At 48.4% G+C, this 208,968-nt stretch overlaps 2 protein-coding genes, 1 long non-coding RNA gene and 1 pseudogene across 12 annotated transcripts; 2 read left to right on the top strand and 2 right to left on the bottom strand.

Moving 5' to 3' along the window:
* Window positions 1-10,322: 10,322 nt before the first annotated feature.
* LOC138433162 (uncharacterized) lies at window positions 10,323-45,988 on the bottom strand. 5 transcript variants are annotated; one of them, XR_011254157.1, is made up of 8 exons: window positions 45,327-45,967; window positions 42,485-42,578; window positions 41,835-41,935; window positions 40,789-40,823; window positions 36,867-37,255; window positions 15,372-15,403; window positions 14,750-14,864; window positions 10,323-11,434 (listed from the first exon to the last, which is right to left on the bottom strand). It is a non-coding gene; the product is annotated as an uncharacterized lncRNA (long non-coding RNA). The 5 variants fall into 5 exon arrangements; XR_011254155.1 differs by lacking the exons at window positions 36,867-37,255; window positions 40,789-40,823; XR_011254154.1 differs by lacking the exons at window positions 10,323-11,434; window positions 14,750-14,864; window positions 36,867-37,255 and having other exon boundaries at window positions 14,888-15,403; window positions 45,327-45,971.
* LOC138433161 (retinoblastoma-binding protein 5 pseudogene) lies at window positions 17,723-20,158 on the top strand (annotated as a pseudogene).
* Window positions 45,989-46,011: 23 nt separating the features above from the next.
* Window positions 46,012-79,829, top strand: STOM (stomatin). The gene is made up of 7 exons (XM_069575223.1): window positions 46,012-46,256; window positions 62,709-62,812; window positions 64,538-64,610; window positions 65,821-65,903; window positions 68,976-69,179; window positions 70,337-70,471; window positions 77,806-79,829. Exons 1-7 carry the CDS (start codon window positions 46,196-46,198, stop codon window positions 77,998-78,000), a joined length of 855 nt encoding a protein of 284 aa, XP_069431324.1. The 5' UTR covers window positions 46,012-46,195; the 3' UTR covers window positions 78,001-79,829.
* Window positions 79,830-86,271: 6,442 nt separating this feature from the next.
* GSN (gelsolin) lies at window positions 86,272-149,142 on the bottom strand. 6 transcript variants are annotated; one of them, XM_069575219.1, is made up of 19 exons: window positions 148,997-149,142; window positions 135,042-135,129; window positions 116,475-116,545; window positions 114,969-115,173; window positions 114,137-114,291; window positions 107,629-107,790; window positions 105,587-105,736; window positions 103,515-103,604; window positions 100,834-100,966; window positions 100,268-100,356; window positions 99,863-100,078; window positions 97,760-97,893; window positions 95,309-95,399; window positions 94,195-94,365; window positions 93,387-93,561; window positions 91,848-91,972; window positions 91,542-91,619; window positions 87,267-87,327; window positions 86,272-86,684 (listed from the first exon to the last, which is right to left on the bottom strand). In XM_069575219.1, exons 3-19 carry the CDS (start codon window positions 116,496-116,498, stop codon window positions 86,515-86,517), a joined length of 2,229 nt encoding a protein of 742 aa, XP_069431320.1. In that variant the 5' UTR covers window positions 116,499-116,545; window positions 135,042-135,129; window positions 148,997-149,142; the 3' UTR covers window positions 86,272-86,514. The 6 variants fall into 6 exon arrangements, with proteins under 6 accessions (XP_069431320.1, XP_069431321.1, XP_069431323.1 ...); XM_069575220.1 differs by having other exon boundaries at window positions 116,475-116,536; window positions 148,997-149,082; XM_069575222.1 differs by lacking the exon at window positions 116,475-116,545 and having other exon boundaries at window positions 148,997-149,118.
* Window positions 149,143-208,968: the final 59,826 nt, after the last annotated feature.

The raw sequence follows: 208,968 nt of genomic DNA on the forward strand, positions 1-208,968 counted from the left end.
GACTCTGAGCCAGGAGACTGGGCACAGAACGGGCAAGCAGCATCATGCCTTGAGTGATAACCTCACGGGACGGTCAAAGCCAGGCGGCCATGCCCAGGTCCCCAGGGGTGCGCCATGACTAGAAGACAGACAACTTCATCCAGTCCTCACAGCGCGTGAAGCTAAGGGAATGACCCCGTTTAATAACGAAGAGCCTCAGCCTCACCAAGGTCAGCATCTTGCCTAAGGCTGCCAACTGCTCGCCCATGGTGGAACTGTGATTCTGGGGTTTATTTTACTCCCCTGAATCAGCTCTAACGCAGTTGTGAAAGTGATGGTTTACTCATCCCGGAAGTGGGAGCTAATGCAGCTTGACCGAGTTTTGGAAAGACTGGTTGGGAAAATCAGGAGAACTAAGCCCACTTTTCCATGTCCTGAGACTAATAATAGCACACAGCTATTATTTAAGTTGACATGTACCGGGTGGGTGGTGAACCCAGACAAAGCGTGTCTGTGCGGTCAGTGACCTCTCTGGCTAGGTGACCTTGAGCATTTGAAGAAGATTCGGGACTCTAGATTTCCTGTTCCTGCTTTGGGTTGTCTACTTGAAAAAATGTACAACGTGAGAGTTGCGAGTTAAGTTTTATTTGGGGCAAAATGAGGACTACAGCCTGGGAGACGGCACTTCAGTTCAGTTCAGTTCAGTTCAGTCGCTCAGTCGTGTCCGACTCCCTGCGACCCCATGAATCGCAGCACGCCAGGCCTCCCTGTCCATCACCAACTCCCGGAGTTCACTCAGACTCATGTCCATCGAGTCGGTGACACCATCCAGCCATCTCATCCTCTGTTGTCCCCTTCTCCTCCTGCTTCTAATCCCTCCCAGCATCAGAGTCTTTTTCAATGAGTCAACTCTTCACATAAGGTAGCCAAAGTACTGAAGTTTCAGCCTCAGCATCATTCCTTCCAAAGAACAGCCAGGACTGATCTCCTTTAGGATGGACTGGTTGGATCACCTTGCAGTCCAAGGGGCTCTTAAGAGTCTTCTCCAACACCACAGTGCAAAAGCACCAATTCTTCAGCGCTCAGCTTTCTTCACAGTCCAACTTTCACATCCATACATGACTACTGGAAAAACCATAGCCTTAACTAGACAGCACCTCAGATAGCTCCAAAAGAGGCAGTGGAAAAGGTCGATATATGTGTGAGTTTGGTGAAGGGGGAGTCCGTGCAATCAAGCGCACGGACTTTCTGTAGAAAGTTTCTGCTGATCTCCTGAAGCTTCTGCTAGTCATGAGAAACAGTTGTCATCATGGATTTCAGAGCTTTTCTAGATATGAGGAGATACAAGAAGTGGGCTCATGAAATTAGCTCCTGAGAATATCTAACTATCTGAAGAACTGTCCTGCCAGTTTTCCCCAAAGCACAGAGTGCCTTATTTCTACTCTCCACCCTGAACTCCTTTGGGGGTGTTGAAGATCAGCAGCTGCAGCAGCTCATGATTTAATTTTCATAGAGGTAGATGGCAACCACCCATGGCAAGTGCCAATCTGGAGTTGAGAACGGGTTGGGTTTTTTTAGTTTTTGAACGTTTTTATTTTGTATTGCAGAATAGCCAATTAACAATCCTGTGATAGTTTCAGGTGAATAGTGAAGGGATTCAGTTGTACATATACATGTATCCATTCTCCCCCAAACCCCGCTCCCATCCAGGCTGCTCCATAACATTGAGCAGATTTTGCTGTGCTATACCTTGTTGGTTATCCCTTTGAAATATAGCAGTGTGTTCATGTCTATCCCAAACTCCCTAACTACCCTACAAGCGGTTGGTTTTGGTGGAGGAAATTTCTGTAGGCATGAGGAGTGTTATGCAATGTCTCATAGCATCTTGCATCTTCTAGTTATTCTAGAAACATCTGTCAGATAACAAAATTGTTGTTTCGTCACCAAGTCCTGTCTCACACTTTGCAACTCCATGGACTGCAGCACGCCAGGCCTCCCTGTCCTTCACCATCTCTTGGAGTTTGCCCAAGTTCATGTCCATTGAATCTGTGATGCCCTCCAACCATCTCATCCTCTGTTGCCCTCTTCTCCTGCCTTCAATCTTTCCCAGCATCAGGGTTTTTTTTTCCAGTGAGTCATCTGGTCACATCAGGTGGCCAAAGTGTTGGAGCTTCAGCTTCAGCATCAGTCCTTCCAGTGAGTATTCAGGGTTGATTTCCTTTTAGGATTCACTGGTTTGATCTCCAAGGGGCTCTCAGGAGTCTTCTCCAGCACCACACTTTGAAAGTAACAAGTCTTTGGCGCTTTGCCTTCTTTATGGCACGACTCTCACAACCATCATGACTCCTGGAAAGACCATAGTCTAGACTGTACAGACTTGTCTGTGATATGATGTCTTTGCTTTTAACACACTGTCTAGGTTTGCCATACCTTTCCTTCCAAGAAGCAATCATCTAATTTCTTGGCTGCAATCACCATCCGCAGTGATTTTAGAGCCCAAGAAGAGGAAGTCTATCACTGCTTCCACATTTTCTCCTTCTATTTGCCTTGAACTGATGGGACCAGATACCCTGATATTCGTTTTTTTAATATTGAGTTTTAAGCCAGCTTTTTCCGTGTGTGTGTGTGTGTGTGTGTGTGTTTTCCCTATGAAGTTGAATTAATTGCAGGAATATGGTAAATTTAATTGGCCACTGGATGTCACTGTTTACCCACCAACAGAGGATCAGCTCCCCCCACCCCACCCCTCCGACCCCCCTTTTCTCCACTCCCGACCTGGTCAGGACAAAAGCCTGTGGAGGCAACTCCAGTTGCAAAGATTTCAAGCTTATTTCTCATAAATAACCTGCTTTCTCTTGGGAAAAGAGTGGGTCCTGAGTTATTCAATTCAGGACATTTTCTCCTCATAGCAATTTAGATTGAGAATTGGTGCATTTTTTTCTTTTATCTTCCTAAAGAAGTTTTCTTTTCCTAACACAAACAAGAGCTATCTTGCAATTCATCCTGGAAACAGCAACATTAGTTAATTCAAGACTGTGAACTTCCACATATAACTTTCATACAACACTGTTGGGCTTCCCTGGTGGCTCAGTGGTAAAGAATCTGCCTGCCATGCAGGAAAGGTGGGTTTGATTTCTGGGTCGGGAAGATCCTCTGGGGGAGGGCATGGCAACCCACTCCAGTATTCTTGCCCGAGGAATCCCATGGACAGAGGAGCCTGGTGGGCTACAGTCCATGGGGTCACAAAGAGTCGGACACAACCAAAGCAACTGAGCACACACATGGAATGACATCTGTATCATCTTTGTGGGGTTCACTGCTGCAGCAGAGAACCTGGAAAATGACAGTCTTAAGATGAGCAGGAGCCTCAGGTTTATGTAATCAAACCCCCTTTTAATGCTTTTTACCCTAACTTCAGCATTCCTTGGAGAGCCACAAGATCTTGTAAACAGGAGGCCTTTCTTAAAATTTCCCCAAAGTGTAAGACCAAGGATGTGAATGAGAAGGACCTGTGGAAAAAAGCCAGCGTGACAGTTCCTGGTCAGCGTGTCCCCTGCCCCCTTTCCTCCCCACACCTCATCTGCAAGACGTGTGCTCGTCCACACTGTCCACGTTGCCCACACAGTTTACACCATTCACACCACCTGCACTGTCTACACCATCCACACCATCCACACTGTCTACACCATCCACCCCATTCGCACCACCTGCACTGTCCACACCATCCACACTGTCTACACCATCCACAGTTTACACCATCCACACCATCCACGCCATCCACAGTCTACACCATCCACACCATTTATACCACCTGCACTGTCTACACCATCCACACTGTCTACACCATCCATATCATCCACATACCATAACCTTGGCTTTAAAGTCAGGAGGGAAAAAATCACTTCTGTTTCCTGAATCAGTGTATTCCCGACAGATTAACGGCAATAGTTGCACCGTTAATTGGACCCTTCCCCTGTGCAGGGCCTGTGTCAAGGCTATTCCCACAGTTTCATTTACCCCTCACTTTAGCCCTGCAAGCTGCTCCAAACAACCTCTAATTTCCAGGGAGAAGATGGGCACACAGAAAGGTTAAAGGGCCCACAGGAGCCCCTCAGCTGGTTACCTGTGCAGCCTGGGTGAGCTCCCATTGGCTCTGAGGCCTTTGGTTTTACCCACTCGACTGCTCACAGGTGTGAGGGTCAGGTTTATTACAGCGACCTGATAGAACTTGGTTAAACTTACGAAAAACAAAAGACAGAGCAATGACGTCCCACTTAGCATCTTGGCGGTTTAAGCAAAGCCTCCAGTGAGTGGCAGGCCAGGTGTATTTGTGTTAGGGGTGTTGAGAGTGGTCATCTGTGAGAATGATGGTTATATATGAAATGATGGAAACCTTACTCATACACTTTGAAGGTTTAGCTCATGTCGAGGAAGAGAGTTCATGGAAATCTGAGCTCCTTAGAGGTTTGGGGTGCTGCTGCCATTTGTAGCAGAAGCTGCATTGCTCTAGCTTTCTCTTTTGTGTATCGAATGCCTGGGGGCTTCCATTAATATAGATTTAGGAAACGCCAATGGTGTTTACACTGCTGAATATTCATCCTTGTTGTCATCGGAAATATGTCAGTCAGCATTGAGGTGGGGGAGCACCGGGCTTTCAGGGACTTGGGGACAGGCAGGTTCAGCAGCAACTTGAACGTTCTGCTCGAGTCTTAATTTTTTGGAGGGCATGAGACATTCACTTCACCTCCTATTTTCAGGAATTTTCAGATTGTCTCGACTCTGCTATCTTTTGAACGACCAAGAAGCAAGGGATTTTCATAAAGTTAGGAGATGGGGCACAGATAGGAAACATTAGAATTGCATCTGGGGGAGAGGACTCTGGACTTATTCCCAAGGACTTACTCAAATCTTTACACTGGAGTATTTGAGTAAGTTCAGAGTGGGACTCTGAAGAGTCTTCTCCAAACACCACAGTTCAAAAGCATCAATTCTTCAGTGCTCAGCTTTCTTCACAGTCCAACTTTCACATCCATACATGACCACTGAGAAACCATAGCCTTGACTAGACGGACCTTTGTTGGCAAAGTAACGTCTCTGCTTTTGAATATGCTTTTGAACAGGCTCAGGGAAGCAGTAACTGCCCCATGGCCCAGCATCTCCCACACTCCCTCCAGCAGGACCTGCAGGGAAAGCACACTCGCCCCCTGCAGGCGGCATGAACAGGATCAAACAGGAGCCCTGGTGGTGCCAGGCGAACACGCTGAACCGGAAGAGCACTCTCTGGCTCTGAGACCTATGCTGTCATGGGAACCAGAGCGAAGAAAGCGAGCAGGGGCCTAGGCGCTAAACTAAACAGGGCGCCTGCTGCTGAAAGGAGAGACTTAAACAGGGTCCAGAGTTTCGTCACTCAGTCCTCAAAACGTCCAGGGTACAGAGATTCACCCATCACACCAAGAGCCAGAAAAGTCACAACCTGAATGAGACAAGGCAATCGACTGATATCAGTATAAAGATAAACCAAAGATTTGAATTATCTGACAAGGATTGGACAGCAGCCATAATTAAGAATTGCTTCAGGAGGAGGGACAAATTGGAAGATTAGAACTGACATATACTCAATACTATATATTTAAAAAGTAAGTAATAACTGTGTACCCAGGGAATTCTACTCAATACTCTGTAATGACCCATATAGGAAAAGAAGCTAAAAAATAATAGATATATGTATAACCAATTTACTTTGCTGTACAGCAGAAACTAACAAAACATTGTAAATCTGTGTTCCAATAAAAATTAATTTAAAAATTAAAAATCCAATTCTTATTTCACTGAAAAAAAATGCTTCAATAAGCGATTCCAAATTATCTCTAAACAAATGACAAAATAGAAAACTTCAGCAAAAACATTTATATCTGTAGAAGGACACATACTATATATATATCACTTATGTATTACTTTACAAAACACAAAGTAACATTACACACGACTGATGGATATATACATAAGCAAAAATGTAAGGATGTGAATTGCAAGAATGATCACCAAGTTTGTGACTGTGGTTGCTTTTATGATAGGAAGGAGATGCAGTTTGAAAGGGAAATACAGCACATGCTTCCTCTAGACGAGAAACGTTTTATTTCTTAAGCTTTGTTGTTGATACATGTTCATTATAATAATCTTTACATGTTTATGTCTGAAGTATTTCATGATAAAAATGACTACGGAAAAACTCTACCAAGTGATGGCTGTCTCTTGTGGCTTGAAACTCTACACTTAGTACCTTAAACAAAGCATTAGTGCTTAACATGGTTAATTTTTGCTTTAACTTTTAAGGCTTTTAAAATATCAAAGAAGAAATAGAAAATTAGAATATTTTAAAAGAAATTGAGTCAGAGAGGGAAAGTCTCTTCATAAAAGTAACTCTAGGCCCTTTCCTCATAGCATTTACAAAAATTAACTCAAAATGGATCAAGAATCTAAATGTATGTTCCCAAGTCTTGCCTATTGTAAACAGGGCTGCTATGAACATCAAGGTGCATGTATCCTTTCAAATTAGTTTTCTATCAATATCTGCCCAGGAGTGGGGTTGCGAGATAATATGGTAACTCTATTTTAGGTTTTTTGAGGAACCGCCATACTGTTCTCCACAGTGGTGGCACTGGTTTACACTTCCATCAATAGTGCATAGGAAGGTTCCTTTTTTCCACATCCTCTCCAGCATTCATTACATGTAGATTTTTGTTTTTTTTAATGATGGCCTTTCTGACTGGTGTGAGGTGATACCTCATTGTAGTTTTGGTTTGCATTTCCTTAACAGTTAGCAACTAAAGACTCTCTTGATGAAAGTGAAAGAGGAGAGTGAAAAAGTTGGCTTAAAACTCAACATGCAGAAAACTAAGATCATGGCATCCGGTCCCATCACTTCATGGCAAATAGATGGGGGAACAATGGAAACAGTGACAGACTTTATTTTCTTGGGCTCCAACATCACTGCAGATGGTGACTGCAGCCATGAAATTAAAAGATGCTTGCTCCTTGGAAGAAAAGCTATGACCAACCTAGACAGCATATTAAAAAGCAGAGATGTTACTTTGCCAACAAAGGTCCGTCTAGTCAAAGCTATGGTTTTTCCAGTAGTCATGTATGGATGTGAGAGTTAGACCATAAAGAAAGCTGAGCACCTTAGAACTGATGCTTTTGAACTGTGGTGTTGGAGAAGACTCTTGAGAGTTCCTTGGACTGCAAGGAGATCCAACCAGTCCATCCTAAAGGGAATCAGTCCTGCATATTCATTGGAAGGACTGATGCTGAAGCTGAAACTCCAATACTTTGGCCACCTGATGAGAAGAACTGACTCATTTGAAAAGACCCTGATGCTGGGAAAGACTGCAGACAGGAGGAGAAGGGGACGACAGAGGATGAGATGGTTGAATGGCATCACCAAGTTGATGGACGTGAGTCTGAGCAAGCACTGGGAGCTGGTGAAGCCTGGTGTGCTGCAGTCCGTGGGGTCACAGAGTCAGACACGACTGCGAGACTGAACTGAGCTGAATATTGAGTATGCTTTTATGTGCTTATCGGTCATCTGTATGTCTTTGGAGAAATGTCTATTTAGGTCTTCTGCCTATTTATTGGTTGGGTTGTTTGTTTTTTGATATTAAGCTATGTGAACTGTTTGTATATTTTGGAAATTAATCCCTGGCCAGTAACATTATTTGCAAATATTTTCTCCCAGTCCTTATGTTATTTTTTTGTGGTTTATGGTTTCCTTTACTGTGTAAAAACTTTTAAGTTTAATTAGGCCCCATTTGTTTATTTTTGTTTTTATTTCTATTACTCTAGGAGATAAATCCAAAACTATATTGCTACACTTTATGTCAAAGAGTGTGCTGCCTATGTTTTCTCTTTGGAGTTTTATAGTATCTGGTCTTACATTTCGGTCTTCAATCCATTTTTATTTTTGTATATGGTGTTAAAGAAGTTCTAATTTCATTCTTTTACATACAACTGTCCAGTTTTCCCAGCATCACTTATTGAAGAGACTGTCTTTTTTCCATTGTATAGTCTTGCCTTCTTTGTCAGATATTAATTGACCATAAGTGTGTGGGTTTATTTCTGAGCTTTCTCACCTTTTCTATTGATCTGTATGTCTGTTTTTGTGCCAGTTCAGTTCAGTTCAGTTCAGTCGCTCAGTTGTGTCTGACTCTTTGCAACCCCCTGAATCACAGCACACGCAGCACACCAGGCCTCCCTGTCCATCACCAACTCCCGGAGTTCACTCAAACTCACGTCCATTGAGTCGGTGATGCCATCCAGCCATCTCCTCCTCTGTTGTCTCCTCCTCCTGCCCCCAATCCCTCCTAGCATCAGAGTCTTTTCCAATGAGTCAGCTCTTCCCATGAGGTGGCCAAAGTACTGGAGTTTCAGCTTTAGTATCATTCCTTCCAAAGAACACCCAGGGCTGATCTCCTTTAGGATGGACTGCTTGGATCTCCTTGCAGTCCAAGGGACTCTTAATTAAGAGTCTTCTACAACACCACAGTTCAAAAGCATTAATTCTTCGACACTCAACTTTCTTCACAGTCCAATTCTCACATCCATACATGACTATTGGAAGAACCATAGCTTTGACTTACAGACCTTTGTTGGCAAACTAACGTCTCTGCTTTTTAACATACTATCTAGGTTGGTCATAACTTTCCTTCCAAGGAGTAAGCGTCTTTTAATTTCATGGCTGCAATCACCATCTGCAGTGATTTTGGGGCCCCCAAAAATAAAGTCTGACACTGTTTCCACTGTTTCCCCATCTATTTGCCATGAAGTGATGGGACCAGATGCCATGATCTTCGTTTTCTGAATGTTCAGCTTTAAGCCAACTTTTTCACTCTCCTCTTTCACTTTCATCAAGAGGCTTTTTAGTTCCTCTTTACTTTCTGACATAAGGGTGGTGTCATCTGCATATCTGAGGTTATTGATATTTCTCCAGGCAATCTTGATTCCAGCTTGTGCTTCCTCCAGCCCAGCATTTCTCATGATGTCCTCTGCATAGAAGTTAAATAAGCAGGGTGACAATATACAGCCTTGATATACTCCTTTTCCTATTTGGAACCAGTCTGTTGTTCCATGTCCAGTTCTAACTTGCTTCCTGACCTGCATATAGGTTTCTCAAGAGGCCAGTCAGGTGGTCTAGTATTCCCATTTCTTTCAGAATTTTCCACAGTTTACTGTGAGCCACACAGATTGACTATATTCTTTGCAGCCAAAGATGGAGAAGCTCTAAACAGCCAGCAAAAACAGGACCAGGAGCTGACTGTGGCTCAGATCAAGAACTCCTTATTGCCAAATTCAGACAAGTTGAAGAAAGTAGGGAAAACCACTAGACCATTCAGGTATTACCTAAATCAAATCCCTTATGATTATACAGTGGAAGTGAGAAATAGATTTAAGGGACTAGATCTGATTGATAGAGTGCCTGGTGAACTATGGACTGAGGTTCGTGACATTGTACAGGAGACAGGGATCGAGACCATCCCCATGGGAAAGAAATGCAAAAAAGCAAAATGGCTGTCTGAGGAGGACTTACAAATAGCTGTGAAGAGAAGCAAAAAGCAAAGGAGAAAAGGAAAGATATAAGCATGTGAATACAGAGTTCCAAAGAATAGCAAGAAGAGATAAGAAAGCCTTCCTCAGCGATCAGTGCAAAGAAATAGAGGAAAACAACAGAATGGGAAAGACTAGAGATCTCTTCAAGAAAATCAGAGATACCAAGGGAACATTTCATGCAAAGATGGGCTCAATAAAGGACAGAAATGGTAATGGACCGAACAGAAGCAGAAGATATTAAGAAACGGTGGCAAGAATACACAGAAGAACTGTACAAAAAAGATCTTCACAACCCAGATAATCATGATGGTGTGATCACTCACCTAGAGCCAGACATCCTGGAATGTGAAGTCAAGTGGGCCTTAGGAAGCATCACTATGAACAAAGCTAGTGGAGGTGATGGAATTCCAGTTGAGCTGTTTCAAATCCTGAAAGATGATGCTGTGAAAGTGCTGCACTCAATATGCCAGCCAATTTGGAAAACTCAGCAGTGGCCACAGGACTGGAAAAGGTCAGTTTTCATTCCAATCCCAAAGAAAGGCAATGCCAAAGAATGCTCAAACTACTGCACAATTGCACTCATCTCACATGCTAGTAAAGTAATGCTCAAAATTCTCCAAGCTAGGCTTCAGCAATATGTGAACCATGAACTTCCAGATGTTCAAGCTGGTTTTAGAAAAGGCAGAGGAACCAGAGATCAAACTACCAACATCTGCTGGACCATGAAAAAAGCAAGAGAGTTCCAGAAAAACATCGATTTTTGCTTTATTGACTATGCCAAAGCCTTTGACTGTGTGGATCACAATTAACTGTGTGCCAGTATCATACAGTATTGATAACTGTCTTTTCAGTATAGCCTAAAGTCAGGGAGTGTGATTCCTGAGTTCTGTTCTTCTTTCTCAAGATTGTTTTAGCTATTTGGAGTCTTTTGTGTTTCTATATAGTTAATTTTTTTTCTTGTTCTGTGAAAAATGCCATTGGTAATTTGATAGGGATTGCACTGAATCTGTAGATTGCCTTGGGGCACAATGGTTATTTTAACAATATTCAGTCTTCCAATCCAAGTATCCAGTTTATCTTTCTGTTTGTGTCATCTTCAATTTCTTTCATCAGCATCTTACAGTTTTCAGAGTACAGATCTTTTGTCTCCTTAGATAGGTTTATTCATAGGTATTTTATTATTTTTGATGGAGAAGGGAATGGCAACCCATTCCAGTATTCTTTCCTGGAGAATTCCATGGACAGAGGAGCCTGGCAGGCTATAGTCCATGGGGTCACAAAGAGTTGGATATGACTGAGTGACTATCACTTTCATTTTTCACTTTATTATTTTTGATGTGATGGTAAGTGGAATTGTTTTCTTAATTTCTCTTTCTGATAGTATATATATATATATACACACACACACACACACAATACTTTTATATATTAAAATTTTGTACCTAGCAACTCTACCAAGTTCATTGATGAGCTACAGCAGTTTTCTGGTAGGGTTTGAGGGGGTTGGGGAGTTTTCTATGTATAATAGAGCATTAAGTCATCTACAAACAATGCAGTTTTACTTCTTCTTTTCAACTTAAATTCCTTTTATTTTTCTTCCCGGATTACCGTGTCCAGAACTTCCAAACCTGTGTTGAATAAAAGTGGTGAGAGTGGACATCCTCGTCTTCTTCCTGGTCTTAGAGGAAATGCCTTCAGCTTTCCGCCACTGAGTATGAGGACAGCCGTGAGATCCCATAAGTGGCTGTTGTTACGTTGAGATATGTTCGCTCTACACCCACTTTCTGAAGCCCGTTCATTGGTGTCCAGTCACCATGGGGTCTCGAAGAGGCTAACACGACTTAACAACTGACTAGAACAAAGGAGTGCATAAAAATTAACACTAGATGGCACAATGTTACAAAGAAAGTAACCTAGCCCTCTCCTGCCAGCTGGAATTGCTTCAAGAAAAGCCTAACTGTTGCCAAGTTTCCTCTGGCCTCCCTACTTCCTGGCCTGCTCCTGTTATGCTTTGCTGTAATAACACAAATTTCACCGAGTTATGCCCCACCTGCATAAATGTTACTCTGCCCTGCTGAGTATTTCAGAGCTTCCACGTGCCAGTCTGTGTTACCCAGCTCCTCCTCCCCACCCCTCACAACCTTCCCGCCTATCTTCGACTGGTCATTAATGCACTAAAGGCTTCACTTTCTGGAGCTGTGGGTGGTCTGTGGTGAGAATCTGTCCCCTCTGGGTCACGCTCTACTGGGCAGGAGGTGTCAAACATTTACCCCCCAACCTCTTCTCTCCCTAGAGCTCACATTGGACCCATGGATTCCAAGGGTTGGGGATGGATCTGAATGACAGCTGCCACGGAGCCTGAAGAATCACCACTTCTCTGTACCACTTAATGCTTTCATACTCGGCCAACTAACCCATCTTGACTGCTTATTCCCTAAGGGCTGGTTATCCCAGAAGGTGACTTGGCGCTCATGCCAAGAAGCTCCTGTCACTCATCAGCCTTCGCCAGTTCATAGTGGGCTGGGGTGATGAATTCATTCCAGCTTTCCAGGGACGTTCCCTGTTGTAATGCAGGAACTCTCAGGTTCTGGGCAATCCTTCAGTCTGGAGCAAAGCAGGGCAGTTGATAACCGTACATAAAGCCCAGATCTCGCTCCCTTCAAACTCAAGCCAGAACTGGGTCACCTGGGTCACACCTGAGTAAAACTTCTAGTGCACATCCAAATTTCTGTTTTCCACTCCCACCCACGTCACCAGCTGCCACGTCAGGGGAGTCTGCCTCCTCTGTGTCATCTATCTTCATTTTCTACTCTACGTTCTCACTGCAAAAGCTACTGGGAAACTACAGCAACCAAGATGAGAGGGGACCACTGAAGGTTCAGAGTCTTCAGGAATGAAGCTTTCGATCACACCACCTGGTATAGCTGCTGGCTCAGAGCAAAGGAAATATGGACTGAGTAGGGGAAGAAGGAAGTTACAAGTATCAGCTACAGGCTCATGACCACAGAGAGGAGGGGACTAATCCCTAAATATTATTTTCTTCTTTGCTTAATGTACGTCTATAAATCTGTGTGTTTGTATATTTGTGTATATACAAACTAATTTTTTCTTCCTTTGCATTGTAAGAATTAATGGCAGTGGTTAACTTTACAGTTTCATCTTTAGCTTACAGGATATTCAAGAGGGATTCTAAAGTTGAGAAGTAACTGACATCACCCAATGATCACTAAAATGACATTTGAGATCTTTTCTTTTTGTGGAAAAGGTGAGAGTGCCTATTTCTACAAAGGACAATTGTATTTTGTTAAAGAAAAGCTGAACTTTGTTATTGCTGTATCGGAAGTTGAAATAGATGTAGAAAGCTGTGTACAGATATTGAGTAGGCAAAGTGACAAGCTGTCCCGGTTACTACACCATCATCTCTCAGTCGAAACCCACACTTTAATACTCTGCTTTGTGATGCTAGCGTTGGGACTATGAGAACTGTATTTCTACTTTGCCAGTTGACTTTCTGTTTGATTCTGCAAGGCAGAGAAGGGAGGAAGGATGTAGTCTTCTCTGACAAGTGGTTAACAATTATAGCACTGCGCTTTGGGTCGGAGGATACTCCAAGAACCAGCCTCATCATGCCTGATCCAAGGCATCACCAGCTGCCAGCCTCAGGTGCTGCCTCAGGGTGCTCTCCTTCAAGCTGCTTTTGTCCCTACAGTCCCGGGAGTGACAGCTTCCTCACATTCCTAGCTGTGGGTTAGCTCAGTTCCCCTTTTTTGCCTTTTCAGTTCTCCAAAACTACTTCAGTTCAGTTCAGTCACGTCCAATTCTTTGCAACCCCATGGACCACAGCACGCCAGGCCTCCCTGTCCATCACCAACTTCCAGAGCTTGTTCAAACTCATGTCCCTCGAGTTGGTGATGCCATCCAAGCATCTCATCCTCTGCGGTCCCCTTCTCCTCCCGCCTTCAGTCTTTCCCAGCATCAGGGTCTTTTCCAGTGAGTCAGGTCTTCGCATCAGGTGGCCAGAGTTACTTAGCCAACTCCTTATATTAAATTCTGTTGAAATCCCAGGTGTGTTTTCTGTTGTGGTGAATATATCCTGACTGATACAGTTATCCAGCCAAGTAGATAACTCTAACCACCTGTAGGGCTAGCTTAAAAAAGCAAGGAAATACGGAATAAAAGGTAAAGAGGGAAGTGATAAATATCAGCTATGACCTTGTGACTCTTTATAGCAATCAGGATGATGCTACTAAAGCATATTTTTGTTCTGTACCTATAAACCAATGATTTCTACTCCCCCCGCCCCCTTCCCCATCTCCTACAGTTTTGTATGGAGTGTTGGTGGGACTTAATTTACAACTTAGTTCATAGGTCACCAGGCCACAAAAAGTCACATCTGGACCTGCTGGAGAGGGGTGAGGCTCATCAGTAGATCCTGAAGTCAAAAAGGAAATGGTGACTAATGGACTTTGAGTCCCTCTCCTGTTTTGGGGAAAGGGGAGAGTGCCACTGCATGATAGGCAGAAGTTTGAAGGCACTAAACATGGGCTGAAGGATAAAGGAACTTAACTGCTGAGTAAAATGAGGGCTGGGCCATATAGGTTCTGAAGCCATTCACCGTGCATCCACCACCCTGCTCTGGACTGCAGGGGGCTGACCTCTGTTAACTGCGACACCCAAACTCACGATCAGCTGATTTCTGAAAGACTGGAAGACAGGGAGGAAAGGTCAAGGCCAGGACATTCCTCTCCCTCTCTCTTCTAACTCAGGCACTTCTCCAGCAGTGTCTGCACCTCCTTAGTGGCCCCAGCCCACACCACGAAGGTCCTTAGAGGTCCTAGTCTCCAACAGGTGGCCCACAGCTCTGGGATTCAGTCACACAGGTTTTGATTTCTGTCTCTCTAGGCCACAAGCTGCAGCGCCTCTGCTTCGTTTTCTCAGTTAGGTCAGTTCTTCTACCATGTCATAAGCACTTCCCTGCATTACATTTCCTCTGTTGTAAATACTAGCGTTGAAAGAAAAGCGTTAGTTGCTCAGTCGTGTTTGACTCTTGCTAGAAGTGAGTGTTGTTATTCTGGTCATTCCTGTTTCTGTAGGGGGCAGCTAATCCCGTTCCAGGTCCACTGTAATACCAAGTCAGTATATTCATATCACAAACACACCTACTCACCTACAAAATGAAGTCTGTAGCAGGTTATTCACTCATTGCAGTGTTGCCAAAAAGGAGAAACAAACCCTGTTTCCTATAGGGAACTGGTTAGGCAAGCATTGCGGCATCCACAGAGCTGGAAAAAAAGAACCAAGAAACTCTGTACCAGTGCACATTACTCAGTGAGGAAAGCAGATGTATGGAGACAAGACCAGTGGTTGTCTGGGGTTTGGAGGGAGGGATGAACAAGTGGAGCCCACAGGATTTTAAGGCAGTGAAAATACTCCGAATGACTTTACAGTCATCAGTCAGTTCAGTTGCTCAGTCGTGTCCGGCTCTTTGCGATTCCATGGACTGCAGCTCACCAGGCTTCCCTGTCCATCAGCAAACCCCGAAGCTCGCTCAAACTCATGTCCATCCAGTCGGTGATGCCACCCAACCATCTCAACCTCGCGTTATGATGCATCTGTCCAAATCCACAGAATGTGAGCCCTGAGTGAGCCCCGGGGTAGACTGTGGGCTTTGGGGGATGATGACGTGTCAGTGTAGGCGTATATCCTTTGTAACAACTGTGCTGTTCTCGTGAGGGGTGTCGGTGATGGTGGAGACTGCACACAGGCGGGTTCAGGGAATATAGACGTACCGCAGAGATGTCGTGGGTTCACTTCCAGACCACTGCAATAAAGCAAATATCACAATGAAGCAAGTCACGTGAAATTTTTTTGTCTTCTCAGTGCATATAAAACTTATATTTACCCTATACTATATTAAGTGTCGAACAGCATTATGTCTTAAAAAAAAACAACAAACCAACGTACATACCTTGACTAAGAAATATATTATTGCTTAAAAAATGCTAATCATCATCTGAGCCTTCAGCAAATCATAATCTTTTTGTTGGGGGAGGGTCTTGCCTCAGCGTTGGTGGCTGTTGACTGATCAGGGTGGCAGTTACTGAAGGTTGGGGTGAAAATTTCTTAGAATAAGACACAAATATCGTATATTAACATATATAGCCCTGGTGCCTCAGAGGGTAAAGCGTCTGCCTGCAATGCGGGAGGCCCGGGTAGTATAACCTGTATATACACATATATACATGGAATCCAGGAAGATCTCCTAATGAACCTGTTTGTAAGGCAGCAAAGGAGACGCAGACTTGTGAACACGGTGGGGAAGGAGAGGATGGGACGAACCGAGAGAGCAGCACTGAGACACACACATCAGCACGTGCAGGAGAGGCAGCCGGTGGGAATCTGCTGTGTGACACGGGGAGCTCAAGCTGGATGCTCCGTGACAACCTAGAGGGGTGGGATGGGCGTGGGAGGTGGAAGGCAGATTCAAGAGGGAAGGGACGTACGTATACCTATGGCTGATGTATGGTAGAAACCAACACAATATTGTAATTATCCTCCAATTAAAAATAAATTTTAAAAAGACAACAATGAAGGTTGCCACATCAGTTGACTTTTCCTTTCACAAACAATTTCTCTGGAGCGTGCAGTGCTGTTTGATAGCATTTTACCCACAACAGAACTTCTTTCAAAATTGGAACCAACTCTCTCAAACCCTACTGCAACTTTATCAATTAAGTTTATGTAATATTCTAAATCCTTTGTTGTCTTTCAACAATTACTACAGCATCGTTACCAGAGTAGATTCCATTTCAAGAAGTCCGTTTCTTTGCTCATCCGTAAGAAGCGCCTCCTCATCCATCACTGTTCCATCATGAGATTGCAGCAGTTCAGCCGCGCCTTCAGGCTGCACTTCAAATTCTAGCTCTCTTACTGTTTCCACCACATCTGAAGTCGCTTCCTCAATTCAAGTCTTGAACCCTCAAAATCACCCATGAGAACTGGAGTCAACTCCTTCCAAACTCCTGCTTGTGTTGATATTTTGACCTATACCCATGAATCATGAATGTTTTTAATGGCCGCTAGAATGGCGAATCCTTTCAAGAAGGTTTTCAATGTGCTTTTCAGATCCATCAGAGGAATATCTATCTATGGCAGCTATGGCCTTATGAGATGTATTTCTTAAATAATAGGACTTGAAACTTGAAATTACTCTTGATCCATGGGCTGCAGAGTAGATGTTGTGTTAGCTGGCAGGAAAACAACATTAAGCTCACTGTGCATTTCCATTAGAGCTCTCGGGTGACCAAGGGCATTATCAGTGAACAGTAATGTTTTTAAAGAAGTCCTTTTTTTCTGAGCACTGGGTCTCAATCGTGGGCTTAAAATACTCAGTAAACCATGTTGTAAACAGATGTGCTGCCATCTGGGATCTGTTGCTTCATTTATAGGACACAGGCAGAATGAATTTAGCAGAATTCCTAGGGGCCCCGTGATTTCTGAAATGGAAAATGAGACCGGCTTCAACTTTAAGTCAACAGCTGTGTGAGCTCCTAATATGACAGTGAGTCTGTCCTTTGAAGCTTTTTTCCTCTCTAGTTATGAATGTCCCAGATGGCATCTTCTTCCAATAGAAGGCCATTTTCTTGACATTGAAAATCTGTTGTTTAGCCACCTTTGTTAATTATCTTAGCTAAGATTTTTGGGAAAACTTGCTGTAGGTTCTATATCAGAACATATATACTTCTTCACCTTGTACTTTTATGTTAAAGGGATGGCTTCTTTCCTTAAATCCCATGAACTAGCCTCTGCTAGCTTCAGACTTTTCTTCTGTAGCTTTCTTACTGTAGCATTCATCGAACTGAAAATGTAGAGCCTTGCTCTGGATTAGGCTTTGGCTTACTGGAATGTTATGGCGATTTAATCTATCTAATCTAGTGGCCTAATCTCAGACTAAACTAAACTAAACTAAATCCCAGGAGTCTCCGGAGCCTGCGCGGGCGCTCTGCGGCGCCCCCCACTCGGACGCGGGCTTCGCGGGCGGGCGTGGGCGTGGGTGTCGTCGCTGAGCCGAGGCCGGGCGGCCGGAGTCCTCAGGCATGAACCTCGAGTTGCTGGAGTCCTTTGGGCAGAATTATCCAGAGGTGGGGCACCCTGCTCGCAGTTGGCTGTAATGACGGTCGAATCGTCATCTGGGATTTCCTGACGAGAGGCATTGCTAAGATGATCAGCGCACACATTCACCCAGTCTGCTCTTTATGCTGGAGTCGAGATGGTCATAAGCTCGTGAGTGCTTCCACTGATAACATAGTGTCACAGTGGGACGTCCTTTCAGGCGACTGCGACCAGAGGTTTCAATTCCCTTCACCCATCTTAAAAGTCCGGTATCATCCGCGAGATCAGAACAAGGTTCTCGTGTGTCCCATGAAATCTGCTCCTGTCATGTTGACCCTTTCAGATTCCAAACATGTCGTTCTGCCTGTAGACGATGACTCCGATCTGAACGTGGTTGCATCTTTTGATAGGCGAGGAGAATATATCTATACAGGAAATGCAAAAGGCAAGATTTTGGTCCTAAAAACCGATTCTCAGGATCTTGTTGCTTCCTTCAGAGTAACAACTGGAACAAGCAATACCACAGCCATTAAGTCAATAGAGTTTGCCTGGAAGGGGAGTTGCTTTTTAATTAACACAGCAGATCCAATAATCAGAGTTTATGACGGTAGAGAAATCTTAACCTGTGGAAGAGATGGAGAGCCTGAACCCATGCAGAAATTGCAGGACTTGGTGAATAGGACCCCATGGAAGAAATGTTGTTTCTCTGGGGATGGGGAGTACATAGTGGCAGGGTCAGCCCGGCAGCATGCCCTGTACATCTGGGAGAAGAGCACTGGCAACCTGGTGAAGATCCTCCATGGGACCAGAGGCGAGCTCCTCCTGGATGTAGCTTGGCATCCTGTTTGACCCATCATAGCATCCATTTCTAGTGGAGTGGTATCTATCTGGGCACAAAATCAAGTAGAAAACTGGAGTGCATTTGCGCCAGACTTCAAAGAATTGGATGAAAATGTAGAATATGAAGAAAGGGAATCAGAGTTTGATATTGAAGATGAAGATAAGAGTGAGCCTGAACAGACAGGGGCTGACGCTGCAGAGGACGAGGAAGTGGACGTCACCAGCGTGGACCCTATCGCAGCCTTCTGCAGCAGTGATGAAGAACTGGAAGATTCAAAGGCTCTATTATATTTACCCATTGCCCCTGAGGTAGAAGACCCAGAAGAAAATCCTTACGGCTCCCCACCGGATGCAGTCCAAACCTCCTTGATGGACGAAGGGGCTAGTTCAGAGAAGAAGAGGCAGTCTTCAGCAGATGGGTCCCAGCCACCCAAGAAGAAACCCAAAACAACCAATATTGAACTGCAAGGAGTACCAAATGATGAAGTCCATCCACTACTGGGTGTGAAGGGGGATGGCAAATCCAAGAAGAAGCAAGCAGGCCGGCCTAAAGGATCAAAAGGTAAAGAGAAAGATTCTCCATTTAAACCGAAACTCTACAAAGGGGACAGAGATTTACCTCTGGAAGGATCAGCAAAGGGTAAAGTGCAGGCGGAGCTCAGCCAGCCCTTGACAGCAGGAGGAGCAATCTCAGAACTGTTATGAAGACCCTTGAAGTTCTTCATTCTTCCCTACTTTGCCATCATGTGGCCTCTGGACACTGTGGTCAGTCATCTGAGATTGGCTTTCATTTAAAACAAAGGCCTCTGTCTTCCACCCAGGAGGTGGAAGGAGTGAATTTTATGTTTGAATGAAGAAGTGAATTATGGAAGAAGAGTATATGTCCCTTCCCTTTCAAGCATAAGTCCAAATAGACTCTCAGGAATGAGGATTTGTGAAGACATCAAACAGGAGTTTTGACTCTTTGCATTTAAATGCTCGTTGTGTTGCTGGAGGAGACTGCTGGTCTGCTCGCCTGCCTCCCCTGTGCCCAGCACCGTTTCGGCTCCTCACTTCCTATCTCCTACTGGCCTTCACTCCTCAGTGCATGTCCTTGAGGGACTTATTTTTACCTGAAATTTTGCTGCCTGTATCCTAGAAAAAACTTTGGTTTGCACATTCTTCCCTCCATTTCTAAAGTTACCTACTCACCAGATGCCTCCTATGTTTCCATGATCTGTTACAAAGGATGGGCAGAAAAGAAAGTGCTTGAAAGAGTTCAGATTTTCTGAGAGAGAGATAAGAAAGGCCCCCTCTTTTGAACATTCTGTAACATTTTGCTCAAGAAGCTGGGCTGTAAGAGGGTCAGGATTTTTCTTGGTTTTCTTTTCATTGCATGTTTCTCTCCAGTATTGGTTCATTCAATCATGGTTTATGAAGATAGCTAGTTTCATTTGTCTCCAGCAAAGAATCATTAGTAGTTTATATTGCTTTACCTGTATTGGCTTCCAGAGACAAAAACAAACTGGGGTGTCTCTGAACAAGCTTATTTTATACTGGGGTGGGGGAATCTATGCAAGGACTAAAATAAAACCGTCCATAATCAAGGCAGCAACAGCACAATTCAAATAAAAAAATCAAGGAATCTTTTTTTCTTATCATTGCTTGTGGACATCTGCCCTTCCCATCAGTCATTGCATTTCCCCTCTTTATATCCATGCTCCTTTTCCTTCCTATGTGTTTCCAGTCATTTCCTTTCTGTGAAAGGTTGCTCAGCTTTTGAAATTTTTTAATTTTTGCTTTTGCTGTTCTTTGTATAAAAAGTAGCAGATTGAATGGCTGTGTCCCCCAGGTGTTTGAAATTCTCTGAAAATCCAGAGTGAAGAAAGCAGGTGTGCAGAAGGCGCTCTAGCCCCTCTGAGCAGAGCTTGAGCTGAGTGGAAGTGCTCAGTTTGGATCATCATTTTCACGGTATTTTCAAAGGAGAGTTAAACTCTGTGCTTATTGGGAAATCTCTGTCGGTTGGTGGTTGCTTCAATAGGTAGCCAAACAAGTTGATTGCTTTTTGGATTTTAGCATAGAAATCAAAGTAGAACACATCAGCAAGAGTCTCTTCCATTCCGTCTCTAGAACCAAAATGTTAGCAGTTGAAGAGCTCTCCCTGAACCAGTGGCCAGATGTCTATATTTTTAGATGCCACTGCCTTTTCCTCAGATGCTCCTTTTGTGAATTCCATTTCCTATTTCATGTCAGGCCAGTGGTTGAGATTGGTAGGTGGGTCGCTAGGCATGTTTTTGTTTTGCGGACATTATTTCCACTTCATTTCTGTCTCTACTGTACACTCTAGTAGTGTGCAAACTGTGTGATACAGGCGCCCTTTGCCTTGTTTCTGCAAAGTAGCTGGGTGTCCTCTGCCTGAGCGTTTGGATGTTCAGGCTCTGTCCGCCTCCTAAACTGGCTCCTGAGAAGACCAACGTCGGCCCTGCCAGAGTGTCTGGTAGCAGCTCCTAATAATTATTTATGCTTCTGGAATTGTTTTCAGCTCCTGAAACCTCGTGTCCATTTCAGTTTGATTCTCTAGATTTGCACAATATATGCATATTCTTTTTTCCCTTCTGTCACCCCCCCCACCCCCATCTTCTCAGTGTTTTTTAACGTCCTGTAGTTTTGTATGAGAGGAGACTTAGCCTCGGGTACTTCTTGCTGAAGCTTTAATGCTTTGTAAATAAAATTGGATGTTTATTAAAAAAAATAAAAAATAAACTAAATCCCACTAAAACTTTCTCCACATCAACAGCAAGGTTGGTTGCTTGCTTATCATCTGTGTGCTCACTGGAGTAGCACTTTTCATTTCCTTCAAGAACCCTTCCTTTGCATTCACAACTTGGCTGACTGGTGCAAGAGGCCTAACTTTTGGCCCATCTTGGCTTTCAACGTGCCTTCCTCGCTAAGCTTAATCATGTCTAGTTTTTTATTTAAAGTGAGAGATATGCAACTCTTCCTTTCACTTGAGCACTTAGAGACCACTGTGAAGTTATTAATTAGCCTAATTTCAAAACTGCTGTGTCTCAGGGAATAGGGAGGCCCAAGGAGAGGGAGAAAGACAGGGGAACAGCCAATTGGTGGAGTAGTCAGAATACACACATTTATCAATTATCTTACACGGGCATGGTTCATGGCTCCCCCAAACAACTATAATATTAACATCAAGGGTCACTGATCACAGATCACCATAGCAAATATAATAATAATGAAAAATGTTGAAATATTGCAATAATTACTGAAACTGACATGGGGACAAGAGGTGAACAAATGCTGTCGGAAGCAAATGGCACCAACAGGCTTGCTTGATGCAGGGCTGCCGTAGACCTTCTGTTGGTAAAAAGACACAGTCTCTGCAAGCACTGAAGAGCAAAGCACAACTAAACGAGGTATGCCTATGTACGGGAAGTCTCTGTATCTTCCTCCCAATTTCATTATAATCTCAAAGCTGCTCTTTAAAATCTTTTAAAAAGATGAAGAGGAAGAGGAGGAAAAATGCAAGACAAGGGAGGGAGAGAGAAAGAGAGCAAATACATAGAGAGCAGGTCTCCACTGACACAAAGGGCCAAGAAGCCAGAGTCAAGAAGCCGTCCCTTTAACATACCAACATTAGGTTGGCACAAAAATAATTGCAGTTTTGCACTGAATTTTGCCATTTGATACCGGAATATATTCTTAAATAAATGTGGTTATGCTATACATCATTTTAATGCTCACTTCTCACTTTATGGGTTGGTTTTTTTGTGTGTGTGCTAAAGACATTACTTGCTGTTTATTTTAGACTATAGATAGAAATGATATTAGAGAAAAAGCAAATTCCAGTCATTTTCTTATTCGAGTTCAAAATGGGCCATAAAGCAGCAGAGACAACTCACAATATCAACAACACATTGGGCCCAGGAACTACCAGTGAACATACAGTGCAGTGGTGGGTCAAGAAACTTTGCAAAGGAGATGAGAGCCTTGAAGATGAGGAGCATAGTGGCCAGCCATTGGACGTTAACAACGACCAACTGAAAGCCATCATCAAAGCGGATCCTCTTACATGAGAAGTTACATGAGAAGTTTCCCAAGAACTCAGTGTCAACCATTCCAGTCATTCGGCATTCATTTGAAGCAAACTGGAAAGGTGAAAAAGCTCGGTAAGCGGGTGCCTCGTGAGCTGACTGCAAGTCAAAAAACGGTCATTTTGAAGTAGCGTCTTCTCTTATTCTACACAACAATGAACCATTTCTCAACTGGAATGGGATGTGCGGTGAAAAGAGAACCAGCGATGACCAGCTCAGTGGCTGAACCAGGAAGAAGTTCCAAAGCACTTCCCGAAGCCAAACTTGCACCAAAAAAAGATCCTGGTTACTGTTTCAGGGTCTGCCAGTGTGACCCACTGCAGCTTTCTCAGCCCCCGGGAAACCGTCTACTCGGCAAATGGATGAGATGCACTGCCAACCGCAGTGGCTGCAGCTGGTGGCACTGGCCACCGGAAAGGGCCCGACTCTTCTCCACGACGATGCCCAACCACACGCCACACGACCAACGCTTCAAAAACTGGATGAACTGGGTCACGAAGTTCTGCCTCATCCGCCACATTCACCAGGCCTCTCGCCAACCGACTACCACTTCTTCAGGCATATCAGTGACTTTTCCCAGGGAAAATACTTCTGTAACTAGCAGGAGGCAGGATATGTTTTCCAAGAGTTTGTCAAATCCTGAAACACAGACTTTTTTTTTTTTAATCATGAAGTTAAAGTAAAGTCACTCAGTCGTGTCTGACTCTTTGCGACCCCATGGACTGTAGCCTACCACGTTCCTCCATCCATGTGATTTTCCAGGCAAGAGTACTGGAGTGGGTTGCCATTTCCTTCCCCAGGAGATCTTCCCAACCCAGGGAGTTTATATTTAATCACCATGACTATATTAACGCCTATAATGATCCATAATCTACCTTTTTTAAAAATCATTTTTAATTGAAAGATAATGCTTTACAGTATTGTGTTGGTTTCTGCCAAACATCAACATGAATCAGCCATAAGTATTTTTATGTCCCCTCCCTCTTAATCCTCCCTCCTCCCTCCCTCCCCATCCCACCCTTCTAGGTTGTTACAGAACCCTGGTTTGAACTCTCTGAATCATACAGCAAATTACGCTATAGGAATAAACAAGCTTATTTCTTGCTGGCAAAAATGTGTTGATTGCAATGGTTACTATATTGCTTAATAAAGATGTGTTTGAGCTTAGTTATAATGATTTAAAACTCATGATCCACACTTACTTCCTTCCCCTATAAATTCAAGCTTTGGTTGCCTTTGGCTAGCATCAGTCAGTTAAAGTTCTCTGCCTGGTCAGCTGACCCCAATTTTGATTCCTGAGGTATCTAAGCCTACTTTATTTTTTGTTAAACTGATTAACTAGGCATGTAAGAGGAAGTATCCAGACTCTGCTAGCTTTTAACAGTAACCATAATTTACCCTTGATGATCAGGGCCAAGCATACCAACCAACACTAGAACCCTTGCTTCTCTAGCTGGGAACTGAGTTTCTTGACTGATCGCAATGTTTAATGCAGATTACATGTAAATTTTGATGATTAAAAAATGTTTCCCCTAAGGCTTCCAGATAAAGATGCCAGACTGAATACAATAATGTTCAATTTCACTTCCTCTGAAACTTCACTAAAACTACTTTAAAGGGATTTTTTTAAAACTCATAATCCTATAAATCCAGAGAGAAAAGAAGAGGATACAATAGCAATAAAACATTAAGGCTAGAATGCAGAAAAGTGACTTAGAATATAGTAGGGAAAGCCAAGAATGAAACTGTCGTCTATCACAGAATCTTCCAAAGGCTCAGGAACTGAATGGACAGTTGGAGGTAGAGGTAAGAAAGGATATTAGATAAGGACTGCTAGAATGCTTTTTTTTAAAGTACATTCCCTATCCCTAGAGTGTGGTCTGGGCTTAGCAACTTTCTTCGAAAGACTAGGGTACAGAAGGACTTACCAGTGGCCCAGTGGTTAAGACTCCAGGCTCCCAACGCAGGGGGCCCAGGTTCAATCCCTGGTCAGGGAACTAGACCCTACATGCCAGTTATGAGTTTGCATGCTGCAAACAAAGACTTGGTGCAGCCAAATAAACAGATATTTTAAAACTACACAGTATGGAGAGACACAAGTAACTAGAGAAACAGACACACCACCCTAGCCAAGTGAGCACCCCAAGGGTAAGTCATAAGTCATGCTGTCCGTTCTTCTGATATGATACAGCAAAGAGGGCAGCTCATCTCTGTGGCATTCCTCCCCCAAATCCATACTCCCAATGTGATCATAAATCCAAGCACCAGGCAAACATAAATAGAGGAACAGCTCACAGAACCTGACCTGTACTCTTCAAAATCGGCTCCCCTGATAGCTCAGTTGGTAAAGAATCCGCCTGCAATGCAGGAGACCCTAGTTCAGCTCCTGGGTCAGGAAGATCCCCTGGAGAAAGGATAGGCTATCCACTCTAGTATTCTGGCAGCAGCTGCGCAGCGCAGGAACAGCTGAGAGGAAATACCCTATATCCAAGCTCAGGAGTGGCGGCCATGAGGAGATACCCTACATCCAAGTTCAGGAGCGGTGGCCGAGAGAAGATACCCCACGTCCAAGGTCAGGAGCGGTGGCTGAGAGGAGATATCCCACGTCCAAGGTCAAGAGTGGTGGCCATGAGGAGATACCCCACGTCCAAGGTCAGGAGCAGTGGCTGCGAGGAGATACCCCACGTCCAAGGTCAGGAGCAGTGGCTGCGAGGAGATACCCCACGTCCAAGGTCAGGAGCAGTGGCCATGAGGAGATACCCTACATCCAAGGTCAGGAGCAGTGGCTGCATTTTGCTGGAGCAGCTGTGAAGAGATACTTCACGTCCAAGGTAGAGAAACCCAAGTAAGATGGTAGGCACTGAGAGAGAGCATCAGAAAGCAGACAGATGGAAACCACAATCACAGAAAATGAGCCAATCTGATCACATGGAGTACAGCTTGTCTAACTCAACGAAAATAAGCCAGCCGTGTGGGGCCACCTAAGACGGATGGGTCATGGTGGAGAGGTGTGACAGAATGTCATCCACTGAAGGGAATGGCAAACCCGTTCAGTATTCTTGCCTTGAACCCCATGAACAGCATGAAAAGGCCAAGAGATAGGACACTGAAAGATGAACTCCCCAGGTCGGCAGGTGCCCAAGATGCTACTGGAGATCAGTGGAGAAATAACTCCAGAAAGAATGAAGGGATGGAGCGAAAGCAACAACACTCAGCTGTGGATGTGACTGGTGATAGAAGCAAGGTCCGATGCTGTAAAGAGCAATACTGCATAGGAACCTGGACTGTCAGGTCCATGAATCAAGGCAAATTGGAAGTGGTCAAACAGGAGATGGCAAAGGTGAACGTCGACATTCTAGGAATCAGCAAACTAAAATGGACTGGAATGGGTGAATTTAACTCAGATGACCATTATATCTACTACTATGGGCAAGAATCCCTCAGGAGAAACGGAGTAGCCATCACAGTCAACAAGAGTCCAAAATACTTGGATGCAATCTCAGAAACAACAGAATGATCTCTGTTTCCAAAGCAAACCATTCAGTATCACAGTAACCCAAGTCTATGCCCCGATCAGTAACGCTAAAGAAGCTGAAGTTCAACAGTTCTATGAAGACCTACAAGACCTTCTAGAACTAACACCCCAAACAAGATGTCCTTTTCATTATAGGGGACTGGAATGCAAAAGTAGGAGGTAAAGAAACACCTGGGGTAACAGGAAAATTTGGCCTTGAAGTACAGAATGAAGCAGGGCAAAGGCTAATAGAGTTTTGCCAAGAGAACCCACTGGTCATAGCAAACACCCTCTTCCAACAACACAAGAGAAGACTCTATACACACAGACATCACAGATGGTCAACACCAAAATCAGATTGATTATATTCTTTGCAGCCAAAGATGGAGAAGCTCTATACAGCCAGCAAAAACAGGACCAGGAGCTGACTGTGGCTCAGATCAAGAACTCCTTATTGCCAAATTCAGACTGAAATTGAAGAAAGTGGGGAAGCACTAGACCATTCAGGTATGACCTAAATCAAATCCCTTATGATTATACAGTGGAAGTGAGAAATAGATTTAAGGGGCTAGATCTGATAGACAGAGTGCCTGATGAACTATGGACGGAGGTTCGTGACACTGTACAGGAGACAGGGATCAAGACCATCCTCAAGAAAAAGAAATGCTAAAAAGCAAAATGGTTGTCTGGGGAGGCCTTACAAATAGCTGTGAAAAGAAGCCAAAAGCAAAGGAGAAAAGGAAAGACACAAGCATCTGAATGCAGAGTTCCAAAGAAAAGCAAGGAGAGATAAGAAAGCCTTCCTCAGGGATCAATGCAAAGAAATAGACGAAAACAACAGAATGGGAAAGACTAGAGATCTCTTCAAGAAAATCAGAGATACCAAGGGAACATTTCATGCAAAGATGGGCTCAATAAAGGACAGAAATGGTATGGACCGAACAGAAGCAGAAGATATTAAGAAGCGGTGACAGAATACACAGAAGAATTGTACAAACTTCATGACCCAGATAATCACAGTGGTGTGATCACTCATGTAGAGCCAGACCTCCTGGAATGCAAAGTCAAGTGGGCCTTAGGAAGCATCAGTACCAGCAATGCTAGTGGAGGTGATGGAATTCCAGCTGAGCTCTTTCAAATCCTGAAAGATGCTGCTGTGAAACTGTTGCAGTCAACATGCCAGCACATTTGGAAAACTCGGCAGCGGCCGCAGGACTGGAAAAGGGCAGTTTTCATTCCAATCCCAAAGAAAGGCAATGCCAAAGAATGCTCAGACTACCGCACACCTGCACTCATCTCACATCCTAGTAAAGTAATGCTCAGAATTATCTAAGCCAGGCTTCAACTGTACGTGAACTGTGAACTTCCAGATGTTCAAACTGGTTTTAGAAAAGGCAGAGGAACCAGAGATCAAATTACCAACATCTGATGGATCATGCAAAAAGCAAGAGAGTTCCAGAAAAACATCTATTTCTGCTTTATTGACTGTGCCAAAGCCTTTGACTGTGTGGATCACAGTAAACTGTGGAAAATTCTGAAAGAGATGGGAATACCAGACCACCTGACCTGCCTCTTGAAAAACCTGTATGCAGATCAGGAAGCAACAGTTAGAACTGGACATGGAACAACAGACTGGTTCCAAATAGGAAAAGGAGTATATCAAGGCTGTATATTGTCACCCTGCTTATTTAACTCATATGCAGAGTACATCATGAGAAACGCTGGGCTGGAAGAAGCACAAGCTGGAATCAAGATTTCTGGGAGAAATATCAATAACCTCAGATATGCAGATGACACCACCCTTATGGCAGAAAGTGAAGAACTATAGAGCCTCTTGGTGAAAGAGGAGAGAGAAAAAATTGGCTTAAAGCTGAACACTCAGAAAACTAAGATCATGGCATCCAGTCCCATCACTTCATGGTAAATAGATGGGGGAGCAGTGGAAACAGTGATTGACTTTATTTTGGGGGGCCCTAAAATCACTGCAGATGGTGATTGCAGCCATGAAATTAAAAGACGCTTGCTCCTTGGAAGGAAAGTTATGACCAACCTAGACAGCATGTTAAAAAGCAGAGACATTACTTTGCCAACAAAGGTCCATCTAGTCAAGGCTATGGTTTTTCCAATGGTCATGTATGGATGTGAGAGTTGGAATATAAAGAAAGCTGAGCACCAAAGAATTGATGCTTTTGAACTGTGGTGTTGGAGAAGACTCTTGAGGGTCCCTTGGACTTCAAGGAGATCCAAGCAGTCCATACTAAAGGAGATCAGTCCTGGGTGTTCATTGGAAGGACTGAGGTTGAAGCTGAAAATCCAATACTTTGGCCACCTGATGCGAAGAGCTGACTCATTTGAAAAGACCCTGATGCTGGGAAAGATTGAGGGCAGGAGGAGAAGGGGACGGCAGAGAATGAGATGGTTGGATAGCATCACTGACTCAGTGGACATGAGTGGGTAAACTCTGGAATTTGGTAATGGACAGGGAGGCCTGGCATGCTGCAGTCCATAGGGTCACAAATAGTTGGATATGACTGAGCAACTGAACTGAACTCGTCAAAACTGCCAAGGGCACTAAAGACAAGGAAAAGCCAAGAAAAAACTATCACAGCTTGGAGACTAAAGGATCATGATGACTGAATGCACTGTAACTTTCTGAAACAGAGAAAGGGCATCAGCAAAAATAAACTGGGGAAAGCCAAATAAAGTTTGTGGTTTTGTTAACAGTATTGTACTCATGTTGATGTCTTAGTTCTGGTAAATGCAGCTCGATTATGGAAGACGTTACCTTTCAGGGGAGCCTGGGGAAGAGCGCACAGGAAATCTGTACTGTCTTTGCAAGTTTGTTTTGTAATTTCAATGGCTTCCCCGATGGCTCAGTGGTAAAGAACCTGGTTGCCAACGCAGGAGACACAGGTTCGATCCCTGGTCCAGGATGTGCCGAGGAGTAACTCAGCACCACAGCTCCTGAGCCTGTGCTCCAGATCCTGGGAGCCGCAACTGCTGAGGCCCGTGCTCCCTGGAGTCCGTGCTCCACACAAGAAAAGCCACCACAGTGAGAACCCACCCACCCACCACAACTGGAGAGCAGCCCCCACCCCCCACAACCAGAGACAAGCCTGTGGAGCAACGGAGACCCAGCACAGCCAAAATAAATCCATACAGTTATTAAAGAAACAAAAGTATTTACAAATAGAAAGGTTCAAAATATAAAAAAAGAGGAGCGAGGGCCCTGGTTCCGCTCCCTCGTGGCATGAACGCTTTCTGCAAAGACTAAACTGCTAAGCGCAGCATGACTGAATAGCTGTGGAGCAGGTGCCCTACTGGGAACAAAGGGCGTGACCTAAGCAGTACACACTGAATGGTAAGACCCTACACCAGCCTTCGAACTGGTCACCTGGGCCCCACTTGTTAGAGAGCCCCCTACGTATGAGAGAGAATAAATTCATAAAAGAACACATGGATATCGGTATCAGTCAGGGCCCAGCACCCAGTGCTGGCACAGGACAATCTGTCACCTCAAACAGGTCCCCGGTGTGACACTAACTTAATTTGGGCTCCAGGGAGATGTTTTTCTGCATCTCTTGTTCTTGTCCTCCGTTCCCCTCTAAATAAAAGGCAACTGTCCCTGAGGCCTGTGTAGGCGTGTGGGCTGTGCTTCTGCTATCAGACAGACTTTGCTATGGAAGGAAGAGGAACAGCACAAGCACTTTGGTAAGAGAAAATGCAAATTAAACAGGTGGACAAATCCTCTCCGAGCATGGATGAAGTAGATACTTGTATATTAAAGTCTCAGAGTGTCGCATGTCCATTTTTTCACTAATTAGCATACTACTCAACGCCAGGATGTGCAGCAGCTGAGAAACGCTTTGTAATATTAAAGAATTCATATTACTAATTCCTTGTGTGTATTTATGTTCAGATGGAACAAGTGTGAAGTGAGCTATGCATTTTACCCTGACAAATGGATTCTTACTCTAGAGCTGCAATTTGTTTTACTTTTATAAAGTGTTTAATACGATTTTAACAAAGTGTTAAGCGTGAATTACTAGATAAATGATGATGGGAGATGGAGCATGAGATGACTTCTCGGTTTTCTCTCTGAGTCATGGTTTCATCAAGCGAGGTTTACACAACAGGTAACATTTATCCAATGCTTCTCAAACCAGAGGCAATTTCCTCCCTTGCCTCACCTGGGGTGGGGGTGGGCGTTTGGCAATATCTGGAGACATTTTTGATTGCTGTGTCTCAGGGATGGGGTGCTACTGGCCAGGGATGGAGCTGGAGGCAGGGATGCTGCTGAACATCTCACGATGCCCAGGGCAGCCCCCACAACAAAATAATCCATTCCAAAATGTTGACAGCGCCACAACAGAGATATCTATTTATCTATTTTGGATAAATCTAGGAGTTTGGGGTTCTCTAAGCCTTGATGTTTTCATATGCTGCTATTCCATTTGTTAAGACCCCACTATTCACTAATCTAGCTTAACCTGACATTCATATAAAATGCTTGCAAAGTATGTGAATTCATGTACTAACATAATTTACCAAATCACAGAATCAATCTCTGAATATGGCTTTCAGTTATCTCAGCCCTATGACTATAAGCTATGAGATTTTTTTTTACAACACTATCCCATAAAGGCTCTCAGTTGTACTCCATTAAAGCAATACTTCTGTTCTGCAATCTGAATGTGTCACCTGCTTGCTTTAAATTACCCCATGCCATTAAAGGCAGCCATCATGGTTCAATCATGCCTGTTCCCCTTTAAACTGACCTATGGCAACAGCTGTTTCCCCAGAACTTCCTGCTCAGTGAGTACATATTCCCATATAATCATACAAAATAACTTGATCAGCTACTTTTCCATTTCATATGAAATGCCACTTTACCATGATAGAATATGAAAGCAAGTCTGTGTTTTGCCTGACCTCTATGTAGTAAACATTTCCCTGACAACATGTTGCCTGCAGCCTGTGTCCGGAACCACTAGACAGTAAGCTCCATGGAGGCAGGGACCAAGCCTGTCCTATTTATCACCATATCCCCAGCACCTAGGCTGTGCTGGGCACACAGCAGGCACCTAGTTAATATTTGCTGAATGTCAATTCCTCTAAGAAACTTTATTATAGTACTTATTACATACTTTTCTTCATCTGTTTTCCCTCCTCCACTAAGTCTCTGGAGGCAGAGATCTAATAACAAAGATACCTAGTAACCTAGTAACCAAGATACAAGTAAGACCTTTCAAACAACTCCTACAATAAAGTCAACATCCCTACTACCATCGTCAAAAGAAACTCTGAAAGAACTGAGAGCTCAAGAAATAACAGGCTCTTCACACAGGGAAGTAAACCTGAAAAGGCCTAACAGCTTAGGCTTCTAAGTACCCACAGAACTGGGCTCCAAAAGATAACCAAACTGCTTTCACCTCTACCCCTAAATGTGCCCTCCTAAAACAGCCTGAGTTTTTTTTTTTACAATCTAATAATGAAAGAAATTCTTTCAAATTTAAGTTCATTTGCATAGGCATTCCTCTTTAAAGTATCAATTATATCCGAACACATTAAGAGGTTGGCTACTAATAATCCATATACTCATTCTCTCTTTCTCTCAGAGTCGCTCAGTCGTGTCTGACTGTTTGTGATCCCATGAACTGTAGCCCACCTGGTTCTTCTGTCCATGGAGTTCTCCTGGCAAAAATACTGGAGTGGGTAGCCATTCCCTTCCCCAAGGGATCTTCCCAACCCAGGGATCGAACATTGCAGGCAGATTCCTTACCATCTGAGCCACCAGGGAAGCCCGTGTATTCATTAGGGCAAATCAATACAATGGAGTTGCTTTTTTTTCTAACATCAGAGACTCTCCAAAAGATGAATGCAGATAATTCTGGATCAAAGAGTTTTGACAGAAGAAGACAAGCCCAGATGGACTGGAGCATCGTGGTAACGAGCACCAAGCACCACGAAGCGCAAGAGGGGCAGACAGGAGAAGCGAAAGGATGCCGAAGACAAAGCAACAACTTGCCTAAGATCACTGCGAGGCTTAGGAAACATCTTCTGTTCCTATTTCTGTACTTCACTTGCTCTCTGGTTAGTGCTGCGGTTCACCTGCTTCTAAATTAGGGACTCCATGACGGATCCTGAGAGGAGGCTCCTCCTGAACATGAAGTCTACTAGATGCCAGCCCGGTGCTGCTCACTTCCCTTGCAGTCACAATCTGGTGCATGCCCAATGCGCCCGTTAGTACTGCTGAGGGGCAATTAACTTGCTACCCCTTTGGAAGGCCTAGAAGGTCTCAAAAAAAAGGCTTTTGATGATTTCATCACCTGAATAAAATATCTGACATAGAGCTAAGAATGATTCAATGACTGCTAACTGAGTACAAAACTGAGTAATTTCACTGAAGGGGAAAAATAAATCACTGACACGACCAAACACTTTTACTAATCACTGCATTGCCACTCTATAAAAACATGGCAACTTTTACATTAAAAAAAGATAGTCTGAGCAGTGTGTGTAAAGAATAGCAATGAAACCAAAAGTACGTCAGAAAGTTATTTCCAAATGGTTAGAACTGGACAGGGAACAGCAGACTGGTTCCAAACTGGGAATGGAGTATGTCGAGGCTGTATATTGTCACCATGCTTATTTAACTATATGCAGAGTACATCACGTGAAATGCCAGGCTGGATGAAGCACAAGTTGGAATCAAGACTGCCGGGAGAAATATCAATAACCTCAGATATGCAGATGACACCACACTTACGGCAGAAAGTGAAGAAGAAGTAAAGAGCCTCTTGATGAAAGTGAAAAAGTTGGCTTAAAACTCAACATTCATAAAACTAAGCTCATAGCATCTGTTCCCATCACTTCATGGCAAATAGATTGCAAAACAATGGAAACAGTGACAGACTTTATTTTGCGGGGCAGTGGGGGGCTCCACTGCTGATGGTAACTGCAGCCATGAAATTAAAAAATGCTTGCTCCTTGGAAGAAAAGCTATGACCAACCTAAACATCATATTAAAAAGCAGAGACATTACTTTGCCAACAAAGGTCCGTCTAGTCAAGGCTATGGTTTTTCCAGTGGTCATGTATGGGATGTGAGAGTTGGACTATAAAGAAAGCTGAGCACCGAAGAATTGATGCTTTTGAAGTGTGGTGTTGGAGAAGACTCTTGAGACTCCCTTGGAATGCAAGGAGATCCAAGCAGTCCATCCTAAAGGAGATCAGTCCTGGGTGTTCACTGGAAGGACTGAGGTTGACGCTGAAACTCCAATACCTGGGCCACCTGATGCAAAGAACTGACTCATTTGAAAAGACCCTGATGCTGGGAAAGATTGAAGGCAAGAGTAAAAGGGGAGAACAGAGGATGCGAATGTTGGATGGCTTCACTGACTCAATGGACATGAGTTTGAGTAGGCTGCGGGAGTTGGTGATGGACAGGGAAGCCTGGTGTACTGGCATCCATGGGGTCGTGAAGTCAGACACAACTGAGTGACTGTATTCAACTGAACTGAAATACTTTTCATCTTCTCTATGATTAAATGTTTCTTCAATAAAAAGTTGGGGCAGGGAGAAGCCTCTAAACTTAGTTTAGTTCAGTTCAGTCACTTAGTCGTGTACAACTCTGCAACTCCATGAAGCGCAGCAGGTCGGGCTTCCAGTCCATCACCAAATCCCGGAGTTTACCCAAACTCATGTCCATTGAGTCGCTTATGCTATCAAACCATCTCACCTCTGTCGTCCCCTCTCCTCCTGCCCTCAATGAACACCCAGGACTGATCTCCTTTAGGATGGACTGGTTGGATCTCCTTGCAGTCCAGGGGACTCTCAAGAGTCTTCTCAATACCACAGTTCAAAAGCATCAATTCTTTGGCACTCAGCTTTCTTCACAGTCCAACTCTCACATCCATACATGACCACAGGAAAAACCACAGCCTTGACTAGACGGACCTTTGTTGACAAAATAATGTCTCTGCTTTTGAGTATGCTATCTAGGATGGTCATAACATTCCTTCCAAGGATAAGCATCTTTTAATTTCATGGCTGCAGTCACCATATTCAGTGAGTTTGGAGCACAAAAAAGATAAAGTCTGACACTGTTTGCGCTGTTCCTCCATCCATTTGCCATGAAGTGATGGGACCGGATGCCATGATCTTAGTTTTCTGAGTGTTCAGCTTTAAGCCAATTTTTTCTCTCTCCTCTTTCACTTTTATCAAGAGGCTCTTTAGTTCTTCTTCACCTTCTGCCATAAGGGGTGTCATCTGCATATCTGAGGTTATTGATATTTCTCCAGGCAATCCTGATTCCAGCTTGAGCTTCTTCCAGTCCAGCGTTTCTCATGATGTACTCTGCATATAAGTTAAATAAGCAGGGTGACAATATACAGCCTTGACGTCCTCCTTTTCCTATTTCGAACCAGTCTGTTATTCCATGTCCGGTTCTGACTGTTGCTTCCTGATCTGCATTCAGATTTCTCAAGAGGCCGGTCAGATTGTCTGATATTCCCATCTCTTTCCAAATTTTCCACAGTTTATTGTGATCCACACAGTCAAAGGCTTTGGCATAGTCAATAAAGCAAAAATCGATGTTTTTCTGGAACTCTCTTGCTTTTTTGATGATCCATCAGATGTTGCTAATTTATCTCTGGTTCCTCTGCCTTTTCTAAAACCAGCTTGAACATCTGGAAGTTTATGGTTCACGTATTGCGGAAGCCTGGCTTGGAGAATTTTGAGCATTACTTTACTAGCATGTGAGATGAGTGCAATTGTGTGGTAGTTTGAGCATTCTTTGGCATTGCCTTTCTTTGGGATTGGAATGAAAACAGACCTTTTCCAGTCCAGTGACCACTGCTGAGTTTTCCAAATTGGCTGGCATATTGAGTGCAGCACTTTCACAGCATCATCTTTCAGTATTTGAAAGAGCTCAACTGGAATTCCATCATCTCCACCAGCTTTGTTTGTAGTGATGCTTCCTAAGGCCCACTTGACTTTGCATTCCAGGAGGTCTGGCTCTACATGAGTGATCACACCACCATGATTATCTGGGTTGTGAAGATCTTTTTTGTACAGTTCTTCTGTGTATTCTTGCCACCGTTTCTTAATATCTTCTGCTTCTGTTCGGTCCATACCATTTCTGTCCTTTATTGAGTCCATCTTTGCATGAAATGTTCCCTTGGTATCTCCAATTTTCTTGAAGAGATCTCTAGTCTTTCCCATTCTGTTGTTTTCGTCTATTTCTTTGCACTGATCCCTGAGGAAGGCTTTCTTATCTCTCCTTGCTATTCTTTGGAATTCTGCATTCCAATGGGTATATCTTTCCTTTTCTCCTTTGCTTTCCACTTCTCTTCTTTTCACAGGTATTTGTAAGGCCTCCTCAGACAGCTATTTTGCTTTTTAGCATTTCTTTTGCTTGGGGATGGTCTTGATCCCTGTCTCCTGTACAATGTCAAGAACCTCTGTCCATAGTTCATCAGGCACTCTGTCTATCAGATCTAGTCCCTTAAATCTATTTCTCACTTCCACTGTATAATCATAAGGGATTTGATTTAGGTCATACCTGAATGGTCTAGTGGTTTTTCCCACTTTCTTCAATTTCAGTCTGAATTTGGCAATAAGGAGTTTATGATCTGAGCCACAGTCAGCTCCCGGTCTTGTTTTTGCTGACTATATAGAGCTTCTCCATCTTTGGCTGCAAAGAATATAATCAATCTGATTTCGGTGTTGACCATCTGGTGATGTCCATGTGTAGAGTCTTCTCTTGTGTTGTTGGAAGAGGATGTCTGCTATGACCAGTCCAGTCTCTTGGCAAAACTCTATTAGCCTTTGCCCTGCTTTATTCTGTACTCCAAGGCCAGATTTGCCCATTACTCCAGGTGTATCTTGACTTTCTACTTTTGCATTCCAGTCCCCTATAATGAAAAGGACGTCTTTTGGGGTGTTAGTTCTAGAAGGTCTTGTTGGTCTTCAACAAGAACCATTCAACTTCAGCTTTTTCAGCGTTACTGGTCGGGGCATAGACTTGGATTACCGTGATATTGAATGGTTTGCCTTGGAAACGAACAGAGATCATTCTGTCATTTTTGAGATTGCATACAAGTACTGCATTTTGGATTCTTGTTGACTATGATGGCTACTCCATTTCTTCTAAGGGATTTCTGCCTGCAGTAGTAGATATAATGGTCGTCTGAGTTAAATTCACCCATTCCAGCCCATCTTAGCTTGCTGCCTATAATGTAGACGTTCACTCTTGCCATCTCCTGTTTGATCACTTTCAGTTTGCTCTTTACAGCATCGGACCTTGCTTCTATCACCAGTCACATCTACAACTGGGTATTGTTTTGGCTTTGGCTCCATCCCTTGACTCTTTCTGGAGTTATTTCTCCACTGATCTCCAGTAGCATCTTGGGCACCTACCAACCTGGGGAGTTCATCTTTCAGTGTCCTATCTCTTTGCCTTTTCATACTGTTCATGGGGTTCTCAAGGCAAGAATACTGAAGCGGTTTGCCATTTCCTTCTCCAGTGGACCACATTCTGTCAGACCTTTCCACCATGATCCATCCGTCTTGGGTGGCCCCACATGGCATGGCTTATTTTCATTGAGTTAGACAAGGCTGTGGTCCTAGTGTGATTAGATTGGCTAGTTTTCTGTGAATGTGGTTTCAGTCTATCTGCCCTCTGATGCCCTCTTTCAGCGCCTACTGTCTTACTTGGGTTTCTCTTACCTTGGACTTGGGGTATCTCTTTACGGCTGCTCCAGTGAAGTGCAGCCGCTGCTCCTTATCTTGGACGTGGGATAGCTCCTCTTAGCTGTCACTGCTGACCTTGGACATGGGGTAGTTCCTCTTGGCCACTGCCCAGACCTTGGACATGGGGTAGGTCCTCTTGGCCACCACCCCTGACCTTCGACATAGGGTAACTCCTCTTGCCTGTCGCCCCTGGCCTTGGACGTTAGGTAGCTTCTCTCGGCCGCTGCCCCTGACCTTGGACGTGGGATAGCTCCTCTCGGCCGCCGCCCCTGACCCTGGATGTGGGGTAGCTCCTCTCGGCCGCTGCCCCTGACCCTGGACGTGGGGTAGCTCCTCTTGGCTGCTCCTGTGCTGCACAGCCACTCCTAAACTTAAAATGAGGTTTTTCTCATGAGGATTGGTGATCCCTTTTATACATGGAACCGTGAAGTCACCTAGGCATGCCACAAGTCAGATACACTGACTTGTGAGGTAAGCAAGGCTTCAGCTTGAGCCAAGAACTCTGCTACACCCAGGTTGTAATTTCTGCAGAGATACCTTCCTCTTTCTGACCCTTTCAGCTGTTTCTTCCCATCTGTCTTACGCGTAATCCTTGAAAACAAATATGAGTTTACAATTGCATAGTCACAACAGAGAGAAAACTAGAACCATCTGGGGAGCTTTTACAAAAGATACACATGTAGAGCTTGACCTGAAGAAATTTCCATTTCTTGGGTGGGGTCTGGGCACATGATCTTGAAAAAGTCTCCAGACAATTCTGATATAATCTCTCTGAAAGATAAGTGTTTCTCTGAAACCATATTTAGGCTTTTTTCCTGAAGAACTTATACAAATGATCCCTGACTTACAATGCTTCGACTTAGGACTTTGACTTTAGAATGGTGTGAAAGGGATATGCCTTTAGAAGAAACTGTACTTTGAATTGTGAATTTTGACCCTTTCCTAGGCTAGCAATGGCATTCTCTCTTGATGCTGGGCAGCCACAGTTCCTAGTAAGCCACACAATCACAACTGAACTGAACTAGGCTAGCAATGGCATTCTCTCTGATGCTGGGCAGCCACAGTTCCTAGTAAGCCGCACAATCACAGGGGGAAACAACAGATACACTCACCACCATTCTGTACCCACACAACTGTCCTGTTTTCACTGCCAATACAGAAGTCAATAAACTGCACGAGAGAGCCAACACTTTGTTATAAAACGGGCTTTGCGTGACATGACTTAGCCCAGCAGTAGGCTGATGTAAGTGTTCCGGGCACGCTTAAGGTAGGCTAGGCTATGCTATGACGTTCTGTGGGTTAGGTGCACCAAATGCATTTTTGACTTATAATATTTTCAACTTATGATTTCAACTTAGGTTCATTGGGACATTACTCCATCACAAGTCAAGGAAGACCTATATACATAAGAAAGGGTGGGGGCAGATTTAGAAATTGAAAATATAAATATCCACTTAGGAAACTAAAAAAAATTCAAATTATTGGTATCAGTAGTCACTTAATGCTGCTCACTGATGTTTACTTAATTCCCTCTTTCCTAAACTCGGAGAACCACACTTTTCCCTGCTTGTCTGAAGTTGGACCCGGCTAAGTTACTGGCCTCCGTCCAGAAACCTAGACAGCGGTGCACGTGTGCCTTTCGGCAGAAGCTTCAAGAGACAGTGCACAAGTCACTGCACCCCTTTCCCTTCCGTTGTGATGGTGGAAGTACACGTCAAGGTGGAGCTCCCATCAGCTGAGATCCCTGGCTGACCGTGATGAAAAAGCCTCTGTCATCCCAGGAGTAAGAAATAAAGACTTTTGTGAAAAATCATGGAAATACGAAAGCTGTTCATTGCTGCTGTTGTTCAGTGCCTCAGTCATGTCGGACTCTGAGACCCCACAGCCTGCAGCATGCCAGGCTCCCCTGTCCTTCCCTGTCCACCTCGCAGAGCTTGCTCAAAACTGAGTCAGTGACGCCACCCAACCATCTCGTCCTCTGTCATCCCCTTCTCCCCTTGCCTTCAGTCTTTCCCAGCATCAAGGTCTTTTCCAATCCTCATTAATGCAACAGAATCTACTCTGTCCTAGCTGATAAGACTGGCACATCTTCTTTCACAGAGTCTAAGCGATTTAAAGAGAGTCGGTTCTGTCTTCAACAGTGACTAAAAACTTACAGAGATGGTGCTGATTAGAGGGAAATGGGGGAGCTTTAGCGTCAGAGTGACCTAAGTTTAAATCTGTGGTGTTGCTTGCTTATTGTAATAATAAAAATTAGTATATAAAGTCTATATAATATACAATTACTTTTAGCAACCACTAACACATGCAAAGTTGCTTACTATGTGCCAGGCATTGTGCTGAGCACTTTACATGGGTTATCTCACTTACTCTTCCATTTTGAAGATGAGGAAAATGAAGCTTAAGGGTGTTAAATAACTTGCCCAAGGTCAGAGAGCTATGAGATGGTGGGACGAGGATTCTAACCCAGGCAGGGGGGCGACAGCGCCCATGGTCTTCACGACTCCTCTATGCTGTCTCCCAAAGCAACTCTGACCAAATTATTTTCCATCTCAGCTTCCTCAATTTAGGATGGGGTTGAAAACTACCAGGCAAGGTGTTTATGAGGATTAAAGGAGATACTATCATTCCTGGCATACAGTAAGCATTTAAGACATGGTAGAGTCAGACACGACTGAGCGACTTCACTTTCACTTTTCACTTTCATGCATTGGAGAAGGAAATGGCAACCCACTCCAGTGTTCTTGCCTGGAGAATCCCATGGACAGAGGAGCCTGGTGGGCTACAGTCCAAGGAGTTGCGGAGTCGGACACGACTGAGCGACTATCACTTTCACTTTCAGGACTTCAGTACGATGTTGGAAACGAGTTGCCTTGCTCCTGATCTTAGTGGGGAAAGCTCCTAGTGTCTCACTGCTAAGTATGACGTTCACTGTAACTTTTCTGTACATGTTCTTTATCAAGTTGAGGAAGCTTTCTCTATTCCTTTCTATTTACTCAGTTCTTATGAGTATTGGATTCTGTCAAATGTTTTTTCTGCATCTGTTGATAGGATCACGTGACTTTTCTTATCCTGCTGATGTGATAGATTATACTGACTGATTTTTAAATGCTGAACCATTTCATATGTAACTGCATCTAATTCTTTTTATATGTTGTTGGATGACATTTGCTTACATTTTGTTGAGAACTTTTGTGCCTCTCTTCATGAGCAACATTGGTCTATAGTTCTCCTTTATGTAATGTGTTTGTCTGATTTTGGTATCAGAGTAATGCTGGTCTCATAGAAGGAGTTAGGAAGTATTCCGTTTCTATTTTATAGAACAGATTGTAGAGAACTGGTATAATTTCTTTCTTAAATGTTTGGTAGAAATCAACAGGGACCACATCTGGGCCCAGTACTGTCTGTTTCAGAAGGTTATCACTTAGTTAATTTCTTTAATAGATGAAGGCCTATTCAGATTCTCTGTTACAGGATCTTGACAAGAGGGGTCATTCCATCCCTCTTGTCAAGATCATTCATAAGTTACAGCTTCATAATTATCTTCTAAGTTTGGTATATGCTTTCTAGTCCATTGTCATTTCTTATCACTTTCAATCCCTGCATATCTGATTACATACATTTCCCCCAATATCAAGCTCTGACATACCCACGTGCATTTACAGAGGCATCCTCTGTATTCCAAAGGCATCCTTTTCTAACTTGGATTTGTCTACTGCACTCAGCTTCCTGCAGAAGCTGCTCTTGGTGTCTCCAGGCAGTTTAGCTGCCCCATTCAACTTGCATAATAGAGAAACAAAAACCATTCTTTGAAACCGCCAAAACGTCCAAGCTTCTAAATAGTTATTTTAAATGTCCCATGTAATTCAAGGTATACAATAAGCTATATGATGCTGACCTGGTTGTAGATTGTGTCCTTTATAAATTCATTACCTAAAACAGACACATTTTGACACAACATATCAATGCAAACACTGAACAGTAAAGCAGCCTTTCAAGGTAAAGATTAAGCATCTGTATCAAGACTGAAGACACACGAGCACTCATTTGGATGCATGCTTAGATGTGTCATGCATCAAGGCTGTATTATGAAATGTTTGAGTCCTTCTGTTTCGCTTATTTATTCTGAACGATTAAGAGCTTAAACTCTGGAGTTATACAGACTTGAGGGCAACACTACTTAAAATTTGTGAGATCTCGGCCAAGGGAGTAAACCCAGTCTTGGTTTCCTCAGGGGATAAAAAAATAAATAGCAATTGGTGGTGATAGTAAATGATGATACTACTATTACTCGATTACTACAAATAGTGTCATTATAGACACCTCTCTTTCCTTCCACATACAATGGTGGAAAGAAATATTGTTTTCACCATGACTCCATAGTGCCCTGTGAATAATAACCTATTGAAAAGAGAACATTGTCTCCAACATAATTCTCCATTTTTCATTTTTATAATTTTGACAAAAGTAGTTGAATACAGCAGTCACTAGATGGAGCAACATTCCTAGCAGAGTAATCCCTCCTAACCAAGGACTTTCCATTTAGTATTTAATAAAAATAAATCATGTCTAGAAAAAAATCACTCATAAGTAGGTTACCTGGTACATTGTGTTACCCGGTACCTTTGAACATAAATGGTTTTGAATACCTCAGAGATATGGATATGAGAAAACAAGAGAAATATTTGGATACACCATAGTCATATGTGGTATTAGAAGCTGAACTGGGTTCCCCTAAAAGTCGTATGTTGAAATCCTAACCCCCAGCACCTTAGAATGTGACTGTATTTGGAGGTAGGGTCTTTAAAGAGGTAATTAAGTTAAAATGAGGTCATTAGGCTAGGCTCTAATCCAATATGACTGGTGTCCTTATAGGAAGAGGGGATTTGGACACAGAAGTATACAGAGAGAAGACAAGACGAAAGCGCAAGAAAAGAAACTGACCTACAAGTCAAGAAGAGAGACCTGGGACAGACGCTTCCCTCAGGCTCCTCAGAAGAAACCAACCCTGCTGAGCCTTGATCTTGGACTCCTCACTTCCAGAACTGCAAGAAAAATGCGATTCTGATGCTTCGGCCATCCAGCCCATTGCACTTCACTACGTAAACCCCAGCAAACTAATTCAGGCTTCCCCGATGACACTAGTGGTAAAGAATCTGCCTGCTAATGCAGGAGATGCAAGAGACTTGGGTTCAGTCCCTGGGCTGGGAAGATCCCCTGCAGGAGGAAATGGCAACCCACTCCAGTATTCTTGCCTGGAGAATTCCAGGGAGAGAGGAACCTGCCAGGGTGTAGTCAAGGGGGCTGCAAATAGTAGGATCCGACTGAGTACACACACAGAGCAAACCAATACATGTGGAAAGGAATACTAGAAAGTAAGCTCCATGCAGGCAAGAATTTTTGTCTTTTTCGTTCATTGTTATATTCCAAGCACCTAGAACAGTGCCTGGCACATAGTAGGTGTTTGATAAATACCTGCTTTGTGAACTAATAAAGCAGATTAATAAAATTCTTGCCATAGATGACTCTACTAAATACCAATTGTGTTTTCTATTTTCATAAGATCTGAAAACACGAACAGCCAGTGCTCTTACCAAGTACTATGGTGTAACTGGTCTGCTGCCACAGCCCATATACAAAAGTCCTCTGGTGAAACTCCCATTATGATGTAGTTCCTGGAGTAATTTCCTGAAGAACAGAAGAGTCAAGAAGACAAAAATACTACTATAATATAATAAATGTGAATTAGTCTACACAGAGAAACAGATCAACCTTGTCAGACCACTCCTGGGGAAAATTCCAGGAACAGATACAGCTTGCTGGTAATGCTGTTCTCACATAAGCATTTGGTTAGTTGATTTCACCACAGGCATTGTGAACAGCCTGGAATCATAATTTAAAGGAAAAATAAATAAGGACTTTTCTCTGCTGTTCTTCGGGTGCTTTTTAGGTGGACACAGAAAAAACACTAATTAAATTGCCTTCTTACATATTCAGTTACAAAGTCACGGTGCATGTCTGTTTTAAACACATATCCACGTCTTAATGTCATCACTATTACCATCAATCGATACTTAATTTGGTACCTTGAAGATGCTAGGAAAATAACAGCAAAATAAAACAAAAGAAATATGGGATGAATACTCTGATTTTAAATTCTATGTAAATATCCTTTAAATAGGGCTCCCCTGGTGGCTCAGATGGTAAAGAATCCCCCTGCAATTTGGGAGAGCGGGGTTTGATCCCTGGGTTGGGAAGATCCCCTGGAGGAGGGCACGGAGATCCCCTGGAGAGGAACACCCACTCCAGTGTTCTTGCCTGGAGAGTCCCCATAGACAGGTGCCTGGCGGGCTACAGCCCGTGAGTCTGCAGAGTCAGAAAAGACAGCAACTAAGCATAGCACAGCATGTCCTTTAAATAACAGCTAGAGGAAAAATTAACCAAAATGATAATAGTTCTGTTAGAGGCAATAATACTATAAATAATTCTCTCTTCAATTTGTAATTTTATATAAGTCTCAGTTTTTAAATCATAAAGTTCTCAAAAAAACATTTTAACTTCTAATCATTACTGAAGTTAAAGCCACTTAGTCGTGTCCAACTCTGCAACCCTATGGACGGTAGCCTGCCAGGCTCCTCTGTCCATGTGGATTCTCCAGGCAAGAATACTGGAATGGGTTGCAAAGCCCTTCTCCAGAGAATCGTCCCAACCCAGGGATAGAACCCAGGTCTCCCGAATTGCAGGTGGATTCTTTACCATCTGAACCACCAGGGAGCCCAAATCATTACTGAAATTCCCTCAAAGAGAGAGGGTGATACAACAGTATTTATTTACAAAGTATGTTTTAAATTTTATTAATTTTTGACTGCACTGGGTCTTTGTTGCTGCACGCAGGCTTTCTCTAGCTGCAGTAAGTGTGAGCTACTCTTCATTGAAGTGTTCGGGCTCTAGAACGTGACTTCAGTAGTTGTGGCCCACGGGTTCAGTTGCTTCATGCCATGTGGAATCTTTCCAGATTAGGGATCAGACCCTCATCCCCTGCATTGACAGGTGGATTGCTAACCACCGGACCACCAGAAAGTCCTAAAGGACGTTTAATCAGTAAATTTATATAGAATATGCATGAGAAAGCCAGAATACAATAGCTTCACGGGCAAACAAAATTCAGCATTTTAAACTCTTAAATCTGGAAATTCCCATCTACTTTGAGAGTAATTTAAAAATCAAGTCAAAGCTTGTTCTCAGTTTGGAGCCTGGAATTAGCTCCCACACTGATGCAATCTGAAGCCAGGGCCAACAAATGTTTACCAAAGTCCTTGTCCCAAAGGGAGAAGCCGCTTTTCTAAGCCTCCAGGAGGGAGGCTGTCGGGATCGCCTTGAGATTCGAATCAAGGCAGCAGGAGTAATAGTGCAAACACGAAATTCATTCTGAAGCATTTCCCTTTCCAGCAAACACGAAAGCTACTTTCCCACCACTTCCAATTTGTGATCAAGCCCTCCTTTATTAAAGGTTTTAATTAGCTGCTTGTGCCTTCACTCCTTATTCCTGGGAACCATGGCATAAACAGGAAGTTCATGCCTCTGGGGCTTATTTGTTGCGGAATGGAAAATATGAAGCTGTGGACTTTCTCAAGGATGACTGAGAGGGAAAGGAGCCTTAAATTGCCATACTCCCCTCCTTATCTTCTCCAGAAGGCTTATAAACCAAGCCACTTCACAAGCAGTACTCCACTCCCACGAATATAAACAGTTCTTTCCCGATGTGACTGGAGATAAACTTGAGAGTTCTGCCTTAGGCTTGTACCATACGCTAGTGCCTGCACCCCAAAGCAACCGTGACCTGCCACCCAACACCCTTACAACTGTGTGTGCCCCGCTGTCTACCCTGACAACCACGGGGCTCCAGAGCTAAAGCTAAAAAGTCTACCATATCAGCTACCCAAACACCACAGTGCTGGATATTCTAAGGCCAGGCCGATGGAACAGCCCTGCAGCTTGACTGTAACGGTAGTTAAACAAAACTAGGCATGAGGCAAAATGGCACAGAAGGATACATACTTCGCGAGCCACTGTCGATTTCCTAGCTTTGATACTACACCTAAGATTTAACTATGAGAGGGAACTAGCTAGAGTGGACACATAAGCTCTCGCTACTGTCTTTGCAACTTGCGGAGAATCTGTATTTATTTCCAGATGAAAAAAAAAATTTTTTAAGGGCATCTGCTCGTGCACCTAGCCATACTTTGAAATGCTTGCATCGGGACAAGTCATCGAGAATAAAACACAGCCTGGTTTTCCACCGTGAGGTTTCAGCCACCACCCAGCAGAAAGCTGGAGGTGGGGAATCCTCTCGCTAGTGCTTTTCTCTCCGCCTGGGATTCCCTCACCGACCTCCCACCGCGCCTGTCCTCCTTCCCACGGGTGGCTCCTTCTCACCTCTCGGTCAATGCCGCCTCCTTACCGAGGCTTTCCCTTGGCCCGGCATCTAGAGCGGCTACTCTCGGGGCTTTCCGAGCCCCCGGAGCCGTTCACTGCGGGCGCCCGCGGCCACGCGCAATGATTTGCTTTGTTTACTCGCCTGTAACAACTCCAGGAGGGCGGGCCCCGCGTCTCCCCGCGGCGTGCTGGGTCCCCAGCAATGAGTGCCCTGCCTGACTACGGCGGGGAAAGGACTTTATTTCAGTAAAGGGCACCTCATTCGAGTTCACTCCTTTGGGCTCGAGGCTGGCCGCACCGCCCTCTTCCCCTCTCACCACGGGAGCTCCCGGTCTAGGGCGGGCTCTGGTGCCCTCACTCTGGACGCGTGCCCCTCTGCTGCCTCCCTTCACCTGGCCCCTACCCGCCCAAGGAGGGCACCATCTTCTTCCAATTCGTTTGCCCAGAAGGAAGCCGTTTCAGAGCCTTTCTCCATAGCCCTCCCTCAGGCCACCCTCTCAGCCCCTTCCCCTATCTCCTCAGCCGCCGCTCCCACCCCGGTGGCCTCCGCCCTTCATTTCCGGCGACGCCCCTCCTTCCGGTGCTGCCCCCGGCCCGGACCCCGGCCTCAGGGGCGCCTCGCCCCTCAGGCCACGCCCCTCAGCCCTTGGCTAGCTGGGAGGGCGGGAGGAGAGGCCCCGTGGGAGGGGCGGGCGGCGGCTGGGGGCGTGTCCTCCTCCGTCCTGGGCGGTGATTGGCTGGGCCGCGGAGAAGGGGCGGGACTGCTGCCTGTGTCTCGGGGCTCCCGGGTCGTCTCCGGGCATTCTTCGCAGCTCCACCTCAGGCTTCGGCGACTTCGACGCGAGAGTAGCGACTCTGGTTCGGGCAGCATGTCTGACAAGCGGCCAGCAGTGGACACCCAAGCTCGGCGGCTTCCCGATTCCTTCAAGGGTGAGCCCCGTGCCCCTGGCGAGGCCCGTGGGGTCGCCCGCCGTCCCCTTCATCTCCTTTCGGGAAGAGCCCCAACCCAAAGCCCCAGGAATATCTCCGAGGTTCCATAGCCGAGTGACTGTTGCTCACAACCGACGTCTCTGCCCCTTGTACGCGGAGAATGATGAACCCTACTTCCCAGGCTGAGGGGAAAGTTTTAGGGATGTTAGGGTGCAGAATGCACGCCCAGTGCCCCGCACAGCCGGGACGCGGCATCGAGGGCGTGTCTCCGGTGCCCACAGCCAGAGCAGGGACTCGCGTTATCCAGCGGCTGCCAGATGCCAGGCCCTGTGCCAGCGCTTTCCGCTCGTTATCTCGTGGCGTGCACGAGTGACGGGCGGCAGCGGCTGGTGGAATCGGGGCCCAAACCTGCCCGCCACGCCCGGGGCGCGGGGGAAGTTGGCGTCTTCGCCCCACTCCGTTCCAGCCCCATCCGGGGACAGCTCCGCCACCCCGCTCTCGCCCACCCTCAGAGTAAGCCCGGGTCCTCCCGAGCTAGAAAGAACTCCTCCTGCTCCCCACCCTGGCCAGTTTGTCCTACTAAACCCCGGAACAGACCGGTGCGGTTTCGCCACAGGTTCCCTACACAGTTGCGGAAGAAGGCTCTTTTTGGCATCCTTCCTGTATCTCTTCCCAGCTTCACTTTCCGCCTCACTCTGGCCCCTCCACTTCCCTTCCTTTGTTCTAGGAACATCGGCATGCTGGCTTTTGGCCCTCCCTAGGAATTGTGAGTTCCCCACCCTACCAGGGCCTTCCCAGTCTTGAAGACAGAAATTGTGTGGCTCAATTTGTTCCCCTATGAAGGGACTAGCACCCTTGAGAGGGCTAGCTCCTCGAACCGTTACTGGCTAACTCCTTGGGGGAGATGGGGGTGGTTCATAAAGAGAGGCTGTAAACCTTTCAGGAGTACTGGTTCCCTCCCAGGGGTTCTTAGTGATCCAAAGGAATTCTTCCTAAGGACAGAATTTAAGACAGAATGACAGTGAAAAATTTAGGGCGCTGGATGGGCTTTTCCAGCACCCCACAAAGATCACTGTACTGCAGGGGTCCCCAGACTCTGGGATTTAATGCCTGATGATCTGAGGTGGAGCTGATGTAATGATACTGGAAAGAAAGTGTCCAGTGAAGGTAATGCACATGAGTCATCCCGTCCACCCCTACCCCCACCTCCATGTGTGGAATCATTGTCTTCCTGGAAACTGGTCCTTGGTGCTAAAAAGGTTGAGGACCGCTGCACTGGACTCATCAGTTCTGATTATTTGTGATGACAGCCTTGTCCACTGATCCAGCATGCCCCCATTTCCTTTTCCAGCAATCTTTGTCTTTAGTTCCATTCCAGGAACATCAAAAAGAATTATAGAAATCTTAAATTGTCACTTTTCTGTACCTTAAGTTTGGTGACACTCTGGTAGGAAATCCGTGGAAGTTCTTTGGGAATAAACATGATCTTTGGACTTAATGTGAGTTGTTTTTCATGCTCACAGAACAGCATTCACTCTTTAAGTTCTTTTTCTTGATTCTGTACTTCACTACTTTTTAGACAGAAGTCTTTTTAAGAATCTAATGAAAACTGTGCACCTTTTCCTCTGAAAGTTATACATATAAACAACATTTTGCCTGGGCTCTGTCACCTTTTTTTAAAAGATGTAAGACTTAGAGACGTGACACTGATAGGAAAGCCAGTACGAGAATTTATTAAAGAGAATTTACCGAATGCTTGCCACGTGCCAAACACAGCCCAAATGCTTTAGAAGCTTTATCCAGTGCAATCCTCTAACAGCTCCACAAGGAGAACGTCATTCTCTATCCCTTTACAGCCAAGAAACTGAAGCTCAGAGTGGAAAACATCACACACACCTGTGAACTAGGTTCCGCCTTGAACTGACTTTGCAAATCATTTCCCCCATCCTGGAGCTGTTTCCAGAAAGTGAAGGTGTTAGTCGCAGTTCGTGTGGTACTCTTTGCAACCCTTTGGGCTGTAGCCTGCTAGGCTTCTCTGTCCATGGAGCTCTCCAGGCAAGAATACTGGAGTAGTCATTCTCTAACTCCAGGAGATCTTCCCAACCCAGGGATTGAGCTTCCAGAACCAGAGGTTGAACCCAGGTTTCCTGCGTTGCAGGCAGATTCTTTACTGTCTGAGCCATCAGGGAAGTCCTCGGGCTCTCTGGAATGCAGACCCAAAAGGAGGAGCTTGTCAAGCATCAGCAGAAGCTGAGAGACCGCAAAGGAACCCAGCTTCAGTCAAGAACTCCTGGATAAGACAACTCCAGAGGGCTGCTTCCGAGAGAAGCAGTGGAATATAAAAGCCCAAGCTGTCCCGTTATGATTTTGCTGATAATTAGTCTTAGGAACGTAAATATGACCATACCCTCAGGCAAGACTAGTCTTTCTTTAAAGCCAGTGCGTCCACTCTGTAATGAAATAATGCAGGTGGGTTACAAAGACATGCGTGATTATAATTAAGAGTCATGTCAACGGGATAAATCCCTTTGGGAGAATGCCTGAAAATAAGCAGAATCAGGGGACTGCTTTGTTTATTTCAGTTGTTACAGTTGATCAGATGGGGAATACTTTGTAACTTATTTAATGATTAATCTGAGTTAAATCCATCAGTGGTCATAGATTAACTCAAGGATGACAAGTCTGCAGAAGTTGGCATTTATGTCACTTTTTATAATTAAATAGGTTATTGGACCCACCTCATGGTATAACTTGCACACTGTAAAAGACAAAGTCATTGATCACCTGGTCAACTTTGAAGAAAAAAAATTTTTTAATGTTGATAAATATGATAAAGATTGGATTCAAAGTCTGTTTTGTAAGAAGATGTCAGAAAACACTTTCCTGAAAAATATTGTAACCATAAAAATGACCCCCTCTTCTCTGTTTCTGCCTGACAATCTGTGCCAGCCTCCATCATAATGCTTATTATACACAGTACTATAAATATAAATTATAATCACCTTTGTTAGACCAGGAGAGCTTCTGAAAGCAGAGGATTGTGTCCTTGATCACGGTAGTAAGTTCAGAATCAAGTGCCTAGTAGGTTTGCAAAAATATTTGTTGAAAGAAAAAGGAAGGAGTGAGATAAAGTTTACATTAATGGAGACATTTTTCTGTTTACAGTTTGTTTTATTAAGTTTGTTACAACTCAAATGATTGATTTTAGGGTATGGACTTTTTCCTCATACATGTCCTCATTACAGATAGACTATCTGGGTTTATGTTATCGATAAAAGGATTGTAATTGTCAAAGTAATATATGGTACTTAATAAGGAATCTCCTTTGTTTATGAAAGTGTGGAAAGAGCGGTTAGAGGTCACAGTAGAAAGATCTCTGCTAACACACACCATTCTTCCATTCTTTTTGGACCTTTGTCTATACTCTGAGACTTGTAAAGACACCTGAGCCCCAGACGTTTGCCCTGACATTTCAGTAGATTAGCCTTGAAGTTACTGGCAATAACAGGTCTGTCCTAAAATATCAGACAATGTAAATTAGATACTAGCCTTGCCTAGTTGTAAATATGCATGGATGGTAAGATTGTATAGATAGTGAAATGAGGGTAGAATCTAAAATTCAAAGGTCTGAACTGAGACCTCAGCAGCATCACTTTCCACCTGGGTCACCTGGGGAAGCCTCTCGATCTCCAGAGTCAATTCCTTATCTAGATATCGAGCATCGTCTTACCGTACTGTCTAGCTTCCAAAGTTTTGAGTATCAAATGAGAACATTTTTGTGAATGTACTTTTGAAACTTTAAAATGTAAATTATTAAGATATTATTTATTGGGGACAACACAATAAAAACATTAACAGCTTGGAAATTAAAATTTATGGACAAAAAGTGTGAAAGTCCAAGAATGTTTAGGACTCTGACTTATCTCCCCAAATGTGGTCTGTTGCTCCTCCAGGGACAGAATCCCCAAGCAGGTTGTTAGTCTTGATGTTTCTCTGTGGTGTGCAGGTCCCAGAAGGTAGTTCACTTAATATAAAGTTTATTCCTATGTACTGTCAATAATTACCTTGCAGTTCTGATCATAATAATGGCTGCTGTTTACTGAACACTTCCTAAGTGTCAGACACTCTACATATTTTTGCATAGGAGATAATAACTATTCTCTTCCCTCGTTTAGTGAAGTGAAGTTGCTCAGTCGTGTCCGACTCTTTGCAACCCCATGGACTGTAGCCCACCAGGCTCCTCCATCCATGGAATTTTCCAGGCAAGAATACTGGAGTGGGTTGCCATTTCCTTCTCCAGGGGATCTTCCTGACTCAGGGATTGAACCCAGGTCTCCCGCATTGCAGGCAGACACTTTACTGTCTGAGTCACCAGACTCCTTTAAAACTTTTCACTTTCCTCAGTGTCAGGCACTCTGCATATATTCTCATAAGAGATAATAACCGTTCTCTTCCTTCATTTCACTTCCCTGGTGGCTCAGATGGTAAAGCATCTGCCTACAGTGCGGGTTCAACCCCTGGGTCGGGAAGATCCCCTGGAGAAGGCAATGGCAACCCACTCCAGTATTCTTGCCTGGAAAATCCCATGGACAGAGGAGCCTGGTAGACTACAGTCCATGGGGTCACAAAGAGTCAGACACGACTGAGCGACTTCACTTTCCCTCACTTTACTAATAAGAAAATTTAGCAGTAGAATGGAACTTTTAATAGCAAAACCCCAAGCTTTTAGCCACTGCTTAGCTACTCAACCTCAGCTGAAGAATTGGGAACCTTAAGAGCTAGTTCCCTTACGTTTCTGTTTTCCATTTTTTAATTAAAATGATGTTGCCCTCCAAAGACTTTTATGAGAAAAACTCAATTATAGGTTCTTTAAAGGGCTTCCCTTGTGGCTCAGCTGGTAAAGAGTCCGCCTGTAATGCGGGAGACCTGGGTTCAATCCCTGGGTTGAGAAGATCCCCTGAGGAAGGTAAAGGCCACCCACTCCAGTATTCTGGCCTAGAGAATTTCATGGGCTGTATAGTCCGTGGGATCACAAAGAGTCTGAGCGACTTTCACTTTTCACATTCACTTAAGATGTCTAGGGCTTCTTCGCTCGTGACTCAGACAGTAAAGAATCTGCCTGCAGTGCAGGAGACTCAGGATCGATCCCTGGGCCGGGAAGATCTCCTGGAAAAGAGAGTGGCTATCCACTCCAGTATTCTTGCCTGGAGAATCCCATGGACAGAGAAACCTGGCGGGCTGCAGTCCATGGAGTCACAGAGTTGAACACAACTGAGTAACTAACACTTAAGACATCCAAGTGAAAGCGCTGGGGGGGGTGGGGGGGGTGGGGGGGGGAAGAACTGAAGAAGTATAAGGGTTTTGTTTTAATATATGTCAGGGTCAGTCTAAATTTAATAAAGAACATCAGTCTTTCCAGACGTGGGTCATATTCAGTCCATACTTTCCCTGAATTCTCTAACCTCATGGGTGTAAAGGGCTGATTTTAAAGAGAAAAGGAAAGAAAACATTTGGAGAAAGCAGTGTGACCACCACTTTGGGACAGGATGATTCTGAATTGTGTGTGTGTGTGGTGGTGGTTATTTTTCTTTAAATAACACTGGTTTATAACGTCTAAGTTTCATGAGTAAAACAACATTGTATTTCTGCTTCTAACTACCTCTCCTATTACCTGCTCACTGCCAAAAATTGATGAACTGTATTTTGGGATCCTGTATATGGACATGTAACTTCCTTTTATCTTCTCTGATAGTCAGCCTTTTCTTCTCTTCCCCACAGAACAGCAGGATCTGGGAATTCCCTGGAGGTCTAGTCATTAGGACTCCTTGCTCTTAAGTGTTCAAGGGCCCAGGTTCAGTTCCTGGTCAGGGAACTAAGATCCCACAAGCTGCATGGCACAGCCCAAAAAAAACAAAACAAAACAAAAACCCGAAACAGTAGAATCACTCAACTCATTCAACAGCTATTTACTTAATAAATGCTTGAGCACTTGCTGTACACTAGGTATCCTGCGTGACAGCTCGCTTACTCTTCACGCTGACCCTCTGAGGAGGTGCTCTTTTTAGCCCTCTCTTTAGATGATTAGACGAAAGCACAGAGTTAGACACTTGCAGAGAACACACAGCTGATAAGTAGTAAAGCCAACTCTGAAGCTGTGGTGCTGCACTGTTTTAACAAGGCCCAAAATCCGGAAAAGACAGACACTGAGTAAGGTAGTTACAGATACGATAAATGGTATTTAGAGATGGGGAAGTGCTATAGACTAGCGGGGAGGGTCCTTCTAAAGACGCAGGTGTTCAAATTTGAAGTTACTGATGATACTCGCACCTATTCTTTCTCCTCTTTTATGGCCAGAAATATTCAAATGAAGGAAAGCTGCAGAAAATCCTCAAGATGCTTGGGAAATGAAATACTTACACTTACTTAATTTCTGTATGCTTTTTGAGCTAAGCACAGCATTCCCTTTCTTTTTTTTTTTTTTAATTGAAAATGTTCCTTAAAAGGACTAGTCTATCTCCTTACTTCTCACGGTAAACACATTTTAAGTTTTATAGTTCAGGTCACGTAATGCTTCATCACTACTAGCTGTTTGAGTCTAGGATGTGCAGGTTTATAACAGGGAGGGAAGTCAGTCTTTGGCCATGGTTTTTAACCTGATACCACCTGGCCTGTAGCCAGTCCAGCCCAGAGAATAATTTCTTCCCTAGAGGTTTAAGGATAAGGGCATTCAGAGAACCATCTACCATGCCTAATTAAAATAATCATTTGAAAGATGGATTATAGCATGCTCTTGTTTGCTTTCAAAGCTTCTGCCCAGTTAATTGCAAGTTGTGGTCATCAGTTGAGTAAATGCCATCATTTTTTAAGCATGTATCTGTCGATACCCTGCTGTGTGCTAGCCTCTGCCTCTCTCTCCCCTCTCTACCTGTTTTCGTCTTTCTCTCTATAGGATGCTACCCTCACTTCGGTTGTTTCTCTTCCTTTCTCCATTCTTCTTATTTACCTTTTCTTCTATTGTTTCCTTCCCTTCTGTGTCTCCTAAAATCCCAGTTGATTGAAAAACAGTTATATAAAATTTTGATTAATTGAAGACGTACTTACATTCACATATTTTATCTGCCCTTTGCTTGTTTCTACCTTGAGTTCTTATTTAGCAGATCTTTCAAAGACCCTGTTTCAAAACAATATAAGGGAAGAGAAACTGGGACTGTGGAAAATATAGCCTTATTTGAAAAGTTGGAAGAAAGAACCAGTGTCTATGATTTCCTCTTCCTCAAATAGATGAATATGATGTGGAACAGGAATGGGTCTTATGGCCCATGGACCAAATCTGGCTGACCACCTGCTTTTGTCAGCCCCCCAAGCTGAGGATAGTTTTTATACTTATACATTTTTTAAAATAGAGGAAGATCTGAAAGCGATATGAAGCTCAGATTCCAGTGTTCGTAAGTTACGCTTGCCTGGGACACAGCCGTCTTCTTCACGTATGTGTAGTCTGCGGCTTCTTTTGCGTAGTAGTCAGTGGTTGTAACAGACTTTATGGTCAATAAAGCCTTGTGTTTATTCTCTGGCCGTTTACAGGCAAAGTTTGCCACACCTTGACTTTGAATCTCCAGTGAGGCCGAAAAAGAACACCTGTATGCTGAATAAATGTGCTTTTAAGAAAAACTCAAAAAATCCCAAGACCTTTCATTTTGACCTACTGTTACCCCTTAAAACTTGCTGTTAGAACCAGATAACATGTGTTTGAGACTAAATTAGCCAGGCTATCTTTCATGACCCAAGCAACACTGTTCTTGGCAATTTCTGGTATGAAGTATTTCAGCTGCATTCTGGGAAGGAGGAAGGAAAACATCATGCGTTCTGCGTTCTCTATGTCTCTCTCTCTCTCTCCCTCTTTTAGTCGCTAAGTCATGTCTGACTCTTGCAACCCCATGGACTGGAGCCTGCCAGGCTCCTCTGTCCGTGGGATTCTCCAGGCAAGAATACTGGAGTGGGGTGCCATTGCCTTCTCCAGCTTTCAATGTTGGTATTTTAATATTCGCGGCCACACCGCTTCTTCCTGTGTGAGTAATATGTATGACTTTGTCAGATTTTCAGATACACCAGAAGGTACTTGCTTGAAGAGGAAATCCAGTATCTTTTGAACTTTAGAGCAGAGTCACAATAGTAAACAGAATTGATCATTTCACATAATTTCTAGTGGCGACAAATTTAATCAGCCTTAAGGAAATTGGCCGATATGGGATCATGGTCAACGTGCAGTGCTCTGATACTATGCAGGTTATGGTCTTGAAAAGACTGTTTTGCTGCTTGTCTGGAAGCCAACCCAACAACAATGACTCTGCAAGTCGGTTTTGTTCTTTTTTTTTTCCCTCATTTGTTTCATGGTTTTGTTTTGTTTTTTCCTTTTGTCTCGTCCCAAAAAAAGTCTTTTTCTTTAGTATTTTGGTACTCTGAGAGGAATATTTTATACCTACTTTACAGATTTTTATAAATATGAGAAATACTGTATATAAGAATTTAGCTTGTGGCTGACATGTAATAGGCAGTCAATAAGTGGTTATTATTAGTATTCATAAAAGATACCTCCAGAATGAGAGAAATTTAAGAATTGTGTAATTTCATCTTTTCAGCAAAATTAGTTTACACAATGAGGATGTATAGAAGCTTTACTTCAAGTATCTTCAAAACAACTGAGTTTCTAGTGGAGAAAACTGGACACAACCTAAATGTTCATCATATGAAACAATGGAATAGTGTAGTAATAAAGGATATTTAATTGCATCCTTTTAATAATAAATGATATTTATTTAATAATAAAGGATACTAATAAAGGATAATAAAGGATAAATAATAATGAAGGATATTTCATAATACCCTTTAATAAGAAAGGATACTAAAGGATATTAATAACAATATAGGATATTAATAATAATAAAAGATATTTCCTGATATGAAAAGATGTCCACAGTACAGAGGAGCAAAACAGATTTTAAACTATTACATATACAACTATATAATTTTGGGGAAAAAGGGCAAAAATTTACAGGACATATATATAGCAAGGCAGAAAATAATCACCATCTAGAGATAATGAAAGTATACATCACTTTTCCTTTATTCTGAACTATAAGTTTAATATAGTGACAATACCTTGCTTTTAAAATAAAGAAAGTAAGATTCTTTTTAAATGTGTGCAAGTTTCTTAGAAGAAAGCCCAATTGGAATGCTCAATAAAAAAATGTTAATGTATGGGCTTATATCTATTTTCAGAACCTTGCTTGGTCAAAAATTTATTCTAACACAGTTTTCAGGAAAGAGTTTGATAGTAAAAGAAAAAAAAAATACTCTAAACCAGGGCAAAGTAGTGTTTATAACCAGTTATCCTGGGGTCCCTGACGTTTACGATTGTTCCTACCCAGCAATATCAACAGGTATATCAACGAAGATATCTCAGAAATACCTGTTACTCGTTATTTGTCTTTGAACCTCATAAAGGTAGGAGGCAGGATCCAGACCTCAAGGTAATGAATGGGAATCTTGAAGGAAATGAATTTCCTACAATTTGCGGGGAGTAACTGAGGATTTCTTTTCCCCTTGACTAGTAGTAACTGTAGATGAGTAAGGGTTCAATTACAGCCTGGTGGAGTTTAAACCTCACCTTTCTAAGGAATGTGATTTTATGCATCTTTTAAAGCTATAACCAGGTGAGGAAGGGTTTCAGGGTGAAACCGTGCTGATTCACCAGTGTGTATGCTCAGATTATTTCTAGCTGAGCTTTCGAAAAGTGAAAGACCAAGCCCAGTTTTCTGAAAATCCACTTAATTTCTTCTTCCTCTTGATTGGCAGTCAAATCCCCTGTACTCATCTGGTATTAATAATTCATTCATAAATGAGCTTCTTGAGGGTCTTTGACTCTCCAGGCCTAGCCAGTCAGGCACAAAGTGAGGGGAAAATTGAGTAGTTTCAGAGGTTTTTATCAAGAAGGGAAAAGGTACCTGCTGCTAAGTGCTGCTAAGTCGCTTCAGTCATGTCCAACTCTGTGCGACCCCATAGATGGCAGCCCACCAGGCTCCCCCATCCCTGGGATTCTCCAGGCAAGAACACTGGAGTGGGTTGCCATTTCCTCCTCCAGTGCATGAAAGTGAAAGTGCGCTCAGTCGTGTCCAACTCTTCACGACCCCATGGACTGCAGGCTACCAGGCTCCTCCGTCCATGGGATTTTCCAGGCAAGAGTACTGGAGTGGGGTGCCATCGCCTTCTCCGATTTTTTCCCCATTATTTGTGGTGGAAATTGAACACTTGAATAAAATAGGAGTTCAGTTCAGTCACTCAGTCGTGTCCAACTCTTTGCAACCCCGTGAATCGCAGCACACCAGGCCTCCCTGTCCATCATCATCTCCCAGAGTTCACTTAGACTCACGGCCATCGAGTCTGTGACGCCATCCAGCCATCTCATCCTCTGTCGTCCCCTTCTCCTCTTGCCCCCAATCCCTCCCAGCATCAGAGTCTTTTCCAATGAGTCAACTTTTCGCATGAGGTGGCCAAAGTACTGGAATTTCAGCTTCAGCATCAGTCCTTCCAAAGAAATCCCAGGGCTGATCTCCTTCAGAATGGACTGGTTGGATCTCCTTGCAGTCCAAGGGACTCTCAAGAGTCTTCTCCAACACCATAGTTCAAAAGCATCAGTTCTTCGGCTCTCAGCCTTCTTCACAGTCCAACTCTCACATCCATACGTGACCACAGGAAAAACCATAGCCTTGACTAGACGGACTGCCAGGGTCCAGCACCGGTGGATCCAGGGTGATTTGAAGGTGGGGGGACGGCATGTCTTTGGAAAAATACATATTTAATTACAGATATATAGAGAGATTAGAGTAGGAAGATTAGTGGAGAAAAGAGGCTGAATCCAGATGGGAATTCAGCCAGAAAAACGGGAGCAAGAAAGAAGCGACATGGGGGGAATCAGTCTTTCCGGAAACTGATCCCATTTTCTTTATTTTTAGGTTTGCTTATATACCTTTTGTTACACATAGGGATGAATACAGAGTCACTCGGGGGTCAGCAGTGCTGACCTTTATCAAAATCAGGTGCTTCACATAAATGTAAAAAAAGGTCTTAGGAATATTACATCATCTTCTGGCCATGAGTGAGACCTGCTGACATTTTATGATCCTTTCTTCCTAATAACCAAAAAACTTATTTCTTCCAAGGGGGTTTTTTCTTAAAGCAGGCACCACCCTTCAAATAAAGTTACATTCCTATAGGGTGAGGGTATAGTGAGTTGCAATCAAGAAAGGAATTTATTTAACCCAAGGTTAACATGATTAATCTTAAAGGTTAATACTTATTTCTCCTATATGCTAGTTATATTCATTATAAGGGCAGGGAACATGGAGATTTAGCAGCAAACATCAGCCCAACAAATGAAAATCCTTTCACTAATGTTCCCCTTAAGATCTATTTAGTCTTAAGATAGTGATAAAGTTACATTTTTACATAGCAAGGACACAGTGATTTATAACAAAGCACAGTGATCTATTACAAAAGAGAAAATCCATTAACTCAAAAAGTCTAGTATTGCTAACCTTAAAAACTACTATATTTCCTTTTCCATAGTCCAAATACATTGATTAATATATTCCCAGGTGCCTAAGGATATGGAGGTCTGGCAGCAATCACTGACTCAACAAGAAGAAAAAGCCCTATGCTAATTAAGACTCTCAAAATACTCCGAAACTCTCTGTGCTGTTTATGGTTGAGAGGTAGTAAACAATCATGTGGCAGGAGTATGGATAATGCTGTCACACAAGCTAGTCTGTCAGCAGAGAGGTTTGACCTGAGACACCCTTGTCCCACCCAGAGCAGGGAATTAGTAGCGATTATTGACACAACAAATGAAAAACCCTTCACCAATATAATTCCTAACCAACCCACTATACTAATAATTTCTAACTCCCCAAAAGAATTTGCCTTTAGTAAGTCTAAAACATCTCGTGCCTCTCAGGTTGGGAGGCTGTAAACAATCACATGTGGCCGGACGAACCTATACAGGCGGGCTAGATAACCTTCAGAGGAGTCCGTAAGCTGAAACACTCTTGTCACGCCCAGGAATTTTTATTGCCTTGGAGCTGCACGTTTACTCCTTCTCCGAGAGAAACGGTTATGGGGGAGAGCCCCCCGTAAAGTCAGAGGTGTAGGTGAGAGCATAAAACAGACTCTGGTTTTGGGGTTAGATGCTCGGGAATGGGGTTTCCTGAGGCTTGATCATGGCTTTGCGTATGCCAAGCCTCCTTCCTCATGACCTTTGCCATGGGTGGAGTTCCTCGCGCTGGCCCCCGGCAACAGACCTTAGTCGGCAAAGTAATGTCTCTGCTTTTGAATATACTATCTAGGTTGGTCATCACTTTTCTTCCAAGGAGTAAGCGTCTTTTAATTTCATGGCTGCAATCACCATCTGCAGTGATTTTGGAGCCCCCAAAAATAAAGTCTGACACTGTTTCTACTGTTTCCCCATCTATTTCCCATGAAGTGATGGGACCGGATGCCATGATCTTCATTTTCTGAATGTTGAGCTTTAAGCCAACTTTTTCGCTCTCCTCTTTCAGTTTCATCAAGAGGCTTTTTAGCTCCTCTTCACTTTCTGCCATAAGGGTGGTGTCATCTGCATATCTGAGATTATTGATATTTCTCCCGGCAATAAAATAGGAGAGTGACAGAAAACTCATCTGTGCTTATTGAGCACTGCCTCAATCCTGGGAGGCCAGTCTGATTATTTCAAGACACACAGGTTCAGAGAGGTAAAGATCACACAAGTAAGAAGTCACAGAGTTGAAACTAGAAATTCATCTTACAAGGGATATAAATGCACAAAGAAATCATACGTCCAGCAGGTAAGCTAAGAAGTATTTTATATCCTCTCTCTGGGAGATAACTGTGCTAGACATTGAAAATATAAACATAAAAAAGAAACAGCCCTGCCTTCAGGGAGTTTATCGTCTAGGATGTTGAGGACACGGAGCTTTGCCTGGAGTAAGGGAGTCTTGGAGCCGTGTTTGAGAAAGTACCAGACGCTGTCAGATAAGTTTTTGTGGCCCATCTATTCCTTGTTTGGAATTCCTTTCACTTTGGAAACCTAGGCTTGAGCCTGGAAATGAGCCTTGAGACTGTCTTTTGCTATAAATAGGCACAACTGGAATTAAGAGGACTTTCTCTGTAAGGATATCAGATTTCATTCTCAGAACTCCTACCATGCTTTTCCAGTTTAGAGTTTGTCTTGAGGAAGTGCTCCAAACACAACAGCTTCTTTAATAAGGATTTTTAAAGTATTATTATTCAGAGGCAAAAGGTCAAAGAGTGAGTTGATTTATAACATGGGCTTCGGAGTGAGATGACCTATATTTGAAGCCCAAGTCCTCCATTGTGTGTGACCTCAGGAAAAATGTTTCTTCGGTGACTTCATTGGTATGGTACAGTGGAATTAAAAACACCTAGCTTCCCAGGGACTTTGTACGGAGTAAATGAGATCTGTGTCTAAAGTAATTCAGCGTAGCGCAGGAAGTATAACAAGCCGCCTAAAAAGGCTGCTGTGATTCGTACCTGTTATGACAGCGCCTGACCAGACTTCTCTCCACAAGTGGCATGTGGCCTTGCTTGAAATTTCTCACTGAATGCGTCCATGCCCCTCAAAGAGATAACTTAAAAGCCTCCAGGGTTAACTTAGATCGCTTGTAGAACATTTACCTCACACTATGACATGGGATCAGAAAACTGCAAAGTCATGTATAACCAAAGGACTCATGTAGAGACTTGCCTGGCCGTCTTATGACTCCACGCTTCTACTGCAGCAGGCACGGGCTTGATCCCTGGTTGGGAAGATCCCGCATGGCATGGTCCAGACCAGACCAGAGTACTCCTGTGTATTTCTCATCCTTCATCTCAGGTTGTGGAGCACTTGACTGGGTGCTCATGTGTGTCTATCTTTTCTCTGGGCTCCCAGCCATCATCTGCTGCCTTCTGGGCCTCCTGTTTATTCGGAACCTCTTCTCACTGCCATCTAAATCGCTCCTCTGATCTAAGGAATCACCCATGCCTGGCCTACCTCTTCCTCTCTGGCCCCCTCCCTCCCTCTCATCATTAAAACGGCTCCTGGAAAGACCAGCCTTCCATGCTTGAAAAGAACAGGGATCTATCCCTGAGCCTATTCAGGCCCTCTGTCCCCCACAAAAAGGAAAGCAGGAACCAGGAAGACCTCAGATACAGACAGTAGGGAGCAGCTCAGGAAGAGAAGGGGGATTTCCAGGATGGCAGTGAGAGGCAAGCAGAGGGAGAACGAGAATCGGAGCAGACATGGCTCCGAGGTGCTTCCTCAGCAGGTGAAATGGGTGGAATACCTGAGCCTGCGGAAAGGAGGTGTAGACAGCTGAAGAAAGTTGAATCGTTAAGTACACCGAAAACTAAGCAAGAGAAAAAGAGGACAGTGACTCCAGGAAAAAAAAAAAAATCAGTAAATTGTATGCGTGAAAAACAACTTAGGCCTCACTGCATGGCTTAGCTCTGAATCATATTTGCATATTTGTGAAATATAAAATTTGATATTTTTATGCAGTCCCAAGGATAGGTGTCTTTATGTGGTGGGGGAGGGGTAGGAAGTCAATAGATGAAGCTTTAAACTGTAAAAGCAATAACAAAACTAGTGTGTTCTTTAGAAACAGGTAAGTCATATACCACAACACACAGCTGCAAGAGCACTTGCCTTGGAAGAAATCGGAAGAGGTGAGCAGAGCGCTGCCCTCTCTCTTGCACTCACCTTGTGGAACTATTTGACTTTTTTAACTTTGTGCAAGGGTAATTGATAAAAATTCCTTGACCCCTTGTAGCTCAATTGGTGAAGAATCTGCCTGCAATGCAGGAGACCCGGGTTTGATTCCTGGGTTGGGAAGATCCCCTAGAGAAGTAAATGGCAAACCATTCCAGTATTCTTGCCTGGAGAATCCCATGGACAGAGGAGCCTGGCAGACTACAGTCCATGGGGTTGCAAGAGTTGGACATGACTTGGCAACTAAACCACAAATTGATAAAAATAAAACTGACACAGAAAAAGCACAAATGTGTAGCAGCAAAGCCCGAAAAGGAAGCTGAAAGAGTAATACCTAGAAGGGAGGGAAATAGGTTGCAAATGTTATTTATTTACTTTGAAAAATGCGCATGCACAAAAAGGGCTTGGAAGAATATTTATCATCTTGGAATTGAGCGATTTCTCTCTCCTTTTCTGTACTTTTCTAAACTATTTGGAGTGGGACGTGTATTAATATTAGGAGTGGGACATGTATTAATATTATCTTTGTGATCAGACAAAAAGCTATTTCAGGAAATTCCCTTGTGAACCAGTGGTTAGGACTCTGCACTTTCACTGCCAAGGGCATGGGTTCAATCCCTGATCAAGGAACTAAGATCCCACAAGCCATACTGCACAGCCAAAAAAAGAAAACCCAATTTCATGTTACAGAAAAGGTAAACTTAGGAATGTGGGAGGAAAACCATGTACAGAGATGTTCATTATAGCATTTTCATAATAGTGAGAAGGCAATGGCACCCCACTCCAGTACTCTTGCCTGGAAAATCCCATGGATGGAGGAGCTTGGTAGGCTGCAGTCCATGGGGTTGCTAAGAGTCGGACACGACTGAGCGACTTCACTTTCACTTTTCACTTTCATGCATTGGAGAAGGAAATGGCAACCCACTCCAGTGTTCTTGCCTGGAGAATCCCAGGGACGGCAGAGCCTGGTGGGCTGCCATCTATGGGGTCGCACAGAGTCCGACACGACTGAAGCGACTTAGCAGCAGCACCAGCAGCAAGAAATCAGAACCAATGTGGGTGATAAACTGTACGTATAGCTAGTGAGATGTTTTACAGGCATTTTAAATAGAGGACCTAAGTGAGCTTGAACAAGTATATCATATGATTTTCACCTTTAATTGTGTTGTACCCTCAGCTTAAATGCCTTTTATCCTCCTTCCCCTTGTCACTGGTGTTCCCTTAACCATCACGTCCTGCAAGAAGCCCCTCCAACAACTGCCGCCACTGCCTACCCACCCCACTCTGGTTTCACCTCCATCCCAGCCGTGTGGTGTGAGTTGCTCCTATTGTGTTTTCAAAATGTTCTGAACAGATACTGCATCTATACTTAGCGCTTAGTATTGTAAAGATTTTGCCACTTAACTTAACCTTCTTGGTAGTTGGTCTGGATCTTAAGAGGTTCATCACTTCGGCACACAGTAAAGGTTAGGGGGAGTAGCATGTGCACGGCACGGTTTTTACGTGGATTCGATGGGAAAGTCCATGTAAACGACCGACGTTCAGTGAATGGCAAGGATGAAGACGGTGGGGGGAGGGGGGGATCATGCTAAGAACAGTGATAAGAACTGTATGTTTTTTTATTTTCACAGATAGCCCCAGTGCAGGCCTTGGTGTTTGTGGATGGATTTTGGTGGCTATATCATTCTTGTTCACGGTTATAACTTTCCCAATGTCAATATGGATGTGCATAAAGGTAAAAAAGGTTTCCTTCACATCTGGAAGGGGGCCAACTCATAAGTACATAAGCCCATGAAAGGGGTGTGTGTGTGTAAGAGAAACCATACTGACCTGTAATTCTTTTCCCTTCATCTCTTGAAAAATTACTCTAGCCACCTATTACAATGGAATTCTAAGACTGCTTTTCAGAGACTTCCCTGGTGATCCAGTGGTGAAGATGCCACCTTTCAATGCACTGGGGTGTGGGTTTGACCTCTGGTCAGAGAACTAAGGTCCCACCATGCCTTGGGGTGTGGCAAAAAAATTAAAAAAAATTTTTTTAAACAGACTTCTTTTCAGCCCCTATCCAGTCAGTCCTTCCTGTGGGTTAAAGTAAGGATCACCACCTAAAGCTTTCTGGAATCAGGGATGCAGGACAATCCTGTGAGAAAAGTCCTGCAGTGTCAGGATTCTGAGGTGTGACTGCAGGCGCTGCTGTTTACTGTGTGACCTCTGCTGAGTTTCCTCACCTGTCAGATGGGAGGAAATGGCAACGTCTGTCTTACAGGGCTGTTGTGAGGATTAAATGAACTACGTACTTAGCAGAGCACCTGGCACGTGGTTATTGTCCCACCTATGCTGGTTATTTCTTCTCTAAAGTTATTCAGTTCAGTTAAGTTCAGCCACTCAGTCGTGTCCGACTCTGCGACCCCATGGACTGCAGCACGCCAGGCCTCCCTGTCCATCACCAACTCCTGAAGTTTACCCAAACCCATGTCCATCAAGTCGGTGATGCCATCCAACCATCTCATCCTCTGTCATCCCCTTCTCCTGCCTTCAATCTTTCCCAGCATCAGAGTCTTTTCAAATGAGTCAGCTCTTCATATCAGGTGGCCAAAGTATTGGAGTTTCAGCTTCAACATCAGTCCCTCCAGTGAACACTCAGGACTGAGTTCCTTCAGAATGGACTGGTTGGATCTCCTTGCAGTCCAAGGGACTCTCAAGAGTCTTCTCCAACACCATAGTTCAAATGCATCAATTCTTTGGTGCTCAGCTTTCTTTATAGTCCAATTCTCACATCCATACATGACCACTGGAAAAACCGTAGCCTTGACTAGACGGACCTTTGTTGGCAAAGTATGTCTCTGCTTTTGAATATGCTATCTAGGTTGGTCATAACTTTCCTTCCAAGAAGTAAGCGTCTTTTAATTTCATGGCTGCAGTCACCATCTGCAGTGATTTTGGAGCCCAAGAAAATAAAGTTTGCCTCTGTTTGCACCGTTTCCCCATCTATTTGCCATGAAGTTATTAATACTGTGATAAATGACAGTCACTTACATATTGCTAAAAAGATAAAATATGCTCTAAGAATTTTCAGATTAGTTACTATTATAGTTTAAGGAACCAGAAGACAAACTATGAGGATGTTAACTTTTCTCCCCCTGTATTGACGATTCATGAGTAATTGAATAATAATGTAAACAGCTGAGGAGTGAAGTTGTGAATTTGCTTTTGTATACTCTTTCTATACTATCCAGATTTTACACAGTGAGTATCTACTGCCTTTGTAATCCACAAAAAAAGTAATTCTTGGTTATTCTGGGAGGGGTCATTAAACATGAACGTGTTGCCTGTAGCTGTTATCTGGTGTTATAAACAGCTCACCTATTTAGAGGAGAAATATATATATGATATTTCAAAAGCTATGCCTGTAACTACGTGTACTTCTCATGTTAAATTATGATTTGTGTTTTTAATCTAGATCATAAAAGAATACGAAAGAGCCATCATCTTTAGACTGGGTCGCATCTTACAAGGAGGAGCCAAAGGACCTGGTGAGTGCTTGCACTGTTTGTCTGGAAAGCAAAATTCATCCTTTTACTGATGTGATTTTCTTCATGAAGGTCTCTGTTGACTTAGAAGACTTCTCACAGCAGAATTTGTGCAACAATAGCAGTACAGCCTACCAGAAATTACCCTTTCCTTCCCGCCTCTCCCCTCCCCTTCCTATTTGAGTTGATAAGATTATCTTTAGGCCAGAAATAGCTGCAGCTATCGAAATTTGAGCGTGAGAATCCCTACTGAAATAAATGCTTCCAGTCATTATTTTCGGCAAACTTCAGTTAAGCTCCCACTGAGTTCCAGGCTCTAAGAATTCAAGGCACACGGAAACAGAGTCCCTGCCCCAAGGGTCTTTCTGCCTAGTGGTGGGTTGCCAGCAGAGACAGTTGACAGTCACAGTCCTGCATGGTGAGTGTTGTGTCAAGAAGCCACAGGTGGCTGTGGAGGCCCAGAAAAGAGTGTCCACCCCAAGTGGCAGGGTGCTTTCTGGAGGTGACATCTTGGCAGGAAAAGGTGAGAACTGGGGGAGAGGTGTCCCCAGGATCAGAGCATGTGCAGAGCCATGCAGGAAAGCACTATAGCTCAGTGAACTGCGGGCAGCCCAGCCCAGCCGGGGTGCAGGACGGGAGCAGAGGGGCCCAGCCCAGCCGGGGTGCAGGACAGGAGCAGAGGGGCCCAGCCCAGCCGGGGTGCAGGACGGGTACAGAGGGCAGTGGTGAAGAGGTGAGCAGGGACAGGTTGTGCAGGGCGTGGTGCGGCTTGTTTGTAGGAAACAGACTGGAAGAAATAGCAAGATGACGTAAGAAGCAATTGCATCGATCTAAGTGAAAACAGGGATTTCCCTGGTGGTGCAGTGGTTAAGACTCCACGCTTCCACTGTAGCGGGGCACGGGTTCAGGCCGTGCGGGGAACTAAGATCCCACCTGCTGTGTGGGACGGCCACAAAAAAAATGGTAAGTGAAAGCAAACGGGTTGCCAGTACAAGCAGAGTAAGGAGATGCAGCCCCCAGGTCTCGTGGGGACAGCCGGCTGTGGGAAGAAAGCCACGGGAGTTGAGGCTGCCGCTCCTGGCTCCCAGCCCATCCCCTGAGATGCCCGGCTTTCTCGCGGTTAATCGGGTTGACCCTGTTAGAACCGAAGGGCACAGTGAGCTGATGAGTGAGGGGCCGGTGTGCCCTGATCGCGGGTGTGTCTCTGTTGCAGGCCTGTTTTTTATTCTGCCGTGCACTGACAGCTTCATCAAAGTGGACATGAGGACTATTTCATTTGACATCCCTCCTCAGGAGGTAAGGTTGTCTTCTGCTGTGGGTGGCTGAGCTGTCCTGAGCCTGGCGTGGAGAGGCAGCGGGGCCAGTGGCCACAGCACAGCTGAGAGCCCCTCTGCCCTTGGCGTTTTCTGGCCGTGTGGCCTCCAGCAAGTTCTCCTCTTTGTGCCCGCATTTCCTCATCTATAAAATAGAGGTTATAATAGCAGGACCTACCCTATAGAGTTCTTGTGAGGACTAAATGAGACGCTCTATGTAAAGTGCTTAGAGCAGAGGCTGATAAATAGCAAGTGCTATGAAGGTGCTTATTATCATTACAAAGCGGCTATAATGTTAATGTAAGTGTAATGTTACCACTGTCATCAGCATCCCCCCGACCACACTTCTCTCTGGGTTTCTGATAGAACATTCCTCTTACAGTTCTTGACAGTATTCTAAATAAACTGGTTAGAAGCCAAAGAATTAGAGACTGCCCATTTGGTATTTTAGATAAGAATATGATATTTTATATTAGTGATCATTTCAGGCTTTTTCAAAGTGCCTCACCGTTGAGGCTCACAGCAGAATCCCAGAAAGCAGACAGGAATTCCTCTGGACTCACGGGCGGGGCCAGGGCCTCAGAGTCCCTGCTCAAGGCTTAGCGTGGGACAGCCCCACGCTGCGTGCACCCTCCACTAGCGCTGACCCAGCCCTTGACACAGCGGCCGGCATCCTGGCCCTTGTGTCTGAGGAGGCGTCATGACCGTCACAGGTAGAGAGCCTGAAAGCAGATGCAGGGAAAGGACCAAAGAGGCTGCTGGCGTTTGCTGGCCAGAGGCCAGGTCCTCAGCAGAGCGGTGGAGCCTGGTCACAAAGTCCAGAGGCCAACTCAGGAGCTCCCCTGCTGGTCCTGAGCCACATAGTTAGCGAGGTGAGGCTTTGTAACCCACACATACGTGGTGACACCAGAAGTCATTTCACCCATAAAAGCGAGACTGAGAGCGTGTCTGTGCTCTCTGTGTGGAGGGCTGGCTCTCAGAAGGAGCCCTCTGAGGGTAGCGGGGAGTCCTGGCACTTTCCTCTGTAAACACGGCGGTCATCTGGCAGGGTCATGGCAAGCTTCTACCTTCCAGCTGCTCCCTGAACGCAGAGCACTTTGAAACTTGGCAAGCAGTCCTTTTTCTGATCCCCTGTGAGCTTGTTATGAAGGAAGATAAACACTCTGCCTACAATAATCAGTAGACAGAGAGGCTGCAACTTTACGAACCTCCAGCCGCGCAGAGTCTCCATGGCAACAATTCCTTTAGAAATGAGCTACACTTTCCATCACATCATGGGAAAAATTAATTTTCACCCAAGATGGTAATATATTATGTATCTATTTACAAACTCCCCGCTTCTCCTCCAAATTTGAAGTTTTAGGTTACTGAGAAAAAAGAATTAACTCTTTTGATGCCTGGCAGAACTAAACAGCTATTATCGTTTTTATGACTTTTTTCCGCGTACATGGCTCTTTACATTCTCAAAATGCCTTCACTTGCAAACATCTTATTTGACCTTCAAAGAAATTTGCTTAGAATTGGGCAATATTAGTAGCCCCGGCATACAGATGAGGAGTCGCTAAGTCAAACAGTCGAGAACCCTCGCTGGAGGTCCCTGAGGGAGGAACCAGCAGCGCTGGCGCCGGAGTTGAGGCCCCTGCCTCTCCCCACACTGTTCCTCCCTCACTCCCCCCGGGGCCGCGCTCCAGTCTAGTCCATCTCTGGTTTCACTGACTGCCTGCTGTGTGCCAAGCGCCCCGCCAGTGCCAGAGATGCAGAGACAGACTGCCTTCAGAAGCTCACAGTCGAACAGGGAGGCAGTGGTGTCGGTAAATCACGTCACTGCAGGGAGTGGGTGAAGGAATGAGTAGGCAAGTCTGCCGGGAGGGTCAGGCAAGTTTCACAGAGAAGAGGACACTTGAGCTGTGTCTTAGCTGCCCTGTCTGTCTGACGTTGTGGGGAGGAGTTGTGGGGGACATCCTAGCAGAGGAACGCCTGCAGGGAGGCCCGGGACATGGAGCCCGGTGCGTGTGGGAGCCCCACGTGGTCTAGTGGAGGACGTGTGCAGGAGTGGGGAGGAAGGAGGCCGGAGGGCAGGTGTCAAGCCAAGGACTCTGCCCTTGAACGTGACAGGAAGCACTGACACACGGGGTCTGTGTCCTGCAAGCGTCTTATGAAGCGCACTGTAAATATACTGTCACCCTGACCTCGCCCTATGAAAAGAGTTCAGTTCTTTCGTCCCAGTAACACTGTGCTTCTTCAGGCTCATCAGACACAGGCTCTCTGGCGCCTCTGCTCCGTCCCACACGTACTCGTCTGCCTTGAATACTCTTTCACTCTATCCTCAGAAAATTGTTACTTCCTTTTTCAAGACTTAGTTCATGTCTCACCTCTGCCAGCTACAGCTGTCCGTCTTGTTCCCTTAGAGCGTCCCTTGATTCCCTGACCTCCGTGAAGATAGGAACTGAGGGTTTTTCATGCCTTTATCCCTGAAACCCAGCACAGCGTCAGCTACTGACTGTGATTAAGTCTCAGTGTTTGTTGAATGATCAAATGAGTGAATGGAATTAGTGGTAAATGAAAGTACTTTATTAAAATTTTTAAGACATAGTGAACATTCTGATACTTCGTGGTCTGAGTCCCTTGGGGTCGCTGTAATAAATTTGCTGGCTTATAAACCAGGTATGTATTGTTCACAGTTCTGAAGAAGTGCTGAAGACTCCAGCAAATTTGGTGTCTGATGAAGGCCTGCCTCCTCATTCCTAGATCACTGTTTGCTCATTATATCCTCACATAGTAGAAGGGGGAGGGCTCTCTCTGGGGCCTCTTTTATAAGGATGCTAATCCCATTCATGAGGGCTCCACCCTCATGGCCCCCCAAAGGCCCCACCTCCAAACACCAACACACTGGGGATGGAGTTTCAACATGAATTTTAGGGAGACGCAAACATTCAGTCAACAGCGCTTACTAAAAAAAACCAGCTCTTGTTTTAAGACGTTGGGTGGAATCACAGTCCTTGCAGCTTCACTAAAGAGGAGGCTGACGGGTCTCCCATGCTTCCCTGCCTCGCAGATCCTCACCAAGGACTCGGTCACCATCAGCGTGGACGGCGTGGTCTATTACCGCGTGCAGAACGCCACTCTGGCTGTGGCAAACATCACCAACGCTGACTCCGCGACCCGTCTTTTGGCACAAACGACCCTGAGGAACGTCCTGGGCACCAAGAACCTCTCCCAGATCCTCTCTGACAGGGAGGAAATCGCTCACAACATGCAGGTGAGGGGGCGCCGCCGGTGCGGCTCAGCTGCAGGTTTGGGGGGAGCAGCTCAGGGCCCATGGGCATCTGAGAGCGTTTCATTGAGTCAGCCTGGAGACTCACTGGCCTTTTTTCCTTCACAGAAAACTCTCCCCAGGCTCGATGGAAGGGGATCTTTTTCATATGAGGAGGTTATAGGGCAGTAACACTCCAATGTGTGCATGTTTCTTAATTCCCTCCAGTATAATTTTTTCCCCAAAGTTAGTGTTAGCCTCTTTCTTCTAGCATAATAGCTCAGAGGCTGTTCTGCGAGACAGGGCAGGTACAGCTGGAGCCCTGTTCTGTGCGAGTCCTGACCTCGTTTGTAACTCTTAACACTTTCCAATCTTGCCTTCATAACAGATGATGAATCAGATCTGGCTTGGTCAGAAAAGATTGAGTGCTGCGCATCTGAGCTGTTGCTGTCTGTGCAGCTGTCTCTGGTCTCATGTGACACCCCAACAACCATGTGACCCAGGGCAGGGTGACGTCCCTCCAGCCCTGCAGAGGGAGGAGGCCGAGGCGCGGAGAAGCAGCACGGCTCCCACGGGCTCACAGGAGCTCAGCAGCCCTCTGGCCGCCTGTTTTAATAAGTGAAGCTTTATTAGAATGCAGCCACACCCACTGATCGGTGCATTATTCCCCACGGCCACTTTTAATCTGCAAAGGCAGAGTTAGTTGCACCAGACACTAGAAACAAGGGCTTCCCCGGCGTCGGCAGTGGGAAAGAACCCGCCTGCCAGTGCCGGAGCCGTGAGGCGCAGGTGCAGTGCTTGGGTTGGGAAGATCCCCTGGAGGAGGGCATGGCAGCCCACTCCAGGATTCTTGCTTGGAGAATCTTACGGACAGAGGAGCCTGGCGGACTGCAGTCCACTGGGTCGCAAAGATTTGGACACGACTGAAGGAATTTAGCTTTTTTAGAAAACGTTTGCCAACCCACATTAGCTTATTAGTAGCAGAATCAAGAACAACTTCCCAGTAATCCAGGCTCCCACTTCAGCCTGCATGCCTCCGTGGGTAACTCTCTCTGCAGCCTTCCACCAGCGCCTCGCCCACTCCAGATCCCAATGAACACAGCTGCCCTAGGCGCCTGTGCGAGGGCTGAGCATTTTCAGCCTGCCTTCTCCCTTCCTGACAGTGCACCCTGGACGATGCCACCGACGACTGGGGAATCAAGGTGGAGCGTGTGGAGATCAAGGACGTGAAGCTGCCGGTGCAGTTGCAGAGAGCCATGGCCGCGGAGGCGGAGGCGTCCCGGGAGGCCCGAGCCAAGGTGACTTTGTTTTCTCTGTGTGGTTTGTTTTTCCTGTTGAGGCTTCCTTTTAAAATATACAATGTAAAACATGCTGGTTGTAAAAAATCGAAATAGTCCCAAAGTAGTCAAGATGAAAGCTCTGCTCATCACTTCAAATCATATCCCCCTGCCACCAGAGGCCGCCACTCTTAACAGCTTAGTGTCTATGTTAATACCCCCAGATTTTCATTTGGGGTTTATTTGGCTGGGCTGTTAGTCTACTGGCCTGTCTACTTTACAGAAGTAGCGGTACAGTACATACTGTTCTTCACCTTGCTTTTTCACAAGCCACCTCTCCTGGGGATACTGGTGCATAGATGGCTGCGCCGTTCCGTTAGGACTGTGCCCCCCCGCGTCTTTCTCCCGGCCCGCTGCTGAGGACGCACTGACGGTCTGACTCCAGGTGGACGGGCTGTCCCATCAGTTGCGCACACTCTCCCCCCCTTATTTTCGTCTCTTTCTTCCTTTTCCCAAGTTGTCCCTCCTTCTTGCAGTTTCCGTCTTCCTTTTTCTGCTCTTTTTTTTCCACTTCTTTTTCCTTGATGTCTGCTTTTTTTCTCCTTTTTTTCTTTTTTTTTAAATCATCATCCCTGGCTGTGTCTTAACCCTGCATGGGTGTGTGACATCCATGGGAGGTGCTGAGGGAATATTTGTGAATCTGGAAAAGAAGACATGCTCAAATGAGTCCATAGGGATGTCTTACCAAACCCGAGGGCAGGAAGTAGAGTCAAGCCTCACCAGAATCAAAGCCAGAGACCGGGGGGCAGCCTCAGGGGAGGCAGGCATTCCACATCCCAGGCCTCGCCTCACTGCAGACAGCTGGAGGGGAGAAGGCCTGATTCTCAAGTGCGTGTGTCTCCCAGCTGAGCGCTGTGGGAAACAGACCAGCCCCCATTCCAAATTCACCCCAGAGTGATTCTCTCTGATCCAGCGTCAATCAAAGATCCTGAAAAGGTCTCACAACCCCTCACCTGTGAATGGATGGAGAAAGAGGGATAGTCTTCACAGGAGCAGTTGCTGTCGGCGTGACAGATCTCCCAAGATACCAGCAGCGAACCAGATTGTTGTTGTTAGAAACCAGTAGCAGCTGGTGATAACTGGCTAACCACAGAACCCTGCCCTTCTGTTAGGATGCCCTGTAACCCACAGATACTGCTGCTGCTGCTAAGTCGCTTCAGTCGTGTCCAACTCTGTGCAACCCCATAGATGGCAGCCCACCAGGCTCCGCCGTCCCTGGGATTCTGCAGGCAAGAACACTGGAGTGGGTTGCCATGTCCTTCTCCAATGCATGAAAGTGAAAAGTGAAAGTGAAGTTGCTCAGTTGTGTCTGACTCTTGACAACCCCGTGGACTGCAGCCCACCAGGCTCCTCCGTCCATGGGATTTTCCAGGCAAGAGTGCTGGAGTGAGTTGCCATCACCTTCTCTGAAGCCAGAGATGGGTCACTCTAATTTTTTAGCCAGCACCAGATAGATTCATTTGACACACTGCATCCAGAATGTTTTACTAACCAGAACTTTTAGATTTTCCTAATGTGTTAATTGGGCTTCTCAGGTGACTCAGTGGTAAAGAATCCACCTGCCAAGCAGGAGACTCATGTTTGATCCCTGGGTCGGGAAGATCTTCTAGAGAAGGAAATGGCGACCTGCTCCAGTGTTCTTGCCTGGAAAAGCCCGTGGACAGAGGAGCCTGGTGGGCTGCTGTCCGTGGGGTTGCGGAGTCGGACGTGACTGAGCAACTAAACAACAACAACAGTGTGTTAACTGGCGCTTCTGGTGCCAGATCCCCCCAGAGCCCTACAGAACCCACCAGAGCCCTACAGAGCACTACAGACCCCTCCAGAGCACTACAGAGCCCCCCAGAGCCCTACCAAGCACTACAGAGCCCCCCAGAACCCTCCAGAGCACTACAGAGCTCTCATGTATTTTCTCTCCAAACCATGGTATTTTATTTAGAAGATTAAATTGTATTTATGAGAATGATATTAACTATGCCTCACTATAATCTAGTTATTTTGAAAATTAGGGATCCCTTTTACCTAGAATCTGTCATTAACCAAAAGTCCCGTTTCCAAACCACGTTGAATAATAGAATTTATCATACATAGACGACATAGAATATTGGCGCCCTAAGGGTCCTTAGAGATTATCTTCTGAAAGTGGCAAATGCTGCCTGTCCCCCCGCCAGCTCCCATGCCCGTCACTGACCACAGCGCTGCTTCCCACTGAGCGTTGACTTGACTTGAGAATGCTGCTGAAGCACTCCCGGTGTGCGTGCGGGCGTGCCAAGTCGATCCAGTAATGTCTGACTCTTTGCCACCCTATGGGCTGTAGCCTGCCGTACTCCTCTATCCATGGGATTTTTCAGGCAAGAACACGGAGCCCGTTTCTTCCTGCAGGGCATCTTCCCGACCCAGGGATCAAACCCACATCTCTTGTCTCCTGCATCGGCAGGCGGGGTCTTGACTGCCAGCGCCGCCTGGGAAGCCCTGATGCGCTCTAGGTGACGACCTGCAGCTGCTGGAAATTGGCCTAAAAATGAAACTTATTTGCCATTCCCACTATTTAGACGAAAATATCAAACCCCAAACAAGTGATGCGATCTCAGAATCACATAGCTAATTAGTGACTGTGGAAATTAGTGTTCCCTGTGCTCCTCACGGCCTTCTTTCCAGGAAGGACTGAGCCCCCTCTGCAAACACTCTGACCAGTTAGGAAAGAGAGTCCTGACTTCCCTTTACAAGAAAAAATAAAGTCAGTTAGGATTCTGAATTACTGGGCTCTCAAGGGATCTGGCTGTCTTTAAGGGTGGGGTTAACACACAGAATCTCAAGGAGTCTTAATTCTTCCATAGAGTCCAGTTACCCTGCAACAACCACGAGGCCCAGTATTCAAGCTCTCAGGGAAATAGGGGTCCTGTTTCTTAAATAAGTTGCAAAGAAAAAGGTTGCAAGAGTCTATAGCCTAAGAGACTTCAGAGAAAAATTCCTCAAGTTAATTAGCCAGAGATGCAAACCCACTTCACAAGCAGATGCCACACTAAACGTTCACTCTAACGGCTTTAAACAAGAAAGAAAGCGATCCAGGTGTGGGTGGGGGGAGGTCTCGGCAGTGGGAACAGACGTTGGTGCGTCTGGCCGCGTGGATCTGAGAGGAGCGCATGCTGGTTTCCCAGAAGACGTGCTCTGGAGTGTTCACAGCAGCACTTTGTAGTCACCCCGACTGGAGATCATCCAAACACCGCTGCGGCTGGGTGGATGACGGTCGGCTGAGATGAAGGCGTCCTACTCCGCAAAGAGAATGCGCGCATTAAGTGCTCACGAGCGTCATTTGAGAGAAACGTTACAAATGAGGACAGGTTCTCCTGAACACGTTACGTTAGCAGGACCTCTTTTTAAGGTTTTCAGACCGTGACTGGAAACGTAATATCTTTTCTGCTTGCAGACTGTCCCTTTTTTCCTTTGTCAGGATTCTCAGACAAGCGCCTGGCATGGGCTTTGGGCTCGTATCTCTGGGCCTCGTTGTGTGATAACTGAGCGGGTAGAGTACAGGACGCAGGTCACCTGTCCAGCCCTTCCCTCGGAGCAGCCCCCTGGGCCACAGGAGGAGACAGCAGGACCCTTCCACAGGCCTGAACTCGCCAGCTTTTGACACAATGCTCTGGAAATAGGAAGGGTCGATCGACGGGGCCTCCGGCGCTTCTGGCAGAAACTGTGCGTGCCTGCGGGTAGCTTGTGCTGCTTTCTAAGACCCTGCCCACAGCGCCCGCTTGGCTTGTATTAGACACAGCGAGGGTGTTGTGTTCACATCTTTGGCAGCTCACTCAGACCAGCTTTTCTAGTAACAGAAGGTATGCCCAGCCGGGTGGGTCTGGCTTCCCAGCCAAGAGATGGTGTGTTGATTGGTAGTGGGAGCTGAGCTGTCTTTGCAGTTGTCCAGACAGGAAAAAAAAAAAGCACCTTATTGGACATCTGAGCTGACGGGAAAATCAGAGCCTGCTGTGCCCATGGCAGGGCCAGCTTGTGAGTTCTGTCCAGGCCTCGCCTGGGAGACAGTTCCCAGAGCCCCTCTCAGTGTGGCTGGCACTGGTCCCTTCCCAAACACCTAGGGGGACATAATGCTTTGCCTGATAAATTCAGGTTTTTATCCTCTAATCTGGTCCCTTCTTGCAGTAAGCCTCCTCTGTCTCACCTAATGCACAGCGCAGAACCCAGACACAGCCTGTCCCCCTCGCATCCCGCCCAGTCCACTCCACACTGTGGCGTCTCTCTCAACAGCCCATTTCCTCCTCCACTCACACCACTGGTGACTGGCACCAGGTCGCTCTGAAAGCTGTCCTCCGTCTCTTCTCATACGGATGCTCCAACATCTGTTGGAGTGTTTTCTCAAACTAGCTCTGAGGCTTCCCATCACCTTCAGGATAAAGACCAAACACCTGGGCCCCTGCTGCCCTTACTGCCCTCCCTTCTTCACCCCCCTCCCCCCTCCCCCCTCCTGTTCACCCCCCCTCCCCCTTCCCCCTTCCCCCCACCTCCCCTCTCCCTCCTTCACCCCCCCTCCCCATCCTGTTTACCCCCCCTCCCTAATTCACACTTCACTTCCCCCTCTGCCCTGTTCGCCCCCATCTCCCCCTCTTCCTCACAGTGCTCACCTGCTTATAGGCTCCTGGGACACTAGGTTTTTTTATACTGCAGTACCTTTTCATGTGTTCTGCCTGAAATATTCTTCCTCACCTTAGTCCAAACAGCAAGGCCTCCATCCTCTATTGTTCTGCTTTGTCGAGGGCACAGCCCCACCACTTCACCTTTGGCAAAAACTGCTTTGCTCTTCCTGCCAGCTCTGGGCCTTGTACCTGCCTCAGTCAGCGTTTGTCAGACTGGAATGAAATGATCTGCTTCCAAGTCCATCTCCCCTGCTTGGCCAGGAGCTGAAGGACGTGGAGGAGTCCCTCCTCTATCCCTAGCCCCTTTATAGGTCTTGACACCCGGAAGCCCCCCAAAGTTTACCGTGTAACTGAATGAAATTATACTGGTCATAAGACCATTGCTTTCAATTCTCATATTCAGAGAAGGACTAAACCCTCCGTAGTGCTCCCAGCTGCAGATTTACCTGCTCAGTAGTTTGTTAGGATCTAGTGTTTGCTGTCTCATTTTCCCTAAGAAATCCCCTGTGGATGTCATAATTGTTATATGTTGAATAAATATTCATACTTACACAGTTGCATAACATTGAAATAAAAATTTAGCATGAAAAGAAGAAAAAGAACAATTAATATTTTGAGGTTCCTGTGAGAACAACCTAACTACACTTTTAAGAGGGTTATGGTATCTTTACACCTCTCCTCCTAGGATTAGGACTTAGGAATAGCTGCCTTCATTTGGCTTCTGAATCTTTTAAGAATTAGGGCATAGGTGGATCCAAAAATTAGATCTTGTCACTTGCCCTTGCTATATAATTAGCCTCTGTTTATACACTTCAACACATGCTAGACCTCTGACTTCCTTAAAATGGTCCCATGAGGTCAGTGCTATCCCATCTCAAGAATAAGAAACCGAGGCTCAGAATGTTAAATAACCTTTCTGAGGACATTCAGCTAGGAAGGGTTAGGTTTGCAATTTGAGCTCGACTACCTAAACTCTCGGAGAAGGCAATGGCAACTCACACCAGTACTCCTGCCTGGAAAATCCCATGGGCGGAGGAGCCTGGTAGGCTGCAGTCCATGGGGTCACTAAGAGTCGGTTGCTAAGAGTGACTTCACTTTCACTTTTCAGTTTCATGCATTGGAGAAGGAAATGGCAACCCTCTCCAGTGTTCTTGCCTGGAGAATCCCAGGGACAGGGGAGCCTGGTGGGCTGCCGTCTATGGGGTTACACAGAGTTGGACACAACTGAAGCGACTTAGCAGCAGCAGCAGCAGCCACCTAAACTCTAAAACCCCTGCCCTCCCCACCTCTCCAAAAGCCTTCAAGCTTTGCTCACATAACCCCTCAAAGAATTCAGAAAATCTGTGTGTCCCATTTTAAATAGACATGTACATTTTTTCATTTTGAATGTGGATATCTGCCAAACATATAAGTCCTGGCATGTTTTAAATATTGACATTCTAAGGTAAAACTGTTAACATCATTCATTTTAAATGCTTTCTTTGAAATTTAGGTAACATAATGATTCCACTCTCTATTTATAGAATGATGAGAAAATAAGCTCTTTTAATAGGAATTTTCATTTTCCCTTTTTCTCCTTGAATTTATACTTTCATCTCACATTCCCTACAGAGTCTTTTCCTAATACATTTTGTTATGAGTTATTTTATCACCTTCTGAAGCGCCTCTAGTGCATAAGTTAGGATACTTCTCAGTTTTCTCTGACTGCAACCAAGGGCCCCAACGAGGTGAATGAAGAATGAATTCATGTCTTGTCGATGGCTGTTACTTACTGCTGGAATAAGGCAAGATTCAGCATCAGTTCAGTTCCCTTACTTTTCATTTTTACAGGTATGAGGAAAAAGAAACCTTATTTATATAAATAAGTAGATAGAAATGGAAGGGTTTTTTTTTTTAAGTACTTTTATACAATACTTAGTGCTCCCTCTGAATTTATGTGCTGAAAAATCCTATGACTTTTTTGATCTTTTGTGGAAAACATTTTAATTATCTATCAGCTTGCAGTACAATAAGGTCCTCTTCCCTTTCTTTGAAATCAAAGAATTGGAAATCTATCTGACTTGCAAAAGGCTTTGTATCCAGTCATTGGGGTCATTCACTTTCTCAACTCCTACACAGTATTCTGAATTTTCCCTTTGTTTGATGCCCTGGAAATGGGAGAAAGACAATAAATAGTGAAAGAGGATGTCTTTTTTTAAAAATTCTTATTGGAGTGTAGTTGCTTCATGTTAGTTTCTGCTGTACAGCAAAGTGGATCAGTGATACGTATACATATATCCCCTCTGCTTTCTTGGATTTCCTCCCCATCTGGGTCACCAGAGCCTTGAGTGGAGCCCCCTGTGCTGTAGTCAGTTTCCGTTAGTTATCCATTCCATCCATAACATTGTATATAAATCAGTCCGCAGTCCCCAGTCCATCCCCCCTCCTCTACAGGGGATGTCTTGACCTCCGACACACACTCAGGCAAAGCAGTTACAGGGAAAAGATCACATAGAAACTGAGGATCTGGAAACTGTTTTCCTTAGAACTATTCTGGCCGACTCCCTGGGAAACCCCGTGTATTGCCGGAGCCAGATGTGCCCTAGTTTGGAGGCTGCAGCTCGCCGACCAGCGTTTCCTCTGGGTTAATCTCTCCTTGCTGCCGCTCCGTAGGTCATTGCGGCGGAGGGAGAAATGAATGCGTCCAGGGCTCTGAAGGAAGCCTCCATGGTCATCACCGAGTCTCCTGCCGCCCTCCAGCTGCGCTACCTGCAGACGCTGACCACCATTGCTGCTGAGAAAAACTCCACCATCATCTTCCCTCTGCCCATAGATATGTTGCAGGCTATCATGGAGAAAAGACAGTGAGCCGCGGGGGCTGACCAGAGCTGAGATGGGGACCAAACCAGCCTCTCACCCAGAAGGAGGTAGTAGGGTGGGAACCTTGACTTTTCTCCCTCCCTCCCCTTTTCCATAGGTTGAGTGTGATATTCTTACACTGTGTAGTGATCCTGGCAACAGATGAAGGTTGTTAGCTTGTAAATACGACATGAGAGAGAGAGAGTGGTGATTAATGTAAGATAACCTTACTCTAAAATATTTAAAAGTTCATATGTTTAGATTGCTCTATGATAGGTGAAATCCGTCTTATTTCGAATTTCACTGAGTCATTCTGCACCCTCTATCAGCCTCCAGGCCAGAAGCAAGAAGATAGAGTATCTTCCCAACCTAACAGCCTGGCTAGACAAACGTTTTGCAGAGAATAGTCACCTTGGGCTACAACCAGCTTCTCTGGGCCACGCGTGCCTTACTTCCGGGGAATCTTAATTAAGGAAATTTTCCTAACATCCGTCTACTTTCTAAACTCAGAGCAGGTTGCAAACTATTCCTTACTTGAGAGGAGACGTGTTCTTGCCAGCACCTGTCAGCACTGGAGGCCAAGGTCAAGGGACATGATCACCCTGATTCTTGAGGGCCTTAAACCCACTGCTTTAGAGGTCCTTTTAGAACAATGGGCGTTGTTTTTTTTTTTTTTACTTCATTGAGCCCCTTTATGAGTAAATGATTCCTCTGTCTTTCAAACCAGCTAAATACTTAATCACAGAAGTGCTTTTTTTCTCACTTTTGCCTATTCTCATATATCAGATTCTAAATATTTGAATTTTTAAAATAAAATTTTCTGTAAGTCCTATAAATAGTTGTTTATATACCAATTTGAATAGCTTAAGGACTAATACTTGATAAAATATATCTTTAGAAAACTTATATTTCACTGTCTGCCTGTTACCAACTCTTGGATGCTGTGAGCTGTCTTGGTTACTGTTCACTAAGTACCAGAAGGAATTCACAGTCTGTCAGGCACACGGTATCCAAGGAGCTTGGAAAACACTGTCAGACTTGGCGTATCTGTGTAGATAGGGCTCTTTTTTATCTGCCTGGTCATTTTTCTGTCATATATTTGATGCTGAAGGAGGAACTGGTCAGTGCTTCTGAACTGCTATAATTTTAGGAAGCATCTCCCATTTCACAAATGCCTGTGAAGCCAAGCACCCTGGTATTCTTCCTGTTGGTTTCTGGGAAGCCGGCTGGTGACATTTGTACCACTTCCTCTTGGAAGCTGTGAGGTCACTTTTAAAACTCTAAGAATAGCAGCTTCCCTGCCCAGAGCCGCCCTTACATCTGTCCTTAGCTGGGTCACCCTGTCAGTCTTCACAAGCCCCCTCCCCAGCAGCCCATTTCCAGGTTTACTTTACGAAGCCTTGAGCCGCCGTGGATATGGGTCCTGGCTGAGCTCGTCAGACGCATCTGGAGCATCTGACTGGGAACTCAGGCTGCATTTCTATCTTCAGTTTTAAAATAGTGACTTTCTCTCTTTTGCGAGGTGGCTCACCCTTGACTACTAAGGACCAGGAGACAAACACATATCCTGGCTAAAAGTCTCTTCTCAGACTTAAAGGTTTAATGCTTTCTGTTCCTTGAGTCTGTTTCCAGACACCAGCCAGTCTTTGCTCTTCTGCCTCGTGGGTTGTGGGTTGCAGTTAAGTCGCCGGGAGGGAGGAGCTGGAGAAGGAGCTGGAGGACGACAGCGGGCAGTGTTAGCGCGAGGGCTTTCCCAGGCGGCCCCCTCTGCAACCCTGTGCATAATAAAGTGTGCGCTCATACTGATTCTCTGGGAGGAGAATCTGTTTCTGCCTGCATGTGGTGTGTGTGGATTCGCTTTTCAGAAGTGGCACATGCGTTTCTCCAGGCCTGGACTGGCCGCTCTGGCTGCTGGGCGCTCTCCTGGGCCAGAGGAAGAGGGGAGCCCATGGCCTTCCGCCGTCTGTCATGTCTTACTCCCTCTGGTGCCCGTGCAGCTTCCCTGAGGAGTTTAAGATTCACGAATCCTTGGCTGGTCTGATTTCCCGAACAGGACAGGGCCTCACTTCTTCCTGTCACCCAGCTAACCCACTGGCACAAACCCTACTTATAAAGAGGAATAAGTGATATAAAACCAGTGGGGGCATTGTGAACACCTGTACCAAGAGTTAGGAATGGGTGTTTTGGGAAGACATCACATAGAAGCTTTCACCTTTTCTATATTTTAATTTTTTACGATAATCGCAGATCTATCAGAAAAAGCAAATAGGATATTTCCATTTGGAAAGCTTTAAAATAAAGAGAAAAAACAACCCCTACCCTCCAAAAAGCTAGGGGTGTTACCTGCGACATTCAACCTTTAAAGAACTGTCCTGAGGGATTTCCCTGGTGTCCAGTGGTTCTGAATCCGCCTTCCAATGCAGGGGACGAGAGTTCAGTCCCAAGTACAGGGAGCCAAGATCCCACATGCCGAACAGCAACTAAGCCCACGTGCCGCAAGGCAGCACCTCCACCCCCGGCCACAGCTGGAGAAGGCCTACATGCTGCGGAGAAGGCCCAGCACCGCCGAGATGAGCAAAAGGCATGCATGGCCAGGGCTGACCCTGTGACCCCGTGGACGGGGGCCTGCCGGGCTCCTCTGTCCATGAACTTTTCCAGGCAAGAACACTGGAGTGGGTTTCCATTTCCTGTTGCAAGGGATCTCCCAGCCCAGGGATTGAAGCTACATTCCACGTGTCTCCTGCGTCACAGGCAGGTTCTTTACCACTGGTGCCCCCGAGAAGCCCAGAGAAAACGAAGAGGGGCCTTGGGTCCCCGGCCACCACCTGTGGCGCAGCAGGCGCCTGGCTCTGTGCTCCAGTACTTGGGCACACATTTATCTTTGAAACAGCTTGCTGTGATGCATTTTTATCCCCACGTTACTGATGAGGACCCTGGAGTTCAGAGTGGCTTACCCAGCGTCATGTGGTTAGCAAGCGGCAGACTTGAGAGTCCAGCGTGGACCCGTCTGCTGTCAGAGGCTCCTGAGGCGCCCGTTGCGTCATGTGACAGTGCCTGCCCCCACCACTCCCGGGCGCACACCACCACCAACAGTCATTTTATACGTAGACCACAACTTTTCAACACTGTCGAGATTCCAATCCAACTAGTGAAATCGTGCGTTCATAGCCAAGCAGGCCTTAAACTTTAGTTTGGGGCTGTCAGTTCAGTCCAGGTGAAGGAAGTAGATTGGGTGTTTGTAGCCAGGACATGTTGCAACACACTCACCCGCATGGGAGGAAACCAGGGTTCCACAGGTCTCTGAGGTTACACGGCCTTTTAAATCTGTGATCTTCACACTGGGCTTCTTCACCAGGTCACTCTGCTAGGAAACAGTGAACCACCTATTTCCAAACTTCTTTTTAGCAGCAACCTTTCCCCCTGTTTTTTCAAAGGAAACTCCAAAGTAAACAAAGGAATAAATTCTCAAGTTCACATTTATAACATTTACTTAATGTCAATCAATGAGGCTGCATTGAAAAAAGTTGGAGATATGAAAGGCAGTTACATCCTTAAATGAGGCTCAACCTTCAATCTCTCCATTTTGTTTCAAGTGTCTGTGATGTTTGTTACCACTTTAAAAACTAAATTTCAGTCAAATTGTGAAATTACTGAAGCACCTCATAGAATTCTATTGATCCCAGTTTTAAAATCACTGAATTTGACTTGAACCCAGGTCTGACTTCAAAGTCCAGCTTTCAACACCTACATTGTAGCATCTCTGGTTAGGTACTGTACAAAGACAATATTACCACTTTGCAGGGGGGGAAACTGAAGCTCACATAGATTTTCTGTCCTGTCCTTAGTGCCTTGCACACTGCCTGGCATAAATGTGTTATCTATTCAACTGAATTGTCCAAGATAGGATGCAAGTTCTAAGCCCAGGCCAACCTCTTTCCAGGAGACGCCCCATTGGCACTTGGGCATTTCATGGCATTTTGCAATGACTTCTCCATCGGTACATGATGGAATCCACCATCTCTCAAAAACCATTAGGAAGAGAAAAATACGTGGTTGAAGTGATAGTGTTCCTGACTTATTATTTTGCCTTTGAGAGAAAAAATATGGAGCTGAAGCAATTCAGTTGCCTCAGGCAACTCCCTTTCTCAGAGCATACAGGTCTCTCTCTCTGAAGCCACAGACACCAATAAACAGAAATTGGCCAATAAACCTCCTTGATGCCGGTAAAAGGAAATGAGAACTGCAGGGCAGGCTCGCCTATGCGGGACCTCCCACAGGTTGCCAGGACTGGGAGCTGTCTAGACAGGCCTCACCTCCTCTAAGGAAGCCCTACCAGCTCCAGGTGGTCAAGGCCCCTTTGTTCCAGGATTTCACATTTGTCTTGTTGATAGCTTTGCCCCTGAAATTGGCCTTCTGGAATAAAGGCAGGCATTACAAGATCAAGTCCAACCCCCTCACTGCGGACTTTGAGGCCCTCTGTGAGTTCCTGGCTTCCCCGTCTTCTGCCCTAGCCTCCCCTTAACCCCACCCCCCGCCCCGCAATTCCTGCTGTTTGTCCCTGAGCACAGCAGCCTCCCTTCAGCTCCGTCTCTGGGCTGCTGCACACCCTGCCTCAGACAGTAAAGAATCTGCCTGCCGGGGTCCTGTCCCAGTGGATCCAGGGAATTTGAAGCGTGAAGGGCATAGGCGAGGAAAGCTTATTTATTTAGAAATATAAGATTAGATTAAGAAATAGTGTAGTAGGAAAATTTAGTGGAGAAAAGAGGCTGAATACTTGGTTTACGTGGAAAGCCAGTAAAGTTCCAGACTAGGAACTTGCACCATCTACGTTGGGCCACCAGCGTCCTCTTGAATAGGGGGCGATGCCCCACCTTGGGCTCCCTCTCTCGTGGATCTTAGAAGCCGGGGCAAGTAAGTAGACATGGCGAGCCTCCACGCCCCAGATGGGACTTCAGCCAGAAAATAGAGTAAAGAGGAGACATGGGGGAAACCAGTCCAGTGACTGGCCCATCCCCTATTGTCCAGAAAGGCCTTTTATACCTTTGTTTGCACATAGACATCAATGGATAATATAAAATTAGGCAGCATCAGCAGCCCTGACTCTTATCAAAACCAGGCTTTTCTCGCTGCATACCTAGTTGTATACACAAGTCTTAGGTGATTTGCATCATCTTCCGGCCAGAGAGCCAATTAGCATTTTACAGCCTTTTTTTCTGATAACGGTTTTTCAACCAGAAGACTTATTTGTGTTGTTCTTCCCAAAGTCTGGTGCCGCTCTCAGAAGCACTAAATAAAGTTACATTCCTACATAGCAAAGATACAGCAATTTATAACAAGTAAAAGGAGTACAGTGATTTATAACGAAGAAAAGTAATTAACTCAAAAGTCTAGTGTTGCTAACATCAAAACTGCTATATTCCTATTTCTATATCCCAATTACATTGATTAATATCCTTCAGGTGCCTAAAAGATAAAGGATATGGAGGCCTGGCAGCAGTCATTGACTCAACAAACTCTTCACCAAACTAATTCTTAGCTCTAAAAGGCTCTGTATCTTTAAGATGTTTTAAGCTTCGTGCCGCTCATGGTTGGGGGCTGTAAACAATCCACAAGTTGTAAAGTCCTGGCAGATAAGTTAGAGAGCCATCAGAGGGGTTAAGCCGAGACATTCTTTTCATATGCAGGAGACTGTTAACTGGAGCTCTGAATTAACTCTTTCCAGAGAAAAGGTGGTAATGTCAGAAGAGTGTAGTATAGCAGACGGTAAACAGACAGGTTTTGGTTTCGGGGTAGATGCTCAGACAGAGGACCCCTCGAGACCTGACTCGCCTTGCCCATCAGGCCTCTCCGCATGACCTTGTCATGGGTGGGATCTCCCGTGCTGGCTCCCGGCATCTCCCCCTTTTTTATTTTTTAATAATTATGAGAAGCAGAATTACAGTAGCCACAGCAGTGTAGCTAAAAAGAGTAGACAGAATGTTTTTCCAGAAATGAAGTTAGAGAAGGTGTGGAAAAAAGTCGCTGGCTGCTCCTGCGGCAGTAAAATCTAATCAGGAGTGTTCCATGGTCTATCTGACCGTGAAGTTTTTCCAAATCCAAACCAATCTTGGAGCCTTTCTATGCCCTCGAAACGTGATTCCCAATTCCCTCCTGGCCACGGTCTATCTCATTTACCCTCAGGGGTGTCACACAAATCTGCAAGACAGTGTTAACTCTGCTTTCAAAACCTACAATTCAGTCCCAACACGCATCATCGCCTCCTCTAGGGCATCCACCCCCACTTCTCGCTTCCCTTCTACAACCTCCTGTGTTGCCAACACCAAAGAAACGTTTCCGGATAGTATCAACATATTGGGCAGTATGAGCTTGTTGAGTCAATGATATTGCTGCCACAGTAACAAAAGCGATAACAGTAGCAGTAATCATTGTTGTTACACAGCAAGACCGTAATTGCCATAAGATAGGGTGGACGTTTCAATACCACGAGAGAACAAGCATTACATTGAGGAGTTGAGCAAGATGAAAGCGTACATTGTTCACAAGTCACTACATTAGGTCCACGTGTACATTAAGTTTTCCGGAATCATTGGTGAAAAGAAAACCATAAGGAGAGAGCAAACGAGCTAAAATAGAGTAAACAGAGTCATCTTCTGGTCGGAGTTTGCGCAGCAGCAGCTGTCAGCCCTGCCGGGATCTCGATGTTTTTGCACGCTTTCCACCCCCCGGGCCTGCGCTGTGTAAACTGGGCTAGGCAGGAGTGCTGCTTGTTCCATCTGAGGCCCTCACTCTGGTCCTGATGTTCCTTTGTCCTATTTTCACGGGCTTTCCCCCTCCTTGTCTTTTAGCCACTCCCATTCTGGACTCCTGTTTCCTGTTCTAACTGCCTAACGGGACTTTGTGGCAACGTGAGCCTGAGCAGAGTCAGGGTCTGGGGAACCAAAAGGGGCACAAAGGCCCTCACCCATGCTGCAAACTGGGAGAGCATCCCAGGGGCACCTCGTGTCAGCCGAAACACTCAAGGCAAGCGGAGGGAACGAGCAAGAGTCAGGCAGATGCTCCAGGGCAGGGCAACCCCCGGGAATGTAAGTGACTCGAGGGTCCCACTACTGGCCTTGAACTCCTTGCCCCCAGTGCTCCAAGGCCATGCCTCCCAACGACTGACCGAAGTGGGGCGATTAGACACACTTCATCCGCTCCTGGGAGACCTCCAACGCCTTTGTTGGCTGATGGGCTCCAGAATCAAACAAATATTTGTACACCAACGTTCAGAGTAGCACTGTTTTTCAAAAAAAGAAAGAAAGAAAAGCTATTTATTTGGCTACATCAACTCTCAGCTGCGGCACACAGGATCTAGTTGCCCTGCGGCATCCCCGACCAGGGGCTGAACCTGTGTCCCCCGCGTTGAAGACGGACCACCAGGGAAGACCCCCAGAGGTGTCATTCACAGCAGCCAAAAGGTGGAAAGGACCTGAGTGTTCATCGATGGACGAAAGCATAAATGAAACAGTATATACACATATGATGGATTAGTACTCAGCCACAAAAAGGAATGCAGTTACTTTATGGGCTGTAAAATGTATGAATATTGAAAGCATCAAGCTAAGTGAAATAAGCCAGACAGAAGACAAGTGCATGATTCCACTTCTATGATGCACCTAGAACAGGCAAATTCATGGAGACAGAAAGTGCAATAAAGGTTCCCAGGGGCAGATGGGAAGTAGGAAGGGGGAAGGAGTTGTTTCATGGGCACAGGGTATAAATCTAAGTTGGGGATTACGAAAAAGGTTTGGGTGGAGACGGCGGGGACAGCTCCGCAACACTGTCGGTGTCTTTAACGCTGCTGAATTGTACATTCGCAAATGATTAAAATGAGAACAACAAAAATGGGACTACGCCATTATTTTTTTTTTTTTACTTTGGCTCAGGACTCCCCCAAAGCTATGCAAAAGCCTCCTGGACTGCACAGCAGTCTAAGATGCATCCACCCAACCCCTCTTCCTCCCTGCTTCACGTGGGGTCAGATGGCATCTGTCTGAAGGCTCTCCAGCCTTCCCTGGCTGCCTCTCAATCTCCTTCCATACAAGCACTCTCCCCCTAGTCCAGTCTCTGCACATTCCATCTCATCTTGGCATCTGCTTCTCGGAGGATCAGATATATGTGGGTTGAATGAAGCTCATTCACTGGGTCGCAGGCACAGGCACAACCCCCCACCCCCACCCCATGGACCCTTCCCAGAACAGTAAGAAGGACACTTCTCAGGACAAACTGAGCCACAGCAGGTTACACACTTCAAAAAGCTTTTTATTGAATTCAATTTCAAAAAGCACAGACACTTGAGACAATTCTGCAAGGACCCTGAATTTTTGCAGGGCTGTTTTTGGCTACAGTAAAAAAAAAAAAAAAAGGAAAAAGAAAATACCAACCGCGCGTGCACACCTCAGGTTGACCCTGCTCACTGCAAGGTCTCCTTGAAGGGCGGACAGTTCTGAGAGGCACTGGCCGGCAATGGGGTGGGACCTGCCTTCAGGCAGCCAGCTCAGCGAGGGCCCTGTCCAAGGGATCCACGGACCAATAGTTGTCATCCCAGCCGAGGAACCAGCCCATGAACGAGGGGGGCTCGAAGCCCTGCTTCACCACGGTGATGGGGGTCCGCCTGTCGCGATTAGCTGGGTCCGTCTCGATGTAGCGCTTAGCTGCAGACACAGGCAGGAGAATCCTCAGCGTCTCCAGCACCAAGGAGGTGGCTCCACGCCCAAGGTGGTTTTGGTCCCACTGCCCCTAACACCCAACCCCACCCTGGACACCACCAGTCCTTAAAGGCAACGACAACCATGTGACTCCTTCACTGCCCCGCCCAGAAACACAGGAAAGGCCAGGGGTCACAGTTTAACCTCCAGCTTCACAGAGCATGCCTCATTTTTCTCTAGCGTCCCCTACTGGAAGGTGTTAAAGAAACCAGCTTTTGGATTTCCAGCTCCCAAATCAGACTCTACTCAGCTACCAGAGACCTGCTTTCCTGCGTCTAAATCCAGATGCGGTTAGTCCCTGGGCATCCTGGGAACCTGAAGCAGCTTCTATCTGCCTCTTCCTCTTGGTGTGACCTACGGCTTCTGCAGGAACCGAGCTGTTCTCTCACCACCCAGGGAGGGCTCACCAGGGGCTGGCCGTGGGGGAGGAAGCCCCCACCCTGCTGTCAACGAACTCCCAAACCCACACAGGAAGCTGCTCCCACCCCACCACCCGAAAGAGACTTGCAGGCACGCATGGGTCCTCACCAGAGGTCAAGGCTTCTGTCTTCTCTTCTTCTTGAGAATCCTTACCAACCCAGACAAAGACCTGGAGGAGAGGCGGGAAAGGGAAGGTATGAGATAAAGCCGCATGAGGGGCACTGACCCAGCTCACTGTTGGAGGAAGAGGAGGAGGTTCCAGGTATGGGCCAGACACACGGCCCCATTCACAAAGCCCACGGACTGTGACTAGAGAACTGGGCAACAGACTCGGCGTACTGCTGACCTACACCCCGCTTTATGGGCCCACCCACCCCTGGGGGGGTGGTCTGCCATGTCTCTTTAGACAAGTGGAGTTACTAGCTGATTACATTCAATCCAGACTGCAGTTCCCCTTGAGAACGGGGAGGATTTGGCAACAACCATCACTCGCAGGTGGATGAAGCTGAGCAGTAGCTGCCCCTGTGATGGGAAGTTCCACCCGGCCTCAGACTCCCCCACAACTTCGCGCCCTCCACCCTAGCCTGCTTCAGTCACCAACGCTGACAACCCAGAGAAGACAGCCATGAGACGAGCTCCTTCTCTAGAAGCTCACGAACGATCCGTTTCAGGGCATCTACTTATTCAACCAATGAGCAGACTCACATGCTCACCGTCTATTCATCCAACCAGCGAGCACTGAGGGTCTGCGGGGGCCACCCTCACCCAGCGAGCACTGAGGGTCTGTGGGGGCCACTCTCTGGGTGTCTGAGCCAACAAGGGTCTAAGCCTTGGAGGAGAAATAACTCATCATCACTACCACCATCTTGAGTCTTCAGTTCAGTCCAGTCACTCAGTTGTGTCCAACTCTTTGCGACCCCATGAACTGCAGCACGCCAGGCCTCCCTGTCCATCACCAACTCCCGGAGTTCACTCAGACTCAGACGTCCATCTGAGTCGGTGATGCCATCCAGCCATCTCATCCTCTCTCATCCCCTTCTCCCCCTGCCCCCAATCCCTCCCAGCATCAGAGTCTTTTCCAATGAGTCAACTCTGCACATGAGGTGGCCAAAGTACTGGAGTTTCAGCTTTAGCATCAGTCCTTCCAAAGAAATCCCAGGACTGGTCTCCTTTAGAATACTGGTTGGATCTCCTTGCAGTCCAAGGGACTCTCGAAAGTATTCCAACACCACAGTTTAAAAGCATCAATTCTTCGGCACTCAGCTTTCTTCACAGTCCAACTCTCACATCCATACATGACCACTGGAAAAACCATAGCCTTGACTAGATGGACCTTAGTCGGCAAAGTAATGCCTCTGCTTTTGAATATGCTATCTAGATTGGTCATCACTTTCCTTCCAAGGAGTAAGCGTCTTTTAATTTCATGGCTGCAATCACCATCTGCAGTGATTTTGGGGCCCAAAAAAATAGTCTGACACTGTTTCCACTGTTTCCCCATCTATTTGCCATGAAGTGATGGGACTGGATGCCATGATCTTAGTTTCCTGAATGTTGAGCTTTAGGCCAACTTTTTCACTCTCCTCTTTCACGTTCATCAAGAGGCTTCACTTTCTGCCATAAGGGTGGTGTCATCTGCGTATCTGAGGTTATTGATATTTCTCCCGGCAATCCTGATTCCAGCTTGTGCTTCTTCCAGTCTAGCGTTTCTCATGATGTACTCTGCATATAAGTTAAATAAACAGGGTGACAATATACAGCCTTGACGTACTCCTTTTCCTATTTGGAACCAGTCTGTTGTTTCATGTCCCGTTCTAACTGTTGCTTCTTGACCTGCATATAGGTTTCTCAAGAGGCAGGTCAGGTGGTCTGGTATTCCCATCTCTCTCAGAATTTTCCACAGTTTATTGTGATCCACACAGTCAAAGGCTTTGGCATAGTCAGTAGAGCAGAAACATATTTTTCTGGAACTCTCTTGCTTTTTCCAGTGGATGTTGGCAATTTGATCTCTGGTTCCTCTGCCTTTTCTAAAACCAGCTTGAACATCTGGAAGTTCACGGTTCACGTATTGCTGAAGCCTGGCTTGGAGAATTTTGAGCATTACTTTACTAGCATGTGAGATGAGTGCAATTGTGCAGTAGTTTGAGCATTCTTTGGCATTGCCTTTCTTTGGGATTAGAATGAAAACTGACCTTTTCCAGTCCTGTGGCCACTGCTGAGTTTTCCAAATTTGCTGGCATCTTGAGTGCAGCACTCTCACAGCATCATCTTTCAGGATTTGAAACAGCTCAACTGGAATTCCATCACCTCCACTAGCTTTGTTCATAGTGATGCTTTCTAAGGCCCACTTGACTTCACATTACAGGATGTCTGGCTCTAGGTGAGTGATCACACCATCATTATTATCTGGGTTGTGAAGATCTTTTTTGTACAGTTCTTCCGTGTATTCTTGCCACCTCTTCTTAATATCTTCTGCTTCTGTTAGGTCCATACCATTTCTGTCCTTTATCGAGCCCATCTTTGCATGAAATGTTCCCTTGGTATCTCTAATTTTCTTGAAGAGATTGCTAGTCTTTCCCATTCTGTTGTTTTCCTCTATGTCTTTGCATTGATCGCTAAGGAAGTCTTTCTTATCTCTTCTTGCTATTCTTTGGAACTCTGCATTCAGATGCTTATATCTTTCCTTTTCTCCTTTGCTTTTCGCTTCTCTTCTTTTCACAGCTATTTGTAAGCCCTCCCCAGACAGCCATTTTGCATTTTTGCATTTCTTTTCCATGGGGATGGTCTTGATCCCTGTGTCTTGTACAATGTCACAAACCTCAGTCCCTAGTTCATCAGGCACTCTATCTATCAGATCTAGTCCCTTAAATCTATTTCTTACTTCCAGTGTATAATCATAAGGGCTTTGATTTAGGTCATACCTGAATGATCTAGTGGTTTTCCCTACTTTCTTCAATTTCAGTCTGAATTTGGCAATAAGGAGTTTATGATCTGAGCCACAGTCTGCTCCTGGTCTTGTTTTTGTTGACTGTATAGAGCTTCTCCATCTTTGGCTGCAAAGAATATAATCAATCTGACTTTGATATTGACCATCCGGTGATGTCCATGTGTAGAGTCTTCTCTTGTGTTGTTGGAAGAGGGTATTTGCTATGACCAGTGCGTTCTCTTGGCAAAACTCTATTAGCCTTTGCCCTGCTTCATTCCATATTCCAAGGCCAAATTTGCCTGTTACCCCAGGTGTTTCTTGACTTCCTACTTTTGCATTCCATTCCCCTATAATGAAAAGGACATCTTTTTTGGGTGCTACTTCTAAAAGGCCTTGTAGGTCTTCATAGAACCGTTCAACTTCAGCTTCTTAAGACGAGCTTTATTACACCAAAAAATCAGTTCAGCTGGTTTTTATGTGTCATCTGTTCTGATGTGTATCTGAATATTTTAATGAATGCCCATCATTCATAAACTGTGAAAGTGTTCAGCACTCGGTCGTGTCTCTCCACAACCCTACAGACTGTAGCCCGACAAGCTCCTCCATCCCTGGGGTTCTCCAGGCAAGAATACTGGCGTGGGTAGTCATTCCCTTTTCCAGGGGATTCCCCAACCCAGCGACTGAACCCGAGTCTCCTGCATTGCAGGGGGACTCTTTACCATCTGAGCCACCAGGGGGCCCATCCATAAGATGGTGTCAGACGACAGGATGCAGGCATGCTCGCCCTTACGCATGTGCAGCTGTGCGCCTGCTGCACGGCGCCTCCACCCCAGCTCTCACGGGGCCTGTCCTGTTCCTCACAGGACTCCCAGCAACCCAGCATTCTGCCTGGAAGACAGTGGTGCTTCACACGAGTCGACCGAGCGCATGAACACACAGATGAGCAAGCCGATTAAGGAGCCAATGGAGCAAAGCTGCCCGCAGCTCAACGGCTAAATTGCAAACCTTTTGGTATCGGTCTTCCAACCAGGGAGCCCAAGAAGAAGCCAGGCAGATGGCGGGCAGTCTCGCACCTGCATGGCTGCTGTGTCCAACCCTGACAACTCGGGGAGGAGACAGCTTGCTAGGAAGGGCTACTGACTGCCATCCCCCACGAGGACACAGGGCCCTTGGGGACAGGGGTATGTCTCCTTCTAGCTGAGAGATTACGCCTGCATGAGATGTGAACCAAAGTCTAACTTTCTCTACCAACAGGTTCAGAGTAAGAGTTCATGTTCCCCTAAGGCCTGAGAAGAACGCCGGTCATCTGATTTGCCTCTCTAAGGTGCTTTGCTATTGGCAAGGGGATTCTATCTGCCTCTCATCTGCTGGGATCATGCAAGGTAGGCACCATCACGCCCATTCTGCAGATGAGGACATGGAGCTCAGAGAGGGAAGTTACTTGTGGGACCGTCCGTTACCTGGTCCCAGGTGTCCAGAAGCATGACGTCATCGGTGGCCAAGTCTTCCTGCATGAGCTCACCAGGGACCTCTTCGATCTAGGAAGGGATGGAAGAGGGTAATGAGAGCCCACCTGCAAACCGCCTTCCCCCAGCTCTCTCTGCCCTCCATGGGGAGGGCTGAGCTGGCTCCAGCCTGTGGGGGTCTGCACTGGGTCATTGAAGGTCTCTCCCTGCCCCCGCTGCGGATACCTCAGCTTGCTCCCTGGAAAACACCTCCCAAGGGGCGAGCAGAGGCAGCGACCTCAGACCTCCCCTGGGACTCACCACAAAACGTCCGATCTTGTTGGAGCAGGCAAAGAGGCGAGGAGGGTGGGCGTCCATCTTCTTGTCCTTCAGCCGTGGGGACGTGCGGTAGGCGGCCTTCCCACCCAGGGCCTCCCAGAAGCTATCTGCGAGGGGAGGCCACGCCAGTTACCAGCCGACACCACCTCCCCCTCCAGCACTTCCTCGTAGACTCTGGGACAGACGCTGCCTTCGCACAGCCAAGTGCTCTCAACCGCCACCCGGCATCTTAAAACCCCAGCGTGACAAAGAAGGAAAGGGCCTGCGGGACTCGAGGGTGATGAAGCAGAGGCCCGGGAGGGTGGACTGGGCAGAAGACACAGGGCCGGGGCTGCTCCTGGTCTGAGACTGGCGACGCCCTCGAGGCGGCTGAGGCTCAGAGAGGCCGAGCCACTCGCCCAGCGCCAGACAGTGCACGCAGAGTAAGCCACCTCATCCAGCTCCCGTTCCCTGTATTTTCCCACTATAGCTGCTCTAGCCACGTGTGCTTTTTATATTCAAATGCATTTTCCCAGCAGTCACATTTAAATACATGTTAATTGAAGCATGTGACTGGCGGTGGTTTAGTCGTGTCTGACTCTTTTCCAGCCCCATGGACTAACCACCAGGCTCCTCTGTCCACAGGATTTCCCAGGCAAGAATACTGGAGTGGGTTGCCATTTCCTTCTCCAGGGGATCTTCCCGACCCAGGGATTGAACCTGAGTCTTCTGCACTGGCAGGGGGATTCTGTACCCCTGGGCCAGCAGGGAAGCCCATAGGCATGTGACTCGTGGCCACCGCGTGAGACCTAGCAGACACGGGACATGTCCACTCTTTCCAACGTTTTCAGTGGATTATGTGACTCTAGACTGAACTATCCTTCCCCATTTCTGCTCAGCATCAAGCAAGAGAGAGCGGGCTTAAAAGTAAGGAGGGAAAGATCTAGGGTTAGCATAATGGAAGTGTTCCTGACCCACACTCTGGAAATAAGGCAGGCTTGTGGCATTTCTGTCCACGAAGCTTCTCAAGGTTAGGCTGATGCTGCCACCTACAATCTTTCACAGCTTTCCCGCAAGTGAGCCCCCCTCCAGCTGCCTTCCCCGCCTGCCCCAGCCCACACTGAGCTCTCCTTTCTCTAACTCCCAGACGCCTCCCTCTCACCGACCGCATTCTCATTTTCATCTCGTGTGTATGTGTTAGGTGTGTCCGACTCTTTGTGACCCCATGGACTGTGGCCCGCCAGGCTCCTCTGTCCCTGGGATTCTCCAGGGAAGAATACTGGAGTGGGTTGCCATGCTCTCCTCCAGGGGATCTTCTCAACCCGGAGATCAAACCCAGATCTCCCGCATTGCAGGCAGATTCCTTACTGTCTGAGCCACCAGGGAAGCCCCGTTTTCATCTCACCCACTTTAATGGACACACATTAAGGGACAAGTACTGAGGCAGGAGGAGGTTAACGAAAGCCCCGAGCAGACAGGAGGCAGGGGAAGCCAGCAGCTCCGTCCCCAGCGAGCAGCAAGCCCCCCGCCCCTCACTCCTACCTGGCTCGCTGCCTTCTGCCACCTGCACGGGTTGGGCCCGAAGCACCCTGAGCAGCTCCAGCGCCCCAGTCTTCTCTGCCTCACTGGCTCCCGCACCCACCCACAGGTAGGCGGCCGAGGGGGTTTTCAGGACAAAGGCATCGTTGGAATTCAGTGCTCCAGCCTTGGGCATCACCTGGGAGGGTAGTGCTCAATTAGTCAATCAGGAAACAGGTAAAAAGGCTTCAGCCCCCTCCTCACGGTCCAGGAGACGCTGCAGCAAGAGCAGCTCTTAAGGGTGGATTTGGAGGAGGGAGCGTGTGCCCCATCAGAGCTGAGGACAAGGACTCAGGACGCTGAGAGGCCTCGCTGACTCCCGTGAGTCACAAATGCACTGTGCTCAGCCAAGGAGACTCTAGAAACCTGGGATGCATTAACAGAAGTTGAGCACCCAGAACAAAGGAGGTGATGATCCCATTGTCCTCTAGGCTGCACAGTAGGATTATGCTCAGCTTCTGCACCTTCCACTATGAAAGGGACAGCAGCCAAGTGGAATGGAATCAAGAACAACATCCAGATCGTGAAGAATGGACTATTTGTTAGGTAGTGACTTGCCTGTCGTGGAAGGTATGCAAGGGACACTGGGCATTCTTGAAACAAGGGGAACTCTAATACATACAATCCTGCTGCCAGGGCAGGGAGATACAAAAAGCTGCTTCTTAGCCCCTCAGCCACCCCCACCAGATCCTGTGCCCAGAGATCTGCCCATCAGGCCTGAGAGGTTTCTGAGAGGCCAATCCTGCCGGGGGTCCGGGGCCCGGGGCATTACCTCCACGGCCCGGGTGGCTCCAGAGCTGCTGGCCCGGACCTGGAAGAGGCGGGTGCTGGCAGGGGCCGTCTGCCCACCCTCGCGGGAGGTGCCGCCCCTGTAGATGATCATGGGTTTCCCGCCGAACAGGCTCATGAGGTGAGCGGGCTCCTTGCCTTGGACCACACGGCTCTGAGAGGGAGATGGGAGCACAGGTCAGGAAAGGGAGGCACGAGCATCGTGCTGTGCACACACACTGGGCTCAGATCAGGGCAGCTGGCGTGGCCCAGGCTCACCCCCAAACAAGCCGTCACGCTTGGGTCTGTGTGTGGAGCGGGGCGTGGCCCTACAGCGCGCAGGGGCTGGCCGGGGAGCAGGAGGTGCAGGAGGGCTGGAGACGGCCCTGCTGGCTGAGGTCCCCCGGGCACTGCTTTGGCGTTTCCCCTCCCACAAGGCCTGGCCTGGCTGAGGCTGGGTCCAGTCCAAGAACCCAGAGAGCCCATGTTTGCAAATATTCCCTTAAATGGAAGCCCAGGGATGGTTCGTGGACATTCTTCCCGGACTGTGACGTCAGCCTCGGCCAAGAAAGCTGGCAGAGTGGTGAGAAAAGAGCCTTCCACGTCTGGAGAGAGCCCTCCTGCAGAGCCAGTGCAGACTGCGGTCGAGGGCTTGGCGGTGGGAGGAGGGGACAAGGAGGTCTGAGCGGAGGACGGACCTCCTCTGTCCTCCCATCTGCTCCTGCCCTGTGTGCCCGCGTCACTTCAGATTCCAGCTGTGGCCCGTGCTGCCTGTATCCAGATCACCGCACACGGTGGCTCGTGGTCCCTTCCTAGCAAGAGCCACCACTGCTGGGTCAGAGCCTAGACCCCAGCTCCACCCTGCTGGTGAGAATTCAGGCCGTGTGTGATTATACACCCTCTGCCCGCATGTCTAATGAACCTCTTTCTCCCACGACTAGACTGTAATAAACCACATCACAGCGGTTCAGGGCAGGGCGGGGCTGGGAGCCGGGGGGAGGATCTATCTGTGTTCACGTTTGCAGACGCAGCGTCCGCATCCTGCATAAATGTCTGTCAAAAGGATGGACGCGTGGGATGAGGGACGGTCAGATGAGTGAGCAGCGGGCTGGGCTCACCTGCACCGGAGTCCCTCCCAACTCCTCGTCCAGCTGAGCCGTCAGGATGGCCGAGGCGGCGACCTCATCCTGGGTGGACTGGGCGCCCTGCCTGGAAGGGAAGTGAACCTCAGCACCTCGGTTTGCACAGAGGCCAGGGCCCCTCCGTCACCCTGGGCTTGAGAAACCCACAAATCTCCAGATTACAGGTAATGAAACTGACAAATAGAGAGGAAAAGAGATTTCTCTGAAAAGGAACCAGAGCCAGGAACCAGACCAACACACCACACACCCCAGCTCAGCATGTCGTCTTCTTACAGCGGTCTGACCACAACCAGGGGACGTCCTCGTCCCAAACCTGCCCCACAGGGAGATGCACGGACGGGGGCTTTCTGCCTCACCCCTTCCTCTGCCGTCTAAATTTCCCATGACTGACCTGTGTTATCTGCATAAGCAGTCTAACAGATCAACGTGCTGATCAAAGGAAATGTTCTAAAAGCCTTCTTGTGAATTTTGTTCCATGTGTGTATTATTAATATCTAGTCCAGAAACATTTCTTTCAAGCTGCTTGTAAAAGTCTGAGGTTGTCAAACTGAGAGGCAACCTACAGAATAAGACTAATGCTCTTCCACAGCATCCAAGCTGGGAAAGAAGAGCGATGCCTGAGGAACTGCCACAGATTGAAAGACGGAGAACACGATGGTTAAATGCCACTGAGGGGATGTGATGACTGAATACCATGTGAGACCCTGCGTTAGACCCCAGGCCAGAAAAAGGACATTAGTGGGAGAACTGGCGAAGTTCAAGAAGCATCTCTAGAGGAGGACATGGTCTTGCAACAATGTTAATTTCCCAGTTTTGAAAACTGAACTATGGTTAAGTAAGAGGTGACCCTAGAGGGAACTGTAACAGATAACTGTCTGCACTGTTTTTGCAACTTTTCAGCAAGTCATTTCAAAACGAAAAGTTTAAAAAACAAGAAACCCATCAGTCAACCTTTAAGATTGCACAGAAAGAGAAACGAACTGAAAAATATTATACTGAGATATCATTTTATCAACTCTAAAGTTGACAAACAGCGGAAGTGTGATAACACAGTCCACCAGTGAGACCGGGAGGAAACAGATACTCTCATCTGTCACTGGTGAAAATGCAAACGGCACAAAGTTCATCTAGAGAAACTGGGTGCTATCTGTCAAAAGGACGAGCGCATTCACTGTCAGAGCCAGCAATCCAACTTCTGGGAACTCACTCTAAAGATATTTCTCTACGCATCCAAAATGATGTTTGTTTAAGCCAACTAATCATAGCAGTGCTTGTAATAGTAGGAGTCTGGAATCAAAGCAAATATGCATCCGCAGGGAATTTGTTAAATAAACTACAGGACAGCCACACAGTGGAATATTACATGGCTGTAAAAAAAAAAAAAAGAGTAAGGGAGCTCTTTATGGACTGACATAGTCTGAGCTCCAGGAAGTATTAACTGAAAAAAAAAAAGCAAAGTGCAGGACAGTATACACAGTATGCCATCTTTTGCATAAGGAAGGGAGGGGAACTAGGGATACAGGGTCAGCTTTGCTTTTATCTGCATAAAAATGGCTGGAAGGGTATATAAGAGGCTAATGAAGGCAAGCACCCACAGAGGAGTGAGGGTTTTAGAGCAAGGTGGGAAAAGTCGTAAACATATCATCTCTCGTTAAAGAATTAAAAATAATTCTTAGTTAGAAAACATCAGAGGATAAATAGAACTTAGAGTGGAATTGAGGGAGAGATTGTCTGTTCGTTTCTCCCTAGTCCCCATGTCTCTCCTACAATGGACGTGTGATGCTTTTATGAGATGAGTTTACAATTTGTTTTGAGAGTAAGACCAGCGGTCTTGCCCCGGAAACAAAAGCCTTTCCCCGTGGAGCACGGCTGTGCTGGTGCAGGTTCACACACCTGCAAGCTCTCCTCAGCCCTGTCCTCTGCCCCGGCGTGGGGCCCCGCTCCGCCCCCTCTGCCCCCCAGGGTGGCCGTGATCCCGGCCTGGGCCCACCCCCCCTTCTCTCTGCCCCGGCTCCGCCCCCTCTGCCCCCGCCCCCTCTGCCCCGCCCCCTCTGCCCCGCCCCCTCTGCCCCGCCCCCTCTGCCCCGCCCCCTCTGCCCCCGCCCCCTCTGCCCCCGCCCCCTCTGCCCCCGCCCCCTCTGCCCCCGCCCCCTCTGCCCCCGCCCCCTCTGCCTCCGCCCCCTCTGCCTCCGCCCCCTCTGCCTCCGCCCCCTCTGCCTCCGCCCCCTCTGCCCCGGCTCCGCCCACTCCGCCCCCTCTGCCCCGTGGTGGCCGTGCTCCTGGCATGGGGCCCCGCTCCGCCCCCTCTGCCCCGGCTCCGCCCCCTCTGCCTCCACTCCACCCACTCCGCCCACTCTGCCCCCGTGGTGGCCGTGCTCCTGGCATGGGGCCCCGCTCCGCCCCAAGCACAGGACCCCAGACCCTCACCAGGTGTAGATGATCTGTCCCTGGCGGCCGCCGTGGCGGTAGTTGTACAGGATGATGTAGCTGTCACCGCCGTAGAACTGTCCGTACGTGGCGGGGTCCACGGGCACTTTGTTGGAACCTTCAATTCTCCAGATCTACCAGAGCAAAGCTGGGCTCAGACATCGGGCGGCATTCCCGGCCCCCAACTCTGACCAGCTGAGAAACCAGGGGGTGCTGGGTAGCGGTTACACCACAGGATTGCCCTCGGACTCAGCCTGAAGTTAAATAACTTGCTGGAATCACAGAGCCACTAAGATTCAAACCCAGGTCTTCTGTTCCAGATCCAGACAGCGCACCCCTGCTCCCCCGTACTTTCTCCCCCTCGAGAGCAGCTCAGGGACTGGCAGCTGCATGGTGGGGTTTAGAAAATGCTTTCGCTGCGTGTTACACAGCACAGGCTCGGGGTACAAATCAATGTACGACCTGGAGCCAAATCAGGCTCTACCCCCTCGCAGACTGTGCACCCTTGGACAACTTGCTTAATGTCTATGGGCCTCAGTTTCCTGAGCTGAAAAGTGGGAATAATAAGGGACATTGTAAGGATCAAATGAGCTAATTCTTGAGCAGTGTTTGGCACAGGATGATGGCCCTGCAGGTGGTAGCTACTCTTAGTAATAATTACGATGGTGATGATGATTACTAATGTTGCCATTAGCTGTATCAGCAAGCTGTCTGGATTTTAGATATCACCTGCAGAGGCAGGGTCGTCACTGAGTGACCTCAGAATGACTCCTGCTGGCAGATCTCTTTGCAGAGCTCGGATGACACGGTTTTCCAAGCGGTCATGAAGCCCTGCAGCGCCACCTGGTGGTGCCGCGAGTCCAGGCAAATAGGATCTTTTAACCTTGAAAATTCTTGAAGGTGATGGAGTGGGATTAAGCCTCATTTTCCCAGGGGCTTCCCTGGTGGCTCAGACAGTAAAAACATCTCCCTGCGATGCAGGAGACCTGCGTTCGACCTCTGTGTCAGGAAGATCCCCTGGAGAAGGGAATGGCAACCCACTCCAGTATTCTTGCTCATGGACAGAGGAGCCAGGCCGGGCTACAGTCCAGGGACTAACATTTAACTTAAGCTTCATTTCACGGATGAGGAAAGTGAGATTCAAAAAGGCTGAGTAACTTGCCCAAGACCACTCCGCTGAGCTCCCAGGGCTCTCTCCACGCTGCCCTATCCTGGATCGCGTTCATCTCACGCTCCTCTGCCACTGAACTAACGGACCAATGGCAAAACCAGTAATTAAAAAAATGAGCTTTTTTGCCATTTCTATTATGTAGGATGGAATCAATGTCTGAAGTTAATCCTACCTCCTAAACATCTCTGAACCCCACTCCCCACCTCTCCAGCTTCACTGTGAGCTCCTTGGGCTCGAGGCCATTTCTTCTCCCTAAACGGCTGCACGACCTCCGCGTGAGGCCTCCGCTCTCATTCTTCCATCTCTAACTCACTTTCACAGCGAGTTCTGGAAGCACAGAACTGCGCCTGTCACATTTCTGCCTTTAAAAAAAAATTTAAAAAAAAAAAAAACCTCACTAGCACCTAACAGTTGATACAGAATCAAGGCCACATCTTTGGACAAGGAATTTAAGGCCCTTCCCTGAGAACATCATCAACAGCAGGCTCCCAGGACAGCTTCCTGCCCAAATACCCACTCTTACTCTGGCAGCAAACTCCTACTCATACTCTGAGGCCCCACCCAAGGGCCCCCATCTCTATGGAGACGCCCCAACCACCCACCTTCACTGCCCTTCCTGCGTTCCCAGAGTCCCTGTGCACCCCCCGTCTTCCACTGACCACACAGGCCTCAGCAACCAGCTGTGGCCACCTCCCCTCCCAGACACTCTTCATGGGCAGGGCGGGGTCTCAGACTCTTGGCAGGGAGCCTGTAAGACAGCAGGGACTTAGGGCATGTTGGTTGTAAAACTCAAGCAAGACAGAAGAATCCCACCCATCAAAACTGGGGTCAAAGCCTCTTAGAGAAACATCCTCAGAGAAGAGGTGGGCCAGAGGTGCCAGGGCGGGAGCCGGAAGGCGCCTCGACATGCCCACCCCAGCCCCCCCGGGTACCTGCTTCTGCCCTCTGCCATCATCATCCATGCCGTGCTGGGCCGCCATGGCAGTGGAGGTGTGCAGGGTGGCCGCGTCGAAGGGCACGCGCTCCACGTTGGCAATGTGGCTGGAGAGATAGCTCAGGCCCAGGCCTTCCGTCTGGTCTGGGTCCCGCCAGTTCTTGAAGAACTGTTTGAACAGCGGGGTCTCCCCGCCCTCGGGAAGAACAGAGACCTGGCAGGGATGGAGGAAGAGAAGGTCGCGGCTGGGCGGGAGTCCCTCGGAGGGCAGAGGCCACCCGGCCAGCATCCCCCAGGGAGCCTCAGACACCCTGCCCAAGCTGAGCGCAGGACACGCCCCCAAGCCAGCCTTCCCCACCCGGCCGGGCCCACTCTCACTGTCCCACCTGGCTCCCTGGCTCACCTGGGTCTGCCTGGGGTAGTCCATCTTGGAGATGAAGTCGGAGGCTGTTTTGAGGGCGGCCTTCCTCTCCTCAGTGTTGGCCTGCCTGCCTGTCGGCCAAAGGCGAGCAAGGGGCCTGGGGTCAGGGCCGCACCCCAGCGCTCAGCGGCCCAGGGAAAGCAGAAGGCAAGCCTCCCTTCCTTTTGTTCCTAGACCGTGGACGGCCAAGGCCAGAGGCCCCAGAGCTGACCACGCCATGAGCTCCCGGGGGTCCAGCGAGGGGTCCTGGCTAACGGCCGCGAGCACACCAACCCACTTACTGAGCTCAGAACTACGCACAACTTGCTGCATTTAATCCACACAGCAGCCTTGTGATGAAGATCCTTATCTTGTCCTCATTTGCATATAAGGAAGTCAGGGTCTTAGAGACGTTAAGTGACGTGACCAAGGCCACTCAGCCAGTAGGGAAGCTGCGACTCAGAGCCCCAGCCTCCCTCCTCTGCCCCAGGCTCAGGAGTCAAATTCCTGCAAGGCTGTAGGGGCGCCCGTGTAAGGCCCTGTTGGAGCCCTTCCCTTCGCCCCAGTACCTTTCCAGACAAAGATCTTCCCGTCTTTGCCATGGTCCAGGATGAAGCAGTCCTCTGACCTCAAGGCCCCCTGGGCGAAGGGGTTCTCATCAGCCACGAGGGAGACCGACATAGTGCCTGCACCATTGGAGACCTGAGGGGAGAGAGGGGCCCCGGGCCCGTGAGCAACCGTCCCCGCCTCGTCCTGCCCACAGGCGCCCCCAAGCCCGCACTTGCAGAGGCCAGCAACCCTGCCACCTCAAACGACGCTGCGGACAAACACAGCCCTGAGGCTCATGTGGGATTTCTTTGTCCTTTTCCACCTTCTCACAACCACATCTGCGACCTACACATGGGTGTGGCGTGGAAATGGCGCGCAGAGAGGGAAGGGGAATCAAGTGCGGGAATACAGCTGGCAGAGGAAGACCACCGCCCAGCTGGTGAGAGGGCTTTCAAGCTCGCTGGCTTAAAAAGGGAACTACATGAAAGTAACGCGGTCTACGTGCAGTGCGGTATACCGGGCTGGAACCTGGAAGCAAAAGCGGGGGGAATCTGAATGAAGTTTGTAGGTTTGTCAACAGCATTGAATTGATGTTTCTTAGTTTTGACAAATGTATCTGCTTATGTTAAGATGTTCAGGGGAAGCTGGGTGAAGGGTATATGGGAACCTTCTGAATCATCTTTGCAATTTTTCTGTAAATCTAAAAACTATTCTAAAATAAAAAGTTCATTGAACTTTTCTGAGGGTACCCTGCTTGTCCAAATTCAAAAGATCTGACAGTACCCAGGGCTGACAAGGCTCTGGGTAAACAGGTGAGGGTGATTGAGGCGCCTTCCAGAATGCAGTTTAGCAGCATGCGCCAGGAAGTCAAATAGTAAGTGTTCTGCATTTATTGAAAGCTTACTTTGTGCCAGGCACTGTTCTAAAAAATCTATGTAATTTAGTAACTTCTACAGGTACAGAACTCCTTTAATCCTTACAGCAACGCTATAGGTGATCTTATTACCATCCCTGTTTCATTCACAAGGAGACCGAGGCACAGGGAGGTGACTCACCTGCACAGCTAGAAGGCGCCAGATCCGGGATTCGACCAGACGGTCTAAGTCCAGAACCTGTGCTTCTGTCAGCTACCTCTCATGGCAGCACCTTCCTCCCTGGGGTGGTACAGACGGTCTAAGTCCAGACCTGGTATTTCTGTGTTTCTGCTTTTCTCTGGTCCTGCCACGCAGCTGAATGCAGACTTCGGCTCCCCGTCTCGGGACTGAACCAGGGCCCCAGCACTGAAAGCCCACAGTCCGACTGCTCGCAGCCAGGGAACTCCCAAGGGGCAGTGCCTTCTTTTATTTGCCATTTATTTTATCTATGGCAATTGGTATATGCCAAAAACTTTTCATCTTGAGGAGTCAAACATACTTAACTATTTTGTTAACAGTTTCTTTTTTTCTTAATATATATATATTACTGAAGTTTAGTTGACTAGTTAATGTACAATGTTTCAGATACACAACAAGGTGATTCAGCTACACACACACATATAATTTTTGAGATTATTCTCCACTATAGGTCACTACCAGTTATTGACTATAGTTCTCTGTGCAGGAACCAGTATTTTCAATCACTGACTCATCAGTCAGCCTGTGACCCAAACGATCCACATCTGGAAACCTCCCCTAATGCCATACTTAGCGCATGGGCACAAAGAGAGACTGCTGGTGATCAGAAAAGGTGGGAACATTCTCATGCCCATCAATGAGGGATCTGCAGAGATTTCCACACGCATAAAATACAGTACCATACAGCCGTTTTAAAGGGTCCAGTGGAAGAAAGAAGGCCACGGGAGAGTGTGAATAGCTCGCATCTGTTAACATCAAATAGAGACAGAGAAACACCCAAGGAGACCCAGAAAGCTGTATCCGGAGTTTCCTTTACCAAAAAGGTAACCACGTAACCATGGCAACCCATGAAGCGGGGAGCAGAGGAGGCTGACCTTCTTAAATCGAGCATTGTTACTTTTGTAATTACAACCCATTTTTAAATAGTACTGGTTACCTTAAACTAGTAAGATTTGACTTTTATTTTCTTATGTTTCTGAGTATTGCTCAACCCTAATATTTACAACGAATATGTGTTACTACTTCAATATCAGAATAAATGTCAGTACTGTGGTCTTCCTGTGGTGGTGATACGAATCTGCACCTCGTTCTGCTGTTATTTTACCACAAATGAGCTTAGGGCACAACATGGGCAACAACAGGCTCAGAGGCCAGACATCCTTGGCTCAAAATGAGCCTTAATTCAGTTTCTGAAAATCATGAGAAGAAATTATAAATAAAGCCTCTACCCATAAGACGCACACAGACACACACTTCTGTAGTACTTTCCTGGATTTCCCTAAAACCTTTTTCTCCTTGGACCCCCCAGAGATCCTGCAACATTGACTCTGGCCCTCCGCCCGCCCCACTTCATGGGCCCCGTTGGTGACGGTGACACCGATGTGTCTGCGGTCGCCCACACGCTTGTTCCTGGGGCAGAAACGCAGAGGCAGCAGACAGGCATCCCCTGGAGCCATAGAAGCCGAGTCCCCTTGTAGCACCCCCACCCATGCCTGGCTCCAAGCCCCCGGCCAGCAGAGCTGGGGAAACCCAGGTCTCCTGCAGCCCCATCCTGAGCCCAAGACCCAGGGACCTCAGCCCAGGCTCACCTTGTACAGCTTGGCCAGCTTGCGGTTGGCCGCATCCTCTTTGGCTGTGTCCTCAGTCCCTGCGGGCAGAGCTGGCTTGGGGCCCAGCACCTGCGGAGATGGAGAGATGGAAGAAAGCGTGGCAGTGAGCTCCCGGCAGCCTGCCACTCCCCCAGGGAGGAGACTGAGCTCCAGAGAGAGCTTTCTCCCCAGGCAGGCAGGGACCACGTGGGCCTCTACCATCCACGGCAACCTTCCACTTAGGGCAGGACCCCCTCTGGAGATGTCCTGGATCCCTGACTGTGCCTCCGGGGTGCAGAGCCCAGCCAGGGCTGCCTGTGGAGTCTGTCCCTCCCCGACGCCTGTCTCCAGGAGCTCCACGAGGACCCCGTGCTCCACTGCCCCAGGACAGTCCTTCAGATGTTCACGATTTCCACCAGGCCTTCTGAGAAGGATGAGTACAGCTACCAACACCTCCCACCACATGCCTTCAACAGACCTCATTTCACCTTTGCTGCCATGCTAAGAGGCACAGGGGCCTCCCTGGTGGCTCAGCTGGTGAAGAATCCCGCAACGCGGGAGACCTGGGTTTGATCCCTGGGTTGGGAAGATCCCCTGGAGAAGGGAAAGGCTACTACCCACTCCAGTATTCTGGCAATTCCATGGACTGTAAAGTCCATGGGGTTACAAAGACTCAGACACGGCTGAGCAACTTTCACTTTCAAGAGGCACAGATTACCTCTCATTTCACAGGCGAGGAAGCCAAGTCCACAGAGAAGCAGGGCCTTGCCTACAGCACTCAGCTCAGCCCAGTTCAGTCGCTCAGTCGTGTCTGACTCTGCGACCCCCTGAATCGCAGCATGCCAGGCCTCCCTGTACATCACCAACTCCCGGAGTCCACCCAAACCCATGTCCATCGAGTCGGTGATGCTATCCAGCCATCTCATCCTCTGTCGTCCCCTTCTCCTCCTGCCCCCAATCCCTCCCAGCATCAGGGTCTTTTCCAATGAGTCAGCTTTCCGCATCAGGTGGCCAAAGTACTGGAGTTTCAGCTTCAGCATCAGTCTTTCCAATGAACACCCAGGACTGATCTCCTTTAGGATGGACTGCTTAGATCTCCTTGCAGTCCAAGGGACTCTCAAGAGTCTTCTCCAATACCACAGTTCAAAAACATCAATTCTTCGGCGCTCAGCTTTCTACATAGTCCAACTCTCACATCCATACATGACCACTGGAAAAACCATAGCCTTGACTAGATGGACCTCTGTTGGCAAAGCATGTCTCTGCTTTTTAATATGCTGTCTAGGCTGGTCATAACTTTCCTTCCAAGGAGCAAGCGTCTTTTAATTTCACGGCTGCAGTCACCGTCTGCATTGATTTTGGAGCCCAGAAAAATAAAGTCTACATCACTATAAGGTGGCTAAGCAGAAATTTGAACCCATATCCCTGCGACATTAGAATCTATTTTCACGCCTCCATTCTGCGCTATCTCCAGCCTCAATGGCCCCAGCTATTGCCCCTCTCAAGCCATGCTTGGCGTCCAGGCTCTTTCCCCATAACAATCACCGTCTGCTCTTCCTAAAAACCAGCGCTCAACGTCCCCAGACAAGCAGGAGAGACAGGCGGCACGAAGCAGAGCCTGTGGTCTCCTCCTTTTCCCAGGGACCTTTGCCTCTATTGATATGTCCTCAAAGCACACTGGCTGGCGATGCCCACCATGCAGTTGACGAAATGGGTTATAAACTAATTGGAATGTTCAGAAGAGGAAAGAGGGGATTGGGTCTCCACTGTCTCTTTCTGGCCTGGCTCTAGCACCAGGCTTGTCCTCAGAAGACGCCAAGACCCTCCTGCTCAGCTTCTTTAGAGGATCCCACCCTCTTGGCAGAAGGGTGTGGCTCACAGCCCGGATGCACTGGATCCTGGGATGCCAGCCCCACCTCTCAGGGGAGTCTGGGGAAGGTCAGGGGGAGACTCCTCGGCTTGGGAGAAAAACAAAATCACCCCACAACTGCCTACTGGATGGAGAGAAAGAATGAGCCCCCTGTTCCCTTGCTCAGCCCCACCCTGAGCTCCCGGGATGCGGCCGCAGGTACCTCGAGCATGGCCTCAGGCTCAGCGCCCTCCTCGGAAACGTGCACGCGGGCCCGGCCGCTCCGCTCGTTGTCCCGGATGCCCTTGGACACCTGTGTGGCCTTCAGCCTCTCAAAGCGGTTGCTGTTGGAGCCACACCATTGGTAAATGTCCTGTAAGACAAAGGCCCCGCGTGAGGCAGCGCCCCCGCCCACCTTCACGGACGCCCGGCCGAGCGACATGACAAGCTCGCCTGTTCTCTGCTTGCCCAGATGAGCGCTGGGGGAGCACGCACACCCCCGTCCAAGCACAGCAGGTGTCACTTGTGTGTGCCCGGGCGCGCGGGTGTCTGCTGTGGATCTGCATTTTTCACAGGTGCACCTACCTACAGAATGTGCGTAAAAATGTTTGCCTGAGGGCGGGAGTGAAATGGGAAAACCATTTGACTGTGCCTTTTTAAAGCTCCATATGCAAATATCCTACAACCCAGCCACCCCTCTCTTGGGAACACACCCAGCAGTAAAGCAATGTCCACGAAAAGACATGTGCAAGATCGCAGTGTCTGATTCAGACTGCTTGCTGGCAAGACGGCTCAGCATCATCCCTGAGAATTACTGAACGGATGGTATTTCCCTTTCTTTCTTTTTCTACCATGGATTTTCATTCATGCAGAATAATCATGAATTAATGTTAGCATTTATAAAATTGTGTACCTAACTGTTTTAAAAACAGGCTTGTGCAAGAAGGCTGAGTTGCATCCCTTGGAAGAGCCCCAAACTCTCCCAAGTGTCCGTCAACAGTAGAGCAGACACTGGCAAAGTTTATAAAACAAGAAGGAACAAGCTACAGCTGAAGACAGCGGCAATATGGATGGCCCTTGCAAAGGGAATGATGGGCAGAAAGAGTCAGACGCCAACAGGAAAGGTTCCAGGAGCATGAGGTTCAGGAACAGGGGGAACTGTTGGTGGAGGATCTCTGGGGTGAGGGTTACCTACGGGGAGGAAGGGACTTGAGGAGGCCACACAGGGCCTCCCGGGGCTGGAGGAGTTCTTCCTCGAGCTGGTGTTAACTACACGGGCACGTCCGCTCCGGCAGACCCATCGAGCAGCACCCGCAGAATTCACACGCTCCTCCGTGTGTCTGTCGCACTTCCATCACAAGCTCACACTCAGTGTGTGTGTCTGTCTGCTGGCAAGTTGCTAGGTCACGTCCAACTCTTTTGCAACCCCCGTGCACTGCAGCCCACCAGGCTCCTCTGCCCACGGGATTTCCCAGGCAAGCGTACTGCAGTGGGCTGCCTTTTGCCTCTCCAACAGACATCGCGCCTCATGCATACATGAGGCTGGGGACAGGACGTCTGGCCACGCCCTCCTGCAGGGATGCCTGTGTGTGAACTTGGCAAGAATGTGTACAAAGCCACACGTCTGCACGGTGGGTCCGGTAAGTGCCTCCCACACTTACCCACACGAGCGAGCCACAGACTAGTGAGCACGTGCAACCACACAACACACGCGGGTCCTCGAGCAACACCCCCAAGTCTCCACGTGCAGACATTCATCATGGTGACACGCCTACCCCTGCTAGGCAGGAGCTTATGGTTCTTCTAATTGAGGTACAGTTGACTTACAATACTATATAAGCCTCAGGGGTGCAACACAGTGACTTACAGTTTTTAAAGACTATATGCCATTTGCAGTTATTATAACATATTGGCTGTGTTTCAAGAGCCTATCGTTTTTGAACATGCCCGCCATATACCTGCCAGCGAGTCACTATGAATAAAAGATACACAAAGCATGCACATCAACACGTCAGGGGGACCGTACGTCCACCAAGCCGTTCACAGGCCTGTGTGCATGCGGGTGACGGGTCTGAGTCTATGCACCACGCGCATCTCCACCTGAGTCTCTGTGGGTGCCTCTGACTCACACACACAGCACAGGGCCCAGTGCCCCTGCGACCCGCCCCACTGTGTCTTCATACTGCTCACATGGATGAGCCCACCTCCCCAGGTCAAGCCTGGGGCACTCCAGCGGCCCCTGAGAAAGGGCAGGGCAGGACTCACGTTGCCCAGGTCCAGGATGAAGCAGTCGCCATTGTTGAAGCTCTCCCAGGACACAGGCACCTCCGTGGCACGGACCACACGCCGCCCTTTGACCTGGAAGAGTCTCTGCACCACCACTTCGTTGGGGACCACGTGCTTGAATCCTGATGCCACGCCTCCTTTCTGTTGGGTAAGGAGACAGCGTTAGTCCAGGGGGGAAGGTCTGGGAACGGACAGGAACGATCTGAAGGGCGTTGTGGCCCATGCACCAGTGGATTTCCAGCAGACACCCCACCTCTGCACCTTGCTGCCAGCCTTCTGAATCTCGTGCTCTAACAAAGACCCGGGGGGGCCACTTTCCTGGATCAAAATGCTATAAATATTCCCTTCTCAAAACCTGCATTCCCCAGGGAATGTTCTAAGGAACACTAATCCCCCAAGATATTCTGCAAGGAAAGGATTCCAAGATCAGGGAAGCACAAGGCATGCCCTTCACTTGCCCCCTGACTGCTACATAACACACATCCACATCATAAAGGCACTGGGAAGTCCAAGGGTAAATACGCTCGCTTGGCATGTTTTAGAGAGCACTACCCTGCCTTGAGTCAAGAAACTGCTTTTCTCTTCCACATCCTGCGTGCAGCTCAAGTGTTCTGCAAAACCCGCTTTAAGAAGCGCTGGTTCAAAGCTTTCCCATCCTTCAAGGCTCTCTAGGAAGAGTCAAGACTGCCCCCTCCCCCTCCCATGATGCTTCAGCAAGTTCCACAGCTGAGCCTTCAGAGGCAGCCGTGGGTAACCGACAGAACACTGACCTCAGGCCCAAGTCCCTGCCCAGCCACTAGAGTGCTGGGGGACTTGGGTAAGTCTCTTGCCCTCTCTGAGCCTCAGGCCTCCTCCTTCTGCAACTGCGATCTAAGCCCCTGCTGTGCCGCCCTCCGCAGTCACCATCGAGTCCCGGGGAAGTTCAGGAGGGCTTCCCAGAAGCAGTCAAAACTGCCCGTGGGGGCTTTCCTGGTGGCTCAGGGGTGGAGAATCCGCCCGCCAATGCGGGAGGCCTGGGCTTGACTCCTGGTCTGGGAAGACCCCACATGCCTCGGAGCAGCTAAGCCAGTGGGCCACAACTATCGAGCCTGTGCTCTGGAGCCCGGGAACCGTAGCTGCTGAACCCACACGCGGCAAACGCTGAAGCCTCGGTGCTATAGAGCCCTTGCCCTGCAACAGGAGAGGCTCCCGGAATGAGACGCCCACGCACCACAACTAGAGAAAAACCCGCCCAGCCAGGCGAAAAAAAACCTACCCTCAGGACAGGAGAAAGTCAAGTGGGCTGGGTGTCCTTATGAGCAGCCCCCAGCCCTGGATGCTCACAGGCCCCAAGCCCCAGGGAGGTCAAGTCAGAAGAGAAGGCGCTCACAAGCTTCCCATCTTACCCGTGAGTATACCGAAGAAGGGGTCGCAAAGAGTCAGACGTGACTGAGCGACGGAACTCAACTGCACAGATGCTGAAGACCAGCGAAGGGAAGCGACGTGCTCAGGGGCACTCAGTGGGCAGCGGCAGAGCCACGGAGTGTAACCCTGCCTCCCGTTTCCGAAGCCGCACACGTCCCGGGCCACTAGGGCCGGAACTGCGGCCACCCCCTGCCCCCCACCCAGGTCCCTTGCTGACGCCTCACCCTGCAGAGCAAAGCCAGGTCTGACTTGCTGCACTGAGTCCACGAGGGCAAGGGACAAACGGAGTGTGACTGGGTTCCTGTTACATCCACACACAGCAAGCAACACAGAACTGGCTGTGACATGACAATGCCCTTGCGCTGGGCCTTCTGCAGGACTCATCTGTGAGGGAGGCGTCATTATCACCATCAGATACACAGACGCGGAGAACGGGTGCCGGAAGCAGCGAGACTTGCCTGAGATCTCAGAGCTAATAAGTGGCGGAGCTAGGTTTCAAACCCGGGTGCAGACGAATCTGTAAGGCCCACATTTTCGCCCAACAGCAGGTTGTCTTAGAGCCCAGGTCACTAGGGTCATCCAGGATGGGAGGCAGGAACAAACCACTGTTCTGAGCAGGGTCATCAAGTAGAAACGTGTTTTCGCTGTTGTGAGTGGGAGCGCCCTCTGGTGCCCGTTCTCGGTACCAGCGTGAAGCCTTGCCACAGCACCTGCTTGGTAGGGCTCAGCAGGACCGCCTTGGTCTTCTCAGAGCCCTGTTTCCCACCCGGCTTCAGAGGCCTTCCAGCTGGGAAGCATGTAAGGAAGGGCAGCTGGGGAAGACGATCCAGTGCCCCATGCTCATCTGGGAGTGGCCGCGGAGGCTGCCCCCTACCAAGTCCATGCCAGGCTCCTCTGTCACGGACGCGCAATGTGGTCCCCACAAACTCCTGAGGTCGCAAATCTCATCACCCCACTTTTCAGGCAAGAAAACTGAGGTGCAAAGAGGTCCAGCCCCATGCCCAGGGTCCCAGCTAACTGGTGGAAGTTTCACCCCCAAGTCTGCCCTTCCTGGGACCAGCCTTGCCCAGGTCCACCAGCCCAGGACCTCCTGAGTGTCTATGGGCAGTGCTCACCCCGGGACCCCATATGTGAGGGTAAAGAGACAGCGGATCTGAAAAGCCTTCCCAAAGGTGCTGAACGGACACACCGACCATTTCCATGGATTCCTTAGAGAGGAGGAAATGGGAAAATGAGGGAAGAGGAAGACCCTTAACATTTTTTAATACATCCCTAAAATGGTTTACTTGTTCAAGCGTGCCTTCTATTTTTTGTCAAAAAAATAGAAACTTTTCTTTTAAAAAAGGAAAAAGGCTGTTCAATGTCATAAATCTCAGCTCCAGTAAATTCTCTGTATATGAATTTATAAATTAAAAGCTACAGATTTCTAATGAGTGTGGACAGGCATTTCCTGATTAATTAACTCCTCTAATCTTACTGATCTAGGAACTTAGACTTGGGAAGATCAGTTAATACAAAAACAAAAGCCAGCTCTCAGGAGACATTAGTGACTCTCCAAGCATAAGGGGCAAGGTTTTTTTTTTTGTAAAGTTTTACTATTTTTTATCATTTTTACTTTAATATTTAAGATTGATTGCTGCTTTCTGTGGTCTAATCATTAGTGGACAGAGATTGGCATCAAATTATTTGAAAAAATTTAATGGAAAATTTTTTAAAAAGCTATTTTCCAAATTAAAGTGAAGATAAACACACACACACACACACACACACACACACACACATATATATATATATATATGTATCTTTGTTGTTTTAGTTGCTAATTTTGTATCTGACTCTTGTGACCCCAGGGGCTGTAGCCCGCCAGGCTCCTCCGTCCGTGGATTTTCTCGGCAGGAACACTGGAGTGGGTTGCCGCTTCCTTCTCAAGGAGAGCTTTCTGACCCAGGGATGGAACCCATGCCTCCTGCATCGGCACGTGGTTTCTTCACCACCGAGCCACCGGGGAGCCCTGTATAATCACATGCCATGCTGGGCTTAGTCGCTCAGTCGTGTCCGACTCTGTGCGACCCTGTGGCCTGCAGCCCGCCAGGCTCCTCTGTCCATGGAGTCCTCCAGGCAAGAGATTGGCACTCCTCCACTGGAGTGGGTTGCCATGCCTCCCTTCAGGGGATCTTACTGACCCAGGGATCGAACCCGGGTCTCTTACGTCTTCTGAACTGGCAGGCGGGTTCTTCCCCACTAGTGCCACCTGGGAGGCCAGGATAAAGTCTATATCTATATCTGAATATACACATCTTATGTTCATATATAAAGAAAAATTACAGACCATTTGGTGTATATCTCTAAGAGTAGAATCATGGGCAACTTTTACTTACTAAAAGCCTTATTTCTATGTTTGACATTTTACAATAAGTGTGTATTATACTTGTAGTCTGCAGAAAGGTAAAAGCTGTAAAGATCTACCTTTTAAAAATATGTTAAGCTCTTTATAAAACGAAGAAAAACCTATTGACTGGCACTGATCCCCTCCACCCTCTAATTTCTGGGTTCCTTATCTAAAAACAGGAGGGAGGACAGCAAGGACCCAAGGGATTCTGTGGGTTTCCCACCGCGTTCCTCGGGGCCAGGGGCTTCCAGGACTCAGCCCAGCCCAGACTCTGCTAGAACAAAGGGTTTCAGATAACCCAGCTCCTTGGGGTCTCTGGGGTTCTATCCGAAAGTCAAGAGGAGGAGAAAGAAGAAAAAGAGGAGGAGGGATCAAAACCAGTGCATTTGAAGGATCTGAGGGTCACAGAACAAGATAAGATGGGCCCTAGGAAAGCCCTTTCTAGGGGCTCTCATCCCTTCCCTGCCCCTGCTCACACCCCGAGCACAGAACCAGCTGCGAGGAGCAGGCTTTCACAGAAACAAGTCTTGCATAACAAGCTCTGCTCCTTGGAGATCCATAATTGATGAGGGCGCCAGGCCGAGAGCCTTGGGCTGGGCCGGCCAAGGGCGGGGGCGACCAGAGCACTTGCAGAAGGGGGAAGACAGGAGCGGCCGTGGACCTCACGTTCCCACCAAAAGCAGGGCCTTTGAGGACAGAAGCCAAAGGCAGGAGGGGTTGGGAGCCCCTCCCCTAGAGCATCCTCAGAGTATGTACGGTCCAAGAACATCTCGGGAAAATCACCAGAGCAGGGAGGAGGCTTGCTAAACATGCAAATGCCTGGGCTCCATCTGGGCTAAGATACGAGGCCAGAGAGTCTCCAAATGTTTCTGTGAACTAGGCCCTTCGTATCTGGGCTTAAATCCCAGCTCAATCGCTTACCAGCTCCGTCAGCCGCTTAGTGTGTTCACAAGTTAAGTTGCTGCTGTCCACACAGCAACACCAGGAAGCAGGCACTGCTGCTCAAGGGGCCTGATAAGTACTTGCTGGAATGAAGGACAAACGGGAGCGTGTGCCAGCACCATGCAGAGGCACGCGGCAGGGAGAAGGGCGGCCTTAGGGCCAATCTCTCTAACTCCTGGTTAAGCGCTCCTTCTACTTTCTGCCCTAGGAGCTGCAAAAAGTCCTGGTCTTTCTCCCCATCCAGGGTCTGGGTTCCTAACTCCTCTCCTGCTGGTACCAGGGCCCCAGAGGAGACTCCAGAAAACGTAGAGCTGGGACAGCTCTGTAGAAGGAGTTCCAGGGAGGGATGAACTGGCTGACAGGGGTGCTGGGAGGCTCCAGGGAATCCAGCCCAGCTTCACCCAGCCCAGGGCTGAGGCCCACTTCCCAGGACACACCCTGCCCTCTGCCATCTCTAGAGCTTTCCCATCATCTAATCCCTGGCGTGTCAGCTGGACAGACAGCATCGTGCGAAGTCACTGCTCTCGTGTCTGATTCTTTGCGACCCGGTGGACTGCAGCCCACCAAGCTCCTCTGTCCATGGGATTCTCCAGGCAAGAATACCGGAGTGGGCTGCCTCGCCTTCCTCCAGGGCATCTTCCCCACCCAGGGATGGAACCCATGTCTCTTACATCTCCTGCAGGGGCAGGTGGGTTCCTTACCACTAGCGCCACCTGGGAAGCCCTGGTGTGTCCGCTGGGCAGAAAGTACCACCACCCTGCTAACACAGAGACACTGGAGGCCCAGAGATGGACAATGGCTTCTCGAAGGTCGTGCAGCATATTAGCAGCGTAGATGAAGCTTAATACCTACCCTGGGCTCACGAGAGGCAGATTGGTGTACTGGAAAAAAGCTGGGAGTCAGGAAACATGGGCTCCGGTCTTGGCTCGGAGGCTGACTTGCTGTGTGACCTGGACCACTCCTTAACCTCTCTGTGCCTCAGTTTCTCCTCCCTCCCTTAAAATAAGAGGTCTGCCTTCTGACGTTAAGGCCATCAAAGCTTGTGATCCCTTCCCTATGCTGACCAAAGAGAACCCCCTTCCAAGAGGCCAGGCCCCGTGCACGGCATCTTCCAGCTTGCCCTCACCACACCCTCTCCCCACGTCTGAAGGGCAGGTGCAAGCGGCTCTCATGTAACCGAAGAGGACAGGGAGGCTCAGGGAGGCCGAGTGTCTTGCCAGCAGTCACAGAGCATATTGGCAACAGCCTCTTGGGGCTCCCAGCGTGGCTCTGCTCAGCCCCACCTGACTAGGGGCTGGAGCTCAGAGTCTTCAGAGTTCAACAAACAGAAAGAGAATGGGATCAAAGGTCGCCTTTCAAATATCGAAAATAGGCCGCTCTGTTGGCAGGGCCTCAGGACTAAAGGATGTAGGCTCAAGCCCTGGGGATGCTGGGTTTGCATAGGGCAAATGCTACGCACAGGGCATAGGGCCTGTGTGGCCCACCTTTTACTGCTAGGGCGAGGCAAACCACCTCGTGGAGTGATGGAAATTTTCTTCTCTCAATTTAATAAGAGACCAGAGGCTCAGAGAGGGTGTGTGATTTGTCCAAGGTCACACAGCTAGCAAGGGCCCGAAACTCAAAGCCAGGGCTAGCCAACCCCAAGGGCTGAGCTCCGGCCTGTCTGCCTACACACCTGCACAAGCCTGAAAGGTGGACGGGCAGGAGTGAGCCCGGCCACTGGTGCCTCTGTCCCCGCTGCCCGGCACCCACCTTGTACTTGAGGCCGGACTTGAAGTAGCCGAGGAAGGTGGCCGACTCGAAGCCCTGGACCTCGCGGTGCTGCACCGCCCGGCCGTTCAGGTGGTCGTCCAGCTGCACGGTGAAGATGGCGGCTGCCCCGCTCTCGTCCTGGCTGCACTCATTGCCTGTGGGACATCAGAGCGGCATGAGCCTGGCTCCCGGCCAGCGGCCGCCCACAGAGGCGGCATCCAGAGCCCCCGGCAGTGCCCCAGCCTGGCTGGAGAAGCTGAGAAAGGCTCTGTCTCTTGTTAGCCTCGGTGAATCCATCTGTATAATGGGGGAGGCAGGAGTTGGCTCCAAGGTCTCTAAGAGTCCTCCCAGCACTCACTCCCCTGAGGTCAGGCCAGGGCGCATCAGAGAAATCAGGCACAGGGAGGGGCCAGGACTCACGGGGTCATACATAAGAGCCACCGCAGGACTTCAGGCTCCCAACTCGGAAGGGTAAACTAGAATCTGGCTGGAAAGGGCGGGTCCCGGATTTCTAAGTCGCCGCCCACTCTGAGTCCATAGACGGTGGCCTGTTTAACCCTCACAACAGTCCTAGGAGGGAGTCCGGAGCAATCATCACATCCAATTCACAGAGACACTGCATGTCTTGCCAAAGGGCACAGCTGGGGTCTGAACTCGGGGAGGCTGCCTCTGGAGTCCTGGGAACGTGTAACCAAGGGCCTGGCACTTACTTGATGCTCAGTAATCGCTGAATTCCCTTCGGGGCTTCCTGGGGACCAGGTCTCAAAGGTCTGTGCTTTACAGCAGAGGGGCTGGGGCGGGGCCGGGGCGGGGCCGGGCGGGGCCATCTCACCCAGCCAGTAGTGGAGGTCATACTGCAGGTTCCCATTCCTCAGCTGCACCGTCTTCAGGATGACATAGGCATCGCCTGTGAAGAAGTCTCCGTAAAGGTTGGGGGGCACGGGAACCAGGTCGAACTTCTCCACACGCCAGATCTGCAGGCCAGGCTCCTTCCCTGCCTTGAGGAACTCGGGGTGTTCCACCACCATGCTGCTCGGCTGCAAGAGAAAGGGCAGAGCCTGAGCAGGGGCAGGGACTGTGGCGGGGACAGACCCTGGGGCACGAGGGAGGCTGGTTTCCAGCACCAAGAGCACCTCACTTGAGCCTGACTCTCCCCACCGCGTCCTAGGACCCTGCCCTCGACGAGATGAGCACACAGGGCAGAGTTTAGGCTCCAAGCCCTGCCCTGGCCAGCATCTCTCGCTCCTTCTTGTCTCCCTGGTGATGGGGGAACAGAAGGCTCTCCCTCCCTTCTCCCTTCCTGTCTTAGTGCCAACTGGATGCAGCAGCTGAGGCACAGAGGGGTGAAGCCAGGGACCCCCAGCCAGGAAATGACAGAACAGGAACTGGCCCAGACTCCAAGAGCTTTGGGGCCACGGGGAGACCCCTCAGATGGCGATGGTAAATCTGGGGGTGGCCAGAGGCTCAGCTTAAACCCTTCCAGCATCCTCAGTGGCCCTGAGAAGTATAAGGGTCCTCACAGAGTTCATTATCCAGCTCCACCCTGCAGATCGGGAGACTGAGTCCCCAAGAAGGGAGGGGCCTGCCTGCTTTGGCTCTTTTTCCCCACGCCCCATCCCATCTCCAAGAAGGGCCTAGATGGCCGAGCCCAAGCGGCCTCCTGAGCTGTCGGCCTCCTCCCTCCTGCCCCTAAAACCCCACCCCACCCCCCAAATTCCATTTCTTGGAAAAGGGGAAAGGACGCAGCCGGGGTCTGCGGGAGCCTGTTGGAGACGAGGTGGTGGAGAATGGGGGACAGGCGGTCAGACCATGCATGGGGCTGGAAACGGAGGAGCGGAGAGGGATGGTTAGCTGGGAGTCAGGCGAGGGCAATCAGCAGGCGCGGGCCACCTCGGGCCGGATCTGGTGGAAGAAGTCAAAAAACCAGACGGGAGAACTCAGGCAGCGGAGTGGAGAACATGAAAGAACAGCTGGAGCCAGGAGAAACCAGACAAGGCAGAGGCGGCGTCAGAGACGGGAGGAGACATGACAGTGATGAAGGGAAACAGGCGAGGGTGAGACGGTACAGGAAAGAGGGGGGAATCCAAGGAAGAGGGGAATCCTGTGAGAAATCAGACGAGAAGGAAGACTCTGCAATGAAAGGAGAAATCCCAGAGGGAAGGCGAGAAATGAGGCAGAAGGAAGGAGAAATCGGGCGGCAGAGATGGGTAAGAAGTCAGAAGGCAGCGCAGAGGGAAGAAATCCGGCCAAGGTGAGGTTAGCCTGTTGGGAGGGAAACAGCCAGGCGGAGGCGCCCACCCGCTCCACCGGAGCCCCGGAAGCAGCAAGAGATACTTACAAAGCAACAAAACAGGTTTTCCATTCTAGACCTGAATTACTCCCCTTTTCCTAGCGCTGTATCTGCAAGAACTTACAATAAAGAGTTACTCCGGGGGCCCCCCGGGCACTCACCCGCGCCTCGGTCACTCGCCCCTGCGGGGCCCGTGCCTGGGCCGCCCCCCGCCCCGGGGTGGCCGGCCGGGCCGGCTGCGACAGCGCGCCCAGCGCCAGGACCAGCGCGCCCAGCAGCGCGCAGCGATGCGCAGCCATGGCAGCGACGGCGGCGGAAGACCCGGGAGGCAGGTGGGGGCAGCCGGGCCGCCAGGCTCGCCCCGACCTTAAGTAGCCGCCCGGCCCACTCCGCCCCAGCCGGAGACCGCCCCGTTTGGGAGGGCGGAGGGCCGGACTGGGCCCCCGCGGGCGGGGAGGGGCGGGAATCTGGCCTGGATTTTTTAAGAGACATCGGGGTTCCCACCGGGACCGACCCAACGGGTGCGGCCGCCCCTTCACTCCAGCTCCGGGGTGGAGACCAGGCACAAGGCCTGGCATACAGCAGGTGCTAATTCAGTGCACACTAAATGGACACACGCATGAACGGCAGGGATCCTCCTCGCTTGGTTTCCTGTTTGATCCACACAGGACCCCTCCCCTCTCCACCCCAACATCTCCAGCAAAAAATCACAGGAGCTAACTAAGAGGTATTGAAGGTTTTCAGTATCACATGAACATCCTTTATGAACTGAGTACTATTCACAGCCCCATTCTAAAGAGGTGGGAACTGAGCTGAGACCGTCAAGCAACGTGCACACAACTAGGAAATGAAAGTCAAGCCGGCCCCCAAGTGGTCCGGGTGGATGGCCGCTTAGGCAGCATGTGGCTGTCACCAGCTAAGGACACGGGTCAGGGGGCTGACCTTCAGTGGACCCTTGAGCAAGCCGAACAGAGAGGGGCGAGCTATCTCTCCACTTCTGGGACTGCAGGCTCTATTTTACTTAAAACCACCCTTCTTTCCTTCCGCATTAAAAAGTTACTTTTTATTTAAAACAAATGTTTTGGGGCTGCTCTTGGTTGCAGCTCGATGCACCAGGGCTTTCTGCGGTTGCAGCAAGCAGGGGGGCACGGGCTTCTCTCTGCAGCGCCTTCTCTTCCCGCAGCAGTTGTGGCCCACGGGCTTCGCTGCCCCAAGGCACATGGTGTCTTCCCTGACCACGTCCCCTGCCTCGGCAGGTGGATTCTTAACCACTGGACCACCAGGGAAGTCTAAAAGGTCTTTGCTAAAAGTTTGTTTTTAATCAAACCTTAAATTCAGTCACTTCATTTATAGCTTCACCTCTCAACCCCACTTGCTTGTACCTCCAGGCAACCAACCCACCTCTAGCTTCCTCCTTGAGCTGACGGTTTCGAGGTCTGCCTTCATGCCGTAGGTAACCAGCCTTTGTTGTTTGGGGTTTGGGGGTGGGGTGGGGGTTGTTTGTTTTGATTTTGCTCTTGCGTTTTCAGTTTTAGATCTCCTCTATGGTTCTCTTTAGGGAAGACAAGGATTCGAGCCTCCTCCCCTTCGCCCAGGCTCCCTTCCCATCCCTTACTCTCCTTCTGGAGACTTACAGTCATTGGGTTATAAGTGCTTTTCAGACTCATCCAGGCCTGCTTCCCACCCTCAACAACCCCTCTTTCCACCCTCCCACTACTCTGCTGGACTTAATTTTTCTGTTTCCTAGTTCCCTTTGCATTCCACATCTCCTTTCTCAGTAACAGGGAAATGCAACGACGGGGAAGAGAACAAAGGAGCTGGAGACCTGGGCTTGACGCCCAGCTCCACGGTAAGCTACTTTCTTCCTCTCTGCCTCAGTCTCCTCATCTAGTAAATGGGTATAAAGTAGTTGCTGAGAATCCAATCCATCTATGTGTGTGAAAATGGCCTGGTCTGCCAGTGAGTAAATGGGAGTTCCTGTCCTCCTTCCCTGCAAGCTCCAATCATCCGTCCCAGCTCCTCCTGGAGCCCAGCTTCTGTCTAATCAGGCTGAAGTTTGCCCTCCATCACACACAACTTCCTCCCGTTTAAGGGGGACTGTGGGTCAGATAAAGGGCTAAAGGGACACACACAGAGGAGATAAATCGGACTGCAGGGATTATAAGAAGGCTTCACGAACAAAGGGACTTGTGACCTGGGCCTTGAAGGACAGGGAGGAGGGAGATGGAGAAGAGAGGCATTCCAGGGGAGGGAACAGCAAGGGCAAAGGGCAAGCAAACGCAGGCCACTGCAGTGACTGATAGGGATCCTGTCTGAAACACCGGGCCAGGAAGAGACGAGGCTCGAGAGGGCAGCAGAGGTCACAAGGGCCCGTGTACCACGCTCAAGAGTCTGAATACTTTTTAAGACGTATGGGTATAGGTGAAGAGTTTCTCAGAGAGCCTGTTTTTTGTTTTGCTTATTTACTTATTTTTGGCTGCGCTGGGTCTCCATTACTGCGAGCGGGCTTTCTCTGGTTGCAGCAAACAGGAGCTACTCTTCATTGCAACGTGCGGGCTTCTCCTTGCAGCGGCTTCTCTTCCTGCAGAGCATGGGCGCTACAGCACGGGCTCAAGGGTCGTGGCGCACCGGCTCAGCTGCCCTGCGGCATGTGGCATCTTCCCAGACCAGGGATCCAACCTGTCTCCCCTGCACTGGCAGGTGGCTTTCTAAACCACTGGCCCACCAGGGAAATCCCTGAAGAGTCTGAATTCTATCTTAGTGTCTGTGGGGACCCACAAGAGGCCCCTGGCTTCTCAAGGCTGTATGTCTGGTCCTGGGCCTGCAGAGCCTCCAGTGGACGCCTCTGGCCTAAATTCAGAGAGCTCTTCCCTCTCCCTAGGCATCTGGAGGATGATAAAACCCCACTGTTCCCACATGCGCCTGACGGAAGCATAACCCAGTTTCCCCTCTCCGCAGAGCAACTGACATCTACACAGATTCAAAACACGCAATGTGACAACAGGGCCGTTTCCTGCAGGGTGACTTACAGAGGAGCACGGAAATACACGTGCAAGGGTGTCCACTGGAGCGTCGCCGGAGGAAACCTGGAGAGGACCCAAAGGTCCTGCTTAAGTCACGGAGCCGCCAGGCAATGGGCCGCTCCACGAGCCAGCGCAGGCCGAGCCCGGCACACAGTAGGCAGCCAACCAGCATACAGTAGGCAGCCAACCAGCACGGTGTGACCTCACTGTGCAAGACAGCAGCGTGTGTAGCGGCTCTACGCTAGCGCCTCGCTTCTGCTTTACACAGGTGTCTGATTTTGCATACACTTTCTCCTTAAGAAAATCAAGAGAGTAAACACCAAACTGTCAAGTCAGTTTGTTTGAAAGAGATGAAGAATTCGGGGTTAGGCACCCACATCACCGCAGCTGGCACGAGCGAACACTTTAGGGTGATGAAAACATTCCAGCGCTGGATTACAGTGATGATTACCCAACCGAAAAAGGTACTAAAAGGCATAACACTGTCCGCTTACAATGGGTGAATTGTTAATGGTTTCTATATTACACCTCAGTACACTTGTGTGAAAAATTTTTCAATGTGCTATAGGGTTTGAAACTATTTACAAGTGTTTCTCTGATGTAGTTTACTTTTTTTTTTTTAATTAAAGACTGATCTAGGAATAATACCTTAAAAATAGATATAGTAATATCTGCTCATTAGACAATTTGGAAAATTCAAGCCAGCAGGAAGAGGAAATTTCCTTATCATCCCCAGTCACCCCCACCCCCACCCCAAGTGAACCTAAGCCGAATCCAGCCCAGCCGAGCAGTCCCTTCTGCTTGGTCCCAGGGGTCACGGCCCACCAGCCCAGGGTCACTGACCCCAGGTTAATTATCACAAAGGCCCCTGCAGCTGTGCCTGTCACATAGCTCTGGAGCCTGGGTCCCTGGCACTGGAGACCCGCAGAACAGGCCCTGGGCCCTGCCCTCAGGGCATCCACGGCCTGGAAACTCTCACTGCAGGGCAGTGATGTGCAGAGACTGTGATGGGGCCACAGGCCCCTGGGCTCCCTGCCCAGAAGAGGATGTACAGGTTCAGAAGAGCGGGGAGAGCTCAAGTGCAAAAGAAAAACCTTGAAGTAGGAAGGAGGAGCTCCCCACCCCGTGCCAGGCTTCCCTCTGCTGCTGACTTCCCGGGTGACTTTGGGCAAATCACCGTCCTCATCTGCTCTTCCGGTCTCCATACGGAAAAGAACGGCCAGGCCCTGCAGCTCTGACTCCGAGAACTCTCGTTCTCAGCCTCAGGATTCCCCAGATCCTGGCTCTGCGACCACATCAGGAACCTACAGGTCTCTGAGCCTCGAAGTTCCCACCTGTAAAATGGGAACACTTGTCCAGGGCACCTCTACAGGTCCTTCTGAAGCAGACAGTGCAGAGCCCCTGACCTACATAAGGGGGGCAGAGCATCACTAATTGCTGCATGCCACCGCACCTCTGGGTCTGCATATCTCTGGGAGGAGACAGCGAGGAAAGGAGGTGGGCTCTGACCCTGAGTCTCTTCACAGCAACCAGGAGACGGAGATTCAGGGAGTTCCAGGCACTTGCTCAGGGTCCTTCAGCTGGAAAGAGGCACTCCTGGGATTCAAGCCCAAGTCTGGCTGGCTCCAGCACCCAGACTCTATCTGGGGCTCAGGCAGGGCCCCGAGCACCATCCCGCCTGGGCAGCAAGGGAACAGCAGCTCCTATTGCAGGTGAAGGGGTGCAGCTGCTGACCCCAGGCGAGCCCAAGCCAAGCCTGGCAGCCCGGACTCTCTGGGGTGGCGTCCCTGCCACGCCTCCCCGGTTGAAGAGGGCAGCCCAGGAAAGCCCTCCAGCCCTGCACCTGGGAGAGCACCCAGGACAGAGGCATGACTAGGAAGGTCCCCAGGCTGCAGCCTCTGGGCGGAGGGCGAACCGCGGCGCCTACACTCTGTGCCACTCCCAGGGTGTACAGGGCACGCAGGCCAGGCAAGCCCCCTGTGCTGGGAGCAGCCTGCTTGGCCACCAGTCGCTCCGAGAGCACGCACACCCTAGCCCCTACCCTCCTCTGAACCGCAGGAGACCCCTCACCCTCTGATCTCAGGCGTTTCTGGCTCCTGCCTAGCGCTCCACACAGTAGGCAGTTTTCAGCATCCAACCATATCCCTCCCCTGCAGTTCAACGCAGGACCGCCACCGCCCACCACCAGCTGTGGCCCTGCTCCCGTGGAGACCTCAGGCTAGCCTCCGTGTCTCTGTGGGCCTCCCAAGGCAGCTACCCGCGCTGGGAGGAGGCAGCCTCACCCTCCGCCCCTGGCCGCAGTGTACAAAAGCCCTTGGCCACTTCTGGAAGACACCACCCTGCTCTCGTCTCTTCGCACCAAACACTGTTGTTCTTGATTCCCAGGCAGCTGGCCACTCACGAGCAGCCCTCTTTCTCGGAGCTTGTTTGCTTTCTGGCTCACGGCTGGGTTCTGGGTCCTCCTGGGAACACCCGTCCTGCTGGCCGGGGTTTTGTTAAATAGGACAACGGTCAGTAAACAGAGAAGCCGGTTATGAAACCTGGTAAAACTGGACAGGGCCTCAGCATGGGGAGCCCTGGGGACCTGAAAGAACACGTGTTTTAGAATCTGGGAGACTCAGCGCCTGTGGTCAGGGCCTCAGTTTCTGTATCTGTAAAACGGGGAGCTCACAGGGCAGTGAGGAGGGCCAAGGCCTGACACACAACACGGATGGAGCTCCGAGTCAGTGCCCCGTGTGTGAGCTGGCTTCTCTGCACAGAGGCCTCTCAGCGTGTACACACCATGCGTGAGCAGTTAGTGGTGCTGGAGAAAGGTTACAGATTTCACAGTGAGATTCTTGAGCTCAGGCCCAGGCTGTGTGACCCAGAGCAAGTTGCTCTCCCTCTCTGAGTGCCGGGCACTCACTTGTAGAAAGGGATAGTGCTGCCCAGCTGCAGGGTGGTTGGGAGCTCTGGGGCAAGAAGCACAGAGTAGGGCTTATTTGTAGCAACGCTCAATAGTCCATCCTCTCTTTGCAGACCATGACCCCAAGAGCAAGAGTATAACTTCTCAGAGTCACCTAGCGAGCACCAGGCAGGACAGAGGTCTCCGTCCCCAGGCCAGAGCCGAGGCCTGAGCCCACAACACGACAAGGCCCCCGGGAAGGGCCAGCTGGACCTCTGCCCTGGCTCCGTCCATCCCAGGCTTGGACAGCTGTTGGGAAGACGGCCAGGGAGGCTTGGCTGAAGCCACCTCCAAGAGGCTGCCTCTCCCAGGGCTTGAAGCCACTGGCTTTTTCCCAGCTTGTGGAGGCTACCCCACCTAGTGCCCAGAGCCAGGACAGGACGTTCAGAAAGGGCTAGCCCTGCCGCTTCCTGACCCCGTGCCCCGGGAGCAGCCAGATCCGGCCATGGGTGTGAGCCAGTGCCTGCCTGCCAGGTCCCCTTTGAAGTCGGTCTCCCCTCTTCGGGGGAGGCAGCGGCCCTGGGAGGCTGCAAACAGCTGCGAACCACTGTCCCCTAGCTGCCCCAGGACCCCAGCCCACCGACAGGGAAGTCCAGGCACAATCGCACGTCGTCGGCAGGACAAGGAGGCCCCACTCCAGGCACCGTGAAGCAGGACCAGGACAGGATGGGGGACACAGCCTCACCTGCCAACCTCCGGGGCAGCAGGGCCTATGGGGCCCCAACCAGAGCCAGAAGCAGCAACAGCCACAGGGGGCAGCGCCCTGCTGCAGAGGGGCAGGGCTTCCCAGCAGGAAGAAAAACAGTCTGTGTGACTGTGGAAAGAGCTCCCACCAGGAAAATCTGGGTCTAAATCCCTGGCCTACCACTTCCAGCTGTGTGGCTTCGGCTCTCTGAGCCCCAATTTCCTCATCTGTAAAATGGGATTAGACTAGCTTCTTGCCAGGGTCGCTGAGAGAGCATTATAAAGTAAAAGACGTTTGGGGCTTAGCACAGTGCGCACGTATTAAGGAAACTGTGGTGGTTGTTTGCTGGGGGCTTGGGAAGCCTCTGTTAACATCTCTCTGACCCTCAAGTTCCTTATGTATAAAATCAGGGTTAAAATGTCTTTTTAAAAGGTGAGCGGAGGGATTTCCCTGGTGGTCTAGTGGGTAAGACGCAGCTCCCAGTGCGGGGGCCCAGGTTCAGTCTCTGGTTGGGGAACTAGATCCCACAGGCTGCAACTAAGACCTGGCACGGCCAAATAAATAAACAAAATGAATTTTATTGAGGGTCGAACGGGACCATACATGTGGAAGTTTCCAGAATCATGCCTGACATAAGACAGAGGTTCAAAAATGCCAGTATCCTCCCCCTTCTTCCAGAGAGATACGGAGCGGCCCAGTGGTGACCAGCCAAGGAGATACAGCGATGAGCAAACCAGCCCATCCCTAAAGACCCTTCGAGCCCTGGAACTTTAATCAGATTCTGAAAGGAACTGCAAGAGGCAAATATGCTTGCGCCTCTGGTCAAGCAAGGTTCCCTACCCCACCGCCGCGCCGCCTCCCCCAATCTGTCTGGGGATCAAGTTCATCCCATAATCACCACGATGGGAACCACGGTGTCAGGACCTCAGAGAACAGTGACAGGTCCCTCCTGCTGCAAGCTCCAAATGGAGCCTTTCTCTGTCTCAGAGCCCCTCACAGCCAGCAACAGCGGGAGCCCACCCTCCAGGCACCAGTTTGCACCCTGCAGGCAGAACTTCTGAGAATCATAAAGGGGACAGAGGAGACAGTACAGAACCCAGAACAGCGAGGGGAGCCTCGGCCAGCTCAGGGTACCAAGAACGACCAGCAGGGTGAGGGCTGTGCAAACTTCCATCCAGGGGAAAACAAGATAATGTCCAGGCTGAGCATGGGCGGAGCCAGAATCCCTACCTCAGGGGGCACTTGGGCAAATGGCCCTTCTGAGCGTTTCAATTTCCTCCTCTATAAAATGGGATGATGAGTCCTACCCTGGGGGTCGTCTGGGAAAACTGAAGGAGCTCCTGGTACGCAGCAGGTGCTCAATAACCACAACCACCCCCAGTATGTGTCTAGGCCCTGCAAATCCACCCACCGGCCTCCCGAACCCATCGCTGCATCCTTGCCCCCAATGCGATGGAGGGCCGGAGGGTCCCGGGCGAGGCCTGGAGACCTGGAGGCGCAGCTGGTGCCAGGGGCAGGGACTCATCTCAGGAGAGGGTCTCCAGCCAGCACTCCAAGAGCCCACTTTGCCTCCCACCGCATCCACAAATCTCTTCAGGATGCCCTCCCCCTCCTCTGGTCTGCCCCCGCCCCAAGGGACAAGGGCTCAACCGCAGCCCTGTCTCTTAGTACTTAGGTGGCCCTGGGCAAAGTGACTCAACTTTTCTGAGCCTGGGTCCTTGGCTACAGAATAGCCAGATTATGCCCCAGGCCTACCAGAACTTGATATCGGTAAAATCAGTTACGGAAAAACTCCAAGTGCTATAGCAGGGTTAGAAATCCTTTGCAATTTATCTCAAAAGCTGAACTACAATAGAACTACCAGAGATTCAAAGATATATTTTATCTTTGCTAATCCCTTTCATTTTAATAAGGCTTTTAAAAAACATCCTTTCCCCTCTCAAATATAAACAGAGGTATAAGACTGGAATGCTTGTGTTCCTTTCCCAGCTCAGAGAGTAAGCATCACCAGCTGGAAGAATTAATGAAATCCAGTCAGAGCACAGGGCCTGGCACGTGACAGATTTCCGGAATGGGCGTGGCCTCCCCGTGAATGGGCGTGGCCTTGGCCAGAATGGGCGTGGCCTCAGCCAGAATGGGTGTGGCCTCCTCTCCCCAGCGCTGCTTCCGGCCTCACCTCCATCCGGGTATATGCCCAATCACCCAGCTCATCTTATAGGTACCCCCTCCTGAGAGCTTCCAGAACCCTCTGGGACACTCCAGAATCATCCCCCGAGGAGATAGGAAAGGGCTGAGGCCAGAGCAGGGATGCTTAACCCCGCGCGCTCCCCCTTCACACTCATTTCCCCGTCGGCCTCCCAGACGCTGTCCTGGTTTAGGGTCCCCATCTCCCCTGTGGAACCACTGCGCCAGCTTCCTCGGTGCATCAACTCTCCATTATCCACAGAGATCACGTCATTCCCGACTCAAAACCTTTCCGCAGCCCCCAGCGCAAACTGAATGAAGTCAGGACTCCTAAGCTTGGCTCCTAAGGCCCTCTGGGATCCGGTGTCCACACGCTCTTACAGCCTCATCCCCTAGTCCCCCAACGCTACCCCCGACACCCTCTGCGACACCTCCTGCCTCTCTTCGTCCTGCCGCCAGGGGAGCAGGGGTCTAGCCTGGGCTCTGCTTCTGACTGTGAGACCTCGCCGGCTCTTTGGCTCTCTGAGCCTCAGTCTACTCATCGGGCTCTTGGGGAGCTTGAGACGAGGGAGTGAGCGACAGATGCCGGGAGGGCTCCAGAAATGCAAGCCTGTGAGCTGCAGCCTCCTCCCTGCACTTTGACATGACAGCAGCTGGCAGGGCTGGATCGGCTCCTCCACCTCCGTAGGGGCGGGGCTCCCTCTCCCCTAAGCCCTGAAGCAGAGGCTTACAGCCAGCAGCTGCAGCCAGGGAGGGGGACAGGAGCGGGGGAGGCTTAGAGGAAAATTACTCTGCGCTGGCCCAGCCACCAGGGCCTCCCAGCTGCCTCTGGCAGCAGGGACCTGGGGGGCTGGCAGGCTCTGCCAGCGCCAAGGACTTGGCCCCAAGCCTTGACTGCGGTCTGAGCTGGTGGGATGGGGGGCGGGGAGGGTACTTGCCCTGGGCCCCGCTCCTCTGGGACACTCCCACTCTTTGGCAGAAGAGGAGGGAAAAATAAAAACAACAGACAGGCCTTTGTGAGAGGAGAAAACCGGCTCCAGCCACTGCATGCTGGGGCCCCGGGCGCTGACCTGAGAAAGGGACCCTCTGTGTCTTACTGCCAAGCATCAAACCCCACACCCACCCTGGGGACCTTGTCCTGGCATCACATACCTGGCCTGCGCCCCTCACACGTGTCCTGCCTGTGCATCCGGGGGGCACGGTCCTCCTGCCTGTCCCACGTCACTCACACCTTGGATCATGCCCCCCGCATCATGCCACGTCTGCCGTATGAGGGTCTCTGCACAGTTGGTCCCCGACTTGCAAAGGTCCAACTTCACGATTTCCTGACTTTAGGATGGTGCAAAAGCAATACACGTTCAGTAGAAACTGTACTTGGAGTGTTGATCTTTCCTGGGCCAGCGATCTTTCCCAGTCGGCCACAGGATCCCAAGGGCAACAACCGGCAGGCTTACAACCATTCTGCACCCAGACAACCATTCTATTGTTCATGGACAGTACAGCATGAAATAAATTGCCTGGGACAGCATTTAAAAAGAGTCTTCGTGTTAGATTTTGCCCAACTGTAGACTAGTGTAAGTGTTCTGAACACTTGTAAGGTAGGCCAGGCTAAGCTATGATGTATGAAGGTAAGATAGGAAAAGTGTATGATTGGAAAGTGTATGAATGCATTGATAAACTTGAGACTTTTTCAGCTTATTGGGATGTAACCCCATAGTGAGTCAAGAAAGACCTGTACCGTCTATCTACGCTATTTTCAACATCACAACCACCATCCCGAGCCCCGGCCCCAGGAGAGCTGTGCGCCGTAACCCTGTCCTGGCTCCACGAAATGTGTCCCTTGCTGCGTGACCCCCACGTGTGAAGGTCCAGGAGGACAGGTTCCCAGCCCTGCCGCCCGTTAGCTCCACGACCACGACAAGCCACGCCCCTTCTCAGTGCCTCAGTTTCCCTGGCTATGAAACGGAAATGATATTAACACTCACCCACTAAGTGCTGTGGGGACGGAAGGAGACACAGCAATTGTGGGGCTGAGGCCCGAGTCTGAGACACAGCGAGCCTGCCTACCGGGTGTCTGCTGATTTGTGACGAGCCTACCGGGTGTCTGCTGTATTGTGACAGCTGTGCCGGGTGTCTGTACCACATCGTGTGTGCTACCTGCCAGGCTCCCACGACCCCAGCACCTACCACACATCAGACACTCTATCACATTAGTGAAATTCAAACGACAGCTACAAGGAGGCTATACCTCCCCCTCTAACAGGGGGAAAAATCAAAGGCTCAGAGAGGGGCGACAACTGCAGGAGGTCACACAGCCAGAAAAGGGTGAAGCTGGGAGTGGCACGCAGGTCCGTGCATCCCAAGAGACGGAAAGGAGAGCACTGAGGGATTAGGGGGTGGGTGTGCAGCATGCCAGCCAGCAGGCACGGGCTCCTTTTAGGGGAGATGAGGGGTAATGAAAATGTGCTTGAACTGGGTGTCTCGTGATGACTTTGGCATAAGTCTGAAAGTTTACTAAAAATCACTGAAGTAATTCAAACTGGTGGGTTACATGTAGGTAAGTTATCTGTCTACTTACTCCAGCAACTGATGTCAATTGCACTTCAGAAAGCCGGTTTGTTTGCTTAAAGCCCATGTGCTTTCCAGGCACCATCCTGCCAAGACATTCAGCAAGAAAAGCGCTCTCTCCCTCAGTGGAGACGGCCAAGCAGTGCTGAGCAGCCCCTCTGAGGCCCACAGGCAAGCAGCCTTGGGCTCCCTGGTTCCCAGACACCTCCGCAGAGCAGGTGCGCCGCCGAATCACCCGGGGAGCTCCTGAGAACTCGGATTCCCAGGCCCCACGCCCAGCCTCGGAGTCTACGGCTCCGGGTGGGGCCCGGGAACCTGGGATTCTGAGGCTCGGCCCACACTGGGAACCACTCAACGCCCAGCACCTCTCACTCTGGGGGAAACTGAGGCCAGGCAGTGCCGGGGAGCTGCCAGCTCTGGCCCATCGAGCTGTGGGGTGGGGGGGGGGGGAGGGCTGGGCAGGAATGGAGGCCCCTTCCTGGTTCCTTCTCTTCTTCCCTCCTCCACCCACTCCATTCCTCCCCGGCCCCCAGCCTCCTGGTGACTCAGGCCTCTGAGTCATCCAGTGGCACCACGGAGGAAACTTCTTAGGCAAAACAATCCCCAAACAAAGCCTCCCAGATCTGGGGAACAGAATAGGCCCAGGAGGCTAAGCAAGGGAGGGGAGGAGAACATGGGGTGGAGCTGGGCACCTGGACTCCAAGCCCACTGAGCCCTAGAGAGGGCGCTTCCCTGCCCCCCCACCCCGAGTAAGCAGCACTCACTGCGGCACACAGGAGGCTCAAAATGGGCCAGACAGCATGGCCAGTCCTTCTCAGCTCTGTCTTGTTGACAGTGCATCCCAAAGCTAGCACATGCCCATTTTACAGATGGGGAAACAGAGGCTCAGAAAGGGTCAGCCCGAGGTGACACACTTAGGAAGAGCAGAGCAGAGTCCGGAACCCAGGACCGTCTGATTCGAAAGCCTGGCTCTCACTCCTACACACCTTTTAAAAATACCTCCTGTGTAGCACAGCACGTAGACAGTGTCTCATCTACACGAGAAAGGTGAACGGCCCAGGAGGGGGCCGAGCACACAGGGCTTTCTCCTCTTCTCCCTGTATCAGGCTCTGCCTCAGGACCTCCCGGCCCCGCGGGGTGCACACGTGAGCTTGGGGGTTCCTCAGCAGCAGGAACACAAGGCAGGAAGCGCCCAAGGCCTGAAGAACCAGCCGGGAGGAGCACGGGAGCAGCAGGGCCGTGATGGGTGAACAGAGTGGGCGGTTGTCTCTGGGGAGCAGGGAGCCCGCAGGCAGGGGGAGGGAAGAGCAGAGGCCGAGGCTCAGAGGTGTGGCCCCACAGCAGGATGCAAACGCTGGCCAGGCGGGGCTGCGGTGCAGTCTGTGAGCAAACACTGGAGCGGCCTGCCTGCCAGGGGTCCTGGCCTGCTTGGAGGCCGGGGAGGACCTATTCAGCCCAGAGAGAACAGGCTTGGAGCCGGTTTCATCTCTCCACGGGGCCTGGCCAGCGGCTGAATGGGGAGTCAGCACGGGGACCGCTGGAGTCCTTCTTTCAAGCAGGCTTTGGGGACAACCCTAGACCCCCGGCTACTCACCCACGGGTCAGAGTCGCCCCCGAGGGCCTCTTCCTTCACCATGGCTGGGCTGGGCAGAGGACAGGCAAGCCTCTCCTGACCACACCGACCTAATCGCATCGGCCTATAAATAGGGCCCTGTGGCTTGGTCTGAAATAGCTGTGCCAGGCCCAAAACCACAGGCACCGCTAGGGCACGCACAGTTCCGGAAATGGTCCTTCTCACTGACATGATTAAAACCCCAAACTTCCTCGGGAGACCCCTGCGCATGTTCTAACTCACTCCCTTAAGCATGAGGCGGTGGGCTGAGGGGAAGAGCTGCCCACCCACAGCAGATGACGGCAGTGGGCTTGTGACTGCTCTTCTGCTTTCTGCTCTCTGGGGACCCTGAGGGCCACTACCCCTCTCTGGGCCTCAGTTTCCCCAAATGTAAACTGGGAGGTTGAACATGGTATCATTGGGGCCCTTCCAGCCGGGATGCTCCCCCGAATTGCCTCGGGGTGACCCCTACCTTCAAATGCTCATGCCACTGTTACCCCTTTCCCAGTTGACTTGGGGATTTTTTTAAAGTTAATAGTGACTGGCATTTAAAAATTAGAATTGCAATAAATAGTTGAGTCAGGTCTAGGCCCTGCCCCTGAAAGGCTGGGTGACCTTGGAAGGGTCACTGTCCCTCTCTGGGCCCCAGATTCCTCAGTCATAAGATGAAGGTGCTGGTAGGTTGATGCCCAAAGTTCATGACTATTTTTAATTAATTAATTTTTTTGTGTGTTTGTTTAGTATTTAAGAGAACCAGGACAGGCCAGCCTTGAGCTGAGTGCTGGACCAGCCAAGACCTGGTCCAGCCCTCCGAACCGTGCCCTGGCCCCCAGAGCCGCGCCCTGGTCCAGCCCCCAGTGGGGAAACGTAAAGGCATTTCCAAACCACGTGGTGTCCCACTAGAGGCCTCTGTCAGGGCTTCTGGGGACACCTTGTTTCCAGTTCAAATTACAGATTTATGGTCACAGAGGGATGGATGATGACCTGGACTTGGCCATTACCTACCAACAGGGAAGGAAAGATAACCAAGCCATCACTAGGTACCAGGCATATACTTAGGACTTTATGTCCCCGTTATTAATCGTCAACAACCCGACTGTCATTCCCATTTCACAGATGAGGAAACTGAGGCTGAGAGGAGTTAAAGGACATGTCAAGGGGCACAGAGCAAGTCAGAGCGAGAGTAATGCTCGGACCTGTTGGCCTCTGGAGTTCAGGCTGTAACCAAACCCCAGTGAAACAACCGAGGAGGGCTGGTCAACGGGGGGGACGAACCGGCAGGGACAGGAGAGAGACCAGGGGAACGAACCCACGGGGGGACAGGAGAGAGACCAGGGGAGCGAACCCACGGGGGCAGGAGAGAGACCAGGGGAGCGAACCCACGGGGGGCAGGAGAGAGACCAGGGGAGTGAACCCACGGAGGGCAGGAGAGAGACCAGGGGAGCGAACCCACGGGGGCAGGAGAGAGACCAGGGGAGTGAACCCACGGGGGCAGGAGAGAGACCAGGGGAGTGAACCCACGGAGGGCAGGAGAGAGACCAGGGGAGTGAACCCACGGAGGGCAGGAGAGAGACCAGGGGAGTGAACCCACGGGGGCAGGAGAGAGACCAGGGGAGTGAACTGACGGGGGCAGGAGAGAGACCAGGGGAGTGAACTGACGGGGGCAGGAGAGAGACCAGGGGAGCGAACCCACGGGGCAGGAGAGAGACCAGGGGAGTGAACCCACGGGGGGCAGGAGAGAGACCGGGGTAACGAACCAGCAGGGGCAGGAGAGAGACCGGGGGAGCGAACCCACGGGGGGCAGGAGAGAGACCAGGGGAGTGAACTGACGGGGCAGGAGAGAGACCAGGGGAGTGAACCCACGGGGGGCAGGAGAAAGACCAGGGGAGTGAACCAACGGGGCAGGAGAGAGACCAGGGGAGTGAACCCACGGGGGCAGGAGAGAGACCGGGGTAACGAACCAGCAGGGGCAGGAGAGAGACCGGGGGAGCGAACCCACGGGGGGCAGGAGAGAGACCAGGGGAACGAACCCACGGGGCAGGAGAGAGACCAGGGGAGTGAACCCACGGGGGGCAGGAGAGAGACCGGGGTAACGAACCAGCAGGGGCAGGAGAGAGACCGGGGGAGCGAACCCACGGGGGGCAGGAGAGAGACCAGGGGAGTGAACTGACGGGGCAGGAGAGAGACCAGGGGAGTGAACCCACGGGGGGCAGGAGAGAGACCAGGGGAGTGAACCAACGGGGCAGGAGAGAGACCAGGGGAGTGAACCCACGGGGGCAGGAGAGAGACCAGGGGAGTGAACTGACGGGGGCAGGAGAGAGACCAGGGGAGTGAACCCACGGGGGGCAGGAGAGAGACCAGGGGAGTGAACCCACGGGGGCAGGAGAGAGACCAGGGGAGTGAACTGACGGGGGCAGGAGAGAGACCAGGGGAGTGAACTGACGGGGGCAGGAGAGAGACCAGGGGAGCGAACCAGCAGGGGCAGGAGAGAGACCGGGGGAGCGAACCCACGGTGGGCAGGAGAGAGACCAGGGGAGTGAACCCAAGGGGGCAGGAGAGAGACCAGGGGAGTGAACTGACGGGGGGCAGGAGAGAGACCAGGGGAGTGAACTGACGGGGGCAGGAGAGAGACCAGGGGAGCGAACCCACGGGGGGCAGGAGAGAGACCAGGGGAGCGAACCCACGGGGGGCAGGAGAGAGACCAGGGGAGTGAACTGACGGGGGCAGGAGAGAGATGGGCCCAGAGCCATTTACTGCGCGTGTAGGTGGGTGGCAGGGAAGAGGCCATGCTCAGTGACACTCATTCTCTCCAACCCCCTCTGCATCCCACCAACGGATTGTTCTCACGTCTCACTGCTCAAGCAGCTCCTCAACTCAAGACCTGCCGTGGCTCCTGGCATCCAGAGGGTCAGGACCCTGCACTCAAAGCCTCTTTAGCCACTCTGCCCACTAGCTCCCAAACACAGAGGCACCCCCCAGGGGGCTGAGCTTTTGCAGGCGCACCTCCCTTGCCTGGACTTGCCTCCCTTGCCAACCCCTCAGCAGAGCGCTAGACTCGGGGGAAGCCCTCTGAGGCTCCCGGGGCCCCAGGCAACAGCCAGCACAAGTCTGGATCTCCCAGGGCCCCCAGGTGTGATTCACCTCCACTCTCCAGGGCAGAAGCTCGACAATGAAAACCCGCAAGGAGCCCAGAGAATGCTGGAAAGGACACATCTCCAGGACTGCCCGACACCAAGCCTCGTCCTGAGGCACAGCGTCAGGACGCCACAGTGTGGAAGAGCCAAAAATTACAGCCTCGGGGCTCATCAGGGTGGGACTTGGCGACTGTCTCTTTCAAGGGTTCCAATCCTGAAATTGGGGCAAAACTCTCCCCTACTTCAAAACCTCCAGTGCCTCCCCAGGGGTCTAGATAAAACTCCAAACCCTAACCAAGGCCCCCAGGAGGCGCCGCCTGGTCTCCAGGCCCCTCTCCCTGCGCCGTGCTCTTTCTCCCAGCTCCTTCCTCTCCCTCACACTGTCCCCCGCTCACACTGTCCCTTCCATCTTCGGTCTGAGCGTTCTCGGGGAGGCCTCCTTCATCTGTCCAGACAAGAGCCCGTCACACCCGCGCAGTCCCCTCTGCTCTCCTAACGCTGGCCCCTCCTTCGCAGCTGAAGAAGGGAGGAGTTTGTTATCCGTGTAACGGCTTCTGTAGAGCTTCCCTGGTGGCTCAGCATAAAGAATCCGCTGGCCTATGCAGGAGACCTGGGTTCAATCCCTGGTGTGGGAAGATCCCCTGGAGAAGGGAATGGATATCCACTCCAGTATTCTGGCCTGAAGAATTCCATGGACAGAGGAGCCTGGCAGGCTACAGGCCTTGGTAGCAAAGAGTTGGACACAACTTAGCAACTAAACAACAATAATAATAACTTATATAAGACCCAAGACGGTAAGACCCACGAGGGCTAGGAAAACCTCATTCTTTGCTGATTCTCCGACCCCCAGTCCAGGGCCTAAATAAATATCTGTCCCGTGAAGGCACACGCTCATGCACACGTGAATGGGTGAATGAACCTCTGTTTCACCAGAGAGGAAGCAGTCAGACTCCTGTGAGCATTTGAGGGAAAAAAAAAAAAAACAGGGCCCCAGTTAAGGAGGCTGGAGAAGTAGGAGATTAAAGTGAACGGTGCAGCCTGCCAGAAGCGAAAACGAGAGCGAGCTTCGAGGAGGAGGAGGCACCCGGGGCTCCAGCGAGCTGGGGCATGGAGAGCTGAGGAAACACCAGGAGGCGTGGACACGGAAGGGTGACTGGGGAGTGGGCAAAAGGCGGGGCCCAGCACAGGGACGGCGGGACGGTGAAGATGCAGAGGGCCCTCAGCTGACGCGCTCAGCGGCTGCGCCCTTCTGCGGAAGTGGGAAAGCAGAAGATGGCTCCTGTGTCACTTGCCAAAGCATGCAGAGAGTACAACCCTTTATGGGGACACAGCGCTCAGGCCATGGGGCTCTGGGAGCTGTCAAGGCTCTGAGTCTCAGACTCGAGAGCATCAGAGCCAAGGCGGGCCCCGCCGGTCCATCTGGGCAGCTGGGGGAGGCCCCTTCGTCTCGTGCCCTTGGGAGGCGGCTGGTCCCCCTCTATGGGAGTCCCAGCATCGGAAGGCTCTTGCATCTGAGCTTGGGGAAAGAGGAACAGCACCAACTGTGGTCAGCTTGTCATGTCACCGCCTGGAAGCCAGCCGGGCTGCGGGATGAGTAAGCCCTGGAGGTACTCGGCCCCTTCTCCTTTCGGCGGTCAAGGGTGATGTCATGACCCAGGGGAGTGTTTCCCAGGCTTTCCACACAGTTACTATCCGAAACTCGCGTCTCTCTGTTTCAGCACTGGAAGCTGGGTTATCCCCCTAGTGATGATCCTTCCCCTTTCTCCAGCTCACAAAGCCCTTTGGCATCTGTGAGCTTATGCAGTCTGCGCCACAGCCTTGTAGGTGGGTGGAGGAGACCAATGCACCCATTTCACAGGCAGAGAAACTGAGGCCTGAGCGGGGACCTGAGCCAGGTCTCCTGCTCTGGCCAGAGGACTCTGCACTCCGTGCCCTGCCTCTCCACCTCCTGCGGCGGCGAATCTGATAGTCAGGTGGGCCCCGCCCTGCCAGCCGTCCCAGGTGAGTGTGACTCATGCGCCTTCCCTGTGACTCACCCTTCTCACTCCTCCTCCGGTCAGCAAGCCCGGAGCCTTGGCAGCCGCACCCCAGCCTTTCTCACCCTTCCAAAGAATCCTGCACCTCCTCCTCACGGGAGTCCACCCTCCCACCGAGGCGCTACAAGCACTTTCCTACCGTCACCCAGCGCAGGAGCAGCACAGCCGAGGGGGGGCCCCAGGAGTCCTGGCACCCAGACGGCTTCGTGCCTCTTCCCCAAGGGATCACCCTTGCCTGGCCTCCCTCTCTAGGTGAGGAGCAGGTGAGGCAAGGGCAGAGTGCTCTCTGAGCTTTACGAGAAGAGCCCCAGGGACTGACTTTGCATCCACGTGTGGCGCCCGGAGGCTGCTTCCCCAGGCCCATCCAGAGCCCCCGGCAGCCAGGCTGGGTTTAGGAGGGCCCAGCGGTGGCTGCACTGCTCTACCTACCTCGTGGGGCTGTGAGTGAAGAGGGCGGCTCCCTCGGAAGGGCTCGGCACCACTGTGGAAGCGCGGCTCGGGGGGTTCCCAGTACCACCTGTAAAGAGAGGGTCAAGACTCCCAGGCTCAGGGGCTCAAGGTCATCTGGTCAGAGCCCATTTCATGCTCCAGCTCCTCCCCAGCCCCCTCACCCCCCATCCAGGGCACATGCCCCTGCCTGCGCACCTCCAGCACTTCCTGCCAAGGCTGCAAACCTTCTATTCGAGAGTCCAGCTGGTTAAAAGAACCCTCACTGGGACGTGCTGGAATTCTCTGCCCGTGCCCCGTTACGCACCGGCCCTAACTCTGCCCTCTGGGCTCACCCGGAGCAGGTCTGGCACCCCGTTTCCCAGGGGCTCCTCGGAGACTTGAAGACGGAAACCCCGGGCCCTCGGCTTCAGCTCTTCCTGAGATCAAGGTGTCTGGTTCCCTCCCCTGGCTTCCCTGATCTACTTCAAATGAACCCTGTCCCTACTGACAGCGCAAGACCCAGAACTGAACACTTGGATGAGCTCTCTTCAGGGCAGGGCAAGCAGAACTCTCACCTCCATCATTCTAGATACCATGCCTCTATTAATACAGCCGAAAATCCCATGAGCATTTAAGGTAACCCCACTGTATGACTGAATTCAGCTTATGGTCAGGTTCAGAGCTGTGGCTTAAGATCGTGAGGTTAGACAAAAGGGCCCTTCATTTAACTAACATGTAACAATCAAGTTACGTCACCTTTCTGAGCCTCAGTTCACTTCTCCGTAAGATAGGAATTATAAGGTAGGTATTAGAACCTACCTAACCTACCCCATGAGGTCATCGAGAGAGTGAGTGAATGAGTAAAGTCGCTCAATCGGGTCCGAACTCTTATGAAGATCAAATGAGATAAAATACGACAAGGATTTTGAATAATGTCTGTCTGTCACCTTACTCTATCGCTTAACTCTTAAGTCTGTTTCTGAAAAGTGTATCTTTCTCATGCTGTACTTACGCAAGCTGCTTACATGCTATATTCCCACCTCTATGCCTCGCGTTGCTCCACTCTTGCAAGACTGTATTGCCATTATACGCTGATGACTCTTTCTCGCCCATGAGACCATGGGCTCCATTAGGTTGCTTTGCCTCTGAAGCCTCAGGCCTGGCAAGTGACCCGGCCAACAGGAGGACCCGTGGGTGTAAGCTGGGTGACCAAACGCAGGGCCAGCCCGCGCGCACCCAGAGCAGTCTGTGCAGCCCCAGTCTTTCAGCACTCACACTTTCAGAGACACCCTGGGTCTTCACCCTTCGTCACTCCCAGACTCCCAGTCAGCCACATTCAGGGAGCCGCCAGCAAACTGGCTCCTGCCTGAACTGGAAAAGGGCTCTGCCCAAACCAGCTTCTCTGAGCCAGGCGGAGAGACTCCAAGATCCCAAAGGCAGCGGGGCCCTGCGGGCTCCCTGGATTAAGACGCAAGTGAACCCTATTCTTAGCTGACAGTAGACAGCCCAGACATTCCTGGGGATTTCTACATCGTGAGTGGCACCAGCGCACAGCAAGAGGTCTAGAAAGAGGCTGGGTGCTCCTCTGGGCCCTAGGACCTGGAGTCAAGGGCCACCTTCATGGGCTCCCTTCAAAGAGTTCTGTAGAAACTTCCCCGCTCCGTAGGGTGGATGAACACAGAGCTGGGCTCCCGCAATGATTAGGGAGTTCCCACTTTCCGCCAACTCCGTGAGGATGAACCTTTCATGTCCAGCCCCCTTCTCTTCGACACACCTCCACATCTCACCTCACCCTCTCTGGCGGTGCTGTAATTGTTCCCAAGGGCAACCTGTTTTACGCTCAAGGTTCCTCATCTCAGCATCAGCACCACCATCCCCCGTCAAGACGGACGCCCGGCATCCTCTTCAGCCTCCCCTGCCCCGTCACCTGCGCCTCCCAACACCAAGCGCACCACCGCTCCCTACTCCGACTCTGCCAACATGTTGGTCCAGGCCCCTCAGCCTCTCACTGGAGAGACTGCTGTGCCTCCTACCCGTCCTCCCACCTCGTCCCTCCTCCCCTCCAGACCACGTTGCTCCTCTGTGCAGACTCAGCGGTGACTCCCTGATGGCCCCCAGGTAAAACCCAACGTCCTCAGCGGCCCTTTAACCCTCCGCGCCTTTTATGACCTGCCCTCATCAGTCTTGAGCCTCAGCCCTCCCCAGTTCCGTCCTCCACCCACACCCCTCCAAGCTCCAGCCAGGCGCAGCTGCGCTGGCCCTTAAATCTCCCTGTAATCTTTGCACAGACTGTCTGTTCCCGAGCTCTCTTCCATCCCCGTTCTTTTCTCCTTCCGCTCATGATCAAGCCCAGGTTTCCTGCAAGCACTCATCTCTAACCTCGCCTTCCCCGTGAGGCTGAGCTCCTCTGAGCCTCGGCCCACCTCCCTGCCACACTATTACACTGTTTCCAAGTCTGCCTCCCCCGTCAGACTAAGACCGGCTCCCCATTATCCCAGAGTCTAGCCTAGGGCCACCCCAAGATTCAACGAAGGCAGAAACTAGTAAACCACACGCGTGTTCACGTGTGTGCACGCGTGCGTAAACACTCATGCACAAAGACGTTCACAGAGACGGCGAAGGGCGCAGGTGCTGCCACCTGTGGACAAAAAGAGCATTACACGCTTTCCTGCGCTCCGGACACAGGGAGCCCTCGAATTTCAGATTCACAGAACTGTTGCTGTTGTTTAATCGCTAAGTCGTGTCCAACTCTGCGACCCCAAGGACGCCAGGCTCCTTTGTCCCTGGGATTTCCCAGGCAAGAATAGTTAACCCTAGCTAACTCCAAGTCGGTCTGTTTTCCATTTTGGACCTTAAGGCCGCCACAACTTAGAAACAAGGTCTGTAAACCACTGGCTTTAGTCCGCTGCCCACATGGTGCACGGAGCCCTCGAGGGGCTTCTAGTAATCAGCATCCTTGCCTGGGGCTCCTGTGAAGCCCATTCGCTGGGTTAGATCTTAGAGCTGCCCGCCCACCGAAGGGTGGGTAGAGAGCTTGCCACTAGTGAAGGGGTATAAGCATCAGGAACCCCATCTGTTTGGATGGCTAAAGAGGAGCTTTCTGCCCTGCGGGGGTGAAGGGGTGACTGAGGAAAGCGGGAACAGAGGTGTTTTTCTTCCAAAAGACTGTTTCCAGATCGCTGAGAGGACCCTCAGACTTGGCGTGTGTGTGTGTGTGTGTGTGTGTGTGTGTGTGTGTTAATTCTCTGCAACCCTATGGACTGCAGCCCACCAGGCTCCTCTGTCCCTGAGATTTTCCAGGCAAGAACACTGGAGTGGGTTGCCATTTCCTCCTCCAGTCAGATTTGGTGAGGGCGTGTGATCTGCCAGGCAACACCAGAAGGGTTCAAATGACACGAGTTGTCATTTTCTGAGCACCTACCAAGTGCTGGTTCCTTACATACATCGTGTCTCATCCTCACAGCTCAGTGGGCAGCTTTCATAGTCCCTGTCTTTTGAAGGAAGAACACAAGTTCAGAGAGGTGAAGTACTGTGCTCAGGGTCACACGGCTAAGGTGCCTGAGCAGCTGCCACCAAGTCAGGCCGCCTCCCCGATAGCTTGGCTCACTAGATTTCAAGCTGGGCCTCTTGCTTACTAGACAAAAATATGAAGCTCCAGTTACTCTAGACCAGCGGTTAGCAAACTTTTACTGGGAAGTGCTAGGACTTCTCGGGGGGGGGGGGTCCAGCGGTTAGGACCCTGGTTGTACTCTCACTGCAGGGGCACAGGTTCGATCCCTAGTCAGGGAACTAAGGTCCCACATCCATGTGACATGGCCAACATTTTTAGAGAGAGAGAGAGAGAAGAGCCAGATAGGAAACAGTTTACGCTTTGCAGACACACACCCTGTTGCGTATTCTTCCTTGTTCAGTTTCGGATTTTCTTTTTTACAATATTTTAAAAATGTAAAAACTATTTTTAGCTTGGAGGCATACAAGAACAGGCTGGGGCTTCCCCAGGGCTGTAGTTTGCAGCCTACAGCTATAAGAGAATAATACTTAAAACCTTAAGTATAAAAACTTCTGGTGGAAATGTTTTATGCCAAACGCTAGGCCCTTCAGCTGTATTTCTCCCCCTTCAGATGGCATCCTACTGACTCACTCTCTCCTAAAGAAGAGCCCTGCCTTGATCTGAAATTAGGCAGCAAAATAATTCAAGGGCTCTTGAGATTCCAGAAACAAAACTGCGGGCCAAATACAGTTCAGCTTAGTGCTATGAGAGGACAGAAGCAAATACAACGGGTAGAAAGAACCTCAAGGATAAGATATCAAGAGTTCTGGGCTCTAGTCTGGGCCTTGAACAAAGGATTTAGAATCTTACTAGGCGTCCCTCGTGGCCCAGCTGGTAAAGAACCCACCTGTGAACGCAGGAGACACAGGAGTCATGGGTTCGATCTCTGGGTCGGGAAGATTCCCAAGAGAAGGTAATGGCAACCCGATCCAGTATTCTTGCCTGGAAAATTCCATTGACAGAGTCGTCTGGCGGGCTACAGTCCACGGGACTGCAGAGTCGGGTATAACTGAGCGCATGCGCACACGCAAGCCAGGTGTGGTCCCTGGACCCGCAGCGTCTGCATTAGCCGGGAGGGCATTAGAAGTGCAGACGCGGACTCCCTGGTGGTTCACTGGTTAGAACTCTGTGCTCCCAATGTAGGGGGCACGGGTTCCATCCCTGGTTAGGGAAGATGCCACATGCTGACCAAAAAAAAATGCACTGTCACGCCCCACTCCAGACATGCCGAGCCAGACTCTGCATTTTCACAAAATTCCCAGGTGATTTGGGAGCATGGTAAGTTTGAGATGCTCTAAAAGGTCTCTTACGTCCAATCGCAACAGTGTTGACAAAACCCTTCCCCTGAGGAGAGAAAGGGTCCAAAGGCATCTTTTTTGGTGTTGTGAAAAAATAAGTCTCTGCCCTCATGCCTGCACTTTGTGACCCCATGGACTGTAGCCCACCAGCCTCCTCTATCCAAGGTATATTCTCCCAGCAAAAATACTAGAGTGGGTTGCCATTTCCTCCTCCAAGGGATCTTCCCTACCCAGGGATCGAACCTGGGTCTCTTACGTCTCCTACATTGGCAGGCAGATTCTTTAACACTAGCACCACCAGTGACCTCAAAAAACACCCCGCTTCAGGAAGCACACTCAAGAGACCAAGACCTGCCACCGAGTCTCGAAATCAAGCCTTCAACTGGTGGAAAAGTAACCAGGTGGACAAGAGAAGGTGGCAGTCTTCAATTCACAGTAGGGCAAACTGGCTAAAAAGGAAAATGACTTTCCCAGGACCACACTGCCAGGACAGGCTCCTTAATCTTCCCAGGCCTTGGGCTTTATGCTCACTGAAATCATTTTGGTTCAGATGAGTACTTTGAAATCTCACAAGTGGTGGGGCAGCAATCAGAGAACCTACTCTGAGCTTTAGGAAATGCACTCGCTCTCTCTGGGTCTGAGTATTCCTGGCCACGAAGTGAGGAGGTGGGACCAGGCAGCTTCTGAGGTCTAACTGTAAGGGTCGGAATCTGGAAAGGGTTTCTAGGTGAGGAGGCAGTCAGGAGACGGGCCTTCTGCAGAGGGTGACCTCAGTCACATCGAAGTCTGGAAACACAAAGGCAAGTACTTACATCCTAAGCACGGAGGCAGCACAGTGACCGGGCCGAAGCTCAGGTCTTGTGGCAAGTGCAAAGCAGAAGCTGGAGTGCGAACCAGCTTCTCCCTGCCTCTGCTGCCCGGGATCTTACTCATTAGCGCTTGCTGATGCCGAACGGTGTGAATCTACAGGTGAGCCTCTCGCTGCACTTCAGTTTACTGTGCTTCAGAGACTACATTTTTCACAATCGGAAGGTCTGTGGCTATCTTTGAGCAAACGCTCTTGTGACATCATGTTTCCAATAGCATTTGCTTACTCTATGTTTCTGCATCACAGTTTGGGAATGCTTGCCGTAGTTTGTTTAAACTTGTCCATGATTATTGCATTTGTTATGGTGATTGGTCATCGGTCATCTGTGCTGTTACCTCTATGACTAGCTGAAGGCTCGGACGATGGGTAGCTTTTAGCAATGAAGTGTTTTTGCATTAACCTATGTACCTTGGTTTTGAGACGGAAGGCTGTTGCAGGCCACAGCACAGTGTCCACATGGCTTTCTTGTGTGCTGGAGAACCAGAAATTTTGTATGACTTGCTTTATCGTGATATTCACTTTACTGTGGTGATCCGGAATGGAAACCTCAATATCTCTGAGTTATGCCTGTATTTGCTAAGTGAAGAAATGTTTCAAAAGAATGGTCCCTGAGCCTTCTAACAGCACAGTTAGGCTTTTGATAACCAGCCTCAGATGTTCCCCAAAGAAAAGCTGGTGGAAATACCAACTGCTACAACCTTTCAAGGGTGGAAATTTGGCAAAATGTAGCAAAAGCTGTAAATTTGTCATTTTTGAATCAACAACTCCATTTCTTGGGCTCTGTTTTAGAAAACAATGAGAGAGGAATAATTTATGCACTAAAATGTTCGTTGCAACACTGTTTATCCGCAGCCTGAATGCCTAATAACACAAGATGTGAAGTGAATCACTCACATCATAGATACAATAATAGAGAATAACAAAAAAATCAGGTCAGCATTTATCATTTTAATAATAAAAATGTGAAAATTTTTTTTACAAATAAAATTCATTATTTTCTTTAATCCCCCAGACTATTAGAATGAAAGATTTTAGATAAACATGCATTTATCCACTTAGATATACTTTTAAAACTCTTTAAAAAATTAAATTTAGAGTACTAAATAACATGAAAAATATTTATGCTATAACATTTGGGAAAAAATGCAGAAAGTCAGAATAGAAAATTATAAATGTGGTGTGACCACAGTTCTATCAGGGGTAAAAGAAAATGTGCTGAAAATATTAGGAAGGAAATGCACCCAAATGTTAATACTGATTTTCTTGTGTTGGCAGAATTATGGACAGTTCTTATTTTTTTATCCTATTTTTATTTTCTACATTTTCTATCATAGTTACTATGTTTTTATAAAAAGGAAAAAAAGTCACTGGAGAAGGGGGGAAAAAAAAAAGACACATCCTACGGGTATCCCACCCACGCCACTCTGCCACTCCTCCAAAATTAACCGGCATTTACTGAGGACCCACCAAGGGCCCAGCCCCGCCACAGCCACTACAGAAGGAAAGTTCAGGGCCAAGCCGCGCCCTGAAGGCTCAGCTCACATAGACCATATATACATATTCTTTGTTTGACAAATAAGCTGGGATCACACGATATCCTTGCTGAAGTTGGAAAGAAGGCTGTTTGCTTAACCAGTTCAGCAGAATAAATAAATCCACTCCCACCGGTGTGGCACCTTCATCCCAGCTCCCTGAGAAGCTCCATGGCTCAGACTGCCTCTGGAGTCCCCCTTGGGAAGAGCACGTTTTAGGGACACGTTACAGCCTAGGAAGAAAACTGTTAATCCCGAGTCCAAGCATCGAATGAAGAGGTGCAGAGACAGAACTGCCCTGAGACAGAACCGCAAGGCACCAGGAAGCAGCAGGATGGGGGGCCTGGGGACCCCGGGCATGAGCGCTCACATCTCCAGACCTCAGTTTCCTCATCTGTAAAATGGGGCCCATAACAACCTCAGGGCTACTGTGAGGCTCAAAAAAGAGAAAGGAAGGCATTTCATTTCTCTGGGCTGAGCCTCAGTTTCCTTATCTGTAAAATGGAGTAAATATCTCCTCCCTAGTAGAGCTGTTAAAAAGATTAAACAAGGTGGTAAAGATGAAAAGAGAACACAGACAGTAAGAATGCCACCGACAGGGGTCCTCACCCTTACTGCTTGTAGAGCAGGGAATGGGATACATGCAGGAATCCTAGGCCTCAGCTGCCTTATCTGCAAAATGGGCAACCAACTGAATCCACAAAGACCCAATTTATGAACAGTAGCCGAACCTCCAGCTGATGCTGGTGCAAGTCACTCAAACAAGGGTGACTGCTGTGGACTCACTTCATGCTTAGAGACACGTGGGCCCCATGTCCCTGCAGTGAGCACAAAGCCCCCTGGCTCAGAGGCCGCCGGAACTAGGAGGCCATGACATTATTCTGTCCACCCGCCTAACACCAGGGGGACACGGGCCCAGCGGAAGGCATGGACTAGCTCAAGTCACCCAGTATTTTGCCAAGTGGCGAAACCAGGACTCAAGCCCAGGCCTTCTGCTGCCCAGCCTTGCCCATCACACCCACCGCTGCTCTCTGCCCTGCCCTTAAATTGCTGATGCGGTCCTGGGCAGGGCAGGGGAGAGCAGTCAGCGACAGCAGGGGGTTGGGGGTGGGGAGGAAAAGCCAGAGAGCAGCAGGAACCCAGCCTGCCTGTGGTCTCCAAACTCACAGACCACATCAGGCTGAAATATGACACACGCTCACTCGGTTGAAAGGGAGGAGATATTTTTACTTAACATCCCCCAGCTGCCTGAACACTGGTCTCTTTCTTTCCCTCCCCTACAAAATACATAGCTCCTGGGACCAGGTTTTCCTTGCTTCTGCCAGCATTTTCTCAGGAAATAACCATGGGGAGGGGCGGGGCGGGGAGAGAGATGTTGCCCATTCTTCCTGGCTTCCTCAGAAAGCTTTCCTGAGCAGGGGATCCAACAGTGAAAGGAGGCTGGGCCCCCAGCTAACTCTCTGCGTGAACCTGGGCAAGTCTTTGTCCTCTCAGAGCCTGGATTTCCTGAAATGGAGGAGAGATGAGTCCTGTAGATAGTACAGAAAAGTGTGAGTTTAGAGAGTCCCTTGGACTGCAGGGCGATCCAACCAGTCCATCCTGAAGGAGAACAGTCCTGGGTATTCATTGGAAGGACTGATGCTGAAGCTGAAACTCCAATACTTTGGCCACCTCATGGGAAGAGCTGACTCATTGGAAAAGACCCTGATGCTGGGAAAGATTGAGGGCAGGAGGAGAAGGGGACAACAGAGGATGAGATGGTTGGATGGCATCACTGACTCGATGGACATGGGTTTGGGTGGACTCCAGGAGTTGGTGATGGACAGGGAGGCCTGGCGTGCTGCAGTTCATGGAGTCGCAAAGAGTCGGACACAACTGAGCGACTAAACTGAACTAACAGTCCCGAGAGGCCCCTCCAGGCCTTAACTCCCCACGCCATGCATACGGATTAGCACCCCTCCTCACAGCCCCAGCAAAACTCCAGCAGTTCTCATAATGTCAGCACTAGACGGCTTCACCAGTAGAACATTTAAGGCAGTGATTAAGAGCTACAGCCCTCAGTCAGACCTCTGGAATCCTAGCACTGACACCTGACTGCCTCATAAGCCAAAGTACATTCCTTAGCCCCTCTGAGCCTCAGTTACCTCCTCTATAGAAGCAGATAACAGGACCTAACTCAGAGACATGATTGTGAAGAACCAACAAAGTAATTAATGCCCCAGCACTTGGTTTACTAAAAGGTAGCTTTTTATCATGGAGACCAACATCTCCCCATTTCACAGATGAGGACACTGAGGCCCTGTGAGCCAGGACTTGCCCAAAGTCACTCAAAAGAACTCAGATTACAGCTCCGCTCCTAAGTCAGTGCATCTAACTTCTCTCAGTTCTGCCATCTCTAATAACTAATATACACACTCAGAGACTGCAGATATGGGCTGTAAAGTTCCCTTGAAGAAAACCAGAGACCAGTGCCCAGCAAGGGATGACAGACTACGCAGAAATCATCTCTGTGACCTGACAACGTCTCACCAGAGACCCAAAAGGCCGACATGAAGTCGGGAGAAGTGACCCCTTGGCACTGGGTGGCTAAGAAGTGTGAAGGCATCCAGTCTTCAGCTCTTACCTGTGACCGTTCTGCAGAACTGCACACACAGCTGTCAACAGGGGCCACCTCTGGGGCAAGAAGGGGGTTAGAGGGATGCGGCTTACTCTATTGTTGAATCTTGGCTTGAATCTTATTTTTTTTTTAGAGTTTATTTTCAATTGGAGGATAACTGCTTTACAATATTGTGTTGTTTTTTTGCCATACATCAGCATGTATCACCCATAGGTACACGCATGCCCCTCCCTCCTGAGCTTCCCTTCCACCTCCCACCCCACCCCACTCCTCCAGGTTGTCACAGAGCCCCAGATCTGACCTCCCTTGTCATATAGCAAGGCTTGACTCTTTAACAATATTTCTTTGCTTTAAAAGTAAAACTCAATACTGGAAATCTCAGAATAACCTGGTAACCTTGTCCAATAGCTACAAGCCCACTGCTTGCTTTTAGATAAAATTTGCTGCCAGTTCTGACGGGTTCTTCAGCTGGGATTCCAGAACCTGCCACTCTGGTCCATCCCATGGCCACTGGTCTGGTTCAGACCTGCACTCTCTTTCACTTGACCATCCAGATTCTAAGGAATCCCCGTACCTTCAGTGTGAAGTAAAGTGAAGTCTCTCAGTCATGTCCGACTCTGCGACACCATGGACTATAGCCTACCAGGCTCTGAGGAGCCTCTCAGTCCATGGAATTTTCCAGGCAAGAGTACTGGAGTGGGTTGCCATTTTCTTCTCCAGGGGATCTCCCCAACCCAGGGATCAAACCCGGGCCTCTTGCACTGCGGGCGGACGCTTTACCGTCTGTCACCAGGGCAGCCCCTTCCAAAGCATCTGCTACAATCAGCCGCCGGATTACTAAGACTTTTGATCACTGCCCTCAGGCTAAAATCCGAGCCCTTAGTTTACGATCTTAGTTTATGATTTCTTGATTCTGGACTTCCCTGGTGGCTCAGACGGTAAAGCGTCTGTCTACAATGCGGGAGACCTGGGTTCCATCCCTGGGTCGGGGAGATCCGCTGGAGAAGGAAATGGCACCCCACTCCAGTACTCTTGCCTGGAAAATCCCATGGACAGAGGAGCCTGGTAGCCTACAGCCCATGGGGTCGCAAAGAGTCGGACACGACTGAGTGCCTTCACTTTCCTTTCCTTCCCTTTCCGTCTTGATTTACAGTCTCAACTCCCGGCCAATCTACCTTTCCCTCATCCGCATCCTCACCCTGTGGAGTGCTCAGAAAGCCTCAGTGCCTTTGCACGAGCTGTGCCTGCTTCTCACATGTCTTACTGCCCATCGCCTTATCTCCTGGGAAACTTTTACTCATTTCTGAGGTTTGGGTGGCCCGAACAGACTTAGCCACCCCTTTATAGGCTGAAGTTAATTCTTAGTATTGCAGCTTTGTTTCAACCACTATAGATGAGAAGCATCTTGAGGACAAATATCTTTGCCTTCCTCAAGGCTCCTGGGCCCTCACAGGGCCAGACACTGAGCACGGGCCCTGGAGAGCGCTGAATCAAGGGAGAAGTGAGGACGGAAACCCCTCCTGGGAGACGCCTGCTTTTCCAAATTCATGTCAGTCCCCAACAAAAAAGACTATGGAAAATTCTGGAGTAAAGTTCCTTTCCCTGATTCACACGGCAACCTTTTTTGCTGCGAAACTCACCCGGGTGCCAATTCAAGCTCCCCCGGCTGTTTATGACCTCCCTGCCATTTATAGATAGTGAGGCCCCAAAAAGGAACATGGAGTTTCAGGGAAACTGGAACTGGAAGCTGACAGCTCCCCCTCCCAACCTTCCTCCTCCTTTCCAGGCCTCTCCCCTAATCAACATCCCCCAGAAATGCCAACCAGCACTCCAGAGTGTGAGTGTGTCTTGGAGGGTGTGTGTGTGTCTGTGTGTGTGTGGGGTGTGTGTGTGTGTGTGTGGTGTGTGTGTGTGTCTGTGTGTGGGTGTGGGTGCGTGTGTGGGTGGGTGTGTGTGGGGTGTATGTGGGTGTGTGAGGATGTGTGTGTGGGTGTGTGGGTGTGTGTGTGGGGGTGTGTGTGTGGGGTGTGTGTGGGTGTGTGGGTGTGTGTGGATGGGTGTGGGGTGTGTGTATTTGTGGGTGTGTGTGTGTGGGTGTGTGGGTGTGGGGTGTGGGGTGTGTGTGGGGGGGTGTGTGAGGATGTGTGTGTGGGGGTGTGGGTGTGTGTGTGGGGGTGTGGGTGTGTGTGGGTGTGGGGTGTGGGGTGTGTGTGTGTGGGTGTGTGTGTCTGTGTGCATGTGTGTGTGGGGGTGTGTGTGTGGGGGGATGTGGGGTGTGTGTGGGGGGGTGTAGGGGTGTGTGAGGATGTGTGTGTGGGGGTGTGGGTGTGTGTGTGTGGGTGTGTGTGAGGATGTGTGTGTGTGGCGTGTGTGTGTGTGTGTGGGTGTGTGGGTGTGGGGTGTGTGTGGGTGTGGGGGTGTGTGTGTCTGTGTGCGTGTGTGTGGGGTGTGTGTGTGTGTGTGTGGGGTGTGTGTGTGGGGGGTATAGGGGTGTGTGTGTGTGTGTGAGGATGTGTGTGTGGTGTGTGTGTATGGGTGTGTGTGTGGGTGTGTGTGTCTGTCTGTGTGCGTGTGTGGGGGGGCTGTGGGGTGTGTGTGTGTGTGGGTGTGTGTGGGGGTGTGTGTGTGGGGTGTGTGGGGTGTGGGGGGGTATAGGGGTGTGTGTGTGTGGGTGTGGGTAGGTGTGTGTGTGTGGGTGTGTGTGTGTCTGTCTGTGTGCGTGTGTGTGGGGGGCTGTGGGGTGTGTGTGTGTGGGTGTGTGGGGGGGTGTGCGTGTGGGGTGTGTGGGGTGTGTGTGTGGGGGGGTATAGGGGTGTGTGTGTGTGGGTGTGGGTAGGTGTGTGTGTGGGTGTGTGAGGATGTGTGTGTGTGGGTGTGGGTGTGTGGGTGTGTGTGAGTGTGTGCAGTGCTCAGTTTCTTAGTGAATGGAACTCGAGGCTCAGGCTCAAGAAGAGTCTAAAGCCCCAGGAGCTGGAAGTCAGCCAAGTGCGAGCGGCACTGGGGCCCAGGCCCGCCCCTTCCTCACTGTGTATCAGCCGCTCACCAACTCTCAGGGCCCAGCAGCTTCTCCACTGTGGCACCAGGCTGGTGAGAGTCCATCAAGCTGTCACTGTGAAGCGCAGTGCAGCAAGAGTTCATAGGGCTCTGGTCGGAAACACGGTCCTGGGAGAGCAGGACCCGCAGGGTTAGCCTCAGAAAAGTCCCCAGAGGCCCTGGCTTCCAGACACAGCCGAAAAGCAGTCACCCCCAGGGCACCCTGAGTGTCCCCGGCTCTCCTGAGTTCCGAGTGTCATAAAGCTGTCCTCCCTGTTTTGAGTTAGATGTGAGGGCGGAATAAAGGGTGGTGTCTGGGTGTCTGAGGCGAAGCTCCCTGCCGCCCCGCCAGCCTCCTCGGCCCGGGGCCTTGCTTTCGGCCACTGCCGAGAGCAGCCGGGCTGCGCCGGGCCAGGGGACACGCAGTTATCAGATTCTGAGGCCTCTGGACCCAAGCAGAGATGGGGGCCCCGGGAGAAAGTCTGGTTCCAATCCCTGTGGTCACCTCGGAGAAGTTTCCGTGTGAGTCAGGGAAGGGCCCGCGCTCTGCAGGGCGGAGGGACGGACAGCGCCGACAGGTAGCAGAGGCCAGCCCATTCCAGACCAGTAAGAGGAAGAACTTTCTAACAGTCCTGGGCCCAGAAAGAGGAAGGAGGTGGGGGGGGGGGCTCCTCATCTGCAGGGGAGCGCAGGCAAAGGCATTACTCCTGGAGATGCGCGAGGCAGACTCCCCGGCGGAGCCGCCGCCCAGACCGCTGCAAGCCGGGGACCACCCGCCCGGCCCACGCACCCCACCAGCGCGAAGTGGGTCAAAGTCAGCTCGAGTGCACCACGGGGCCTGTGGGTGGAGGCCTGAACCCCCTCACTCCCCACCCGAGCCCCCGAACTCTCCCCGGCCCCCGGAAGACCCGCAAGGTGGGGGGCCCTTATTCCGCGATGCCCCGGCTGCTGGGCCGAGCTCCAGGCGCGGGCGAGCTCGGCCCGCGCGAGGAGGGAGAAAGGACCAGAAGCCCGGGATCCCCGGGCGCCCGGGGTCGTGGTCGCTGCCCTCGCCTACCTGCGGCTGCGGCGCTGGCGACGGCGGCTGCTGGGTCCAGCTGTGCTCAGCTGGCTCCGGGCGGCGCGGCTGGGGCGCCTCGGGGCGGGGCGGGGCGGGCAGGCGCGGGCGGGGGCCGCCCTGGGGGCGGGGCCGCCGGGCCGGGCGGGGAGGAGCGCCGGCCCCGCCCACAGGCGGCCGGGAGGACGGCGACTCCGGCTCCGGACCCGCCTCGGTGTGCCCTTTGCCTAAGGAAAGGATAGGAGGAAACTGAGGCCCGGAGCGGCGCGGGGGGCTCGACAGGAGCCCGGGGAGAGGGGAGGAGACTCGGGGGGCGCCTGGAGCTGGGCTGGGGCCAAAGAGCTCAGTTGGGATGGGCAGCCTGCGGGGTCAGATTCAGCTCCGGGGGCGATCGGGCTCCAGGAGGCAAAGCCCTCAGAGGATGACCTGGGCAGTCCACAAAAGCAGAAACGGAGGGTGGGCAGCAGCGAGAGACCCTGAAGGGAACAAAGGAGCAGAATGAGTCCCGGTTGCCTTCAAGAACGGGAAATACACGAAATCCCAAAGCGCAGCCCTGTCCTTAAAATGTTAAGCTGGGGCTTTGGAGTCAGACCACCTGGGCTTGACCCCCTGACCTACTAGTCCCGAAACGTTCGGCAAGTGACCTAAGGTATCAAAGTGTCAATTTCCTTATCTGTAAAATGGGCATCATAATTTCCTCTTCATGCGTCTGTTGGGAAGACTTAATGAAAGAAAGTCTCTTAACACCATATCAAGTACTGTGAATTCTCTGTAAATGGAAGGTTTTATTAGTGCGATGTGAAGTGAAGTCGCTCAGTCGTGTCCGACTCTTTGGGACCCCATGGACACCAGGCTCCTTCGTCCATGGGATTTTCTAGGCAAGAGTACTGGAGTGGGTTGCCATTTCCTTCTCCAGGGAATCTTCCTGACCCAGGGATCAAACCCAGGTCTCCCGCATTGTCAGACAGATGCTTTACCATCTGAGCCACCAGGGAAGGTGGTATTACTGTGATGGAAGATTTTATTTTAGGTGACAGAGCAAATCCACATTGTCAAAAAGATGAATGCAAGGTCACTTCTAAACAAACGTAGTATTTTATTTATCATAATAGCATCTCTTGCATTTGAGAGAGAGCCATTTAGGAAGGATAAGGGATTCCCAGGTGGTGCAGTGGTAAAGAATCCACCTGCCAATGCAGGAGACATAAGAGACACAGATTTGATCCCTGGGTGGGGAAGATCCCCTGGAGAAGGGAATGGCACCCCACTCCAGCATTCTTGCAGGGAAAATCAGATGCACAGAGGAGCCAGGCAGGCCCCAGTCCATGGAGTCACAAGAGTCAGACACGACTGAGCGACTGAGCAGGCACGCATTCACAGTGGAGCAGGGCGTAGAACTGGAGAAGGCAATGGCACCCCACTCCAGTACACTTGCCTGGAAAATCCCATGGATGGAGGAGCCTGGCAGGCTGCAGTCCATGGGGTCGCTGAGAGTCGGACTTGACTGAAGCAACTTAGCAGCAGCAGCAGGGCGTAGAACAGCCTCTAACAGTCTTGGTGCATGTGAGAGTTCCCCGTCTCCTGCAGCTGCTCTGTGACTCCAAGCTGGGAGACCCACATTACAAGAGATGAGACCAGAGGACTGAGGTGTCCATTCTCAGCCTAGGTGCTGGGAGCAGCCCCATGTTCAGCAGAGTAAATCTCCCTCCAGCACAAGAGAAAATATACGAAGTCAATAACTGCTGGGTGCTGGGAATCAGACAGAAAATCTGGTGTTATTTAAGTAGCAGAGAGGCTAAGAGCTCAGCACTCAGTTTAGTTCAGTCGCTCAGTCGTGTCCTACTCTTTGTGACCCCATGAATCGCAGCACGCCAGGCCTCCCTGTCCATCACCAACTCCCAGAGTTCACTCAGACTCGCGTCCATCGAGACTGTGATGCCATCCAGCCATCTCATCCTCGGTCATCCCCTTCTTCTCCTGCCCTCAATCTCTCCCAGCATCAAAGTTTTTTCCAATGAGTCAACTCTTTGCACGAGGTGGCCAAAGTACTGGAGTTTCAGCTTTAGCATCAGTCTTTCCAAAGAACACCCAGGACTGATCTCCTTTAGAATGGACTGGTTGGATCCAGGGACGCACAAGAGTCTTCCCAACACTACAGCATCAATTCTTCGGCACTCAGCCTTCTTCACAGTCCAACTCTCACATGCATACATGGCCACAGGAAAAACCATAGCCTTGACTAGATGGACCTTAGTCGGCAAAGTAATATCTCTGCTTTTGAATATGCTGTCTAGGTTGGTCATAACTTTTCTTCCAAGGAGTAAGCGTCTTTTAATTTCATGGCTGCAGTCACCATCTGCAGTGATTTTGGAGCCCCCCAAAATAAAGCCTGACACTGTTTCCAGTGTTTCCCCATCTATTTCCCATGAAGTGATGGGACGGAATGCTGTGACCTTCGTTTTCTGAATGTTGAGCTTTAAGCCAACTTTTTCACTCTCCTCTTTCACTTTCATCAAGAGGCTTTTTAGTTCCTCTTCACTTTCTGCCATAAGGGTGGTGTCATCTACATATCTGAGGTGATTGATATTTCTCCAGGCAATCTTGATTCCAGCTTGTGTTTCTTCCAGTCCAGCATTTCTCATGATGTACTCTGCATATCAGTTAAATAAGCAGGGTGACAATATACAGCTTTGACGTACTCCTTTTCCTATTTGGAACCAGTCTGTTGTTCCATGTCCAGTTCTAACTATTGCTTCCTGGCCTGCATACAGATTTCTCAAGAGGCAGGTTAGGTGGTCTCGTATTCCCATCTCTTTCAGAATTTTCCACAGTTTATTGTGATCCACACAGTCAAAGGCTTTGGCATAGTCAATAAAGCAGAAATAGATGTTTTTCTGGAACTCTCGTGCTTTTTCCATGATCCAGCGGATATTGGCAATTTGATCTCTCGTGGTTTTTCCTAGTTTTTCTATTAAGTATCAGCCAGGGAAGCCACAGGACCTGGAGATTCCCAGCCAGGTTCTTCTCCTGCCGCAACTGTTTTCTACATCTCTAGTGATGACAGGGATCTGATTTAGGTCATACCTGAATGGTCTAGTGGTTTTCCCTACTTTCTTCAATATAAGTCTGAATTTGGTAATAAGGAGTTCTTGATCTGAGCCACAGTCAGCTCCTGGTCTTGTTTTGCTGACTGTATAGAGCTTCTCCATCTTTGGCTGCATAGAATATAATCAGTCTGATTTCAGTGTTGACCATCTGGTGACGTCCATGTGTAGAGTCTTCTCTTGTGTTGTTGGAAGAGAGTGTTTGCTATGACCAGTGCATTTTCTTGGCAAAACTCTATTAGCTTTTGCCCTGCTTCATTCTGTACTCCAAGGCCAAATTTGCTTGTTATTCCAGGTGTTTCTTGACTTCCTACTTTTGCATTCCAGTCCCCTATAATGAAAAGGACATTTTTGGGGGGTGTTAGTTCTAAAAGGCCTTGTAGGTCTTCATAGAACCATTCAGCTTCAGCTTCTTCAGTGTTACTGGTTGGGGCATAGGTGTGGATTACTGTGATATTGAATGGTTTGCCTTGGAAACGAACAGAGATCATTCTGTCGTTTTTGAGATTGCATCCAAGTACTGCATTTCGGACTCTTTTATTGACCATGATGGCTACTCCATTTCTTCTGAGGGATTCCTGCCCACAGTAGTAGATATAATGGTCATCTGAGTTAGATTCACCCATTCCTCTCCATCTTATTTCACTGATTCCTAGAATGTCAACGTTCACTCTTGCCATCTCCTGTTTGACCACTTCCAATTTGCCTTGATTCATCGACCTAACATTCCAGGTTCCTATGCAATATTGCTCTTCACAGCATCTGACCTTGCTTCTATCACCAGTCACATCCACAACTGGGTATTGTTTTTGCTTTGGCTCCATCCCTTCATTCTTTCTGGAGTTATTTCTCCACTGATCTCCAGTAGCATGTTGGGCACCTACTGACCTGGGGAGCTCCTCTCTCAGTATCCTATCACTTTGCCTTTTCATACCATTCATGAGGTTCTCAAGGCAAGAATACTGAACTGGTTTACCATTCCCTTCTCCAGTGGACCACATTCTGTCAGGTATGACCGAAATCTAATCCCTTATGATTATACAGTGGAAGTGAAAAATAGATTTAAGGGACTAGATCTGATAGATAGAATGCCTGATGAACTATGGATAGAGGTTCATGACATTGTACAGGAGGCAAGGATCAAGACCATTCCCTTGGAAAAGAAACGCAAAAAAAGCAAAATGGCTGTCTGAGGAGGCCTTACAAATAGCTGTGAAGAGAAGAGAAGTGAAAAGGAAAGATATAAGCATCTGAATGCAGAGTTCCAAAGAATAGCAAGAAGAGATAAGAAAGCCTTCCTCAGCGATCAATGCAAAGAAATAGAGGAAAACAACAGAATGGAAAAGACTAGCAATCTCTTCAAGAAAATCAGAGATACCAAGGGAACATTTCATGCAAAGATGGGCTCGATAAAGGACAGAAATAGTATGGGCCTAACAGAAGCAGAAGATATTAAGAAGAGGTGGCAAGAATACACAACACAACTGTACAAAAAAGATCTTCACGACCAAGATAATCACGATGGTGTGATCACTCATCTAGAGCCAGACATCCTGGAATGTGAAGTCAAGTGGGCCTTACAAAGCATCACTACGAACAAAGCTAGTGGAGGTGATGGAATTCCAGTTGAGCTATTTCAAGTCTTAAAAGATGATGCTGTGAAAGTGCTGCACTCAATATACCAGCAAATTTGGAAAACTCAGCAGGGGCCACAGGACTGGAAAAGGTCAGTTTTCATTCTAATCCCAAAGAAAGGCAATGCCAAAGAATGCTCAAACTACCGCACAATTGCACTCATCTCACACACTAGTAAAGTAATGCTCAAAATTCTCCAAGCCAGGCTTCAGCAATACGTGAACCTTGAACATCCTAATGTTCAAGCTGGTTTTAGAAAAGGCAGAGGAACCAGAGATCAAATTACCAACATCCGCTGGATCATGGAAAAAGCAAGAGAGTTCCAGAAAAATATCTGTTTCTGCTTTATTGACTATGCCAAAGCCTTTGACTGTGTGGATCACAATAAACTGTGGAAAATTCTGAGAGAGATGGGAATACCAGACCACCTGACCTGCCTCATGAGAAACCTGTATGCAGGTCAAGAAGCAACAGTTAGAACTGGACATGGAACAACAGACTGATTCCAAATAGAAAGAGGAGGAAGTCAAGGCTGTATATTGTCACCCTGCTTATTTAACTTATACGCAGAGTACATCATGAGCAATGCTGGGCTGGAAGAAGCACAAGCTGGAATCAAGATTGCCTGGAGAAATATCAATAACCTCAGATATGCAGATGACACCACCCTTATGGCAGAAAGTGAAGAGGAACTAAGGAGCCTCTTGATGAACGTGAAAGAGGAGAGTGAAAAAGTTGACTTAAAGCTCAACATTCAGAAAACGAAGATCATGGCATCCGGTCCCATCACTTCATAGGAAATAGATGGGGAAACAGTGTCAGATTTTATTTTGGGGGGCTCCAAAATCACTGCATATGGTAATTGCAGCCATGAAATTAAAAGACACTTACTCCTTGGAAGAAAAGTTATGACCAACCTAGATAGCATATTCAAAAGCAGAGACATACTTTGCCAACAAAGGTCCATCTAGTCAAGGCTATGGTTTTTCCAGGGGTCATGTATGGATGTGAGAGTTGGACTGTGAAGAAGGCTGAGTGCCGAAGAATTGATGCTTTTGAACTGTAGCATTGGAGAAGACTGTTGTGAGTCCCTTGGACTGCAAGGAGATCCAACCAGTCCATTCTGAAGGAGATCAGTCCTGGGTGTTCATTGGTAGGACTGATGCTGAAGCTGAAACTCCAGTACTTTGGCCACCTCATGCAAAGAGTTGACTCATTGGAAACTACCATGATGCTGGGAGGGATTGGGGGCAGGAGGAGAAGAGGATGACAGAGGATGAGATGGCTGGATGGCATCACTGACTCAATGGACGTGAGTCTGAGTGAACTCCGGGAGTTGATGATGCACAGGAGGCCTGGTGTGCTGCAATTCATGGGGTCGCAAAGAGCCGGACACGACTGAGTGACTGAACTGAACTGAACTGAGTGATGATAGGAACCATTTCTTGAGCGCTTGGGCCATGCTCTCGGCTTCCCGAATGCTCCCAACCTTCATCCTCACCTCCTCGCCTGCTTGATCTGCCCCCTTCCCCACATACCCCCGCACACTCCCCGTCCCCCGCACACTCCCCTGCACACTCCCCGCACACTCCCCGCACCTTCTCCCACCCGAGGCAGGCATCAGGGGTGCCATTTTCAGAGGAGGAGCCCCGGGCACCAGGAGGGTTAAGCAGCTCTCCTGCGTTCACACAGGTGACACCGAGCACAGCTGGGTGCATGGCCCCCACTCTGCTCAGCGTCCTGGGTCTCACTCTGCTGCTCTGGCAGGCTTGGGAAACTGTCCAGTTCCACCTCCTGGGAGAACTGAGCAAGGCGCCTCCACTCACCACAGGATTCTGCTCTCTCTCTCCACCCCTGCCTGCTTTTTCTGGAGGCAGCCTGTGGGACAGGTGGGGGAGAAAGGCATAAACACAGACTATTCGGTTCTCAGCTCTCTGATTACGGCCCCTGGCACACACATGACCTGGAATTATCTAACGTGTCATTTCCAACCCCAGCAACTTCTCTTGGGCAGAGAGGGAAACCTCTGAATCTGTGTGTCCAGAAAACTGGAAGATACGACTTTGGGAGGAAGGCCACATCCGGGAACATCTAGTCCCACCCCTCATTGTAGAAGCGGAGAAATCAAGCCAAGAATGCAGAGAGGCTTGCCCGCAGAACCCTCGGATGGCTCCTCTTGGTACTGGAGAAGCCCGTTCATCTAGGCTCTCACTGGGGATAATTTAAAATAATGATTATGACGGCAGTAGAGACAGCCAACGTGACATCAGAGGGCCGAGCGAATCCCCCGCACTTTGCTCTGCATACATCAGTGGGGTGACGTGCATGTCACAGCTAATCGGGGTGTACCTCGGCCTGACCCCTCCGTCAGGGTCAGGTCTGCCTGGCATGGATGTATAGACACCCTCTCTTGTTGTCTTTTTCTCATTTCTTTCTAGACTCCTTTTGCACTCCTTTCGGTACACTACCCCATCGGTCTAGGGGTCAGTAGGACTGTGTGCCCCATGTCTCACCTTCAGAGCGAATGTCTTCTTGCTCTCGCTGACATGATTCTCCTCTCACGGAAGCACTTTGACGTCTTTTGTCAGAAGACCACTTCTTTCCTGGGAGTGAGGCTGGGGGAGACAGAAGCCACCCCCAGGCCGTGCAGTAGACAACGAGAGGTGCCCGTTCTCTCTTCTGAGAATGCCTTTCCCCACCCACAGGGGTGGCCCTCACTTGGCACCCATGACTTCATTTGGAGTCCGAGCCCACTCCAAACACGGTGGCAGCGTTAGGGGTGGACGCCGCCGCCGAGCCAGACTATCCGAGTGCGGAACTACAGTTTGGACCAGAGCAGTCATGGTTAATTAACTGGGCCTGTGAGAGCCAGTCACGTGTGAAGGCCAACTTATTAAGACAAGACTTTTTAAAATATGCTTTTACTTATTCTTAGTGTGCTGGGCCTTCCGCTGCCACCTGGGCTTTGCTCTGGTTACAACGCGAGGGCTTCTCATGTGGAGGCTTCTCTGGCTGCGGAGCACCGTCTCTAGGGTGCTCCCGCTCCAGGAGCCGCCACTGTGCAGGCGTCTCTGGCTGCGGAGCACTGTCTCTAGGGTGCTCCCGCTCCAGGAGCTGCGGCTCCTCGGCTCTGAGAGCTCAGGCTCAGTGGCTGTGGCACATGGATTTAGTTGCTCTGCAGCATGAGGGATCTTCCTGGACCAGGGGTTGAACCTGTGTTTCCTTCACTGGCAGGCAGACTCTTCACCACTGAGCCACCAGGGAAGCCCAAGACAACTGTCTTTTGAGCAGTGAAAGCCTTGCATCAGGTTCCTGGAAGCAAAGCCCAGGTGGAGATTTTGTGCAAAGGAAGAACTGAAGAAGTGCTCTCAGGAGATCCTGGAACGTCCCAAAGTCCCCAGGGCAGGGGTGCAGCCGGACCTCGGTTTCAGACTGGCAGCCTGGCCTGAGTACGAAGGAAACCCAGCCAGGACCGTCACTTCATCATTTGGATCTCCCCATCTGCTTCGCTGCTCTGCATCACATCAGAAAGGAATCTCTGCCTTCCACAAAATGACTTTTACCAGCAGTGAGCTGGACTCACTGTCTGTGGCCCACATGCCAACTTGGGTCAGATGCCTACCCTTTATCCAGCTGACTCTAGCCAGAGTGGTGGGGTCAAACTGCCCCAAACCGGCCGCTCCCACTGTAACCCGTGGATGAAAAGAAAAGGGGAGGGGAAGCCAGACAGAGTGAACAGCTTCCCTCGGGGGAAGGCCGTGAAGAGTAAGAATGGAGGCAGAAATGGGACGGCATCCTTCGCTAAGGGAAGATGTGCAGGCTGGGAGAAACCAAGGCTGGAGAAAGGGAGGAGTCTGTTTTGCTTCAGCCTGGGTGCTTCTGGTGGCGTGCTGGAGCCAGCCTGCACTGGCTTACAAGAGCTGCTTGTTAAGTTTCCAGGAACTTTTACAGCTAGCTGTTAAACACACTCTTCAATAAAAATTAATGTTTATATGCTTATTATTAAAAAAATCATGAAGGTGATAATGTCTCAGAAGCTGTCACAGCCTAATTAGTTTACTCTACTGTGACCTATAGTCTCCCTTGATAGCTCAGTGGTAAAGAATCTGCCTGCCCTGCAGGAAACCAGGGTTCCATCCCCTGCTGGTTCGATCCCTGGGTTGGGAAGATCCCCTGGAGAAGGAACTGCCAACCCACTCCAGTGTTCTTGCCCGGGAAATCCCTTGGAGAGGAGCATGGCGGGCTACAGTCCACGGCATCGCGGAAGAGTCAGATACAACTTAGCGACTAAGCAACTAAGCTCTTAAGGCTTTTGTTTTTAGCTATTTATGGTAAAAATACTATTATAAATACTGTGCTGTTCCTCATCGCTTCCCAGTTTCACCTTCAGTGATGGCATACTGGCAACCTGAAACAAACGTTGGTGGGGATATTTACACCAGGGAAATCAGCAAAGGCTGCCGAGATCAGAGCTTCCCCTCTTCCTGACTGGCCCCATCCCCCAGTCCTATCCAAGAGCCTGTTTAGCATTTGGCAGCGGCCTGGGTTTCCCCCATTCAAGTCTCTGCATTGAGACTGCCTGTCTATGAGCCTCTCCTGCTCACTGGCTGGGCGCTCAGTGGAGGGAAGAAGTGTGCTCGCTTGGTTTGTCAATATATACTCAGTGTCAAACAGTGCCTGGCACAGAGCTGGTGCTTAGCAAGTTTTTGCTAAATTAACTGATCGATAAATGAGGGAAACGAGAGTGGGTTGGGATGCGTCAGGACTGTAGCTCTCAGGAGAGGCTGCAGCTTGAATCTCAAGAGCTGGCAGCCCTAACGTCTTCTGAATGCCTTGAGGAGGAAGCTGTGCGTCTTACTATTTTAACGAGGAGTTAGACGTATGGCTGCCGTAAGGTCACTGTCAGCTCAGTCCTAACCCATAGTTTGTACATTCCCACATCACTGGAATTCCTAAAAGGCCTGATTCTATCATTGTGCCCCATATATGCCAGTAAGATGTTGAACACCATGAGCTTCAGAGAGGATTCTACTTCTGATTCCCCCGCCATCCGGCCTCCCAGGTTGGATTTTCAAGGAAATTTCAAAAGCACCCAGATGCCCTTCTTTCTGCCATGCATGTCACTGCCATCTGCAGCTACAGATAGCTGGTCCTAAGATAGTAAGTAGCACTTTCAACAACAAAAACTAGAACTGTAATTATAAGCACCACTTTTGCTTGTTGGTCACTTTACTATTTCAAGTAAGTCTTGCAGCTACTTCCAAGTTACGTATCATCTTCGATATTACAAATAAATAAACAGGCTCATGAATAATCCCAAGGAGATCAAACCAGCCCATCCTAAAGGAAGTCAACCCTGAATATTCATTGGAAGGACTGATGCTGAGGCTGAAGCTCCAGTACTTTGGCCGCATGATACAATACGAAGAGCTGGCACATTAGAAAAGACCCTGATGCCGGGAAAGATTGAAGGCAGAAGTCTCGAGAAGGGGAAGACAGAGGACGAGATCGTTGGATGGCATTACCGACTCGATGGACATGAGTTTGAGCAAGCTCTGGGAGTTGGTGATGGACAGGGGAGCCTGGCGTGCTGCAGTCCACAGGGCTGCAAAGAGTCGGACACGACTGAGTGGCTGAACAACAACAGGCTCAGAAAAGGGAAGGAACCCGATTCAGGTGCTGAGTGGCTGTCTGGGGTTTGAACCTAGGTCTGTCTCCAAACTCCAGGCTCTTTCTACAGCCAAAGTGAAAGTCAAGGGGAAGATGAAACCTTTTCTATGCCTCCTATTCTTGATCATGATTTTTTTTTCTCTTCATCTTGATAATATTAGGGACTGAGGTTAGGCCCTTGCCTGTACATTTTATATAATGCTTTGTATTTCTTTATGTGGAAAGTACCTGGAGTTGTTTAAGAAATGTAAGCCTATTTTAAGAAAAATTGTAAACTGCTGTGCTATACAAATAAAAAGTAATTCATAAAACCCCTTCCACACACACACATACACACACACACACCAAAAAAAAAAAAAACCACCCTTTGATACAGTGCTATTTTTATATTCTTTTATTCTGTACCCACACAGGAAGTTCATGTTTTGGGGTTTTTTCCTTATTTATTGTCTACTTACTGTTTTTCTGTGTACAAGCCCTGTCTGTGCCTTGGGTGATGGGCATAGAGATGAATCAGTCATAGACTCAGCCGTTGCAGGGCCTGTGGCCAAGGAAACAGACAATTACAGTAGGGTGTTACAGGAACTAAGAAAGAGGAAGCTCAGGGTGGGAATGGGAGGGGAGGGTGGGGACAGGATCCAAGAAGACTTCAAAGAAGGAGATGAGCTGGACCTTGGAATATCCCGCTTTCTGCCTCAGTTTCTTTATTTGATAACCATCCACCTCACAGGGTGGTGGGAAAATGAAGTGAAATTATCCATGTTAACTGCTAGCAGCAAGGCCTGGGGCATAGCAGGGGCTCTGTAAACAGAAGCTGGTATCATTATGGGAAGCCGACAGATAATGCTTTTATCTTTCCTTTTCTCCTTTGCTTTTCGCCTCTCTTCTTTTCACAGCTATTTGTAAGGCCTCCCCAGACAGCCATTTTGCTTGTTTGCATTTCTTTTCCATGGGGAAGGTCTTGATCCCTGTCTCCTGTACAATGTCACGAACCTCAATCCATAGTTCATCAGGCACTCTATCAGATCTAGGCCCTTAAATCTATTTCTCACTTCCACTGTATAATCATAAGGGATTTGATTTAGGTCATACCTGAATGGTCTAGTGGTTTTCCCTACTTTCTTCAATTTAAGTCTGAATTTGGTAATAAGGAGTACTTGATCTGAGCCACAGTCAGCTCCTGGTCTTGTTTTTGTTGACTGTATAGAGCTTCTCCATCTTTGGATGCATAGAATATAATCAGTCTGATTTCGGTGTTGATCATCTGGTGATGTCCATGTGTAGAGTCTTCTCTTGTGTTGTTGGAAGAGGGTGTTTGCTATGACCAGTGCATTTTCTTGGCAAAACTCTATTAGTCTTTGCCCTGCTTCATTCCGCATTCCAAGGCCAAATTTGCCTGTTACTCCAGGTGTTTCTTGACTTCCTACTTTTGCATTCCAGTCCCCTATAATGAAAAGGACATCTTTTTTGGGTGTTAGTTCTAAAAGGTCTTGTGGGTCTTCATAAAACCGTTCAACTTCAGCTTCTTCAGCATTACTGGTTGGGGCATGGACTTGGATAACTGTGATATTGAATAGTTTGCCTTGGAGACGAACAGAGATCATTTTGTCGTTTTTGAGATTGCATCCAAGTACTGCATTTCTGACTCTTGTTGACCATGATGGCTACTCCATTTCTTCTAAGGGATTCCTGCCTGCAGTAGTAGATATAATGGTCGTCTGAGTTAAATTCACCCATTCCAGTCCATTTTAGTTGGCTGATTCCTAGGATGTCGACATTCACTCTTGCCATCTCCTGTTTAACCGCTTCCAATTTGCCTTGATTCATGGACCTAACAATCCAGGTTCCTATGCAATATTGCTCTTTACAGCATCGGACCTTGCTTCTATCACCAGTCACATCCACAACTGGGTATTATTGTTGCTTTGGCTCCATCCCTTCATTCTTTCTGGAGTTATTTCTCCACTGATCTTCAGTAGCATATTGGGCACCTACTGACCTGGGGAGCTCCTCTCTCAGTATCCTATCATTTTGCCTTTTCATACTGTTCATGAGGTTCTCAAGGCAAGAATACTGAAGTGGCTTGTCATTCCCTTCTCCAGTGGACCACGTTCTGTCCACGTTCTGCTGGATCATGGAAAAAGCAAGAGGGTTCCAGAAAAACATCTATTTCTGCTTTATTGACTATGTCAAAGCCTTTGACTGCATGGATCACAATAAACTGTGGAAAATTCTGAAAGAGATGGGAATACCAGACCACCTAACCTGCCTCTTGAGAAATCTGTATGCAGGCCAGGAAGCAACAGTTAGAACTGGACATGGAACAACAGACTGGTTCCAAATAGGAAAAGGAGTGTGTCAAGGCTGTATATTGTCACCCTGCTTATTTAACTTACATGCAGAGTACATCATGAGAAATGCTGGACTGGAAGAAACACAAGCTGGAATCAAGATTGCCTGGAGAAATATCAATAACCTCAGATATGCAGATGACACCACCCTTATGGCAGAAAGTGAAGAGGAGCTAAAAAGCCTCTTGATGGAAGTGAAAGAGGAGAGTGAAAAAGTTGGCTTAAAGCTCAACATTCAGAAAATGAAGATCATGGCATCCAGTCCCATCACTTCATGGGAAATAGATGAGGAAACAGTGGAAACAGTGTCAGACTTTATTTTTGGGGGGGCTCCAAAATCACTGCAGATGGTGACTGCAGCCATGAAATTAAAAGACGCTTACTCCTTGGAAGAAAAGTTATGACCAACCTAGATAGAATATTCAAAAGCAGAGACGTTACTTTGCTGACTAAGGTCCATCTAGTCAAGGCTATGGTTATTCCAGTAGTCATGTATGGATGTGAGAGTTGGACTGTGAAGAAGGCTGAGTGCTGAAGAATTGATACTTTTGAATTGTGGTGCTGGAGAAGACTCTTGAGAGTCCCTTGGACTGCAAGGAGATCCAACCAGTCCATTCTGAAGGCAATCAACCCTGGGATTTCTTTGGAAGGAATGATGCTGAAGCTGAAGCTCCAGTACTTTGACCACCTCATATGAAGAGTTGACTCATTGGAAAAGACTCTGATGCTGGGAGGGATTGGGGGCAGGAGGAGAAGGTGACGACCCAGGATGAGATGGCTGGATGGCATCACCGACTTGATGGACGTGAGTCTGAGTGAACTCCGGGAGATGGTGATGAACAGGGAGGCCTGGCGTGCTGCGATTCATGGGGTCGCAAAGAGTCGAACATGACTGAGCGACTGAACTGAACTGAACAGGTAATGACGTGGAGGAGCTAAGATGGGTGAGCTGTGCCAACGTGTCTGGAATGCAAGGTACCGGACTGAATTATGAAAGATGATGCCAGATGGCAAGAGGACAAACCGTCGCAGGGTCCTGTTCTGGGCGTTATCTCCCTCAAATCTGACAGCAGTTCCTCTGGCTGGAACTATTTCACTCCCAGTTCACAGATGGAGAAACTGAGGCTCAGAGAAGTGAAGTTCCTCATTTACATTGCACCGCTGGGAAATGGCAGGACCAGGACAAGAATCCAGATTTCATTCCCAAGCCACTGCTTCCCAGGGGCGTCTGAGAGCAGGCGAGGCTGAAGGACGGGGCAGCGGGAAGCTGGCTCTCCTGCCATGGAGCCCCACCGCGGTAGCTGGATGAAGGAGTTTCTGCAGAGGGGCGCAGGGGCCTGCTTGCCTCGCCGCCCTTGATGGCCAGGGATTTAGCAGAAGAGCTGGCTTTTGTTCTCGATGAATCAGCCCTGCTGTTTCTGAAAACCCAGCCCCACTCCTCTGGGCTCAGTGGACCAGAAGGCATTCAGCTGTCCCTGCAGGTCACCAGTGGGGTGGGGCGGGCAGCGCTGGGTGCCCTGGACGCCCGTTTACAGAGAGTTATAACATCACTGCCTGGAACAATGGGCTTTTCAGAGGCTGGGCTGCATCTTGGGTTGCAAGTCGTGGTAGAAACACAATCAGGCCATCAATGCGTTACCTTCTTTGGGCTTAGAGGAAGTAAAAAACAAACAACAGAAAGTCATGCATAACAGGTGATTCGGCTGCAGTCATCCCCAACCTTTTTGGCACCAAGGATGGATTTCGTGGAAGACAATTTTCCCACAGACCAGGGTGCGGGAGGATGACTTGGGGATGATTCAAGCACATTAGATTTATTGTGCAGTTTATTTCTATTATTATTCTGTCAATGTCACCTCAGATTAGATCTAATTAGGCGCTAAATCCTGGAGACTGGGCACCTCTAGGTTAAGGTTTTCATCAAAGGTTGAGCTCGGTCCTCCACTTTGCAGCTCCTCCCACTTCTCCTTTCCCTTCCTCCTGTTCTTTTGTGCCTCTCTCTCTTTCCCTCTTACTTCTTCTCCTCTTTCTTCTTTCTCACTGCTGTTTCAGCAGTGGTGGTGCTTTGCTGAAGTCCTAATAGCCTTGCCCAGGGAAGTAGAACACCTGAGTTCACTCCCTGCCCCACCCCTAGCTTGCAGGATGATCCGGGGCAAGTCAGCACTCCTTTGAGCCTCCATTGTCTCAGTGGCAAATGGGACAATAGAACTAACCACCTCTGAGAAAGCTAATGTTCTTGTTGCTGTTTAGTGCTGAAGTTGTATCCAACTCTTTGCGAGCACATGGACTGTAGCCCGCCAGGCTCCTCTGTCCATGGGACTTCCCAGGCAAGAATACTGAGTGGGTTGCCATTTCCTTCTCCAGGGGATCTTCCCGACCCAGGGATTGAACTGGAGGGGGATCACCCGAATCCATGAGTGATCACATCCTCATCTCCTGCTTGCCAGGTGGATTCTTTACCACTGATTGCACCCGACTCATAAACCGCGGAGCTTTCCCAGCCCTGCCTTCTACTGCACTGGCCCCTGGGAGAGCCAGAGGGCCTCTGTCTTGTAAGATCTAGTCAACCTTCAAAATGTTAGAAACTTCAGGTCAAATTACTCTAGGTTATTTTATTTTACAGCTGTGATTTGTAAGACTGTCTTCAAAAACTCAAATGTACAAATGTGATCACTTCTTTTTTTCTCAAATCAAAACCACCAACTTGAGAAAGGCAATACCTGGTTAACAAGAAACACGATACTTCGCTGATGGAACTTTCCAGAGTGTTCCCCTGAGCTCCAAAGCTAAAGCAACCCCAGCAGGGAGAGGTCTCCTAACCCCCACAGCAAGCAGGCGATCTGGAGTTTGCTTTCTCCCTGGTGCGGTCATGCTGTGTTGACCTTGACGTTGGATGGACGGCTCTGCAGGCCCAGTTCCCCAGCAGGTGCCGGGGGTCCCCAGGAGCCATCCAGCTCTCGCTGTTCACCACACACCCCATGCCCAGTTCCTCATACAGCCATTCTCCAAGGCTCTAGCCTGCCAGGAGTCCATTTCAAAATCTGTGTGCATGTCTGCCCTTTGGGGCTCCAAACCTCTTTTTATTTTTCATCTCCAGGTGTCTTACCTGTCCCCCTTCAGAGTGGGCAAACTTTAAGCAGTCAAAGGTGAGTTACCCAGAGAGGTCCTTTAAGCTCATCTTTCCCTAGAGATGAAAAAGGAAAACACAAATCTTCAGTGGGCCACCTGTAACACTCTTTTAAAGTACACAACTTAATCATGGCATGAAATACAATCGGTACCGTCTGGTTTTATGAGACCCATGGAAAGCTGGGCGAACTTTAAGTGCTCAGGGCCATAGGCTGCTCAGCTCCATGTGTTATCATCATTAAATTCCAAGCGTTTTTAGCCAGGCCTCGGTGGCCACACATGATCTGACCTTGCTTTATCACTGCGGCTCCATCTCGTCCCCTCCCACCCGAACCCTTCCAACCTGAGCTCTGGACTCCATTGCCGCTGCATCATCTGTTGATCTTCCAGCAGACCCAGGGTTTCCATCATCTTGACATCTTCAAACTTTTCTACCCCAGTTCTCTCTCTCTCTCTTAGGATTGCCCATCTTGACATTCTCCCCCTGTTTAACTCTTCCCTATCTTTTCAGATTTAACTTGGGAGGAACTCTCTAGCAAAGCCCTCCCCAACTCCTCCAGCATACATTATACTAGCTTCCCCTCCCTGCTCCCACAGTCCCCTCCAGTGCCTCCATCATAATACTTCCTGGACCGTTCTGCGAAAACAGAGTCCCCTGTCCTTATTATTTTTCATCCCCAAACCTTGCTTAATTCCCTTATAAATGACAGTTATTTGTAATGGATTAGTTACCTTTTTTTTTGCTGAAGCTGAAGCTCCAATACTTTGGCCACCTGACGCAAACAGCTGACTCATTGGAAAATACCTTGAGGCTGGGAAAGATCGAAGGCAAAAGGAGAAGGGGACGACAGAGGATGAGATGGTTAGATAGCTTCACTGACTCAGTGGACATGAATTTGAGCAAACTCCAGGAGAGAGGGGAGGACAGAGGAGCCTGGTGTGTTGCAGTCCATGGGGCTGCAAAGGGTTAGACGTGATTTGGCAAGTGAACAACAACAACAACAATTGTTCACTGTCTTTCTCACTAGACTATGAGCTCCTTGAGGGCAAGGCCGAATCTCTAATTCTCTACTGTCTGTGACAGTGGCCAGCCCAGCATCCTGGGTTGTGTAGACCATCTGCACACACATTAAACTGCATTGAAATGACACCGATCAAACTGTGCTATAATTATCTCTTTATGTTTCTAGGTCTACCAGCAAATCCCGCATGGGCAGGCACCAAGTGCTGCTCACTATTATGCTTCCAGCGCCTAACACAGCACTAGGCATACAATAGAAGACCAGGAAATGCGAGATAAATAAAGAGACGGATGAATCAAATGAGTAAGAAGCAGAACTGACGCGAAGGCAGGGTGAACAAACGATCAAATACAGACATTCCAAACAGCCTTTCTGAAACAAACAATTGATAGCTGTTACTTTCACTATTTGAAATAAATATAAGCCTCCTCTCTTGATTCTGTTTGCTTATACTACTGGAAAAAAATTATAATGGAGCTGGTCAAGGCTAACCTTTAAAAAACAATCACCACAGAAATCCAATGACTGGAGCGATGAATCGGTAAGACATTGCTATCAATTTACATTAATTAGTAAGGGTAAGCTACTCTCTCAAAATGTCTGCTTCCTTAACCTTCTAGGTTTGTATCGAATATCACCTGTAGGCTTTTCCCAAGTTTCGTATTTTAAAAAAGTTTGAGTCATTGTAGCAACCCTGAAATGTGTGTGTGTATATGTGTAAAGGGGAAACACTATTTCTTCTTTGCTACTCAAAGAACTTGACTTTCTCACCAGATGTGGAGGTGTTTTCCCCACACTGACAACTCTGTGACACCAGCTGGGTGTTCTACAGTTCAGTTCAATTCAATTCTGACATTATGGACTTGGAATTAGGGTCAGAGCCCACAGGTTAAAGACAGGCCCACAGGACTGCCCACTTCAGATGCCAAACACAAGCCTTAGCCTCCAGTACAGGGGAAACAGTGTCAGACTTTATTTTTGTGGGGCTCCAAAATCACTGTAGATGGTGACTGCAGCCATGAAATTAAAAGATGCTAAGAAATAAATAAATAAAATAAAAGATGCTTACTCCTTGGAAGAAAAGTTATGACCAACCTAGATAGCATATTTAAAACTGGGGACATTACTTTGCCGACAAAGGTCCATCTAGTCAAGGCTATGGTTTTTCCAGTAGTCGTGTATGGATGTGAGAGCTGGACTGTGAAGAAAGCTGAGCACCGAAGAATTGATGCTTTTGAACTGTGGTGTTGGAGAAGACTCTTGAGAGTCCCTTGGACTGCAAGGAGATCCAACCACTCCATTCTGAAGGAGATCAACCCTGGGATTTCTTTGGAAGGAATGATGCTAAAGCTGAAACTCCAGTACTTTGGCCACCTCATGCAAGGAGTTGACTCATTGGAAAAGACTCTGATGCTGGGAGGGATTGGGGGCAGGAGGAGAAGGGGATGACAGAGAATGAGATGGCTGGATGGTGTCACTGACTTGATGGGCGTGAGTCTGAGTGAACTCCGGGAGTTGGTGATGGACAGGGAGGCCTGGCGTGCTGCAATTCATGGGGTCACAAAGAGTCAGACACGACTGAGTGACTGCACTGCACTGAGCTGAGCCTCCAGTGCCTCTGGCTGCCCAGCTGTGAGTCGGGGGCTCCCATGACCCTCTCCTCTGAGTTGATCATTTGACTGCAGTTTAGACCCTTGCATGCTCAGTCGTGTCCGACTCTTTGTGGCCCCACGGACTGTAGCCCACCAGGCTCCTCTGTCAATGAGACTTCCTGGGCAAGAATACTGGAGTGAGCTGCCATGCCCTTCTCTAGGGGATCTTCCTGACCCGGGGATTGAACCCGAGTCTCCTGCACTGCAGGCAGATTCTTTACCACCAAACCACCATGGAAGCCCGATTTACTTACTAGGTGACCAGTTTACAAACAGGAATACATGGGAAGGACTGAAGGCCAATGGAGAAGGGAGTGGCAGAGGATGAGATGGCCAGATGGCATCACCAACTCGATGGACACGATGTTGTGCAAACTCCAGGAGACGGCGGAGGACCAGAGTCTGGAGTGCCGCAGGTGATGGAGCCTCAAAGAGCCAGACACAACTTGGAGACTGAACAACATGCCAGGAACAGCCAGATGGAAGAGATGCCCTGGGCACGACGTGGAGGAAGACGGGCCAGGCTTCCATGCCCTCTCTGCGGCCACCCCTCTCGACAGCCCCATGTTTTCAGCAACCTGGAAGCTCTCAGAACCTCGAAGTTCAGGAATTTTTATGGGGGCTTCGTTATATAGGCATGATCAAGTACTAACTCAATTCCCAGCCCTTCTCCCCTTCTAGGAGGATGAAAGTTCCAAACTTCTAATCACAGCTTGGTTTTTTCTGGTGACCAGCTCCCATGCTGAAGCATCCATGAGTTTACCAAGGGTCTCCTCATTAGAACAATAGGCACGCCACCCAAATTCTCCTCCTTAAAACAACAGACACTCCTATCACCCAGGGCATTCCTAAAGATTTAGGAGCTCTCTGTCGGGAACCAGAATCAAAGACCAAACGTTAGTACGAAAGATGCACCTAGGGACTTCCCTGTGGTCCAGCGGCTACAGCTCCATCCTCCCAATGCAAGGGGCCTGGGTTCAATTTCTGGTCAGGAGAATAGATCCCACACGTTACAACTACACACACACACACACACACACACACACTCACACACACACACACACACACACACACACACACATATATGGGCTTCCCTGGCAGCTCAGCTGGTAAAGAATCCGGCTGCAATACAGGAGACCCGGGTTCGATTCCTGAATTGGGAAGATCCCCTGGAGGAGGAAATGGCAACCCACTCCAGTATTCTGGCCTGGAGAGTCCCCATGGACAGAGGAGCCTGGCAGGCTACAGTCCATGGGGTTGCAAAGAGTCAGACATGGGTGAGCTACTAAGCAAGGTGTATATTTGTGTGTGTGTGTGTGTATATATATATATATATGCTCCTAGCAACCTTATCACCTAGGAAGGTTTTAGGAGCCCTCTTTGTTCCATAATACTTACATATTTAAATGTTCAATGTTATGCCCAGAGTCCGAGTCCCCAAAACTGAGAGAATAAGATGTCCACAGCAATGCAAAAGCATGAAGGGGTTTATTACTAGCTAGGGCTCAAGTCTCATCCAGCCCAGTGGAGTCTCGACGAGAGCCCGGAGCTCTGAATCACATCTACTTTTATACAGACGGTTCTTTGTTCCTGTAACAGCATAGCTGATTGGTTAAACCGTACACGCGCACGGGACTTTTAACCTCGCATCCCTATCCGGATTGGCTCAGGTCTGGCGTGGGCGGGGGCTACGGGGATTTTTTTCTGATTGGTCGAGCTACACTGCCTGCGGGAGTTCCCAGTGCCTCAGCTTTCCTAGAGACTAAGCCTCAGGCCTAGCCTGCCCCTTAGAGCCTGTCCTGGCTTCAGTTTGGTCCTAACATTCAACAGTATTGAAAATACTTAAATGCCTTCAATATAGTCTTTAGTTTTAAGAACAGTAGCCAAATTTCCCCAACTTCCCTAAAGTCAGAGCATAGCGCCTGATACAGGACTGCCGAAAACCAGAAAGTTAAACCCAGGGCTGCCCTAGACTATTCCAGATGGGTAAGCAGCAAACCCACAGGTATTTCTATTTTTACACAGTTGTGAGCATCCTGTCTAAACAATTATGCGCACAGTTCCCCCCCACCACATACACACACCCTGTTATTTAGCAAACATTTTCCCTGGTTGCAATATATTCTTCATATTTCCTCTGAAAAAGCCACAACTTTTTGAATCTCTGTTTCATCTTTGCCTACTCCTTCTCCAGAGCTCTGGAGGGCTGAGCAAGCTAATGGGGAGGAGGCTGTTCTAGTGGGTAAGAGTGCAGGCTTTGGGGTCACACTACTCTGTGGAATCCTGGTTCTGCCACTTCCTTGTTAAGTTGCCTTCAGCAAGCTACTGTCATCTTTGATTCTCAGTTTTCTCATCTGTAAATTGGAAATAATTGTGCCTAATGCAGAGAGTTAGTATAAGAATTAAAAAGGGTTAAAGAAATGCATGTGGAATAATGCTTCCCTGATAGCTCAGCTGATAAACAATCTGCCTGCAATGCAGGAGACCTGGGTTCAATCCCTGGGTTGGGAAGAGCCCCTGGAGAAGGGCATGACAACCCACTCCAGTATTCTGGCCTGAAGAATCCCCATGGATAGAGGAGCCTGGTGGGCTACAGTCCATGGGGTCACAAAGGGTCAGCCGTGATTGAGCAGCTAAGCACAGCAATGTATAATCCAGTGCCTGACACCTTCTTTAAGGAACAATAGCTGCCATTAACGCAAAATCGAAAAGCTTGAATGGCTCAGCCCAAGCTAATCCTTTTTCTTAGTCTTATTTCATCTATTATGCTAGTTTTTCCGAGACACGGTACTAAACTTAAAGCTGGTATGCATGTGTCTATTTCTCAGATACAACTTTACCATGTGATTGTGAATCAGGAAAAAACAAATATCTTAGCAAGGATAGAAAACTATAACTGCTACTACTATTGATGTTATTATTATCATTATACTTTTCTTCTCCATAAAATTCACATATCATCATTACTTAACCCTCTCCAAATGATTTCTTGCTCCTTATTCTTATAGGTAAGTCTGAGGTACATCCTTTAGCGTACAACATTTTTATCCCCTCAAAATTATCTTTTCAGATCAAACTACCAGGAAGAGCCAGCCAGCAGGGCCACACAGGATTTTCCTCTGTCTGTCTGGGCAACCCCTGATTCTTCAAGGGCTTCACTTTCAGAAAGCCTTCTCTGACCTCCAAAGAGCAAATCTTCCCTGGACCATTTACCTAGAACACACCATCTCCCTCAGGGGCACCTAGGTCTTCTTCCAATCCAATTTCCACATAGCCCCAGCAGCATTTTTTCTAGAAATACATTTAAACACTCTGGGAAAGCACATCTCTTAATGGATAGTCAGAGTGTAAACGGGTACAAGATGGGCAGTCAGAATACTTATCCTCTGATCCAGCCATTCCACCTGCAGGAATTTTTTTTTTCCTAAAGATGTACTCAAAAATGTGCAAACGGACACATCTACAAGATAATCAGGGCTGCATTGCTTACAGTACTACTAGCAAAAATTGGAAATCACCAAAATGTCCACCAACAGGGGATGATTTAAATAGATTATGTAATGTACAAGCACTAGAATACCATAGGTCAGTGATACTCTACGTGGCAAAATAGGAGCGTTCCCAAACTATATTTGCCAGTGAAAAAAAGGCAAGGTGCAGGACCTGGTGGTCCAGTGGGTAGGAAATTGCCTTCCGATGCAAAGGATGCAAGTTTGATCTCTGGGGAAGTAAGATCCCACGCGCCTCGGGGCTACTAAGCCCGCACACTACAACTGCTGAGGCCACATGCTGCAACCAAGACTCAAAACAGCTACCAAATAAATAACCACATCTTTTAAAAAGCAAGTGCAAAGCACCAGATGTGATGCTAGCATATGTGAGAAGACTGACAAAAGAGAGAAAGAATCGATCTGTTTCTTTGTATACTTGCACAAAGTACTTTGGAAGGATACGTAAAAAACTAGTAACATTGCTCGCCTCTGGGGAGTGTCTGGGGGGTAGTTAGACAGGGGCAAAAAAAAAAAGATTTTTCTGTGGAGATCCTTTGTTGCCTTTGAATTTTAAATCAGAAGGTATCATCTACTCAGAATAGTAATAATAGCAAACACATGTTGCACAGACAACATATGCCCGTTCCTAAAGAGATGGCAGAAGAATTCATATTCTGGAGAAAATTGCTCTCGGATTGGGGAGAAAACTTGCTAATGGCCTTTTCATTGTGCAAAGCTAAAGCCCAGCTAAAATCATTAGAAAACAAAGGGTGACCTCTCTGGGTGAGAAGTAGTCCTGATTTTAGGTAATTCTTTCCCTCTTCTGGGGTGGATCCAAGAGCCAGGAGTTTAGGGCACTGAGAATTATGGAGAGAGGATGAACTATTTAAGAATAAGAAATAGGAATAAACCCCCAGGGCTGAAATGACTCCCCATAATGGTTAGAACAAGTAATGAGTTAGGGGAAGCCAGAGCTTGCCACTATGAACGTGGCAGGATGTGAGCAGTCAAACCTTTACAATGTCAAAATAGCCTGCAGATGTATCCCCTTTTCCACCTACTTACCAGCGTTATTTGCCCTTATTGTGTGCTTTGAACGGTGAGTCCTCTCTATCCTTAAGAAAGGGGAGATCTTTTTCTTTTTTGGTTTGTTTGTATTAATTGATGATGATGCCGGTTTAACAGATGGTCACCTCTTCTGTTGATGACCTAAAGATTTTGCTGGTGGTCCAGCGGATGGGAATTCTCCTGCCAGTGCAGGGAACACGGGTCCCATCCCTGGTCTAGGAAGATCCCAGACGCCGCGGAGCAACTAAGCCCGTGCTCCCTAGAGCCTGTGCCCCCCCCAACAAGGGAAGCCACTGCGATAAGGAGCCGTGCACTGCAGCTGGGACAGGACTGAAGCGACTTAGCAGCAGCAGCAGCACGGCGACGGGGGAGGGGCGCCCACTCATCACAGCTCGAGAAAGCCCACACTCCCCAAAGAAGGCCCAGTGCAGCCAAAAGTAGGTGAATAAATGGTAAAGGTTTTAAAAGAAGGAGAGCAGAGGGGCTAGCATGGGGTTGCCGCGTGCGTGCCTGTGTGCCTGCTAAGCTGCTGCAGTCGTGCTGACTCTGTGCGACCCTGTGGACTGCAGCCCACCAGGCTCCTCTGTCCCTGGGATTCTGCAGGCAAGAATCCTGGAGTGCGTTGCCATGCCCTCCTCCAGGGGGGTCTTCCCAACCCAGGGATCGAACCCTTATCTGGCAGTCAGGTTCTTTACCTCTAGCGACACCTGGGAAGAGCCACAGTGGAGGTCCAGAGCAGAAAGAAAGGTTTTCTCAAAAGTAGAAGGAGGTCAGAAGATATGAGGAGGAGAGTAAAGTGACCGGGAGGCGTTGACGCAAGGACACCTCTGGCCTGGGAGCTGATCCGGGGAAGGTGATCAAAAAGGAACAGGACCCAAAGCACAGCTGAGCCAGGTGAAAGGAATTAGCAAAGAAGGCTTCAAGGGAGACAGTTTGAGCAACAAGGAGCAAGAGCTGAGTCACTGCCACAGGTCGCTCAGGCATGACCTGAGAACCTCCTGTCGCCTGCCCCGACGTCACCCATACATATTTTTTTTCTCTGGGCAGCTGGAGAACAGATCACTCCGTTAGCATCAGTAACTTGCTGGATGCCTGCCCAGCTGGACAGAGGGCCGTCCATACCATACAGCAACATGAACCTGCCCCATTACTGCAGGGGACATCAGGGGCCAGAAAAAACCTGTAAGCCCAAAGAAAGGGAGTGGGGCCCTGGACCCAGTAGAATGGTGACAGGAAAACTGGGCATCTGTATTAGGTGCAGGAAGGGGAATGAGCAAAGTGGGATTTGAACTGAACAAGCTCAAAGCCTCCTGAGATGGGACAGCCGTTAATGACACCGCTGTTACACACAGACAAGGACACTCTGGACAACAGGGTCCGGCAAATCTGACAATGTTACTTTCAAGGGACGCAGATGACACCACCCTTATGGCAGAAGGTACAGAGGAACTAAAGAGCCTCTTGATGAAGGTGAAAGAGGAGAGTGAAAAAAATGACTTAAAACTGAACATTCAAAAAGCTAAGATCATGGCATCCAGTCCCATCACTTCTTGGCAAATTGATGGGGAAACAATGGAAACAGTGACAGACTTTATTTTCTTGGGCTCCAAAATCACTGCAGATAGTGACTGCAGCCATGAAATTGAAAGACACTTGCTCCTTGGAAGAAAAGCTAAGATAAACCTAGACAGAGTATTTAAAAAAAAAAAAATCAGAGACATCACTTTGCCAACAAAGGTCTGTCTAGTCAAAGCTACAGTTTTTCCAGTAGTCATGTATGGATATGAGATTTGAACTATAAAGCTGAGTGCCGAAGAATTGAAGCTTTTGATCTGTGGTGTTGGAGAAGACTCCTGAGAGTCCCTTGGACTGCAAGGAGGTCAAACCAGTCAATCATAAAGGAAATCAGTCCTGAATATTCATTGGAAGGACTGAAGCTGAAACTGAAGCGCCAATACTTTGGCCACCTGATGTGAAGAACTGATTCATTGGAAAAGAACTGACTCATTGGAAAAGTGGAGAAGGCAATGGCAACCCACTCCAGTACTCTTGCTTGGGAAATCCCATGGATGGAGGAGCCTGGTGAGCTACAGTTCATGGGGTTGCGAAGAGTCGGACATGACTGAGCGACTTCACTTTCACTTTTCACTTTCATGCATTGGAGAAGGAAATGGCAACCCACTCCAGTGTTCTTGCCTGGAGAATCCCAGGGACGGGAGCCTGGTAGGCTGCTGTCTATGGGGTCGCACAGAGTTGGACACAACTGATGTGACTTAGCAGCAGCAGCATTGGAGAAGACCCTGATGCTGGGAAAGACTGAAGGCAGGAGGAGAAGGGGACGACAGAGGATGAGATGGTTGGATGGCATCACTGACGTGAGTCTGAGCAAGCTCCAGGAGTTGGTGATGGACAGCAGAGCCTGGCACACTGCAGTCCATGGGATCACAAAGAGTCGGACACAAATGAACAATGAACTGACTGATACCTCATCTTGCATGGACCACCACTGCCAAATCCTATCTATTCTATCTCCTAAATCTCTTGTGAAGTATCTCGCCCCAACTCTGCATGGCAACCCACTCCAGTATTCTTGCCTGAAGAATCTCATGGACAGAGGAGCTTGGTGGGCTATGGTCCATACAGTCACAAAATGTTAGACACGTTTGAAGCAATTTAGCAGCACTCCACCTCCAGTGCCTTAGATCTGATCATCTTTGGCCTAGAGTGTTGCAACAGCCTCTCAGCTGGTCCCAGTGTCTCCTATCTAACCTCATTCTAGTCATCCACCACAAGCTGGTCTCCAAAGGATCTTTCTGACAAACACATAATCCTAACAGTTCCCTGCTTAAAACTTTTCGATGGCCCCCATGACCTCCCCAGCTTTGTCGCACAACCTTCAAGGCCCCTTTTGATCCATAACAGCTTCATCGACTTTGCTTCTTTCCCAACAACCAGAACTTCCCCCACATCCTCCCTGCCAGCAGTCTACTGTTGGGAGCCGCGTCAGGCATTACTGACAAAACGGAGGCACGGCCCCAACCCCCTCTCTTTATCCCACAGGCACGGACCCGAGATGAAGGACTTAGGCTTTGGGATTCTGACTTGTTTTTTTCTTTCCTTGGCTGAGTTGACTGAAAAGGAATATTAAGGTGCTTATTATTCTTGAAAGGAGCATGAGAAGGTGCAAAGCCTTCTGCAGCTGTGTTCAGAAAACAATTTATAAAGTTAGTCACTGACATTTGTTCAAGGACTTTTACGAAAGAGTGTTCCAGGATGAGCACATAGGCCGCAGCTTGAGGCCATGGGAGAGATTGCTCTCTGAAGCCTATTTGTGAGGAAAATGTTTATGGCAAAGGAGTTTACTGAATTTAGGGCTTAGAAATAATTAAAATAGTTAGAAGTTGAAGATTTAAGGAATGTTGTAATGTTAGCATGTTTTACTATAGCTTATAGAGGTTAGGAATTTTAGAGATACTATAGCTGGAAGCCTTTTTAAGGGATAGTGAGCTCAGGATGTCAGGGGCAAACAGGATTTAAAAAGATAAGAAATAAACTGAGGGATGTAGTGTGAGTTACAATGTAATCACAAGTTAGCTATAGGACACATAAGAGGAAGCAGATAACAGATGGTAAAGCCGATTCCGAGAGAATTGCTGAAGCAGGAACTCTGTTTGAAGGACAAGTGATTTATGGAGATAATAAATCTGGGTGAGGGGGAACTGAAAATGCCAAACCTCTGACCTAGTGCTTTTGTAAAAGTATAAAAGAAAATCTTATTTTTTTTAAGCTGTGTTAAAAAAAAGTTCATTTCCATTTTTTATTTGATGTTTCCAAATATAAAAAAGTCAAGATTCTTAAACTTGAAATAAATAAGCAGTTCAAGAAACCTGAGAGGCTGCCTCATTTTCTCGCCGACACCGTGCATCTCTTCAGGTTGAATCCCTGGCTGCGGGAGCTGGGCCCCGGCAGTCTACACGCTCATGTCTTCTCAAGCTTTGCTCTGTCTGTTCCCTCTGCTTCTTGTAACCTCCCCGTTCCCATGATCTCTGTCTGCAGATGCTGCTTTCCCTTCAAGGTCTAGTTAAGTGTGCTCCCTCCTGGTATGGCACATCCACATTGTGTTCACTCTTAGCTATGGCTACACCTGACTTCAGCCTTGCACACTCGTGATCACAAGGTGGCTACCGCAGCTCCAAGTACCACATCCTCACCCAGTATCCACAGCTTTCCCCCCGTTGTTGTTGCTTAAGAAAAATACTGTTTTTTTTTTTATTTTGAAAAACCTTTAAATCATTTAAAAATAAGATAGAATAGTGGTCCCAATATACTCATCACCCAGGTTTCACAGCTCTCACTGCACAATCATCCTGTACCTTCTACATTTTCACACACCTTTCCCCTTCCCTCAGATTATTTTGAAGCAAATCTTAAACATTTACTTCTTCTGTAAATCTTTGATAATATATTGTTGAAAGGTATGAATCCTTTTTTTAAAAAATTCCCACAATATCATGGAGAAGGAAATGGCACCCCACTCCAATACTCTTGCCTGGAAAATCCCATGGACAGAGGAGCCTGGTAGGCTACAGTCCATGGGGTCACGAAGATTCGGGCATGACTGAGCGACTTCACTTTCACTTTTCACTTTCATGCATTGGAGAAGGAAATGGCAACTCACTCCAGTATTTTTGCCTGGAGAATCGCAGGAACAGAGGAGCCTGATGGACTGCTCTCTATGGGGTCACACAGAGTCGGACACGACTGAAGCGACTTGGCGGCAGCAGCAGCCACAATATCATGATCACAAATGAAATATTGTCAACCATTTCCTAGTGTCATCAAACCTGCAAAACTGTTCAACTTCCCCTACTAGTCTAAAAAAATGTGTTTTCCTTTTCACTGTTTACTTGACTTTGAGTCCTTTTTAGTGGTTATAGCTAGAAAATATATATTGTTTTCTAAAGATAAAAGGTATAACATGTTCATACTAATAATTTCAATTGAAATGGAGAATTACAGTTTTCAGTTAACCTCAACAATCCTAATCTGTATCTCTATGCCAAATAAATCCGTTCTCAAGGATGCCGACGTGAATATACATTTTTTATCCCATAATACCCAGTCCTTTTGGACACATCCCTCTAGGGATACAGAATCTAATGATGATGATTTAAAGTCACTCAAAGTCTTCTCCGTACGGTTATATCATCCATTGATTCCACATTTAAGAACATTTGTATTTTATTTTACTTTCAATTTCTAAGGAAGGATTGCTTTCTAAATTTTTTGGTAATTATATAAAAAGTTTTGGTAACTAAACAAAAAAATCTTATATAAAATACTTGCCTGGCTCGAAAGTTAAATCTACAAAACAAAGTATATTTTTTGAAGTGTAGATTCTACCCCATTCCTTTTTTCTATAATCCCTCCCTCTGCTATAGTAGTATTTATTAAATTTTTATTTGTAAGTAAATGACAGCATACTCTACACATTTTTCTTTTCCATTAATTTAATTTCATTTATTTTGCTTTAAAAATATATCTTGGGACTTCCCTGGTGGTCCGGTGGTTAAAAATTCACCTGTCAGTGCAAGGGACATGGGTTCAGTCTCTGATGCAGGAACTAAGATTCCACACGCCGAGGGGCAACTAAGCCTGCAGGCCACAACTAGAGAATGCCCGAGGGCCACGATGAAGACACAGCATAGTTAGGAAAAAAACACCTGTATTCTGGAGTTCATACCGTAGTGATAGAGAATTTTCTTATTCTTTGCTAGGCTTCATTTCAGGGGTGTACCATAATTTATTCAGCTAGTCTGCTATTGATAGGCATTTGGGTCGTTTCCAGTCTCTTGCCCTTACAAAGACTGGGTAGCCTTGGACGTGCATCTTCTCATCTTTTTGCCACCGTACCTGCCATAGATCTGCGGAAGTACGATTGCTACATCACTGTACACCTATCGGAATGGCTGAAATTAAGAGGAGACGAAAGCAATAATACCAGACGATGATGAGAATGCAGGGCACCTGGAGCCCTCACGCACTGCTGGTGGGAAAGCAAAATGGTGCAGCACTTTGGAAACCAGTCTGGCAGCCCCTTACAAAGCTTAACACACGATCACAAGATAACCCTGCAATCTCTTTCCTGTATTTACTCAAGACGAATGAAAAGTTGTACTCACATTAAAATTGTGTCTATCTGAACAGTTAGAGAGGCTTTATTCATAACTGACCCAAATTGGAAACAGCTCACGTGTCCTTCAGCTGATGGATAAGTTGTGGCACATTGCTATAATTGAACGCTGCCCAGCAATTAAAAGGAGCAAGCTGCTGACACAGCACAACATGGGTGAACTTCTAAAGCATTCTTCTAAGAAAAAGAAGTCAGACTTAACCTGCTACATACCCCATGGTTCCATTTATATGACCTTCTCCAAAGGGCAAAACCACAGAGACAGAGAGCATGTCAGCGGTTGCCAAGGGGGAGGTGAGGGGACAGTTTGATGCCTAAAGGGCTGCATGTTGGAATTTGGGAGGGGGCACTGGAATTGGTGCACATCTTGACTATGGTAGGAATAATGCAATTACCTGTGCTCCTTGAAACTCATAGAACTGTATACTCCAAAGAGTGAATTTTACTACATGTAACTTATATCTCAATAAACCTGAGTTCCCTCCAAAAAAAGACAAGTGCACAGGTAGTTCTCCCAGTTAGCGCCAAATCCCCTCCATGGCAGGGTGACTAGCAGCTCCCACGGATACCCAGGTCCTAATTCCCGGAACCTGTGCATATTGCCTTTTCATGGGAAAAGGGATTTTGTAGACGAGATTCAATTAGGAGTCTTTTTTATTTCTTTGTATTTATTTATTTGGCTATACCATGTTTAGCTGGGGCATGTGGAATCTAGTTCCCTGACCTTGAATTGAACCTGGACCCCTTGTGTTGGGAGCATGGAGTCTTAGCCACTGGACCACCTGGGAAGTTCCCTAAATTAGGAATCCTGAGATAGGGAGGGTATCCTGGACTATCCAGGTAAACCCTAACCACATCACAAGTGTCCCTTTTATAAGGGACATAAAAGGGGAGGCAGAAGCTGACTCTACTGTGGAGGACACAGCCATGTGAACACTGAGCAGAGTTCTAAAGATGCTGCATTGCTGGCCTCGAAGACGGAGGGAGGAGCCCGCGCACAGGGCGAATGAGGCTCTAGAAGAAGACCAAGGAGAAACAGGTTCTCTCCTGGAGCCTCCAGAGCAAGCGCAGCCCTGCCAGTCACCTTGGTTACAGCTAAATGAGGCTTCGGACCTCCGGAACTTTAAAAGAGTCATTTGTGTTGTTTTAAGTCACCTAGTTGGTGGTCATTTGTTACCATAGCAATTGGAAACTAATTGGAGCAATTGCCCTCCATATGAGTCGGGCAGTTTTTGCAGTCCCATCAACGTGTAGGGCATGTCCTTTTTTTAAGAATGAGGAAAAATTTCCCAGAAGCCCCGGAGAGGACAGCTTCATATCTCATTGGCCAGAATTGAGTCACATGGTCTTCTCTAAACCAATCACTGGCAAGAATAAGCAGACTTCCTCCCTTGGCTTAGCCCTGAGGCTGTATACATTGTCTCGCCACTCTCGCAGCTGCCTGATCCTGACCACATCAGCGTTCTGCCCTCAAGGAAGGAGAAGAGCATAGCTTTGGGTTAACTACCAGTGGTGCCTATCTCAAAAATTATTTGCAGAAAAAGAAAAACCCTCAGCTCAATATATATTTTATAAAAATTAAAAGCCCTTAGGCTAAACTTTCTGAGGGGCCATCGGTTGCAGCCTCCCAGGCCAGGGCTTTCCCATGTCCATCTGGCTGTGCCCTTTTCTCTCTTTTTCCACAGGAGGTAGGGCCTAGCTGAGGTCTATTTGTGAGTCACCAAGGTTAAACAAGGCCCCATGAACACACTGGCCCGCCTTCCAGAAAAATGTCCCACTTGCAATACAGACTCAAGGCCTATTAAGGGAATGTTTTCTGTTCTCTATCTGTTTTGGGTTTTCTCTGACACATTATCCTAGAATGTCAGGTCCCTTAAAGGTGGTGAGAATAATAATAATATATGATAGCAATAGTGTTTATTATTATTGTGGCAATTGCAACAGCTATCATCTATTGAGCACTTATTATATTCCAAGCACTCTGTATTTATTATCACATTTAGTCCTCAAGTCTTCCTGATGAAGTAGATATTGTTACCATCTCCATCTAATAGATTTTGCAACACAGGAAAAGAGAAAATGAGTTAGCCAAGATATATGATGACACCAGGGTTCAAATTGAGATCTGTGAAGATTCCAGAGTTTTTGCTCCCAAACCTCATGAAGTCCAAAGCCTTCTTTCTAAGGGTGGGAGACAATAACTCGGGGTGAGGGGGTGGAGGAGACAGGGGCACTAGGAGGTGTAAGCACCCTGCTCAGGCCACATGTCCAGTGAGTGGGCAAGGGAATGGCTGCCCCTTTAGTGTAGCCAGTAGCTCACAGAGCTTTTCTCTCTCTTCTAGAAGAATCAAATATTACAAATCAGGGCCTCCATGGTGGCTCGGTGGTAAAGAATCCACCTGCCAATGCAAGAGACATGGGTTCAATCCCTGGTCCGGGAAGATCCCACACGCCACAGAGCAACTCAACCCTGGTGCCACAACTATTGAGCCTGAGATCTAGAGCCCATGAGATGCAGCTACTAAGCCCACGGGCCACAACTGCTGAAGCCTGCGTGCCAAGAGCCCACGCTCCTGAGAGCGTTAACTTAGGTTCCCAAGGCCCTTCAAGGAGGAGGCGAGCTCCAGGCCCCTTCAAGGAGGAGGCGAGCTTCGGGCCCCTTCAAGGAGGAGGCGAGCTCCGGGCCCCTTCAAGGAGGAGGCGAGCTCCGGGCCCCTTCAAGGAGGAGGCGAGCTCCAGGCCCCTTCAAGGAGGAGGTGAACTTTCTTTTGCTTTAGGCACATAGGCCTCATAGGCCACAGTATCTCTTGCTCAAGGACATGCTTTTTTTTTTTTTTTTTTTTAAGCTCAGAACGTATGTTATTGGAGAAGGTCTGGGTGAAACTTCCACAGCCTTGAGCTTTGGGTTAACTGATTCCTTCTGGCTAGCCTCATGCTGATGTCTCCCCAGGATGTATGTTACAGGACAGGCTCTGGGCAATATTTTCATAGCCTTGAGGTGTTTTTTTCTATTTTCAGCAGCTAGCAGACAAGTATATAATACTCTGCTTACACTAGGGAGGCATATAATCTTTCTACCCCCTTCTGAGGTCTGTGTCAGAAGCTTTTTCTGCCACCATCACTTTAATAGAGTTTCTACTGCACAAAGCTCTGGGTGAAGGAGCCTGCCTTTAGTCCCGGAGTTAAATCTTCTCCTTCAAAAATCCAGTGGAACACCGTAAGCTTTTGTCTATTATTTTGGGGGCTCGTCTGAGACCCCAAAACAAGGTGTAAGCTATCATTCTGCAGTAATGGAAACCATCGCAGTAAGGCCCCGTGAACTGCAGCGAAGAGTCGCCCCGCCTGCGGAACACAAGCCAGCGCATGCAGCAAGACCCAGCGCTGCCACGGATAAACAAATCCTTCAGAAAAGCTTAGAAAGTTGTTTACAAATTGACTTTTAATTGGTTTAATAAGATCAAATGTGTTTGTCTTTTTGGCAAAATGAAAATAGTGAAATAGAGACTTTCTCATTGTGATTTTGTCACATTTATCTGGCTTCATTGGGGGATTTAAAAAATTGTAGTTACAACATGAAGCCTGCCTTACAGCTTATAAAGCACTTTCAAATAATTTCTGTCACATGATCCTTGCAACAGTTCTTGAAGCAGGAAGATATGCTTATCCCACTTCACAGATGGAGAGACTAAGTCTCCTAAAGAGTGCATTGTTTGCCCAAGGTCTCACAAACCAGTAAGTGACAGGCAGAATCAAGCCCTGGACCCTGTCCCTTGCAAGGAAACTTGCTGGCTGTGAAGGCTTGCTGTCCAAGGACTAGGACTTTTCCTGTGAATTTTAGACTCAGATTTTCAGGTTTAAATGTCATGTCCGGCGCCGTTCATCTTTTATGCCTCCAAAACAAATCTGAGGGGTTTTGTTTTATTTTTCGCTGTGCTGGTGATAGAGACAGAGTAAAGGGACAAAGTAAGTGATTAAATAATTAATCCCACTAAAGGATTGTAAGTAGGAAAATATGGGAAACCCCTGTAAGTTAATGGTTACTCAAGAAAGCAGGTTTGCATAACCACAAAACCAAGCAGGCCTGCTCAGCAACAAGGTCATGCAACGTCAGACATGCCCCAAAGCAATAAAACAGTGATGCCATGAGACCCACAACCTGCCGGGTGAGCTCCGTAAGTTAATGACCCCTAGGACATACTCTGTACACACACACACACACACACACACACACACAATTTGTGGACCTAGCTTGGCCATCTAGAGACAAGAAAACTCTCCTGCTCAATCAACCTAGAGGAGGAAATGATGGTGGAGCCTGACGTCTTCTTGAGAAAGAGAAGGAAGTTCTTTTCCCTTCCTCTCTTTTCGTTTGACTTTAAAACAGTAGCCTAATAAGGTCTCAGGGTGCAGCGTGTCTCGCCCGCCCACCTGTAAACCGCACAAGCGTACTATTTCACTAATTTACTTCTTATGTATTACTCTATCACTGAATTCTTTCCTACGCTGAGACATAAAGGACTGTGGTACCGGAGCTCTTCAGCGCGCTCCTGAAATGACCCGGAGGCCCCCTAAAATGACACCAAATGGTTTCACTGGGTCTTTGTTGCTTCACTGGGGCTTTCTCTAGTGTGGTGAGCGGGGTCTACTTTCTTGGTTCTGTGCGTGTCTTACTGTGGTGGCATCTCTTGTGGAGCATAGGCTGTAGGCAAGCGGGTTTCAGGAGTTGTGCACAGGCTTAACTGTTCCGAGGCATGCGGGATTTTCCAGGACCGGGGATTGAACTTGTGTTCCTTGCATTCGCAGTCAGAGTCTTAACCACTGGACCCCCAGGGACGTCTCTGATGTTTTTTCTTAGTAAAGAAAAAGCATTTTCTTAAGCTTTGCAGTTTCGCTGAGTTGACTCCTTTATAGATCGCCTTGGTCGATCATTTGGACGCTGCCTCCGGCTCTGTTATGCTTTCCCTTTAGTTGATTTATAATCCATTAATTTTTTTCCAGTTAGTGATAACCTTCCTGTTGCTTCCAAGAGCTCTTCAGTGGATTCTCTTCCGTTTCCAAGGCAGAATTATACTGTCTGCAAATATTTTTTAAAAATAAAACCTGCTCTCCTGATCCACCATGAGCGCTTCTTTTACCACATGACAAGCCATTTTTCCACAACTCTGCATTTTCCAGATGACTAAATGTCTTCTTTAAGTGCCAAAATATTTAGAAATATAACTGTCTGAGCTGAAAATAGTCCTCAGATGAATTACAATGTGTAGCAAACAGTTTGTGGTTTTGCCTGCAAAACACATTCCTCTCCCGTCTTTCCTAGCAGCCCCTTTCCTGTTTCTTTTGAGTATCTGCCTCTCTCCTCAATCCCCATGAGGTCCCAGCAAGACTGTCTGTCCCATTCACAACCCCGTAGCTCCACCACAGGCTGACCCAACTGACTCTTCCAAGAATTCGTGTCTTGAGAGAAGGGATACTTGGCTGGTAGGATGCTGGAGTTGAGCCCTGCAGAAGGCAGACCCCGGGATGTCCATGAGGTTTTGCCTGGGGCTGCTCTGACCGCTGATTCTGCCCAGACTTGATCTACTAAAGCCTCGTTAAGTGCTCCTTTGATGCCAGAAGCTACTCAATATCCTTCCGATGCATTCTCTTTGTTTGTTTAGGTTTGCTTTTGTTGCGAAAGATACAGAATATTATCAGTTCCCAAGAGTTGGTTGCAGATGGTCTGTCTTTTTCTTGGAATTCCTTTGCTTTGGTCTCTCGGGTCTGGGTCGCTGCATGCAGGCCTTCTCTCTGCGCTGCAGTGTCCAGCTGCGGCGCTCAGGCGTCTCATTGCAGTGGCTTCTCTTGTTGAAGGGCACAGGCTCTAGGCGTGCAGACTTGGTAGTTGCAGTGCTCAGGCTCAGCGGTTGAGGTACTTGGGCTCTAGCGCACAGGCTAAGTACTGCGGTTCATGGGCTCAGTTGCTCCGAGGCATGCGACATCTTCCCCAAGCAGGGACTGAACCCGTCTCCTGTATTGGCAGGCGGATTCCCAACCACTGGACCGCTAGGGAAGTCCCAGTCTATCTTGTCACGGATTAATTGTGCCTTCCCACCGAAAAAGATATGTTGGAGTCTTAACCCCTAATACTTCTGAATGTTTACCTTATTTGGAAATAAGATCTTCACAGAGATAATTAAGTTAAAATGAGGTCATTAGGGTGAGCGCTAGTCCAATATGATCAGTGTCCTTAAAAAGAAGAAATTTGGTCACAGAGACACCCAACCAAAGGGAAGACAACGTGCAGACACGGAGAGAGAAGGCCACGTTAAGGTGGAGAATTGGAACCACACGTCTACAAGCTGAGAATGCAGGAAATGTCTGGGAGCAACCAGAAGCTAGAAAAGAGACAGGAAGAACAGCCCCTTCCCTGGAGAGTTCAGAGGCAGCATGCCCTGCTGACGACACCTTAATTCCAGAGTCTTGCTTCCAGAATGTGAGACCATAAATTGCTATTGTGTTAAGCCACCTAGTTTGTGGTGCTTTGTCACGCAGCCCTAGGAAGCTAATACAGACCCTCAGGAAATGTGCGCTGGTGGAATGATGCGTGGGAGAAATTGATAGCTGTTCACCAAAACCCTACTCCCCCCGCCCCTGCCTTTTTATTTTTGCCTACAAGTGGACTTGTAGCCAGTGATGAAAGTAAATTCGTATTTTATGGAAAGACCAGAAAAATTCAAACACAAAACTTTCCTCTGCTTGTTCGGGCCTCCTCCCTCCCCTTCAGAGTGTAATCATGCACATGCTTTAACCAGATCGTCTTAGGAGGTACGACTCTTTCTCCATTCTGCGAGGGGCCACGAGGACTCGCTGCTCACTCACTTTGTCAGGTCTGGATTGTGTCAGCTGTGAATACGTCATTTGATGTTTAACCTTCTGTTTCAAAACCTCCAGTAACTGTGCTCTGACCTCCAGTGGGCAGCACAGTCCTCAGCATTTTCTGAAAGACTGTTTCCAGGTTATAATCCTTTCAAGTTGGCTCAAATAAAATTTTCCGTTTCTTTCTTAGATCGACGCTTAATTTTTTCATCGACTCATGAATGGCACAGTCAGCAGGATATCAGTGATTCCCAGAGGACACCTGGGGTCTGCCCTGAACCAGCGCTTGGAACCAACACAGACCCCGTTGCGTCCCACCAGCTTCTCAGTGCTCCTCGGGTGTTCCAGGGATTTCTCCTAATATCTAGATTTCATTGCTTTCAAGTGATGGTCCTAAATGTTTATTCAAGCTGTGTTTACTTGAGACTCTGAGTCTTAAAGGGCACCAGTGCATCTCCTAGAGACGTGTGGGGATACGGGCAGAAGGCCCAAGGAAACATGAGTGGCTGGGTCTTTGCTAAATTTGGTTTAAATGGAAAAATAAAACAAGCTGCTATATGGTCTGAACAAAACTTCAGCTAGTGAAATGTGAGACTGATTCAACTCCAAAAAAACAAGGGACACTTGCTCCTTCTGGCCACAGGGTGTCCTCAGGCAAATGAGGGCCTAGAGGAAGTGTCTGAGGATTGATCCCTGTGACGATCCTGCGGTTCTACAGGGGACCCCGGTGCAGCTGTTAGGTAAACAGTGTCCCTCCGGGGGTGCAGGAGATAAGAACTGATCGAGTGCTCTGAGCACCCACGGCACTTTTAGACTTTCCCAGGGAGAAACCGAGACACGTAAGAGTTAAACATACCCGAGGGTAATGTCCGGAGAGCTAGACCCAGAAGCAGTGCACAATCGACCCGCCACCCTGTCTTCAGAAAGTTGTTCACAGGTTCAGTCCCTGGCTGGGAAACTAAGATGGTCCCTGAAGCATCTCAGAGAAAGAAATCTTAAACTAATTAGGTTTCTTTGTTACGTTAAATTATAGGGGAAGCATTGTCAAATGAGTGGTAATAAACCTTCTTCAGTTCAGCTCAGTCTCTCAGTCGTGCCTGACTCTTTGCGACCCCGTCGGCTGCAGCACGCCAGGCCTCCCTGTCCATCACCAGCTCCCAGAGTTTGTCCAAACTCATGTCTATTGAGAGAGTGATGCCATCCAGCCATCTCATCCTCTGTCGACTCCTTCTCTTCCCGCCTTCAATCTTTCCCAGCAACAGGATCTTTTCAAAGAAGTCAGCTCTTCACATCAGTTGGCCAAAGGATTGGAGTTTCAGCTTCAGCATTAATCCTTCCAATAAATAGTCAGGACTGATTTCCTTTAGAATGGACTGGTTGGATCTCCTTGCAGTCCAAGGGGCTCTCAAGAGTCTGCTCCTTAGGTTATAGTGTATATAAGTCATCTTCTTAGGTTATATTGTATGGGTTAATGTTTCTAATATGAATGTTTTAGAAATTATATGAAATTTCTAAAAGTTGATCACCCTGATAAAATGTTATTATAGTTATTATCTTAAAATGTTGTAAGTTATAGCAGCAATAACCACATTTCTTTGTCAGTTCTGTTGTGGTCATGCCTGTAACCATGATTTTGAAGTCTTGTTGTCTGTAAACTGTTCAGCTCAGTTCAGTTCAGTCACTCAGTCATGTCCAACTCTTTGCAACCCCATGGACTGCAACACTCCAGGCCTCCCTGTCCATCACCAATGGAGTCCACCCAAACCCATGTCCATCAAGTCGGTGATGCCACCCAACCATCTCATCCTCTGTCGTCCCCTTCTCCTCCTGCCCTCAGTCTTTCCCAGCGTCAGGGTCTTTTCCATTGAGTCAGCTCTTCCCATGAGGTGGCCAAAGTATTGGAGTTTCAGCTTCAGCGTCAGTCCTTCCAATGAACACCCAGGACTGATCTCCTTTAGAATGGACTGGTTGGATCTCCTTGTAGTCCAAGGGACTCTCAAGACTCTTCTCCAATACCACACTTCAAAAGCATCAATTCGTCGGCGCTCAGCTTTCTTTATAGTCCAACTCTTACATCCATACATGACCACTGGAAAAACCATAGCCTTGACTAGATGGACCTTTGTTGGCAAAGTAATGTCTCTGCTTTTTAATATGCTATCTAGGTTGGTCATAACTTTTCTTCCAAGGAGTAAGCATCTTTTAATTTCATGGCTACAATTACCATCTGCAGTGATTTTGGAGCCCCCAAAAATAAAGTCAGCCACTGTTTCCACTGTTTCCCCATCTATTTCCCATGAAGTGACGGGACTGGATGCCATGATCTTCGTTTTCTGAATGTTGAGCTTTAAGCCAACATTTTCACTCTCCTCTTTCATTTTCATCAAGAGGCTCTTTAGTTCTTCTTCACTTTCTGCCATAAGGGTGGTGTCATCTGCATATCTGAGGTTATTGATATCTCTCCCGGCAACCTTGATTCCAGCTTGTGCCTCTACCAGCCCAGCATTTCTCATGATGTACTCTGCATATAAGTTAAATAAGCAGGGTGACAACATACAGCCTTGATGTATTCCTTTTCCTATTTGGAACCAGTCTGTTGTTCCATGTCCAGTTCTAACTGTTGCTTCCTGACCTGCATACAGGTAAACTGTAAACTGTTATTATTTGGGAATTCCATGACAGCCTAGTGATTCAGCCTCTGGTTTCACTGCTGAGAACAAGGGCTTAATCCCCTGTTGGGGAACCAAGAGCCCGCAAGCTGCCCAGCAGGGCCAAAACAAACAAACAGAAACAGGTATTGTTTGATGCTTCTGCAAAAAACACTGCATCTTCAAGAAGATACGCAAAGAAGACTTTGTAAAGTGCAGGTTTCTGGAAGCTTTCAGACCACACGCTGAACTGGGGGAGAAATTACAGAATGCGAATGCAAATCTGACGGCTTCACAAGACTGTTTACAAACTTAAAATCAAGAATTGGTAACATAGGACTGAGTGGTAAGCTAGTGAATAGGATTATAGTTTTTATGGGATTTTTCTGAAATATTACTGGATTTTTTTTTTTTTTTGACTGTGCTGAGTGGCTTCTGGGATCTTGGTTCCCTGTAAAGGGATTGAACTGGGGGCCACAGCAGTGAAAGCACCGAGTTCTAACCACTGGACTACCAAGGAATTGCCATTATTAGCGTTTAATCTGTGTTTTCCAAGTACTTCTTGGCTGCCTTGAAAACAGTTTAGTCAAATGTGTCAAACTTATCTTTATGACTTGTTTTATAAATCACAGAACTAATTTACTCATATTTTCCTTAAAATCTACATTTTTAACATTAATTCACTTACATTTAGGTGCTTGGTACATTGGTGATGAGGTAGGAATTCAATTTTTTATTTTTTTCAAATGGCATAGCTAACTATCTAAGCATCTCCATTGATTGTCTAATACAAAGAAGAGCTTACTTTTTTTTCTGTGCCACCTGGCATGCCAGGTCTTACTTCCCCTACCAAGGATGGAAACCGTGCCTCTTGCAGTGGAAGCTGCGAATTCTAATCACTAGACCGCCAGGGAATTCCAAGAAGAGCTTACTTCTGATAGGTGAGAATACCCACTTGTATTCAGACTAAAAGCAACATGAGTGGCAGGGAGGCTCAGGTGAGACTCTATTCCAAAAAGTCAGACCCTGAGGAGAGTCCCAGGCCTGCCCTTAAGTCACAGGATGGCCTTGGATAGATCCCTTCCCCTCCAGGCACCTCGCTCTAAGTTCACAGCTCTACTAAGAGGTGGGGGTGGGGGACGGCGGTAGGGAAGTGGGGCAAGATAATCGCTGGCTCTAATAATTATCCTTCTAAAAATGTACTGAAGAATTCTTGCCATAAAAAGAAATGTAAATTTTAATAACACCAAGAAAAAAATTTTTTCACTTATCAGACTGGCAAATATTAAAAGGACTGATAATGCTTATTGTTGGCAAGGTGTAGGGCAATTTGCTCACATCGATCAAATGTAAAAAGCACGTATTCTTGGACCTAGCCATTCCACTTCAAGAAATTCTGAGATGCAAAGAATGATATACTATCTTTGATATAATGATGCAATTATATTCACTGTGACCTTCATGCTAGGAAAAAGTGGAGACAACCTGGATGGCCCCCAGTCAAAAGCTGGACTAACAGTGCTGCTGTGTAGCAGCGTCTCACTTCCTACGTGCCTGACATTGGTCAAGGCATTTAACCTTTTTGTATCCGCATTTCTCATGGGTCAACAGATTGATAGCATGGTCTAGCTCACAGGCTAGTTGTCAGGATTAAATAAGATGAACTCTTATGAAAGTGCCTTCAACAGTTCCTGGCACACACTAAGCACTCTCATAAAATGAACTATCATGCATGCATGCTAAGTTGCTTCTGTCGTGTCTGACTCTTTGCAACCCTGTGGACTGTAGCCCACCAGGCTCCTCTGTCCATGGGACTCTCCAGGCAGGAATACTGGAGTGGGTTGCCATTTCCTTCTCCAGGGTTAGCTCTTATAACTACAATATATGTTCAGATGAAAAACTGAAGGTTTATTGACTGTCCTTTCAATGGAAAGTTGGGTTTTATCGTTGGGGGCACCCTAGCACCATAGAGGCCTGAATCTTTCACCGTCTTGGACTAAGTTATTTGATAACTCTGTATATTATAGAAAAATATTTCTAGTCTTGCTCACAGAAATGCAAATTGACTTTGTCTTATAATTTAAAAATTAATAGATAATTTCAAATATCATGTTATTGTACTGAAGATAATAGCCAACTTTGTATCTATTAACAAATTTATTTCTGCATTACTGATTGACTATACCTATATTTTATATATATATACATATACTAATTAATATATTAATATATAAAGAGAGGGGAATACCAGACTACCTTACCTATCTCCCAAGAAATCTGTATGAAGGTCAAGAAGCAACAGTTAGAACAGAACGTGGAACAACAGATTGGTTCCAAATTGGGAAAGGAGTACCTCAAGGCTGTATATTGTCACCCTGCTTATTTAACTTATCTACAGAGTACATCTTTGTATCTTTGAGCAGGCTCCGGGAGATGGTGAAGGACAGGGAAGCCTGGCGTGCTGCAGTCCATGGGGTCGCAAAGAGTCGGACACAACCGATGGACTGAGCGCAATGCAACCAGGCCTTTCGCAGACCGCCGGGCATTTAAGTGCATTGGAGGGAAACCTGGCTGCTCTTTTTGTTTGCTTGAAGGAAGACAGTGTCTAGGGGACTTTTGTTATGCAAAGAGAGTTGGAAATCCCCCTTGAAATGGAGAAGTTGGGACCCTAAGCCAGCAGAAAGGGAAGGCTGTGCTCCAGGTGGGTCTGGAATATTAAGATGTTAACTGGTTAACCGGTTCTGCTTGGGGCTGGAGCTGGGCTGGGTTGAGGGGCCTCTTCTCGGGCCTCCTGCCAGCCACGGAGGAGAGAGGTGGTCCCTTGGGACTGGAGAGGCCAGGCCACTCTTTAGTTCCTCCTTATTAACACGCACTCTTCCCCAGACTTGAGGCCTCAAACCTCACAGTTTTTGCCGTTTCAGTGAACTCGCCACACTACGGTTAACCCAACATTTTCTGTAAATCTACTCACTTACAATAATTTAAATATATAAAGAGCATTTATATAGCTACCTGCATGGGAAATCGATATTCTTTTCCTAAAAATAAATACAAGGAAAGCAAAGTAGTGTCATAAAATTCCAGCTCGATTCTGTTGCTTGCGCTCTGGGTGATCGGCACGTGTTAGAGAACTTTTAAAAGCTATTAGCAGCAACCTGAGGCTTTCCTGATTTAATCAGAAGGAAATGAAAGGTAACTGAAAATAGAATAACTATCTCACTATGCAGTTCAGTTACTTAGTGCCTTTGTGAAACAGCTTAAGTGTGCTCTGGCTCTACCAGTGATCCCAGCCAAACTCTGGACAGTGCTTTGAGACCTGCTCCCTGACCCATTAGCTGAATAACCTTGGGAAAGTTTCTCAACCTCTCTGAAACTCAGAGTCCTCGTTTGCAAAAGGGATATATTGACAGGATGCATTACGTCCGGTAATAATGGCGATAAAGGCGAGGATGATAGAGATGCTATTAGGGAAAAAAAATGAAAGTGAAAGTGTTGCTTGCTCAATCATGTCCGATTCATTGCACCGCCACAGACTGTAGCCCACAGGCTGCTCCGTCCATGGAATTCTCCAGTCAAGAATACTGGAGTGGGTAGCCATTCCCTTCTCCAGGAGATCTTCCTGACCCAGGGATTGAACATGGCTCTCCTGCAGTGCTGGCAAATTCTTTACCATCTGAGCTACTGGGAAAGTCTGATGCTATTAGAAACGCTTTGGTAAAATTCGTTAAGCTGAACCTTCAGATATTAGATTTGCTTTGGGGATCTGAATGAACAGCTTGGGTCTTTGCTTTAGTGAAGAGGGGGAGAGCGATCAGACGAAGGCTGCATGGTCAACAGAATTAACTTCCACGACGTGGATTTGTGGAAAATGGAAGCATTCCTCAGGCTCTCAGAATTATCAAGGAAGTGAAACTGAATAAAGATATTGCTCAGACAGGACTGGTTGAGCATTCAAGTTTGAGTCGCTCAGCTCTGTCTGACTCTTTGTGACCCCACCAGGCTCCTCTGTCCATGGGATTCTCCTGGCAAGAACGCTGGAGTGGGGGTAGCCATTCCCTTCCGGACCCAGGGACTAAACCCACGTCTCCTGCATTGCAGGCAGATTCTTTATCATCCGAGTCACCAGGAAAGCCCATTAAAGTGAACGGTAACCTCTGAATGACATAAACAGTCTACCCCGTCCCGTGGTGCTGCTATGAAGCAACAAGAGAGAATGAGTAAACTTCAGTCATTGCTACAAAGAGATGCCTCCACACACCCTTCAGAAATTATGCTCCCAAGAGCTAAAGGGCAACTATTTCTCCCTCTCTCTCTCTTTTTCCCCTGGCAGCTTATTTCCTAGACAGTGCCTAATGAATTTTGTGGAATATACTTTGTTTCATGGACAGATTGGCAACAAATTTCAGAAAAGATTTAAAATGAAATTAAGCCATCTGAACCCATCATTCTGGTCCTGCAAACACTGAGGTGTCTTGATGGTTATATGTGGTATTACGGACCTCAGGAGATGAGTATTATGATTACTGCTTTGCAGTAATGAGAAAATGATGCTATAATAGCAGATGACTGCCAGAAAACACAGAACAGACCCATTCTCCATGCCTTCATTCTTTCCAGTATTTCAACAAAGGTTCTGTATATGCTTAACCACCGTAGCTAAACTCTGGGTCTGGGCAGGAGGTGGGGTGGCTATATACATGAAGAAAATAGCAAGATGACGATTTGCAAAAAATATAGAAAATGTGATCTTATTTAGATGAAGGAAAACAAACACCGGCAAAGCTATTCTTCACGTACGCGCACCCGTATTTATAAAAGCTGACAAACGGCTCTGGTGGCAGTGTCCGCAGTTGAGTGAAGTGGAAGGGAAAGGGGGACTTTATTTTACCTGTAACTGTGTGAGATAATAATACTCACACATTTCTGTATTCTTTAGATTTTAAAATTTTAAGTAGATGCCTGTTAACCGGCTGAATTCCGCTGCTGCTGCTGCTGCTGCGTCACTTCAGTTCTGTTCTGCTCTTTGCAACCCCAAGGACGGTAGCCCGCCGGGCTCCTCTGCCCATGGGACTCCTCTCCAGGCAGGAATCCTGGAGCGGGCTGCCAGGCCCTCCCCAGGGGACCTTCCCCACCCGGGGATCGAACCTGGGTCTCTGTTTCCTGCACGGGCGGGCGGTCTCTTTAACAGAGCACCACCTGTGTCCCCTCACAAATTCCTGTGCTGAAGTCCTGTCCCCCAGTACCTCAGAAATCGGCTACATTTGGAAACAGAGTCTTTAAAGAGGTAATTAAGCTAAAATAAAGTCACTGGCGTGGGCCATAGCCCAACATAGGGCTTCCCATGTGGCTCAGAGGCAAAGAACCTGCCTGCCAATGGAGAAGATGCGAGAGACGTGGGTTTGGTGCCTGGGTCAGGGAGATCCCCTGGAGGAGGGCATGGCAACCCACGCCAGTGTTCTCGCCGGGAGAGTCCCACGGACAGAGGCACCCGGCGGGCTGCAGTCCCTGGGGTCACAGAGTCGGAACTGACTGAAGACACACACACACGCTAATCTGACCGGTGTCCTTACAGGAAGAGGAAGCTTAGGGTACAGACACACAGAGAGGACCACGGATGACGTCCACCTACAAGCGAAGGAGAGAGGCCTCCGAAGGAATCAACTCTTGATTTCAGATTCGCAGTCTCTACGGTTGTGAGGAAAATGAATTTCTGCTCTGTGAGCTGCCCAGTCTGTGATCTTCGTTATGGAAGATGTTAAAGAAAAAAACTCAATGGTATTTGTTAAAGACAGCAAGGCAGACGCCATGCAGGGCCATACTGACAGGCACAGGGATTACACTGGGGTCTCCCGATGCGGGAGAGAGACTGGGCTAAACTCAAACACGGCACGGGCAAGTGGGAATTTATAGTCAGGGAGCAGGGTGGGGTCAGTGGATGGAAAATTACTGGGAGGAAATATCAAGGGTAAGAGGAATTCTGGTTAGAGCAGCCAAACAGGATTTTTGCTGAAGGCGGGCTGGGATAATAAGACATCACTTGAGAGATGGCAGAGGATAAGCAACCTGATCAGATATCGAGGGTTGGGGATTTGGGTTAAACTGGCTTAGCAGGGTTCTGGCTGAAAGCAGATTTTAGAGGGAAGTGCAGAGATGGGCCTAGGAGCAGGTGCAGAGGGCTGACTAGGGTTTGGTCAAGCAAGGAGTCTTTGTCACAGGCCGGGTAAATGGACACAACGACCAAGGCGTGCTCCTGACTTCTGGGAGCTCCTGCCCTAGTGGGAGAGGAAGTTAATAGCACAACCTCACTATGATCCCAGGCGAGGTGGGAGAAGCGCTCCAAAATGCAGAAGCAAGATACTGTGGATCTAAGGGCGGGAGACAGTGTCGCGCCTGGCGGGTTTCAGAGAGGAAGTGGCCGTTGAGCTGGGCCTTGCGTGATGAGAAGCGGAGAAAACGGGGCGGGGGCGGGGGAGGGCAGCGGCGGGGAGGGTGGTGGTGGTGCGTGGGTTGGTGGGGATGGGGAAGGGGGCAGATGGGATCGTTCTCGGAAGAAACACAGAAGCCGGCCGCGAAGGTCTGTTCTGGGTCAGATTAAGACGAGACAGCTACAGCTGAGTGCAGACCGCGCCAGGGGCCGTAGAAGAGAGGTGACCGAAGCCACTGACGACAGCTGCAGCCCATCACAGAGGCAGCAACAGCGTCATCTTGCTTAGTAGAAAGACCACCCTGGAGTCCACGAGGCCGGGGTCGAAAAGGCATGGCCTGTGCGCCTTCTGGCTTCCCAGGTGGCACTCGTGGTAAAGAACCCACCTGCCAATGCAGGAGACATAAGAGACACGGGTTCGATCCCTGGGTCGGGAAGATCCTCTGGAAGAGGGCATGGCAACCCACTCTAGTATTCTTGCCTGGAGAATCCATGGACAGAGGAGCCTGGTGGGCTACAGTCTGTGCTAAAGTCTGTGCTCAGGTGTAGCTGCCTGGTCTTAAGAGAGTCGCAAAGAGTCAGACACGACTGAAGCAACTTGGCACGCACACGGGCGCAGGCCTCTCATGTCTATGGGGACGTGTTCTTTGACTTGTGTAGCTATTTTTAAAAAATTAACTGTTCTAATAGTTCAGAAATTATAAATAATTTAGATTCATAATGTAATTAATAATTTATTGATATGCTTTGAATCTAGATAATAGTTATATAATTTATAATATATTAATTTCACAGAAACTAATAAAAGAAAATTATGCTGATATACTCTATGTATAAATACTGATAAACTGAAAGAGCTCACAAAATTTCAGTTTTTGAAAACTCTTTCAACAAGTGTTGTTGGTTGATTGCATCCCCCCAACAAGATTTGTTGAAGTGCAAACTTGTGGTGCCTGACTTCAACTTACTTGGAAACAGGGTCTTTGCAGATGCAGTTAAGATGTAAATTAAGATGGAGTCTTATTGGAATAGGACAGGCCCTGAATCAAATGTGACTGATGTTCTGATAAGAAGAGAAGCGATGCAGATACCCAGTAGGGAGAATGCCATGTGGCTGGTGGTGGGGGCGGAGAGGGGAGCGACGCAGGTGTCAGCCAAGGAGCAGCAAGCATTGACCCCCGGAAGCCAGAAGGGTCAAGGAAGGATCTGACCCCACCTCAGAGGGTACAGGGCCCCGCCACACCTTGATTTCAGACTCTAACTCCCAACACTGTGGGAGAACACGTGTCTGTCGTTTTAAGTGCCAGCTCGTGGCTACAGCAGCTACAGGACACGGATTCAACCCGGAACCTCTCTGCCCCCTGGCAATTGTCTGGAGCTGAGAAAGGGTGTCCCCTGGAGGGGAGCCTCCAGCCAGCCGGCATCCGTCATTCCCCTCAAGGTGGAGACTGCAGCAATAGCCCAGGGGAGACGAGAGGTCTCAACTAACGCAGTAACAAGGGTGTGTGTGCGTGTGAAAAGCTGTGCTCTTAGAAACAGTTATTCTTGACTTCACGCATGGGAGTGAAGTGAGAATAATGACGATTACTGAACTGGCTGCCCGAGTCTCAGCTGCGGGATGTGGGATCTTCAGCTGTGCTGCGTGAACCCTTAGTTGCAGCATGTGGGATCTAGTTCCCTGACCAGGGGTTGAACCCAGGCCCCTTGCATTGGAATCGCGGAGTCTTAGCCATTGGGCCACCAGGGAAGTCCCTATTATTACAGACTGCATTTTATACCACTATCCCGAGCCGGGTCCTATGTTGAGGGCTTGTTTATAAGGTGCCATTGAGTCCTCCCCCCAGTGCTATGTAAAATTCTCACTCTGTCGGTGAGAACACTGAGGCTCAGAAAGGTTCCATGACTGAGACCTGGATTATAAATAAGAGAGAACATCAGCTAGGTGCCAGGTACCTGGCTGAGCACTTTATGTCCGAGCTCACTGAATCCTCACAACACCCCATGAAGCAGGTGTTGCTATTATCCCTGGTTCTCTCTCCCCTTCCCCACTGAGGTGAGGAAAGAGGGCGGCACAACAGGCGCAGGGGGTCAGCAGCCTGGTCAAGCTACTCAACAGCGAAGCTACACAGTTGATACACAGGTTTGTGTTTCTGTCTGGATCCAAAGTCCTTGCCAGCTTACCTTCTCATTCATCGATCCGTTCATTCATTGATGAACGCTCTTACATATTTTTAGTATTATTATTTTTATTTTTGCTATGCTGCACAGCATGTGGGATCTTAGTTCCCCAATCAGGGATCGAACCAGTGTCCCTGCAGTGGAAGTGTGGAGTCTTAGCCACTGGGCCTCCAGGGAAGGCCCTGTCTTATATTTTTGGAGGCAGCTGTGCTCTGGTGTAGCTTGGACCTCAGTGTCCCCATCTGTGAAACGCGGGGGCTCTGCTGGCCAATCTTGAAGGGCCCTTCTTGCATGTAATTCAGTGCTTCCCTGGCCTTGGGAAGGATTGAGCAGTTATTAATAATACAATAATACAAGTTAGCTCCCAATGCTAACTCATTTTCCAGTGTCTCAGCAAATGACCAAGCCAGGATTTTAATCCAAGTCCACCCGACTCCAAAAGCTTCCTCACTTCCTCCTGGGCCCGGGAAAGAGAACGAAACAGAAGAGATTGAAGGAGTACTGTCAAGCCAGGCTTGCGGGAGCGACTCGGGAGGGGAGGCGCCGGAGCCGGGAGCTCCGACCAGGAGGCTGGACCGGCGCGGGCCTGTGACGCCCTCTTGTGGACCAGGTGCGAAATGCTCTGCTTTGCCAGCTCCTTCGGGGAGGCAGGAAGCGGTTTTCCCAGTGGTTTTTGCAAACCAGTGGCCCAGGTTCTTGTTCTAAAATGGAGGCTTATTGAAGGCATGAGCCGCTTAGAGCTACCCTGTGTTCATTTATTGATGAAACAAGTCCACAACTTGTACAGACTTGTATCGGATATAAGGCAGTGAACCCAACATAAACAGCACCTCTCCTCCTTTGCACTCAGAGTGAAAGGTCAGACATTAAACCTGTAAAACCCAGAATAAATATACAGACAGGAATGAATTCTTCCTTCATACTCCCTTTTCTCCTTAGCTCTCTTTCCAATATCTGGAGGGCGAAAGGATCTTTGGCAAGACCCAAGAAGAGAGAGACTTTTAAGAATAGTGTAGACTTCTAAGAATAACAAAGTGTCTGTCTGTTCTCAAAAGTTTCATTTGTTTCACAGATACCCTGGGAATTGGAAAACTAAATCCTCCTCTGGACTGAGGCACCAGGAGGGAGGGAATCCCTTCAGTGCAGGGAAGCCAGGAGCTGTGCCCAGAATCAGCCTTGAAGGCTGCAGGGGCCTCTTTCAGGAGGGAACTGATGCCCAGGAGGGGGAAAGAGGGGTGAAATGTGGGGTGGGGTTGAGGGTTTGGGGAAGAGGGATTTTATATGCATGTCCAACATTCACAACAATTCAATAAAGCCAGGGCCACCAGACCTATTTTATAGATGGGGAAACTGAGGCCCAGAGAGATTAAGGTACCCACCCACATCTCAGAGCTAATAGGCTGCACTGTTGGAATCTAAGTCTTGGAAAAGCTGTAGATTAGGAATCCCAAGTCTGGCTTCCAGTCCCAGCTCTGAACACACCTGTCGAGTTGGGCAAGTCAGTTAACAACTTGGATCTCTACTTTTCTCTTGTGCATACCAGGGGCTCGCTTAGGAAGACATCCACTGGTCTTTCCTTTGAAGGGCCCGAACAGAAAAATAGGAACGAAGTTCTGAGGAGCGCCAGCGGTCAGAAGGAGACAGGGGCCCAAGTCTGAAACTCAGGTGCCCCTGAGCGAATCCCTGATGGGCGAATGCCGTTATCTGTGATATGTGGCCACTTGGCAGCCTCTCCTGAGTGGGTCTCACAGGTGTCTCAGTAAGGGAACCTCAGAGTAGTCAGAAACTCCCTTCCTCAGTTGATTTTTAAGAGGCACGATTATCTGTCCTGTTAGACTCATAGCAGCAATAAAACCCCTTCATGGACGGGTAGGGCAGTACGGTTTACAAGGCACACTCATACCTGTGATCGCCTTTGAATTCTCACCCCTTTTCAGGGAGGTGCACAGGACAAGTATGGCTGTCTCCACTTCACAGAGAATGAAACTGAGGCTCAGAGAAGGCCCAGGGCCAGCCCATAAGCAGCGTTTCGTGGCTGTCTACCTCTTGGGCATTTGACTGTGTCTGGATAGGGAGGAGACCCGCTGTGGTAGATTGGATTTCTCCTCGCCTACATAACCTCCCTGGAGAAGAATTATGCACCCCGAATCTGTCATCGGGAGGCCACAAGGCTTGCTCTGGCCAATGAAACAAGAGAAGAAGTGACGTGCGTCACTTTGGAACAGAAGCCTGAAGATCCAGCGTGTTGTTCTCCGTGTCTCTTTCCTTCTGCTATGAAACCTGGCAGTGTTCCAGAGAAAGAGAGAGAATGTCCTCAGTCTGGGTCCTGGAGTAAAGACAGCATAGAATAGGGCCCATCGTGGACATAGAGGTGAGCAGGAAATAAATCTTTGTGGCTGTACACCACTGAGATTTGGGGGTCATTTGTTACACAGCAAAACCTAATTTGCCCTAATACATCTATAAAGACAATAACCTCTCCTGGGAATAGTGATGTCAGACCCTGGATGAGTACTGGCTGATCTATGGTTGTGTGTGTGTGTGTGTGAGAGAGAGAGAGAGAGAGACACACACACACAGTGGGTATAGGAAGGACAGACCTAGCCAAGTTTGCCCTGGACTCTTTTCCACTCAGTTTTTCAAACTAGCTATACCTACAGGAGCCTGTTTCCTATTCTTCTCCTCTCCCCTCTCTCTCTAATAATTTTTATTCTCCTGCAGAAAATTTCGGATCTCTATTGCATTCCATAATAGCAGATAAAGGTTTTCCCTCCCCCCTAATGTATATGGAGGAACTGCTTCAGGAGTTACTGATTGACTCTCAGAAACAATGATTGCAGCCACTGTTTCCGGAGGGCTTGGTGACGATCAGGCGCTCTTTAAGAACTTTTCATGCTCTATCTCGTTTTCTCTTCACAACTACCTGAGGAATTAGATCCTGCCGCTGCTGCTGAGTCGCTTCAGTCATGTCCGACTCTGTGCGACCCCATAGACAGCAGCCCACCAGGCTCCCCCATCCCTGGGATTCTCCAGGCAGGAACACTGGAGTGGGTTGCCATTTCCTTCTCCAATGCATGACAGTGAAAAGTGAAAGTGAAGCCGCTCAGTCATGTCCAACTCCTAGCGAACCCATGGACTGCAGCCCACCAGGCTCCTCCATCCATGGGATTTTCCAGGCAAGAGTGCTGGAGTGGGGTGCCATTTCCTTCTCCAATGCATGACAGTGAAAAGCGAAAGTGAAGCCGCTCAGTTGTGTCCGACTCCTAGCGACCCCATGGACTGCAGCCCACCAGGCTCCTCCACCCATGGGATTTTCCAGGCAAGAGCACTGGAGTGTGTTTCCATAGGATGCAATGCCTCATGTTAGAGGCAAGGAAATGAAGACTGAGAGACTTTAAGGAAGTTATCCGAACCCACACAGCTACTAAGAAGTAAGGCTGGGACTCAAGTCCAATTACAGTGTGGGCTAGTTTCCGACTTGCCATTTGGGTATTTCATTTGCAGACTCTATTATTTTTGTCTTATCTGCTGTTTCTAGCTTCCCTGATGGCTCAGTTGGTAAAGAATCCGCCTGCAATGCAGGAGACCCCAGTTCTATTCCTAGGTCAGGAAGATCCTCTAGAGAAGCGAATGGCAACCCACTCCAGTATTCTTGGGCTTCCGTTGTGGCTCAGCTGGGAAAGAATCCGCCTGCAATGCGGGAGACCTGGGTTGGGAAGATGCCCTGGAGAAGGGGAAGCCCACCCACTCCAGTACTCTGGCCTGGAGAATTCCATGGAGTGTATGTTGGGAAGATGCCCTGGAGAAGGGGAAGCCCACCCACTCCAGTATTCTGGCCTGGAGAATTCCATGGAGTGTATGTTGGGAAGATCCCCTGGAGAAGGGGAAGCCCACCCACTCCAGTACTCTGGCCTGGAGAATTCCCTGGACTGTACAGTCCCGGGGGTCACAGAGAGTCAGACAGGCTGTTTCTACGCCACCGTCTTTGCTCACCGTGGCTGGAAGAGCAGAATCCTTTTCTCCAGCCCTGGTTTCAGTGAGGAAGGGTTTCGTTTTTGTTTTTCTGAGCATGTTGCTGACTACTCTCCTTACTTTATCCATTCCTGAGTAGATGAGGGATCGATCTGTTTGGTAAACTTGGGATCACTTGGTGATGCTCAGTTAGGCATCATCCTTCTTACTGGGAGGGGACTGCTCTAGAGTCCCCCCACCCCAACAGCAAGCAGCTGGCCCTGGTCTTTACAGCCCGGCTTTCATTCCAATTCCAAAGAAGGGCAATGCAAAATAATGCTCAAACTACTGCACAATTGCACTCATCTCACATGCTAGTAAAGTAATGCTCAAAATTCTCCAAGCCAGGCTTCAGCAATACGTGAACCGTGAACTCCCTGATGTTCAAGTTGGTTTTAGAAAAGGCAGAGGAACCAGAGATCAAACTGCCAACATCTGCTGGATCATCAAAAAAGCAACAGAGTTCCAGAAAAACATCTACTTCTGCTTCATTGACTATGCCAAAGCCTTTGACTCTGTGGATCACAATGAACTGTGGAAAATTCTGAAAGAGATGGGTATACCAGACCATCTGACCTGCCTCTTGAGAAACCTGTATGCAGGTCAGGAAGCAACAGTTAGAACTGGACATGGAACAACAGACTGGTTCCAAATAGGAAAAGGAGGACGTCAAGGCTGTATATTGTCACCCTGCTTATTTAACTTACATGCAGAGTACATCATGAGAAATGCTGGACTGGAAGAAACACAAGCTGGAATCAAGATTGCTGGGAGAAATATCAATCACCTCAGATATGCAGATGACACCACCCTTATGGCAGAAAGTGAAGAGGAGCTAAAAAGCCTCTTGATGAAAGTGGAAGAGGAGAGTGAAAAAGTTGGCTTAAAGCTCAACATTCAGAAAACGAAGATCATGGCATCCGGTCCCATCACTTCATGGGAAATAGATGGGGAAACAGTGGAAACAGTGTCAGGCTTTATTTTGGGGGGCTCCAAAATCACTGCAGATGGTGACTGCAGCCATGAAATTAAAAGACGCTTACTCCTTGGAAGAAAAGTTATGACCAACCTAGATAGTATATTCAAAAGCAGAGACATTACTTTGCCGACTAAGGTCCATCTAGTCAAGGCTATGGTTTTTCCTGTGGTCATGTATGGATGTGAGAGTTGGACTGTGAAGAAGGCTGAGCGCTGAAGAATTGATGCTTTTGAACTGTGGTGTTAGAGAAGACTCTTGAGAGTCCCTTGGACTGCAAGGAGATCCAAGCAGTCCATTCTGAAGGCTATCAGCCCTGGGATTTCTTTGGAAGGAATGATGCTAAAGCTGAAATTCCAGTACCTTGGCCACCTCATGTGAAGAGTTGACTCATTGGAAAAGACCCTGATGCTGGGAGGGATTGGGGGCAGGAGGAGAAGGGGACGACCGAGGATGAGATGGCTGGATGGCATCATGGACTTGATGGACGTGAGTCTGAGTGAACTCCAGGAGATGGTGATGGACAGGGAGGCCTGGTGTGCTGCGATTCATGGGGTCGCAAAGAGTCGGATACGACTGAGCAACTGAACTGAACAGAACTGATTGGCTACCAGTCTAAAAGTGGCTTTTCCAACCTTATGTCAGTGATCAAGGTGACCTTTTGGCCTCCCTCTGCTTCTCTTTTTTTATTGCTCAACTTTTTCAGAACTCGGGCAAGGCAAATGGGATGCTGTTCACTCAGAGTCTCCCTGGGAATTACACTGATGGGAACGTCTCATGGCCTGCTGCTGGCTCTGGTGTTTGCCTTGGTGGCTTCAGATCGTAAACCCAGTTCTCAGGCCTGCTCTCTCCTGAGCAAAGCTGGGTGATGTGGAAGAGATGGCCAGCTGCTTCTTAAGATCTCTCTTTCCTTCCTCTATTTTTAACAACCCTCCCCAGAATAAAGACTAAGTTTCCCAGCCTCCCTCACAGCAAGGTGTGGCCACCTGACTCATTATTGAGATGTGAGCAGAGGTGCTAAGCACAACTTCTGGATCATATGAAAGGGAGGGTTTGTGCCATCCACTTCTTTTTCTCCCCTCTGCTGGCTGGAATGAGACACGATTTGGCAGCTGGAATAAGTATTTTGAGCCATGAGATGAAACCTATATATTCGACTGGCATCAAGGAAGAGCTTAAGAATTGTCACGAGCAACCTGCCACAGTAGCCCCGGTCCTGGCACAGACGTCTGTGTGACAGAGGACGCAAACGTCTCGCTTGTGAAATCCATTATCATTTTGGGGTCGCTTAGGTACAACATCTGAAGCCGTGTATCTTAATTAAGTCAAGAAGGGACCCAAGAATTTCCTTCTCAATTAGGGGGAGGGATTTAAGGCTCCGGCAGGGGTCTAACTGCATCTGATTCCGAGGAAATCAGTGAATGAGGGCAAGATAGAAGGATTGGGCATTTGTTGAATGCTTGGAATATTCCGGATACTGTGACTAATTCTTTCTGTTACCTTTTCCCAGTTGATTTAAACCACAGTTATATGGGGGAAGATCTATTATCCCATTATGCCATTGAGGTTCAGAGAAGTTAAGTGCTTTGACTAAGGTCATTAAGCTTATGAAGAGCTATGCTAGGACCTTTCCTGTGGTCCACTGGTTAAGAATCCAGCTGCCAACGCAGGGGACACAGCTTCAGTGCCTGTCTGGGAGGGTTCCACAGGACAAGGGGCAGCTCAGGCCATGCACCCCAACTACGGGGCCCACGAGCCCTAGGGGCTGTGCTCTGCAACAGGAGAGGCCTTCGCAATGAGACTTAACACACCGCAGTGAAGGGTGCATTCCCCGCTCGCTGCAACTCCAGAAAGCCTGTGCAAAAGGCAACGCAGACTCAGCACAGGCGAAAATAAACAAACACATAAGTGTTTAAGTTATGCTAGAAATGGGGCTAGGGTCAGGGTGGCTCCCCAACCATTTTCTTTCCTCCACAGCAAACCATTTACTCACTCTCCCCTTCCACCAAATCCAGTGCTCGGAGCATAATAAGCTCTTGCCCTTCCGTGGGCCTCTTCCATCTCCACACATCTTGCAAGCAGAGGCGCTGACTCTCTTTTTCCCAGACCGTCTTTACACGGATGGCTGGAGAGCAAATGGTCTTCAAAGATACAGGACTTCCCTCCAGAGCAAAGGACAGAAAGGCTTACTCCCCACTACAGAAGACTTGATTTCCCTGAGCTCAGGGTTCCTGACATTCAGTTCCTAATGCTCATGTTGCATACGGTGCTGTGAATAATAAAGTCCTTTGTCCCTGACCCGGAAGTCTCATATCCTCTGCCCATACCTATGAACCTGTAGGATGCTAAGCTGTTGGCTTGCAATTCGGATAAGATCTTAGCTCTTGACAGCACCTGCCACATTTGTGCCACGGAAAGACTGACCATATTCAGTCCTCGTGTCACGTCACCAATGTTCTCCACTTACATTATCTCCAACGAAATGTGCAAGGCCAACAAAGCAATAAAGAAAATTCAAGTACCACTCTGCCTTCCCTTTTTCTAAGTAAGTGCATGCTTTGGAGAGAGCATGCGATGAAAGAGCTGAACCTGCCATCTTCTTACCAGATCTTAGTTTTCATGTGGATTTCGTGGTGTGGTCATTTTGCCATACTGACTGTGATTCTAACATTCAAAGATGCATATTATTTCATGGAACGTGGCCTCTAAATCTGAACCATCCACTTCTGGTGGTCAACCGAACAGAAGGCTATCAGATCAAATACTGGAGGAAACTCTAGAGGCGATAAACCTGTTTTCTGTAGACAGCTCTCCTAAGCCATTTTCAAGTACACCTTTCATCTTACATGATTTTTGTTGTTACACCCTCGTAAGGGGCTACCCAGGTGGCTCAGTGGTAAGCAACTTGCCTGCCAACGCAGGAGCCACAGGAGACTTGGGTTCGATCCCTAAGCTAGGAAGATCCCCTGGAGGAGGAAATGACAACCCATTCCAGTATTCTTGCCAGGATAATTCCAGGGGGAGAGGAGCCTGGTGGGCTATAGTCCTCGGGGTTGCAAAAAGTTGGACATGACTAAGCATGCATGCAAACGCACCCTCATAAGCTGACTCCAGAGGATTATATTATAGTGGTGCGACCCTGTGGACTGCCCTCGCCAGGCTCCTCTGTCCTGAGATTCTCCAGGCAAGAATACTGGAGTGGGCTGCCAGGCCCTCCTCCAGGGGATCTTCCCGACCCGGGGGTCGAACCTGAATCTCATGTCTCCCGCACTGGCGGGTGGGTTCTTGGCCACCAGTGCCTGGGAAGCCCCCATAAGGTGTGGGGTGGACATTTTAATAGTCACAACATTTCCTTTACAATTCAGTATAGCATGTACTTGTCTTTACATTTGTACCTCACTTTTCTTCTTTTGTATCATAAATTTGAATCTAATAATTTTCCATATCCAGAGACTAAAGAATCCCATGGGCTTAATTTTCATTTCTTGGTCAGTCTGCCAAATTTTGGAGTGCAGTACATAAATTGCCACTTCCTTTTTGATTAGCATTTTTAAATTACTCGTCCTGATTCAATTGAGTTACGTATCACTGGAAATTCATCAACTACATTTGACTATATATTAGCTTTTTAAAAATCAGGTGACACGTAGCAATAGACATTAGAGCACAAATCGTATTGTTTCTCCTGTATCTTCAATATCACCTCAGGGACCGGGACATCAATATCTTAATATTTGGTTCTGGATTGATGGCAACTCCAAAACCGCTACATAAAAATGGGGTGAGCAAAGAGAGAGAGGAAAAAGAATGTACAATCCAAGATAAGTCTAGGCGTCAAAATTCTAAAACATACAAAGAAAATTAACAAATAAAGTTAAGCCTATAAAACCAACAAGGAGATGAATCAATTTGGTTTAACTAAACAACAAATAGAGAGATCTGAAAATGAACTTAAATGTTCAGGCTCTGGAAAAAGATAAAGACTAGAATACCATCTGTTTTTACAACAGAAATTATACATGTATCAGTGAAACAAGAACATGTAGATATGACAAAGAATCGGCACCTGGAGTGCTCCCATGCATCTCCTCTGGGAATGAGTGAACCCTCAGACAGTGGCTGTATCTTCCAGCTGACTGCCAGCTTGTGCTATTCAATCTAAGATGGGGAAGTTAAGGCCTGTGTGAGCATGGTGATCCCAGCTTCAGTCTTCTTCCACCCAGAGCCCTCCACCATGTCATCCAAAGTCCCCTTCCGTGTGGTCTGTCTCCATTTGCATTTTCCTTTGCTCGGGAAGCAATGGGCAGAGCAGATTAGTAAGTAACAGACATCTGGGGGCTGCCAGTCTCCTCCTCCCCTGCAGGCATGCCCACTCTTCACTGATGATTCTCTTGAGCCCTTCGCTCTTGCGTCTAAGAGACTACAACTGCCCCCGTCCAACCCTTCCCATGGAGGGAGAGGGAAGAGATGGGTCTCTTTTCAGAAAACCGTATTTGTCTTTAAGCCTGGCTTTCCTCCCATCTCTCCATCTCTTCTTTCCATTGACCAGTGGTAATATTTTTGTCTGTGGGGAGATGGGTAGGAATGGGGAATAGGCAGGGAGAAGTAGAATCCGATTGATGAAGGGCTGGTAGAGAGTGGCTTTTCAATCTCCTGCTGGAAGACAGTGGGTTCCAGCCACTGGCAGCTCTTTAAATGTAGAATGTGGGCTCCTTAGGGTCTTCTTGGTTCAGATTTGGGTTTCAGCAGCACTTTCAGGACAGTAGGAAAAAGCTCTTTGAATATCCAATTACACAAGAATATATGTCTATTTTCCTCTCCTTTTAAAATTTAATACACATTGGCATGCTATTTACTCTTCCATATCTTGCTGTTTTCACTTGAAGTAGTTCCTAGAGATTGTTCCACGTCAGGACATGTCCAAGCGCCTCCTTCTGCTTTGCGGCTTCATACATCCCGCCATGGGGACACCCTGACATTTGTAACCATTCTCTAGTGATGCTGTCTCGTCTTCTGCTTGCACAAACAGTGCTGATGTTTTGTGCACACTCTTTTCACACAAACAGTGTTTTGTTTTGTTTTTTTAAAGGAAAAGTTAACAGAAACACTGACAAATGTCTGTCATCCAAGGGACATCCCATCTTAATTATGCTGCAATTAGTGAAACACAGCCTCTTCCTAGTTTGGAAACTCTGTGAATTATTTCAAGAATTGACAATTTCTTCTGTGTTTAATCGCATCGCTTAGCAGGCGACAGGCATTCCGGATTCACAACGATGTTTCTCTTCAAGGCAGCATCAAAGTGTAACGCTTTTGACACAAACTTCAGCAGCCTTAGGGATCTACAGTTAAGCTGCACCAAGTGCAAACAGACATTGAAGGACAAAGCAGTGCTTAGGATGGGCGATCTGAAGTCACGTGTGCTTGAGTTCAAGTCCCAGCACTGATTTTTACTTATATGACTTTAGACCTGTATGACACTCAGTTTCCTCATTCATAAAATGGGGTGAATAGGGCACTGACTTCATGAGGATGTTGTAAGTAACAAATAAGAAAATACGTGTGATTCCTAGGACAGCTTCCGGAGCACAGTAAGGATTCAGTAAGCGTTGCGGTGGTTGTTCAGTCGCCAAGTTGCGTCAGATTCTTTTGTGACCCCCATGCCTGCCAGGCTCCTCTGTCCATGGAATCTCCCAGGCAAGAATACTGCAGTGGGTTGCCATTTCTTTCTTCAGCAGATCTTCCTGATCCAGGGATCAAACCCCAGTCTCCTGCATTGGCAGGTGGATTTTCTACACTGGCTCACCAGGGAAGCCCGCAATAAGCATTAGCGGTTTCAGTTCAGATGACAATTGTGTATACAGAAACTTACTAGCCAGACACAAGTTTGTCGCTGGACAAGCAATGTCAGTTGGTTCCCAGTTTTCTCCTTTATTTGGTACAGGCAAATTTGATTTCAGAGATGTTAAACTGTGACCACAAACAAATTGTACTTATTGGAATTAAAGAATATAGTAATAGAAGCATAGATCTATAGGGCTGGAATGGATTTCAATATTACTTTATATTAGATTGTCAAGTATAGTGAAATAGAAAGTGGCTCAGTCGTGTCCAGTTCTTTGCGACCCCCTGGACAGTAACCTGCTAAGCTCCTCTGTCCATGAAACTCTCTAGGCAAGAATACTGGAGTAGGTAGCCCTTCCCTTCTCCAGGGGATCTTCTTGACACAGAGATCTTTGGCATCACAGGCAGATTCTTTACTGTCTGAGCCACCAGGAAGCTGCATCATGCAATAATAATCCCATGTATTAAATTCTCATATGCCAAGCATTTTGCATATATTATCTTACTTAATTTGCACAGACTCATGTGATATGTATTATTATTATTATTAGTTTTGAGGAGACTGAGGACCTGAGAACTCAAGTGACATGCCCAAAGACATCATTAGTAAGTTGTAGAGCAGAGATTCACTCTCAAGTCTTTCTAGGAAAACAAAAAGATACTTATAAATTCCAATACATTTTTTTCCAATGAAATCTCACTTGCCCATGACAGAACTAGCTTATGAAAGGTTTTGAATGGTCAAAGCAAGCTTGAACTTCATTTTGGTGGACTGAGGCAGGGCCCTCTTATCCACAGTGAGTAGGGTCCACAATATTTTTAGGGGGGTCTACAAAATCTTTTAAAGTTCTTTCAAAATCAGAAGAGAAAAACTAACTTTTAGGTTGAAGAAAATGATTCGCTATATAACAATTTATTCATCTGTATATCAATGCAGTTATAAAGTATGTACTGTATATTAAACAAATATTACATATTACATAAATACATAAATCCACAGTTCAGTTCAGTCGCTCAGTCATGTCCAACTCTTTGTGACCCAATGGACTGCAGCGTGCCAAGCTTCCCTGTCCATCACCAACTCCCGGAGTTCACTCAAACTCGTGTCCATTGAGTTGGTGATGCTGTCCAACCATCTCATCCTCTGTCATCCCCTCCTCCTCCTGCCTTCAATCTTTCCCAGCACCAGGGTCTTTTCAAATGAATCAGTTCTTCGCATCAGGTGGCCAAAGTATTGGAGTTTCACCTTCACCATCAGTCCTTCCATGAATATTCACTGATCTCCTTTAGGATGGACTGGTTGGATCTCCTTGCAGTCCAAGGGACTCTCAAAAGTCTTCTCCAACATCACAGTTCAAAAGCATCAATTCTTTGGCACTCAGCTTTATAGTCCAATTCTCACATCCGAACATGACTAATGGAAAAACCATAGCTTTGACTAGACGGACTTCTGTTGGCAAAGCAATGTCTCTGCTTTTTAATATGCTAACTAGGTTGGTCATAACTTTTCTTCCAAGGAGCAAATGCACTTTAATTTCATGGCTGCAGTCACCATCTGCAGTGATTTTGGAGCCCCCCAAAATAAAGTCTGACACTTTCCCATTGGTTCCCTATCTATTTGCCATGAAGGGATGGGACCAGATGCCATGATCTTAGTTTTCTGACTGTTGAGTTTTAAGCCAACATGTATCCGCGGCAGAAAGCAAAAGTGCCCAGGGCTC

This window comes from Ovis canadensis, chromosome 2 (genome assembly GCF_042477335.2).
Source record: "Ovis canadensis isolate MfBH-ARS-UI-01 breed Bighorn chromosome 2, ARS-UI_OviCan_v2, whole genome shotgun sequence".
In the NCBI taxonomy this organism is placed as follows: domain Eukaryota; kingdom Metazoa; phylum Chordata; class Mammalia; order Artiodactyla; family Bovidae; genus Ovis; species Ovis canadensis.

What these genes read in the sequence shown, in the direction of transcription:
- STOM (XM_069575223.1), top strand. Translation starts at nt 46,196, where the DNA reads ATGTCTGACAAGCGGCCAGCAGTGGACACCCAAGCTCGGCGGCTTCCC. An exon ending in CAATATGGATGTGCATAAAG is followed by an intron (nt 62,813 to 64,537) that starts GTAAAAAAGGTT and finishes TTTTTAATCTAG; the next exon opens with ATCATAAAAGAATACGAAAG. An exon ending in AGGAGGAGCCAAAGGACCTG is followed by an intron (nt 64,611 to 65,820) that starts GTGAGTGCTTGC and finishes TCTCTGTTGCAG; the next exon opens with GCCTGTTTTTTATTCTGCCG.
- GSN (XM_069575217.1), bottom strand. Translation starts at nt 116,725, where the DNA reads ATGGCTGCGCATCGCTGCGCGCTGCTGGGCGCGCTGGTCCTGGCGCTG. An exon ending in TGACCTCCACTACTGGCTGG is followed by an intron (nt 114,292 to 114,968) that starts GTGAGATGGCCC and finishes GATGTCCCACAG; the next exon opens with GCAATGAGTGCAGCCAGGAC. An exon ending in GAGCCACCCGGGCCGTGGAG is followed by an intron (nt 93,562 to 94,194) that starts GTAATGCCCCGG and finishes CTACCCTCCCAG; the next exon opens with GTGATGCCCAAGGCTGGAGC.